At 39.5% G+C, this 268,427-nt stretch overlaps 9 protein-coding genes across 12 annotated transcripts; 8 read left to right on the top strand and 1 right to left on the bottom strand.

The window, feature by feature from the left end:
• Nucleotides 1-1,107: 1,107 nt before the first annotated feature.
• Nucleotides 1,108-20,364, top strand: mta2 (metastasis associated 1 family, member 2). 2 transcript variants are annotated; one of them, XM_062994070.1, is made up of 18 exons: nt 1,108-1,469; nt 5,625-5,692; nt 7,051-7,144; nt 8,871-8,988; nt 10,024-10,087; nt 10,903-11,020; nt 11,189-11,291; nt 11,512-11,611; nt 13,646-13,834; nt 13,940-14,014; nt 14,107-14,165; nt 15,046-15,146; nt 15,320-15,459; nt 15,569-15,797; nt 16,453-16,542; nt 16,657-16,775; nt 18,260-18,402; nt 18,509-20,364. In XM_062994070.1, exons 1-18 carry the CDS (start codon nt 1,442-1,444, stop codon nt 18,660-18,662), a joined length of 1,992 nt encoding a protein of 663 aa, XP_062850140.1. In that variant the 5' UTR covers nt 1,108-1,441; the 3' UTR covers nt 18,663-20,364. The 2 variants fall into 2 exon arrangements, with proteins under 2 accessions (XP_062850140.1, XP_062850141.1); XM_062994071.1 differs by lacking the exon at nt 18,260-18,402 and having other exon boundaries at nt 18,509-18,656.
• Nucleotides 20,365-27,002: 6,638 nt separating this feature from the next.
• cth1 (cysteine three histidine 1) lies at nt 27,003-29,415 on the top strand. Its single transcript, XM_062993128.1, has 2 exons — nt 27,003-27,011; nt 28,307-29,415. The coding sequence occupies exons 1-2, from the start codon at nt 27,003-27,005 to the stop codon at nt 29,234-29,236; spliced, it is 939 nt and encodes a 312-aa protein (XP_062849198.1). The 3' UTR covers nt 29,237-29,415.
• A 3,726-nt stretch (nt 29,416-33,141) lies between these two features.
• taf6l (TAF6-like RNA polymerase II, p300/CBP-associated factor (PCAF)-associated factor) lies at nt 33,142-46,365 on the top strand. Of its 2 annotated transcripts, none has more exons than XM_062994069.1 (11): nt 33,142-33,296; nt 34,844-34,930; nt 36,406-36,556; nt 36,641-36,691; nt 36,790-36,884; nt 36,976-37,050; nt 37,173-37,393; nt 39,796-39,928; nt 41,272-41,400; nt 41,793-42,274; nt 45,451-46,365. In XM_062994069.1, exons 2-11 carry the CDS (start codon nt 34,859-34,861, stop codon nt 45,785-45,787), a joined length of 1,746 nt encoding a protein of 581 aa, XP_062850139.1. In that variant the 5' UTR covers nt 33,142-33,296; nt 34,844-34,858; the 3' UTR covers nt 45,788-46,365. The 2 variants fall into 2 exon arrangements, with proteins under 2 accessions (XP_062850139.1, XP_062850138.1); XM_062994068.1 differs by lacking the exon at nt 33,142-33,296 and adding an exon at nt 33,330-34,090.
• Nucleotides 46,366-48,325: 1,960 nt separating this feature from the next.
• Nucleotides 48,326-52,828, top strand: kcnk7 (potassium channel, subfamily K, member 7). The gene is made up of 3 exons (XM_062993127.1): nt 48,326-48,662; nt 50,779-51,174; nt 52,135-52,828. The coding sequence occupies exons 1-3, from the start codon at nt 48,326-48,328 to the stop codon at nt 52,479-52,481; spliced, it is 1,080 nt and encodes a 359-aa protein (XP_062849197.1). The 3' UTR covers nt 52,482-52,828.
• Nucleotides 52,829-66,132: 13,304 nt separating this feature from the next.
• ehbp1l1a (EH domain binding protein 1-like 1a) lies at nt 66,133-126,648 on the top strand. 2 transcript variants are annotated; one of them, XM_062994065.1, is made up of 24 exons: nt 66,133-66,313; nt 80,714-80,771; nt 81,946-82,041; nt 82,227-82,280; nt 83,106-83,284; nt 84,545-84,681; nt 85,464-85,541; nt 86,670-86,921; nt 88,494-88,688; nt 89,608-89,811; nt 89,960-90,556; nt 94,241-94,297; nt 94,388-94,571; nt 116,353-116,542; nt 116,658-116,812; nt 116,918-116,966; nt 118,474-119,019; nt 120,322-120,373; nt 121,291-121,328; nt 121,544-121,655; nt 122,750-122,849; nt 122,978-123,051; nt 124,370-124,484; nt 126,212-126,648. In XM_062994065.1, the coding sequence occupies exons 1-24, from the start codon at nt 66,210-66,212 to the stop codon at nt 126,300-126,302; spliced, it is 3,717 nt and encodes a 1,238-aa protein (XP_062850135.1). In that variant the 5' UTR covers nt 66,133-66,209; the 3' UTR covers nt 126,303-126,648. The 2 variants fall into 2 exon arrangements, with proteins under 2 accessions (XP_062850135.1, XP_062850137.1); XM_062994067.1 differs by lacking the exons at nt 66,133-66,313; nt 80,714-80,771; nt 81,946-82,041; ... (8 more) ...; nt 94,241-94,297; nt 94,388-94,571 and adding exons at nt 111,218-111,480; nt 111,777-112,304; nt 112,766-114,211 and having other exon boundaries at nt 126,212-126,644.
• Nucleotides 126,649-138,871: 12,223 nt separating this feature from the next.
• On the top strand, nt 138,872-169,366 carry si:ch73-40a2.1 (tyrosine-protein kinase receptor TYRO3). The gene is made up of 15 exons (XM_062993126.1): nt 138,872-138,965; nt 141,268-141,329; nt 143,124-143,733; nt 147,423-147,578; nt 149,608-149,931; nt 151,695-151,866; nt 155,170-155,264; nt 155,399-155,503; nt 157,426-157,506; nt 158,423-158,515; nt 160,189-160,310; nt 163,347-163,456; nt 163,578-163,737; nt 163,825-163,958; nt 168,830-169,366. The coding sequence occupies exons 1-15, from the start codon at nt 138,872-138,874 to the stop codon at nt 169,149-169,151; spliced, it is 2,640 nt and encodes an 879-aa protein (XP_062849196.1). The 3' UTR covers nt 169,152-169,366.
• Nucleotides 169,367-171,049: 1,683 nt separating this feature from the next.
• On the top strand, nt 171,050-192,111 carry rab1ba (zRAB1B, member RAS oncogene family a). The gene is made up of 6 exons (XM_062994064.1): nt 171,050-171,337; nt 183,081-183,153; nt 184,401-184,496; nt 184,984-185,079; nt 187,008-187,139; nt 188,149-192,111. Exons 1-6 carry the CDS (start codon nt 171,324-171,326, stop codon nt 188,341-188,343), a joined length of 606 nt encoding a protein of 201 aa, XP_062850134.1. The 5' UTR covers nt 171,050-171,323; the 3' UTR covers nt 188,344-192,111.
• A 12,405-nt stretch (nt 192,112-204,516) lies between these two features.
• Nucleotides 204,517-243,928, bottom strand: peli3 (pellino E3 ubiquitin protein ligase family member 3). Its single transcript, XM_062994063.1, has 7 exons — nt 243,676-243,928; nt 230,847-231,048; nt 217,140-217,269; nt 215,929-216,030; nt 213,747-213,974; nt 208,634-208,822; nt 204,517-205,209 (listed from the first exon to the last, which is right to left on the bottom strand). The coding sequence occupies exons 2-7, from the start codon at nt 231,017-231,019 to the stop codon at nt 204,631-204,633; spliced, it is 1,401 nt and encodes a 466-aa protein (XP_062850133.1). The 5' UTR covers nt 231,020-231,048; nt 243,676-243,928; the 3' UTR covers nt 204,517-204,630.
• Nucleotides 243,929-253,010: 9,082 nt separating this feature from the next.
• On the top strand, nt 253,011-262,221 carry rce1a (Ras converting CAAX endopeptidase 1a). The gene is made up of 8 exons (XM_062993124.1): nt 253,011-253,017; nt 254,554-254,656; nt 255,676-255,759; nt 257,467-257,545; nt 258,356-258,523; nt 258,635-258,706; nt 259,661-259,723; nt 261,706-262,221. The coding sequence occupies exons 3-8, from the start codon at nt 255,700-255,702 to the stop codon at nt 261,930-261,932; spliced, it is 669 nt and encodes a 222-aa protein (XP_062849194.1). The 5' UTR covers nt 253,011-253,017; nt 254,554-254,656; nt 255,676-255,699; the 3' UTR covers nt 261,933-262,221.
• The last annotated feature ends 6,206 nt before the right edge of the window (nt 262,222-268,427 follow it).

Genomic DNA, 268,427 nt, shown 5'->3' with positions numbered 1-268,427 from the left:
CATTAAATGCCATCATGCTGTTCCTCAATGGTCAGGACTCTCCCAGACCACCACAGAGCAGGTATTATTTGGGTGGTGGGTCATTCTCAGCACTGCAGTGACACTGACATGGTGGTGGTGTGTTAGTGTGTGTTGTGCTGGTATGAGTGAATCAGACACATAAATGCTGATGGAGTTGTTAAACACCTCACCGTCCCTGCTGGACTGAAAATAGTCCACCAACCAAAAATATCCAGCCAACAGCACCCCATAGGCAGCGTCCTGTGACCACTGATGAAGGTCTCGAAGATGACCAACTCAAACAGCAGCAATAGATGAGCGATCGTCTCTGACTTTACATCTACAAGGTGAACCAACTAGGTAGGAGTGTCTAATAGAGTGGACAGTGAGTGGACACGGTATTTGAAAACTCCAGCGCTGCAGTGTCTTGTGTGCACACTAACACACAACCACCATGTCAATGTCACTGCAGTGCTGAGAATGATCCACCACCTAAATAATACCTGCTCTGTGGGGGTCCTGATCATTGAAGAACAGGTTGAAAGGGGGCTAACAAAGTATGTAGAGAAACATTTGAGATGCTTTTATCCAAAAAGACTTACAATTATACAGTTTGAGCAATTGTGGGTTTAGGACCTTGCTCAGGGGCCCAACAGTGGTGGTGGTGGTGAGACTTCAACCGGCTTGAACCGGCAACCTTATAATTACTAGTCCAGCATCTTAATGAAACAGATAAACTACAGTCAGTAATTGTACAAGTGCTTCTATATGGTAAGTGGAGCTGATAAAATGGACAGTAAGTGTAGAAACAAAGAGGTGGGTTTAATGTTATGGCTGATCAGTGTATATCCACGTACAAGATCATCTCTTGACTAGTGGTCAGTTGTGTATTGGCGCCCTATTCAGAGAGTTTTTCTGGCTGTTTTTTTACATATGGGACCGAACCCACCGAGAGCCTGACCAGTAGGCACAAGACGTTCCTTCGCTACGCATTGACTGTCAATGTGTGTGGAGCCAAAGCCGAAGTCTGCCGGTGATGTCCGAGCGCTTCCGAAGATGACGTGTTTTCGGCAGAGGGGAGGGGGGTGAGGAGGAGGAGGAGGATGAAGCAGGAGAGGAGGATGAGAGGAAGAGTGGAGTGAGACACGCACAGAAGGGTTATGGAGGATTGTGTGCGGGTGCGGGTGAATGCCTGAGTGCTCGGGACTTTTGGATGGACTTCATTATTGCAGGGAGGATAAAAGACGCGTGTTAAACGAGCCGGAGAAGAATTGGAACGGAAAGTTGAAACTTTTGCTCGGCGCCACTGCTCAGGAGCCGGACCGGCTTTGTTTCCTCTCAGCGGAGTACAGACAATACCTGCAGCTGCGTCGAATCCCAGCCGTCACATATTCCTCATATAGGGGGACCCCTTTTCTCTTTTAGTGAGGGGGGGCAGAGTATGGCGGCAAACATGTACCGTGTAGGAGGTGAGTGATTTAAAAATGTGCAATTGTGCTTGTATTTCGACAGCTAACGCGGCTAGTCGAGCCAGTCTCATTAATAGTTAGCTGGCGGATTCGTTAGCCCGCATGCTAACTAGCCCGCTAGCGCGTTCTCTCATTTGATTAGCGAGCTAGCATTTTTGATTTCCGCCTTTCTTTGCGTTAACCAGCTACGTTAGCTCACATAGCTAACTTGCAGTTCGACAAAACTGGAATGCTAGAGTAAAAAGTAACAAAAACTACAGTACTAAAGTTGAGGGATATACACAAGACGACTTTTCAAACAGCACACTAATGCATGCGCACTAAGTAGTAATTCTGAGTGGTTAACATTGGACATGCTGTCTGGTACGCTGGTGGTGTAGTACTTTCACCTCTTTACCATATCGTGTTTTGTCAAATTTAGCTGAAAGTTACTCTACAACCAACAGGAACACTACTGGACAAGTTCTGCTTAACCTGTACTCTGTACATAACTGGTGGTGTGTGTATAGTTCAGATAACGTTGCAGATGTGACCAAGCCTCAAGATACATGCACGAAAAGCTATACAAACACACACATACTGTTCTATATCATAGCATGTAGTCTGTAGAAGTGATGCTGACAGTCTCCATCTGAATGAATGAGGTTCAATTTTGTGCTTGACTGTCTATGGATAATTTATACAACACATGTCACCTGATTCATGCCATGCTGCACTGTTATTCTCTTCCTTAATCATTTACCTGCCTTAATAAGAATGCCCTTATTCTATTTTCTCAATGTATTTATGATATTGACACCAAAGCTCAGGCTGCAATAATGATGCTGATTTTCTCAGGGTAGTTAATCTGGCTCTTTTCAAGAGGGTCCTATGTTGTTAACTTGACACAACACAGATCTTAATCAGACAGATTTACCATGGACTAACTGCTGTTTATGTCTTTTTCAGATTAAGTTACGCAAATTTAAAGCCGCAATAGATGCATGTTTGAGCCCCTTGTTCATGTGGATAATATGTGTTCTGTCTGGGAAATTCAGTTCTGATGTGATGTGGTACCAAGTCACTTATTTAGCTTCAGCCGCCACTTTATCCTAGTTAGAGCTTATCCTCAGAATACCTTGGACAGGGTGCTATAGGGCTTTGTTAATTACATTTACATTTTCAGCATTTAGCAGACGCTTTTATCCAAAGCGACTTACACAATGAGCTGAACACAATGAGCAATTGAGGGTTAGGGACCCAACAGTGGCAACTTGGTGGTGGCGGGGCTTGAACCGGCAACCTTCTGTTTACTAGTCCAGTACCTTAACCACTGAGCTATCACTGCCTCTAATAAGCACCTAAATGCAGTACGCAGTCCGACGACTGAAATGTTTGATAGACAACAGAGAAGGATACTCAGGTGAACATTCAAAACACCTTACAGATGGTTAACAAAGTTTGAGTTAAATCTCTGTTCCAGGAGTTGTGCAGCATTATCTACTTTGCCTTTGTGCTGCTTAGTTACTTTTAATGTACAAAAGAATTGATGGTAAAGGTGTTAATTCAGACATGTACAGTGTCTGTCCAATTTAAAAAAATTTTTTTAAAATATATAATCTTCCATAATCTATTCATGATACTGTGCAACACCCTCTGACGTGTGAGATGATAATGGGTTCTATGATGGTTTGTCTAATATTAAAATCCTTTTGTAGTTTATAGAGTTGTAAGGGGTTTTATGGACTGTATAATATCAAGTGAACCAACTAGCTGTTTATTTATGTGGCTTGAATAATTCAGGCCCAAATTTTGTCTCTTCAATGTTTTCTTATCACCTATACGTATACTCCAGGCTTAATTTCACCTCTTATTTAATAAAGTTAAACCAAAACTCCTAACTTTATCCCTGTATATGTTCTTCAATGACCAGTGATAGGGCACTGTAGCTCAGATTTCAAGTCTGTCTCCTGGCTGAACTTCACAGTCTAGCCGATTGACCTGCTAAGTCTCCTAAATAATGCTTGCGTCTGCTGTGCTAGATTGAGTGCGCCCCTGCTTGTGTGCTTTATTATTATGTCACTTGAGTGCACTTATTGTCTTAAAACATTTAAAAAAAACCTACTGTAGCTAATAAGTTGTGTTAGGGTTCGAATTAACCAATGAGATATTTTATGTAGAATAATTAGTGGTGCCAACCTTTGAATACAGAACATATTTATTCTGTAAATTATTCTTTAAAAATAAATCTTCCTTGAAGTTGGAGATCTATGTTGCAGTATGTCTTATGGATTAAATCATTCTTAAATCCAGTGATTATTTAGCCTTTGAAAACTGCCCCACTTCGATGTTTGTCAATCCACTCTTTGGGCATTTAGTATGAATTCTATATTTGACATTACAAGAGATTACTAAGTCCTTGGTTGTAATTAATGGTTATAAATCTATCATTGTACTTATCCATCAACAGTAAACATTGGTGGTTAAAGGCTTCCTTTGGCTTACTGTAGATAAAAATCCTGATGTAAATAGAAATTTTACTGTTCTTCAGGCAAACAGTACAATTTATCTTCTAATCTGCTGTATTTCCGTACACTTTTAGGCCACTGAAAGTGTAAAACCTGTACAGCCAACCTGTGGCAATTCCCAAAAAAGTTGCTGAATTTGTGCCTCAGTGTTATTAAAGGATTGATTTGTGTCTGTCTTTTTTAACCTTAGTCAGTAGTAGTGAGGCACATGTTTCTACCAAGACCATTGTTTTAACATGTTTCTCTGTAAATAAGCTATCTTAATATTAAATGGTTACTACACTTGTTAACATGTATAGTAACACATTAACATGTCATTTTCATCAACCACTTTATCCAAATCCATTAAAGGTCTTTGGCCACCTCCCTCAGACATAGCCAGTCATGTCTGTGTAGATGCCCAGCTAGGCTTGTTTTGTTTTCTACCCAGAGCTAGCAGTCTGACGCTAGATTGGAATTAAATCAAGCAAAAGTAGATCTGTGATTTCTACAATGCTTAAAACATGAACTGCAGGAAACAGATTTCAGAAAACAAAATCAGTCATTTTACACTAATCTTTTTTACTTCAGATCAATACCTGAGACTAAGGCTTGGGCCATTGCAAAGCTGTGATACCTACCTAAAAGTTTCACAATATAATTCTTTTGTACAGTATACTCATATTCAATAACAAACCCTGAGCATAAAAATGCTAAAACAAAGACGTTCCTGGTTTTAAATGTTAGTAGAAATGTTAATGGTTAACAGGTTGTGTTTGAACTGACAAAGAATTCATTGTTTAATTAATGCTGTCTGTTCTAAAGATCTAAAAGTGGTTTAATATACTGACCTCAAGACCTGGACTTTGGTGTTTCTGGTTCTGGACCCCCTGTGATTGACTATGATAAGGCTTTTGCGAGGAGAGCAGTGAATGAATTAAGTGAATGCAACCTCTCTTTACATTAAAGGGTTTTGATTTAATTAGCATTACTGGTTATAAATCATATATCTGCTATTCTTGCATTGTGTCATCTGGGTGGACACTTGCCAGATTGAGAATGGACTTGGAGTGTTGCATCAGCGTTAGATTGCTTTTCTGATTGTTGCTTAGGAATGGTGTTCAACCCTAAAAATCTTGTTAAGCATCTAAAACAGAATGCCCATACAGGGCTTTTATCATGACTACTTTTAGTAAACTAAGCTGAAAGGGTAATGTCTGTGATCATTAATTATATGGGATTCTTGTGTTTGTACAAGGGAAAATGTTATATTCAATTATTTTCTGTTGCTTTTGCTGGTGCATTGACCAGATAGTAGAAGTGCCTTTCCTCCCTTGGACAGGGACAGTTAAATAAAAGACTGCTGTTTCACCTGTATGCCCAGCCTAGTGGCTTTTAATTGTTGGTCTGTTACTCTAACTTCTATAGAGCTATAATTTTCCTTAACAACTTTACTGAGGCTTTTAAAATCAGTTTAATTACTGGGACATTTGTGTGTTTTTCATGCTTTGGGGAAATCTTAAAACCAATTTAATGCTTCTACCATTATACAGATGAAATGCCACATGGCATCTTTAATTATAATTTGTTTGTACTCGTGCTCAAACTATAGGGAGCTTTGTGCTCAAAGTGCTCATGTTTTCTCCTGACGTTGTTTTCTCTCTTATAGATTACGTGTACTTTGAGAACTCATCCAGCAATCCATACCTGATCCGCAGAATTGAAGAACTTAACAAGGTGGGTTTTGGTTACTATAACCAGGAGGTATTTAATATGGCTTATGGTTACACAAGAAACTGTGTTCAGGTATTGCAGAACTGTATCCCTAAATTTAGACGCAAATAAAAATGAAAATTAAACAGTTAAACATTAACAAAAAAAAAAGCATTTTCTATCCATCACAGTTTAATATTAACCATACTTTTGTATACAAACCATTATTATTAAAAAATTTCATCTCACCCAATGTTCAAAATGTGCAATGCAGTTTCATAACTTACTATAAAACAGACTAAAAAGAACTAATGTTATTTCAATGAAAAACAGTGGCTGTTTATTACACTGCTCAAAAAATGATGGGAACACTTAAATCTTCTTAGCATAACACCAAGTCAGCATGCCACTGATGGTCTGGTGCAGTATATCCCTGGAGGGTCGCACAAACCTCCACAGAATAGCCAACTGTACCCAAACTGCTGTTAGATACAGAGATGAAATTTTATGAGTCGTTGTCAGACCTTATGCTGGTGCAGTGGGCTGCCTCATGTGGCCAGAGTGTGTAAGCAGTTCCTTGATGACAAAAGCATTGATGCCACTGATTGGCCCCCAGTTTTCCCCAGACCTGAAACCATTGAGAACCTCAGGGAAGTTATGTATCAGTACAGCCGATGCTGCTAAGTACACTATAGACTGGCCAGGTGCTGATGCCCTGTTCCAGGTCTTGGAGGAGATCCTTCAGGGCACCTTTTGCTGTCTCGTCAGGAGCACGCCCAGATGTATGTTTTTTTTTTTTTTTAACTGTTATTGCTGGTGGGATTTTGAATCCAGGTTTTAATGTGTTGTGGTTTGGTTTCATTGACTGTAGTCACATCATTTTGTTCTTATCAAATTACACAATTTATATCGATAAGTGTTTAACTTAAATCACACATTGTAATTTTTTAAGCAGTGTAATTGTGGTGAGTTTGTTTAGCTTGCCAAAACATAAAATTAAGGCAAAAAAAAAAGAGAAAATATGGTGCATTTTAAGAATTTTGCATACTGTAATACAATTATTGCTTATTTTATATCATTTACACAACAAAAACATGGGGTATAGCTAGATTACATTTACATTTTCAGCATTTAGCAGACGCTTTTATCCAAAGCGACTTACACAATGAGCTAAACACGATGAGCGATTGAGGGTTAAGGGCCTTGCTCAGGGACCCAACAGTGGCAACTTGGTGGTGGTGGGGCTTGAACCGGCAACCTTCTATGTACTAGTCCAGTACCTAAACCACTGAGCTATCACTGCCCTGTTAGTTTAGGAAACTAAATTAGTTTAGGAAAATTGTAGAGCTTTGACATTTTTTACTGTGATGATTCTCCTACAGACGGCCAATGGAAACGTAGAAGCCAAGGTGGTGTGTCTATTCAGGAGGAGAGATATATCTAGCAATCTCAACACTTTGGCCGACAGCAATGCCAGTAAGTTGCCAGCATTCCTCTTCTGTTTATTCCATCTTTTTTTGTCTGGGACTATAAAACTAGTCCTAAAATAGCAGTGCACATCTGCCAATACAGTCTCAAGCCATGACGGCACTATTAGCACAAAGTGCAACATTTGAGCATAAAACAGTATGTACATGTTCCTCTTGGCAGGACACCAGTGGAAGCATGGTTTTTGTACTTAAATATACACCGTATCCCCTGAAGCATGGCATAATTGCAAGGGGTGGGAGCTCTGTGCACTGAACCAAGCCACACATAATCGTTTCTATCCATTTAGAGTGCAGTACATTTATCAGGAAATTTAGAATTGAGCTAGTAGTGTTAACACGACGAGCATCTTTTTCTTTGCCATTTTAAGTACCTTCGAGCATTGCTCAGAATTTCACTACTGTGTGCTACAAAGTATTTGTAGGATTCAGTTTTCAGTTTCATTGGCCTTATTCCGGCAGGTCTCTTTTATGCAGCGTTATGCCGATGTTATAAGATCTAGACCTCCCTCCTTTTTTTTAATTGTTTTTAGACACCACCCCCACTAGCCTAAAGGAAAAAAAAAATCACTCACGCTGTCTAGGCTCTAGTGAGTTGTCTGCCGTAGTGCGGTTACGGCCCCTCGCACTCAGAACAAAAGAGCCTTCATGACCCTTGCTGGCACAGTAAAGGTTGAGCCAGACTTAATGGTCTCACACATCTGCATTGAACAAGGGCACACGTGTGTCCTAAACATACGTGGCGTTGTATTTATTTTTACTTTTTGTGTGTGTGTGTGTGCGTGTGTGTGTGTGTGTGTGTGTGTGTGTGTGTGTGTGTGTGTTTGGGGGGTGGGGGGTGATATTTGGTGGAAGATGGGCAAATCAGGTTTGGTAAACAGGGCTTCCCAGGAAACTTGCCAGGGGCCTGTCTGCCAAGAAATAAAGGGCGGGGACTCTGGAAAAGCGGGCAGGCTTGTTTAATGGAATGGGGTGTGGTTTGAGATCCAGCCCACTTTCTGCCAGGGATATATATTTTTTGGTTTGCTGCATCCTGCACAAACTCCTGTCAGGTTTTACCTCGCTCAAATCATTCAGTCATTATATTTTGGGTTAGAATTTTTTCTCTACAGGGTAATTAAGTCCAACAAATAAATCTATTTAAAGTGTTTCGATATGAAATAACAAAACATTTATTTTTAGATAATAAGTAATTACTATGCATCCGTTTTCTGACGTATTTCCATATTGAAATATTTACAGTTTGTTTTTAAATAGTAGCCAAATACTGTATATGTTCTGTATTCTGCAGGTGTGTTTGTTTTAAAATGTAATACAACTATATGGTGAAAGTGGGTGGCATGCTGGCTCTCCCCACTGCAAGAAGGGTCTCGGCGGCCTGGTGCCCAGGGTCCTTTCTGTGTGTTCACATGTTCTCCCTGTTTCCATATGGGTTTATTCCAAGTGCTCCGGTTTTCTTCCACAAATCCAAATGCACTCAGGTCAATTAGAGCGACTAAAATTGAGTGTGAATGTGTGCCCTGCGACCTGCCCAGTGTGTCGTCTTTCAACTAATCAGACCCACCGTGACCATGACCAGGATTAAGTGGTGGTGAATGAATGAATGGCGGGATTGAATCCTATTTTAATACTATTGCTTTGAGAAAGAAAAAAAAAACGTGCAGCAGGTTTAAACACTCATGCATGTTTGTATTTTTTATTTCTTTTTTTAATAGGAGACTTTGAGGAGGAGTCCAAACAGCCATCAATTGGTGAGCAGCAGAAACACCAGCTTAAACACAGAGAGCTGTTCCTATCCCGACAGTTTGAGTCTCTTCCTGCCACACACATACGGTGAGCAACTTGCACACATGCCAGAAGCAGCAAAGTTGTTTCTTTATGTTATCCAGCACTGTTTTTAATCAGTTTGAGCATTGTGCAGGGTTGCTTAAGCTGCTGTACGTGTGTAAAAGTGGGTGGAAATGTTAAAGGTTTTTAGCTTTATCAGACAAGGTTAGTCAACAGGCAGTGGTAATTAGTGAGATGCATATGGAGTTGTCCGATCAAACAATGCAACAGCGTACCAAATAAAGGGCAGTGTTCGGTCAGTGATATTGTCATATTTTGCGTTTTTTTTTTTTTTTTTTTTTTATTCTTAAGGAGTGATGAAACTGTAATGGAAAGAACTGGTAACTGTTGCCAAAAGGTTAAAAGCATAACATTTATTTTATCTATTGGCAAGTTAAACTTTACTAGTTCCTAATAACGCAATTATTACCCATGTACTGATTTCCTGCTTGTGAGTGCACATTAGGACCCAGCTCAAATATGCTAATTCTCAGTTGACGCAGCGGTAAATCACGCTAGCCTACCACTCCTGAGATCTCAAGCACTGACGTGATTTCCTTAGGTTGGGTGTAGGGGATTCCTCATTGCTGCTGGAATTACTCTGCTGGCTGGTCAATGGTGCCTGCACAGACTTGGTGAATAATGGAGAGCAGTGTGTGACTCTCCATACGCGATACTGATGCAAGAGAAAAGGCAGTTTGCTACTGCACATGTGTTTGAGTGAGTGTATGTACAGTGTAGGTACAGCCCTCCTTGGTCAGAGTACGGGTCTGCAGCAGTAGAGGAGATACAGTTGGTTATGCGAATATGACTTGATTGGACAGTGAAGATGCTTTTAATATTATTCTATTTCTGCATTTTTGCCTTTTTCTTCCAATCATTGTGAAAGTTGGTGGATATTTCCAACACGTCTGTTTCAGACAAGCTTTTTTTGAAGTGCCGTAGTAGTGCCCATCAACCCCTACGTACTGTATAATATAATGTCTTGAGTGTTTTTGAAGTTTGTTGCCCTGAGCTTTTTTTGTTTTGTTCTGTTCTTAGAGGGAAATGCAACGTCACCCTGCTGAACGAGACTGATGTTTTAACGGGTTACCTAGAGCGAGAGGTAAGATTTCTTCTTTTTCTGTGTACTGCAGATCTTTACATCAGTTTAAATCTTAAGAAACTTTAATATGGTGAGAATTTTATCATCATTATGACAAACAGCATGTATGCACATCTTCCTATGCACCAAAAATCCTTAACCTTTTTAAATGAAAAGACCCACCTATTTATCACTACAGGCTAGTTTTGTTGTCACTGCTAGAGGGCCTTTATGCATAGTAATTAGGTTTCCTTCTTCATTTCAAGTGCTGATGCTAGGGATGTTAATGATTAACCAATAACCAGCAATTCTGTGATCGGTTCAGTTAATGCTGTTAGTTAAAAAGGTTACATACATTTATTTTTGATTGAAACTTAGTGAGAGTTCACTGTTGAACTCTAAATCTGTTGATTTAAAATTCACCAACCAGGCAGCACGGTGGCTTAGTGGTTAGCTCTGTCGCCTCACAGCCAGAAGGTCCTGGGTTCGATCCCCAGGTGGGGCGGTCTGGGTCCTTTCTGTGTGGAGTTTGCATGTTCTCCTCGTGTCTGCATGGGTTTCCTCTCACATTCCAGAGACATGCATGTGAGGTGAATTGGATGTATACGAAATTGTCCATGACTGTGTTTGACGTTAAACTTGTGAACTGAAGAATCTTCTGTAACGTGTAACTAGTGTTCCTGTCAAAAAGGTGTAAAGATTTATTCATATGAACCTTTGTGATGTTAGTTTTAATGGGACACTATAAGGTTGGTCAATTATCAACTAATGACTATTGGTTAAAAGAAACTGCCAAAACTTATGTCTGGATTTATGTCTGGTTTTGTGCTTTGCAGGACTGCTTTTTCTATTCGTTGGTGTTTGACCCGGTTCAAAAGACGCTGCTGGCTGACCAGGGCGAGATCAGAGTAGGCTCCAAGTACCAGGCTGATATCCCAGATAAACTGGCTGAAGGTGAGTTGTGAAGCATCTAGAGGAGTGGTTAACTTGCTGTATTATTGCAATTACAGCAACATTTCCAATCAACATCTTCTTTCATTTCTAAGTGATTTCAGGTTAAACAAGACTTATAATTGATCTTACCAGTTAAGAAAGTGAATAACAATTTCTCTCTTATTTCAGGGGAATCAGACAGTCGAATACAAGAGAAGCTGGAGACCAATGTGTGGGATCCAGATAATCAGCTGAAGGACTCACAGATAGATCAGTTTCTGGTGGTGGCCCGGTAAGACTGATTACATCTTGCTGCTATTTGCTCTTTTACAAATAATCATTACACGTGTTTTGCTTCAAACATTGTCATTGTTGCTTGGTTTGAGGCTTGATTAATTAACCACACCAACAGTTTTCATCATATGAAGAGAGGGTGTCAAGAATTCTTAAGAAAAAACTTCATGGCAGATGCTAGATTGCTGTAATTTTAATTTTTACTGTGTTACTTGCAGGGCTGTAGGAACATTCGCCCGGGCACTAGACTGCAGCAGCTCCATCCGCCAGCCCAGCTTACACATGAGTGCAGCAGCTGCATCTAGAGACATTACACTGGTAAGAGGACACACACTCATACACATCCACATCTGCACAATTACCAGGTGTTATTATACTATATACTATAATTTACATACTATAATTTAAAATGCCTGTAAACAATTTTTTATTTATTCTCCCATACTATATTTCTCTGTTGCTCTGTAATGTGCAGGATGGCAAACCAAAGCCTTGAAACCATTTACCAACATTCAAAAAGAAAATAGACATTTAACTTTGGCGCTGCTGGCTCCAGTTTGTTGTATGCCATCACCCATGTGATTTAGTATTACTTACATAAAATTACATTTAGTTTACTTTAGAACAAAAATAAATGTGTCTATTTGAAGTCAGATATCTGATTCAAGAGTAGCACACATCTGGAGAGAACTGTTATACAACACTCCGGCTGAGTAAATTAACACATTTATTACTGAAGGCAGAACTGACCTCATTCCTGCCTAGGTGGACTTGAAGCGGCCTAGATGGACCTGACCTGTTAAGTTAAAATACATTAATACATTAACTCCTATTGAGGTTTATGGCAGATTGTGCCATTTTGTTGGCCACTAATTGTAACACATGGGGTGGCTCAGTGGCACAGCAAGAAGGTCCTGGGTTCTATCCCCAGGTGGGGCAGTCCGGGTCCTTTCTGTGTGGAGTTTGCATGTTCTCCCCGTGTTTGGGTGGGTTTCCTCCGACAGTCCAAAGACATGCGGTCAGGTGATTTGGAGATACAAAATTTTGGCTGTGTTTGATATTAAACTTGTGAACTGATAAATCTTGTGCAATGAGTAACTACTGTTTCTGTCATGAATGTAACCAAAGTGTGTAAAACATGATGTTAAAATCCTAATAAATAAATAAATAAATAATTGAAACATATGTAATCTTCTCTGTTGCTCCCTAATATAACAAAGCATGTGCTCATATTAGTCTGCACCTAGTCTTGTAAGGCCTGTTGCACTTCTTTATTTAGCATCTGGAGCAAGTGACAACAAAATCTGGCTTTAAGCACTGGAGATCGCCCCCCCATCATGCCTACTGAGTTTAATCCACAACACCTGCAAAACATCTTAAACTTGCAAAACATCTTAAACTTCAAGTAGTGTTTCAGGAATATACTTTTTTGACCATCTTTCCTATGATGTGTTTTAATTACATTTATTTTGCATCCTTTTTTGTGAATAGCAGCATGCACTTTGGCTCCATTGTTTTTTTTTTTTTTTTTTTTTTTTTTTTTTTTTTTTTTTTACTTTTCCATAATAATCTAATTCTAGAGTACAGTCTGAAGCCATTGTATTGCAAGAATATCCTGGACTGGCTGCCGGTCCATTGCTGGGCCTTGGCCATCCACCCTCAGACATAGCCGTTCTAACTGTGTAGCTGCCTGGTTGACCAATAGCTAGGCTGAGATCCAGGTTTCAATTTCGGGCTACACTATTAGTGGGGGCGGCACGGTGGCTAAGTGGGTAGCGCTGTCGCCTCACAGCAAGAAGGTCCTGGGTTTGATCCCCAGGTGGGGCGGTCTGGGTCCTTTCTGTGTGGAGTTTGCATGTTCTCCCCGTGTCTGCGTGGATTTCCTCAGAGTGCTCCGGTTTCCTCCCACAGTCCAAAGACATGCAAGTGAGGTGAATTGGAGATACAAAATTGTCCATGACTGTTTGATATAAACTTGTGAACTGATGAATCTTGTGTAACGAGTAACTACCTGTCCTGTCATGAATAACCAAAGAGTGTCAAACATGATGTTAAAATCCTAATAAACAAACAAACAAACACTATTAGTAGGATAGAATAATAAATGGCTGCGCCACTCAAACACCTATACATGTTGTTACTAAACTATTGTACTATTTGGTACAGTAGTTCGTATTTTGGAACACTCATCTTCAACACTATAGCTTTAAGCTTCAACTTTTAGGAGGCAAAAATTTAAAGTGGTTTCTTTTAACAGATTAGTCAAAATCAGCCAACACATTTTCAAGACTTTAATCCTGACCGAAAGAGTTTGAGCCTGCAGGATGTAACCGTCATGTTTTCTTTTTTCAGTTCCATGCCATGGACACACTGCAGAAGAATGGTTATGACTTGGCTAAGGCCATGTCCACGTTGGTGCCGCAGGGCGGCCCTGTGCTTTGCCGTGACGAAATGGAAGAATGGAGCGCCTCAGAGGCCATGCTGTTTGAAGAGGCTTTGGAGAAATATGGAAAAGACTTTAATGACATTCGTCAGGACTTTGTGAGTTCACTGAGTTCATCTGTTTGCTCATATCTGGCATATATGGGGCTAAAAGACCTTTTTGTTTATGCCTTAAAATGCATTCTTCTTTTTATATTTTTCCAGTTACCCTGGAAGTCGCTAGCCAGTGTCGTTCAATTCTACTATATGTGGAAGACCACAGACCGTTATATCCAGCAGGTGAGACTTTTTTTGTTTGAATTTTGTTTTTTTTAATCAGTCATGTTCATTGTTATCATTGTATTTAATCTTTTTTCCTTTGTTATTTCCAGAAAAGACTAAAGGCAGCGGAAGCAGACAGTAAACTGAAACAGGTTTATATTCCCACCTAGTAAGTATCTATGCCACTTTTAAGAGGTTTGTTTCATTTAGGTGACACATTGTTTATTATTCAGCACAAATGCTTTTTTGCTACTTATTGACTTGTAAAAAGTTATTGCACAATGTAAATTTGGTCTTGTTTGTAAGGCTGCATTCACATGATACACAGCACAACCCCTTTTTGCTGGCTGTGCCATTGTTTTCTGTGGATTGAGGCGATGCCACTACACAGATTTGCCACATTGCCTCGTGTTTTTTACTGCTTGCTGCTGAGCTCAATCTGATTGAAATTGAATCCAGTTTGCCTCAGACCTTTTCAAAGCACTGCCACTGAGACAAATTGTTTATATATGACATAGTCAAAAGTGAAGCACAGACCTGGCAAACAGAAACTGATTCTCACTGTTGCACAAAACCCTAAACTGCATACTATTGTGGGAAAAGTACAGCACGGCAACTAGTAAACTGGGAAACACGGACCAGGTTTGCATTATAGATGGCGATCCCATGTTTGCTCATCCTGGAATCGCTTGTTGAGGAGTCTTATGTTTTTAATCAGATTTAATGTGCCTTTTGATTGAAATAGTTTCATTAATCTGCCTCCCTTTGGGGCTCTTGGGTGACACAGTGGTCCAACGTGCGGGAATCCAACACTGGCAGGCGATAAGAAGCCCACGCATCTTGGACACATGTCAGAGGGGGAATGTGGTGATCTGGTTTTCCTTGATCAGATCTGGGGTTATGCAAGCAGTAGCAGATTTACAGTCTGGAGTTAGCAGAGACTAGATTGGGAGATAAAGTTGGGGAATACAGTGAAATTAGAATGAGATACATTTGCTGCTAATCTTTATATTTCACAACTAAATGAAGAATCTTATTTTTTTTATTAGCACCAAACCCAACCCTAACCAGATCATGGCTCCTGGTAACAAGCCTGGCATGAATGGTGCTGCAGGTCTTCAAAAAGGCCTGTGCTGTGAAAGCTGCCACAGTAAGTACCGAATCATTCAACTGATATACTAACACCTTACTACAGATCTTACTTACAGACATTAGGACATCATTGTAATAAACACTGTTTACAGTTTTTACAGATTTGTCTTGTAATGTTACCCTTGCTTGCATTTTATATTAATATTAATTTATATTCATTCCTTCCTGCAGCTGCTCAGTCCCTGCAGTGGTACGCCTGGGGGCCTCCTAACATGCAGTGTCGACTCTGTGCCTCCTGCTGGATTTACTGGAAGAAATATGGTGGGCTTAAGACCCCCACACAGCTAGAGGGGGCTACAAGAACTGGCCTGGTAGGTCCACAGGCAGATTTATGTTTGCAATCTTGCAAAGTTCTTGTGCACAATCCAAAGTAAATAATACTCCCCATTCCAATCTCTTCTTCTGCCTGTCTGTGATTAGGATGCAGCCCCACGAGGCCACATGACTCGTCAGGAAGTGCAGGGAATGTCGCCGTTTACCAACAGTGCGGGCAGAGCCAAGCTTCTAGCTAAGAACAGGCAGACTTTTATTCTGCAGACCACCAAGCTGACCCGCATTGCCCGCCGAGTGTGCCAGGACATCCTCCAGTCTCGACGTGCTGCTCGGCGCCCGTATGCATCTATTAACGCCAATGCTGTCAAAGCAGAGTGTAGGTGCAATAAATCACGAGTCTTTGACATGCCCCCACACACACACACATTAGGAACCACTGCTGTATTCTATTCTGCTTGTTTCTAGCCATTTCCATCGTGTTCAGTTGTCTTGCCGTTACTGCAGTTGACCCAACAGTTTTCATGGTAATGTCAGATTCAAAATCTGATGTGTGACTGCAGTCAAACACTTCTTTAGAGTTTGACCAAATTGGCTGCAGGTCAAACATTGTCTAAATCAATTTTATCGACTTCTCGTTTTATATAAGCACAAATACAAAACTAAGGTTTGTGTGCCTAAAGCTATAGTAACAACGCACAGAAATGATCATTATTAAACAGCATTTTAAGGGAAGAAGCTACAGGACAAACAGCCACAGCAAACACCTGAACATCCCCATCAGTTATACTGATTTAATAAAGCAGGTTTTTAGAAGTGACATATATGAGATGAGTTATTTACTGAACTTACATTTAATCAGTCTGTGATTTGGATTAGAAGATACAACCCAATAGCTCATGGTCAAAAGAAAAACTTTTAAGAACTACAATCAAGCTATTCAATCTGTTCTTGTTTCTCTGGCATAAACAAACTAAAATCTGAGTTTTAGTTTCTCGGTTCTAAACACAGGCTTGTTTTCTTTACTTTTTCAGGTATGATCAGACTTCCAAAAGTATCAAAGAGTGCTATGAAGAACCGCATAATTCCCCGACCATCTCTCGCCAACATCGTAAAAGAACTTGGTAAGTTATATTTGGGTTAAGCAGTGCACCCCTCCAGAGGTATTTTTATGATGTATTTCAGATTGAAATAGGTGTTGTATGAATTAATGTCTTTAATGTCTTTGTGTTCCTCAGCTGTTCAGGCTCCCCTGAAACTCAAAGCTCCCCGTGGTGCCCCAACCCCCATCAATCGTAACCAGGTCAACCAACCCCGCAGTGCCACTGCCCTGCTTGGCAAGAGGCCCTTCGATAGTGTAAGCCTTTTTCCCCCTATATTTCTTTGAATGTAAATGGTGTAATAATAATAATCGGACAGCTGAGAAGACCTGCAATAATGTGGTCATAAGGGTTACATGCTTTAATTAACTGATGATTTTGAACTGAAAACATAGCTACATACAAGTTGTACAGAGTGCACTCACTCTCTGTGCGTATGTAAAAGTTCTCGTGTCAGTATGGAGTCTGACTGCATCTTAAAATCTGCACACATGGATTTGTGCGTAACTACAAAATGATATGGCAGTTTCATGTCATGCTCCAGTATAGTAGTAAGTTTAGTTAGTGTGAATATTGGGTGTGTTCGAAAACCTAGTGAGCTGCCTTGCTGTCTTACTGCCTACATAGGCATCAGCCTAAGTAGAGAGGATTCTAATAAGTCATTGACTTATAAGGCAGATTATACGAACGTGCTATTCAGACAGCGATTTCATCAGTTAGTGTCATTCCATTCAAACCAATGGAATGGGGTGGTTTAACGCGCTAGCATGTCAACTAACATCTCCCTCCGTGTACCGAAAACGGTTAAATTCGCTGACAAGCTCGAATTTGCAAATAAATACACTTTATACACGTTTATACAAATTAAAAATCTATAATAATTTATTTACATTTGAAAATGAAAAAAGTTGTGCTGCACTGAATGCTGGGATTGCCTCCACCGCTAAGGCAGCATCGGATGCTCACTCGTCAAAATAGCAGTAAAATTTTAAGATACCTCACTAGTGAGGATATTAAGGCGTCTAGGATTTCGAACGGCCTGCTTCTCGGGAGCGCGCATAGGATGACGTAATATGCTGTCTACGTAGAGAGCTCACTAGGTTTTCGAACACACCCATAATTTATATTTCGAATGCTAAACTAGTCCTACTCATGGGCTTTTTGTTCATGTTAGTCTTCTGCATGACTGCTCTGTTCACTATGTATATTTTTCTTGTTGTTTTTTTAAAATACATAAATCATGAAGCCTTGTTGATGTGTATGATTCCTTTCGGCTGCAGCACGTGTCAGATAGGGGGCCTGTGTTGATGCTGGCCTTCTCAGTCATGAGTAGAGGTCAGAAGCATTAGAGGAATGCGGTCGGGTGATTGAATACGGCTAGGTTGAAAGGAAAATTGGGAAAAATTAAAGGCTCCAACAATTGCAGTGGGGTAAACCAAACATCTTCCTGTTTTTTGGTGTTACTGTTTACAGTTACAGTCGCATATTTGCTCTGGGTGAGAATGCTGGCACCACCTCGGCTCTTAACAAACTCCTCCTTCAGAAAGTAGTACCCTTGAAGGCAGTTAGAAATGGACAATAGCATGTTAGGGACAGCATATCAATTCGTCATTAGCGGCCTTAGTCTGTAAAAAAAAAAAAAAAATCAGATGTTTTCTGGACATGCTGATTCTGCCCTTAAACTTCAAACAGTGCACTACTGAGCTTATAACCACACCCCAATTCTCTTAATTTTCTGCAGGGAGCAGGGCATGCCTTCTCCACCAATGGGAGACCGTTTATGAGCGGCATGAGGACAACTGCTCAGTCAGTCATAAAGAGGCAGAGAGTCAGTCAAGCCGATGCTCCCAACCCTGTAGTGTTTGTGGCTACTAAAGAAACCAGGTGCGGTACAGCTTTAAAAAGCACTGTTGCCCAACTGTGCATCTTTAACTTGCTTTATATGGAAAATTAATGTGCTTTTTTTTTTTCTTTTCTTTCCACCCCACAGAGCTCTGAGGAAACACCTTTCTCAGGGAGAGATGAGACGCGCAGCTAGGAAACCCAACATTCCTGTCAGAGTCAAAATTCCTCTGCCGCCACGGCCACTTCCTGTCCCTATCCTGCCATCAAGCACCAGTGAGCCAATTGTGCTGGAGGACTAAACACCTTTCTTAAGCCATGTCACCTCCCCTCGCACGTTACAGCCAACCAACTTTGCCCTTTTGTTTTACCTTCCTTTTCTTTTTCTTCCTTTTTCCAACCAATCACCAAAATCCCTCTCTCTCTCTCTCTCTCTCTCTCTCTCTCTCTCTCTCTCTCTCTCTCTCTCTCTCTCTCTCTTTATCTCGCTCTCTCTCTATCTCTCTCCCTCTCTCTCTATTAGTTATACTTAATTTTGCCTGTTCATAGTCTGTTGTTCTGCTGTCATTTTTTAGCTTGACACATTGATCATCATAGGCCACTCAGCAGCACACATTAGGTTCAGATTATGGACTTTATATTTTGTATTGTTCAGTGTTTTCTCCCCCATGTTCCTCTTTTTAATGGAAAATATTTTAACTGTGTAATTTGATATCAGAAATGCTTCACATGAAATAATGGTGATAAAGCACACTGTTTTTTTTCCAGGTCAGTTCTCATTTGTGTAAATAATATTTTCAGGGGTGATACCTTAAATGCTGGATGTGGATTGTGGGGTTAAACATGGGGGAGGGGTTGACGTGTGTCTCTTCCTAATTTTCTTTGTTCAGGCATTATGTACTGCTCCTTCTATTTTCTGTAATCCATTTTAAAAATTGGAAGCCTAGAAGTTCTTTATTTTGAGTGGTTCTCTTTACTCCAGCCTGACCAGTGGTGTCACCAATAATTCAGCTCCATGGATTGGTAGAGTGAAGTTTAGGACTTTTTTTAATATTTATGATCTCTTCGTTTTCATTGTTCAACAATGTGTGATGGAGCGTTTGTGACGAAACAAAACATTGATTTGGAAATTGAATATAAACCAACACAGCTCTGATGTTTAGGGCAATTGGAGGTTTTTTGTTTTTTAAAGATCTCTGTGCAGACCTGGTGACAGACTTAATAGAATCTATCACCATTTCAAGTGTAGATCAAGGTAAAAAGGTGTGAACTGGGCGAGCAGAAGTCAGAAAACAAAGTTTTAAAGTCTTCTTACCAGTTAAAAGGTTGGTCTCAGTTTGACCTCGGCATCATTTTTTTCAATCTGTAGGTATGTGTAAAATAAAAAGCCTTACAAATTTCAAAATTACAAGTTCATTTTTCTTGTGTCCAGGCTGAGATATTTGATCATGTGTTCCAGTGGTTAAATGTCAGAATGGATGTGTGTGTAAACTAACGTAGTGAGTGTAGATAATCGAACAGTAGGAATGAAGTGAGTGGGGAATGATGTGAGGAGGATTTTATAGTAATGGCTTTATTAGTTTGTAGACATTTGAATTTGTCATTACCCTTTTTTGTAATTTAATTTCTGCTTCTCATAAATTAAAGGCTTTTTTAAAATTTGTTCAGGGGGGGGGTTGTAAGGTAAAATGTGCACTGCACTCTAAAAATAAAAGTTTACCTGTCCACTGAGAAGCAATGCCAGTTTTATATGTAGCTTAGCTGTCAAGGGCCGATACAACACGGTTGTGTCCTGAACCACAAACAAGTGTTTCAGAAAAAGTGTGTGGTTAACGCAGGTGTGTGCATTTAAAGGGAAGGAGGCTGTAGGGGTTAAGAAAGCTTCTAATATGTGAAGCGTTCCTTTTTTATTTTTATTTGTTTTTACTCCAATGTATGTGTATCTTTTGAAGCATCTTGACAAGTAAAAATAATAAAGGTTTGTTTTTCTTTGTGGTCATACAACCTGTATTGCATGTATTTCTTTACATGAACTTTGTATATGAGGACATTCTGAAATTTTCTTATGGAAGGTGATACAAAAGAACTGTAATGGTTCCACAAATTGCAGGGTTTTCGATGATGTGCATCTGTGTACTGCCCAGTATATTATACATAATGTTTTTATTAGTTGAATTTAACATTTTGATACAGAGAGAAAAAAAATCACAGACTCCTTAACACAATGTCAAGGACCCCACTGACGACCACTGTTATTGTTTTGCATTTTTGTGTGTGCATTTCAGTTTTCTTTTCACCTCTTAACACAAACATAATGTAAACTAGTAAATGTAAATTGTCACTATAAAAGAGTACTTTTTTTTGTATTTTATTCTACAAAGAATAATTGTTGGCCTATTAAAAGTAGAGTACATACTGGTAAAGTATGATTATTAATCTTAAACCTTTGCATAATTTTTAGTGGTCAAAATGTCTGAGTTTACTTAAACTGATAACATATTTCAGAATGTTCATATGACAAACAAAAAGAAGGGGTGAGAAAAGAGATGGTGTTTCCTGACAATAGAGTGAAGTAAATAACATAACTGATGATAATGTTCAAAGGTGACACATTCATCCCTTGATGTCTGTCCCTAGGTGTGAATGTGTGTTTGCCCTGTGATGGACTGGTGACCTGACCAGAGTGTTTCCTGCCTTTGAATTAATGGATGAATATTGGGACATTTTACATTTACATTTTCAGCATTTAGCAGACGCTTTTATCCAAAGTGACTTACAGTCTAAGCAATTGAGAGTTAAGGGCCTTGCTCAAGGGCCCAACAGTGGCAACCTGGCAGTGGTGGGGTTTGAACCAGTAACCTTCTGCTTACTAGTCCAGTACCTAAACCACTAGGCTACAACCGCTCGATTATTTTATGTGTTGCCACAACAATTATATAAGAAGAATTATGGAAGGCCCTTTCCTGTTACAGCATGCCAGTGCACAAAACAGCTTGGATTGAAGAAACTCCAGTGGTCCGCACAGAGCCCTGACTTCAACCCCACTGAACATCTTTGGAATGAACTGGAACATCAATGGTGGCTTTTCTTGACCAACATCACTGCCCAGTCATACAAATGCTTTTCTGACTGCCACAAATTCCCTCGGACATACTACAAAGCCTTCTGAGAAGCCGTTTTAAATGGAACGTCCGTTAAGCTCATAAGGAAGTAAGGTGTCCTTTGGGTCATATACACACACAGACAGACAGTAAATGCAAAAGTATATATATATATATACAGTATATACTTATATACTTTTGCATTTAGCAGACGTTTTTTACCCAAAGTGACTTACAGTACTGTGACATTATATTGTCTGAGCGATTAAGAGTTATGGGCCTTGCTCTAGGGCCTGGCAGTGGTAGCCCCAACTGATGCAGTGAGTAGCTTCTCATTTGTTAAACAACCATGTGGAAAGACACATCCTGTGGTCGTGGAAAAGATGTTAATCTGTTTTAGAAGGGTCAAATTATTGGCATGCATCAAGCAGAAAAAACATCTAAGCTGAAACTACTAAAATCGGGTTAAGAACTGTCCAACACATTATTAAAAAGTGGAAGGACAGTGGGGAAACATCATCTTCGAGGAAGGAATGTGATCGGAACAAAATCTTGAATGATCGTGATAGGCGATCAAACGTAGAACAACAGTAGAACTCAGGGATATGTTTAATAGTGAAAGTAAGAGCATTTCCACACGCACAATGTGAAGGGAACTCAAAGGATTGGGACTAAACAGCTGTGTAGCCTTAAGAAAACCACTTGTCAGTGAGGCTAACCGGCAAAAACGGCTTCAATTTGCTAGGGAGCATAAAGATTGGACTCTGGAGCAATGGAAGAAGGTCATGTGGTCTGATGAGTCCAGATTTACCCTGTTCCAGAGTGATGGGTGCATCAGGGTAAGAAGAGAGGCAGCTGTACCCATCATGCCTAGTGCCTACCGTACAAGCCTGTGGGGGCAGTGCTATGATCTGGGGTTGCTGCAGTCGGTCAGGTCTAGGTTCAGCAACGTTATGTGCCCAAAGAATGAGGTCAGCTGACTACCTGAATGTACTGAACCACCAGGTTATTCCATCAATGGATTTTTTCCTCCCTGATGGCACGGTCATATTCCAAGATGACAATGCCAGGATTCATCGGGCTCAAATTGTAAAAGAGTGGTTCAGGGAGCATGAGACATCATTTTCACACATGGATTGGCCACCAGAGAGTCCAGACCTGAACCCCATAGAGAATCTTTGGGATGTGCTGGAGAAGACTTTGCGCAGTGGTCCAAATCTCCCATCATCAATACAAGATCTTGGGGAAAAATTAATGCAGCTCTGCACAGAAATAAATGTTGTGACATTGCAGAAGCTTGTAGAAACGATGCCACAGCGAATGCGTGCCGTAATCAAAGCTAAAGGCGGTCCAACCAAATATTACAGTGTGTGACCTTTTTTTGGCCAGGCAGTGTATATTAAAACTTTTGAAAAATGTAATTGAGCTTTATGAAGGATTTGTCAGGAAAAATACACACACACACACACACACACACACACACATATATATATATATATATACATTTACTTTTGCATGTTTGGCATTTAGCAGATGCTTTTTATTCAAAGTGACTTACAGTACTGTGACATTATATTGTCTGAGCGATTAAGCATTAAGGGCCTTGTTCTAGGGCCCAAAAGTGGCAGCCTGGCACATATATATATATATATATGTATATACTGTATATGTGTGTGTGTGTGAGAGTATGTATTTATGTATATATATATATATATATATACACACACATACACACACATATATATATACAGTGTATCACAAAAGTGAGTACACCCCTCACATTTCTGCAAATATTTTATTATATCTTTTTATGGGACAACACTATAGAAATAAAACTTGGATATAACTTAGAGTAGTCAGTGTACAACTTGTATAGCAGTGTAGATTTACTGTCTTCTGAAAATAACTCAACACACAGCCATTAATGTCTAAATGGCTGGCAACATAAGTGAGTACACCCCACAGTGAACATGTCCAAATTGTGCCCGAAGTGTCATTATTTTGTGTGACCACCATTATTATCCAGCACTGCCTTAACCCTCCTGGGCATGGAATTCACCAGAGCTGCACAGGTTGCTACTGGAATCCTCTTCCACTCCTCCATGATGACATCACGGAGCTGGTGGATGTTAGACACCTTGAACTCCTCCACCTTCCACTTGAGGATGCGCCACAGGTGCTCAATTGGGTTTAGTCCATCACCTTTACCTTCAGCTTCCTCAGCAAGGCAGTTGTCATCTTGGAGGTTGTGTTTGGGGTCGTTATCCTGTTGGAAAACTGCCATGAGGCCCAGTTTTTCGAAGGGAGGGGATCATGCTCTGTTTCAGAATGTCACAGTACATGTTGGAATTCATGTTTCCCTCAATGAACTGCAGCTCCCCAGTGCCAGCAACACTCATGCAGCCCAAGACCATGATGCTACCACCACCATGCTTGACTGTAGGCAAGATACAGTTGTCTTGGTACTTCTCACCAGGGCGCCGTCACACATGCTGGACACCATCTGAGCCAAACAAGTTTATCTTGGTCTCGTCAGACCACAGGGCATTCCAGTAATCCGTGTTCTTGGACTGCTTGTCTTCAGCCAACTGTTTGCGGGCTTTCTTGTGCGTCAGCTTCCTTCTGGGATGACAACCATGCAGACCGAGTTGATGCAGTGTGCGGCGTATGGTCTGAGCACTGACAGGCTGACCTCCCACGTCTTCAACCTCTGCAGCAATGCTGGCAGCACTCATGTGTCTATTTTTTAAAGCCAACCTCTGGATATGACGCCGAACACGTGGACTCAACTTCTTTGGTCGACCCTGGCGAAGCCTGTTCCGAGTGGAACCTGTCCTGGAAAACCGCTGTATGACCTTGGCCACCATGCTGTAGCTCAGTTTCAGGGTGTTAGCAATCTTCTTATAGTCCAGGCCATCTTTGTGGAGAGCAACAATTCTATTTCTCACATCCTCAGAGAGTTCTTTGCCATGAGGTGCCATGTTGAATATCCAGTGGCCAGTATGAGAGAATTGTACCCAAAACACCAAATTTAACAGCCCTGCTCCCCATTTACACCTGGGACCTTGACACATGACACCAGGGAGGGACAACGACACATTTGGGCACAATTTGGACATGTTCACTGTCGGGTGTACTCACTTATGTTGCCAGCTATTTAGACATTAATGGCTGTGTGTTGAGTTATTTTCAGAAGACAGTAAATCTACACTGCTATACAAGCTGTACACTGACTACTCTAAGTTATATCCAAGTTTCATGTCTATAGTGTTGTCCCATGAAAAGATATAATGAAATATTTGCAGAAATGTGAGGGGTGTACTCACTTTTGTGATACACTGTATATATATATATATATATATATATATATATATATATATATATATATATATACACACACATACACACATATATATATATATATATATATATATATATATATATATATATATATATATATATATATATATATTTAGTAATCCTGTAAAAGAGAGCATGTTTATTGTGAAGTGATATTTTCAAGTGCCCCACTTTAGCAATATTTACCCTATTATGTAACTGGAAAATTACCAAAGTAATTTGGGATAACAGTGCTAGAATATTCCATGAAGATCAACATTCGTCTCAAAATATCAGAACACCTCAAAGAATGTAATGAAAGGTTAGACAGGGTGTGTGTGTATCATTCATCCATCCACACAATACACGGAGACGGTCTCAACACTTCACAGCTACTCATTCAATTACCAGACAGAGGTGTGAGTGATTTACACAGGACAGCTCAGTGTGTGCTTCAGCTCGGGTTTTGATGTACTCTGGTGGGCTACACACTTAAATGTTGATTGTGCGGATGGTGCCAGCGGGTGTGAACAAATTCGATCAAACCCTGTTCTGCCATTACACACACACACACACACACACACACACACACACACACAGCTCAGAGCGGTAGAGAGAACAGAGTGGCGACACTCCCATAGGGAACCGTTGGAAAGGGGGCGGGACATATTTTCTGTGCAGCTTCCGGGTTGTGGAGCTCTGTATAGTTCCAAACATCCCATAGAGCCCCATTCATTTCCACTACTTATCAAGCATTTTTAGCTGTTTGTTGCTTTGTTTTAAAAAAAATAATGAATTTGATGTCATTAATATACGTAATACTGTTATTATTTAGCATTTGCTCAGCACTAAATGTTACATGTTTATCTTAATTAATAGGTATAACTGAATTTAGCTTAGTCAGTTAAGCTAAATTATTGACACTAGAGTCTTTTCACCTAAAATTGATTAATTAAAAGTTGATTAATCAAGAGTCTTGTTACAGAAATGATAATAAAACATCATAGCCATAATAAATCATTATACTTTTACTTTCATTCTTAAGTACATTTGAAGGTAAATTTAGTTTAGTACTTTAGTGGAGGTAAAGAGTATTTTTACTTTTACTACTACTTTTACTGGAGTAATATGTTACCTTGGATATCTCTACTTCAACTCAACTACATGGTTTGTGTACCTTGTCCACCACTTACATTAGACAAAATGAACTAGTGCATATTAATTATGAATTAATTCATGTATTACATGTAGGAATAAATTATTACTTACTCATGAAATAAGACATGAATTAATGCTATTTCATGTACCTGCACTATAATGTTAAAGGTATTGGTACGGTAGTGTGTTTATGAATCTGTTCATTCAGTGCAGGTAAACCTTATGAATCCAGCCACATGGCTTAGTGTTTAACCAAAATGATTATTATTATGAATCCTCAGGAAAGTGAAGGGAGATTAGTTTATGTAAAAAACAAAACATAAAAAACTGTCTAATCTCTGTACTGTATATTGTCTCTACTACTTAATGATATGGCATTATGTAATGTATGCTAATATAATGTACTGTGTGTTAACAAGAACGACCTATTAACAAGTCATTATAAACATCAATCTTCCACTTTATATACCAAATTGATATTAAAGCAGATGCAGTAAATGTAAACGCAGTTGAAAATACCCAGAAATTGTACAAATGTTTATTATTTAATGTTTAATATTTCATTTACTGCTGCCGGTCCCATATGAGAACATGACAGCGCCGGGTTTGTTTGGAACTATTGGAGGGTTACATGAACCACGTGACCGCGTAGCGGCGAGATCAAGGAGTGTCGCAACTCTCTCTATCTACGGCTCTGACACAGCTCTGCAGCACCCGCGCTCATTAACGCAAATTAGATTGACTGCGCTCTGATTGGTCAGTTCGAACTGCGCTGTGACGTTAGCGCGTGCAGCTGATGTGAGTTTAAAGAGAAGGCGGGAATGACAGACGGGCTTTATAATAGAGACAGAGGCGCTCATCAGTGCGGGTGACTTGGTGAGTGCAGGGTCCAGTCCTCGTCCTTCCACTATTTCATTTATTTAGACAGTTAAGATTTAGGTTTTGGGGTTTCTGTGAAAGGCTGGTGTTGTTAAGCTTGAGCGCTTTTTAAACGGATGCAAGAGTTCTTTGTGGAGACGCTACTGTTCTCATAGACGCACAATGATGTTCGAGGTAGGTTTATTTATACAAATCATGCATGTATTGTTTGTGTATATGCAGGGTAATCTATATGCTCTGGTTTACAATCTATTTGTTAAATTGTACTTTACACCTTTAGAGACAATTTAAGTTGATGCATTATTATAATTGTATACACAGGTCCACAATGTTTGAATTTGATTTGTCTCAATTGACTCCTTAAATTTTCTATAAATTATTTACTACACATCTGATGTAGATTTTCTTTTCACTTTGACACAAACCCTAGAAAAAGTCTATGCCCATCATTATTCCTTTCCATATTTTAAGCAAACTGTTATAAATTGTAACATGTAAACTGTAACACAATTGACACTTCATGTATAGCCTTTCAAAACTTAACAATAACAAAATAAAAAACCCAATACACACTACTGTCCTGATTTTTATAAATTATAGTTTAAGGATCAATAGTACTGATGTAAAATGTTACTTATTGCAGTGTAATTTGATTGGTCGACTTTGTGCATGAACGTCTATGCTTGTTACCTAATAAAATTGTAGTTGAGCTATTTTATAATTTACTAAGTCATTGTGGTAAGTGTGGTGTCGGGTACTGTGCAAATCCTGCCCCATTTCCCCCTTTTTCACATTGTCGAAAGACTACTTAAGCTGTAATAGTATTTTAAACCTCAAGCTTGGCTAGAATAGAATCTTTGTCACTATACACAGGTACAATGAAATTGTGCATGGCATCTCTCCAATAGAGGTAATAGTAGCAGTGAAGAAAATAGTAGCAGTAAAAAATGACTTTACAGTCTTAAAGATTAAAAAAAGAAAATTACACTATGCAAAAGTAATGTACATGTGCATTATAACTATTGTATTTGTGCAAATGCTGCATAGTCTGCATGTGAATTACATCTGTGGTATTTATCGTTTATCTTGGGTTTGATTTTTCTACCTTGTATTGCCAGCTACATGTCAAAGTTTGTACTATCAGTGTGTACTCAACATGCAATCTTGTAATGCACATGGTAGCCATAAGCTACTGCACTTGTGACTTTTTTTTTTATTAAAGTTGCACTACATGACTTATTTTAATACATTTTTTACTTGTATTTGTAAAACTGTCTAAAATTTACCAGCATTTTAGTGATGTTTGCCAGATCATCCACCTTTTAATGGACATGGCAATATTGCATTGATGTACTTGGCACTCTTCTTAACCAAAAACTAATAGACTAGCTATCCAGATTTCTTATTTCTGTTTAGTTTTTTTTTATGGCATTGTAAATAATCTTTAATTGTGTTTTTGTTCTTCTCAGACTAGCCAAAATGACCTGCTGTTTCCCTTGGAAGGTAGTGATGTCTTCTTCCCAGAGAGCTTGCCTAGCGGAGGTCAGTCACTGGCTGAAGCTTTGCTTCCTTTGGTAGAATCTCCACCTCTTAACCCCTGGCTCTGCTCCACTCGCTACAAGACTGAGCTGTGCAGCCGCTATGCCGAAACTGGTACATGCAAGTATGCCGAACGCTGCCAGTTTGCTCATGGACTGCACGACCTCCATGTGCCCTCCCGGCATCCCAAGTACAAGACAGAACTGTGCCGTTCTTTCCACACATCTGGCTACTGCATGTACGGCAGCCGTTGCCTTTTTGTACACGGCCTGAAGGAGCAAAGGCCGGTTCGACAGAGGCGCAGGAATGTCCCCTGCCGCACATACCGTGCTTTTGGAGTCTGCCCCTTTGGCACACGCTGCCACTTCCTGCATGTTGAAGGAGGTTCAGAATCTGCTGTGGATGAGAAGACCTGGCAGCCACCTTTTCGAGCCAGCGAATGGAAGCCTCGTGGCGCACTTTGCCGTACCTTCAGTGCTTTCGGTTTTTGTCTATATGGCACTCGCTGCCGATTCCAGCACGGCCTCCCCAATTCAGTAAAAGGCCTAGAATTAAACAGGGCTCCCTGGTCCCCACAGGTGCCTGGAAGAGCCATCTCCCCAGCCTCTGATATGCACTCTTTCTCACCACCTTCTTCCTCAGTGTCTTTATCACCTCAATCTATGCTTGCCTCACCTACGTTCCCTGATGACTCTGGCCCAGTCACACCGCCATCTGCAGAAGTGGCCAACAACGCATTTACCTTCAGTAGCCAGCATCTCAGTGACCTCCTGCTGCCACTGGCCTTCAGACTCCAGCAGCTGGAATGCGCTTCTAATCTGAACCCACAGAGCATGCTTGACAAGCCACTGCTTTCTTAGCTTTGTATTTTATATATCTATTTTTTGTGTAAATATTTGCCTATTTTGGTAACTTTTTGGGATCCTGCAGTCTTTAATGGGGTGGCAGATTTGGATGGTTAGAATTATTTTTATTTATTTTTATTTTAAGTCTGTCCCAGTGGTGGAAAGGTGAACTTAACAGATTTAGTCTGTATGTTAACATATTTTAACCTGTTGTACATATGTTTTTTGGGACTATGAATGTGTATTTATGGATTTTAATTTAACTTGTCCTACCTAAATTATTTTCAGGATGGTGACTTTGCATCCTTTGATTTTAATAAAACCACTAACAATTGTTGGTGCTATTCATAACCATATTTGTGCCTTTCTTTTGGTTCTTTAGTAAAATATCACTTGGTTACTGCAGTTTGGGTTAATGATGCCAGCTGAAAGTTTTCTTGTTGCCACAACTTGACGCTAGGAAAGTGTAACTTTTCACACAACTGATTTAGCTTTCCACGTAAAGCTTCACCTGCTACATGTACACCAAAAGACAGATCAGGGAGTTATTGCACCTATAGTTTTATTCCAACCTATTTGGTGAAGATAATACTACACACTAGTGTAGCCCTTGTCTAACTGGGGGGAAACTGTACACCCTTGCGCAGGTGTTGAGGTCTATGTAGAAAAGAGATTGCACACTTAATCCAGGGTTTTGTTTAACAAATCTTGAATGTTTTGGAACCTAGTAGTCTGGACCCTTCTGTTCATTTGTTTTAATGGCTTACATTGATCACTGGAGGTCCTAGTCCTTTTTAAAGCTTGATGCCCCTAGATCTTTACATTGCCAAAAAGAGTACTATTTAAAAAATTACGAATGGGGGTTAACGGAGTATTTTCCACAATAAACAGGGGAAAAAAGTTTAAAATATTTAATATCTGGAACATTGGATTTAAAGTATGCACAAATTAGGAAGGGTGTAAATACTTGTTCAAGCAACATGATCTTATATGGCAGGGCTTAGTTCTAAATGTCTTTATAAAATTGCTAGGTTGCCTAGATGAAACAGTACCAAACTTGCCATGGATTTCCACCATAATGTTGTCTGGATCATTAAAAAAAAAAAAGCAGAACTGATGCAGGGGAGGCATTATAGTTAGGGTGGCCAGACGTCCGGTTTTAGGCCGGACAGTCCGGCTTTTCAGCTGCCAGTCCTCCATTCACGCAACGCTAGGACGGACACTTAAAAATCCTCCTTTTGGAGTAAACTGGTTTCATTTTTGATTAATATTATGTCATTGGCTCAGGTACATGTCAGAACAAATGCTTCGTATTTCGTTGGTTTAACAGCCTCCTTTCACTGCTTACAGCGCTACCACTGGCCAATCGCAGAAGGTCCGCCCTCTAAATGCTAGTCTGTGATTGGGTGGTTGAATTTCGCTCGCTCTGGTCTGTATCAGAGTCGTAGATAGAGTTGCGACACTCCTTGATCTCGCCGCTACGCGGTCACGTGGTTCATGTCCAAACAAACCCGCGCTGTCATGTTCTCAAATGGGACAGGCAGCAGTAAATGAAATATTAAACGCTAAATAATAAACTGGGTATTTTCAACTGCGTTTACATTTACTGCATCTGCTTTAATGTCAATTTGGTATATGAAGTGGAAGATTGATGTTTATAATGACTTGTTAATAGGTCGTTCTTGTTAACACACAGTACATTATATTAGCATACATTACATAATGCCATATCATTAAGTAGTAGAGACAATATACAGTACAGAGATTAAAGTTTTTTTTATGTTTTGTTTTTTGCATAAACTAATCTCCCTTCACTTTCCTGAGGATTCATAATAATAATCATTTTGGCTAAACACTAAGTCATGTGCTGGATTCATAAGGTTTACCTGCACTGAATGAACAGATTCATAAACACACTACCGTACCAATACCTTTAACATTATAGTGCAGGTACATGAAATAGCATTCATTCATGTCTTATTTCATAAGTGATTAATAATTGATTCCTACATGTAATACATTAATGAATTCATTATGAATATGCACTAGTTCATTTTGTCTAATGTAAGTGGTGGACAAGGTACACAAACCATGTAGTTGAGTTAAAGTAGAAATATCCAAGGTAAAATATTACTCCAGTAAAAGTAGTAGTAAAAGTAAAAATACTCTTTACCTCCACTAAAGTACTAAACTAAATTTACCTTCAAATGTACTTAAATACGAAAGTAAAAGTAGCATGATTTATTGTGGTTCTAATGTTTTATGATCATTTCTGTAACAAGACTCTTGATTAATCAACTCATTTTAGGTGAAAAGACTCTAGTGTCATTAATTTAGCTTAACTGACTAAGCTAAATTCAGTTATACCTATTAATTAAGATAAACATGTAACATTTAGTGCTGAGCAAATGCTAAACAATAACAGTATTAAGTATATTAATGACATTAAATGCATTATTTTGTTAAAACAAAGCAACATACAGCTAAAAATGTTTGATAAGTAGTGGAAATGAATGGGGCTCTATTGGATGTTTGGAACTATTCAGAGCTCCACAACCCGGAAGCTGCGCAGAAAAAATGTCCCGCCCCCTTTACAACGGTTCCCTATGGGAGGGTCACCACTCTGTTCTCTCTACCGCTCTGACTCCGCTCTGGTCTGTATATACCGCTACCTGAGTCAATCACTCACTCTCATGCTCAGGAACGCGGTGAAAATGCCAAAACGTAAACTTTTGGAGGCAGCGAGGAACGGACTTAAATATGTAAAGTAGACACAACATTTAGTGAGTAAAACAATAATTTGTTATAGAATTCTTGCTTAAATTGGTCAAAAACTCTGTTATATGGTTTCTGGATTCATTCTGTGTGTTGCAGTATCATGTCCCCCTGTTCCTAATATGACGTTTGTCTTTTTTGTGTAATGTCCGGCATTTTGGGGTGTAATGTCCTCCTTTTTGTTAGTATGAATCTGGTCACCCTAATTACAGTCTATGCACAGAAGATTGGAAGGGAGTATTTGGCAACTGCTGAGACAGATCTTATTGCAGTTGGCTTGGTTTCTAAATGGTAAACCAATCCATAAATCATTACTCTGTATAGATTAAACTTTTTTTCTTCTTCAGGTAAACCCAGTAAACATGGTCAAGTAGCAGTGGCAGCTGCTGGTCTTTCAAAGAGGGGAAGCTCATTGTCGGCTTACATTGTAAAATTTGTCAATTTATTTATACATAAATTCTGCCCTCCGTTCCTTTTCAAGAAAATGTCCTGAAATGAGTTGCAGTTTGTCTTTCGACTTCACTCGCAAAATCCGCGATGGGACTGAAGCTCCCAGTGATAGCTGTCAATCAAAACGGGATTCAGCCTTTCGACTGATCCTCCAATCATCTTGCAGAAGCTCAGCGTCCAGACCCGCCCACAGGTCCATTCACCCCCAGAGACGCTCAGCGTCCGGGGGCGGGACAAAATCACGGCATTTATCCAATGACCAGCGAGTTTCGAAGCAATGAAAAAAAAAAAAACCCATGCAGCCCCATAAAAGTGAAGAGACGCGCAGCTTCTGCGGGCAAATGCATTGACGCTAAGGGAAAGTGTGATAAGTAGCTGATTCTGAACGAACTCGTCTTCGAGATGAACGTGTTCTAACGCATTTGTAGTCAATGAAATGTTAACACAACTGTACATATTTGACCATTTAATTTTTGACATTTTAGGGGAAGCTGAGCTTCCCTTGCAGTCTTAGAGAAATTGCCACTGTCAAGTAGGTCATGGTTCTTATTACAAATTTTAAATTCTTTGAGATATTCTTGTGCAGTTGTATCCACAAAAACAAGGAATACCGTTAAAAGCCATGTGGACGTTAAAAAGGTACAACAATATTGTACCTACTGTCAAGCTTGGTGCTAGTAGTGTTAAGTTTAAGTGATTTGCAGACCATAATACTGATGTACTGCCAAAGGTGGACCTTAAAGTTCTTCAGCACAACCTCAAAACATCTGCCAGGGGGTTGAAACTTGGGTACATGTGGATGTTCTTACAGGACAAAGACCCCAAATTTGGTTTGGACTAGTTAATCCAGGTAAAAAATACGTTTTTCGAACGACCTTAACCATAGTGAAAAGTCTCAGAAACAAGGTATTTGTATTCGGCTGGACAAGATGGAACTACAACTGCATGCCGTCTAGGAAGCGTTGGCGGTGTGCGCATGCGCACAATTTATAAACAATCAGGACTTTTATTTTGGCTCTGGTTACAGTATGGGGAGTAATAAGAGCTAGCGTGTAAGCGTTTCCGCGCTTTATTTATTACAAATTTTTTTTAAATTGTTTGCATTTTCATACGAAAGAAATCTAACACAAAAAGTATATACAGTTGTATATACAGGTGGATGCTATTTACGTTAAAGTTACCCGAGAAGCGCCATTGTAACATTTCAATGCTGTCTAAAGATGTGAACGACGGTTTCTTATTAGATATTTTGTGCTCTTTATCAAACTTTACGTTCTTTTCGGAGTTTATGTAATTGTTTAACGCTTGGTTGAAGTCTACCGAGTAAAAACGCCATGAGAACAGAACAAGCTCGAGCAAGCGTTCATATTTTACACTTACTTTAGCCGTTAGCTAATTGTGTGACGCTGGTGGAGACTAGCTGCCACACAGCGACTGCTTGCCTCTTGTCTTTAAAGCTGAAAGCAGCTGGTATTTGAACTGGTGTTTGGGAAGATGGCTGAAACCAGGGAAGAGCGGCGATTCGCTGAGGTTTCTCGGGAATCCATCAAACTGATGGCTGAGAGTACCGGGGTGGAGCTGGCTGATGATTTAGCAGCGATGCTGGTTGAGGATGTTTGTTACCGTCTCAGAGAAGCAACACAGGTATACACATCTACATCCAGCTACTCTAATCACCTGAGGCCAAACAGTGTAGGGAACATGATTTAATTGCACTCTTGGGATCGTCTTTTCCCGTGATTGAACAGTTGGAACACAATTTTATTATGGGTGTTTTTAAAAATATGGCTCAGAATATAAATTTGTTGGTGTGGACAGTTCTGAAATGTCTACATTTGTAGCATGGCTTTCTAATTATTTGTTAGTTGTTAGGGCTACAACTGGTGGTTTCTCCATATCCATCCATATCCATAAATTGGGCTTTTTTGACTGCACCAAAGAGAGTAAGCCTTATTTATTACAACAGGAATGTTGTATGGAGTGCTGTGCAGATCTGTTTCTAAATTGGAACCATTTCTATGCAACTTAAGATTTCAAGATCATTGTCATACCCAGCTGTACAAACCATAAGTACAAAGTCGAGAATAGTGGTCTCCTTGCCAAGGTTGATGGTGGAAAAACCTCAAACTGTCATCTTATGCTTCCAAAACAAACCTGCAATTAATTAAATATTGACTGAAATTAATTGCACATTAGAATGTTCATGCATGGTTTGTCCTCTTCTGTGGATTGTCTGATAAGTTTTATTAATGTAGGTGGACCTAATTTACCTGCAACTGATTATACATAGGTATTAAACCACACTGCAGGGGACAGATTTTTGTCTGTGAAAGGAGATTTGAAAAAGCAAAATGATTTCATAAGGTTGCTTAATGTTTATACCTCTTGCCACCACAGAACAGCTCCCAGTTTATGAGACACGCCAAAAGAAGAAAACTGACTGTAGAGGACTTCAACAGAGGACTGCGCTGGAGTAATACTGAGGTACAGTTGCTTTTTCGATCACAAACCTGCAATATTGTGCAGTCTGTGCGAAGAAACAGTTCTATACTGTATATTCCAGTGTTTGAAATATCTTTAGGTTATGGATAAACAGAACAGTCCTGTAAACATGTTTACTGTACTGGAGAAAAGAAAAAACTATTTAAAACTTAAGGCAGGTACACTTAAAGTCAAACTTTGACTTACACTTGTAAGGAAGACGTGTTTTATAGTCGCCTTGGAAAATCAATGGTTTTATCAAGCTTTTTTTTCTTAACTGAAGAATTGAATTTTAAACGTAAGGTAACTGTGGGTTTGCTGAAAATATTATGGGTTAAAAAAAGTATTTAACAACTTGTTTTTTTTAAAGACTTTTGTTATTTACTGATGAACCATTAGGGGACCACCTGCTTACTATGCTGAGGCATAGACTTCACAATACATCTGAATGTCCTGTGGTATTTGGTATTGTGACATTATCAGAAGGTCTTTCAACCACTGTACATTATGAGGTGTATTATCCTAGAGTGAATCCTGGTGCCAACTCTTCTGCTGGTAAACGTTGCACAAGTGGCCGTCCGTCCGCATGATCTTGGAGGAAACAGAATTTGTTGGACCAGTCGCCCTTCTTCTGTTAATCTGATGTTTAAATTTTTTTTTTACAGAACTGTGACTACACAACCCCATACACAGGTGGCTCTAATTTACTGTGATATGACACATTTACCTCATCACCAAATTAAAATCATCTGCAGTTATAGCCACACTTTCGATAGGTGCTCACCGCGACTACCTGTGAGCACCTCTTGCTGTTTCAGAGATACTTTAACCTAGTCCTCTGGTCATAACAATTTGGCCTTTATCAAAATAACTCAGATCTTGGGACGCTAACACATTACTCTACTCTGTAACTTTATGTGGTCTGCCACTTTGTGAAAGAATACTTTTGTCCATATAGTGTACGTGCACACACATACACACACACACACACACACACACACACACACACACACACACACACACACATCCCAATTGAAATGTAGGCCACCAGTAGCTTAAGACAATGAATTTAACCATTTGCACATTTTTGGAGTGGTCCTAATGTTTTGGTTGATAGGTATATTTTAAGCATAAGCAAATACTCTTTCTAAAAAGTATTATCATTATATGGCATTGGAAATTATTTATTAATGAATTTATATATTAATTTATTAATATGTCTTAAATTGTTGACATAGCCTTCTAATTCGTTGTTAGTTCATTGTTGTTATCATTCTAATTGTTTTATTTTAATCCTTATTGTAATGAGTACTATGTAAACATGTTTTTCAGGTTTATTTTTTGTTGGTTTAGGGAAACATCTAAAATCTTGTCTGTAGTTAAGGTCTTCAGGAGTGTTTGTTTTTGATCAACTAAAAACAAGAAATAAAACAAGTTTTGGACCTCTGCCACTATTTCTCTTTTCCCTCCCATTTTAGGTTGTATGTGGTTATGGTGCCCAGGATGCCTTACCATTTCGACCACTTAAAGAGGGAGAGCTGTTCTTTGTCGAGGATCGGGAAGTTAACTTGGTCGAGTTGGCCCTTGCCACCAACATTCCCAAGGGTTGTGCTGAGACCACAGTACGAGGTAAAAAAAACTGTAAGTGTTTTGTCCTACGACTCGACAGTCTGTTAGGATTTGTGCTGATCTTTTGTTTTCTTCCACCGGCAGTGCACGTGTCATATCTTGATGGGAAAGGAAATCTGGAACCTCAAGGCACAGGTGAAATACATATCCAGATTTATTTTTAGTTAATGAGAGCAGTGCTGTATCTAAAATATATAAATAATGCAGCATTTTACTGACTTATTTCTCATCAGTTCCCAATGCTGTCCAGTCTCTGTCTGATGACCTACTGAAGTATTACCAGCAGATCACTAGAGCCATATTAGGAGAGGATCCACATCTAATGAAGGTATCAGCTATTCTGAGTATGTTGACTGATTTAATTAATTTAAAACCAATGTAAAAAATATTTACTAAGCATTCATTTTTTCTTAAACCAGGTTGCTTTGACTGATCTTCAGTCCAACTCCAAGATTGGTGCACTCCTGCCTTATTTTGTTTATGTCATAAGTGGGGTATGTGACTTTGCTGTGTGTTCTTGTTTTGTGTATTAACATAGGTAAACTGATAGTTATCCCAGGTTTTCTTTTTTCTTAATTATTGTTTCAAAAAGTAAACCTGATTTTATTTCTGTTAGGTCAAGTCAGTAAGTCATGATCTGGATCAGCTGAACAGGCTATTGCACATGGTGAAGAGTCTGATTCAGAACCCATACCTGTATCTGGGCTCATACGTGCGCAGCCTGGTCTCCAGTGTCATGTACTGCATCCTTGAGCCACTCGCCGCCTCTATTAATCCACTTAATGACCACTGGACCCTGAGAGACTATGCTGCTCTGCTGCTCAGCAACATTTTCTGGTATGTTATCAATTGCTAGCACATTGATGTAAGGCTGTGTGTCATGGGCAGAAAATAACTACTAATTCACATTTCTTCATCCGAACATTTGGGTGATTATACCATAAAAATAAAAAAGCCACCACTCTGACCATATTGCTTTTTTGTGTAGCTGTGTTGTGGGAGGTTGCAGCTTCTCACAACTAATACTCAATACTAAACCAGTTGCTTTTGTAGTGACTGCCTTTCAACAGTTTGTAATGAACTGTGTGTTGCCGAGCATTTTCTTTTCATGTTATGACCATAGTTACAAGTTACAAGATAAAAAAACACATAACCAATCATGTCTGCATGTAGATACCCTACCGGTCAATAGCACCTAGTGTAATTTGCCACTGCACCACCTGAGCCCTAAAATATTATAATGCTGGTAATATACAGTAGTGTTCAAAAAAATAGCAGTCCAACACCATTAACTTGATAAATCACTGTTTTTAGCAAAAAATTGACTTGAAAGTGGAGTAGAGTAATGAAAACAAAACAAACCCAACAATTAGGACATGCATCCCACTCATTCTGAGTAATTGAAGCATTGATTGAAAGGGGGTTGTTCAAAATAATAGCAGTGAGGAGTTCAATTGGTGAAGTCATTCATTCTGCAGAAGAACGGGTGTCAGTTTTGGCCCTTATTTAAGGTAGGAGGGTGGCAAATGTTGCACAGGTTGGTCATAGTGCATTTCCTTCTGAAATACTGGGTAAAATGGGTTGTTCCAGACATTGTTCTGATGAACAGCGTACTTTGATTAAAAAGTTTATTGTAGAGAGAAAAAACATACAGAGAAGTGCAGCAAATTATTGCCTGCTCAGCTAAAATGATCTCAAATGCCTTGAAGTGACAACCAAAACCTGAAAGACGCGGAAGGAAGCGTGGAACTACTGTTCAATTGGATCGAAGAATAGCCAAAATAGCAAATACTCAGTCAATGATCACCTCCAGAAAGATCAAGGAACATCTGAAGTTACCAGTGAGTACAGAAGATGATTAAGTGAAGCCAATTTACCAGCAAGAACTCCTTGCAAAGTCCCGTTGTTAAGAAAAAGACATGTACTGAATGGGTTAACATTTGCCAAGAACACATTGACTGAAATGGCTCAACATTTTGTGGACTGGTGAAAGCAAAATTGTTCTTTTTGGGTCTAGTGGCTGTAGACAGTATGTCAGACGACCCCCAAGCACTGAATTCAAGCCAAAGTTCACTGTGAAGACAGTAAAGCATGGTGGTACAAAATAATGATATGGGGATGTTTTTCATACCATGGTGTTACGCCTAGTTATCACATACGAGGGATCATGGATCAGTTTAAATATATCAGAATACTTGAGCAGATCATGTTGCCCCATGTTGAAGAAGAAAAAGTCCTTAAAATGGGTGTTTCAACATGACAATGACCCAAAACATCTTGGTTACAGACAAACAAGATTGAGGTAATAGAGTGGCCAGCCCAATCCCCTGACTTCAATCCCATAGAGAACTTGTGTTCTGACATCTGAAACGTGTTTTTTTTGAGGCAAAACCCAAAATTGCAGAAGAACTGTGTAATGTAGTGTAATCATCCTGGACTGGAATACCTGTTCAGAGGTGCCAGAAGTTGGTCGACTCCATGCAACACAGATCTTGGAAACAATTGTTCTGCCACTAAATATTAGTTCAGTAATTTAAAGTAAAGTGAAACCTCAAACATTTTCAGTTTATAGATACATTTTTTGAGAAGAAAAATGCTGGCACTGCTATTATTTTGAACAGCCTAATATTCATTTTTCTTAACTTTCTGTAAAAGATTAACACAAACTGGCTAAATGTTGTTAATGTTTTGATTTAGAATTGAAAGTGTAGTATTTTCAGTGCATTTGCATTTATGGAAATAAAAGTTATTATAATGATTTTGTGCTTTATTCGCTTTTTTAAAATCACTGCTATTTTTTTGAACACCACTGTACTCCTATAGTATATAGTATATCTTAAAAAATAAAATACATTTAATACTAAATATATTTCCTAGTGCTCAGGAGGTGTATTTCACAAGCCCACCGAATCTCAATCTCAGTGGTGCTATCAGCTGGTCAGTGTCTACACAGACATTATTGGTTATGTCAAAGGGGATGTTGGACAAAGCCTCGATGGATTGGTGCTGATGGATCGGGTATGCTTGTCCTGCGCCTAGTGATTTTCGGTGGAAACGGACCCCCTGCGATCTTGACTAATTCACATACACATTAATTTTAATACAGAATCTTGGATCTGACACAAACTGCCACTGTCTGTGTAAGTGTGTATTAGGGAAATTCACTTTGTATTCTGGCTAAAGTGATTTTGTAGTAGTGTTTAGTAATGAGTAAATGTTTTGTGTGTTGTTTCCTGTAGGACTCATGGGGATCTGGTCAGCGGTCTGTACCATCAGATATTGCTGTCACTGCAAAAGGTTCTGTCCGACCCAGTGCGACCGCTGTGCTCTCACTATGGAGCTGTGGTCGGCTTACATGCTCTTGGCTGGAAGGTAACTTTGGGCTTCGGCCACATTATAATGATAGATTTTTGTCTTTTTGTGTAGACAAAACTATTGTAAAACGTGCATATCACACATGCCTGACATATCACACTAGCTAATTAGTAACAAACTCATGAACCAGTATAGACACATCAAACCTTAACAAAACGGATATGATATTCCAGCAGCTGCTCTCTAAGTTTTGTTTTGGTGCTGATGGTTTTTAGTATTCACGTTGTACAGACATTGTAATGTACATTTAATTTCCATGTTTTATCACTGCCTTATCTTGGTCAGGGTCACATGGGGCCTGGTTTTCCCGGAATGACTGGCTGGATGCCAATCCATTACACCCCAATCAGGACACCAATCCATTACAGGGCCTTCCCTGCCTGCCATTTTTAGACATGGCCAATCATGTCTGTATGTTGATTCCCGGCTAGCTAAAAGCACCATCTGTCTATTCTTTCAAGCTAAATTTCTTTTTCTTTTATTTACATTTTCACCATTTAGCAGAAGCTTTTATCCAAAGCGACTTACAGTTGTGACGGTATACAATCTAAGCAATTAAGGGTTAAGGGCCTTGCTTAAGGGCCCAACAGTGGGAACCTGGCAGTGGTGAGGCTTGAACCGGCAACCTTCTGATTACTGTACCGGTACCTTAACCACTAGGCTACAGCTACCCTTTTGACTGCTCCTGTATATTTCTGGGGTTGCCACAGCAGATTAGTTTAGTCCACACACCTGATATGGCACAATTTTTACTCCAGATGTGCTTTCTGACTCAACTCTTCTTATTTATATCCAGGCTCGGGACAGGCACTGTGAGCAGTGCACCTCCCAAAGGCTAGACTGTTTGCACGCCAAGCAATCAGTCATGCCTGATCGGCTGAGATTCGAACCCCTGATCTTAGTGGCAGTGGGCTAGCGTAATTTACAGCTGTGCCACTTAAGCGTCCTGTTTTAAGCTCATTTAAACATATGTATATATAATAATTTTCCATGCTTTGAAACCCTTTGGTTGGCTGTCTTCATTCTTATTGAGCCCATCCCGTCATTAATGTAACCTCAGGGTAACCGCGGCATTAAAAACACAAACAATATGACAATAATGCTATGATATACAATATACATTTTAAATTACATATTGCTTGTCAACACTACTTTTTATCACTACTTCTGGTTTAAAAGTAAATCTTTTGTTCAGTTGCCATCCTAACTCGGCTAAATCATACCAGCATAGACTGTGCCTATAATGGTAAGCTACCAAGCTGAATGGATGTATTGTTACCCTTCACACACAAATACAGCTACATGTTGTATACTCTGAGCTGTGTTTATGTTTGTTTCAGGCTGTTGAGCGTGTGTTGTATCCTCACCTGACTGCCTACTGGACGAATCTGCAAGCTGTGTTGGATGATTACTCTGTCTCAAACGCACAAGTGAAAGCAGACGGACACAAAGTCTATGGAGCCATTCTGGTAAGTTTAGTGTATTATACTTAGTTTACCTATCTTAATCCAAGCCATAGATGGTGAAACGTAATGTGTTGAAAAAAAAAAGAGAGAAATCACACTGAGGCAAAATCATGATTTCATTAATATTTTGGCTTGTTTCCTATTTGTTTTGATGTGAGGTGCTGACCAATCGGGACACCTGCACAAGGGGTGGTTGATGGTGGATGGCAGTGTGTAACTCAGTGTGTTAACTTGTGGTTTTTGAAATCCCACCTGTAAAGAGGTGGTCGGTGGCAGTGCGCATGTTGAAGGGGGGCGAAAATAGAAAATCATTCATACGTGTGTGTGTGTGTGTGTGTGCATCTATTCTTTTGACGTCCACCAAGTAACCATGCAACTCACTTTCTATCCACCAGGTGGCAGTGGAGCGCTTGCTAAAGATGAAGAGTCTAACTGCAGAAGGGGCTTCTGTTAATCTTCAGAACTCGACAGGAGGAGCCGTGTACTTCAAAGAGAGCTCACCAGGCCTCAGCCCCCCTCCTGAACCCCTCTCCGAAGCCCCTCTAGGCATCGCCAGTCACTTACAGGCAGCTGGAGCAGGATGCAAATGGGAGGAATGGACCCCTGTCTCCCTTCCTGCCATGTACTGCGAGCTCTACTCCTTTTTTGGAGATAGTCTGGCAGTGCGCTTTAGCACCGGACCTGCATTAGGCAGTGCACCACCTACACCCCCAGCTCCGCCTTCAGAGGCTAGGAAAGAGCCAGCGAGCAGCACAGGAAGTCTGGAGAGCACACGCAAGATGCCACAACTCACTGCTAACATGAACATTAGTCCCAGGCCAGACGGAAGCCCACGCACTGAGCCTATACCCGCCCTGGCGAGTACAACATCAGGGAGGTATGTGGAGGTGTGATGTAATGTTTACTTCTTGAGTTCAACCGGGGTTTAGTAAACATTCTGAATTTAGTTATACAGTCTAGTATAATAGCTGCTTACCAAAATGTAGCACTGCACTAATGCCAGCTAATGCACATGTGGTGAAGGGAGAGTGCCCCCAGATCTGCGACCACTGTAAAACACCTATAACAGATGAACACATACTAACAAAATGCCTCCAAGTACCACTAAGAACTAGAGATGCATGAGTACCGATACTGGTATCGGGTATTTGCCCGATACCGCTCTCATGAACTTGTACTCGTACTCGCAAACGAGGCTCCGATACTAAACATCCGATACCGTGTGCCTAGTGCACGTTGCTGCATTATGCCTGGTTCACACTACACGATTTTTGCCCTGATTTTCGCTCGGCGACTGGTCGGCGCTAGATCTGCCGGCTCGGGAGCAACTCGGCGTTCCCTCGGCGATCAAAACTCGGCTCTCGATCGCTAAGTGTGAACTATCCAACAACTCGATCCGACCGGCTCGCCGAGCGCTCGAGTTTTCTAGCACGTCCGATATCTGATCTCCGACGTGCGACTGGGAATGAGTGACATGTCGAACAGCCAATGAGAACGCAGGATACGGTGTGAGGGGAAACGCAGGAGAGGAGTGTAAACAGGTGGGACAGGGGGATAATATAGTTTATATCAGAATACACCGGTACACACACACGTTTTACAGTATTTCTGACCTGATCGTTCTCTACAAAACGTAACAACAAAACACCAACATTGCAAAAATATTTATTAACCTCCAACTCACTACAGAACAATCCATGCTATTCGTGTTGCCAAATCCACTCAGATTCATTTATTTTTCCTCCTTGATTTCATCACGTCAGCGCACAAACACTTTGATCACTCGCTACTTGTTGATGTGCATTTTTGGACGTGGTATCACTAAACTTCTCGTCACTTCTCACGTGTGTTTTTGTTTAAAAAAAAAAAAAAACGGTATTCTAAATAGGTATTGGTATCGGTATCGGCATCGGCAAGTACAAAAATACATGTACTTGTACTCGTACTTGGTTGGGAAAAAATGGTATCGATGCATCCCTACTAAGAACAAAGAAAACTAAACAATACCACACTATGGATAGAATATTCAACCAAACCAAACAACACAAAGCTGATTGTACATATTTAGAACCATTATCGTAATCCAAACCTAAAACATGAGTAAATCAACAAGTATTAAGTCTGATCTGACGGTGTTTGACACCTGAGCTGATTGATTGTGTGTAACCTGGCTACCTGTCCTGTCATAAACGTAACAAAATGTAAACAACCAAACACTGCTTTCCCCCCTTTTCCCAATTGCAAATCTGCTGCCGCTTGCACAAACCCCAATTTGATCAAGGAAAGCTGAATCACCACACTCCCCTTCTGACACGTATCCAGTCCAGTGTTCCCACATAGAGCCGTATCACATACAAAAAGCCACACCAAGATAAATGCGACTCCACCCTCATCTTATGCCCAGACTAAGAGATTATATATTGTACCGACAACGGGAGAGACCCCGTCCAACCTACTCTGCCTCAAACACACCCAATTGTGTTTGTGTGGATGCCCGTCCAAGTCAGCAGCTTTGCTGAGATTTGAACTCGCCAGTTCGAAACACACCGCAGTGATGTGCTAGAGCGTTAGGCAGCTGTGCTACCCAAGCGCCATATTTATGCAGTGTTTAATACTAAACACTATATTAATTACTATAATTATTACTAAATATACACATGCACACTGATTTTGTGTGTGGTTTCTAACAGCCTACCTATCAGTTTTGAGTCACTGGGTACAGTGCAGCAACACACCCCGGACAGGACGCCAATTATTGAATTTTGTGGGAATTTTTCCAAACAATGACACATTTATACAACATGTCCATTTTATTAATTCGTATTGGGTATGTTTCCTCTTTTTGCATTTTACACAATAAGTTATAAAGCCTATACACTCCTGAAAAAAGAGGTTCAAACCCAAAATGGCACTTTTTAAGAAAGAAATCTCAGCCAGAAGATGTTTTGAAGTATTTTGAACACTCAGTCATGTCAGTTTGAGTTCCTCTTTGCATTAAAGAAGACTGTTGAAGTGAATAATTTTCCCTAATAGTTTTTTGTAGCAGGTTCACTGTCAATCAGTTCTCTATTTCCTATTCCCTCCCTCATACACAGCCAGTTACGTATGAGCACACGCTCAGCCTGGTGGTATCAACGAAACTTAAGTCTAAGACTCCAGTCTCGGCAGTATATTAAACTGCAATAATGAGTATATACACCGATCAGCCATAACATTAAAACCTTCTCCTTGTTTCTACACTCACTGTCCATTTTATCAGCTCCACTTATCATATAGCCCTTTTGTAGTTCTACTATTACTGACTGTAGTCCATCTATTTCTCTGCATGCTTTGTTACCCCCTTTCATGCTGTTCTTCAATGGTCAGGACCACTACAGAGTAGGTATTATTTAGGTGGTGGATCATTCTCAGCACTGCAGTGACAATGACATGGTGGTGGTGTGTTAGTGTGTGTTGTGCTGACTTCATCTACAGGGTGGACCATCTAGGTAGGAGTGCCTAATAGAGTGGACAGTGAGTGGACACGGTATTTAAAAACTTCAGCAGTGCTGCTGGGTCTTATCCACTCATACCAGCACAACACACACTAACACACCACCGCCATGTTATTGTCACTGCAGTGCTGAGAATGATCTCTGTGATGGTCCTGTGGGGGTCCTGACCATTGAAGAACAGGGTAAAAGCAGGTTAAAAAAGTATGTAGAGAAACAGATGGACCACAGTCAGTAATTGTAGAACTACAAAGTGCTTCTATGTGGTAAGTGGAGCTGATAAAATGAACAGTGAGTGTAGAAACAAGGAGGTGGTTTTAATGTTATGGCTGATCAGTGTATATGACATTTCTTTTCTGTGCCATGCTTCCTTGATGTCTGAAACAGCAGTACTGGGTTTTGGAACACTTCATAACTTTAATGATCTGCCTTGGTATCAGCTGTACCACCAAATCTTTTCTGGTTAGAGTGCCAGGTTCAAACTGAATAGCAAATAACCGAGACACAGGTAATAATTAAGATAATAATCAGATGCGATTGTGTTGTCCTCTGTGTCGGACAGGTCTCTTGCTCGCTCCTCATCTTCAGCTGTAGTCTCCTGCTCCAGGTCCTCCTCCTCCCGGCCAGGGCGCTCGACCAGCCAATCACGAGACGTCTTCCCGAAGTCTCGCTTTGTGCCTCCCCAGGCCGGGCCTCCAGCTTTCTCTTTTCTGATTGGTGGGAGGCAGATGGGTCGGCGATGCCAGGGACGACGCTTCCAGACGTGCTTCACTCAGACACCGGCTATCAGTTCCGTTCCACCACGGGGGTATGCCCACAAACTACCCGTTATAGGCAGAGTGAGCAAACCGGTCAGGCGCTGGGCGTGCTCTCATTACTCACTGTACCTGCCTCTTTAAGACTTGTGGAGACCTGAGATATACTAGTAAGAACTAAACACAGAAAGGTCGGATACCAAACTGGTTTTTGACTACCACTATTTGTCTTTTTTTGTAGTTGTCTGTCATTCAAGACATTATTTTTGTATGTGAGCATAAATGTTGTTTATTAAAGGCAGTGGGAGGCCTTATGTTTTCTTTAATATTCAAACTAGATGAATGTGAAGATGTTCAACTATTTTTCGATATTTCGTAATATCGTAATATGTTCTGCGCACCACTGGTCAGGGGGTCATTTCATTGTCCTGGTCAGGAACAAAAAAGGGAATCACTGGGTGCAATGCAGTGTTACACCACGGACAGACCGAACGCCAGTCCATCGTGGAGCCTCAGCCACCCCTCCCCCCTTTCTGCTGCCTGTACCACTGAGTGGCAAGCTTGAAAACAATACACAATATTGACTGACAGTGTTGACAGTTTATTCACTGCAGTTCAGATTAAAACAAGAAAGCTCTGTGACTGTCTTCGTTAGGAGACGTGAGAGGATAAAAAAGAAAGTGAGTTAATAAAATTATATTGCTTCAACCAATTGGTGCATTAAATCATATTAAAGAGCTACGAAGCCTCAACAAGTGATTCCAGGATTAGTAAATGTGGGATGGTTAACCTATAATGCAAACCTGGTGTCCGTTTACCAGTTTACTAGTCACCATGCTGTGTTTTTCTCATAATGTTATGCTGTGCTCTCCACAATGTCTATGCTTCACTTCTGACTTCGTCATATAAACAGTTTGTCTCAGTGGCGATGCTTTGATCAGGTCAGTGGCAAACTGGATTAAATTTCAATTACATTGCAGCAGCAAACAATACAAAAGAGTATCGAAGTGGTAAACTCCTTAAGAAACGATGGCACAGCCAGTGGTATCATGTGAATGCAGCCTTTCTATACGAGGTACAGCTCTCTGTGAGACCCTCTCTCTAGTGGGTAGAAAGAAGTGGCTGGTGATTCTGCCTGTTCTTGGTTCTTGTTCTGCAGCGATGGAGGAGGTTACACTCAGAAAATTGGACATGACTGGATTTAATCATCTTCAGAAACTGCACAGTGGGTAGCACTGCTGCTTCACAGCAGTCCTGGGTTTGATTCCCAGGTGTAGCGGTCTGTGTCCTTTCTGTGTGGAGTTTGCATGTTCTCCCCATGTCTGTGTGGGTTTTCTCCGGGAGCTTTGGTTTCCTCCCACAGTCCAAAGACATGCAAGTGATGTTAAAATCCAAATATAATAAAATAGATGAATAAATCTTCAGAAACTGTTTCATCCTGATCAGGGTCCTGATGAGTCCAAAGCTTAAAAAGGCAAGAATTTATGCTGAACTGGTCATTAAACACTCTGTATACAGTTCCTTAGGTACATGTCCAGGCAATGTAAGGTAGCCAGACCTTTCTTTTAGGATGTTAAAGGAAATCTGAGTATGGGGGAAGTGGGGGGCAGGGCTTGGGCAAATCTCTTTAGAAATAGTGACTTGAGATAAACTCAGGGCTTTTTGTGCATAATATATGTGTGAGGTATTTGCAGCATGGTGCTTCAGCTAGGTAGTATGGATGCTCTGCTCAACACAGTGTGTCTGTTTCATTTGGGTATTCCGGCATCCTTCCTCCTCCTTAGGTTTCAAGAAGTAATGCCTTGTGATGCACTGGCACTGTGTTGTGTTTCCACGTAGACTTGGAATCACCATGATCCTTATTAGAGGTTGATGAAGAATAAAATAATATGTTACATGATCCTAAATGATCAACTTAGCAGTACATATGAATGAACATATTTTGTTAACAGCTGAGCTGGGTACATCTACATACCTGACATAAAGTGGAGGTAAGCAAAGCTACATTCATAAGATTATTAGCTACAGCTTGTGTTAATTTATTTATTTACTTTAAATGATGCAATTTTAAATAATACACTTGTACCATCACTACACACACTACAATGTCAGTGCTATACAGACAACAGTACACTAGTCAAGTAATTTGTGCTCCGATGGTTGTCCCTTTCTTACAGCTGGACAGGGTATAGAGAGAGTCATTTTTTAGTTCTTTTTAGAATCTACAGGTTTTGACTGTTGTTAGAAATATGTAATCTTAGCTGTGCTATCAACTGATCAAGGGGGTTGCTCATTGCTGCTCCAACTGGGGCCTCTGCTATCCAAAATCTGAAGCGCCTGCAAGGGAGATGAAAGGTTTGCAGATAGAAGTGTGACTTGTGACTCTCTGGCAGGTGAAAAGAAGTGGTCAACGGTACGTGTCAAAGGGCGTACGTGAAAGTCAGTGTTTGTGTGTGTGTGTGTCTGCAGTAACAAAGGAAATTACAAGCTGGAAATTAAACAATAGAGAGCACGGAACATCTGAGAGAACAGACTGGCTCTGGCCTGTCAGGTAATCAGTATGTGCTGTTCTCTTCATTAAAGTTTGAACACCCTGCTGAAGGTTGCTTGTTAGACTGAGGATTTGATTACACACAGAACAGAGCAGTAATAATCCTGTCCTCAGCTGAAGTCGCTCAAATAATGGCTCCCAACCCGGAAGCCGTGCTTACTTTCTGCCGTAGTTGGGCTTTTACCCTTTTGCTTCTTGCGTACTTCTTTTACCTTGCTGTCGGTGGAGTTATTTTCATGGCGCTTGAGCAGTCAGAGCAGGATTTGCTTGTTGCTGATGTACATGAACTTCGAGTGAGGTTTTTGGAGAAGAACCAGTGTGTGAACAAAAGCAGTCTGGAGCATTTGTTGAGGAAGATACTCTTAGCTGGTAAACGTGGAGTGGCTGTGTTAAAGGCTGACAGTGATGAGTATAACTTTGACTTTACGTCGTCGCTGTTTTTTGTTACGACTTTTCTTACAACAACAGGTGAGCCGCGACTAGCATACCAGTAGCCAGTCCAAACTGACCAGTTTTACTTGTTGAATATGGTGATTTAATGTATAAAAATTATAATTATAGGGCGCCCAGGTGGCGCAGCGGGATATTCCGCTAGCACACCAGCACAGAGTTTCCTTGGTTCGAAACTCGCCACCGGTCGGCAGGTCGCCATCTGGCGGGCATAATTGGCAGTGCCTGCAGCAGATACTAATTGGCCACCGTATCTGCAGGGTGGGGGCCAGACTATGTGTGGGTGGGTGGGTCTTCATACGCTGTGTAAGGACCCTGATTGGCAGAAGAGACGACTGCAGAATGCAGGGGTGAGAAGAGGAGGGCTGTGCACGTGTCGGAAGAGGTGTGTACAGTGACGTGCTCTCCTTGGATGCAATCTGGTATCTCTCAGCAGCGGAAGACAAACATTGAGTGTGTTAAATCGGGAGGAAAATGGAAAGAAAATGCATTAAAAAAATAATAGAGCTCCTGTAGCTCATCTGCAACAATGCTTTATGTGTTGTGCTTTCTTTAAATGATTTTCTGTTCACCAAGATAGGATAAAAGAGTGTAGTTACTATCAGCCTACACCAGTCTGGTTATTCTACAGTGATCTCTCTCCTCAACAAGGTGTTTATAGCCTTAAAGCTGCTGCTCACTGATATTTGGAGTATTCTGTGTCAATGCTAGTGATTGTTTTGCTTGAAAATCTCAGGGTATCAGCAGTTTGTGACATACTGTAACCAGTTACAGCCTGGTACCAAAAATCACGCCATGGCCAAAATTACTTGGATCACAATTGATATATCGGTATAACGGTACTTAAAATACCTCAACAGTCCGTATGACTGGCTTATTGGATAACTACATGAATAGGTGGATGTTCCAAATACAGTGGTCAGAAAGTTCTTTAAAAATGATAATGTGCTCGGGTGGCGCAGCTGAAATCTGGACCTGATATCAGCTTGGCTGGGCGTCCACACAAAAACCGTGGGAGGGAGGGAGGGCGGGAACGTCGGACAAGGTCTCTTCCCTCTGCGATATGCGAAATTCGGGACTCGTCCAAGAGCCGGCGGACAAGTTTGTGTGTGTGGGTGGGTTGTCCTCCATATACGATACGGTTTTGTGTGCAAATCCAACACTAGCAGGTGAAAAGAAGCGGTCACAGATTGGACAGGGGTGAAGGTGGTAATCGGGTTCTACTTTAAAAAAATATATATTTTCTTTATTTTCGCGTCCAGTTGCCCTATTGCGTCATGCTTCCTCTCCACCAATGCCGATCCCTACTCTGATTGAGGAGAACTAAGCTAACCCACGCCCCCTCCAACACGTCGGCAGCAGCCGTATGCATCTTATCACCTACACTTTGACGAGTGTAGGTTGTGTACGGAGAGACACACTCTGAGAGCACTCTTTTTCTCATCTCTGTGCAGGCGCCATCAATCAGCCAGCAGAGGTTGTAATTGCACCTGTCATGAGAGAGAGAGAACCCATCCGGCTAAATCCCACCCATATCTGAACAACAGGCCAATCGTTGTTCATGTGGCCGCTCAGCCTTAGCCGGCAGGCAGAGCTGACATTCGATATGATGTATTCGAGATCCCAGCTCTGGTTCCAGCGTGTGTTTTTACCGCTGTGCCACCTAAAATTGACTGAATAATGAGGGAGCATCCAATGCTTCATTAGCAGTGAAGGCAATCCCAGCATTCAGCATTTCTCACAAAAAACTATAAATATGGAGGATGAATGTGGAGCAACGAACTAGTTGTTTTTAAATGTAAATTAGCTAGCATGCTAGCGGGTTGTGCCGCCTCAACCCATTTGAATGGCCTGAGGCTAACTTTTTTAGCTCAGTAAAAGTGACAATCGCCATTATCGCTGTCTAAGTAGTGTGTCTAAATAACATGCCTTATGAGTTCCATGTCTTATTACAATCCTCTCTACTTAGGCAGCTGCCTAGGTAGGCAGTAGGCAGCAAGGCAGCTCACAAAATTTTCAGACAGACCCTCTGAGTACTTGTGTGTTACAGTCTGCAACTACATTTACAGATTGTTTGGTGTAGCCACTAAAATGCCAAAAAATGTGTACTAACACTTTTGCTGTCAACGTGCAGGTTACGGCACCACCGTTCCACTGTCAGACGAGGGCCGCTTGTTCTGTATACTTTACTGCCTCTTTGGGATCCCTCTCACTTTCATCTTGCTGTCCTCTCTCACTCATGCCCTGGTACCCAGAGTCACCCACTCTCCCATACACCACCTTCACATCCACTGGGGTTTACCCTACAACACTGCTGCAGTACTTTATTGTGGAATATTAGCAGTGAGCACAGCAACACTGTTCTTTCTGCTACCTGCTCTCGTCCTCTGTCTGCTGGAGAGAGAATGGAGCTTTCTAGAATCACTCTACTACTGCTTCATCTCGCTCAGTACCATCGGGTTGGGAGATTACCTGCCTGGGAGGACACAAAGTCGGGCGGGCCGGCAGGCACTGGAGTTTTTCACTTCCTGTGAGTCCTGTTTTCATCACATAAAGTTTATTACATTCTTTATTTGTTACTAACTGCTGATCTTGGTCAGGTTCTCAATGGGTTTGGTGCCATGTACAAACCCTTGGTGCAAGAAGACCTGGACAGAGTCATTTATCCTTTTGCCATTTACACTGATCAGCCATAATATTAAAACCAGCTGCTTGTTTCTACACCCACATTTAATCAGCTCCACTTACCATATAGAACCACTTTGTCATTCTACAATTACTGACTGTAGTCCATCTGTTTCTCTGCATGCTTTTTGTCTGCTTTCACCCTGTTCTTCAATGGTCAGGACCCCCACAGGACCACCACAGAGAAGGTATTATTTAGGTGGTGGATCATTCTCAGCACCGCAGTGACTGTAAGAGTTTTTAAATACCGTGTCCACTCACTGTCCACTCTATTAGACACTCCTATCTAGTTGGTCCACCATGTAGATGTAAAGTCAGAGACGATCACTCATCTATTGCTGCTGTTTGTTGGTCATCTTCTAGACCTTCATCAGTGGTCACAGGACGCTGCCCAAAGGGCACTGTTGACTGGATATTTTTGTTTGGTGGACTATTCTCAGTCCAGCAGTGACAGTGAGGTATTTCAAACTCCAGCAGCGCTGCTGTGTCTGATTCACTCATACCAGCACAGCACACACTAACACACCACCACCATGTCAGTGTCACTGCAGTGCTGAGAATCATCCACCACCTAAATAATACCTGCTCTGTGGTGGTCCTGGGAGAGTCCTGACCATTGAGGAACAGCATGAAAGGGGTCTAACAAAGGATGCAGAGAAACAGATTGACTACAGTCAGTAATTGTAGAACTACAAGGTGCTTCTATATGGTAAGTGGAGCTGATAAAGTGGACAGTGAGTGTAGAAGGTGTTTTTAATGTTATGGCTGATCGGTGTAAAAGTAATTTGTAAAAAATTGTTCACAGGTTACTTGCTGCTTGGACTTGTAGTCCTGCTTGTGGTTATGGAGAGCTTCTGGAAGCTGCAGCAGGTCCAGGCCTTGGTGCGTTTCTTTGTTGGTCCCTGGGTGACTGAGCTACAGGGAGTTGATCTGGATGAGCTAGAGCTCAGTGAAGGGCCAGACAGCGACAGTCCAGCAGAGGACACCCGCTACATGTCTCCTATCTCCATCATCTCACATTCTCTGCCAACAGCCAATCCTGTGGAGAAAACATTTACTCTGGGATCACTACATAGAGCAAACTTAGAGAAGAGTGTGCATCATTCATTTAATCTATCTGATATTCCAGAGTCAGATCAACCAAACAACTGAGTGGAAAGAATTGCTCCCACTTTTAATTTTGTCATTGAATGTCTCATTCTAATGTATTATAAATATACCATCTAAACACACATTAATCAGTCTGTGCACTCCTGTTTATAGTAGCTTAGCTATCACTGCAACAGAAATGCAACTTGATTCCACAGTGATGTCACCGTGTCTGTATCAAGCAGAGGCAAGCTTAACTACATTTCCCAAAATGCCTTTCTACTGCACCCTCTAGTTTACCTCCCACACTGTCTCTTGAGATTGATCTCTCTGCAAGATACCATTATCATGTTGTCATTGGTCAATTTTTTCAGATCATTTTTTTTATAAATGAATTTAGGAAAAAAAAATTATTGTTTTCTGGAACTTCACAGCCAATTTCTCATAATAGAATTCCTAAATGTGATTATTTCAATGTCAAAATGAATTTATTTTTAAAAATGTAATGCACAAAAGCAAATAAAAACCAACAAAATTACAAAATATAATGGTATGACATTTTGTAACACTAAATTCCGTGTTTTAATTAGAAAGTGTCCACTGGTGGTGCCCAGGTGGTGCAGCTGGTTCGAAACTCGGCATTGTCACCGGTCGGCTGGGCGCCATCTAGAGGGCATAATTGGCAGTGCCTGCAGCAGACACGTTTCTGCTAGAGCGGGATGACCGGACTATGTGGGTGGGGTCTTCAAAAGCTGTGTAAAGACCCTAAATAGCAGATAGAGAGGCGTCTGTGCAGAATGCATGGATGAGAAAGGGTTCCGCTAAGGGGTGCACATGGGTCGGAGGAGGCGTGAGCAGCAATATACCCACCTCAACTGCAATCAGGGATCCCCCAGCACCGGAAGACAAATTGACTACTCTAAATTGGGAGAAAATGCATCAATAAAATAGAAAAAAGTGTCCACTGATTAAAACTACAGCGAGTGCGTGTGTTCCTAATGAAGAGGCCAGTAAGTTTAAACACTGCTTAAAATCCCAACAACACTGCTGCACCTAAAACACTCCAGTTCAGTCCAGTGTCACTGCACGGCCAAGAATGGTCCACCACCCAGACATCATCTGACGTCGGTGGGGGTAACGTTTCATTGGTAAATGAGTACAGGGGCTGACAAAGCTTACTGAGCACTAGATGGGCTACAGTCAGTAAATGTATACCCACAATGCCCATCTTTAGAGTTGGTATAGCTATTAAAATAATCAAGGAATGTGTGATTTCTAATGGTAAATATGTGTGTGTATATAAGAGAGACTTGATTGTGCTCAGGGTGGGGTGGGGGTTGGTGCAGCGATCTAACACGCTAGCTCACCATTGCTGAGATCTCAAGCCAACACAGATATGATTGGCTATGTCTGAAGGTGGGTGGGATGAAGAGAGTCCTTATTGTTGCTGCAATTGTGGCCTCTTCTGGCTGGTCGATGGCGCCCGGACAAAGATGGTAAATAATGGAGAGCAGCGTATGATTCTCTGTACATGCTATTGATCTCTGTATGAACTCACCTTGAGCAGGTAAAAAAATATTAATTGGCTATATACACATGTCAGAAGGGTTAGTTAGATTGCTCGGGTTAGGGGTCTCTAGGTTAGGGAAGTAGATACAAGTACACTAGGAGAAAATGGAAAATGCATAAATAGAATAAAAAGAGAGACATGGTGACTCTGTACCCAGCACGGATCGTTCTGCCTCACTCTGACCTTAACAATGTTACACAATGCACAGATGAGATCATACCTATTACAGTCATTGAGCTCAGACACTGTCATTTAGTCTGTCTCTGTACAGCCCTTCAGGATTAACCAGTGACCTGTTAGTGCATTCACTATTTACACATTTTGGAATGAAGAATTCATTTGAAATTTGTAAGACATTAAAAAAAAACTTTATGGCAGATTACAGAAAAGTCAAAACTTTTGTAAAAATGATGTCTTCAGGATTAACCTAGATATAAACATTAGTTTTGTTATCTTTATCATGTTATCATTTTTCAAAATTTGCAACTAAATAAGACTAATTGTCACTTATATTTATTAGATACTGCAGTACATCCTTTGGTAAATGTACTAAGGAAACGTCAGTATGTTATACTGAGGAAGGCACAGTGGCTCGGTGGGTAGCACTGTTGCCTCAAAGAAAGAAGGTCCTGGGTTTGATTTCTGTTGCCGTTCAACTCAAAAATAGATTAACTGCATTCATGTTCCTGTGCTCCTTATACAGCTTTATACAGCTCAGCTACTATAGCTACTATAACTGCCTAATGCCCTTCTGACAAGAACATTGGTTTGGTATAGCTAATAAAAATCCTGCCAAACCTTAAGAGGGAAACGTACACCCTGTACATTCACCTACTAATTTACTAACAGCTAGGACCTTACAGCAGCTACTTCCCCTACTTTGTGTTTTTCAGAGGTGGGGACAAACTGAGTAACTATAAGGAAACCCACTCAGACATTTACTACAGGTGAGGATCAAGTATAAATCTAATAAAATTTGCATAACTAATACATGTAAGTGAATTTTTAATAGCTCATCACAAATACCAAGTTAAATAGTTAGAATGATTTAGAATAGTATTAAGTAACATAAATTGTAGTAACATCTGACATTTCTTTCCACCTGTTTGGAAAATAAACTTGATTTGACATATTTAGACGCTAGGCTCATTATGAAAAAGTAAATACAATTATTTTATTTTACTTTTTATTTTACCACTGCTTTGTCCTGGTCAGGTTCATGGTGGTTCCACAATGCAGTAACACACATGGACAGGACGGCAATTTATTGCAGGGCCTCGGATAAACCCATTTGGGATTCAATTCCTGGCTTCCAGGTGATCTCAAAAGAAATGATTTTGAATGTATGTAATCATATCATGCCCTCAGTCTTGAGTAAATTCCCCTTTTATGCCCAGTTTTTTAAAGAACGAGCTTCTGAATTATTGTGATCTACGTCAAGATTTAGTGTTTACAAAGACAATTTATTGCTTTTAATTATATTTTTATGACTACAATAGTTAAGCTATAATGTCATTAACGTAAATGCTAAAATGGTTGATATAGCAAAATGTGTATATAACCTATGTGTACATAACAACAAATAAGCCGTGTTTTGCATGAATTAAATAATGTACAAATTAATTATTCATTCATAAAAATGGTTTTAAGTAACATTAACTTAATATCTGTTAACATGAACAGATGTTTTTAACTGCATTTAAGTTGTCCAAATATATATTTAATATTTACATTCATTTAAAGACAGCTGTCACCTAAGATTTCCACAGGTACATTTGTGTATTCACTTATATTTCCTAGTTTCTAGTACTGCATTGTTTCATACATCTTTTTTAATATTTTTAAAGGAAGCAAAAGAAAGCAAATGTTTTACATCACATTCTACTAATGTGAAATATTTGGCTTACTGTTCAGCATTACTAGGCAGAGTCATAATTCTCAGATTAAATCAGTGTAAACTGAACAACAATGCAAACATGAGGACATAAATATTCCCAAAAAAGCATTCACTTTAACACTCCAAACTGACAATAAACTGTAGCAACAAATCATTACACATCCAAAAATACCCATCAACATTACAAAGAGCACTAAGTTTTATCTCAATTAGAGCTGGGTGGTTCCTGAATCACCAAGGTTAATGATTCGAATCTTTGTACTGAATTAGGAAACACGAGTCTGAATTAACCCGAATTCTATGAGTCCTCCGAGCTGCTGCTAAGTACTCCGAGTGCTGCTAAGCAGGCTCACCGGAAACACAGCGGACTCAGATTATTTGGCTGGACCAACTTTACTCCAGTCCGTGAATCTAAGTAATAAGTTAAATATTCCAATAAACAAGCGGTTAAACACACTGGTGTTCGTTTTGTGGCTGATTTTATGCACCACATGCTATTATTATTATTATTATCAGTAGTGGTGGTACAGATTAGTAATGCAGCATATTTTATTGTTAGCAAAACAACAACAAAATATAGTTATATATTTTATTATAACCCATCTGATTGGTAGGTGAGTCCACCCCCCTCTCCCCCATGATCAAGATTCCACTTAGAAAACAGTGTCAACTTGTCACTGACAAGAGAAGTGTGAGGTGTCAAGAGAATTAAGAGAGAAGGATTTATTTACAGAAGATGAGTGCACGGAAGACAAGTGATATTCGGATGCATTTTCATGCAGTAAATCAATCGCAATCAAGATGTCAGTACAAGTGACTCAAGTGAACCGGATCACATTACTGAGTGACTCAGATTAACCCAAGTCCATAAAATGAACCGGATTTACCACCACTAATCTCAATCCCCATTTTTAAAGTTAGGTAGAAACTATTAGAATAAAACTAGAATAAAACTAGAATACAGTATTTATAAAGAGTGCTTATAAAAAGTAAAATGAACACTTATGCAATGTTGGTCTGTGGCAGACTTATGAGAAACTAACTAATTAGCTCATGTCTACCAACATTAAACACATCTTAAAAAGTTAAAAACAATGTTTGGGTCATAAAGAACTTATGATTTGCTCATGAAAAATGTACTTCTTGATTCGTTCAGCCACCAGAACAGGTTTGTGACATGAGAATGTGTCCAGACATGTTCTGTCAAGCAGGCAGGGTAATTCAAACAAATGAGTTAAGAAATTAAGTCATCAGCATGTTTCAAGAAGTAACTTCATATTCTAAGCTTTAAAATATACTTAAATTATTTGGTTTATACTGTATATTTAATGACTACTGCTACTATACACAAATATTCATGGGGTACATAGATGTACATATACAACCAAATTAAGACCAAAAGCTGTCTTCAATAATGAATAATAAGGTATAAAAATATGCACATTTTAATTTCAAATTCTCTTTTTCGCTTGCAAAAAAATCCCCAAACAGGAACTATCTTAAAAGTGATGTGGTCTGTAAAGTATTAAGATTTGAATAAAACAAATATAGGGGTTAAAACAACATGCTTGGTCTTTTATTACTTTTCTAATACTAGCCATGTGATACTGTTATAAACAACTGAGAGTCACAAGGGAAAGTCCTTGACCGGAAGAAGCCTCTCACCACTGTCTTTTGGGACTGGAGGGTTTTTCCCAGTTGGACTACAGACTGTAAACACATTTAAATGTTAAATAAATTAAATAAACATTCAAAGAATTGTTTATATGGTTATATATACACATACATATACATACTTATATATGTACACATACACTTTGGTTTGGTTTTAGTTGTTCTTCTGAGCATTTGCCTTTTGACACCCCCCACCCCCATCATTTGATGGACTAAAAGCAGATGGTCCTGTAACGTGTTTCTATATTTATCGAGATGGCCTAAATACAAGTCCTGATCTTCCAGGCTTGATGCAACACCACCCCCAACTCCAAAGTAATTCTTGGAAGTAGATCAGTCTAACTTACAGTTGTTTTAAAGGGATTTGCAGAAATGCAGAAATGACTTTGCTTTGTCAGAGTATCTTGTTAGAAAACCCAGCATTATGCAGACAACAGCTTATTACTTTTTTTGCTTCATCACCCACAACAGATACAGTAAAAACAGTTACATAATCTAGACGCCCAACTCCGATAGTAGTAGACTGGATCATATTATGCTCAGTGACATTCAACCTGAAACTGTCATAGAATACCACCTTTTTAACCAGTCATTGCATCACATTTCTGCCCCAGTACTGTTATTGTTAGGTGAAGATTTTAAGAAACAACAACTGCTCAGCTGTGTATCCACTTAAGCTCAGGAAACAGGGTTACGAAGTGCTAAAGTTAGTAGGTATAAAAATAAAATGTTTGCTATACTTACTATTTTTTTATCTACTGCTACCTGCTACCTAGCAAAATAATGTTTCATCAGATGAAGAGGAAATAAAGAGGAGCACCAGAATTCCAATTTATTCTGAATAAATGAGCATTTACAACTTTATGACAACAGTTTGTTAGAGAATCTTACTGTTTAGCATGATAATGTGCTCTACATGAACTTGAGCTAGAAAAATCTTGTTTGGTGTGAAAGAACTCCACTGGTCAGTGCCAAACACAAAGCTTGACTCTACAGAATACCTTTTAGGTTAATTAAAATTCAGGCCTTACTCAATATAGATCTTGTGACTAAAAAAACCTAGGTATACTAACTTTGTAATAATATTCATGAGTTTGTAGTGAAATCTGTCAACAAACTTTTGGCCAACTAATGTAGATTAAACCTGGTAATATGTGCGCTAGTTTGTGAATTAATATTTTTACATGCAGCACTTAATCTACTTGCCTTGTAATTGATGTAATTTAGAACAAACTGAAATATCTGGAGGACCTGGAGACTGAATCCAGGTCCCCAGCACCATGCCTCCACTTTACAGTGTACAGCGTGGGAAAAAGTATTTGCCCCTCATCTACATCTATTTTTGCTCATTTGTCACATTAAAGATTCTTTTAAATTCACATACATTTGATTATTTTCTTACTGGTTGTATTTAGGTACGTACTCCATCCCAAAAGCAAGCAGGAAGTCCAGGCACCAACACATTCTCAACCCTGAGAACCCAGAGGAAGTGGAGTGCTACAAAAAGCAACCTTTAACCTCAGCATGACCTGTATCATTCATTACATCTTTCTTCCGCTTTATCCTGTTTCATCATGGCAGTTCCATTGTTTGTTATTCTTGGCTTGGAAAATTTACCCACTCCAGACAATTGACTACTGCTGACATAAGACAAAAGTCAGATTTTAAAGATATATCCACAGCATATTCATTTAGTAAAATAATTAATATCTTTCCTCAAAAACCAGGTAAATCATTATATAAACCATTTTTAGCATGACTGGGGTAGATACACTGAGATATATCAATATACTGGATTTAAATATCTTTTATAAACAGCCAAAGACAAAAAGATCTCATATACAACCTTCATTGGGGCATTTTGTTAAATACAATAAAAACTATATGTGTTTAACTCTTTTGAACCTTTATTTACCTACCAAAAGTAGAAAGAAAAGTTTTGGATTGCAGAATCATGCCCATCTGCCATGCCATTAAGGCCAGCAGGAAGCATGGAGACATAGAGGTCTCAGTGAGTTTCATTAGATGTTGATTCACTACAGCTTTGAGAGCTCTTTAAATCTCGGCCTCAGTGCCAGCTCTCGTCTGGCTCATTGTTTGTATTGTGAGGTGTGGTGTGCAAGGTTGTGCAGGCACCTCCACGTTGTTTGAGTTTGGTATGTTGAGATGAACTACGCCCAGTGTTTTTTTTATGCTGGCATAAATGTAACTTTTTTTTCTGATATATCCTGCTTTCTTCATTTCCTGCCATGAACCACTGGATTGGGTGGCTGGTAATTAAAGTGACCCAGCTTTTATACTTACCTTTGAATAATTATTTTCCTATTTTCCTAAGTGACTATTTGTTGATGGAACTATGTCCCTGTAGGGAGAATTTTCTTTATTAATTTGGCAGAGCACATGAATTGTGATACCCCCACTCGGGCTGTGCATTTGATGTGGTATCTTTTGGTTACTTTTATTTGTTTCAATTTTTTTTGGCCTCTTACTCTACTTTTGGCCTACCTTTACTCGTTTCTCATTTGTTTCTGAATTTATAGCCATAGTATTGTTCTTCCTTGGTTAAGTGTCCTGCTATTGGATTCTTTTCTCCCAGTATCGCAGGTATGGGGCTTCACCACTTCACAGACACCATCACTTTTACAGACACCATTTGACCACATTCCACAATGAGCAGGTAAATCGGTAACAGGTGAGGAGATCATAATTGGGTATAAAAGGTGGATTCACAAAAGGTTCAGTCTGTGAAAACAAAAATGAGTTGCTGCTCAGTGCCAGGCTGGTGGGAAACTTTTGGTCTTTTACCATATACCACAGACAGAAGCAAATGATTTCCTTTATGTAATTGATTTATTACACCTGTTAGCAATTGTTGTGCCTAAAACACATTAATTCCATAATTAGAAGGGGTGTCCCAATACTTTTGACCATGTAGTGTATATAGGGATTTTAGAGAGACGTACTGTATGCTGTATCACACATTCATGTTTGTATTTTTTACTTCTTTATTTTTCACAAAAGGTTCCCACTTTTTTGGAAATGGGTTTGTAGATGAATGTAGATGTAGATGAACTGCAATGACACTATCATGGAAATTACAGTGTAGAGTGTGTTGTGTTGGTATAAGGTTATGAGCAACAGTGATGTTTTAAATTCTTAAACACATTGGTTACTGCTGAGGCAAAGAATAGTGCTCCAACCAAAAATATAAATCCAGCAGCGTAATGTAATAAGAAACTGTATACTGATAAAATGCATAAGCAAGCAAGCACCTACAACATGTGATAACAGGTTGTGCGAAGACAGTAAGTGTAAACAGTATTTAAAACCCACACATGCTGCTGCACCTGATACGCCTTTTATTCAGCTGTAATAAGCAAAGTTGACTGTCCCTCCAACAGATACTTCAATCTCTGCACAGGACATCTAAAGCACTAGGTTGGCAACCATTGGGTTCTTTATTACCTCCTTGACCAAGGCTCTTCTTGCCTAGATGCCCAGTTTGGCCAAATGGCACACTACAGGAAGGATTAAGGTTGCGCCAGGCTACTTGTGTTTCAAGATTATTAAGACCACTGAGCTCCTGTGAACACACAATGCCTTAGATATTGTTTTATATTATTTGATCTTTGCCTCACATGCAATGCCACATTTTGGTTGTAGAGATTCTCGGACTTCATGGCTTGGTTTTCGTTCTGACAATGCAATGTAAATTGTGGGTCCTTATAAACACAGGTGTGTGTTTTTAATACTATGTCCAGTCAATTCAGATTGCAAAAGGGTTTTGGACACATCTAAAGTATAATTAAAAGCAAACAATATGCACATGAAAGCACTCAGTTACGCAAGTCCACCACCACTGAGATTTGGGTTTGAATCTCAGTGGTGCAGTCAGTTCGCCGGGCATCTAAACAAACATGATTGGCCATGTCTGACAAGGGGAAGACCAAAGCCCTGCAATGAATTGGCACCTGTTCAGGATATTTTTGCCTTTGCACCCAGTGTTTCCTGGTGTAAACTGGACCCATGGCGCCATGACCATGATGAAGCAGTTAAAAAAATTAAAGATAAAATATAAGGAGGCATCTGACCACAAAGTGCCACTTTTGGGAAGAAGAGATTTCATGTGGAAACCCACACAGGCACCACACTGAACGGCCTGGCTGGGAAATCAAACATAGGCCCTTCTTGCTGTAAAGCGACAGCACTACACACTGCGTCACTGTGCTGCCCATACTGAAACTTGCAGATGTTATTATAGAGAAACTGGCAATTCCTGGTCATTTCCTTAAATCTTAAAATAGCAGTGCTGTTGGACAAACACTTAACCATTCATTTCTTTTTCTGACCTCATTTTCTTTATTTACATCCAGCTGTGTTACATCGCTTCTGGCAAGCAGGTCATAACAAACTGCATGACAATCATGTTCTCTAGAAAGTCTAGTAAGTCAAATCATAAGAAAATGACAAATATAGCCTTAGGTATTTAAAATAATTATTGATTCTCAAATCTATAACATTAAAATGTTGTGTGAAAATACTGGTAAAAAGATCAAAAAGTGTCCATTTTATGTTCTACTTGTTTTATAGAATTAAACATGCTTAAAGCCAAACAATTTTCTTTTGGAGATCCAAAAAATTCCACATAAAATTTCTTTGGGCCCATTCATGACCCAGCAGCACTGGCTGAGCCAATAAATAAATAAATAAAAAATACCCTAATCAGCTAAAACCTGGGTAATGAGTTAGGTCAGTGGTTCTTAATCTTTTTGGACCTTCTGTTAATAAAACAGAAACATCCAAGAATGTCATCTTATCTTATCTTATAGGTGAAGGGAACAGAACCAGCTCTGATGGATCAGATTAAACATTATTCAGGAGGATGGCTAGACATGCAACATCTCTGCTAATCTCAAGGCAAATACCATTGTGGGACATCGCCCCACAATATTCATATATGTGACGTAAAAAATATAAATAAAAATATTTCACTATATAGCTTTGCACAATGTTAGGATCCATCAGTGTTCACATCAGTGGTTGATATGACAGGAATGTTTTACAATGGCATGAGCCCCAGGTGGTAGATTTTGTCCCCCCCAATTCAATTCATGACTACAGTTTTGCTGCAAAGATACAACAAACACACACATACATATTAGGCTATCAAAGAAACTAACAATAAACTAAACTGGCATCACCACTAAAGCGTATGACAAGAATAGCAAAAACTGTCAAAGGAACTCTTATCTAATGATTGCGATTTTGCTGTTAGATTATACAGCTTTGCAACATTTTAATCACAGAATAATAGCTATACATCTTTAATTTTTGAGGAAGCTACATACAACATAGCTAAAACGTTACAGTGTGTGATGCACCACTTTGACATTACTGCAGTGTAGAATATGGAAGTGTAGTATAGTGCAGTATAGTGTAGTGAATTTTGTTCTCAAATAATTATCTTAAATAATTGAATATCAGTACACGGTGTAGTGCATTGTGGTGTAGTACAGTGTTAAAGTGCAATGTAGTGTAGTGCAGGGTTGTGTTTTGTTCTTATATAATTGTCTTAAACAATTGAATAGCAGTACAGAGTGTAGTGCAGTGCAGTATATCAGTGTAGTGTAGTAGTGTAGGATAGTGCAGTGTAGTGCAGTGTAGCAGTGTAGTGTAGCAGTATAGAATAGTGCAGTGTAGTGCAGTGTAGCAGTGTAATGTAGCAGTGTAGACTAGTGCAGTGTAGCAGTGTAGTGTAGCAGTGTAGAGTAGTACAGTGTAGTGTTTTGTTCTTAAATAAGTATCTTAAATAATTGAATATCAGTACAGTGCAGTGCAGTATATCAGTGTAGTGTAGTGCAGCAGTGTAGTGTAGTGCAGCAGTGTAGTGTAGTGCAGTGTAGCGCAGTGTAGTGTAGCAGTGTAGTGTAGTGTAGCACAGTGCAGCGTAGAAGTGTAGTGCAGTGCAGCAGTAAAGTGCAGTGTAGCAGTGTAGTGTAGTGTAGTGCAGTGTAGCGCAGTTCAGTGTAGCAGCATAGTGTAGTGCAGTGCAGTATATCAGTGTAGTGTCATGCAATGTTGTATGGAACAGTGTAGTGCAGTGTAGTGTGTTTTGTTTTTAAATAATAATCTTAAATAATTAAATATCAGTACACAGTGGAGCAGTGCAGTATAGCAGTGCAGTGTAGTACAGTGTAGTATGCAGTGCAGAATAGTGCAGCGTAGTGTTTTGTTTTTAAATAATTATCTTAAATTATTGATTATCAGTACACAGTGTAGTGCGGTGCAGTATATCAGTGTAGTGTAGTGTAGCAGTGTAGTGTGGTGCAGTATATCAGTGTAGTGCAGTGTGGCAGTGTAGTGTAGCAGTGTAGTGTGGTGCAGTATATCAGTGTAGTGTAGTGCAGTGTAGTAGTGCAGTGCAGAATAGTGCAGTGTAGTCTTTTGTTTTTAAATAATTATCTAAAATAATTGAATATCAGTACACAGTGTAGTATATCAGTGTAGTGTAGCAGTGTAGTGTGGTGCAGTATATCAGTGTAGTGTAGTGCAGTGTAGTGTATCAGTGCAGTGTAGTGTAGCAGTGTAGTGTGGTGCAGTATATCAGTGTAGTGTAGTGCAGTGTAGCAGTGTAGTGTGATGCAGTATATCAGTGCAGTGTAGCAGTGTAGTGTGGTGCAGTATATCAGTGTAGTGTAGTGCAGTGTAGCAGTGCAGTGCAGAATAGTGCAGTGTAGTCTTTTGTTCTTAAATAATTATCTTAAATAATTGAATATCAGTACACAGTGCAGTATATCAGTGTAGTGTAGTGCAGTGTAGTGTAGCAGTGTAGTGTGGTGCAGTATATCAGTGTAGTGTAGTGCAGTGTAGCAGTGTAGTGTGATGCAGTATATCAGTGCAGTGTGGCAGTGTAGTGTGGTGCACTGTATCAGTGTAGTGTAGTTCAGTGTAGTCTTTTGTTTTTAAATAATTATCTTAAATAATTGAATATCAGTACACAGTGCAGCATATCAGTGTAGTGTAGTGCAGTGTAGTGTATCAGTGCAGTGTAGCAGTGTAGTGTGGTGCAGTATATCAGTGTAGTGTAGTGCAGTGTAGTGTATCAGTGCAGTGTAGTGTAGCAGTGTAGTGTGGTGCAGTATATCAGTGTAGTGTAGTGCAGTGTAGCAGTGTAGTGTGATGCAGTATATCAGTGCAGTGTGGCAGTGTAGTGTGGTGCACTGTATCAGTGTAGTGTAGTGCAGTGTAGCAGTGCAGGGCAGAATAGTGCAGTGTAGTCTTTTGTTCTTAAATAATTATCTTCAATAATTGAATATCAGTACACAGTGCAGTATATCAGTGTAGTGTAGTGCAGTGTATCAGTGCAGTGTAGTGTAGCAGTGTAGTGTGGTGCAGTATATCAGTGTAGTGTAGTGCAGTGTAGCAGTGTAGTGTGATGCAGTATATCAGTGCAGTGTGGCAGTGTAGTGTGGTGCACTGTATCAGTGTAGTGTAGTGCAGTGTAGCAGTGTAGTGTGGTGCAGTATATCAGTGTAGTGTAGTGCAGTGTAGCAGTGCAGTGCAGAATAGTGCAGTGTAGTCTTTTGTTCTTAAATAATTATCTTAAATAATTGAATATCAGTACACAGTGCAGTATATCAGTGTAGTGTAGTGTATCAGTGCAGTGTAGTGTAGCAGTGTAGTGTGGTGCAGTATATCAGTGTAGTGTAGTGCAGTGTAGCAGTGTAGTGTGATGCAGTATATCAGTGCAGTGTGGCAGTGTAGTGTGGTGCACTGTATCAGTGTAGTGTAGTGTAGTGCAGTGTAGCAGTGTAGTGTAGTGCAGTATATCAGTGTAGTGTAGTGCAGTGTAGCAGTGCAGTGCAGAATAGTGCAGTGTAGTCTTTTGTTCTTAAATAATTATCTTAAATAATTGAATATCAGTACACAGTGCAGTATATCAGTGTAGTGTAGTGCAGTGTAGCAGTGTAGTGTGATGCAGTATATCAGTGCAGTGTGGTGCACTGTATCAGTGTAGTGTAGTGCAGTGTAGCAGTGTAGTGTAGTGCAGTATATCAGTGTAGTGTAGTGCAGTGTAGTATAGTATATCAGTGTAGTGTAGTGCAGTGTAGCAGTGTAGCGTGATGCAGTATATCAGTGCAGTGTGGCAGTGTAGTGTGGTGCACTGTATCAGTGTAGTGTAGTGCAGTGTAGCAGTGTAGTGCAGTATATCAGTGTAGTGTAGTGCAGTGTAGCAGTGTAGTGTGATGCAGTATATCAGTGCAGTGTTGCAGTGTAGTGTGGTGCACTGTATCAGTGTAGTGTAGTGCAGTGTAGTGTAGCAGTGTAGTGTGGTGCAGTATATCAGTGTAGTGTAGCAGTGTAGCGTGATGCAGTATGTCAGTGCAGTGTGGCAGTGTAGTGTGGTGCACTGTATCAGTGTAGTGTAGTGCAGTGTAGCAGTGCAGGGCAGTAGTACGCGCATGAGGGTTGGGACACAGCCTCGCTTTGACATTTGGTGAGAAGAGATAAGTGCGGACCGAACCCTGCGCTCCCTTCACTACCACCCGAGGACAGAGGAATACAGCCATGTTCTTAAAATGTTGTCTTCATGTTGTTTACTGAAGGTTTTTATAAATAAATAAATAAATAGTGTTGTATAAGCGCAGTCATGAGCTCTGTGTGGAAGAGACTTCAGCGTGTCGGAAAACGAGCGTCAAAATTCCAGTTTGTCGCGTCCTGTCACCAACTTACCCTGGAGTGCACCAACAAGTGGTATGTAACATGGTAAAGCCATGACTTCTTCATAAATTAATTATTTTAAACGATACTTGCTTACTGCACAAAAATAACCTGGTTTACAAGCGTTACTGAGATACAAGTGTTAACGGATAATACAATGTAATGTTGACCGTTTCCTAGCGAGGTTCCTTCACTGACCACAGCAATGAGTTTACAGTGTGCTTGGTTTGTTTAAACTCTATTATATCTAAGTTTATTACTAAGTTATAGTTTTGTTTTTATGGTGTGGGCTTGGCCTCTCTGCATATCATTTCATACTTCCGTGTTGTTTTTTCACTTGCTTCTGTCATGAACCATCAGGCAGCAGGGATAACGAGGGGAGCGATGTATAGTTCAAGTCCTCTATTATTGGTGTTGTATTATTATATCACAGAATATCACCATATTTAGATGTATTCTACGTAGACTTGTAAGGGAATATACACCGATCAACCATAACATTAAAACCACCTCCTTGTTTCTACACTTACTGTCCATTTTATCAGCGCCATTTATCATGTAGAAGCACTTTGTAGTTCTACAATTACTGACTGTGGTCAATCTGTTTCTCTGCATGCTTTGTTAGCCCCCTTTCACCCTGTTCTTCAATGGTCAGGACCCCCACAGGACCACCACAGAGCAGGTATTATTTAGGTGGTGGATGATTCTCAGCACTGCAGTGACACTGACATGGTGGTGGTGTGTTAGTGTGTGTTGTGCTGGTATGAGTGAATAAGACACAGCAGCGCTGATGGCATTTTTAAACACCTCACTGTCACTGCTGGACTGAGAATATTCCACCAACCAAAAATATCCAGCCAACAGCACCCCGTGGGCAATGCCCTGTGACCACTGATGAAGGTCTAGAAGATGACCAACTCAAACAGCAGCAATAGATGGGTGATCATCTCTGACTTTACATCTACAAGGTGGACCAACTAGGTAGGAGTGTCTAATAAAGTGGACAGTGAGTGGACACGGTATTTAAAAACTCCAGCAGCGCTGCTGTGTCTGATTCACTCATACCAGCACAACACACACTAACACACCACCACCATGTCATTGTCACTGCAGTGCTGAGAATGATCCACCACCTAAATAATACCTGCTCTGTGGTGGTCCTGTGGGGGTCCTGACCATTGAAAAACAGGGTGAAAGCAGGCTAAAAATGTATGTAGAGAAACAGATGTATTACAGTCAGTGATTGTAGAACTACAAAGTGCTTCTATATGGTAAGTGGAGCTGATAAAATAGACAGTGAGTGTAGAAACAAGCAGGTGGTTTTAATGTTATGGCTGATCGGTGTATGTCATGGTAATAATGGGATTTCAGTGATTTCTACAACTTTAGTTTTTCTGTGGGTGAATAACTGTAATATACATTGTGATAAATCAGCTGATGTAAAAAAAGAGTTCCTGGGTTTGATCCCCAGGCGGGGCGGTCTGGGTCCTTTCTGTGTGGAGTTTGCATGTTCTCCCCGTGTCTGTGTGGGTTTCCTCTGGGTGCTCCGGTTTCCTCCCACAGTCCAAAGACATGTAAGTGAGGTGAATTGAAGATACAAAATTGTCCATGACTGTTCAATATAACCTTGTGAACTGATGAATCTTGTGTAACCAGTAACTACTGTTCCTGTCATGAATGTAACCAAAGTGTGTAAAACATGATGTTATCCTAATAAACAAACAAACTAATGTAAAATTATTAGGGCTGTCGAAGTTAACGCGATAATAACGCATTAACGCGACCTCAATTTAACGCGATTAAAAAAAATAGTGCCGTTAACGCAGATTCTAGTTCATGTTGACACTTGACTGGTAGAACAAACATTTTAATGTCGGACTTGCCACCGTTTTTCATTTGCGGTTTGTTAACATAATGTAACCGATCGTCGTAGTGATGTACTTGCTTAATAAAGAAATAAATACACGCTATATTCACAAGTTGTCGGGAGCAGAACACTTTATTACACTTAATTAACTTCTTCTTCTGTACCGAATACCGGAAAGCTGAGTCGAGCACGTTAGTTCATGAACTATGGAAGCCCCAAAGGGTCAAAACACACTCACTTCGTGTAGAAACGTCCATCAAACCATTGTCACGATACAACCACAGACAAGTCTGATACAATAACTACGCCTTATCCCATCTAAAGCACCGCTGATCTACAATGTTTGCTGATGGAGAAATTTTAACCTACAATCTGACATTTACTGCCTAGTATGTGAGTGAATAAAACTCCCTTACAGTTTTCTCTTGTCCCAGCAGTTTTTAACATCAGTACATTTAGCATAAAATGTGTTCACCATTTTAATTGTAACATTTCACTTAAAAATCCTTGTTTTCTATAACATTTACACAGATTTTTTTTTAATGCGATTAATCGCGATTAACTATATGAAATTCTGAGATTAATCGCGATTAAAAATTTTAGTCGTTTGACAGCCCTAAAAATTATAAATATACTCCACTCACTAGCTTTGTGTAATGTTAGGATTCGTGAGTGTTTCCATCAGTACTTTGTATGGCAGAAATGTTTTAGACAGGCAGGAACCCAATCACCCAATAATAATCCACCCCCAATGTTCAATTCATGGCTACAACCTTGCCCTGGTGTAATATCAAAACGAAAGGTCATTGTGCAAAAACACATGGACAATGAGAAGCAGCTTTTTTGCATGTAAGCGAGGTAAAGCTTGCTTGACGGTGCACCGCAGCACCCATATTTCGGCAGCTTCTAATTTATGGCAGGTGGTTCTTAGATTACATCTGGTCATTGAGACAAATTTACTTACGATATAATGCCATTTAGACCATTTCACTTTCACTTACAGACCATTTAGACAAGATACCATTGTAACATTGACTCTCTAATGAGTGCATTCAGAGTAGTCAAATTTCAAATTTAAATGACATTATATCTTTCAAACTAATAATGTTGTTCAACAGCATTGAACAGACACATTTATCCAAAGCGACTTACATTTGTGACCAATTCAGTGCAAGCAATTGAGGGTTAAGGACCGTGATCAGGAGCCCTACAGTGATAACTTAGCAGTGGTGGGGCTTGAGCCAGTTAAAGGTGCACTGGTCAAAATTGTATTGTTGTTAGTATGGCTGTAACATTGACATATCTGGGAATTACAGTGGATTTTTGTGACAATGTAATCACAGCAAGTGTAAGACAGCACTTAAAAAACACAGGTTTGAACTTGCTAGTTAACATCCTTTTTTTAGTCATATTAAAGACATGCCCATAAAAGCAATTCATTCTGCTTCCATCTTTTACTGCTTACGTATGCAAAAATAGCAGTCTCTTGCGTTCTCTGCCTGCTGCTTTAGTTCACTTTGCAACTGCTAGAGCTGCACAAGTCAAAGTTCTACCCCATGCACCTTTAACAGCATGACTCAAATATAAAATAGCTCGAATAAGGAGCATTTTAATATACGAGATTTCAGACATTATTTGGCAACGTGCAGGAATAATTTGATACTGGACATGTTGTTTCAAAGGCGCTGAGTAGTGGGTTCTATTCACCCACAAAATTCATCTAAATATTCAAGTCATGACGTATGTCAAACCACAGCAAAGAGGAACATTGGTGGCATATCGACAGAGATAAACAGTTTACAATATATTTCTGGATGTTGTTGACATATGGTTACATGTGCATTATGGAGTAAAATCTTAACTTGTACTGCCGAAACAGTGTGGTGATACCCATTTAGTACGAGTTTAAGCCTAGCTTTTATTTCAGTTAATTATTTAAAATAAATCTTTAAAAATCTTTAAAATTCAGTCTTAAAATTGCTTATTAAGGAAGTCCTTAACACGTTATTGTTTAAACAACCTTGATTAGTTTTTTCTGGACTTTCCTTGTATACTGAAGCATGATTACTTCATCAGTCTATGTTTTTCTGGAAAAAAAAATTCTCCATCTCAACTTTTTTTGAAATCAGTTTTAAAATGAGCATTAATTACTCTTTTTATTTTGACATAACACCCCAAAACTTCTTCCATTAAAGTTTGCATTCATGTATTTTATGTGCTTATGCTGTTTTTTCCATCCCAGTGCTGGACAAAGGATGCTTGAAACCACCTAGCTTTTGGGAGAGGGCTCTTGTTGAAATAGAAACTGTGTAAGGTCTGGCATGCTGACCGGATCTGCTGTGGTGACCGTTATATACGGTAGCAGCCGTTTCAGTTATTTTGGCCATCTTATTTATTTGCAGTTTTTGCAGACTACCCACACACCTGGGTTTTAAAAGATATATATAGTTCTAATTGTCTAATTCAAATTTTTAGAATTAAGGCATGCTTTCCTAAAAAGAAATGCAGTTGATGACCTGGGAACATAATTTGGCATAACACCTGTATTGTGGTACACTTAAGTGATTGAAATTTTAACTCAAGCTTTAGCTCTTTTGAAGCTTTGTGTAGAAAATGCTAATCTATGTGATATTCTCAGCTCCGTGTACAATAAAAAAAACTGTTTACCTGACAGCATTGATCAAACAATGATTGAATTACTGTTCATCAATTAATCATTACCATCCTTTTCAAATGTTTTTGCCATTTTACTGCAATGATGCAGATTTTCTTTATACACTCTTGCTGAGTTTGTACAGGCAGTGTGTTAAAATGTTAGAATAAGGTTTTATGGTTTTGTAGAAATTAAGAAAATTCAGTGCCCCCCATGGATTAGCTTGTTTAGATTTGGAAACACTTCGATACTTAAAGCTAAGCTAAAATAATGAGATTTTAGTGATCAAACAGCAAAAACTTTTGCTTTACAAAGCACAATAGTTCTTATATCACATTTTCTATTGTAATTTATAAAATTCTGTAGCTCTGAAGAATAGAGTGAGGGAATTCTATATTGATTCACTGATTCATTTATTAGAGCATTTAAATATTTCTCTCTTGGTGCAGATTCTTTTTCCCTTCACATAACAGGAGTGCTTCTGGCTGTTCCAGAGTTATGACAACAACATGCCTGAACATTCTTAATACATGAAGTATGGTGTTAATATGAGTGTCATACTTCTAAAGGTCGCATTTTGTTAGAGTCAGGATCCTTTTTAAAGGCAAGGTGTTACTGACTATATTGCTTTATAACATTATTATTGCACTTGTTATTACTCAAATGTTATTATAAGGCTATGTTATGCATATTTGCTAAATTGGAGAGTTTGTGTAAACAATGCTGTTTGTGCTGATAATCTGTTCCTTAATAAATCAAGTTGCAGTACCGAATATATATGTATATTTCCTTTTTCATTTCATTTTTATTATTAACTACCACTTTTTGTTTCCACTGACTCATGTGCAGGCATTCTTTGATCTTTTTTCTGGGAAACTGAGACATTTTTTAAAATGCATTTTCCCAATTTACACACAGTTTAGTCATAGCCAATTACCAGATTTCATTTCGCTACCTCTATTGCTGCAGACTTCCACTTTTGATCTCAGACACGTGTGCAATAGCCGGACGTTTTTTTTCCCCACCTGCACAATCTGTCTTGCGCATGGACCATACACCTATCTCCATTATTCCTCGTCTCTGTGCAATCGACGAGCCAGCAGAACCGTAATTGCAGCAGTTATGAAGAATCCACTGCGGCATTCCAACCCTTTGGGCGAGCCAATCATTGTCCATAAAGACACCTGGCCTGCCGGTAGCAGAGCTGAGATTCAAACTTGCACGTTTGAGATGTCAGCTCTGGTGTGCTAGTGTTTTACTGCTGCTCTACCTGAGTGCCCCTTTCTGGGAAACTCTGGTGCTGTGGCCAGATACAGCATGAGCTGGCTCCAGATACAGCATGACGGCACCCTTTTGAGCAGAGCTTCACATATCGATACCCAACATGCTTGTCTATCTGTTCTAACGCCTTTCCTCTTCTGGCTGCATAATTTGAAAATGGTTTTATTGAATTGACAGTTATTTGATCTATTGTATTTTGTTTTCTCCTTTTTCATTGTGGCTGAGTTCATATCTTATGACCTCACAGATAGGAGGTTACACCTCAGTGTAAAAATATGTTTTTGGACCTTTTGTGCTTATTCTAAGAACATACCAAGACCCATGTAATTACTTATACATGTTTACACTAAACAAGTCCTTGCCTTGCACTTTTTGTTCTATGTTGCACGCTGTTCCTGGAGGAACGTTGTTTCGTTTCAATATGTACTTGTATATAGCTGAAATGACAATAAAGCCTCTCTTGAAGTCTTGAAGTCTCTTGACAGGGCAGTTACCTTTTAAATATAGTAAAATATCTAGATAAATACTGGGGTTGGTAAGTAACATCTTAAGACAGCTGCCTTACAACATGTAAAGTGACAGCAGGATGAACGCTTTGTCAGCTGAGAACATAAACAAGACATCTAGGGATTTAGTAATGAAGGAGCTATTGGTGGTTAGGGATTAGGGCTCTCTGGAGGAATTTACTGCTGGCCGGTACAAAAGATGATCAGTGGCATTGTTGGAGGAAGCTTGTGCTAGTCTGTGGCTTCTCTCTGTCAGTGTTGATGTAGTGCATGTGGCCATGGAATTGCAACAGGGAATTAATCCATTTAGAAATGGATAAGTAAAGAACGTTTGTCTGTTCTGAAGTATCTTGCTTACTGAATCCCCTGAAACATCTGTAAAAACTGTCAGAAGGCACTAACAAAGCAGAGAAAACTGATGCAGTTTTTCAATGAAGAGTGGGCCAAACTCTCTGCTAGAAGGTGTGGAAGCAGTGTCATGAAATATTAAGTTCCTTATATGTTATGATAAAAATAATATCATCTGTAATTATCTGTGCTTTGAATTTGGGAGGGGTTTCTCTAAGCATTGTTGACTAGGCTTTAGGGTAGCCTTCCTGAGGCCATAATTAGCTAAAAGTATTATTTGCACAAAATTCAAGTGTTATTAACGAGTATTTACAAAAGCAAAAGCTTTTTGAGATTATTAAAGTTATGTTTTTTTATAAGTGAGCATTATTGCTGGCATAATGTAAAAAAAATAATAGGGAAAGATAGGAAAAATAGGACCATTTAAGTCCAGCAAACACTATGTAACACCCAAATTACGTAGTCAGTGAGAATGGACAGATTTCCTGATTTAAGAACATATTATGAACAGCCTCCCTGGTGTCCCAGGAGAAACACTGTACGTACTTCTATGTTCTGTTTAGGTTTCATATGTGTGTTACCACCTTTCTCACTTTCTCCACCTCTTGTCTATGATTCATTGGTTGGATTGTGGTTTGTTCTACTTAACACATCCTCTACAGGGAACAAATTCAAATATTTTATTTGATTGTTAAATGTGACATGTTGAAATGTACAGTATTAAATTGGCTTTTAAATAATTAAATTGGGTGTGTCAAAACCTTGGCATAAGACTGGGTATATCAGATTGGCTATTGCATAGAGAATATAATTGAGCTTGTTTCTATAACTGTAGTATTGACATTCATTTTTTTTATGTATTTATTCATTTATGTTTAATAATTGTTGAAGTGAATTAATACAATGACAAAAAATAGTATAAGCAAGTGATGTTAAAATTAACTGATTAACTTAAAATAAACAGTTAAAGCACACAGTCTAAAATTACATATAACAAAACAAAACAAAACAAAAAACAGATGAAGAAATACTTATGATAGCCATTACTGAAGCCTGCTTGAGCCACTGGGCACAACTGGGCAGTAGTTGTGTCCAAAAGCTTTTAGCTTGGACACATAATCTGCTTGACCTAGGTGCCTCAGCTAGTGATTTGTTTACCTCTAATTATATGTTATGTCATATGATAATAGGGATGTTAATAATTAATCAATTCACCAAAACTGACAAAAAAGTCATTTTGATTAATGAACAGGAGTTAAAAAAATGCATTTAAATTATTGCATTTGAAGTATTTAATGCAAATGATCTAAACTATCTTGAACAATGAAACTATTACACATTAAAATCACAAACTGAAGCTGTTTTGCATCAGTGTGGAGTCTGACTGCATGCTAAACTGCATATCTGAGTCAGTATGTAACTTTTTTTGTTTCCAAAAATGATGTGGGTATGTTGTATCATGTCTCAATAAGAAAGTGATTATTTTTCAATAAAACTACATCAACGTTATATTATATATATTTTTTATATATTTATGAGCATGTTTAGTTAGCCCTTGTACTGATCTGCATGTTACCAAATTTGTTTAAAATCTACTTTCAGTTATTCTGTTGATTAAAGTTCGAATCTCAGCTGTGCTATTGACCGTCTGGACAACTATACAGACATGATGTGCTGTGTCTGAGGGTGAGTATTTAAATGGGGCTCCTTGTCACTATGACAGTTGCAGCCTCTGCTGGCTGGTTAATGGCACTTCTACAAAGATGGTGAAAAATGATGATTAGTGTGTGACTGTCTGTACGTGATGCTGCTTCCTGTGTGAACCCTCCACGTGCAGGTGATAAAATGCAGTTTGTTAAAACACATGTCTCGGAGGGGGATGTGTTAGTTAAAGTTCTCTTTGGTAAGGGTAGGGGTCTGCAGCTGTAGGGGAGATACAGCCGGGTAATCGTTGTACTTGTTTATGATGTTCTACATCACTGCCACTTCAATGCACATTGTTTTAAATAAAGTATAAACACTTATTTATATTGAACTTAATAATATGGAACTTAGCATCTTTATGTTTTAATGGGATGCTATTAGCCTGTTGGTTATAGATTAACCTGTTCGAAGAAATTTACATTCTTAATTGATACTTCTTGAACTTAAACTGATGAACCTTGTGTGTAATGAGTAACTACCTGTCCTGTCATAAATGTAACCAAAATGTGTAAAACATGATGTTAAAATCCTGATAAATAAATAATATTATAATAATAAATAATATTTACCTCTGTTATGACAAATCCCTGTCATATGCTTTCTAAATGCTGAATAAGATTTCTAATATTTACTTGGTTTCTATTTTCCCAGTCTATTTTGGGTTGCCCTCTTTATTCTGTAGTATGCTTGACTGTTTGCACATTTGTACAGCTGCTGGGCAGAGTGACCTGCAACATGAGACCACTCTTAGCACTTTGCTTGCCAGTTTAATCTGCAGGCCATTAGCTCGACACTTGCTTGTGTCTTTTCCTCCTTTGCTGTTCAATCTTCATCTGTGATGAGGTAATTGCTCAATAAAGGCATAGTGCATAGATTTATAAAATCAATGGTTTAATGTCCAGAAGTAAAAATGTACTGTATAACCAAAGGTATGTGGACACACAAATATTTCATATGTGCGTAGTGAACATCTCACTCCATAGCCTTCAGTGTTAATGTAAACCCTGCTGCTATTTAAATCTCTTCTTTTCAGGGAAGGCTTTTCCTGACACTTTGAAACATGACTAGGAGAATTATTCTTCTATTTATTCACGAGCATAATTGAGCTCAGTGACATATTTCGGGCAATAATACCTGGCCAAACAAGCATGTGGTTGAGGGCAGGACCAGACAAATAATTGCTTTATGGATCTCACTTTGTGCACAGGAGCAAGAGAAACACTTTTAGCAGTTTTGCCAATGGAAGCACACAAATTTACTAGAATCTTGCTTTATTATCTTGTTTTTCATTCTGATATCAATATATTTTATTACTTGAAATCAGGCTTCATGGCTAAGCTGTTATGGAGGTTTCCACTTGAAAACCACAGCATCTACATTAGACTGAATGAATGTACAATTTTTTTTAAATGCATTTTCTCCCCATTTTCCTCCCGATTTAGCACACTTAATTTTGTCTCCCGCTGCTGAGAGATACCAGATTGCATCCGAGGAGAGCACGTCGCTGTACACGCCTCTTACGACACGTGCACAGCCCTCCTCTTCTCGCCCCTGTATTCTGCACAGGCATCTCGGACGCCAATCCGGGTCCTTACACAGCGTATAAAGACCCACCCACCCACCCACCCACACATAGTCCGGCCCCCACCCTGCAGATACGGTGGCCAATTAGTATCTGCTGCAGGCACTGCCAATTATGCCCGCCAGATGGCGCCCAGCCGACCGGTGGCAACACTGAGTTTCGAACTGAGGAGTTCAGAAACTCGGTGCTGGTGTGCTAGCGGAAAATACCGCTGCACCACCTGGGCACCCCTGAATGTACAATTTTTTCGTCTGTTTCTGTTAGCGGATCATTTGTTTGCATATTTGATTTGGCTCAGTTTTTATCCTGAAAGCCCTTCCTAATGCAACCCCTTCTATTAATCCAGGCATGGGACCGGCACTGATATGTGTCCACCCCAAGGACTGGGTTCACGTAACACCATGCACCTTATGTATTTGTGAGCCCAGCATGGATTTCCATCGCCTGAAACGGTGGCCTGCCATGATGGTGTCATGTTAAAAAGCTATTAAGCTCTTTAGTACAACCCATTCTACTGCAAAGGTGTCAGGTAGTTTACCCAATGATTCAGTGGACTTGAAGGACCACACCCTTTATCAAAAACACCAAAGACTAATATACAGCAACCTGATATTTCCTGGTGCTTTGAGGTGTTGTATTTTTCTTACCATTGACTGTTGTATAGTTAGACAGCCATACACTTATACACACATGCACACCAAGTTGAATTTTACTCTATTATGTTGTTTGAGTAAAAAGCATGCTTGGATTAAGAGAGTATTTTCTAAATTTAATTCTCTGTAAAGCCAATGTAATGTCTTTATACTTTTCTCTTTTAACTGGGCCTTTATGAACCTTGCTCTGTGCACAGGGACACAGTCATGCTCACACAGGTAATGGCTGTCCCCAAACTGTTGCCACAAATTGATTTTATACAGTGTATCACAAAAGTGAGTACACCCCTCACATTTCTGCAAATATTTTATTATATCTTTTCATGGGACAACACTATAGAAATAAAACTTGGATATAAGTTAGAGTAGTCAGTGTACAACTTGTATAGCAGTGTAGATTTACTGTCTTCTGAAAATAACTCAACACACAGCCATTAATGTCTAAATGGCTGGCAACATAAGTGAGTACACCCCACAGTGAACATGTCCAAATTGTGCCCAAAGTGTCAATATTTTGTGTGACCACCATTATTATCCAGCACTGCCTTAACCCTCCTGGGCATGGAATTCACCAGAGCTGCACAGGTTGCTACTGGAATCCTCTTCCACTCCTCCATGATGACATCACGGAGCTGGTGGATGTTAGACACCTTGAACTCCTCCACCTTCCACTTGAGGATGCGCCACAGGTGCTCAATTGGGTTTAGTCCATCACCTTTACCTTCAGCTTCCTCAGCAAGGCAGTTGTCATCTTGGAGGTTGTGTTTGGGGTCGTTATCCTGTTGGAAAACTGCCATGAGGCCCAGTTTTCGAAGGGAGGGGATCATGCTCTGTTTCAGAATGTCACAGTACATGTTGGAATTCATGTTTCCCTCAATGAACTGCAGCTCCCCAGTGCCAGCAACACTCATGCAGCCCAAGACCATGATGCTACCACCACCATGCTTGACTGTAGGCAAGATACAGTTGTCTTGGTACTTCTCACCAGGGCGCCGCCACACATGCTGGACACCATCTGAGCCAAACAAGTTTATCTTGGTCTCGTCAGACCACAGGGCATTCCAGTAATCCATGTTCTTGGACTGCTTGTCTTCAGCAAACTGTTTGCGGGCTTTCTTGTGCGTCAGCTTCCTTCTGGGATGACGACCATGCAGACCGAGTTGATGCAGTGTGCGGCGTATGGTCTGAGCACTGACAGGCTGACCTCCCACGTCTTCAACCTCTGCAGCAATGCTGGCAGCACTCATGTGTCTATTTTTTAAAGCCAACCTCTGGATATGACGCCGAACACGTGGACTCAACTTCTTTGGTCGACCCTGGCGAAGCCTGTTCCGAGTGGAACCTGTCCTGGAAAACCGCTGTATGACCTTGGCCACCATGCTGTAGCTCAGTTTCAGGGTGTTAGCAATCTTCTTATAGCCCAGGCCATCTTTGTGGAGAGCAACAATTCTATTTCTCACATCCTCAGAGAGTTCTTTGCCATGAGGTGCCATGTTGAATATCCAGTGGCCAGTATGAGAGAATTGTACCCAAAACACCAAATTTAACAGCCCTGCTCCCCATTTACACCTGGGACCTTGACACATGACACCAGGGAGGGACAATGACACATTTGGGCACAATTTGGACATGTTCACTGTGGGGTGTACTCACTTATGTTGCCAGCTATTTAGACATTAATGGCTGTGTGTTGAGTTATTTTCGGAAGACAGTAAATCTACACTGCTATACAAACTGTACACTGACTACTCTAAATTATATCCAAGTTTCATGTCTATAGTGTTGTCCCATGAAAAGATATAATGAAATATTTGCAGAAATGTGAGGGGTGTACTCACTTTTGTGATACACTGTATGTCTGTCAGCAATAAGTTTGGCTTAAATGCAAGAATAGTTGTAGCTTAGTGTGTAGAGCTTTGGGATACCGATTGGAAGGTTGTGGGTTTGAATTCCGACTCTACCATGCAGCCATTGTTAGGCCCCTGAGCAAGGTCCTTCCAAACAAGCTGGATGCATCTATCTATCTAAAAGGCAAATAAAGGTGTTCTATCTGTATTAGATTATTACTCCTGTCTGTACTGTTGATTTACATCAGGTCTGCAGAGCAGGAACTCTGACCCATGTCATTTATGAACTTGGTGCATTCCCCTACCAGGAATTTGCTGGCATACCAAGATACATGTAGTGCATAATCTAGGATGTAGTGCAGCTGTAACTCTAATGTACTTTATTTTACTAGTCTAATACTAGTCTGTGATTATTAGGTCTGATATAATATTGGAACTGCTCCAGGATGTGTTTGATTTTTGCATATTTGTTCGATTTCCAATTAAAATCTTGATCCCAGATTAAGTGTTTTGCAAAGAGTCAGTGATATGAAACACTACAACAAGACTGTATCATGTTCCTAAACTGATTCTCTTCTGAAAGTGGGTCAATGGACTAAATAATTGGAATGTGCATGAGTGATATCACTTAGTCATTTCCTGCAGTAAAATATTAAATAAGAGATCAGTCATACTAAGAAGTAATAGCTTATGTTCACGTCTTTATTTATGCCACATCATACTTATTTGGTTATTTAATTGCTTACAATACAAGCATCTGGCTAACTATATGAGACCATATTAAGACTTGTGCAGCCATATGATCAAATATTATTTTTTAATAAAAGTTTTCCAGTAATTAGGAAGGAAATAGCAAACAGCTCTACTGTCTAGCTTAGTCGGTGGTATTGTAAAATGATGGTGGAAAAGCACATTGTCTATTCAATTTTAATCAAAGCTATGGCAGCTCTATAATTCAGTGACCTGTGGCCACAGTGACATGAATATTGTACATATTTATTTATTGTAAGTTCACTGCTGCAATGCATGGACTAAGACAATGTGTGTTAGTTCAAAGACAGGTGCACAAATAAAAACTTTAAGTATTAAAAAAAAGTATTTCATTTTATTTTATCAACTGCTTTATCCTGGTCAGGGTTGTGGCAGGTCCACAAACACTGGACGCAAGGCAGGAATAGTCTAAACAGGGTGCCATACTTTATCGCAGGGTCTTGACCATCTCCGTCCATCAAATATATAGCCAGTTATGTCTGTGTAGATGCCAGGCTGGCCAATAGCCCCCCTGTGCCACTTAAGCTCCCCGTTATACTAATGTTTTTCAGTTAATATCTAATAATGAAAAACACCTGAGAGCACTAGTTCTCCCTACCAAAATCCTTTATTTGGAACCATGTCTCATGATACCACCAGTCCAGTTCCCTAAAATAACTTACCTAATTAGCATTGTAGCATTACCTAATGGTACACAGAGCTAGAGGTACTATCATAACGGACTGGTCCACATAACAATCTGGCATAATAACAGAATAAATAAGAAATGGCCTTTAAACAGGACCATCACACGATTTTACAAAACGGACATGATGAATTGAAGCTCTTAGACTTTCTCATCACATTGACTGCGACAGAAAACTGTAATTACGTGATCTCAGAGTGTTTTTGTTTGTCTTGTTAACTAATTACATGTACAGAAACAAAATTATTCTAAGCACATGCTCCATGCCCTCGTGACTCTAATAAGGATTGGAAGCTCTGGGGCAAGTGCTATTAAAACACTTGAGAAACATGTTTGACCTAAGTTGGCTTCATCAGTGGTGTGTTTATGAATTGTAATGACAGTGTGACCCTACCAAGTGTCTATGAAGCTGGTGGAAAATAAACTAGACCTCCCAGTGCCTGTTGGGTCATTTTAAGCCATTTATTTATGTATTGTTTTTTAATTCAGTGAAAAAACATTGTAAGACTATATTTTACACTTTTATGTATCTACAGGCAGCCAGACAAACTAAGAGTGGTTTGGACCAGACGAAACAGACGCGTCTGCACCAAGGTAAGAAAGGATGTGGATTCTAGTGAATTACTGTTGCTAGTTTTATCCTTTGCAGCTGTGATGTGGGTAAATATGTTAACACTTTAAACCGGGTGTGATGCAGATAAGCTTTGAACGACATTGAAATACGTCTATACTACAAAAGTACACAAGCAGTCAGTTTTATCAGCTCAGTTTCAGTGTAGACAGAGGCCAGAGATCTTGAACTCGATATGTAGAGGTACCAGGAACTGTATGTAACAAAGTGTTAAATATCTTACTATTCTTGGCAAATATAACTATATACGCAGTCACTTAGAGGTTATAAGCTCCACCTGTCATGTAGTTACACTTAGTGGCTGCTTAATCAGGCTTTCCTTTTACACTATTGCCTCTCTGTTTTTATGCACAATTTGTTAACCACACTTTACCCCATTAATCAGTGAGAAGTGACCACCACAGGACCACCAATGGCACAGTATTATTTGGGTAGTAGACCAGCACAGCAATGATACTGACAGGATAGTAACATGGTTAAATGTTTGATTCCTATTCCAGTGTATCACACACATCATATTAATGTCGCTCCTATGTTACAAATGATCAGACAAGTAGAAATATTCAGCCGGCATTGTCTTGTGGTCAGAAACTGACAGTAATGAAGTGCTATAGTGGAAATAAGCAGACTGTTGTTAAAAGAGAAGCTAAAGTCTAACTATACACTTACTAGGTAAAGAATGGCTTAGGTATGTCTAAAAAAATCTCAACAATGCTGCTGTGGCTGATAAATGGTACCAGCATAAGATTTAATTACATTCCATGACTGGAATGTCTGGTCATGTCATTTGGAGGCTACTTTCCTTTACACTGTCTTTAAATTTTATGATTTATGATTTCATGATTGGATTTAATTTTAAAAATGTTTTATTTTCATTTCATTTTCATCAACCACTCTATCCTGGTCAGGGTTGTGGTGGGTCCAGCTCCACCAGGAATCACTAAGTGTAAGGCAGGAATACCCTGGACTTCAGGGCTTCAGCCACCCCACAAAGCATACAAAATTTAGCTTATTATGTCAGTGTACACACTTGGCTGGCCAATAGCTCAGCTGAGATCCAGGTTCAGTCTGTGAAATGGATTTATGCATGTGTAATGTTTTAATTGTGGGCTCTTTATCCCTTACACATATTTTAAGCTTCATGGCTGGCAGCCGGGCATCAAGAATCCTTACAGAGGGACAGTGGTGTGGCAGGTGCCTGAGAATGTGGAGATTAAAGTAACACTCTTTAAGGTGCAGAAGTCCAGTCCAACATTACACATTATTACTGTATTTTATTAAAAAGAACTTGCATAATACAGAAAAAAATAGGTGTCTTTTTTGCCAGTAGAACTACATCTCCTGTAGTGTGTACTATATAAATGTATTAGAACTGATATTTAGCTAATTCCACTTTTGTAATGCAAACCTTTCTGTAGGATCCAAATGCTGATGAATTTGAAGACAAAGATTGGACCTTCATCATAGAAAATGTAAGTGATATGTAATATGCCATGTTTTTATTTTGCTTGTTTTTGTAATACTGTGGTTTTAGAGGACAAAGACAGCAGATACCTAAAAGTGAACAATTGCACCAGACCATTCCAGTCAGTTGCTCATGTATTTCATATACCTGCTAGCATATCTGCTTTTAGCATGTAATGCACTGTTTAATTGTTAGCCACAGCTTAACAAACAAAGTAATAATTTTACATGTAAGAAATAGTTGTAAACGTAGTAGAAGGCCTCTGTGGTCAAAGTAAGTTTCATGAAGACATTCCTTAATGAGTTTGGTGTGGAAGAACCACAGTGGCCTGCACCACTCCTAACCCCAACCCCATTATAGTCCTAACCCCAACCCCATTATACACCTTTGGGATAAATTGGATCCTGAGCCAGACTTTTTTATCCCACAAATGCTTTTAGACTTGATTGCCACATATTCCCAGAGAGACATTTAAAAATCTTGTGGAAAGCCTTTTAAGTGACTATAGCTTTCAAATAGAGGCCATATGAGAGGTTTTGGAATGGGAGATCCAACTAACTCTTGGTTAGATGTGCACATTCTTTAGACCATACAGTGTATTTATGCACATGGGTAAAATTTTCAATTGACATCAGTGAAAAAAATTGAAGTATTTTATACAGATAGCAGAATAGATCTGTACTGCTATGCTCTTTGTGGTTTCTAACACAGCTAGCTCCACTAAGTGCCTATTGTCTTTTAGTTATTACTAACCTGGAACCTGGAAATGAACCCTGTTATAAACACTTTTTACACTGTACCCTAACATTTTGGTTATTTTAAAATCATCCAGGAGACAAAAGGTCGTCGAAAGGTTTTGGCTTCGGCGGATGTAAACATGAAGAATTATGCCAGTGCCACTTCAGCCACATTTGAACTGACACTGGAAATGAAGCCTCTGTCTGTAAAAGTGGTGGGAGCAATGCTCAAACTCAGCGTGACCTGCATCTTTCTGAAGGAGGGCAAAGCCACGTAAGTGTTTACTGTATTTCTGCTGAATAGTGACAGCGTAAGGAAAGAAAATGTGAATTGCAGTTTTCAGTGCTAGTATTCTTGTATAATTTGTTGCCATGTCTGCTACATTAAATGCTTGGTTGCAGTGTGTGTTTAAATTAATAAAGAATTACACAATAAACCACTGGCAACCTGTCCATTTGGCAGTAATATCTGTTTAATAGTCATTTAGTGTACATCCATTTGGCCCAGAAATTTAAAGCACCATACAAAAAGGCTGTCAACATCTAGGTAAAAAACCCAAGGTATACCCCACATCTGCAAGAATTTAAAATGAACTAAATTTGCAGGATGTGTAACCAAGAATGTCACAAACAAAAAGGGTTACAGAAAAATCAAAGCAGTGGCCAAAATAACTAAAACAAAGTAACAACCATCTTCCAACCATCTCTTTCTCAGTCTGCCGCAGGAAGCCCTATCCAACCCCCATCCCCTATACCAACTCTGCTCACATGATCACATGACACCCATCCTGCAACATCTCCATTGGCTAACTGTAAATTATGGCATACAGATTCTTGTCCTTACTTACAAAGCTTTTCATAACATTGCTCCTTATTACTTGTCTGATCTACTTCTTCCAAACCAACAAACCGACCCACACTCCTAGGTCTTCTTCTGCTGGATTACTCACCATCCTAGCAACTTATAATCCCTGTGTTCTGTGTTTTAAAAATTGTAATCATTCTTGACTTGAGCGCTTTTGAGAAAAGTGCTATATAAGAATAATGTATTATTATCATTATTAAAAGACTAAAAACATCTGCAGTCTGCAAGAAAGAAAGTGGTAATAGATAGTTAGTAATAGATAAAGCAGAAATGAAAACACAATATGGCAAGCTACTCGTAGCTCGTGCGAACCTAGTTTTTAGAAAAAGAGAAAACGGACATGGCAATGCAAAGTGGCACCCCTCTCCACTTCACCAATTGGTGCAACCTGTGCCTAGTGTGGATCCAGGTGTTAGGACTGCTCCAGATAAGGGCCATCACACCGTTTTTCTTTTTAGGCTTAAACTTAGGAGGTACCCTGTCGGTTTAGTGGCTGTCTCACCCAGCCAGTGAGTGTGACCTGGCAGTGAATAAGAAGTATACATAAACTGAATGCATTTTAATTACTAAAATTTAGCATTAAATGTTGCATGTCTTAGAGCTGCAAAAATGTTTTGGGTTTTAGCTGTGCTTTTTAAGATCAGATCAGATCTTTGCTGTTCCTTACAGTGATGAAGATATGCAAAGTTTAGCAAGTTTGATGAGCCTCAAACCTTCAGATGTTGGAAACATGGAGGACTTTAATGACAGTGACGAGGAGGACAGAAGGATGAGTACAGGGGCGAACCGAAGCTCAGCAGCAATAGGTAACGCTCTTATTAACTAATTCTGTTTGTTGGATGTGAGCTTGCTTTTGTGTTTCTAGTCATTTCCAAAAGTAGAGTTTATTCTTTCCTTTCTAACTACAGCTCAGCCAGGTCATGTAGCAGTGAAGCACCTCCAAATCATCACACTAACCCGCTGTATTTGACTGTCAGTAGACTTGTGTGAATATAGGATGCCATAGTTGCTTTTTATCTATCGCTAGAAGAACATATGCTGTCTAATAAGTTCCAAACGTATTCAAACATGATTAACCAACATTTGTTAATGCCCCATCAATGATCACAGCAAAAATCTTAGTGTCAGAGTTAGAACCTTTAATATAAGTTTAAACTAAATAAAAAAATGTATTTTAAATGTAGAATTTGTTAAATAATACTCTCCATAAACCTTTTACCTTGGCAGCCCCTAATGAATGATTCTTGCAGATCAGCAGATCAGTTTTTACATCGGATGCCTTTCCTGATGCAACCGTCCTATATATCCGGGCTTGGAAATCGGCACTTTGGGTCCTCCTAATGGCAGGGTTCACACAATGCCACACATATTCTATTTGTGAGCCCTGCCTGGGATTCCAGCACCCTGGATTGCTCTTAGCATTACGCCTCGCAAGCTCACCGTGGCAGCTTCTAATACAGACACTAACACAATTACATTTATTTAAAAATGTATTAATATTTATAATGTTGATACATTTGCTGGTGATCTGTGCTGCTGTAGTTTTATATTTAGAAAGACTTCTCATTTGTTCTTCCTCATGTGTCAGCTCTTCTTCCTCCTGTTGGAAGAATTATTGACGAGGCATGGAGGCCTGCTGTAGACACAAATCTCCCCTACCCCCCAGGTAGCTGTCTGTGTGGGATGTTTATTTATTTGTTTATTTATTTATTACAAATGTATTTATTATTTATACACTGACTGAGGAGAGCCGTGGACTACCACACGCATCCTCCGACACGTGTGCAGTGCCCAACTGCATCTTTTCAGTTCATATGTGGATCAGCTTTTGTGTAAGGAGAGACACACCCTGATCCTCATTATCCCCCGTCTCTGTTCAGGCGCCATCAATCAGCCAGCAGAGGTCGTAATTTTATCACTTATGAGGAATTTCCTATGGCACCTCCCTTGAACAACAGCCAATCATTGTTTGTGTAGGCACCCAGAGCTGAGATTCAAACTGACAAGTTTTAGATGTCAGCTCTAGCGTGCTAGCGTGTTTTTATCACTGCGCCACCTGAGCTCCAAGACTACGATTTTAGCTCATTTGAAACAGTGGCGATAATTGTTCTTAATAACATGATTAACTTTGGATCAAACTATAGATTTAACTCTTTAATGTCAGTTAGCATTTTGATAATAATTTGCAGTTGTTAATTTTAAAATGGATCTGATTTTAAACAGGGTGGCACGGTGGTTTGGTGAGTAGCACTGTCGCCTCACAGCAAGAAGGTCCTGGGTTCGATTCCCAGGCGGGGGCAGTCCGGGTCCTTTCTGTGCGGAGTTTGCATGTTCTCCCCGTGTCTGTGTGGGTTTCCTCCGGGAGCTCCGGTTTCCTCCCACAGTCCAAAAACATGCAGTCAGGTTAATTGGATACACTGAATTGCCCTATAGGTGAATGTGTGTGTGTGTATGTGTGTCTGCCCTATGATGGACTGGCGCCCCTTCCAGGGTGTTACTGTGTGCCTCGCGCCCATTGAAAAGCTGGGATAGGCTCCAGCCCCCCTCCCCGTGACCCTAATTGGATAAGCGGTTAAGAAAGTGAGTGCGTGAGGGATTTTGAACGTTACAGTTTCTGCACTTAATTGTAATTTAAGTGCAGTTTATTACTGTTAATAGTAACTGGTAATATACAGTTGCTAGGTACAATCACTTCTAGTGCTTTTTATGTATTTCTATTTCATTTTCTTCTTAAATCTTTTGACTTCACAATTTTCATTTTGCTCTGTTGCTCATCCTCCAATCTCCCACTCAGTTCATTCTCAAATGGATTCGAAGAGTTCATTATCAGCCTCTGTTCCTAACCTGCCTCATCCAGTCCACCATCTCTCCCACACCTCAGTCAAACCTTCTCTTCCATCTCTCTCTACTGCACCCATCCATCATCCCCACAAGCTTGATTCAGCACATTCGTCACGCCCCTCTCCATATGCCTTTACTCTGCCTGCATTTATCCGGGCTCATCCTCCTGTGCTGCCCAAAATCTTCCAGCCGGCAGCGGGCTCAGGTACTTACATGCATGTAACCAGTGCGGTAATGAAAAGACCACAGAACCACTTTAATCATTTATACATATTTTATCAGTAAAAAAACTTACTTTACCCACAACTCAACTTCACTCTTAACAGCTCACCAACAAGCAACATTGGTTATTGACTTACATCCCGTATCATCCCTTTAAAAAATTACAGCACCTTCAGAATTGATGCCTACAATGAAACATAATTTACATAGTTTGATTTCAACTTTGCTTTGCGGAACAGCTTCAAATCAGATTGGTCAATTAATTTAGAGTCAAACCCAGCTCTTAGCAGTGGTGGACTAGAATAATAGAAAGCTGTGCCACCTGAGCACCACTAGAAGTACACCGATGAAGCATAACATTATGACCACCTTCCTAATATTGTGTTGGTCCCCCTTTTGCTGCCCCATACACAACAAACTGTGATGCACTGTGTATTCTGACACCTTTCTGTCAGAACCAGTATTAACCTCTTCAGCAGTTTGAGCTACAGTAGCTCGTCTGTTGGATTGGACCACAATGGCCAGCCTTTGCTCCCCACGTGCATAACTAAGCGTCGGCCACCCGGTTTACCACTGTTCCTTTCCTGGACCACTTTTGATGGATACTGACCACTGCAGACCGGGAACACTCCACAAGAGCTGCAGTTTTGGAGATGCTCTGACCCAGTCGTCTAGCCATCACAATTTGGCCCTTGTCAAACTCGCTCAAATTCTTACGCTTGCCCATTTTTCCTGCTTCTAACACATCAACTTTAAGGATAAAATGTTCACTTGCTGCCTAATATATCCCACCCACTAACAGGTGCCGTGATGAAGAGATAATCAGTGTTATTCACTTCACCTGTCAGTGGTTATAATGTTGTGCCTGGTCGGTGTATACATTAATAACAATAATAATAAAAAAGCTTTTCCTGCATACATGTGATGTTTTGTCTAAATACCATTGTACCTTCAACAATGTCCGTTTGTGATGTATCAGTGGTACAAAACCTCAAACTTGTCATTGCAATAATGATAGTACAGCATTAGAAACCTTAAACATAACCATTTTAAAGCTGCTTTAGGGTGGACTTTTCATTTAATCATAATACCGACCTAAAGAAATATTAGTGTGACTAAACTGGTGCTAAGCAAGTTCAGGAACAGAGATGAGACAGTGCACAGGTCAAAAACATTAAACAGAAATGTAGTAATGCACTGTGGGAAATTGTTCCCTATACAGACGGCTTAAATGCTAATAACTTAGTTATGGTTGATGTCTATTCGTCTGAATCCCATGGTAACCTGTAAAGCACTCTGTGAATTTGCTCATAAACCAGCCATACGTTCTGTGCTTGTCTTGTACTAGTCACATCCTGGCTTAATGTGTCTACTTATATGCTAGTTCATTATGTTTAACGAGCTATGTGAAACGTGCACGACCAATTGGTAAAATACACCACAAAATAAGAGTACATAAAAAAAGAGTGTGACTAATTGTGAGGGTTTTCTTCATCATGCCATTACATTCTTAAATGCCTGTTTTTTTTTCCTGCTTCTTTTTCTTCTCTCCAAGTGCCTGTATCTGTTGTGCGAAGGCCCTCTGGTGGCCAGGCAGACTGTAATATGGCGAAAGACAGTAGCTCTGTAGCTTCACGTCCAAGGCCCCTGTCTTCCTCTTTTTCTGCTCCAAGAGCTTCTTCTTTCTCTTTCTTCTCCACCTCCTCCTCTTCCTCTCAACAGACTCCTGAACTTGATATTGCTCAGACAGGTAATGTCAGTAAACAGTTTCATACCAGCAAAGGTGAATGATGTGACATACTGATAAAGCTATATAATATACACTGATCAGCCATAACATTAAAACCACCTCCTTGTTTCTACACTCACTGTCCATTTAATCAGCTCCACTTTGTAGTTCTACAATTACTGACTGTAGTTTATCTGTTTCTCTGCATGCTTTGTTAGCCCCCTTTCATGCTGTTCTTCAGTGATCAGGACCCCCACAGGACCACCACAGAGCAGGTGTTATTTAGGTGGTGGATGATTCTCAGCACTGCACTGACACTGACATGGTGGTGGTGTGTTAGTGTGTGTTGTGCTGTATGAGTGGATAAGACACAGCAATGCTGCTGGAGTTTTTAAACACCTCACTGTCCCTGCTGGACTGAGAATAGTCCACAAACCAAACATATCCAGCCAACAGCGCCCTGTGGGCAGCGTCCTGTGACTACTGATGAAGGTCTAGAACTCAAACAGCAGCAACAGATGAGCGATCGTCTCTGACTTTACATCGACAAGGTGAACCAACTAGGTAGGAGTGTCTAATAGAGTGGACAGTGAGTGGACACGGTATTTAAAAACTCCAGCAGCTCTGCTGTGTCTGATCCACTCATACCAGCACAACACACACTAACACACCACCACCATGTCAGCTGATAAAATGGACAGTGAGTGTAGAAACAAGGAGGTGGTCATAATGTTATGGCTGATCAGTGTATAACAGAAATTTATTTATATCATGGCATGGTTGTTTATTACATTTCACACTTTGTGGGCATGTCAGTGGCATGATTTTTACCATACGTAGATTTCTTATTACATGGCTATGTTGACTGGTCTCCTGCTGCTTATTATTTTATTATGCTTTTGCCTTTTATTCTTATCTTTTTTTATTTTTTTTACTTAAGCCATTTCTGCTGCCCCGGAAGCATGGAGACCTTTCAGTCCTCCACCTTCTGCCACTGGTCCTAATTCTTCTAGTCTTAGCTCCTCCCTTCCTGGCTCTATAACTCTCTCCACACCACAGAATTTAAAAACCTACCGCGCTTCACTGGCTAAGCCCGGCTCCACCCTTACCAGACCAACTAGTTTGCCTTCAGCTAGTGATACAGGTAAATAAACTACAAAAAGTAGTGATTTTGTTTACACTGTATTTATGTTCTGAAATAACTATAATTACATACTTCTTCCCCCTTTATCTCCCACTATTTAACCATACTTCCTTTCTGTTCATTCTGTCCCACATCATTGGTCTCTCAGCATCATGGCAGATGGAGTGGAAGTCCCCCGAAGTAAAGCCCAGTCTCTGTCCGGCTCCTGCTTTAGGAGAGCATTTTCCTCAGCAGCCAGTCCAGAGCTCAGAGACTCTCCACAGGACTGCTTCACTGTCATCACCTCTTTCTGTCCTAGGCCCTCCTAATAAAAAAGCACTCACCACTGTGTATACACCATCAAGTGTCAATACATCTCCTTCTGTTTTGTACTTTCCCCAAGTGCATTCACCCACTCCTGATGTTTCTTCTGCTGTAGCTCCTCCTCTATTTCATCCTGCTGAGGTGTCTTCTTTCTATGCGCCCCCTCCTTTGTCCACCCCTAAACCCTTCGAACCCCAAACAGCTCCCTACCAGTTCCCTGTTTCCACACCCCCAATACATAGCCCTGTAAACACCCCTGCTGCTTCATTTCTACTTCCTAAACCCTCTCTGGCTATTGTCAAGTCATCTGGCATCCTACATACTCCTAATCAAAATGTTTCTACTCACCCATCTTCTGTCCAAGTTTTTACCCCTGCTGTTCCCTTTTCGGCTGCTGCTCCTGCTCACTCTGAGGTTGCTCCTTCTGCTGTGACACAGCCAGGTACTGAGCAAAATGATCACTAATTTTATTAAAGCTGGTACAGTTACATTTATGGCATTTATCTGACATGTGTGTCCAAGGTGACTTACAGTTATGACCAAATACAGTTAATGGATTTGAGGGTTAAGGGTCTTGTTCAAGGGCCTAACAGTAGCACCGGGCATTGGTGGGGCTTTATAGTTCATTAAAGTTGCATGACAAAATAGTTCAACAGTTTAAGAACAGTGCAAACTTTTAAGACATTTTAAAATTTCTCAGTTTATTTTTTTATTATTTTTATTTTCTATTTTTCCAACCTTTATTTCCCCCCCCCCAATTGTCTCCCCTAATCTAGTCATGTCCAATTACCCTGATTGCATCCTCCACTGATTCAACCCTCTATTGCTGACTGAGGATGCTTCTCAACTGACACACACCCCTTCAAAACATGCTCAGTACAGACAGCATTTTCACCTGCACGAGTCGAGTTCATATACACCGAGCACAGAGAGCCACACCCTGATCAGCATTATTTCTCAGCCCTGTGTAAGCGCCATCAATCTGCCAGCAGGGGTCGTAATTGACCCATGATCCAGCTTGCCCCTAACCCTATGAACAACTGCCAATCGTTGTTCATATAGCCGCCCAGCCCAGCCAGGTGGCAGAGCTGAGTTTCGATACGATGTATTAAAAAACCCAGCTCTGGTGTGCTAGTGTATTTTACCGCTGCGCCACCTGAGTGGCCCTGACATTTCTCAATTTTTAATCTACAACATTAATCATTCAAAACAATCTTTGAACATTAATTGCAAGGCCAACAACTAATATTAATATCTTGTGTTTTTACTGTTTCTAATTGAAAACAGGCCTAAATTATTTGCTAACTTTTACTTTTTTGTTTACATTTTACCCACTGTCCCAACTGGGGTTGTAAAGATAAAATTGTGATCACACAGGTAATTTTTTGTAAGGATAAAAATAGTGATGCTGGCCATAATTGGTTGAATTTATACAATAAACAAACAAAAACTAGTATTATTCTATTAACTGTAGATTTCATGTAGGTAGCACTTTTAAAGTACCAGTCTATGGTACTTTAAAGGGTTGTAGTAAGATGTATTTGGGATTTTGTAGCATCTCCAAAACTGTAGCTCTTGTGGGGTGTTTCCGGTCTGCAGTGGTCAGTATCTTTCAAAAGTGGTCCAAGGAAGGAACAGTGGTAAACCGGCGACAGGGTCATGGGCCAAGGCTCATTGATGCCTGTGGGGAGTGAAGGCTGGCCCGTGTGGTCAGATCCAACAGACGAGCTACTGTAGCTCAAACTGCTGAAGAAGTTAATGCTGGTTCTGATAGAAAGGTGTCAGAATACACAGTGCATCACAGTTTGTTGTGTATTAGGAAGGTGTTCATAATGTTATGCCTGATCGGTGTATCTCATAATATCTCTGTTTTCGCTCGTCTTCTACTTCTTTGCCTTCTCTTTACCATTTACTGCTGCTGGTGTGTTTTAGACTGAATGTCCAGGCATTGAAAAGTAGACACCAGGTTGTCCCCACTGTATTTATATCCAATGAATAAAGAGCTTTTGCTCTCCTTTAATGTAGACAAGTCCACATATTGTTTCCCACTTTCACCACTGCCTACTCTACTCTACAGTTACAGTCCCAAACAGCCACCCATCCCACATGTACTGCATGCATTCCTGTACCTCACGCAAACACACATAAAGGACATACAGTTGTGGCCTGAAGCTTTCAATGAGCTCCATTATGTAGCATGTGGTGTGCATGTTGAAGGATGTCAGGACAAGTTCACAGTGTGTCTCAGTTGAGCATTTAAAAATCGCTGGTATAACTCTAGTTTAGACGACATTGCCATCCGGAGGTTTTGATTGTGGAGCTAATGTCTGACCTTTGTCTGTGAACCTTCGTACATTTTCTGGCTCCTGCAATGTCTCAAACAGTGGTTGACTCAGATGGGAGAGGAAAGCAAAATCAGTATTTGTTAGATTTATTCAGATCAAAGTACTAATACAACCCCAAATCAGAAAAAGTTGGGACAACATGGAAAAAACAAATAATAAAAACCCACAGAGTTTCTTACATTTACTTTGACTTTTATTTGATTGCAGACAGGATGAACTCAAAATATTTCATGTTTTATCTGCTCAACTTCATTTTATTTATTAATAAACCTTCATTCCTGCATTTTAGGTCTGCAACACATTCCAAAAAAAGTTGGGACGGTAAAGCATTTACCACTTTGTAATGTTGCCATTCCTTTTCACCACACTTAAAAGATGTTTTGGCACCGAGGAGACGAAGCGATTTAGTGTTTCGGGTTTTATTTTGTCTCATTCTTTCTACAAACACGTCTCAATAAGATGTGCAACAGTACGGGGTCGTCGTTGTCGCATTTTTCCTTTCAAAATTCTCTATTGGGGACAGGTCAGGACTGCAGGCAGGCCAGTCCAGTACCCTTACCCTCTTCTTCCACAGCCATGCCTTTGTAATGTGTGCAGCATGTGGTTTTGCATTGTCTTGTTGAAAAATGCATGGACGTCCACAATACACATTTTCACTGTGTAATGGTCCACCCTAGATGCCTCTGAGCCCTGAGAAGTCGACGCCGCTTCTGGACATGGTTAACATAAGGCTTCTTTTTTGCACAGTAAAGTTTTAAGTAGCATTTAACTCTGTATTGTAGTGCTTGACAAAGGTTTGCCAAATTAATTCCTTTGCCCATGTGGTTATATCAGCTGTTGATGAGTGGCGGTTCTTGATTAAGTGCTGTCTGAGGGATCGAGAATCATGGGTGTTCAGCTTCAGCTTGCGCCTAAACTCTTGACTGGAAAAAAGTATATAAACTGTGGAGACCCACACATGGACAACTGTGAGAAAGAATTTTAGACATTCTAAGATTTCTTAAACGATCAGTCTCAAATGTTTTGGTCAGTGTTTTTTTGCCTTAATAACTCCTTATTGTCTTGTTGCACTTGTTGCATCATTTAACTTCATTTTAGCTTCATGTAATACACCTCTACCATGTCTGTTTTTTGGTAGAATTTGCACTTTCAAATTTATTGTTTTCTTAATGGTTGTAAGCTGTTCTACAGAACACGAAGCAGCAAGCAGCCTTAGATAATTCTAAAAGGTTTACAAAGCTTTTCTGACAACTGTATATGTTCCTTACATTTAGAATATTGTACTATATGATGGGTTATGTTTATGGGGAATTTATATGCAACAGCATGTAGTAATGTAGACACTGTCTCTAACAGTTATGCTGATTTGAGTTCGCTTTAAAATCTAATATTCTTTGTTTTTCCCTTTACCTTGTAATAAACTTTGGATCCAAATTAAGCAACTAAGCACAGAAAACTGTCATTTATATACACATCAAGGATTATTATTCATGTGTTAGGGTAATTCTGTGCTGCAATCTGATCAAATATTCTGTCCCAAGGGTGATTTTTCTAAGCTTTGGGGCTAATAAATGGACATTGCAGTGTTTATGGCATGTTGATGGTCAGGGCACTATCTCCACTAAGTCAGAGCATTTGTGATGAATGGGTTCTAATGAGCTGGAAGTGCCATCACCTACACAGGTTATAATGCAGTGCTCTGCAAAGTGTTCAGTGTTTGCCAGCAGGTCCTGGACAATGTAGATATCACTTCGTTCTTAAATGGTTGTTTTGTTTTTCAGAGTTGCATAGACAGCTGAGCATACTGAGGGAGGAAGAAGCCACTGCGGATAGTTTTGGTAAGAACTCCTAAATGTTATGTTATTTCACATTTTCAGTCAACACCTCACTAACAAGCTCTTCATTATTGTGTTTGTCATTGTGTAAAGATGAGGAGAATACAGACCACAAAACATCTACTGCACTTCAAAACAAAGACTTAAGATCCTCCACTCACACGGCTGGAACTGTTATCACAGCCAAACATAGTCCAGATCCTTCCAAAGACCAGCAGCTATCTGTCGCCCAGGGGACAAGGAAATTAGAACTGCAGATCGTGAGGCCAGCACCTGGGTGAGTAATTGTTTTAGTTATACAATTAATGAAACTAATACAAAACTGGCTTTATTGTACTGGTACTAACTTTTAATAGGAATTTCTGGATTAGTAGTTCCTAAAGCTGCATTGACTGTCTAAACAGTACCTCATTCACACTGGACTGCTAACTATTTGTACACAAATGTAAAGTGCATTACAAATTAAATGTATTATTATTATTATTCACGGTTTGTTTTTGCCTTGTATTGTCAATTATATAATTCCCACTACATACTGCCACCATGCTTGACTGTTTGTTCATGCATTAAATGATTTAATATCTTTGCTTTTTCAGTGTTCTCCACATAAATCCAGTAGTCTTGTTACAGTAGTCCTGTAATTTTAATTGCTTTGTAGTAAGTCATTTGTACTGTGTTTATTTACACTGTATACTTTTGTCTGCATAATAATTTGCCTTTTTAAACAATTAATACAAAGCATTTACTATTAAATGACTATTAATAAATAATAAACTATGATTAATCTGTATATTGTTCAATGTAAATTCTTTAGGCTATATTGTGTATCAATCTATATTTGACATATTCTGTTTTATTATATGTAGTCAATGTAATTTAACACACTTTTATAGTTTAATATAACCTAAGCTTCAAACATAGTAAAAACATGTACATACACTGATCAGTCATAACATTAAAACCACCTCCTTGTTTCTACACTCACTGTCCATTTTATCAGCTCCACTTACCATATAGAAGCACTTTGTAGTTCTACAATTACTGACTGTAGTCCATCTGTTTCTTTACATACCTTTTAGCCTGCTTTCACCTTGTTCTTCAATGGTCAGGACCACCACAGAGCAGGTATTATTTAGGTGGTGGATCATTCTCAGCACTGTAGTGACAATGACATGGTGGTGGTGTGTTAGTGCTGCTGGAGTTTTTAAATACTGTGTCCACTCACTGTCCACTCTATTAAATACTCCTACTTAGTTGGTCCACCTTGTAGATGTAAAGTCAGAGACGATCGCTCATCTATTGCTGCTGTTTGAGTTGGTCATTTTCTAGACCTTCATCAGTGGTCACAGGACGCTGCCCACGGGGCGCTGTTGGCTGAATATTTTTGGTCGGTGGACTATTCTCAGTCCAGCAGTGACAGTGAGGTGTTCAAAAACTCCAGCAGCGCTGCTGTGTCTTATCCACTCATACCAGCACAACACACACTAACACACCACCTCCATGTCAGTGTCACTGCAGTGCTGAGAATGATCCACCACCCAAATAATACCTGCTCTGTAGTGGTCCTGGGAGAGTCCTGACCATTGAAGAACAGCATGAAAGGGGGCTAACAAAGCATGCAGAGAAACAGATGGACTACAGTCAGTAATTGAAGAACTACAAAGTGCTTTTATATGGTGAGTGGAGCTGATAAAATGGACAATGTGTGTAGAAATAAGGAGGTGGTTTTAATGTTATGGCTGATTGGTGTATATGAGATATACGTACATGCTTAGTGTTAAATTTGTAATTGTAATTTTAAATTTTAAAAAAATGTAACATTTTCTTAGTCTTATTTAGCTTATTACACCGGATTCAGAAATTTATTTTTTGTAGTTGTGATTATCAGCATAAACTTATTTAAAAAGGCAGATCATCATATTTCCACCACTGTAAGTATCAATTTATTAACCTTGGCCTTTAATTCTTTCTAATTGGTAAATAATGGTTTTACCTTATCATACAAATCTTGTTCATGCTTTCATTCAGTCCCTAAGAACATGAAAACAAACAATATTTGTTATCAATAATCACATCACTATAATCTTTTAAACCATATAATATAATGACATATAATGGAACAGTGAATTGGTTATAGTAATAAAATGATTAATAATAACTATTGTTATTGTTTGATTAACATAAACAGAAATGTGGGGTGGGTGAAATAGAGAAAACAAACAAACCAAGACAAGAAATAAACATAAGACCAGTCCAAAGCGTAGCTTGACCAGCCGTTGTAGAATGCTACAGACAGGTACCCAACAAACCATGTTAGCTGGGTAAAGGGTAAAAGCTTTGGAAACACACCTATATCTGAGGAAATACAGGGCAGAAACCTGAAGAATAAGGCAGCAGGTTAAACTTGAAAGAGCAGTTGAGTGTTACTAAACCAGCTACTCAGTCCACCGGCAAGTAACAACCCAAAAGCTTACGAGAGATACAGTGTATCACAAAAGTGAGTACGCCCCTCACATTTCTGCAAATATTTCATTATATATTTTCATGGGACAACACTATAGACATGAAACTTGGATATAAGTTAGAGTAGTCAGTGTACAGCTTGTATAGCAGTGTAGATTTACTGTCTTCTGAAAATAACTCAACACACAGCCATTAATGTCTAAATAGCTGGCAACATAAGTGAGTACACCCCACAGTGAACATGTCCAAATTGTGCCCAAAGTGTCAATATTTTGTGTGACCACTATTATTATTCAGCACTGCCTTAACCCTCCTGGGCATGGAATTCACCAGAGCTGCACAGGTTGCTACTGGAATCCTCTTCCACTCCTCCATGATGACATCACGGAGCTGGTGGATGTTAGACACCTTGAACTCCTCCACCTTCCACTTGAGGATGCGCCACAGGTGCTCAATTGGGTTTAGTCCATCACCTTTACCTTCAGCTTCCTCAGCAAGGCAGTTGTCATCTTGGAGGTTGTGTTTGGGGTCGTTATCCTGTTGGAAAACTGCCATGAGGCCCAGTTTTCGAAGGGAGGGGATCATGCTCTGTTTCAGAATGTCACAGCACATGTTGGAATTCATGTTTCCCTCAATGAACTGCAGCTCCCCAGTGCCAGCAACACTCATGCAGCCCAAGACCATGATGCTACCACCACCATGCTTGACTGTAGGCAAGATACAGTTGTCTTGGTACTTCTCACCAGGGCGCCGCCACACATGCTGGACACCATCTGAGCCAAACAAGTTTATCTTGGTCTCGTCAGACCACAGGGCATTCCAGTAATCCATGTTCTTGGACTGCTTGTCTTCAGCAAACTGTTTGCGAGCTTTCTTGTGCGTCAGCTTCCTTCTGGGATGACGATCATGCAGACCGAGTTGATGCAGTGTGCAGCGTATGGTCTGAGCACTGACAGGCTGACCTCCCACATCTTCAACCTCTGCAGCAATGCTGGCAGCACTCATGTGTCTATTTTTTAAAGCCAACCTCTGGATATGACGCCGAACACGTGGACTCAACTTCTTTGGTCGACCCTGGCGAAGCCTGTTCCGAGTGGAACCTGTCCTGGAAAACCGCTGTATGACCTTGGCCACCATGCTGTAGCTCAGTTTCAGGGTGTTAGCAATCTTCTTATAGCCCAGGCCATCTTTGTGGAGAGCAACAATTCTATTTCTCACATCCTCAGAGAGTTCTTTGCCATGAGGTGCCATGTTGAATATCCAGTGGCCAGTATGAGAGAATTGTACCCAAAACACCAAATGTAACAGCCCTGCTCCCCATTTACACCTGGGACCTTGACACATGACACCAGGGAGGGACAACGACACATTTGGGCACAATTTGGACATGTTCACTGTGGGGTGTACTCACTTATGTTGCCAGCTATTTAGACATTAATGGCTGTGTGTTGAGTTATTTTCAGAAGACAGTAAATCTACACTGCTATACAAGTTGTACACTGACTACTCTAAGTTATATCCAAGTTTCATGTCTATAGTGTTGTCCCATGAAAAGATATAATGAAATATTTGCAGAAATGTGAGGGGTGTACTCACTTTTGTGATACACTGTATAAAGAAAGGAAACTCAGATAGTGACTAAAGAGGCTCAAGGTGTTGCCACAGCAGCCATAAGAATCCTAAAGAGGAGGAAGCTGTGGCAGCTGGTATCACCCCAGACACAAAACAGAAAAATGTCTTGCTTACTGACATTCAAGGACTTGTTATGTGAAAATAATAAGTTAGATAAATTTTTGCTGAACTGAACCCTGCTTTTTCCGTTATGTCAGTTTGATGCATGACGTTTATTAAAAACTTGATTAACAGAATAGGGAAGCTCATGTGTGTCAGATAAAAATTTACCCTTGTTTCTCCCTCTAGACCTGAAAGCATGGTCTCTCTACTGCCACCTAGCCTTAAAGCTCCTAATGTATTAGAAGCCAACTTGTCTGATAGAGCTAAAGCAGGCATGTGTGTTGCTGAGAGGACACCATCCAGTACAGCCCCTCAAACTATAGTATCAGAATCTACTGCCCCCTTGGCTAAGACCAAGTGCAGACTTTCACAAGAGCAAACAGATGCACAGTCAGTGATTCCCGATAAGGAGGAGAACCCAACAAAGATACAAACAGATGAAATAAAGCAAGAAACAAACCATGTCACAGAGTCGATGTTTAGCTCAGAAAAGACTGAAATTGTTGAGGGGTAAGTGTTGCATGATATAGCATCAGTTTATTCTGCCTTTTCTTCAGATTTACATTAGTAGCATGTATATGTGTGTAATTACATTGCACACATTTATTTAAAGCACATACATAGTGTTATCTGTTTAGATGTCCATAGCTTATTGTACTTAAACCCCTCCTTTGACATGAGATCTGGTCTACCTGTCCCTTAGAGCCAAAAGCATAGCTGTATGCCCAGAAACACCAAGTTCTCTTTGGTCACCCAAGACATCAGCATTTGACACAGCTCAAAATGAAGATGGCATTCTGACAAGATCTTCTGAAGATTTGCACATCTCGGAATTTCAAAAGGAAAGACCTGGAGATTCTGAATCAAATATGCTGGATGATGTTCCATCCTGTGCAACAGCATCACATATTCCTGAGTTTCCATCCTGTTCGGATATTACAAGGGAACAGAATGAACGTTGGCCTGCAGATGACAGTCTGTTGTTGAAAAACAGTGAAGACAATAACATTTCTGTGGTCCCTCCATTGCAGTTTCAAAATGACTACAAAATGCCATGCATGGTCAATACTCTTTCATCATGCCCCAAAGCTTCACACCTCTCAGGCTTACCATCCTTATTTTTGCCAGAAAACATTATTAAATGGTGGTCACCTGATGGAGCAATAAGTGTAAAGCCATATAAAGAGAGATCAGCTTTGCATATTCATAAACCACAAATACAGTATCAGGGCATATTGAAGGAAAATATTTTACTGCTGCCAACTTGTCCCACATCTGCAAGTTTTCCTGGATTTCCATCTGTTCCATCTTACACTAAGGACATACCAAGCATGGCTAGTTTCCTTCCAACCTGCCCCAGGACCTCACAGATACCTGGCTTACATTCAAGACTACCAGTTTTAAAACCTGGAAACTGGCCCATTGATAACATGCTGTTATGGGAAGTAAAGCAGAAGGATGATAAAGCTCACATCCCGCCTATATGTACAGAGAACTCAGATATGTTTAGGGAAATCATTCTTCTACGCGCATCTTGTTCAATGGCATCTAGAGTCCCTGGATTTCCATCTGTCCCAAAAACCAAACCACAAGTCCCTCCAAGTATTGTAAATATGTTACCAGCTTGCCCCAAGTGTTCCACCATTGCTGGCTTTCCTTCGACAAGATTTCCTAGTATGGAGCAAGATATCCTGCATTGGCCATTTGACAAATTACAAATTTTCCTAATACAAAATAAAGAGATTCCAATAAAATGTATGCATGACTTGGGAAGGCAATACAATGACATAAGACTTATGACCATGGTAGCATTGACACCAACGTGCCCAAGGGTTGCCATTTCTCCTGGTTTTCCATCTGCCCCAGTCCCTAATATGACCAGTCTACTTCCAACATGTCCCACTCAGTCAAAGATTCATGGGTTGCCTTCAAGAACCTCAGTCATTGAGCCAGATAAGAAATATGAGCATGTGGATAGTGAAATATTGTGGAATATACAGCAGAGAAAAAATAAGCCATGTGTCCTGCTTATTTCCACCTATAATCCAGAAACAGCCAAGACTATGAATTCAATGAGAGCTTCTTGCTCAGCCGATTCAACGATTCCTGGATTCCCATCTGCCCCAAAGCCTAGACCTCAAAAACAACCAAGTATTGAGAGTATGTTGTCATCTTGCTCAAGCAATTCAAAAATTTTAGGCATCCCATCCATCACGGTTTCTCAAACAGATCCAGATATTTACAAATGTAGCTTTAAAAGCGCTTTAATAATTAAAATGGACAGAACGCAAACTATGCATCATGTGTTACCTCAAGTTACAGACACATCAAAAGAAAACATTGATTTTACAAACATGGTGCCTTTAGTTTCAACATGCCCCAAACAAACATGTGTTCCTGGCTTCCCATCTGTACCAACACAGAATGAAAAGTATAGTATAGTAAAACTTATAACTTGCTGTCCAAAAGCTTCTTGTGTCATTGGAACACCATCTGTGGTCAACACTACATCTTCTAATGAATGGCCAGGGAATGCTGAATCAGTATGGGTCAAGGGAAAGCATGATCTTTCAAATGATTTCAAACTGGCTTACCCACCAATAAGTGACGAGGGTGAAGAAAGTGTAAAAAGAATGTTTCTACTAGCGCCATCTTGTCCAAGTGAAGTAAACAGACCTGGTTTCCCATCTGTACCAACACAGAATAAAAAATACTTATACAGTATAACAAAACTGAGAACTTGCTGTCCAAAAGCTTCTTGTGTCATTGGAACACCATCTGTGGTCAACACTAAATCTTCTAATGAATGGTCAGGGCATGCTGAACCAATATGGGTCAAGGGAAAGAAGATCCTTCCAAATGATTTCAAACTGGTTTACCCACCAATAAGTGATGAGAGTGAAGAAAGTGTAAAAAGAATGTTTCTACTAGCTCCATCTTGTCCAAGTGAAGTAAACAGACCTGGTTTCCCATCTGTACCAACACAGAATAAAAAATACTTATACAGTATAACAAAACTGAGAACTTGCTGTCCAAAAGCTTCTTGTGTCATTGGAACACCATCTGTGGTCAACACTAAATCTTCTAATGAATGGTCAGGGCATGCTGAACCAATATGGGTCAAGGGAAAGAAGATCCTTCCAAATGATTTCAAACTGGTTTACCCACCAATAAGTGATGAGAGTGAAGAAAGTGTAAAAAGAATGTTTCTACTAGCTCCATCTTGTCCAAAAGAAGCAAAAATACCTGGTTTTCCATCTGTACCAACACAGAATGAAAAATACTTATACAGTATAATAAAACTGAGAACTTGCTGTCCAAAAGCTTCTTGTGTCATTGGAACACCATCTGTGGTGAATGCTAAGTCTTCTGAAGAATGGCCAGGACATGCTGAATCAATATGGATCAAGGGAAAGAAGATTCTTCCAAATGCTTTTGAACTGGCTTACCCACCAATAAGTGAAGAGAGTGAAGAAAGTGTAAAAAGGATGTTTCTATTAGCTCCGTCTTGTCCAAGTGAAGCAAAAAGAACTGGTTTTCCATCTGTACCAACACAGAATGAAAAATACTTATACAGTATAATAAAACTGAGAACTTGCTGCCCAAAAGCTTCTTGTGTCATTGGAACACCATCTGTAGTCAACACTAAATCTTCTAATGAATGGCCAGTGGATGCTGAACCAATATGGGTCAAGGGAAAGAAGATTCCAAATGCTTTCAAACTGGTTTGCCAACCAATAAGTGATGAGAGTAAAGAAAGTGTAAAAATAATGTTTCTCTTAGCTCCATCTTGTCCAAGAGAAGCAAAAAGACCTGGTTTCCCATCTGTACCAACACAGAATGAAAAATACTTATACAGTATAATAAAACTGAGAACTTGCTGCCCAAAAGCTTCTTGTGTCATTGGAACACCATCTGTAGTCAACACTACATCTTCTAATGAATGGCCAGTGTATGCTGAACCAATATGGGTCAAGGGAAAGAAGATTCCAAATGCTTTTAAACTGGCTTACCCACCAATAAGTGACGAGAGTGAAGAAAGTGTAAAAAGGATGTTTCTACTAGCTCCATCTTGTCCAAGAGAAGTTAAAAGATCTGGTTTCCCATTTGCACCATGCCCTATATCAGAACAGCATGTAAAATCTACTGAAATATTGTCTGGTGCACAGGCTGCTGGGATTCCTGCGACACATTTTCAAACTTCAGTTACATCTTCACCATCAGACAGCAAAGACTATGAAAATACTAATGGACAACTAGAGTCAACTGTACAACATACAGCATGTAGTTCAGATGTGGATGAGCTGACTCACACAACCGATTTGGACTCTAATGTTTTGGAGAAAACCAAAGAGAACATGGGATTATGGGCCAGAAAGAAGGACAGAGAAAAGGGAATTTTGGAAAGTGGGTAAGTTTAGAATCAAGTGTGTGACAGAAAAATACATTTATAAACCTGGAGTCTGTAGACAGTGCAAAAATAACTGTGCTAAACCCTGTGTTTAGAAAAATAGACTGCAGAATGTGGCACTCCTTACCTTCAGATATGCCACTGTTACTGGCTGCTGGAGAGAGGTGAGTTCGGCATGTAACCCTTCGAGTGTGCAGTGTTAGTTGGGACAGTCCCTGTGCCTGTCAATAACAGCTGCATCTATTTACATTAAAGAGTGCTATTAACCTTTAATGTTGATTAAATTGCAATAAAACATTTACTAACAGCGGATGGTTGAACCACCTAATTTAAAGCAAACAAAATGTGCTGTTAACATTCCGTGAAGAAGCAAAAAAATTTAATATTTATTTATTTATTTAGAATATTGCAATTAAATGGTTTTACATGTTTATTTTCCTAGGTATACAATTACAATTAAAACTTTATCTAGTATTTTTACAGTTTAAGCAACTTTTTTTCTGGATCATATACAGTAGTACTTTGGTAAACAAAACTGTAAAATGAAAAGGAAATTTAAATTATTTTAAATACAGTGGTACCTTGTAACTCAACGTCCCCTAAACTCAATGCCCTTCGTTGAAAAATTTGTACCCTTAAACTCAACGTTTCCCTTAAGTGTTCAGTTTGTTTTTTAAAAATGCATTTATTTAATATCAAATTAACAATGAACAGTTGCTTTGTTCAGCTCACGACTTGAGTGGTGCGGTAATACGTCATCAATGTGTGCATATGAGACGAATCTGTATTTGTGTGGAATAACCGTCAGATTCACTCTGAAAGCTCCACATGTATCTTTGTTTATCTGGATTTTCCTCGGGGTTCTGAGAAATTGTAAGAATCAGCTTTTATTTTAGTGTTTTTATATTATATTTGTGTTATTTTCAGTGTATAAGTGTCAAAAACATCCCCATTATTTTACATAAGCCTAAATATATGGAACACATTAACAGGTTTCCCATACATCCTTATGGGAAAAAATACCTTGAAACTCAATGCCTTTTAAACTCAAAATCACTCCCAGAACCAGTTGACGTTGAGTTTGAAGGTACCACTGTATTTAAATATTTTCTAAAAATTTCTTGGGTCAGATATATACAGTGTATCACAAAAGTGAGTACACCCCTCACATTTTTGCAGATATTTAAGTATATCTTTTCATGGGACAACACTGACAAAATGACACTTTGACACAATGAAAAGTAGTCTGTGTGCAGCTTATATAACAGTGTAAATTTATTCTTCCCTCAAAATAACTCAATATACAGCCATTAATGTCTAAACCACCAGCAACAAAAGTGAGTACACCCCTTAGTGAAAGTTCCTGAAGTGTCAATATTTTGTGTGGCCACCATTATTTCCCAGAACTGCCTTAACTGTCCTGGGCATGGAGTTTACCAGAGCTTCACAGGTTGCCACTGGAATGCTTTTTTACTCCTCCATGACGACATCACGGAGCTGGCAGATATTCGAGACTTTGCGCTCCTCCACCTTCCGCTTGAGGATGCCCCAAAGATGTTCTATTGGGTTTAGGTCTGGAGACATGCTTGGCCAGTTCATCACCTTTACCCTCAGCCTCTTCAATAAAGCAGTGGTCGTCTTAGAGGTGTGTTTGGGGTCATTATCATGCTGGAACACTGCCCTGCGACCCAGTTTCCGGAGGGAGGGGATCATGCTCTGCTTCAGTATTTCACAGTACATATTGGAGTTAATGTGTCCCTCAATGAAATGTAACTCCCCAACACCTGCTGCACTCATGCAGCCCCAGACCATGGCATTCCCACCACCATGCTTGACTGTAGGCATGACACACTTATCTTTGTACTCCTCACCTGATTGCCGCCACACATGCTTGAGACCATCTGAACCAAACAAATTAATCTTGGTCTCATCAGACCATAGGACATGGTTCCAGTAATCCATGTCCTTTGTTGACATGTCTTCAGCAAACTGTTTGCGGGCTTTCTTGTGTAGAGACTTCAGAAGAGGCTTCCTTCTGGGGTGACAGCCGTGCAGACCAATTTGATGTAGTGTGCGGCGTATGGTCTGAGCACTGACAGGCTGACCCCCCACCTTTTCAATCTCTGCAGTAATGCTGACAGCACTCCTGCACCTATCTTTCAAAGACAGCAGTTGGATGTGACGCTGAGCACGTGCACTCAGCTTCTTTGGACGACCAACGCGAGGTCTGTTCTGAGTGGACCCTGCTCTTTTAAAACGCTGGATGATCTTGGCCACTGTGCTGCAGCTCAGTTTCAGGGTGTTGGCAATCTTCTTGTAGCCTTGGCCATCTTCATGTAGCGCAACAATTCGTCTTTTAAGATCCTCAGAGAGTTCTTTGCCATGAGGTGCCATGTTGGAACTTTCAGTGACCAGTATGAGAGAGTGTGAGAGCTGTACTACTAAATTGAACACACCTGCTCCCTATGCACACCTGAGACCTAGTAACACTATAAAATGACAAGCAGTGCTCAATTTGGACATTTAGGGGTGTAGTCTCTTAGGGGTGTACTCACTTTTGTTGCCGGTGGTTTAGACATTAATGGCTGTATATTGAGTTATTTTGAGGGAAGAATAAATGTACACTGTTATATAAGCTGCACACAGACTACTTTTCATTGTGTCAAAGTGTCATTTTGTCAGTGTTGTCCCATGAAAAGATATACTTAAATATCTGCAGAAATGTGAGGGGTGTACTCACCTTTGTGATACACTGTACATACATAGATTAGTGGTGTAAAAATCCTTAAGCACATGATGATGTAAACCTAGCTTGACACCCGGCAGCTTCTCATCAATGGATGGGAGGTCTATTTTTATTGATTATTGTAAGGTTCAAAGCAAATTTCATTGCAAAATTAAGTGACATTGTGTGTTTAAATTTTTTAACTTGGCAAGAGACCACTGTTCCACTCTTTTACAAATCATATATACATGAGCACAAAAAATCCATTAAAATCCATTAGCTAACAAAATAAAAATGTCAAAGTTCTAAAATGTTCTACACAAATAACCAAAAGGATTTGGTAATTATATTCGACCCAGCTATTTTTTTAAACCTACAATACACTTAGAAAAGAACATCCATTTGTAAAAGTGGTTTGGAAAAGACGTATGTGTTACAATCATTTAGTCACAAAAAAAGTCAGTGTCACTGTTAAGCAGGGAGTCACTTTTAAGCAGCCTCAATCTTTAAGTAAGTTTAACAATTCCATTCACTCAGATGACACAGTAGTCTATTACACTAGCTCACCACTTCTAAGATCTAGGTTTGATTGTCATCAGTGCTATCAGCTGGTCAGGCATTTACATGGACATGACTGGTTATGTCTGGGGGTGGGGGCTGTATGTTAAAGCCCTGTGATTGATTAGTGCCAAGTTCAGGGTATTCTTGCCTTGTGCCAAGTGTTTTCCTGTGAAACCACACCTGCCATGACCCTGATCAGGGTAAAGCGGTTGATGAAAGAGAAAAACAATTCCCACAGTAATTTAAGCATGATTAGATGCATGGTGTGTAATTGATGTGTTTTGTTACTATGTATTAGTAAGCAGGATGTACCAGTGACTATTGTCCACCAAAGTGTTAAACATGAATCAACACCCTAGCACAGTGTTAGGCAAACTACAGCCAGTTGACCATTTACAAAATTGTCCTTTAGAGTAGGGCTTGCAAACTGAATCACTGAGTCAATGAGTCAAAAACGACTCTTTTTAAACTAATTATTCATTGGAATCGAATCAGGGAGCTGTGCTCTTATCTATGGTAAAGATTCATTTGTTTTGCTCACTCTATTTCATTACGGTGTTGTGCTCAAACAAGTTAATGAATCAGTTCATTTGTTAAAGAGATTCAGGCCTTGATAAACAACTGTATAAACCAATCGGAGCTTCCAAATTCAGATTTTGGGCGGAACTTCAATCTCTCTTCATTGGATAAGTGACAGTTTAGTGAACGAATGACCAGTTTCAGCTTTTTACTGTGAAAGCAGAGTCTATCATCTATACACACACAGACATGTAATTCTTTGATTGATAATTTTTATTAGTTCACCCCCATCTGCTACTGGCCCAGCCCATCTGTCATATTTTAAAACCCAGTGTGGCCCTTGAGCCAAATAGTTTGCCCACCTTTACCCTAGCAGATGTGTTAAAAAGGAAATGAAAAGAGCTTTAAATACAGTAGTAAATTAAAAACATTTTACATGTTGTACCGTATCTGCTAATGGCATGGTGAATGGTGTTACATGATAAAATGTAATAATGGCCAATAGCTAATATTAGTGGTTGGCAAATTTAAAGTGTGAGAGAAAGAGTCTCTGTGCTTGCAGTATTTTGTGTATCTAGTTCTTTTTCTTATTTGTTAGGTGCCTGCATGCTGAATTCCCTTTAAATTGTTCTGTATTCAATGTTGCTATATTAAGCTATGTATGTTTGCAAATATCCTCTTTGCATCAAACTATGAATACCACAGCTACTCAGCAACATTTCTACAATTCTGTTTTTAGAATTCAACTTTCAGATGCTGAGATCCCAAATACAGACAGTTACGCACACACACAACACTATGCTTATAATAAGGATGCATTAGAGAAACAAAAAGAAAGACCAGAACAACCAACACACAGATCTGAGGAGACAGAGGTTCAGATAGCTACTTGTATGTATAAAAGTGAGCCAGAGCAACTGCAGGGAGAGGGCACACCCAACATGGCAGATCTCCTTCCATCATGTCCAATACTTTCTAGAGTCCCTGGATTCCCATATACAGCTTTGTATGTGACAGAGGCAATGGACTGGCCTGAAGATGAAGTTATAATATGGAGAAAGCAAATAGGAGCAAAACCAGAAGAAAACATTTTGTTTGCACAATTAATGAAAACGTCTCATTATGATACTAAAAATATCAAAAACATGATTTCGTTGGCTTCTTCGTGTCCCAGTAAAACATTAAATCCAGGTTTTCCCTCTGCCTTGAGGCCCGATGTATTAAAAATGGAATCCTCCATAAGGACATCTTGCCCAGAGAGATCTAGAGTACATGGTATTCCGTCAAGATCTGTAATTCAGGATGACAAGCTTGATCTAGAGTGGCTGGACATGAAAAAATGTTTGTTGGAGAAGCCATTGAAGAGTCATGCTCTTACCATAATTATACCAGAGAAGTGTACTGTTATTTCTAAAATGATGGTGGATATTGTTTTGACATGTCCAAAGACACCACTGATTCTTGGATTTCCATCTGTTCCATTCTACAAAGAAAGAAGTGATGAGATATGGAGACGGCCAGATGTGGAAAACTCAACAAAATCTAGTGTTGATGTCCAGACTTTGAGGAAAGTACCAGAAAATCAAAGGGTTCCTAATGATGATGGTGTATCACAACTTCAAGTGGTAGACCTGCCAAGGATGTCTGACCTTATTCCGTCCTGTCCAATGACCTCTAGAATTCCTGGATGTCCATCAAAACAGGAATCCAAAGATGTGAAGTGGATTCATAATGAGATATTTTATTTAAGACCATCACTAAAAGACACAACAGTTGATTTTGTAAACACTGGTAATGAACGACAAAATAATATGGCCTTATTACCAACCTGCCCCTCTGCAGCATGTATTCCAGGATTACCATCTGTTCAGTGGCCTATATGTCCAGGAGCAAACATGCAAAAAATGCATCCATCTTGCCCTGTGCACTCCCATATAGCTGGATTGCAGAGCATTCTGATTCCTAGATCGCCAGATTGGCCAACCAGTCAAATGATTCTATGGCAAAGGCATAGTAAGTGTCCTACTGTAATTATGAGTGAAGACAAGTGGGACAAATCAAACCTTAAAAGAATGGCTGCTTTGGTTCCAACATGTTCATCAAAAATCTGCATTCCAGGATTCCCATCTGTACCTGAGCCAAAAATGATAAATATTCTTTCCACTTGTCCTAGACGATCTAACATTGTTGGATTTTCCTCTAAGGAGAAGACAGTGGTTTTAGACTGGTTAGTTGACAGAAGACAGTTGTGTTGCAGAGAGCCAAAACAGGCATTTTTCATGAAGGACATTGAAATCACCAGAGATAAAATTGGAGAGATGTTTGCCTTAGCTCCAACTTGTCCAGAAGATTCAACAACATTAGGATTCCCATCTGCTCCAAAACCCAAAATGTCTTACAATGTGGTGAATCTTCAACATTGTGTTCCAAAGCCTTCCAGAATAGTTGGTTTCCAGTCAGAAAAGACTGTAATGCTTGCCGATGTTTGGCTTCTTGTGAAAAAGTTACAATGGGAGAAATCAGTAACGACGAGATCGAGTATTTTGACACAATGCTGCTTCGACTTACCCTGTGAACAACTACAATATAACATTATGAAGAGAATGCCTGCTTTGGTGCCAACCTGCCCAATAAAAGCCAGCGTATCTGGTTTTCCATCTGTACCTTATATCAAAGTGGATCACTTCTATTTACGGACTGAGCCAGATATAACAAGTATATTGAATTCTTGCCCAGGAATCACTCTAGCTTCAGGTTTCCCTTCAATGAATCGCCTCAGTTTGGTGGAGGCATGGATAGTTCAAGACAAGCCATTATGGGTTAAACCTTCCACAGAGAAATATGTTTTCATTTCAAATGCAACCAAACATATTGAAGATTATGGAAAAATGGTGCCACTTACTTCCAGCTGTCCTAAAAAGTCAAAAATTCCTGGATTTCCATCTGCAGACAAGTTCAATTACTCAATGACTGCTCTCTTACCCTCTTGTGCATTAAAGACCCTTGAATTGCCATCTGAAGAAGAACAAAGTCAAGTAGTCATTTATCCACCACTATTTTGGGAAAAGCCTGTAAAGACGAACACAGCTGTCATTCTTAATATTTTCCCTGCAATTGATGACAAAACAAATATGTTTGCCTTGGGACCATGTTGCCCAAATAAAGCACGAAGTCCTGGATTCCCATCCATGAATATGTTTCATGGTATAGTGAAAAGCAGTGTGTGTGGAACAGAAAACTTCAGTCAAGCCCAGATCCAAGCCGAGTTTAAAAGTACACAGTGTGCTGGACATCATATGATAGTAGAAATGGATCTACCAGTGACTGGAAACACATCTGGTAAGACATATTTTCAAGTGTGGTGTGCTTAATACAGCTGTATTGCACAGCAGCAAATTGAATGTTTTTGCCTTGTCTTTTTAAAGAAAAACTCCTAGAAATAGAAAGGTATGAGGAAATTCCAACTCCTAAATGGTGAGCTTATTTGTACTTGTGGCATGGGTTATATGCACGTTTGACATTTGTGCTTGGGTTATCATAAAGCTCAATTATGTGTTATTGTTTCTGGTATACTAGGGTAAACTTATCCAACAATACATGTTCAAATTTATATAGAGTATTTGCAATGGATAAATGTACACCGATCAGCCATAACATTAAAACCACCTCCTTTCTACACTTTCTACACTCACTGTCCATTTTATCAGCTCCACTTACCATATAGAAGAACTTTGTAGTTCTACAATTACTGACTGTAGTCCATCTGTTTCTCTACATACTTTTTTAGCCTGCTTTCCCCCTGTTCTTCAATTGTCAGGAACCCCAAAAAGCAGGTATTATTTGGGTGGTGGATCATTCTCAGCACTGCAGTGACACTGACATGGTGGTGGTGTGTTGGTGTGTTTTATGCTGGTATGAGTAGATCAGACACAGCAGCGCTGCTGGAGTTTTTAAACACCTCACCATCCCTGCTGGACTGAGAATAGTCCACCAACCATAAATATCCAGCCAACAGCACCCCATGGGCAGAGTCCTGTGACCACTGATGAACTCAAACAGCAGCAATAGATGAGCAATCATCTCTGACTTTACATCTACAAGGTGGACCAACTAGGTAGGAGTGTCTAATAGAGTGGACAGTGAGTGGACACGGTATTTTAAAACTCCAGCAGCGCTGCTGTGTCTGATCCACTCATACCAGCACAACACACACTAACACACCACCACCATGTCAGTGTCACTGCAGTGCTGAGAATGATCCACCACCCAAATAATACCTGCTCTGTGGGGGTCCTGACCATTAAAGAACAGAGTAAAAGCAGGTTAAAAAAGCATGCAGAGAAACATGGACTACAGTCAGTAATTGTAGAACTACAAAGTGCTTCTATATGGTAAGTGGAGCTGATAAAATGGACAGTGAGTGTAGAAACAAGGAGGTGGTTTTAATGTTATGGCTGATCGGTGTATAATGTACAGTTTAAAAAGAATAATGTGTACATATTTAAGAGCATGCATTGGCACGGCATGATTACAGTGTTGCACCACAGTTACTGCTGAACTGTTAAGATATTCACCCATCAGCAGCAGTCCTCAGCAAGAAGAGCTTTCCCCGAAAGTAGCCAGTGTGGAGCAGCCTAGCAAAACCCACGATACCACTGACCTATCAGAGACTGATTTAACCATGGGATGGGAGGTTCTAGAGGCAGAGGATCATTTAAAAGAAAAGGAGGGATCAGGCCTTGTTCAATCCATAGTTGGTGCCTTTCACAAAGGGTAAGCGGGAGGCTGTCCAACATTACAGATTGACTAAGCACAGCATAAAATTTTTTTTTTTCATATTTATTTTTAATATACTCTGTGTGTAACGTGTATGTCCAGTTATTTTTATATACATAATATTATGTGTATGTGTAGAGTATTGTTTAACTTCTTAACCCATGTTTATTTTTTGTTTTAATGTTAAATTTAAGCATTCCAAAAGTCAAGTATGCTATGTGTTGACTATTGCCATGTGTTAAAGTATGATTTTATACATTTAAGGTGAACTTAAACGTGTATCCTTTTTCTAGTTTTGAGACAGTAGCTTCAATGCTGCAGTCCTCTAGTTCTGAAGTGGTTATGGAAAGCCCATTGACCACTGATGACTCCTGTTATCCGGTGAAGCCCAAAAACAACATCAGTGTCAAACCCAAACAATTTCAGTGTAAACCTGCTAAGAGGCCGACCCTACAGAAACCATTACCCGTTTCATCATCTGTTCCTCAGTTTGACTTCTCTTTAAGCATGCAGCCACCTATGTGGCACTTGGCAGACAGTCACTCTGATACATCCTTGTCTTCTAAAGATGCTGTAAACTGGTTTAGTGAGGATGGAGAACATTGCCTGATGAAAAAGTGGCCTCCTCTAACAGAGGCAGACCTACAGGATATTACTAAAGAAGAAGAGGATGGTACAGCTGAGGACATTTTGATTCAAGATAGCAAAACAGCTGTTAAAATGTTTGACAGTGATGAGAAGTTTAAAAAAGAGATTTCAGGTGCCACACATAGAAATGAGCTAGGAGCATCTTTGTCAACACCTTATTTGTTAGATAAGGGGTAAGTGTGTTGAATTTAAATTATGAGTTTTTTGTGTGGCAGCATGGCAGTTGGAGTTTCACTGTTTTACTTATGTTTGCTTTTTATTGCATTATTCTCAAACAGCCTTGTGTTTCTTTCCTAGTTGTCTGACATGCATTGACCTGTGACACCAATCTAATAGCATGGTTCCTGTCTGTAGTTTCTAATGTTTGGAACTTAATTGTGCATGTTGCAAAACTAAAAGGATTAAGCAGTGGTGTGCGTAATGCTGGAGAATGGGATTTTTCGGATGCAGGGTTCAATTTGTTTTTAACATAACCAGTGCATAATTGGACTTGTGCTTCTCTTATAGTAAGTAGTTTGTTTCTAGTTCGAGATTGTTGGGTTGCATTTAAAAGGAATTGTCTGAAAACAAAGTGGAAATATAAGGTTTTAGTTATGAAAGATTGTAAGCAGTGGTTTGTGTTCTTGTTCCTAAGGCGCCAGAATCATAGTGGTCAGGAGATCTTGTTCAATCAACCAGCAAGTAGCAAGTCCCTGGATTTCTCTCTACTCTCACAAAAGCATTCAGAGGTTGGAAATGAAGGCACTCATCTAACAGTCAATTGGGCATCACTATCCCAGGAAGCAAAGATAAAAGAAGCCTTGCAAGAGCCAGTGATCATTCAAGCTTGTGACTCCAGTTCAGAAATGGCTTCCACTCGTCACAGCAAAAGAAATAGTGACTTGCATAAGGAATCACTGGAAGGAGATCCTCAGATTGAGAAGGTTTCTGCAGGTATTTCTATTCGGTCTAGGAAGGTAGACGACGTTGAAAGTATACCAACGTCATCAACTCCAGAGAGAAATTCTGTTGCTAAAAACATGGTTCAGAGTCTCGCTGATGTACCTGTCCCTAAGCCTCGGGTCAAGAAGCGACTCAGTGCTTCTTTCCCAGATGAGGATGTGGTGTCAGATGCGACAGGGATAAAAAGAAGCACTGATGAGATTGATGTTAAGAAAGAAGATGAATCCTCAGAAACAGGACATCAGTTCAAGGAATTGCGTGTACCTAATTCTGAGATGACAAGCAAAGTCAAGGACTTAGGTTTTGCTGAAGCTAGTAGAACTGAATGTAAAAAAGAAACAACTGTTGATTTACCAGCTGGCAAGGAGCCACAGCAAACCTGCTCTGAAATATCAGCTGTTGAACAGGGTTTAGAGGACAAAGTCAAGAACACAGATCTTCTGCGCCCAATGCCACGTGTAAAAAAGCGATTGAGTGGTTCCTTCAATGAAGACATTCCATCTTTGTCATCTTTCCCTCCCTATCAGGCAGATGCAGCTCACAGGCAGGCTACTCATGATAAAGACTCAAATGTACCTGGTGATTCCATTCAAAAAACTTCTATGTCAGGTCAAGAACAAAAGGAGACATTACCACCTGTCCCAGTTCCTCGTTCAAAGAAGCGTCTTAGGGCTTCACTATCCGATAAAGCCCCTTTTGAACTTTTCTCTTTGGTAGACCCTACTGAAAGCAAACCCTCTCTTTCATCAGGATTTGAATCTGTACTTTCTGGTTCACAACAGGACCCAGATAACAGTATCAAGAACCTTAAACAAAGACAAATAGACTCTGGTGATAGCGTGTTAGGTACTGTGAGGGAAGTTACAGCAAAGACAGAGTTTTGCTCCAGTACCCATGAAGCCAGAAGTCTGTTGGTTAAAGAGGCCCTCAGAGATATAGATGGTGGGGCTGCTAAAGAGACAACTGGAACTACAGCAATCAGTGTTGATGAAAGTGCTGACAGACCAAAACAAAAGCAGAGAGCAAGTGAGGAAAAAGAGGATCTAGGAATAAATGTTGAGAAGGGCAAAGGAGAAGATAAGGTTCTTTTGAGCACTGCGTCATTCGATGAAACTGCTATTAGTGTATGTGTAAAGAGGTGAGTCATGGTGGACAGATTATTTCAGTAAATGTGCTTTTTTGTGTAGGAGTTAAGTCTGTTTGGGCCGAGAGTTACACTTTGGTACATTTTGAGGTGGAAGCAGTTTTCTAGGTCAAGTGTGGTTATGGGTAAAGATCTTTGATCCACCCATGCAGTTTTCTGTGATTAGCTTCAAGTGATTTTAAATGTAGAATGAATCATGTTAAACCAATCCATTCCCAGAGGCATAGAATAAAAAGATTACATGTTTCAAGTAACTTAATCAGTTTAATCAGTTTTCCTGGGAATGGGATGCAGCAACGTCTAACGTGAAGAATGCATCAATTAAATGACAACAACACATTTAAACTCCTCAATAGCTAATAAACCAACAGCTTTGACTAAAATGATTTACATTTGTACATTTGTAAAACAGTTGTTTTGGGTCAACCTGAAGTAAAGAAGCACTGTCGCTCAGGTGGCGCAGAGGTAAAAACACACGCTGCAACCAGAGCTGGGAACTCTAATACATCGTATCGAATCTCAGCTCTGCCTTGCCGGCTGAGGCTGAGTGGCTACATGAACAACGATTGGCCTGTTGGATGGACGGGACTAAGCCGGATATGGGTCTCTCTCTGTCGGACTGGTGCAATTACGACCTCTGCTGGCTGATTAGAGGTGCCTACACAGAGATGAGGAAAGAGTGCTCTTAGGGTGTGTCTCTCCGTACACAATGCTAGGTGGCACAACACTCCTCAATGTGTGGGTGATAAGATGCATACGGCTTGCTGCCCACGTGTCGGAGGGGGCGTGGGTTAGCTTCGATCTCCTCGGTCAGAGCAGAGATCCGCATAGGCAGAGAGGAAGCATGACGCAATTGGGCAATTGGATGCTCTAAAAAGGGAGAAAAAGGGGAGAAAATGCATTAAAAAAAAAAGTAAAGAAGCACTTAATGAATATGGAATGCATCAATCATACAACTAGATTACTTTACTAAACACCTGTGCACCAGCTTAATTATGTTATTATCCAGTTAGTCATGTGGCAGTAGCACAATTTATAATGTTTACTTTAAACACTGAAAAGATGGGCAGGTTTGAATTTTACACAAAACAGTACTTAAGTTGCGAAAACCAAAAAAAAAAACATCCAGTGAGCAACAGTTCTGTTGGTATAAAACAGTTTGTTGACAGCAGAGGTAAATGTAGATTGTCCAGTTTGTTGAAGCTGATAGAAAGGTTATGGTAAAACAACTAATATACCTTGATTTCTGTCCCAATGTGCAGTTGTTAGGGTCAAAATGTAGAAAAACTGTATGCATGAACTGTCTACCTTGTGTAGATTAGGTTGGTGTCTTGGAACACACAGGGTCCTCCTACACAAACCAAGCATTTAAATGCCACAGCATACTCTCAGTTTAGTTGCCCTAACTGTTTCTATGAATGTAAGAATGGGTTCAGTGTACTTCATTGCCATCCTAGTCACCTGATCTGAACCCAATGTAGCACCACTAGGATTTGGCAAAATTAAAGATGTGCAGCATAAATGTGAAGGTCTTTCTCTTAAAAGTCTACAATCATTGCTGTGCACAGACCCTCACTCACTCACTTTTTTAACCGCTTATCCAATTAGGGTCGCGGAGGGAGCCTATCCCAGCTTTTCAATGGGCGCAAGGCACACAGTAACACCCTGGATGGGTCGCCAGTCCATCACAGGGCAGACACACATACACACACACACACACACACACTTACACATACACACACCCATTCACCTATAGGGCAATTCAGTGTCTCCAATTAATCTGACTGCATGTTTTTGGACTGTGGGAGGAAACCGGAGCTCCTAGAGGAAACCCACGCAGACACGGGGAGAACATGCAAACTCCGCACAGAAAGGACCAGGACCGCCCCGCCTGGGAATCGAAGCTAGGACCTTCTTGCTGTGAGGCGACAGTGCTACCCACCAAGCCACCGTGTCCACAGACACTGAGTGTGAAAAAGCCCTAAAACATCTATTTACTAATGTATTAATTAATGTATGTTAATATTTTTCAGATATTTTTAGCAATTGTAATGTTGGGTATATGCAGCAGGTTTCCAGTAAAATAAACAAACAGACTTTTCATAGAGTTCATGTTTTTAAAATATGTTTTCCAGAGAAGCGGCAAAGGATCCCTCAATTCTGCCTGTCCCAATGCCTCGTGTGAAGAAACGTCTAAGCGCCACATTCCCAGAGGATGAAATGCCCCAGGAGCAGGCTTCTACCAAAAATATAAATGAACCACGTGATTCCCTTCACACCAGGAGGAAAACAAGAACAGAAGCTGAAAACACTGCTACAGAAGAGGTATATGGTATCAAATATTTTAAATTGTGCTTCATGTACTTCACTCTATGTAGACTTTTGATTTTAGCTATTTTTTAAATAATTACCCACCTGCATTGTTCCTTTTTTATGTCAGACGGTAAGCCTTGTTGATTCCAGCCAGTCTCTTCTAGAATGGTGCCAAAAGGTAACACAAGGTTACAAAGGAGTGAGGATCACAAACTTTAGCACCTCCTGGCGAAATGGTCTTTCTTTTTGTGCCATCCTCCATCATTTCCACCCTGATAAAATGTAAGTACATGAGCATAACAATAATGTGTAGAGTATTACAGGTGAAAATGATTGTTATAATATAATTGCTAATATGACATCTACATCTTGACTCCTGTTATTTAGTAATTTTGAAATGTTGGATCCATATGACATCAAGCGTAACAACAAACAGGTATGTCATGGCTTTGATTTTTTATTCGGTAATCATTCTAAAAATTAAAAGGGTCACTACTCAAGTGAAAGTTAAACTGTTCCTTTAGTAAAATGAATACAACAGGCTTAATACACCAGGGCTTCCACATACAGTATTACACAAATTGTTTTAGGTGTAATACAACACATTATTTGAAATAATGAGGCAATATAAAGGTAAATGAAGGTATTGTACATTACTGTTATAGGCAGAGGAGGAGGGTGTATCCCTGCAAGTACTATCAGAGAATAACAACATTGTACTGTTTTAAAACCAAACAGATTGGTCAGTCTTCTTTGCAAAACACATCTGGGCACTTTGACATTGTATAGAAATGTAATTATAAGAATAATAGTTATTATTATTATTGTTATTATTATTGTTATTATTATTAATTAAAAGAATAAAATAATAATTATTATTATTTTATAAATGTACAAAATATATAATTAAATTAATAAGTAATTACAATTTTATTTCTTGCCTTTTAATCTATTTTGCACATTGTATTTTACATTTTGTTAATAAAACAGTATATAATACAAAAGAAGCTCAAGTATTTATTATAAACTAATAGTCACCATATTAAAACAATACATTATTATTATCATTACTAAAATAATAATAATAATAAATCAAAGGATGATCCATATGTGCACCAGAAAATATTTAGTGTAGTAGACTGAAAAAAGGTCCTGGTCACCTGGGCAACCAAGATCAAGCTTACCATAATGATAAAACACTATTATTATTACAGTTTTCCCTTGATATTTGTAGGGTTAGAAGTGCAAAAATTACCCGGAATGTCCGGAATGTATTACTAACACTTTCAAATATATTTAATACAAAAAACAGGTACATAAAAAACAAAAAATAAAATTAATAATTTTCACAGTGCTGCATGTGTTATACATACTGTACATTTAGGTATTTATAATACATTTCTGTGTGTACGTATGGTAGTAAATTACGAGGGTTATTCATAAAGTTTGCACACTGTAACTTTATTTATTAAGAATTTCAAGAACAAATGTCACAATGTACATAGTCAACTTTTGATGCATTTTTTTCCCAGCGTGGTACCAAATTTTTACTGTCGTCAGCAAAAAATGATTTTGGTTGAGCACGTAGCCACTGATGCAACGTTGCTTTCACATCATCATCACATGAAAATCTTCTTTCCCTTAAAGCTTCAGTGAGTGGTTCAACCAAAATATTAAAGTGTGGAATTTTTTTGAGGATCCCTCATATACAACAGATAAATTATATGCTTACTTTTTTAAAATATGTTTTTGACAGTAAAATCACGAAAAATGTTGTGTATAATTATCATTGGCAAACCTGCCAATAACCAAATCCAAATCTGCAAACAGAGAACTATTCTATTCAACACCAAAAAACATAAACATCTAAATAAAACATGTTTTAGAATTAAATAATGTTCAGTGAGGTCTATTATGTCTAATTGCTACTTGATTTCTAACAGGCTTTTGATGGTTTTGCTGAACTGGGCATCTCCAGACTGTTAGAACCATCTGACATGGTGCTGCTGGCTGTGCCCGACCGGCTCATTGTAATGACTTACCTCAATCAGATCAGAACATACTTCACTGGTCAAGAGCTCAGTGTGGTACAAATTGAACAGAACAGCAGTGAGTCCAGCTATGCTTTGGGGGAGAAAATCAAAAGTACAGACCCTGATACTGCTGCCCGCTATTATGCCGAGAGACTCCAGACCAGCCATGTTAGCCAGGAGACGAATGGAAATGTCGCAGACAAAAAGGAAAGTGGGAATACAAATACAAACGGGACTGTGGTAGCACCAACTCGAAACCGGCGGTCTCAAGCGGCAAGCCAGGCAGGTGGCTCAGGGGAAGCTCAGGCTCCAGTTGCCCCTCCAAGGACTCACACGTCATCCACCAAAGGCTTTTCTCACGTCAGGGATGCAGATTTGGTGAAGAAACGCCGATCGCTGCGGAAAGGGGAGTCTTTTGAGGAGGCTGAGACATCAGGAAAAGCAAATCCAACTGAGGTAATTAAAATTGATGAAGCTGTTGTGTATATAAACTTTTAAAGTTTTAGTAAATAGTAATAACTTACTTACTGGAAAAGAAAGTAGCAGATAGCCTCATTACCCTTTCACCAAAACCTAGGTTTAAATAATCAAGAGACATATTTTAAATCTTTGAGCATCTTTTGAACAGTACTGTTTGATACCTTGCATCTTTCAATAGACTAACTTTAAAGCACTATCAATTTATACTGCATTGTCTGGACATGAAACAAGCCATGAAGTCCAAGAACTGTCTGTAGATTACTGCAATGAAATTGTGACAAGGAACAAATTAGGGCAATGATTCAAACGCAATATAACCTGTACTTTCTTAGATTTGGCTGTCCAGCCAAATTGGGCATGCAGGCAAGAAGGGCTTTGGTCAGAAAGAAACCCACTGGTTCCTCTGAATGAACCTTAAAAGTCCTGTCCAGGGTGGGAAAACCTATTAGACAGACAATCATCATTTATAAACCAAGCCTTTTTGGCAGTGGCAAGACGGAACCAACTCTTAAGTAAAAGTCATATGACAGCCTTTTTTAAATGTGTCAAATGGCTGTAAAGGACTCTGAAAACCAGAGATTCTTCTAAGTAGCAGGGTCTGAGGGACGGTGATTGCAGCCATATATAGGAACATCCTTGAATAAAACCACAGACTGGGAATACATTTCAGCTTTCAATACAATGACTGAAGCAAACAGCCAAATCAACGCTGCAGTGGCTTAATAGCAAGTGTCTGAATGCTGAATGCTCTTGATTGGCCTAGCCAAAGTCCAGACTTAAACTCTAATAAACTCTAATGATCTGTGGGGAGGCCTGAAGATGGCAGATTACAAAGGCTCACCATTCATTCTGGCAGGGATTGAAAGGATCTATCAGGAGGAATGGGACAAACTGCCCAAATCCATGTGTTCAAAGCTTGCAACTAAGTGTATATTTATAGATAATATTTTGGCACAGAGCCTAAACATGTACTTACAAAATCACCACAATGTCATAGTTGACTAGTTAACCCACATGGCTGATCCTAATGTAAATCCCATCACAGAAAATCATCTGTTAATTATGCATTCATTCCAGGTTCTGATCTAAAACTAATTCTGTAAGGAGTAGGGCTTAAACCGAATGAATCTGTTATTTGTATCAGAAAAAAAAAAATAATATTAATATTTTAAGGGTGCTGAAATTGTAATTGTTGGCTACTTGACTGTGCAGCTGTGGAACTATTCAGTTCTTGATAACTTTTGTCTTGCAATTAACATGTGTGTTGCTTTTATACAGAGAAAATCAGGTATGGAGCAAGCTGGGGCAGCTAAAGGACCTTCAGGAGCATGTAAGCATGTTTTAATTCTTTGTGCTATACTCTTTTATGTGATGCCTGATAGGTTAAAAGTTGGGTATGACATTATTGCGGACTTTTCAGTCTTTAGGCACATGTTAACTCTCAAGTGACAAAGCTAGAGCTAGAGCAACCTGTCAAAAAAACTAAACAAATTAGTGTGTATCTAGGCCCTTTATTCATGATGCAGATGTGACAGTTACAAATTCGACCTCCATTTGCCTTTGCTATTTTATTTAAATTAAATTGTACATTAAATTGTACATAAATGCCTAGACTGTCACTAGTTTGGCATACATAGTGCTCATTTTAAACCCAAAAAATATTTTATATGTAAAATGTCAGTGGGTAGTAGTCTGATACAAATTGAATCATGTGAGGACATGTCATCATAAGCTCCTGAGAGACTGAGGTACAGACGGTGTAAACACACATGCAACATTCTTTGGCAGAACACAGGCTTCATTTATTTGGCCCATATGTGTAATATTAATTGTTAGGTTGTTTACTGGTGCAGCAGTCTAATGCGTTAGTACCAGTGGCCCGGTCATGCACTCCACAGACACAAGTGGCCATGCCCGAGGTAATAAAAGCCAATCATGCTTCTACTGTCTGGTTGAGGCACCAGCACGAACAGCAGAGAAATACAGAGGAAATATCATAATAATTCATAATTTAATAAAACACATAATTCCCTACACAAATAAAACTGAGGCACTTGTTTTTTGTTTCTTTTACATTAATGTTTGAGGGGCATATGGCTAAAGCCCTATAATGGATTGGCACCCTGTGTTCCGGCCTTGCAGCCAGGGTTTCCCTCCACAAGCCTGTTCAAGATGGAAAAATAAAAATAAACTGAAAATGAATTCATTAAGCAATGCTTTATAATATGTTTGTTGGTTTGTGTCTAGCAGCAGGTGGTGAAGAGGCATCAGCAGCAGAGAAGCTGGTAAGTTTATCCACCTCTCTGAATATTTTTATGCACTGCACTAGCTATGCACTGAAGAAAAAAATAAGATGCTGTATCAGTTATCTATCCTGCTGATGAAGCACATTTTACAATGAAAGAGTGTTTATTATCGTAATGTTAATGCTTTAAACAATATTTAAAATTTAACTAAAGAATCTCGATCATTTTTTGTCTTTTTTTGTCTTATTGTGTAGGATGTCAGTCAGTATGTGCTAAGCGAGATGCAGGCCCTGGAGGCCGAGCAGAGACAGATAGATCACAGGGCTGCTATTGTGGAGGAGAAATTAAGAAGACTTATGGAGTCTGGTAAGCATGTTGTGTCGTTTCCATGTGTGTGTGTGTGTGCATGTGTGTGAAAATGAAATGGCAGGAATAGAGAGAGTAAAAGGAAAAAAAGTGATGTCTGTCTGTGTTATTATTAATTGAGTAATGACTACAGTTATCTTAGTAAACAACAGCTGTTAAAACATGATAACCTACAAAATAAAGATATATAGCTTACCCTATTTTAATTTACAACACATTACATGACAAGAAAACTCTAAACATTCAGGCACTTTATGGCCCTGCAACCCTAATTGGATAAGCGGTTAAGAAAGGGAGTGAGTAAATTGCCTAACCATAATTCTGAGTGTTAAAAGCTTTATTTAATATACAGTATATCTACAATTAGCAAAATATAGTTTAAGAAATATAACAGGTGTCTGCTAGCTCAGGCAGTAGAGTTCTAGTCCACGATGCTCCACATTTCAGTATTGAATCCAGCCTTGTGCAGTGGAAATTTGGTGCAGTGCCATATTAATCTTTTTGAATCTCAGTGGTGCTTTCGTCTGGTTGACCGTCTACACAGACATAATTGGCTATGTCTGAGTGGGGATTGCAGTAGAGTGGCACCCTGTTCAGGGTATTCCTGCTTTTTGCCCAGTGTTTCCCTGTGAAACTAGACTTGCCGTGACCCTGTCCAGGATTAAGTGGTTGATAAAAATGAAAAAAGACATGAGAAAATATAAATATTTATTTAAAATATTGCTATCGATGTTTATTTAATATATGTTTTAAACTATAATATTTTATATCAAAACATTTATAATAGAAAATTGTATTTTTAATTTTTAAAATGGTGGTTTTAATAGTATAAACAAGCATTTTATTTGACTGTATACACAAATTAATACACTATTTTGAACCATAGTAAATCTGAAAAAGTTTTGCAGACTGAGTGAGGTGAGTCTGAACAGTATGATGCACAGTAGTTTAAATGTTTTTTATAAAGCTTTCATTTCTGAATTTTGTGTCAGTGAAGGAATTATGGTAACCTGGACTTTTTATGTTAGGCTGACCCTTAAACTACCTTGCACTATTATGAAAATAGGAATTGACTAAGATACTGTTTCTTGTAGGCACTGATCGTGAGGAGGAAGAGAAATTGATTCAGGAGTGGTTCACACTAGTTAATAAGAAGAACGCTCTAATCAGGAGACAAGACCATCTTCAGTTACTGTAAGATCTGACACACAATCTATTAAATAGTTCCTGTATGATGGATGCTCTGTAATAGAATTCTGAATTCCAATAAATGTATGCAGCTAGTTAACACATGGTTCATTGTATTATCATCTCTCTTACAGGCAAGAGGAGCAGGATTTGGAAACAAGAGTTGAACTGCTGAAGAAAGAGCTTAGAGATCTCATGGCTGTAGAAGGTAAGTTAGCATTTTAAATAGTATTTTATAAATAATATGTATGTGGAAATGAGGAAATATATGAAGCAAATTATACCTGATTATCAACTAATAAGCAAGTATATGCAATAATGAAGATTTGGTATAATGTTTTCCTAAAAGCATAAATTATATGGCCAAAAAGAAGTAAAAAGCTGACCATGAGCTTGTTGGACATGAAAACCATGGGCATAATTATGCAGTTGGCCCTTTTGCAGCTATAACAGCCTCTGGAGACATTCAGTCAAAGATCCATTTGTGATGTCAGGTACTGATGTTTGGTGAGAAGGCCTGGCCAGCAGTTACTGTTTTAATTTACACCAAGATGTTCATTCGGGTTATGATTAATGGTTTGTTCAGGTGACTGTAGTTCCTCCACACCAATCTTGTTAAACCATGTCTTTATGGACCTTGCTTGGTGCACAGGGGTACAGTCATGCTGGAAGGTTGGGAGCATATAATTTTTTTGATATAATTGATTGTATAGAATTAGGAGAGGGTGTCTACATGAAGTGGATTCAGAAAGTATTCAGACCCCTTAATTGTTTATTGTGCTGTGGATTTGATTTTGAATTGATACAATTGCAATCTTTACCCATCAGCCTACACCAAATCAAAGTTTTTCAAAAATTAATTAGAAATAAAAAAAAATATTTCACAAAAGACCACCATGGCCTTAATAACATTAAAATAGAAAAAAAACTGGCATAGCCTTGAACCCTTGTAGACCTGGCTATCTGGTCAAAACGGGCATCTTGGCCATGGAAGTTAGATATGCAAGCAGCAGACTTTCTCAAACACACAAAAAACTTTAGTTCTGTAAAAAATAAATACAAATTTGCTTCAAAGCTTTGGGACCCCATTAAATCACACTGAGACCCATTATCTACAAACAAATTATGTCTTTGGCATCAACAATACTCCCAGGAAGTCACCATAGAAGCCAGCTGGACTTCAATGGAACTTCAGACCTTGCTAGCCTCATTAGATTAAAAAGATCAGAAAGATCAACATTCATAATTCCACCATTAGAAAGAGACTGGGCAAAATTGTAACCTTGCGTGGCAAAACCACTGCTAACCAAAAGCAATATAAATGCTTGTATTGCTGCTTTAGGGTCTGAGCAACTTGCCATACTTAAAAAAACCATGAATTCTCTTCTCTGTTTGGGTCATTTCTAAGAAGAATAAGGTTATCAGCACATGATCTAAGGTTGAATTACAACAGTCTGAAGCATAAGTCCTCCTCTAAATGACTCAAAAATGTCATTACTATATATTTTCTAATTTTTTGTCTATAGATTGGCAGAAGACTCAGGCCCATAAAACCAGAGAGCACTTGCTGCTGCAAGAGCTAATCTCACTTGTTAACCAAAGGAATGAGCTAGTCCATGACATGGATGCCAAAGAGCGAGGGTAAGCAACAAATATTCGATATTTCTTTACTATATGATCTATATCAAGTGTAAATTTTAATTATGGTACAAAATACTTTTTGGCAGCTATACAGTTCATAAAAAAATTGTTTTAGTCTAGGTTTAAGTAATACAATTAATTGTAGTGAATTAAAACAAACAAAAAATCTTTTTTATTACTTTTGTTAATCACACTGGGTAGTTACAGATAAGACACAGTATCTTATTATCTTATAGTCATTTTTATGTTTTACTTCTGCTTCCTTATTTGTGTCATGGTGGGTCCTGTTTTTCCAGTATTGCTAGGCACAGTACAGTAATACACCCCGGACAGGATGCCAATCCTTCGGAGGACTCTTTCCTCTTAGATACAGCCAATCATGTCTGATATAGACCCCCAACTGGTTGATAGCACCCATGGGGATTTAAACCCTTGATCCCAACGGTAGTAGGCTAGCACAGTTTCACAGCTATGCCACTCAAGCGCCCATGAAACACTAATTTATTTCACAAAACATGACACCCATATTCTGCTTTGTTGTCATGTTAATGGCACAGTGTAAGAAAATGTTACTTATGGAACACTCACTCACTCACTTTCTTAACCGCTTATCCAATCAGGGTCGCAGGGGGATGCTGGAGCATATCCCAGCTTTTCAATGGGTGCAAGACACGCAGTACCATTGCCAGTCCATTGCAGGGCAGACACACATACACACACACACACATACACATACCCTTTCAACTACAGGGCAATTCAGTGTCTCCAATTAACCTGACTGCATGTTTTTAGACTGTGGGAGGAAACCGGAGCTTCCGGAGGAAACCCACGCAGACACGGTGAGAACATGCAAACTCCGCACAGAAAGAACCCGGTCCGCCCCGCCTGGGGATCGAACCCAGGACCTTCTTTCTGTGAGGCGACAGTGCTACCCACCGAGCCACCGTGACCAATGGAACAGTAATCAATAAATCCTGGAAGTCAAAAAAAGATCCCAGAAAAACAAAATAGCAGACAATAACAGGTTGATGTTTTGGGTGCATGGTAGAAATGACCGCTAACCTCCTGACTGTATAAAGTACTGGCCCAAAGTATGTGTGGACTATGTTTTGAGTTCAGCTGTTTTAGCCACAATGATTTCAAACAGTTGTATAAAAAAATTATGGTAAAAGTGGTAGCTTAGTGGTTAAGGTAGGGATCAGAAGGTCACTGGTTCAAGCCCACCACCACCAAGTTGCCAATGTTACGCCCCTGAGTGCAACCCTTGACCCTCAATTGCTTGCATTGTATCAGTCACGAAGCACGTTTATTGCTTTAGATAAAATGCCATAAATGTTAATGTAAAATAAGTTACATGATTTCGTACATGCTGGCAACCATTTGGGAAGGCACTTTCCTGTTCCAGTGTGACTGTGCCCTGTGCACAAACCAAGATCTATAAAGACATAGTTTTATTGAATTCCAGTGGCCTACGCAAAGCCCTGACCTCAACCTTACTGAACACCTAGAGGATGAATTGCACTGTTGTTTGCTAGCCATGCTTGTGGCAAAGCCTGACTTCTTATGCTGTTTGATGAAATTCCAAAAAGGAGGGGGCTTGGGCAATTCTACACTGCCTCTATATATGTTTTCATAATGCTCACAGTCAATTGGCCACATAATTTCAGCCATGTACATTTTTATTACAATCTTCATTATAATTCACTTGTGCCTGTCCCTTTGTGCAGTGCATTGGAAGAAGACGAGCGGTTGGAAAGAGGTCTGGAGCTGAGACGTCGGAAGTATGGTAGTCAGAAAGAGAAATGCATATTACAGTGAATTTGGAATAAAAAGCCATAGTAAGTTAGTAAAACCACCTCTGTGCACTGTGCTAACTTTTACTCTCCTTTAAAGACTTTAAATAGTTAAAAATAAAGGGGGAAGGAATGGAGAACGCAAACTAAAGCAAATCTTAGACAATAGATTTGTTTTGATGTAGCATGTTAGTTTAGTCCTGTTGCACTTGGTCACCAATGAATTAAAGCTGGTGTTTTAACAGTATACTTATTAGTTTTGACCCTGACTTTTGTGAAGAATGCTGAAATGAACACTATACGGATCATTTAAGTAGTAAGAGTTTATAAAAGTGAACAATGTGGCCTTATATTGGACAGTTAAAATACTAATGTGTTTTAGTTTAAGGATTGTAGACTTCTGTGACACTAGTTTTCTACTTTATCCTTACTGCATCCTGATACAAACATTTAAATGTACATGGGTAAGTGTGTAAATAATATTTATGAAAAATAAGATAAATAATACAGGAGATTTAGAAAAAAAGACTTTTTGCAGACTTTACTGTGGTGGAAATTTGAATTTAAATTAATAGAATTGTCATTTTAACCATCAATCTGCTCTTAATCACCAATAAGTGCTGTCTCTTATTCACAAATGTATTATGAACTTTTATTAAGTGCTTTGTGGAAGCCCAGTACAGCTGTACCTCTTTTTGGAATTATGTTCACAGGCACGGTTAACCAGGATTTGGGCAGTTTATCCTATTTTTCACAGCACATCCTCTCAAGCTCTGTCATCATTACATCTGTGATCTGTCATCTTCTTTCTATAGATGTTCAGTAAGGTCTTTATCTGGACTTTGGTTTGATCACTCAAGGACATGATCAAGGCTGATTTTTTTTATGCTACTTCAGTGTGGCTTTGGCTGGTGGAAGGTAAACTGTCACCCCAGTCTGTGTTTGCATGCACTCTGGAGGAGGTTTGCTTCAAGAATGGTCTCCCTGTACCTGCTGCTGAGGGGCACCATGTTTCCACCATGATGCTGCTACCACCATGTTTCACCCTAGAGATGTTATAAGCCAGATGATATGCAGTGCCTTTTTCACCTGACCTAGTGCTTGTTGGTCCACCCAAGAGAATGTTCTTTCTCATGTTGCCTTCACATGAGTCCTTTACATGTTGTTTATCAAACTTCAAGCAAAATGTCATATGCCTTTTACTAAACAGTGGCTTCTGTCTTGTCACTGCCTTGAAGACCTGATTAAAGGAGTGCTGCAGAGATGGTTGTCCATTTAACAGCTTCTCCCACCTCTTGTACAGGAGCTCCTTTAGGGTGACCATTGAGTTTTCCCTTACCTCCCTGTTCAAGGACCTTTTGCCCTGATGTCCAATTATGCCAGAATATTAAGGCCACTGAAGCCCTGGAAACACTCAAAGGCTTAAATAATGTTATTTATTGATAATATAACCTACGCCTTACCACAATTTAATTCCAAAGATCCACTGACAGTTCTTTGGACATTACAGCTTGGGTATGTTTCGACAGTGTGTTGTAAATTGTAAGCCCTTATAAACCAGAGTTTGTGCCTTTCCGAATTATGTCTAATCAATTCAGGTTGTGGGACTCCAGTTAAGTTCTAAACACATTTCAAGGACAAAAGACAATCACCCTGTCATTATGGTTGATTTAGTGGAGATTGATGGGTAAAATTGCAATGATTTTCATTTAAATTCAGTGCACATGCAGTCAAGTGCTGTTACATTGTGCAGCCTGTTTAAACCTTTGCAACATCATTTGTCTGTGGATAGAATTTCCTGATCCTGCTTACTAACCAAGACGATACCAGCTTTTCAAAAAACCTACTTTAAATATAGTAAATATAGTAGTATGCACTGTATTATACACCCAACCACTGTTTAAGTCAGAGTGTGTGTTTAATAATTAGTATTTTACTTAAAGATTATTTTAAATGTATTTTAAACTACGTTTGCTGTTTGCATTACAGTATAGTGTGGAGATTTGTTTAATGCCTCACATGACCTTTATGTGGAACCCCAAATTCTAAAATGTTATTTATTATAAGCACACATAGAAGATCCATTAAGAAAGGTGCATTATAAGAACCCTGCTGGGCAAGTGGATTTTTTCAGAAGCTTCCAGAAAAACAGTGTTATTTCTCTCTTTATTGCTAACTTATGTAACTACATGATTGTGTTGCTGTTTTTTATGTAAACATTTAAAGATATGTTTATGCTGAGGGTTTCGGTCTTTGGCTCTGTATTGTAACATTTTGTGCCTTATGAGTGGATGTAAGGAATTTAAGGAATATAGGTCTTGCTGTTACTCGACACACTGCACTTTTAAAACTGCACAAAGAGTTTTGGGAAAAATAAAAATGGTTTTAAAATGCCTCGAATAACCTTATTCCATTGTAATACACTTCTGCAGAGTTCTTCATACAGTTATTGTGTTACTCAGATTGTGGCAAGGTGGCTCAAATTAGGAAACTGTATGGGAATGAATACTTTTGTACATGCTTTGTAGAGATTGAGGAAATGCTGCTTATAAATATCACACACCACAGTGTCTTACTGAATTTAGAATATGGTACAGTCATCAAATCAGTATAATAATCATGCCCTTCACCCCATTTAATCAATTTTTGCTGATTTGTCATTAAAATGTTTCCGATTTTGTAATATAATTAAATGTAAGATAAAGACAACACGACTGAACAAAATGCAGCTTTTAAATGATCATTCCATGTATTGAAAATAAAGATTTCTTTAACACTTAAATCTCCCATGGGAAGAAGTAAATGCCCCCTCTAAACCTATTGATTTAGATGCAACAGGTCTGGCAGTAATCAATAGTGTGGCTAGTAAAATTAAACCCAATTGTCAATTAAATTTGGTTAACTTGTTGTTTTAGTATAGGGGGTAATAACCTTTTTACATTGGGCCAGACAAAGCTGAAGAGCATTTTTTTTATTTAAAAAGCATTTTGTGTTTACCTGCGTTCTTTGTCATGATCTGAAACATATAAATGTGACAAAAGTGCAAAAATAGAAGAACTTGGGAGGAGGCAAATAGCAAGAAGCTCCTGGTTTTGATCCCTAGGTGGGGCGGTTCGGGTCCTTTCTGTATGGAGTTTGCGTATTCTCCCTGTGTCTGCATGGGTTTCCTCCAGGAGCTACAGTTTTCTCCCATAGTCCAAAAACATGCATGAATTGCCCTATAGGTATATACAGTGTATCACAAAAGTGAGTACACCCCTCACATTTCTGCAGATATTTAAGTATATCTTTTCATGGGACAACACTGACAAAATGACACTTTGACACAATGAAAAGTAGTCTGTGTGCAGCTTATATAACAGTGTAAATTTATTCTTCCCTCAAAATAACTCAATATACAGCCATTAATGTCTAAACCACCGGCAACAAAAGTGAGTACACCCCTAAGAGACTACACCCCTAAATGTCCAAATTGAGCACTGCTTGTCATTTTCCCTCCAAAATGTAATGTGATTTGTTAGTGTTACTAGGTCTCAGGTGTGCATAGGGAGCAGGTGTGTTCAATTTAGTAGTACAGCTCTCACACTCTCTCATACTGGTCACTGAAAGTTCCAACATGGCACCTCATGGCAAAGAACTCTCTAAGGATCTTAAAAGACGAATTGTTGCGCTACATGAAGATGGCCAAGGCTACAAGAAGATTGCCAACACCCTAAAACTGAACTGCAGCACAGTGGCCAAGATCATCCAGCGTTTTAAAAGAGCAGGGTCCACTCAGAACAGACCTCGCATTGGTCGTCCAAAGAAGCTGAGTGCACGTGCTCAGCGTCACATCCAACTGCTGTCTTTGAAAGATAGGCGCAGGAGTGCTGTCAGCATTGCTGCAGAGATTGAAAAGGTAGGGGGTCAGCCTGTCAGTGCTCAGACCATACGCCGCACACTACATCAAATTGGTCTGCATGGCTGTCACCCCAGAAGGAAGCCTCTTCTGAAGTCTCTACACAAGAAAGCCCGCAAACAGTTGCTGAAGACATGTCAACAAAGGACATGGATTACTGGAACCATGTCCTATGGTCTGATGAGACCAAGATTAATTTGTTTGGTTCAGATGGTCTCAAGCATGTGTGGCGGCAATCAGGTGAGGAGTACAAAGATAAGTGTGTCATGCCTACAGTCAAGCATGGTGGTGGGAATGCCATGGTCTGGGGCTGCATGAGTGCAGCAGGTGTTGGGGAGTTACATTTCATTGAGGGACACATGAACTCCAATATGCACTGTGAAATACTGAAGCAGAGCATGACCCTTTCCCTCTGGAAACTGGGTCGCAGGGCAGTGTTCCAGCATGATAATGACCCCAAACACACCTCTAACACGACCACTGCTTTATTGAAGAGGCTGAGGGTAAAGGTGATGGACTGGCCAAGCATGTCTCCAGACCTAAACCCAATAGAACATCTTTGGGGCATCCTCAAGCGGAAGGTGGAGGAGCGCAAAGTCTCGAATATCCGCCAGCTCCGTGATGTCGTCATGGAGGAGTGGAAAAGCATTCCAGTGGCAACCTGTGAAGCTCTGGTAAACTCCATGCCCAGGAGAGTTAAGGCAGTTCTGGGAAATAATGGTGGCCACACAAAATATTGACACTTCAGGAACTTTCACTAAGGGGTGTACTCACTTTTGTTGCCGGTGGTTTAGACATTAATGGCTGTATATTGAGTTATTTTGAGGGAAGAATAAATTTACACTGTTATATAAGCTGCACACAGAGTACTTTTCATTGTGTCAAAGTGTCATTTTGTCAGTGTTGTCCCATGAAAAGATATACTTAAATATCTGCAGAAATGTGAGGGGTGTACTCACTTTTGTGATACACTGTATATATATATATACTGTATATAGTGTATCACAAAAGTGAGTACACCCCTCACATTTCTGCAAATATTTCATTATATCTTTTCATGGGACAACACTATAGACATGAAACTTGGATATAACTTAGAGTAGTCAGTGTACAGCTTGTATAGCAGTGTAGATTTACTGTCTTCTGAAAATAACTCAACACACAGCCATTAATGTCTAAATAGCTGGCAACATAAGTGAGTACACCCCACAGTGAACATGTCCAAATTGTGCCCAAATGTGTCGTTGTCCCTCCCTGGTGTCATGTGTCAAGGTCCCAGGTGTAAATGGGGAGCAGGGCTGTTAGAATTGTACCCAAAACACCAAATTTCTCATACTGGCCACTGGATATTCAACATGGCACCTCATGGCAAAGAACTCTCTGAGGATGTGAGAAATAGAATTGTTGCTCTCCACAAAGATGGCCTGGGCTATAAGAAGATTGCTAACACCCTGAAACTGAGCTACAGCATGGTGGCCAAGGTCATACAGCGGTTTTCCAGGACAGGTTCCACTCAGAACAGGCTTCGCCAGGGTCGACCAAAGAAGTTGAGTCCACGTGTTCGGCGTCATATCCAGAGGTTGGCTTTAAAAAATAGACACATGAGTGCTGCCAGCATTGCTGCATAGGTTGAAGAGGTGGGAGGTCAGCCTGTCAGTGCTCAGACCATACGCCGCACACTGCATCAACTCGGTCTGCATGGTCGTCATCCCAGAAGGAAGCTGACGCACAAGAAAGCCCGCAAACAGTTTGCTGAAGACAAGCAGTCCAAGAACATGGATTACTGGAATGCCCTGTGGTCTGACGAGACCAAGATAAACTTGTTTGGCTCAGATGGTGTCCAGCATGTGTGGCGGCGCCCTGGTGAGAAGTACCAAGACAACTGTATCTTGCCTACAGTCAAGCATGGTGGTGGTAGCATCATGGTCTTGGGCTGCATGAGTGTTGCTGGCACTGGGGAGCTGCAGTTCATTGAGGGAAACATGAATTCCAACATGTACTGTGACATTCTGAAACAGAGCATGATCCCCTCCCTTCGAAAACTGGGCCTCATGGCAGTTTTCCAACAGGATAACGACCCCAAACACAACCTCCAAGATGACAACTGCCTTGCTGAGGAAGCTGAAGGAAAAGGTGATGGACTAAACCCAATTGAGCACCTGTGGCGCATCCTCAAGTGGAAGGTGGAGGAGTTCAAGGTGTCTAACATCCACCAGCTCCGTGATGTCATCATGGAGGACTGGAAGAGGATTCCAGTAGCAACCTGTGCAGCTCTGGTGAATTCCATGCCCAGGAGGGTTAAGGCAGTGCTGGATAATAATGGTGGTCACACAAAATATTGACACTTTGGGCACAATTTGGACATGTTCACTGTGGGGTGTACTCACTTATGTTGCCAGCCATTTAGACATTAATGGCTGTGTGTTGAGTTATTTTCAGAAGACAGTAAATCTACACTGCTATACAAGCTGTACACTGACTACTCTAAGTTATATCCAAGTTTCATGTCTATAGTGTTGTCCCATGAAAAGATAATAATAAAATATTTGCAGAAATGTAGAGGGGTGTACTCACTTTTGTGATACACTGTATATATATATATATATATATATATATATATATATATACTGTATATAAAACAGAAAAAAACAAAACACGAGCATGTCATTTCTCAGCCCTTATTTTAAGTTTGTCATTTGACAGGAAACAAAATGCAAAAAAAGGAAGTTAACTATTTCAAAATCGGGGTAACTGATGTGATTTTCGTGAGTGTGTTTTCACACTAAGTCAATTTGCGGTTTCTTGACTTCACTTGATGCAAGAAATGTCCTGTGTCAGCATGCTAAATTGGGAAGGGCTGCACAAAGTAAATCTACTCTGTACAGCAAAGATAGTGTTAATGGTTTCAAAACACGAAAGAGAGGCATTCATAGGAAGAATACAAAAGAGGAAATCGCTGCTAACCCAAAGGAACATTAGTGTTCATCCGAGATTTACAAAAACACTTATATTTCCACATCTTTTGGGAAATTTGTTATACAGAAGTCATCTAATGTACGTAGAAATTCATACTTATTAAGAATTAATACTTACTAAGAATTAATACTTACTAAAAATTAAATTGACAATGACATTACAAAACCCAACTGTTTATCGAAGTTAATTATTGTATTAATTTGTTTTATAAGATTAAGAGGTTACCCACAATTTAAAAGAACACAAGTATATGTTTTAATAAAATAGTCACAGAAAAACAATATAAATATACTCTGATCAGCCGTAACATTAAAACCACCTCGTTTCTACACTCACTGTCCATTTTATCAGCTCCACTTATCATATTCTACAATTACTGACTGTAGTCCATCTATTTCTCTTCATACTTTTTTGCCTCCTTTCACCCTGTTCTTCAATGGTCAGGACCCCCACAGAGCAGGTATTATTTAGGTGGTGGATCATTCTCAGCACTGCATGACATGGTGGTGGTGTGTTAGTGTGTGTTGTGCTGGTATGAGTGGATCAGACACAGCAGCGCTGCTGAAGTTTTAAAATACTGTGTCCACTCACTGTCCACTCTATTAGACACTCCTACGTAGTTGGTCCACCTTGTAGATGTAAAGTCAGAGACGATCGCTTATCTATTGCTGCTGTTTGAGTTGGTCATCCTCGAGACCTTCATCAGTGGTCACAGTTGGCTGGATATTTTTGGTTGGTGGATTATTGTCAGTCCAGCAGTGACAGTGAGGTGTTTAAAACTCCATTAGCGCTGCTGTGTCTTATCCACTCATACCAGCACAACACACACTAACTGCTGAGAATGATCCACCACCCAAATAATACCTGCTCTGTAGTGGTCCTGGGAGAGTCCTGACCATTGAAGAACAGCATGCAGAGAAACAGATGGATTACAGTCAGTAATTGTAGAACTACAAAGTGCTTCTATATGATAAGTGGAGCTGATAAAATGGACAGTGAGTGTAGAAACAAGGAGGTGGTTTTAATGTTGATCTGTGTGGGTTTTATTCTTGCTTCTAGAGTTAAATAAGTTATGAATGTTATTTTAGAGTCTCTGCATGGGCATCCTTCAGGTACTCTGGATTCCTTACAAATCCAATACAAGGTGGAGTGACTACCTTAAATAGGTGCAAATTCTATAATTATATTATTGTTTATAATTTAATTATACATTGATAATTACATATTTGCCTGTGACATTTAACCATAATGAAGTGGATAGTAAAAATTTATAATTAAAAATTGCGTAAATCATTGATTTCCCAATAATCACATGAAGTAAATATACATATACTTTTACATGCATGTAAACTTTTGTCTTTTAGTTGTCTTTCATATGTCTTGATATTAAATAGATTTAGTCAAGTAATTTAAACTAATTACTTCTTAACAGTTCCATGATTGTTTACAGTGGTCACATCATAGTAAGATGTTTAGAACCATTTTATTTGGAATATTAATTTCATTTAAATGTCTCAGAGGTGTGTGTTTATGCACACAGTGCACTTCATTAAGTACGAAAAATAACTATTTTTCAATTTCCCTGTTTTCTCCGGGTGCTCCGGTTTCTTACCACAAGTTCACAGACATGCAGTAAGGCCAACTGGTGCTAGTAAATGTGAGTGTGTGTGTCCTGTGATGGACAGGGCACCTGTCCAGGGTGTGTCTCGCCTTTCGCTCAATACATCAGACCCACCACAACCATGACCGCAACAGACATCGAATTAATGAATTTCTCTGTGAATAAATTTGCATCGTTATGGCTCTAATATGAACAACATATCATATTAATCATTACATATGATTGTGCCATATCATTACCATGCCTTTTTAAAATTCTTTGGAAACAAAGTGGGAAGCTTTGGTCTCATGATCAAGTTAAATACAAGGAAAAAAAGAAGAAGTGAAAGACATTGTGTAGTAATGGAAAAAGACACAAGTTTAGGCACAATAGCAAAATGCTGCTGTTTTGGAAACTTTACCCTGAGACAATGAATATTAGGAAAATATTAGAGATTGTTAGCCAATTGGAGAAAGCAGGAACATCATGTAAAGGGGTGAGTTAAGCACAAGCTAAGTCCTGCACCTAAAAGAATAAAAAAGTGGGCAATCAGAAATAAATCACAAATAAATAAGGTAATAACCAAAGTAATAAATGAAATACAATCACATCAGCAGCCTACTACAGAGAACATGGACAGAACAAGGATAGTGCAGAACTGAAAACTGGTTGTCACAATATATCTTCATCAAAAGGAAAGATAGGAAACCCTCAACAAGCGAGGACTGGCAATGAACGAGTGGCACCGCAACCATATCAACTGGTGCACCACATGAAATGGAAATGAGATGAAGTGAAACAACAGAAATGAAAAACCAATCAGTTCCATGATTTAATACATTGTACAGCCACATTTATCTTAATTACAGCCATCAGTGGGTTAGGATATGTCTCTACCAGCTTTTTTTTTACTTTTTACAATATTTACTAATTCAGTCACATTTTGTGGTGAGTGGTAATGACTGCTCTCTTCCACGTCCATCCACAGATTCTCTGTCAACTTCACAACTTCAGCATCCTATATTTAAAACACTGCATTGTTTTAGTGATGTGTTTAGTTTTTTGCCATGCCAAAAGGTGAACCACCTGTCTATCTTTAACTGTCTATTAGTGAGCCGCATGTTTTTACCAAGACTTTGAAGCATAGATGTTTTTTTCAATAATGATCAACTGCCCAATTCCCAGTAAAGAAGAACACACCCACAAAATAATGCTGTCACCACCATGCTTCACAGTAGGTATGGTGTATTTCGGGTAGTGTGTTGTGTTTGTTTTAATGTAAAACTCATGATATTGTTGTCACATGCACAGCCGCCCAATTTTAGTCATAAAGTTCTTTAAAGCTGGCAGCTTGATCATTGTCTTCCAGGCTCAGTCATCTAGTTTGGAGCTATGGCCTGATCTAGACAAGGTGTTGGTGGTGCCGTAGCTGTTTATTGGTTCCTACAAAGCAACATGGGACATGAAAACCTGGCTCTTCATTACGGTCACTGTTTGAGAAGAGCTTATTCCCTATGTCTTGGCAGGTGTGTCCAATTGCTGCTGTGAACCAACGTCATTTGGTTCTGGGAGTGACGTTGAGTTTAAAAGGCGTTGAGTTTCAAAGTATTTTTTACCCATAAGGATGTATGGGAAACCTGTTAATGCATTCCATGGCTCTGTGGAACTGCATATATTTAGGCTAATGTAAAATAATGGGGTTGTTTTTGACACGTATACACTGAAAATAAAACACATATAAAAAAACACTGAAATACAGTTGAAATAAATAAAAAATACAAATAAAAAATACAATAAAACCTGCTCTTTACCTTTACTTCTGTATTGTTTCCCCATGCTTCTTAATTGTTGAGATGCTTGATCTTGGAATATCGTGTTCTGTTTAGTAAAGGCGCATTCACATGAGAAGTGACAAAACAGCTTTTGTGCTGGCTGTGGCGTTATTTTCTATAGAGTGTGGCGGTGCACAAAACTTAACGTGACTTGTTGCACTAAAACAATGAGAGGGAATTTAATTAGTGGAGAGAACTTTAAGAGAAGTTTAGTGCTCCTGTGTCATTCTTTTAATACATTAAGTCACGTTAAGTTTTTTTTTTTCGATAAGCGCTTTAGACTCTCGAAAAAAAACAGATTCTTAAAATTTCTCAAAGCCCCGAGCTATAACACAAGTTTAAAAGTGAAACAGGAGGAGAATCAAGCCAAACACAGATACATGTGGAGCTTTCAGAGTGGATATGACGGTTATTCCACATAAATGCAGATTCGTCTTATATTCACACTTTGATTATGTTTTACTGCACAGCACAAGCCGAGTGCTAAACAAAGTGACTGTTAATTGTTAATTTAAAATTAAATAAATACATTTTTAAAAACCAAACTGAACACGTTGAGTTTACGGGTACAAATTTCTCAACGAAGGGCGTTGAGTTTTAAAGTTTTGGAGTTTAGGGGACGTTGAGGTACAAGGTACCACTGTAATTGATTCAGTCTCTAGTAAAAGTGCTCTGTTTTATTTAGGCAGCCTTTGGTCAGGGAAAATGCATGAGAGTGCTGAGAAAGCTAAAAAAGACAAGGGCCATGGTTAGAGAATTAAAATTAACGATAGCATTTGGGTTGTCAATAATTTACACACGGATTATGTTTAAAAAATTAATAAGACAATTAAATAAGAATAAACTTATATTTCACGTTTTCAGCATTTAACAGACACCTTTATCCAAAGCGACTTACATTACTGTGACTGTATATTGTCTAAGCAATTGTGGTTTAAGGGCTTTGCTCAAGGGCCCAACAGCAGCAACCTAACAGTGGTGAGGCTGAACCAGCGACCTTCTGGTTACTAGTCCAGTACCTTAACCAGTAGGCTACAACAACTTGACTTTTATCCATAGATTCCGATTTTCTGTTTGGAAAACAACCAACAACTACAGAATTTTACGCTTTTCATGCTTAATGACACGAAATGTCACTGATCAGCCATAGCATTAAAACCACCTCCTTGTTTCTACACTCACTGTCCATTTTATCAGCGCCACTTACCATATAGAAGCACTTTGTAGTTCTACAATTACTGACTGTAGTCCATCTATTTCTCTACATACTTTTTAGCCTGCTTTCACCCTGTTTTTCAATGGTCAGGACAACCACAGGACCACCACAGAGCAGGTATTATTTAGGTGGTGGATCATTCTCAGCACTGCAGTGACAATGACATGGTGGTGGTGTGTTAGTGTGTTGTGCTGGTATGAGTGGATCAGACACAGCAGCGCTGTTGGAGTTTTTAAATACCGTGTCCACTCACTGTCCACTCTATTAGACACTTCTACCTAGTTGGTCCACCCTGTAGATGTAAAGTCAGAGACGATCGCTTATCTATTGCTGCTGTTTGAGTTGGTCATCTTCTAGACTTTCATCAGTGGTCACAGGACGCTGCCACTGGGAGCTGTTGGCTGGATATATTTTTGGTTGGTGGACTATTCTCCATCAAACCATAAAACTCCATCAGCATTGCTGTGTCTGATCCACTCATACCAGCACAACACACACTAACACACCACCACCATGTCAGTGTCACCGCAGGGCTGACAATGATCCACCACCCAAATAATACCTACTCTGTATTGAAGAACAGAATTAAAGGGGGCTAACAAAGCATGCAGAGAAACAGATGGACTACAGTCAGTAATTGTAGAACTACAAAGTGCTTCTATATGGTAAGTGGAGCTGTCATGTTTGAGAGTGATTGCAGTATATGCTGAATATATGATTGGCAGTGAGAGACACGATGCTGGACTCTCTGGGAGGGGCTGTTCTTCCGTGTCAGCTGGAATTCTGAAGTACAGAGTGAAAAACACCGGTGTGAAGGTACTTAGAGTAAGTGAGTACTCTTAGAATAAGTGCTTACGATCAAATGACCTCGATGTTTATCTTAACATTTACTTTAACATGAAACTCTGACAGAATATGCGTCTACTAGTCTACCAGATTGAGTTTGAGTGTGTGTGTGTATAACAAGTAAACAGGTTTTGAGGTATTGTCAGATTACTTCTTAATTACTGCCCGGTTTATTTTTATTTCTCTTTAAGGACTCTGGACTGGTTTTATAATCGGACTATTTGTAATGGATATGCGCGTCGTTCTCTGTTTACTGTCGCATTACTACTTGTTTTCAGTTGCATTGTCGGGCGCGTCTGCGCAGTTCAGCCCAATTAAAGGTAAGAAAACCATTGTTACATTATGCAAAAAGTTTTGGTGTGTTACTTAAATAAATCATTCATCATTCACATCTGTAACAAAACAGTTTAATGTGCTTTATATATTTCTGCTTTTAAGTTGCTAGTGTTTTCTCAACAGTGAAAGAAACACTGATTGTTTACATTTATATCCATTCATTTTCGTTGTTCAGGAGAACATTTCTGAATCAGTATCATTAAAGCAAGGGTATCATAGGACATAGGTGTGTGTGCATTTCCTCTGAGTTTTTGTCCACCTTCCAACAACATGCAGAAGGTAGACTGTCTGCCTAGTATTCAGGTCTACTGGTTAATAGGCATAAGTAAATGATTCCTTTAAAAATTAATAGATGTGCATTTTTCCTGACAAATCTTTCATAAAGCTCAATTACATGTACATTTTTTAATATGTACAAGTTTTAATATACACTGCCTGGCCAAAAAAAAGGTCACACACTCTAATATTTGGTTGGACCGCCTTTAGCTTTGATTACGGCACGCATTCGCTGTGGCATCGTTTCCACAAGCTTCTGCAATGTCACAACATTTACTTCTGTCCAGAGCTGCATAAATTTTTCCCCAAGATCTTGTATTGATGATGGGAGATTTGGACCACTGTGCAAAGTCTTCTCCAGCACATCCCACAGATTCTCAATGGGGTTCAGGTCTGGACTCTGTGGTGGCCAATCCATGTGTGAAAATGATGTCTCATGCTCCCTGAACCACTCTTTCACAATTTGAGTCCGATGAATCCTGGCATTGTCATCTTGGAATATGCCCGTGCCATCAGGGAGGAAAAAATCCATTGATGGAATAACCTGGTCGTTCAGTATATTCAGGTAGTCAGCCGACCTCATTCTTTGGGCACATAACGTTGCTGAACCTAGACCTGACCGACTGCAGCAAACCCAGATCATAGCACTGCCCCCACAGGCTTGTACGGTAGGCACTAGGCTTGATGGGTGCGTCGCTTCAGCTGCCTCTCTTTTTACCCTGATGCGCCCATCACTCTGGAACAGGGTAAATCTGGACTCATCAGACCAAATGACCTTCTTCCATTCTTCATCAGTCCAATCTTTATGCTCCCTAGCAAATTGAAGCCGTTGTTGCCGGTTAGCCTCACTGACAAGTGGTTTTTGTAAGGCTACACAGCTGTTTAGTCCCAATCCCTTGAGTTCCCTTCGCATTGTGTGTGTGGAAATTCTCTTACTTTCACTAAACATATCCCTGAGTTCTACTGTAGTTTTTCTACCATTTGATTTCACCAAATGTTTAAGTGATCGCCGATCACGATCATTCAAGATTTTTTTCCGACCACATTCCTTCCTCGAAGATGATGTTTCCCCACTTTTTAATAATGTGTTGGACAGTTCTTAACCCGGTTTTAGTAGTTTCAGCTTCTCCTTAGATGTTTTCTCTGCTTGATGCATGCCAATCATTTGACCCTTCTGAAACAGATTAACATCTTTTCCATGACCACAGGATGTGTCTTTCGACATGGTTGTTTAACAAATGAGAAGCTACTCACTGCATCAGTTAGGGTTAAATAACTTGTTGCCAGCTGAAACATAATCACCCATGCAGTAATTATCCAGTGGGAGGCTCTTACCTATTTGCTTAGTTAAATCCAGGTGGTTTGGCCAGGCAATGTATATATTTATTCTTTGAGTCTTCCTTTTCATTAAAGCAAATGTTCAGACATTAGACAAGTGAATTTAAACTACTCATCATAAACTTAAGGTAACACTTTTTCTATTATACATATGGGCCACACTTTTATACTAAGTAACATTGTGACAGAGTGAATTATGGATGCATTAAAATTAAGGGATTGTGTCAGCAGTGAAATAGTTCTTCTAAACAAAAAGCTTGTATCTGTTAATAGTGTTACGCTGATTATATGGTTCTTAATTTAAAAATAGAAGCATTGTCACTAGTGGTCTCCAGCTAGTAGCATTATTAAAAAGGCATCTAATTCCAACCCACTGCATAATTAAATTATAATATAACCATATTTTTTAAAAGTAGATGTTAAGTGTAATGTTTTTATGAAGGCTCACAGTTTATGTATTTACTATTCTTTTAAAAAGTTCTAAATTATTTAAAACATTCTTTAAATTACAAAAACATTTGGGGTACACACTACCATCCTATTTTGATATTAACATATATGTAGTGCACATGCTGAAACAAAGCCTGTTAAATGATTTCGTAGAAAGTTTGCAGTGTAATCAGTACTTTAACGTGTCATAATAACCACAATTATGTTTGTTTACTGTTGTAGAGGAAATATTAGACTCTACATCAGAGAGAAGTCTGCAGTGGATCTCACAGCCAGGAAATGCAGTAAGTAGCACATCAAAGCCAGTAAAGATAATGTAAAAGATTCTGCCATTTTTGTGATTTCATTTACTTTTAATGTGTTCTCTTTAAATATAAACAGATATCTTTTAAGTGATAATATATACAAACCCAATTTCCATGAGGACATTTTGTAAAACGCAATGAAAAGAATTTTAGTTCATTTTCTTGAACATTTACTTAACTGATAAAAGTACAAAAAAAATACTGGTGATTTTAGGCTTAAACTTAATTGTATTTTGTAAAAACGTATTTTGTAAAAATTAAATTTTGTATTTGATGTCTGCAACAAAAAAGTTGAAATAGTGGCAAAATAAGAGTTTATATTTTTTTAAATAAAAGTTCATTATTTAAGTTGCGCCAAAATAGCAATGACAGACCTCCAGTGCTATCCCTGTGAGCAGGGAGACCCCACTGATGACCTTTGGACAGTTTAGCCTTTTTTGTTTCATGTAATATATTTAGTTCTTTTTTTCCTCAGCCAACTACTCTAGTGGGGGTGAAATAAACCCTTTCGCCTACTTTTTTTTGTTCAGTCAGATTCTGTTCAGTCGTTATTATGGTTCCAAAATCTTCTGCTGGACAGTGTGCTCTGGCATCCAATTGTGAAATATTTTTCTAAGCAATAGCCATTTGTATTAAAACTAGGTATAATTGTGTTAACTTTGTGTTTTGTGTCATTATTATTGACAACTCATTTCAATGTAACATTTACATACACTTTATGGACAAATTAACCTGACTTTGAGCCTGCTGGACATCCCATTAGAGTACCCCCCACACCCCCCAACCCATATGTGACAGTTAACAGCCTCCACTTCTCTGAAAAGGCATTTCCAAAGCATTTGTGAGAAAAGGCACATTCCAGTGGGGTTGTGGTCTGGGCTTCCTCCACATCAAACTCGTCAAACCATGTGTACATTTTACTTTGTGCACAGGGGTATGGTCATGCTGGAACAGAAGGTAACCTTTCCCAAACTGTTGCCAAAATTGGAGGCATTTATTTTATTTCATTAAGTGTATACACTTTTTAGCAATGTGATAACTAAAATTAAGTGATTGAAATGGGTGTCCAAATAAAAGTATTATGTATACAGTCATGTGAAAAAGTTAGGACACCCCATGAGAACCTTTGTCTTTTTGAACATATTTATACATATGGACATTTGAGCTTTATTTGAACAGTACTGAGAGATGGAGCTTACATAACTAAACAAATAAAACTGAAAAACGTACTTTTAAACACAAGTTGTAAAATGTAATGAACAAAAATGGACATTGATTGTGAGAAAACCGTTAGGACACCCTATGTCCTAATAACTGGTATTTCCCCCTTTGGCTGAAATAATCTCAATTAGACGTTTCCTGTAACCATCTACCAGTCTCTGACATCGACTGGGAGAAAGTTTTTTCCACTCCTCCATGCAGAATTTCTTCAGCTGTGTGAGGTTTGAGGGGTTTCTTGCATGCACAGCCCGTTTCAAATCACCCCACAGCATGTCAGTAGGATTAAGATCCGGGCTTTTGGCCATTCCAGAACTCTACATTTTTTTATTTTAAGCCATTCCTTGGTGAATTTACTGGAATCAATTTCCATTTTTGTTAATTACATTAAAATTAAAAACTTTCTGGGGTTAAATACTTTTGTTCCACTAAAGTCTGCCAGTCAAATGTCTAGCTAAATTCTAAGTAAGTGGCAAATAAGTGAACTGCTGTTAAATAAGTGTGTGTTCATGCATATTGAAATCATTAGATTAATTGTATTTACTCTGATTGTAGTGGCAAGAGACAACCATGAAACTCGGGCTGGACTCGGCTCACTCTGTCTACCAAGGCTGTGAGTTCAAATTAAAAAACAAGTTAAAAACATTGTGGACTAAGTGGATACCAAAAAAGGAAGCTCATGAACTCAGTTTGGATTTGCTGTTTGCTCAGGATGACCAAATACCTGTTATTATTCAGTTGTTAGAGTCGAACGAACCCGTGGACAGTCCTGGCTCAGGACGAAAAGTGAATGAGGTTGTAGCTCGTATGTCTTTTTCTCAAGTTAGCATTGAAGATGTGGAAAAACACCTGCACCATGCTCAGGGTTTGAATCTTGGAAAGATCTCGCAAAAAGGCTTTCATCTAGGTTTTTCCTACAGTGGATCCTGCATGTTCATTTCCTCTGTGCGGGTCTTCTATATAAAATGTCCAGGGTTTACGGCAAACCAGACTAGTTTTGGAGAAGCGTCAGCCAGCTCAGAGTGGACCAGAGGCCAATGTGTGGATGGTGCTAAGGAAGTTTCAGCTCCAATGATTGAGTGCCAGTCAAATGGAGAGTGGAGTGTAATGCAAGGGTCTTGTGTCTGTGGAGCAGGTTATCAAACAGATGGGGACATGTGCAAAGGTCAGTGGTACTATTTACCATTCTAGCTCATATTTTGGGCTTTGTCATTTGAAGTTCACAAAACGTTCAGGCAGTTTTGGTCTTAATGCATTACCTGCTGAGCTGTGACTGACACAAGCTATACCAGTGTGCCAACAGCTAAACCTTCAAACAAAAGATTTGCAGAGGGCAGAGGTTTAAAAGTCATGGTTTGCTGCTTTTTTTGTACTTTTAAACCTCTGCTCTCTAACCCCTACTCTGGAGCCTGTATCACTAAAGTATACAGTCTTGGTAACCAATTTAAAATTGTGTTGTTGTGTTGAGTTGTTTCTATATCAATATAAAGAAACAAAAATTAAGATGATAAATCAGCCTTAAAAATGGAACCACACCATACTTGTCATCACACAAGTTTACTTCGGAGGAATATAGAGATAATGGGTCAAAGTACAAAACTCACGCCCACACTGCTGTGCAGACAGATGTTATGCAGCTGGCTCAGCGAACTGGCTCAGCGAGTAGAACTTGTCATAAAGTTAACAATAACAAAGCCCACGCTTTTAGAGGGACAGCATAATTGGTCAATTTTACTGTCATTTGAAATTAGCGTCTATTGCTTGGTCCTCTGAGAATTTATAGCTGGACCAACAATCACAGCACAACATTATTTCTAGCAATAGCAGAGGTCAACAAAAGGGCTTCTTTAATTTACATCTTCACATTCCTACACAAATTGAATAGGCAGATATAAAAGATTTATTTACTTGGATTTGTATTTGTTTAAATGTTTATTGTCAAATTATGAGTAAATACAATAAAATTCAAAGTGAACACATACTATTATATATTATTTATAGATTATCTTAGGCCCTCCCTAAGGGCCTAGAAAGCCATGATGGTTCCTCTTCGATAAAAACTACACTCACACACACACCCAGTCATACCTGAAACCCTTACATGCACATCTGGTCTTAGTGAGACATTAAAAAATTAAAGAGATGTAAGAGTGTTATTACAAATATTAATTTATTAACAGCAAATTTACACTCATGGCTCATACATAGGTCTTGGATTTTTTCATGTTTCAAATAAACTCCCCTAATGTATATGAAGGTGAATTTTAATTTTAATTTTTGATTAACATTTATTTGCTTTTAAATTTTCTTAACTTAAACAATGATCATGTAAGAAAAGTTAGCATGATTCTTTATGGCATTTTTTAGAGGTGCAACCCCTATTTTTGTACTTTAACAATGCACAGTGGGGGCACAGTGGCTCAGTGGGTAGCACTGTTGCCTCACAGCAAGAAGGTTCTGGGTTCGATGCAGGTGGGGCGGTCCGGGTCCTTTCTGTGTGGAGTTTGCATGTTCTCCCCGTGTCCAAAGACGTGCAAGTGAGGTGAATTGGAGATACTAAATTGTCCATGACTGTGTTTGACATTAAAACTTGTGAACTGATGAATCTTGTGTAACAAGTAACTACCATTCCTGTCATGAATGTAACCAAAGTGTGTAAAACATGACGTTAAAATCCTAATAAATAAATAAATATTAATGTACATATTAATACTTTAAGTTAATGTATTTGTGTGGCCCATAAGACTAATTTTGGTAAGTGTTATAGCCTAATACCTTTCTTTTAACCATATATGGTAATTTTAGTTGTGCAACATTTTACCTTACTAGCTACTTGCTTTTATGGCTTTAATTAAGCATAAACACCTTAATTTAAAAAAACAAGTTAAATTGTTTGAACATTTTCACGTTTAATGAAATAATACAAATTGCCATCTTACTATTATCAACTAGCTTTTATATGTTTTATTTCTAACTATTTAAAAAGGCTGTTCCCCACTTGGTAATAATGTTTTTAATATTAACAAAATGTGAATCATAATGACAAAAATATAATTTGTGTTCTAAAGTGACATATCATTACTTTTAAGAGTAAAAAAAAGTTGCTGTGTTGCTTTCCAAAGCAATTGGCCAATATTTTTTGCGCAGTTTATTGTGTAAGACCAAAGAAACACACTCTTCATAGTCCACTACATAGCACAGTGGTTTTTAATGCAACGCATAAAGAGCTAGAAGGTCACGCAGATTCCGTAAACCTTCCTATAATATTAAGTATGGTAGATGTTAAAAAAAAAACCATCTTTGCTTGCCAAAACTGATCCTTTGGTGGATCCATCAAAGTGGCATAACTTGAATGTTCTATAAACCATTATCTATTAATTTGCCCCGTCCCAACTTTTTTGGGGTGTATTGCAGGAATTAAATTCAAGAGTAATTTATATTTACAAAATACAAAAGAATAAACAAATAGTGTTTTTAAAGGAAGAAACGCTTGTTTTTATTGCATTTTACAAAATGTCATAAGTTTTTTAAAAATTGGGTCTGTATTTAAGAGTATAGGAGTTAGTCTGTTTGCAAGTTAATATGTTAATAATCCGAGTCTAATAAATGCACTGTATTTTAATGTTTTGCTGTACATATGTATAGAATTTAATAAAAAATATACAAGTCTTAATAAACAGATAAAAGATATTTATTGATACATGCAAGCAATTTTAATAAGTAACATAGTTTTGAGCTTAAATGAAAAACATCTAGCTCTCTAGAAATGTCACTGTGCACTATTATACTACTAGTGCTAACAAGTTTCTGACATCTCTCTTGTGGTATTGTTGCCCATTCTTCTCATACAAAAGCTTTCAGCTCATTGAGGTTTGATGGCATTTGTGCTGTCTCTGCTTTTGTTAAATCCCACCAAAGATTTTCTGTGGGATTTAAATCCGAAGACTAATGCTTAGTTTAGATGTCACTAGGATTCCTTAACCAAGCTTTGGACTTGGAAGTGTGCTTGGAATTATTGTTTTGCTGAAGAGTCCAAATATCAGCAATGTTGATTTTCACTCTTCAAAATGACTTGGTGATTGGATGATTCCATGATGCCAGTCATCCAGCCAATTTTGCCAGTTCCTGCACATCATCACTGACCCATGTCCAGTCTTGACACTGGGGATTGAATTCTTCTGGTCATAAGCCTCACCTTTCTTGTGCCAGAGAAATCTATGTAGAAAAGTTATAAATCCTCGTTTTTAAGGGGGGGAGGGGTATATTTAAATTATTTCAACTTAGGAAATGCATTTTATCTGTTTAACAAATACAGTACATCTACTGTTATTGCTTAAATAAAGTTACTAGCCTGTGGTAGCTCAAGACCCTTAACTCTTAATAACTTCAACTGACACAACTGTAAGTTGCTTTTGATAAAAGAGTCTCATAAATGCTTTAAATGCAGATGTGTTTTGGTGATTTACTAGTGCAGCTGGTAGAGTGTGTGCTGCACAACATATTGGTCCTGATGTCCCAGAGTTAAAATTTCACCCCGAACAGGACAGAGCAGTTAGCAGAAATGAATGAATTATGAATAGATCTTTCAGTGAGAGGTGTGGGGCATTGGCTTCAAAGGTCTTTCGTACTAAGTGGCCGCTATGGAAACAGTCACTCAAAAAATAGAGAAAGAAAGTGCTGTAACAACACCAACAATGATTCATTGAGTAGCTTTAGAATTTTGCAAGACATTCAGTTAGTTCTTTAAATGAAGTAACTAGACCATCAAAAACATATATGAAAAAACATCAACTGTAACATTTTGTCTTGTATTTGCCATGAATGTAATTATTTATTTTCATCTTTTTGTTTTAGCTTGTGATTTGGGCAGCTACAAAGCCGTCAATGATAGTGGAGAATGTCGGCTTTGCCCCCCTAATAGCAAAACATCACTGAAAGGTGCATCAGAGTGCGAGTGTAACAATGGATATGCCCGTCTACAGAATGCCCCACCACAACTTGGTTGTTCAAGTGCGTAACTGTGTTTGTTTTCAAGTTTGTCATTAATGAAGTGGTAATGTAGTATGCTGAACATCCATATGTTGATAGATTTAAAAAAGGACTGTTACTTAAATGAAAGGACTGTTATTTGAACATGTTGTATAAAAAGCAGTGGTCATGATGGTGATGAGATCAATAGCATTCACTGTAAACAAGTAAAAACGTTAGCCTTATACAGTTAGCCTTTCTAAATATTTAATATCACCTAGAACTTGTTTTCCTGCATAAATAATTTAAACAAACATAGTAATTCAAAATTTCATAACATTACGACCACATTCTTAAATTGTGTTGGTCCCCCTTTTGCTGCCAAAACAGCCCTGACCCGTCGAGGCATGTACTCTACTAGACCCCTGAAGGTGTGCTGTGGTATCTGGCACTAAGATGTTAGCAGCAGATCCTTTAACTCCTGTAAGTTGTGAAATGGGCCCTCCATGGATCAGACTTGTTTGTCCAGCACATCCCACATATGCTCGATTAGACTGAGATCTGGGGAATTTGGAGGCCAAGTCAACACCTCAAACTCACAACAAATTTGTTGTGCTCCTCTAACCATTCCTGAACCATTTTTGCTTTGTGGCAGGGCTCATTATCCTGCTGAAAGAGGCCACAGCCATCAGGAAAACCGTTTCTATGAAAGGGTGTACATGGTCTGCAACAATGCTTAGGTAGGTGGTACGTGTCAAAGTAACATCCACATGGATGGCAGGTCCCAAGGTTTCCCAGCAGAACAGCGCCCAAAGCATCACACTGCCTCCACCAGCTTGCCTTCTTCCCATAGTGCATCCTGGTGCCATGTGTTCCCCAGGTAAGTGATGCACACTTACCCGGCCATCCATGTGAGGTAAAAGAAAACATGATTCATCAGACCAGGCCAACTCATGCCAGATCACATGCCTACTGTTGGCGCTTTCGGAGGTGGAAAGGGGTCAACATGGGCACCCTGACTGGTCTGCGGGTATGCAGCCCCATACACAACAAACTGCGATGCACTGTGTATTTTGACACCTTTCTATCAGAACCAGCATTAACTTCTTCAGCAATCTGAGCTACAGTAGCTCGTCTGTTGGATCGGACCACACGGGCCAGCCTTCACCCCCTACATGCATCAGTGAGCCTTGGCCGCCCATGACTCTGTGGCTGGTTTACCACTGTTCCTTCCTTGGACCACTTATGATAGATACTGATAGATACTGTTTTGGAGATGCTCTGACCCAGTCGCCTAGCCATTACAATTTGGCTCTTGTCAAACTCGCTCAAATCCTTACGCTTGCTCATTTTTCCTGCCTCTAACACATCAACTTTGAGGATAAAATGTTTACTTGGTGCCTAATATATCCCACCCACTAACAGGTGCTGTGATGAAGAGATAATCAGTGTTATTCACTTAACTTGTCAGTGGTTATAATGTTATGTCGGGTCGGTGTATGTATTTGATGCATTGCAGAACCTTGCACTATTTGATATTCAGCCACAGAAAAATATATTAAGAGTAGGAGTAAACAGGATTTGTAATCAAAACTACTATTATAATTACAATATATTTAAAACATTACTAAAAGTATATTTTGTTTTAATTATATTTTTGGTTATATTAAAGCAGTGGCACTAATGAGTCAGTCAAGGATACAAACACTTTTAATGTCCATGTGCTGCTGTCAGAATTCATGAAAATGAAAAATTGACCTTTACAGTAAAAGCTATTGAGTCAGACTTGATGCCAAAATCCTCATGACCACTTGAACACGACTACCAGATTATTCTGTAATCTTACAACAGTTGATGTGTCTCTGTGAGTTGCTTTCAATGAAATATTTCTACCTTAGATGTCTATTAGATGTACCTTAGATGTAGCCATTATAACTGTAATTGATCAATAAAGTAAATGGAGCACGTTACCTCCTACAATTGGTCTCGAAATGATAGTCATATAGATTAGACCAAGCTGTAAACAAGTGTCTAATAGACACTTCCATTCACTACCATTCTTTCTCTTTAGGACCTCCAACACGACCACGCAACCTAAGCATTCATCGCTTGAATGACACGGCCCTGGTTTTAAACTGGGTCGCACCTGAAGATCTGGGTGGAAGAGAGGAAATAATGTACGATGTGTCATGTAGACAGAAAACTGAGTCCCATGTTCAGTGGGAGCCATGTCTTGGTTCTCCATTGTTTATTCCAGGATCCACAGAGCTGGTTGAGACTGAGGTCAACATTACTGGACTGCAACCGCATGTGAGCTACCTGTTTACTGTCTGTGCTCACAACAGAATATCTGCGATACTTAGCAGAGATGGGTCTGATCAGTCCATTGCTGTGTGTGAGTAATGATTCTCAGCTTTAATTCAGTAATTAAACATGTTTTGTTAATTTCAAATGTTTAAATTCAGCAACTGGTTTGTTAGTTTACGTAATGATCTACAGTGTATCACAAAAGTGAGTACACCCCTCACATTTCATTATATCTTTTCATGGGACAACACTATAGACATGAAACTTGGATATAACTTAGAGGTCAGTGTACAACTTGTATAGCAGTGTAGATTTACTGTCTTCTGAAAATAACTCAACACACAGCCATTAATGTCTAAATAGCTGGCAACATAAGTGAGTACACCCCACAGTGAACATGTCCAAATTGTGCCCAAATGTGTCGTTGTCCCTCCCTGGTGTCATGTGTCAAGGTCCCAGGTGTAAATGGGGAGCAGGGCTGTTAAATTTGGTGTTTTGGGTACAATTCTCTCATACTGGCCACTGGATATTCAACATGGCACCTCATGGCAAAGAACTCTCTGAGGATGTGAGAAATAGAATTGTGCTCTCCACAAAGATGGCCCGGGCTATAAGAAGATTGCTAACACCCTGAAACTGAGCTACAGCATTGTGGCCAAGGTCATACAGCAGTTTTCCAGGACAGGTTCCACTCGGAACAGGCTTCGCCAGGGTCGACCAAAGAAGTTGAGTCCACGTGTTCGGCGTCATATCCAGAGGTTGGCTTTAAAAAATAGACACATGAGTGCTGCCAGCATTGCTGCAGAGGTTGAAGACGTGGGAGGTCAGCCTGTCAGTGCTCAGACCATACGCCGCACACTGCATCAACTCGGTCTGCATGGTCGTCATCCCAGAAGGAAGCTGACGCACAAGAAAGCCCGCAAACAGTTTGCTGAAGACAAGCAGTCCAAGAACATGGATTACTGAAATGCCCTGTGGTCTGACGAGACCAAGATAAACTTGTTTGGCTCAGATGGTGTCCAGCATGTGTGGCGGCGCCCTGGTGAGAAGTACCAAGACAACTGTATCTTGCCTACAGTCAAGCATGGTGGTGGTAGCATCATGGTCTTGGGCTGCATGAGTGTTGCTGGCACTGGGGAGCTGCAGTTCATTGAGGGAAACATGAATTCCAACATGTACTGTGACATTCTGAAACAGAGCATGATCCCCTCCCTTCGAAAACTTTCCAACAGGATAACGACCCCATACACAACCTCCAAGATGACAACAGCCTTGCTGAGAAAGCTGAAGGTAAAGGTGATGGACTAAACCCAATTGAGCACCTTTGGCGCATCCTCAAGTGGAAGGTGGAGGAGTTCAAGGTGTCTAACATCCACCAGCTCCGTGATGTCATCATGGAGGAGTGGAAGAGGATTCCAGTAGCAACCTGTGCAGCTCTGGTGAATTCCATGCCCAGGAGGGTTAAGGCAGTGCTGGATAATAATGGTGGTCACACAAAATATTGACACTTTGGGCACAATTTGGACATGTTCACTGTGGGGTGTACTCACTTATGTTGCCAGCTATTTAGACATTAATGGCTGTGTGTTGAGTTATTTTCAGAAGACAGTAAATCTACACTGCTATACAAGTTGTACACTGACTACTCTAAGTTATATCCAAGTTTTATTTCTATAGTGTTGTCCCATGAAAAGATATAATGAAATATTTGCAGAAATGTGAGGGGTGTACTCACTTTTGTGATACACTGTAGCTAGCTACATAAATTTTGGACTAGAGTATACATGTGAAAATACTGACTGTTGACAACATCTTGTAATGGTTAAAAAATGAATTTGATGTGTATGACAGGGAAGACTTCAGTGGTAATCCCTTCAGTTCTCTCCAATCCTGAACCAACGGCTGCTGTAAAGCAGGAGCTCATGGCTCCTGTGATTGGCGGTGTTCTATGTGGAGTACTGCTGCTCCTGGCTTTGATACCAGCTACGTTCTGCTTCATTCGTAAAGGATATAAAAAGCTCAGGTAGATAAACAAATTTTTATTCATTTAATAGAAAATATATGATACAAACTAATATAAAATATTGCTTTTTTTTTGTTTTGGTCAGCAATTAAAATAAAACCTTTTCATTCAACCAGCTACCAATAATATTTTGAGAAGGTATTTATCGTAATTCATGGACTTTCTCCAAAAAGGTTTATGATAACATGGGCACTCCAGAAGTTTTGCAGCTTTCTAAACCTTTTAAATGTATAAAGGAACCTAAATATTTAGGTCATCCACCTAAATATGCAATATCATTCTTTATCAGAAATTAATATCATAATTTATTTTTTTAATTTAGTATAAAATGTTGTGCAATTCATTGATTGGATACTTTATTATACCTTAAAATCAACGTCCTGCTTTCCTTTTATTATGTACATATCTTATTTCTTGATATGTCTGTTATTTATTAAGTTCTTTATTAAAATATTCATTAAGGTGTAAGCTTTGGTGCAAGTCTTGCTTTTCCACTTGACAGTCTTCCAATAATTGTGTAAAACTCTTTATCTCACTTCCTATAGTAACAAAGAAGAAGGATGTTTGCCTTTTTATTCTAACTTTAAAATCTTCCATCTAATTGGGCTGGTTCTTATTTCTGTAAACATGGGCGTGCCCTGTTTCCTTTTTCTTTGGCTATCTCTAATGTTCCAAATCTTATCATAGGCCCTGCTTATGTTAAAATAAAGCCTAAGATCAATTTATTAAAAACCTAAATAAGTACAAAAGTAGGATAACTTTTAATTGAATTGTTTACATTCTGTTGTCTGTATCTAATGGTTGTAATGACCATCCAATAATAATTTACTAGTTTGTTTATGAGCCTAGAGTTAATCTTGTATATATTTGTTTCATGACCCAACACTGGCAGATGTGGCTGCAGATTGAACACGTGTTGGAGCCCCCCCTCCAACACGTGTGGTGATCCGTCTCTCCTTGATCAGATCAGGGGTTGTGCAAGCGGCAGCAGATTCACAATCAGAAATTGAAAAAAAAGTCACTAGACTGGGAGAAAAAAAGGAGGATCTGGAAAAAAACATGTTTAAAAATTTATTTTGAGTTACTCATATAGAAGGGCGATCAAGGGATCCTAAAAATGGCTTTATAGTTTCTGGCATTGCTTGCTAAATATATACATTTTTACAAATCCCATTTTTAGAAAACTTGGGACCCTTTCTTAAGTGTAATAAAAACAAAAATGATATTGTTCATTTGTTTAGCTGACAAAATTACTAAAAAAATGACTTTTAATTGGCTGAGCATCTTGAATGTTTTGTAAATATAAACAAATATTCAATTTAATGTCTGCAACACACTCAGAGGGTGACTTCATAGAATATTCAAGTTACACCAAGTTACAACATTTCACAGTAAACAAGTAAATTGGTAATAAGTTGGGGGCGGGCGGGGTGTCATGATTGGTTATAAAAGAAGAATCCATCAAAGCAGCGATGGAGAGAATTTCTAAACAGAAAATTGAACATTTCTGATAGAATCTACTGTTTATAATATTGTGAAATGATTCAGCGATCAGCATTCTTGCAGGCATCAAATTCAGAATGTGTTAATTAAATTGCTTAATGTAAACATAAAAATCTTACCTCATACTGTTTGCATCTTAAAAACTGTTTAGGAGAATAAACAATTTACAGATTCTTGTTTTACAAAATGTACCAACTTTTCCAAAAATTGGGGTTTCATATTTAATTTAATAATGTTTGTCAGCATATACCTCCCTGTTTATTATTTATTTGTCAGATCTATTTAACATTTATCTTGTTTATAATCGAAACAGGCACTGTGTGTTGGAAAATTTGTCATAGGAAAACTATAATGAAACAACTTCAAGTCCAAGGGAATCAAAACCAAAACAGTTCAGAGCAGTATTTCAAAGTTACTATAAAATGGCTATACTAAACTCTCAACAGATTTACACTTGTAAAATAAAAATGAGGTGATATTCTGTCCATGATTTCTATTTCCCATGACAGAGAAATGTTGACATCAGTCTTACTGATACAGCCTAGGACTGTGTCCCATGAGAAACACCAGCTCTGTGAGGACAATTTGATTTGTTTTGTAGACATCCTTTTCATACTAGTAGCCCCCCCCCCCCCCCCCCCCCCAATATTTAGAAATGATAAAATGCCCAACCCCAGTATAATTATGTAATGTAATATATTCCTCTCACGAGCTTTGCATAGTGTTAGGATTCATCAGTATTCCCACCAGTTGTTGATATGGCAGGAATGTTTTAGGACAGCTCCCCCTTTCCTTTCCCCACTAGAACTGCCTTGACATAAAGACTTCACCTATGAAGGTGGGCTGGCTCTACACTGATCAGGCATAACATTATGACCACCTTCCTAATATTGTGTTGGTCTCCCTTTTGCTGGCCCATACACAACAAACTGTGATGCACTGTGTATTCTGACACCTTTCTATTAGAACCAGCATTAACTTCTTCAGCAATTTGAGCTACAGTAGCTCGTCTGTTGGATCGGACCACACGGGCCAGCCTTCGCTCCCCACGTGCATCAGTGAGCCTTGGCCGCCCATGTCCCTGTCGGCCGTTTACCACTGTTCCTTGCTTGGACCACTTTTGATAGACTGGGAACATCCCACAAGAGCTGCAGTTTTGGAGATGCTTTGACCCAGTCGTCTAGCCATTACAATTTGGGCCTTGTCAAACTCGCTGAAATCCTTACGACAATTTTTCCTGCCTCTAACACATCAACTTTGAGGATAAAATGTTCACTTGCTGCCTAATATATCCCACCTACTTACAGGTGCCGTGATGAAAAGATAATCAGTGTTATTTACTTCACCTGTCAGTGCTCATAATGTTATGCCCGGGCGGTGTATGTGAGTGAGAAAAGGGGAATAGGTGAATAAATGAATGGATGAGTTTGCATTTTTTAACCCCCAAAGAGCTCATATAAGTAACCGGCTCTGTTGTTTGTGTAGGAAAGACATTCCTGTCTTCCTCTATTGAGTATGTACAGAGCAAGGTAACAGAATAGGCTACATTATTAAGGAGGTGATGACTGGTCTCTTGGTCCTCGCCTTTGGTGGCTGACTTGGTAGGAGTGACATGCAAACTGTGAGAACTGGCAAAAAACACATCTTAAGTAAATAGGGTATAATCAATAAGTATAATATGAATAATAATGAAACTATAGCCTGTAGGTTGCTTGCGCTACCAGTGATGTAAGATTTCGAACTGTATTTACTACTGCATTCATGTTACACACTAAATGTCTTTTGTTGCTTCTGGTTTAGAGGAGATCATGATATGGAACTCGCGCCTCTGCAGAATAACAGCAGAGTATATAGACGTCCTTTGGAAGCACAGACCACATCTCCCCAAACCAGCAGTAAGAGCTCCATCTATTTAGAACACAAAACAAACCTTTGTAATGGTTGTACATGGAAGCATTTGATTTCTTCTGTATTAAAGCAACTTCATGTGAGCTACACCTATAATCAGGATTTTTTTTCACTTTTTTAGGTTCTGTTCAAGTTCTAAGCACTGTAAATGAGAGACTACTGTGTGGCATCAAGGATGTGTTGGTAGATCGCAGCAGAGTGACTTTGGGCAAGGAGCTTGGAAAAGGTACATAGAAATCCTCAGAGATCGGATTTTTTTTCATTGTACATTTAAATTATATTGTATGCTGTACAATGACTACAATAACTAATTCAAATACAATTTAAAGCTAAAGAATAGGATAAAGTAATACAGTATTTAGTTTCAGATATGGAATTAATGAGAAGTGTAGGCAGTGTAGCCTAGTGGTTAAGGTACTGGTCCAGTATTCAGAAGGTTGCCGGTTCAAGCCTCACCACTACCAGGTTGCTACTGTTGGGCCCTTGAGCAAGGCCCTTAACCCTCAATTGCTTAGACTGTATACTGTCACAACTGTAAGTCGCTTTGGATAAAAGCGTCTGCTAAATGCCGAAAATGTAAATGTAAATGTGTACATTTGTAATACTGTACTTGGGAGTTTTTAAGTGTTTGTATTAAACCCAAGAAGTCTTTTACATTCACTCATCATTTAAAAAGAACAATCAAATATTTTAAAACAAACCTCATAATTAGATTGTTTTTATTTTCACACTATAAGTTAGTACAGTTTGTACAGTTAAAGTTTTCAGTGGATTTAGAGAGTATTCAAAGCCCATGACTTTTTGCACACATTTTATTGTGGATTTGGAGATTGAATAGATCTAATATTTTTATCCATCAATCTACACTTTTAAACCCATAATAAAGTAAAAACATGAGTTATTTTAACATAAAAAAAACAACAACATTTATTATCCTAAAAGTATTCAGACCCTTTATTAATTACTTTGTAGAAGCCCCTTTGGCAGCAATTACAGCTGCAGGCTTTCTTAGATATGTCTGTACAAGCTTTGAACACCTGGATTTGGGCAGTGGAACCCATACTTCATGGCAGATCCCAATAAGCTCAATCAAATTGGATGGCAAGTTTTTGTTGAGTCTCCCCTGTATTTGCTGCTTAGAAGCACATGTTTTAAAAAACAGAAGGACTGTTTTTTAAAGTCCCATTTAAAAAACAAATGGTATTACAATGGTGACCACACAGGACCTTGAAGTATTTCTGTGGGAGTGTGTGCCTCTTCAGTCAAAAGAGCATTTGTATGGCTGGGCACTGATGTTGGTCAAGAAAGCATCAATTGATGTCCCAATTTATTAGAAAGCTGTTCAGTGGGGCTGAGGTCAGGGCTCTGTGCAGGTCACTGAAGTTTCTTGCTATTCTTCATGTCATTATAGAGCTTGCTTGTGCACAGGGTCAAAGTCATGCTGAAACAGAAAAGAGCATTCCCTAAACTGTTGGTGCAAAGTTTGAAGAAATTGTTTCTTAAATAACTGATTAATTACACCTGTTAGCAATTGTTGTGGCTAAAACAGATGAATTAAAACATCACAGGGGTGTCCCAATACTTTTTTTCCTATAGTGTAGCATGATGCTACTACTACCATGTTTGACTTTAGGGATGGTGTAAGCAAGGTGATGTGCAGTGTTTGTTTTTGCCAGACACAGTGCTTGCTGCTCTACATAAACTTTTTAACAAATTTTCATCTGATTAAAACCAGAAAACATTTTTGCTCTTGTTGCCAAGCTCCAACACCATCTGTGTACAAGACATTTGAATCTGTTTCAGAGTACTCTCGGGCTCTTCCTTACCTCCTTTTCCAAGGCCTTTCCTTACTGAATGTCCATTTTGGAAAAATTGCCAACTTTACAAAGGTTCACGGTTGTGTCCATTTTCTTTTCTTTTTTAAAATAGTGGCCACATTGTTGATGGCCAGATTTAAACCAAGTTAAAAATCTTAAACATTTATATTGTTTATTAATCATACTGAACAATACCAGCCTGGTTATGCCTCCTCAAAAACAATGCAATGCTTTGCTCATTATGTATAAGTGACAAATTTACTGCATTAGCTTACCTCTGTATTATACTTAATGTGTAATCATCACAGGTTTACTATATCTCTTCTGTTAGGAGAATTTGGGGCCGTTTTTGAGGGTATATTTTCACCACAAGAGGAAGAGAATGTCAGAGTTGCAGTAAAGACAATGAGAGGTAAGAACAGTCGGTTACAAATAAAAGGTAATAGGGAATAAACATAACAAGTACTGTTGTTGTGGGGTGGGATTTTTCTGCCATAGGAAGTTATTTTTAACATATAAATAATATGCCAAATTATTGCGCAGTGTGTTGTTACAATTCTTTATGCAAAATAGCTGCCATTGGTTATGGGTAGGAATAAGTGGCATTCAGTATTGGAATCTTGATTTACATTATTAGCCAGTGATGTCAAAACATACAGCTGTACACACATTTTTGTGAAGCTAACCATATAACATTACTAACTGGTCAGAAACCAGCAGGCCAGATAAATAACTGCTAATAAACTCACATGTTATGTTTTTAAGCGACCTTAATAAATAAATCCGACTTCTTTTAATGACTGTTTCAACAAATACACTATATTTTTAGAATTAGGCTTTTAGAATGATTTAAATTTGATACCTTTGATCTGAGTTTAAGGTTCTTTACTAACACAGATGATGAAATACTGGCTGGTTCACCCTGACTTCCAGACATCAGTAATCCTTAGATTTAGTTCAAGATCTGATCAGGATTAGTGAGCTCCCTGTGTAACATCCTCTAAGCCCATCACACTCTACAGCCAGCTTGGCTGTGGACAGCGTTTGGAAAACTATTTTGAAACTATTTTCTCCTCATTTTAGTTTTATAGGATGGTTGTGTCATTACATGCAGTATAATAAGTTTATTTCAGTTTTACACTACAAAATGGGAAATATGGGAAATAGAAAGGTTTAAGAGGGAGGGGGCTGTATGTCAGTAACCGAATATGATAAACTGGATCAGATGATCCTAAGTTCCATGTAAAACTGTATCGTATTATACTACATATATAATATACCATTATAACATTTGATTTACACATTTCTGTTTCTTAATTTAATTGTAGTTGGAATTTACAGTCAGGATGATTTGCAGTCATTTCTTAAAGAAGCTGAGATCATGCAGCACTTTGACCATGACAATGTGGTGAAACTTCTTGGTAATGTATAAAGTTTTTAAATATTAGTCATGCATATTTCTCATGTAGAGGTGTTAAACCAGAATGAACAAATCCACCATGTGGGTTATGAACCAACATTACTCAGTGATGGAATAGTATTGTGCCTTCCTTTTTCTTCATAATGTGTCTGGTTATTAAGTTGTAATACACATTGTACAGTCACATTGTCTACATGTAACATTTGATAAACCATGGTTGTTAAATTACTGCATTGATACTGTGTTGTATTTTATAACCTTGAGTGAAATCACAAAGGACATATTTAAGAAGAGAACCTGTCTCTATTTCCTCGGCTGCTCTGGCGGATCGTGATCCGCATTATTGATTCGACACAGTTTTTACTCCGGATGCCCTTCCTGACACAACCCTCCCTATTTATTCGGGCTTGGGACCGGCACTACAATGCACTGGTTTATGCATCCTAGCGGCCAGGTACCTATAGGACAATTCAGTGTCTCCAATTAGCCTGGCTGCATGTTTTTGGACTGTGGGAGGAAACCGGAGCACCCAGATGAAACCCACCCAGACACGGGGAGAACATGCAAACTCTGCACATAAAGGACCCGGACCGCCCAACCTGGGAATCGAACTCAGGACCTTCTTGCTGTGAGTGCTACCCACAGACAGAGCAGGTCTATCAACTTCTGTACTCTGTAGGGTAAACAATGCACCCATGCCCAGCTGTCCACTTTATCTTAGAGAAAGCAGGGTTTGTCAAACCATTGCTCCAATGTCCAGTTCAGATGCCCATTATTGGCACATTCACAGGTGGACAAGAGTTAGCATTGGTGCTTGACTGGACTGTGACTACGCAGCCCCATACACAGAAGCATTGGATGCTCTGTGTTGTGACATATTCATAGCATCTACAGGATTGCGTGTGAGCACCCCTTACTGATTGACATGTAATACAAGTAACTACTATCAGCCCGACATTTAATATATTCCTGAACATCACACAGCTATTATGAAATAGGCATAGCCATGCATATTTTTGAGGGGAGGTTCTAATGTTTTGGCTGATACTACAGTAAATAAATATAAATAGAAAATGTTGACTTTTGTCGGGCTTTGTTACATTTTTTTTTCAGTGGCTGAATTTTAAATGTTTTCTTGGGCAGAAGAGCTGAACATTATTTAAACCCTAATGTAAAGTGTCTATGTAATGATAAAGTATTTTAAGTTATTTTACTTTACATTACTGTCAATAAATACATCACATCTGAAATATCAAAGTTTATAATAATGTCATTGGTATACAGAAATAAAAATATAGTCCAACCTTAATAAAATCAAATGTATTAAAGTGTTAAATAATTTAAATGAAATTATAATCATCCCTAGCAACATAGGCACATGACTTTGAAGGTACTTTCACATGTTTGAATCATTTTGACTCTTTATGAGTACTTCAGAGAGATTTAGAGTATGATCCCGGCCTGACTCTGGTATGCCAGTTCGAGGTAAGCTAATAATAGAAAGTTTGCAAAGTAAGAAGCCTGAGAAACCTTACTGTAAAATGTGAATTAGACACAAAAGTGGCATTTTTAAATTATGCATCCTAGCATGATGTGAAAAGTCTGTATCTTGTAGGTACACAGACAAACATCTGAAGCTTTACAGTTTAGATATTTACCAAATCTGTCCACCAGGTGTCACACTGGAGCAAGAACAGGACTCCTCCGTTCCTGTTCCACTTGTCATCCTACCGTTCATGAAACATGGAGATCTACGACGGTTCCTTATAGCCACTCGTTATGGTGACATTCCTATGGTGAGCACCAAATACATTCCCTCTCCTTGCTTGACCTCATTTGAATTCATAGCGGTGTAATGAAATTATTGCTGTCAGGGCAGTTTTCTGTAGCATGAAGCAAAGTATGAATTAATATTAGCTGCTTAATTAGTAGTCACCTTTAATTATTTTGCTGTTGGGTTGCACAGTAAAATCCACTGTTGATTTAACTCATACACTAAAGAAATAAATCTTATAGTGTTGAAGTAGCTCGGTGGTTAAGGTTAAGGACTTAAGCTTGCTGGTAGGGTGACCCATATTTTGGTTTTTAAAAAAGGCCAGATGGACACCTGCACTGGGTGGAAGGGGGGTTGGATTGGGTTTGATTTTTTTGTAATGCATTTTCTCCCCATTTTCCTCCCGATTTAGTGCACTCAATTGTGTCTTCCGCTGCTGAGAGATACCAGATTGCATCCAAGGAGAGCACGTCGCTGTACACGCCTCTTCCGACACGTGTACGGCCCTCCTCTTCTCTTCCGCCAATCAGGGTCCTTACACAGCATATGAAGACCCACCCACCCACACATAGTCCAACCCCCACCCTGCAGATACGGTGGCCAATTATTATCTGCTGCAGGCACTGCCAGTTATGCCCGCCAGATGGCGTCCAGCCGACCAGTGGCAACACCGAGTTTCGAACCGAGGAGTTCAGAAACTTGGTGCTGGTGTGCTAGTGGAACATCCCGCTGCGCCACCTGGGCGCCGCAAAGTGATTTAATGTAATTGGTGGCACAATGAGAATGTTTGACAAATACATCAATAACCATGTAACTATGTTATTTAACTTACATAAACAGCTACTCTTTAACAAGACAACTAACAAATGCCTTTATGGTCATATAACCTTATTCTTTTTCATTCAGCGTTTGGCCTTAAACAATAATAGCAAATTAAATAGTCCATCCGTAAACCTATTTCGACAGAATTGATGGGCACTCTCACAGTCTCAGCTCACCAGCAGAGGTTGACTCCAAGTGGCTCCTGTTTACTGACTTTCCCTATGAGATTAATAAGGTAGTATATCTAGAATGTGGCACTATCATGGTGCTGACAATAATCTTTATCTTAGTTCGTGCACTTATTTGCACTGTTTTAGAATCAGGGAAGACTTTAACAAGGCAGAGGTGCAGTATATATTGATCTAAGTATAACTGTTCTGATGTGTGGTGGTGTGAAATGCAAAAAGTTGCTCCGCAGCAGTAACAACATCTACTGTTTTACTCAGTCTCACATAATAGTTCATTTACCTGACAAACTTTATTTAGCTCACGTCTTCAGCTGCAGTTTTGTGTTGCTGAACTAACACCTTTATTTAACACTGACATGTACGTTCACGCATTCTGCTTCCCAAAAATCCTGACCAAGATGAAAACACAGACTGAATAGTGCACACAGACTACAAAAGCCCAATCCCTGACATTTTAGGTGATGGATGCATTTTTTAGATCCAGGGACATATCCAGGGAAAAAAGAGGACGTATGGTCAACCTAGTTTAAGCCGAACTGCTTAAGTTGCCACAGCAAGAACCCTCAACCCCAACTGCTTGGATTGTGTTTAGCCACATGTGTGAGTCACTTGTAAAACCACTTGTGAATGTGAATTTGAGGATTCAAATGGTTTGGGTCACTGTTTCTCAAAATGGCAATGGGCATGTCAAAAGAATACTTTCTATCCAATTAAATAATTGTTTTTAACTGTTAAAAAATTGTGAGCATGTACAAACATCTTTGCATCCTGGACCTCCTTGAGTTGTATCCAGCGGTGGTGAGGCATCTTTTTTGTGTTTGTTATCACTGCCAGTTTGCTGGGTTGTTTTCCTTTCTGGTTCTTTGGCAGATATTCAGGTTGTAACTAGGGCTGGCACCAATCCAATACTCTGTATCAGTATCGGTCCGATATTGGCCCAAATCACTGGATCGGATATCGGAAGGAAAAAAACGTGTAATCCGATACTGTTGCCTAATGTAAATAACACTTAATGTAAATAAGGCCATTGTTTGCGTGTAAAGAAAATAACACACAAAGGTACGTTCCAACCGAGTGCCGTCTATTGCTACTGCCATAACAAGGTGCATCTTGAATACATCATTAACATGTGCCACTGATCTACAACTCATTCGCAACAGCCATTCAGAAATGAAAACACACTGATCTACTTAAACTTTTAGAATTTTAAAAAATCATCTACTACTGCCACAACTAAAACATTGTTTAAACACAATAAAAATCACTTATAAATGATAAATCGCTCACCGGAGGTGAAGAAAACTTATCTTGTCCTGGCTTGGAGATATCTCACATCCTCAACGATGAATCCTTTAGTGTTATGAAATTAAACAAACTACACTGTTTCCCTGTTTAGCCACAGATGTCCTCTTCAAAATCCAGCAGGGTTTTTTAATAAGCGCTCTTTGGTTTTTAATAATCTAAAAATGTGTCACTTGAACAACAGCTCGAACGTAAGTGAAACCAAAAATGCTGCTAAATGTTCTGTGTGTAAAAGTGAAAATAAAAACAGCAGTTTTGCAGAAGTGTGATGTTGTAGGTTCTGTATTTATTCCTTTATAATATTTGTTTCACAGTCGGAGCATTGTTATTTAGCTAGCTACTTTAACCATGATGCATTGAGACATATATTATTACTGCTTAGTTGTTTGAGAGGAGAAATGACGGTATCGGATTGGTATCGGTATCGGCAGATACTCAATTGGCAGTATCGGTATCGGACATAAAAAAGTGGTATTGAGCCAGCCCTAGTTGTAACTAATTGGTGGATTGAGTAACTGGTATAGTTGCAAACCGGCACTTTTTATTTCTTTTCAAATTTATCTCTTTGCTTTGAGTGGTTCCTGGTAATCGTGTAAAGTTCAGAATTTTTTTTTAAATAGGAACAGTTCTTTGATGTTTAGTAGTTTTTGACTTAAACCTCTCTATTGTAATAGCATGCCAAATATTAAGCAACATGTGAAATTGTGTAAAATTCTGTAACTAACTGGGTGGGTGCTTAATTTCAGTTTGTGCCACATCAGAGCTTGCTGCGCTTTATGGTTGACATTGCCACAGGCATGGAATATCTCAGCTCCAAGGGCTTTCTGCACAGAGATTTGGCAGCACGAAATTGCATGTGAGTCCATATTGGGACATCTGTTGTGACACACAAAACTAGCACATTTTGTATCTCACTTAGTTAAAGCATTTTCGGTGTGTTTTTTCACACATTCTTTAACACACACACACACACACAGGTTGGGAGATGATCTACGTGTACGTGTGGCAGACTTTGGTCTGTCTAAGCAGATCTGCAACAGTAACTATTACAGACAGAAGATTGCAATTCGAATGCCAATCAAGTGGATGGCAATGGAAAGCCTTTCTGAATCCATCTACACCACCAAGAGTGATGTGGTCAGTTTACTATACCTAAAATAAATTATTATTATTTGGTTGTAAAAGAATATGTTTTCTTTAAGTTTTTTCATTGTCTGACCATAGTGGTCCTTTGGAGTGACCATGTGGGAGATTGTGTCAAGGGGAAGGACTCCATACCCGGGAATCCCAAACCACGAGCTGTTGGAAATGCTGGAGCATGGGTATCAACTTAAGCAAGGGGACTGTGAAAGTAAACTGTGAGTGTTGTTTAGGTTCTGATTTAATTAATTCTCTTTAGTTTACAGGTTTTTTTCATATACAGGGTGGGCCATTTATATGGATACACCTAAATAAAATGGGAATGGTTGGTGATATCAACTTCCTGTTTGTGGCACATTAGTATATGGGAGGGGGAAAACTTTTCAAGATGGGTGGTGACCATGGCGGCCATTTTGAAGTCGGCCATTTTGGATCCAACTTTAGTTTTTTCAATGGGAAGAGGGTCATGTGACACATCAAACTTATTGAGAATTTCACAAGAAAAACAATGTTGTGCTTGGTTTTAACGTAACTTTATTCTTTCATGAGTTATTTACAAGTTTCTGACCACTTATAAAATGTGTTTAAAGTGCTGCCCATTGTGTTGGATTGTCAATGCAACCCTCTTCTCCCACTCTTCACACACTGATAGCAACACCGCAGAAGAAATGCTAGCACAGGCTTCCAGTATCCGTAGTTTCAGGTGCTGCACATCTCGTATCTTCACAGCATAGACAATTGCCTTCAGATGACCCCAAAGATAAAAGTCTAAGGGGGTCAGATCGGGAGACCTTGTCGGCCATTCAACTGGCCCACGACGACCAATCCACTTTCCAGGAAACTGTTCATCTAGGAATGCTCGGACCTGACACCCATAATGTGGTGGTGCACCATCTTGCTGGAAAAACTAAGGGAACGTGCCAGCTTCAGTGCATAAAGAGGGAAACACATCATCATGTAGCAATTTCAAATATCCAGTGGCCTTGAGGTTTCCATTGATGAAGAATGGCCCCACTATCTTTGCACCCCATATACCACACCATACAATCAATTTTTGTGTTCCAACAGTCTTGGAGGGATCTATCCAATGTGGGTTAGTGTCAGACCAATAGCGGTGGTTTTGTTTGTTAACTTCACCATTCACATAAAAGTTTGCCTCATCACTGAACAAAATGTTCTGTGTAAACTGAGGGTCCTGTTCCAATTTTTGTTTTGCCCATTCTGCAAATTCAGTGCGCCAATCTGGGTCATCCTCATTGAGATGCTGTAGCAGCTGGAGTTTGTAAGGGTGCCATTTGTGAGTAGCTAATATCCGCCGAAGGGATGTTCGACTGATGCCACTCTCCAGTGACATGCGGCGAGTGCTACGCTGTGGGCTCTTGCTGAATGAAGCTAGGACAGCCACTGATGTTTCTTCATTAGTGACAGTTTTCATGCGTCCACATTTTGGCAAATCCAACACTGAACCAGTTTCACGAAACTTGGCAAGCAGTTTGCTAACTGTAGCATGGGAGATGGGTGGTCTCGTAGGGTGTCTTGCATTGAAATCTGCTGCAATGACCCGGGTACTGCGTTCACCAGACATCAACACAATTTCTATCCGCTCCTCACGTGTTAACCTCTGCGACATGTCAATGGCTGTAAACAAAGAGAAACTTGTAAATAACTCATGAAAGAATAAAGTTACGTTAAAACCAAGCACAACATTGTTTTTCTTGTGAAATTCTCAATAAGTTTGATGTGTCACATGACCCTCTTCCCATTGAAAAAACTAAAGTTGGATCCAAAATGGCCGACTTCAAAATGGCCGCCATGGTCACCACTCATCTTGAAAAGTTTTCCCCTCCCATATACTAATGTGCCACAAACAGGAAGTTAATATCACCAACCATTCCCATTTTATTTAGGTGTATCCATATAAATGACCCACCCTGTAGATCAGATTTTTAGCAAAAATATTTACACCTGCCAAGACTGACTTCACATGAGCTGTGCTATTGTTAAGCAATTCTATAAACTCTAGTAGAAGCCGTTGGTCAGATACAGTGCTGTGAAAAATCTCTAATTATTTATTCTTTCTGTGCGGCCCGACAATAAATGAACTGGTTCTAAATCAACCAGTTAACCAACTTTGATAGACAATTGGCTTTAATTTCACCAGCCACATCCAGGCATGATTACTGCCAGATCTGTTTAATCTAACCTCTAATCTCACCTTAATGGCAATGTGAAGGAGGATAGAAGGTCAACTGTCTTATATTAAAACTTGTAGAAGAAATTGGATTGGGGCAAAGATGGTGAATTTCACTTTTATTGCAGATTTATTCAGTACACTTTCTTAAAATGAAGTTACATTTTCATATACAGCGGGGGAAATACAGGGGTTGGACAAAATAACTGAAACACCTGGTTTTAGACCACAATAATTTATTAGTATGGTGTAGGGCCTCCTTTTGCGGCCAATACAGCGTCAATTCGTCTTGGAAATGACATATACAAGTCCTGCACAGTGGTCAGAGGGATTTTAAGCCATTCTTCTTGCAGGATAGTGGCCAGGTCACTACGTGATGCTGGTGGAGGAAAACGTTTCCTGACTCGCTTCTCCAAAACACCCCAAAGTGGCTCAATAATATTTAGATCTGGTGACTGTGCAGGCCATGGGAGATGTTCAACTTCACTTTCATGTTCATCAAACCAATCTTTCACCAGTCTTGCTGTGTGTATTGGTGCATTGTCATCCTGATACACGGCACCGCCATTGGATGCACATGGTTCTCCAGAATGGTTCGGTAGTCCTTGGCAGTGACGCGCCCATCTAGCACAAGTATTGGGCCAAGGGAATGCCATGATATGGCAGCCCAAACCATCACTGATCCACCCCCATGCTTCACTCTGGGCATGCAACAGTCTGGGTGGTACGCTTCTTTGGGGCTTCTCCACACCGTAACTCTCCCGGATGTGGGGAAAACAGTAAAGGTGGACTCATCAGAGAACAATACATGTTTCACATTGTCCACAGCCCAAGATTTGCGCTCCTTGCACCATTGAAACCGACGTTTGGCATTGGCACGAGTGACCAAAGGTTTGGCTATAGCAGCCCGGCCGTGTATATTGACCCTGTGGAGCTCCCGACGGACAGTTCTGGTGGAAACAGGAGAGTTGATGTGCACATTTAATTCTGCCGTCATTTGGGCAGCCGTGGTTTTATGTTTTTTGGATACAATCCGGGTTAGCACCCGAACATCCCTTTCAGACAGCTTCCTCTTGCGTCCACAGTTAATCCTGTTGGATGTGGTTTGTCCTTCTTGGTGGTATGCTGACATTACCCTGGATACCGTGGCTCTTGATACATCACAAAGACTTGCTGTCTTGGTCACAGATGCGCCAGCAAGACGTGCACCAACAATTTGTCCTCTTTTGAACTCTGGTATGTCACCCATAATGTTGTGTGCATTGCAATATTTTGAGCAAAACTGTGCTCTTACCCTGCTAATTGAACCTTCACACTCTGCTCTTACTGGTGCAATGTGCAATTAATGAAGATTGGCCACCAGACTGGTCCAATTTAGCCATGAAACCTCCCACACTAAAATGACAGGTGTTTCAGTTATTTTGTCCAACCCCTATAAGTATTGAACACATTAACATTTTTCTCAGTAAATATATTTCTGATGGGGTTATTGACATCAAATTTTCACCAGATGTCGGTAACAACCCAAATAATCAACACATACAAAGAAATCATAACAAATAAATCCATAAATTAAGTTATGTTTAATAAAGTGGAATGACACAGGGAAAAAGTATTGAACACACTTACTGAAATTTCTTTTCATACACAGAAAAAGCCTTTGTTGGTAATGACAGCTTCAAGACGCCTTCTGTATGGAGAAACTAGTTGCATGTATTGTTCAGGTGTATTTTTGGCCCATTCTTCCAGACAAATCATAAAGGTTCCGGGGACCTCTTCTGTGAACTCTGATCTTCAGTTCTTTCCATAGATTTTCAATTGGATTCAAGTCGGGTGATTGACTGGGACATTCTAGCAGCTTTATTTTTTTTCTCTGAAACCATTTAAGAGTTTCCTTGGCTGTGTGTTTGGGATCATTGTCTTGCTGAAATGTCCATCCTTGTTTCATCTTCAGCATCCTGGTAGATGGCAGCAGATTCTTATCAGGAATGTCTCGGTACATTTCTCCATTCATCCTTTCTTCAATTACATGAAGTCTGCCAGTACCATATGCTGAGAAACAGCCCCACACCATGATGTTCCCACCTCCAAACTTTACTGTTGGTATGGTGTTATTGGGGTGATGTGCAGTTCTATTTCCCCTCCAAACATGGTGTGGTGCTATGACACCCAAAGCATTTAATTTTGGTCTTATTTAACCAGACTATATTCTCCCAGTATTTTATAGGCTTGCCCACATGTTGTGCAGCAAACTGTAAACAAGCTTTTTCTACAGCAATGGAGTCTTGCACGGTGAGCATGCATAGAGGCCATGGTGGTTAAGTGCATTACTCATTGTTTCCTTGTAACAAGAGTATCTGCTAATTCCAGGTCTTTCTGAAGCTCTCCGCAAGTGGTCCTTGGCTCTTGGACAACTCTTCTGATTATTCTTTTAACTCCTCAGTCAGAAATATTGCAAGGAGCACCTGGTCATGGTTTATGGTACAATTATGTTCTTTCTGCTTCTGAGTAATGGTTCCAATGGTGTTTACTGGAATATGTCTGTAACCAATACCATCAGTATATTTCATGTCAATAACCCCATCAGAAATATATTTCCTGAGAAAAATGTTAATGTGTTCAATACTTATTTCCCCCGCTGTAACTTTCAATACACTGTGTTTATGGGGTTTTCCATACAAACAGATTAGACATAATATGTGGGCTTAATTTAGAAGAACCAAGGGATGAAGTTTTAAATAATTATTTTGTAATCACATAATACGTAATGTAAAGGCAACCAAAAGTTGAAGTTAAGTTTTCTCAGTAAAATTAAAATGAATTAAGATTTAAAAGTGAACAAATATCAACCAAAAATAGAAAGCCTTTAAATCTTTTCTGTCTTGACCACCCTTTCAGATACAAGCTGATGCAGAGATGCTGGCACAAAGAGCCCTCTCAGCGGCCCTGTTTTGCAGAGCTGGCTCAGACCCTCAAAGAACTTCTGTGTGAGCTTCCGCCTCTGGAGCCGAGTAAAGAAAGCTACTATATTAATCAGGGCTTAGAGGCAGCCAGTGTTACCCAAAGCGGAGCTGCATCACATGACCCTGAGGAAGTTACAGGGAATATCTACCTGCCCAATCCGGTGGGTAATGCAAGCTGTCTCAAACAGAATGAGGAGACGAAGGAAGATATGGAGGGAGGATATCTGCTCTGTAATAAGAGTGAAACAGACAGTTAGAGAAATGAGCCACACAACCTGTTGTAGTGTGTATACTTACACTTACAGGCTCATGTGTATGTTTGTGTGTATTGTCTGTTGTTCGATGTACAGTTTCCAAATTTTCTAAATATTTTTTTATATAGATATAAAAAATAGTCTTTTTATTTTTGCAACTAATATTATTTCAAAAAATGTTATGTGTTGATAAAATATAACTGTTTTTTTTTTTACTTAAAAGCTAACCTATATAGAAAAATGCTAGTATTTGTAAATAAAACATTATTTTGAACCAGTTTGGTTCAACTTGGAAATTTGCCTATGCAATATTTTTTCACAATTTACTGGGAATGCTAATACAATTTACTGAAATTGTAATAAAAGCCGCTCAGGTGGCACAGCGGTAAAGTACGCTAGCACACCAGAGTTGGGGTTTCAAGTACATCGTATCAAATCTTAGCTCGCTGGGCAGCTGCATGAACAACGATTAGGGGTAAAGTCGGATCATAGATCCTCAAAACTGGTGCAACTGCGCCCCCTGCTGGCTGACCGACGGCGCCTGCACAGGGCTGAGGAATAATGCTGACGGGGGTGTGACTCTCCGTACACAATGCCGATTGGTCTATGAACTCGAGTCGTGCAGGTGAAAAATGCAGTCTGTACTGACTGTACGTGCCGGAGGGGGCGAATGTCAGTTGAGAGGTGTCCTCAGTCAGCGGTGAGCAATCGAATCAGTAAAGAGGATGTAATCGGGGTGATTGGCAAGACCCTCGGCCCTTAATTGCTTACATAGTACACTTTCACAGTACTGTAAGTGGCGTTGGATAAAAGCATCTGCTAAATGCTGAAAATGTAAATGTAATCGAGAAAAACAGCAGACCGTGATGCGCCTTCTCTGACACACGTGCAACAGGTTTCTTCTTTTTACCTGGCAGGGTCTCACAGGGTCCACGTCTTCCCGACTCCCAGTTCCCAATTGTGCCCGCTTGTCCAGGTCTAGAGCACAGCTGAGATTCTAACTCGAAAACCTGATTTTATGAGCTCGCCCTATCAATTACAGTCTAAAACTATTAGAAGTTTGTTTAAAAAAAAATTGCAAATGTGGCAGTGTGGATTTATGGCAGATTCATCATCAGTTTTTGCACCAACTTGTGGAGTTTATACCAGCTTATGGGTATGCTATCATTACAGAAAAAACGAAAACATACCAATTACTAAGTTCGAAACTGTGGGAGATTATACCCTGATCAGCCATAACATTAAAACCACCTCCTTCCAGCGCTGCTGGAGTTTTTAAATACCGTGTCCACTCACTGTCCACTCTGTTAGACACTCCTACCTAGTTGTTCCACCTTGTAGATGTAAAGTCAGAGACGATCGCTCATCTATTGCTGCTGTTTCAGTTGGTCATCTTCTAGACCTTCATCAGTGGTCACAGGACGCTACCCACAGGGCGCTGTTGGCTGGATGTTTTTGGTTGGTGGACTATTCTCAGTCCAGCAGTGACAGTGAGGTGTTTAAAAACTCTTATCCACTCATACCAGCACAACACACACTAACACTCCACCACCATGTTAGTGTCACTGCAGTGCTGAGAATGATCCACCACCTAAATAATACCTGCTCTGTGGTGGTCCTGACCATTGAAGAACAGGGTGAAAGGGGCTAACAAAGCGTGCAGAGAGATAGATGGACTACAGTCAGTAATTGTAGAACTACAAAGTGCTTCTATGTTGTAAGTGGAGCTGATAACATGGACAGTGAGTGGTTTTAATGTTATGGCTGATCGGTGTATAGTATACGTCTTGCCTAACTTTGTACTCTCGTTTTTAATGAAACTCTTACGAGGGTCTGTGCTGCCACGTCACTTGACGTCACTGCCGCACCTGCGCAGCCATCTTGTACTTGTACAGCGTCCAGAGAGGAAGGAAGAAAGAACAGGATTAAACAGGAGCTGTTCTTCTCATGAGTAATGTCCTCTAGATAAAGCCATTCACACCAACTGTGAGAGAGAACAGCAGAGGAACACACAGAGAAGAAGAGCGGTTATTAACGGAGCAGAACTGCACACAGCACTAGAGCGCTTTAGCATCTGCTTGATCAGGACTGAAGGGAGGAAGAGTGTCAGAGCTCCAGCTGAAACACACACACACACACTTATACACACACCCGGCCTTCACACACACTCGCACCATGAATCCTGAATAGTGAGTATATATGTTTATTTCTGCTTTATTGATAAAACACCGCCATTCGGCTTGAATGCAGCATTAATAAACATTGTTTATTGTCTGTAGCGGTTAAGCTGTGTCACTTCGGCTAGCCTGGCTGTCAGCTGGCTGAGCTAGCTTGGCGTTGTTTTCCCCACCCGTATTGAGACATCAAGCCTTCGGTTCTGATTGGCTCAGCGTCGCTGTAACACGATATTTCTACCTCATTTGTGTATTAGAAATGACTGTAAACATGAGTTCCCGAGTCACAGTCACAAGTCGTTATAAAAGCTTCGGAAACGAACTGATATTTAATTTAAATAATTGTTACAGATTTTTCCTGAGGAGCTACTGTGTATGAAGGTGCTGTTTGTTTACGCTAAATACTGTACAACTTAGCGTTAGTAGTAGGTTGTATCATGTTTTTTTCTCTTCATAACGTTTCTTATATTGTATAAAATAACAGTGGATCAGTGGCTAACAGCAAGAAGGTTCTGGGTTCGATCCCCAGGTGGGGCGGTCCGGGTCCTTTCTGTGTGGAGTTTGCATGTTGTCTGTGTGGGTTTCCTCCCGGTGCTCCGGTTTCCTCCCACAGTCCAAAGACATGCAAGTGAGGTGAATTGAAGTTACAAAATGTGTAAAACATGACGTTAAAATCCTAATAAATAAAAACATGTATACGGGCAGTTGTAGCCTAGCGGTTAAGGTACTGGACTAGTAACCGAAAGGTTGCCGGTTCAAGCCCCACCACTGCCAGGTTGCCACTGTTGGGCCCTTACTGTCACAATACTGTAAGTCGCTTTGGATAAAAGCGTCTGCTAAATGCGAAAAATATAAATGTAATGTATATACTAACGTTAATAATACTATTTTTACTGCACCGTTCACAAGAATGCAGCTCAAAATGTTCCACAATGGGAACAAAAGGCTGAACAGAGTAGATACTATATTACCCATAATGTCAAGCATTTAGCAAGCTAGTTTGCCTTGTTTTCATTTGTGAGCGCAAGGATGGTGTAGCCCCTCAGGGAGTGTGTAAAACATGTAAACAAACCAGCCTGGATCTGCATTTTTAGGTGGTTTGCTCAGGCTTATGACACCTTTGCTTTGATTAAAATGGATTTAACAGTTGTTCTATTGGGTTTTCCAGATATTTCCACATTATTTAAGATTGCAAATGTGAACAATTAAAGCTAACATTATTAGATTACATATCAGATATGCAATCAAACATAAGGCGTTAAAAGCAAGGTTGGTGCCTGATTAATACAGAGTTTAACACATGGATTATAAAAGTAGTTTTAGCCAAGAAGCTAGGGGCGTCAGCATGTGTTAAAAGCACCCAGGTATGTGGTGTTTCTATGGCACATTGCTTAATACATAGGTGTTGTAGGATTTAAAGTTCATCATGCCACCAAACCTAATACAGCAGTGGTTCTCAACGAGGGGACCTGAGGCCTAGAGGGGTCCTGTTACATTGAATTGAAAGGAGTAAACAAGAATACACATGTGAAAGGTAAATCAATAGGATGTTTCTTGTGATGTCATATAGTTCTATTTTAAACTTTGTTGGGATACACATACCTGGAACTGGTAAAGAAACCCTCAACCAAGAAAACACAAGAACAATCCTAAACTTCCTGGCAGAAACAAAAATAAAAACAAGAAAAAAAAAGACAAACATAACACCGATCATGTCATAAATAAAACAATCAAGTGTATAAAGTGGCATAAAAAAAATAAACTTTGTTTGACCCATTTTATTTGCCCACCACAAAAGTGCAAAGGTCAATGGGCAGCCGCTATGAATTATGCTTATTCAGTTGTTGATGCAGATCCTGCTGAATTGGACCAAAGTAGCAAAGCTCCCACCACCAGTTCACCAGAAGTAAACCCACTACATTAAACAAAATCAGAAAATACCAAGATATACACCTTCATCATGGATTCCTTGAATTTCCCATGAGCAGGAACACAATACCTTCCATCATCTTCATTGGAAGCATAAGAAGAATATCATAACCCATGTTGAATAGGTCCCAGAAAATGTTTTTGATCACAGAGGGGTCTAGGAGAAAAAAAGGTTGAGAACTGCTGTATTACAGCCCCCAAATGTGGTTAAAACAGTCATTTAAGACACCGCAGTCAAAGTTCATGTATGTAGAACACATTATACATGAGGTAGTTTCAAAGAGCATTACAAATAAATGTATAATGCTGTTATAATAGATAGAATATAATAGACACGTAATTGAAGACAGCAGAAGCTATTTATATTGTATGACAGTTAAAGTGACAGCTTTTGTGTTCAAGAAGCTGCTTTAAATGGTCAGGATGGGAGTAAGAACTAACCAATCACAGCACAAGTCGCAGGTGCTTCTAGCCAAACACTAGGGGTAGGAGGCTGGATTTTTCAGAACTTTGCTGCAGGAAGCTGTGATAGTACAACACGTGATTATTTTCTGTATGTAAACAACAAGTCACTCACGTTGTGTAGTATATGTGTCCCCCCCCCCCCCCCCCCTTCCCCCAAGCTTATAATATAAACAGTGTGTCAAGAAAGTAGTGAGCTTAGCATTAGTGGCATATTGACAGTGGTGTGTTGACATGCAAGTGTTTATTTCTGGTCATGTGATTTGCATTCAGCGGTTAAAATAGCAACATCCTGCTGTAATCTGATAAAAGACACACAGAGCATCTAACCCAGGTTTCATCACAACATATCTTTCACTGTTTGTTTTCATTAGGCTCATGAAATCCCCGGCTTATATAGAGGAGGTTCTGCCTAGTTTTACACAACCCAGCAATTATTCTAGTTTGGCAATTTACTCTGTATCTGTACACCTGATCAAAAGTGTTCTAATATGGCAGGATTTATACATACTGATATTACATTTCAACAGAGTAAAAACTGGTATCCGGGCAAGATGTTTGATGAAACAGGGAACTGTGAAATTAGTGAATTGGCAGTATGGTAAGAATATAATATAACAATGAATAACTCATAAGTGGCATAAGTCTAATTTTTTTAAGTTGTAATGAGTTGTTTTACTGCCTTAGACTTTGACCCTTCCCCCCGACCGGTGTCTGTGGTTTTCCTTCGGGTGCTCCGGTTTCCTCCCACAGTGCAAAGACATGTAGGTTAGGTGAACTGCAGACATCGAACTTAAACTGATGAATCATGTGTAACCTGTAATTCCCTTTCCTGCCATGAATGTAACCAAAGTGTAAAACATGACGTTAATCTCCTAATAAACAAACACTTGCCCACCATTTTTCCTGTATAATTTCCACACACATTTTGTTTTGTTTGTTTACTAGGTGTTTCCAAACACAGAACAGTTCTTTATAACAACTTTAATAACTGCGGTAACTGTGGGTTAACCTCATTCTGCCTAATTGTTTTACATAGGGAGTTTATATTCTTGAGTATTTGTGACAATTTTTCCAACCAGTGTCGCTTACTGACAATCAATATTTGGTATAGACCTCAAAATCCTTTATTGATCCATCTCAAACATGGTAGAGGATTTTGGCTGTATTAGCCACTCCTAATGGGAAAATGTCTGTCTTATTTCCTCTGACCATACCATGGTAAACACATGAACTCTTCAGGTATGACCTATTCCGGTTCCAATGTTTGTTTATGGAGATTGCATGGCTGAATGCTATTTATGCTCATATTTGCAATGGGTGTGGTTAAAATAGGCAAAAAAAAGATTATTTTGTAGTGAAGTGAATATAATACAGAGTTTAAATAGGTTATCTGTATCTATTTTTAAGTTTTGCTAGCTAACGTCCTTTGTTTCAGACTGAGCTGGATAACATTAAACATGTGTGTGCGCGTTCAGTAAGACTAATCAAATACGCCTCCTGTGGGTGAAAAATAAATTGCTTTAGTATTAGAAGTGAAAAAATCTCCTAATGTCCTGCCCTCCTGGACAGATACTTCCCACAGGTTGAAAACCACTGATCTGTGGTAACATAATGTGAAAATTGACAATATAGCAAAAGCCTACACAGTCAACACAGTTAAAGTAGAATAAACAATAATTATCATGTTAAAAGTGTTTGTGTATAATGGTGCATCATTTGTTTTTCCACTGTTGGTAGGACGTTGATGGTGTCAGGTTACATCTCACAAATTTCTGTGAATTAGCACATAGGCACAGGCAACGTGCACCTTTTTGTTCACATTAGGTAATTGTAATGTTCTTTTTACCACACAGTAAGTTTTATTTATGACCTTGCACACATTGACACTGACGTTTAACTTAATAACAAGCATGGTGCAGGGTCTGAGTTGTTATACAGCTTGAAATAAGTTTTCATAGCATACATGTCGTGGTCGATTATTAAGTTATCAGGTACTCTAGTACAGGGGTTTTCAACCTGTGGGGCCTGACCAGGGGGCGTGGCATTATGAGATTTTTTTTACTTCTAAAACGAAAGCAATTCATTTTTCACCCACATATTTCATTAGTCTCACTGACCACACACAAACGCACGTTTAATGTGATTCAGTTCATTTTGAAAAAAACCTTCAAAATAGGGCAGACAGTGAAGATAAACCGGTGACAAAAGCAACGACTGCTGTTATAGGACGTGTGTGTGTCTGAGAGATGTTCTGTTCACAGTATCGATGTAAGTGATTCAGGAGTCGATTAATTTTAAGCGCAGCGTAAGTTTCTTTTCTCAGACATCTCTCTGTTTTTACTGTTATTAATGAATGTTGCGGTTTTAAATAAACACCAGCGTTTACAGGACATTTTGTGTGACTCTCTTACCTCAAAAAGCTCAGGCTTAATTAAACTGAGTATTACCACAGAGCGGTAACCAAGTCAGACTCGTTCTGTCTGCGGAGCTAAAAGTTTTCTGTCAGTCAGAGCAGATGATCCTGAACTAACCAACTTAGTAATTGATGTACTTTTGCCTTTGCCTGGCTCTGTGAAGTATCGTTTTCTGCTCTCATCTACATCAAAAGCAAGAATCGCTTAAGATTTACAAAAGTGAACCACGAATTTATAGAACGTGCTGATAGAATCGGCTCAGATTGGATCAGGCTGTATTATCTTTTTGAAGTAATATTTTTAATCAGCAAAATTGCATCGTATATATGATGCGCACAACGTTAATTATGTTATTTTAGGTTGTCAAGAGCTTTCGCAATGGTTTCTGTACGATGGTTGACGAAGGTGGTGGGGGGGTTTGAGGCGCAAGTTCGAGGGGGGGGGGTTTGCAAAATCGCGGTTGGCACACGATGGGGGGCGCATGTCCAAAAAGGTTGAAAACCCCTGCTCTTGTACACATGTTAATCTCTCTATTGGTTTTACAAAATAACAAACCTTATGACTAGGGATGTAACGATACACTCTACCCACGACGTGATGCGATTCACGATACTGGGTTCACAAAATTATTATTTTTTTTTTTCTTTAACTAAAATTGAAGACAAATTATGACAGGTTTCTTTTATTATTTCTCTTTAAAATAAAATAAAATACTAAATTTGTGATTATCTTTTATTTATCCAAATAATGAATGCCCTTTTATTTCTGAGTATGCAAAATAATTTTGAATTAAGCCCAATTTGGCTGAAAACCCCAGAATCTGGTAATCAGGCATATAGCGCCAGTGACACAGGCAAGGTGTATAGCGACATTGCCCTCTGCTATTTAAAGTGAATATCGATTCATTTTGAATGTCAAATCGATTTAAATCGTGGATTTTTTAAATCGGTTATTATCTCTTGTGGTGCATCGTTACATCCCTATTTCTGACAGACTTTTTGAGTATGGCGATTATCCAGTTTAAGTTCTTCTGTAACTGCTTTATTACAGCAGCAAATATTTGTTTTTATTTTCTTTTCTGTTTCTTTAATGTGGCTCATTGTTAGAGTCTCTGCTAAGCTCAGCAGGCTGGTTTTTAATATCTTTTTGCTAAAAAAAAACATATTTTAGTCCACCGCACTGCTGATTGAAATAATTTGCTGAGAAATACATTGTGGTGTAGCTCTTTCATACAACATGATGGAAATCCACCCACCTCTTAAATATGGTTACAATATCTGTGGTCTTTTAACATGGACACGTCAAACTGGATGACATGCTGTAGACAAAGTTCTTGTTGCTACACATTACGTGTGTTGTGCAAGATCTTGCTGCATGTGCCATGTTAGCACTTGGCAAGTCTTATGACCTCAGATTTTAGATTGCCCCAGAATAGCTAGGTGATTGCAACATTTAAATAGCTAAGAGGGCTTCCGTGTTGTTTATCAGAAGAAGATGTACAATCTGTTTGTTTAATCACATTATGTATTTCTTGGGAGTGTTTTTGTATGAAACTGAATTTGATCTCGTTAAATGAATTTGATTGATTTATGATAACGATTGTGTGTAGTTGCAGTTATGATTCACTCCATATGCTTTCAATATTACATCTAAAATAATTCTTGTTTAAATAACAGATGAAATATTTGCTTGGTTAATAAGTCCTTTGTTTTTTCATATTTTTCCCAATGTTCCTCCAATCTAGTCATGTCCAATTACCTGATTGCATTTGGCTTCCTCTCTACTGCTGCTAATCTCCACTTCTGACCGAGGAGAGCCGTGACTAACACACATCCCTCAGACACGTGCAGTAGTAGTCTCGCACATCATCATTATCCTTCGCCTCTGATGCAGGCTCCGTCGATCAGCCAGCAGAGATCGTATTTGCATCAGTTATGAGGAATCTCCGGTATCCAACCCTGATGCACAAGCCATTTATTGTCCGTGTTGGCGCCCAGGATCAGCCTAGCATTTACTTTAACGTGCTCTCTAGTCATACTAAAATGGAATACAGCTTGGCTGTCTTAATACTATGACGGACAGATAGTGTACTGGAAAATACACTGTAGTCTGACTGCATGTTCTACACTAGCCAGCAATGAGCTTCAAGAGCTTGAGAGAATTACAGTGGTAGAAACTATTAGCAGACAAGTGCAAGAAGCTCACATGTGCCTAAGGAAAACGTTTGGAGGCTGTCATTGTTGGCCAAGGTTGTGCAACCAAGTACTAGGGAAGGGTGCCTTTTAATTATTTCCATTTTAAATACCGTTGCTTCTTCATTTTTATCTTGATAAGACTGCATGTACAGGGGTTGGACAAAATAACTGAAACACCTGTCATTTTAGTGTGGGAGGTTTCATGGCTAAATTGGACCAGTCTGGTGGCCAATCTTCATTAATTGCACATTGCACCAGTAAGAGCAGAGTGTGAAGGTTCAATTAGCAGGGTAAGAGCACAGTTTTGCTCAAAATATTGCAATGCACACAACATTATGGGTGACATACCAGAGTTCAAAAGAGGACAAATTGTTGGTGCACGTCTTGCTGGCGCATCTGTGACCAAGACAGCAAGTCTTTGTGATGTATCAAGAGCCACGGTATCCAGGGTAATGTCAGCATACCACCAAGAAGGACAAACCACATCCAACAGGATTAACTGTGGACGCAAGAGGAAGCTGTCTGAAAGGGATGTTCGGGTGCTAACCTGGATTGTATCCAAAAAACATAAAACCACAGCTGCCCAAATCACGGCAGAATTAAATGTGCACCTCAACTCTCCTGTTTCCACCAGAACTGTCCGTCGGGAGCTCCACAGGGTCAATATACACGGCCGGGCTGCTATAGCCAAACCTTTGGTCACTCGTGCCAATGCCAAACGTCGGTTTCAATGGTGCAAGGAGCGCAAATCTTGGGCTGTGGACAATGTGAAACATGTATTGTTCTCTGATGAGTCCACCTTTACTGTTTTCCCCACATCCGGGAGAGTTACGGTGTGGAGAAGCCCCAAAGAAGCGTACCACCCAGACTGTTGCATGCCCAGAGTGAAGCATGGGGGTGGATCAGTGATGGTTTGGGCTGCCATATCATGGCATTCCCTTGGCCCAATACTTGTGCTAGATGGGCACGTCACTGCCAAGGACTACCGAACCATTCTGGAGGACCATGTGCATCCAATGGTTCAAACATTGTATCCTGAAGGCGGTGCCGTGTATCAGGATGACAATGCACCAATACACACAGCAAGACTGGTGAAAGATTGGTTTGATGAACATGAAAGTGAAGTTGAACATCTCCCATGGCCTGCACAGTCACCAGATCTAAATATTATTGAGCCACTTTGGGGTGTTTTGGAGAAGCGAGTCAGGAAACGTTTTCCTCCACCAGCATCACGTAGTGACCTGGCCACTATCCTGCAAGAAGAATGGCTTAAAATCCCTCTGACCACTGTGCAGGACTTGTATATGTCATTTCCAAGACGAATTGACGCTGTATTGGCCGCAAAAGGAGGCCCTACACCATACTAATAAATTATTGTGGTCTAAAACCAGGTGTTTCAGTTATTTTGTCCAACCCCTGTATGTTGACAGGTTAAGTTTTTGATAAATTATATAAAAATATTCTAATGATACAAACTACAGGGGTTGGACAAAATGACTGAAACACCTGGTTTTGCTGGTGATGCTGGTGGAGGAAAACGTTTCCTGACTCGCTTCTCCAAAACACCCCAAAGTGGCTCAATAATATTTAGATCTGGTGACTGTGCAGGCCATGGGAGATGTTCAACTTCACTTTCATGTTCATCAAACCAATCTTTCACCAGTCTTGCTGTGTGTATTGGTGCATTGTCATCCTGATACACGGCACCGCCATTGGATGCACATGGTCCTCCAGAATGGTTCGGTAGTCCTTGGCAGTGACGCGCCCATCTAGCACAAGTATTGGGCCAAGGGAATGCCATGATATGGCAGCCCAAACCATCACTGATTCACCCCCATGCTTCACTCTGGGCATGCAACAGTCTGGGTGGTATGCTTCTTTGGGGCTTCTCCACACCGTAACTCTCCCGGATGTGGGGAAAACAGTAAAGGTGGACTCATCAGAGAACAATACATGTTTCACATTGTCCACAGCCCAAGATTTGCGCTCCTTGCACCATTGAAACCGACGTTTGGCATCGGCACGAGTGACCAAAGGTTTGGCTATAGCAGCCCTGCCGTGTATATTGACCCTGTGGAGCTCCCGACGGACAGTTCTGGTGGAAACAGGAGAGTTGAGGTGCACATTTAATTCTGCCGTGATTTGGGCAGCCGTGGTTTTATGTTTTTTGGATACAATCCGGGTTAGCACCCGAACATCCCTTTCAGACAGCTTCCTCTTGCGTCCACTGTTAATCCTGTTGGATGTGGTTTGTCCTTCTTGGTGGTATGCTGACATTACCCTGGATACCGTGGCTCTTGATACATCACAAAGACTTGCTGTCTTGGTCACAGATGCGCCAGCAAGACGTGCACCAACAATTTGTCCTCTTTTGAACTCTGGTATGTCACCCATAATGTTGTGTGCATTGCAATATTTTGAGCAAAACTGTGCTCTTACCCTGCTAATTGAACCTTCACACTCTGCTCTTACTGGTGCAATGTGCAATTAATGAAGATTGGCCACCAGACTGGTCCAATTTAGCCATGAAACCTCCCACACTAAAATGACAGGTGTTTCAGTTATTTTGTCCAACCCCTGTACATATCCACTTATTTCTGAAGATATTGGCTTTTTTATACTAAACAATTAAAGGTGCCACTAATGTTGATCACAACTGTATTAGTAACATGTGCATAACATCATGACACACACGGTCATGCAATCACTATAGACAAACAATGTAGTAGAATAGGGTTCTATTTGGTGACATATTTTAGCTGTTTCCGATTGGTTAGGATCAAAGCATTTGATTTAATTACTTTATTAAAGTTGTTAAGGCTGCTGATGAAATGATTCCTTTACTACAGCCACACTTGGGTGGCACAGTGGCTCAGTGGGTAGCACTGTCACCTCACAGCAAGAAGCCCCCCTCCTGGGTTCGATCCCCAGGTGGGGCGGTCCGGGTCCTTTCTGTGTGGAGTTTGCATGTTCTTCCTGTCTCTGTGTGGGTTTACTCCGGGAGCTCCGGTTTCCTCACACAGTCCAAAGACATACAAGTGAGGTAAATTGGAGATACAAAATTGTCCATGACTGTGTATAATATTAAACTTGTGAACTGATGAATCTTGTGTTTCTGTCATGAATGTAGCCAAGGTGTGTAAAACATGACATTAAAATCCTAATAAATAATAAATATTACAACATTTTTATTTCATTTAAAAATGAAATATCATTCAGCTCTAGTGAGGGCTAGTGCCAGTTATGTGTTTGAGATGTGTAAATCCAGCCACCACCCTTGTTTGAACTGCAGCTTTTGCAGTGCCCTTCAGCAAATCCTTGCTTATAGACACTTGCAGTGAAGCTGTAACTGCGCATTCTGTTATTGCTTGAAGGTTTTTTAGGTTCATTCAAATGCATTGTTTTAACAGTTATAACTGTTTTAGACATTTGAGTTTCAGAGTGTTTATTTTTGTGTGTTTGTTCTGCAGTGTTCTAATACAAATGCACACTAGATCACTCACTGTTAGTGTGACCGGTAGATACAGAGACATAAGTTGGTGACAAAGTGATCGAGGGGGTATGTTGGACAAACATCCTCTTTGTGTACTTGTGCATATAACGGTGCTCTAACAGCTTCTACTGGCACATTAGTAAGTACAATAATGCAGCCTGTCAAATAGACTGAAAGTTCAATAAAACTCAGAGGCTGATTAATCCAATGTTTTGTTTTAGATAATTCAGTCAGGGTGCTCAGGTGGTGTGGTGGTAATTTACTCTAGCTCCCTACTGCTGGGATCCAGGGTTTGAGTCCCCCGTGTTACTATCACTATTTGCATTTGCATACAAACAGGATTGGCTATATCTGGAGGGTTAGTGGTAGAACAAAGCTCTGTGATGGATTGGTGTCCTGTTCAGTGTGTGTTGCTGCATTGTACCCAATGATTCTGGGGTCTCCCACACTTCCCTATTAAAATGAAATGAAAATATCTTTCTTTGTTGCACTTGAGACCTCCACTGCATGTATGACTCCTACACTGACTGAGCAGGACTACGGTCTATCACACACCTTTTGACTCTTTTTCCTCGCAGATTGCTTGAACATGTAAAGATGATCACACAATGCTCTCTTTATTCTTTCGCTGCTCAGTCTGAAGCCTTCCAGACAGTAGGAGTCTCAATTCGGCCTGCCCTCCCTCAGTACCGTCCAGTTGTCGAGCACCTGATTCTCCATGTTGATGGGCTAGCAGATTAGACTGCTGACTAAAATTTTATTTATTTATTTTTTAGAAATATTTGACTATGACTTTTTGCTTCTACAATTTTAAACACCTTGAATGGACATTTTAAAGAAAGCAGTGTTTGCACTGCTTCTATAGATGGTGCTGTTTGTTAAATTTTCTACTGTCCAATTTCATTTAAAAAATGGATCCTAGGTTTAGGAGCGAGTTTAATAAAAGGGGCAGCTTCAGCGACAAAATCAGGAGGGTGAGATCAAGCTGGTTTAGGCATGTGCATAGGAGGGATGAGAGTTTTATCAAGAGAAGGGGGCTGAGGATGAAGCTGGAAAAAGAGGAGGCTGTGGTGAGGGAGGACATACATGATCTTGGATGTGATGTTTAAGTGTTCATAAATTTTAGCTATATAGCGTAGATCCTTGACCTTGCTGAATATTTTTCATTCTAATCAATCTCTTGCATGCAAATCTTGTCTTTTTATTTGACGATTCAACTTGAATATATGTGTGATAATATTGATAATTATTTTCTATTTCAGTGACTACCTGTTCAAACTGCTCCTCATCGGGGATTCTGGAGTGGGCAAGTCATGTCTTCTGTTGAGATTTGCAGTAAGTACTAAAGCTGTATTCTAAAGTAATTACATGTGATAATGATTTCTTACTTATTTCACTCCAAAATGTTTTATTAAGCATTAAGTAGTAGTAAAATTAGGTGCTTATGATGCATGCAGTCACTGAACTGCAAACAAGGGTGCTTTACCTCTTTATGTGATCCTTTATGTGATCCTTTCTGCTATAGCAGCCACTTCTGTGAAGGCTTCTCACACAGCTTTGAAGTATGCCTGTGGCAATCTGTGCCCATTCAGTCAAAAGAGCATTTGTACGGCTGGGCAGTGATGTTGGTCAAGAAAGTCTCAGTTGATGTTCCAGTTCATTCCAAAGTTGTTCAGGGGGGCTGAGGTCAGGGCTCTGTGCAGGTCACTGGAGTTTCCCTAAATCAAGCTTAGGTTTGTGCACATGCTGGAACAGGAAAGGTCCTTCCTTAAATTTATTTCCTTTATGTAATTGATTTATTACACCTGTTAGCAATTGTTGTGGCTGAAACACATTAATTCAATAATTTATGTTTTAAAAGTATTGTCCCAATACCTTTGTCCATATAGTGTACTAGAACAACACACTACTATTATGTCATTACCTTGTTAATGTCATTGCTGACAATGGTCCACCACCCATATATTCTGTGGGGGTCCACTTTTTAAACACTGGTTCAACTGGTTTTTACTGTAATTTTGGTTTGAAGATGATTTGTCTCTAAAACTATTTGAACTCAAAAAGAAAAAAGTGCCTAGAGTTTGCCAGACACTACTGAAACTTCGACTGGAACAGGGCTCTTGTGTCAGATAATACAAAAATACAGAAAATAGGAACAAGTGCTGGCTGTGGGTGCATAAAACGATACAGGAATGCATTAGTGTTTACTTTGAAGGATCTTTAATGTTGTTCAGCCCTGGGATCTTTGTTAGTATACATGGAATCTAGGGCTCCATGAAGTATTGGGTTCAGAACTTTAGTAAAACGCCTGAATGCCCGAGTGTCCTTACATGACTTGATCTGGATTCTCTAGTGTTACCAAGCATTCTAGAAGAACTGCTGCTCATTGCTGTTATGTTAGCAAGTAAAGGTCACACAAAGTCTCAAGTGCAAGGGTATTAATAAATGTGTGGTTTTGTCAAAAGCAATTATTATTTTAGTAACTGTAGTTCAAATACTTTTCTTTTATAAGATTGTGAATAACCTTATTAATTCATATCTATTATTCATGTCAAATTGCAATGAATAATGTCTGTTTTTAGGATGACACCTACACAGAAAGCTACATCAGCACCATAGGTGTGGACTTCAAGATCCGTACTATTGAACTGGATGGTAAAACTATCAAGCTTCAGATTGTGAGTGACATTTTATTTTTAAATGATTTTGTTTGCTTGTGTTCATATGGTTTGACTCTTGGAACTTAATAATAATGTTGTAAATAATAAAATGCTGCTGGATTATGTGGTAATGTCCACTGTCACACTACTATAGACTTAAATCAAGAAAAAGATGTAAGATGTTTATGCATGCTAAGTGGAAGCTAAACACAGCATAGGACTGGAACTGATGGACCTCTTATGTGAATGACGTCTCAGGATGATGTCATATGATTGGTCCTTTAGATCTACCAGAGCCAATCAGATGCTGTTGTAATGTTATACCTAAGTTGCATCTAATCGTGAAAATTTCAATTTATCGTGTTTGTGTCGGGTGCAGCCCTCTCTTGATTTGCTCGCTGCTCTGTGTCCCACTGCTACACAGGAAATGAATGATTGTTTGTTGCGCTCATGGTAACACAAAGTTATATGCCTAACTATAATCCATCTGTTCCTCTTTGCTTAGTGGGATACTGCTGGACAGGAAAGGTTTCGCACCATCACATCCAGTTACTATAGGGGGGCCCACGGAATCATTGTTGTCTACGATGTAACCGATCAGGTAATACATCATAAAACAATATTATTAATTTTGTCCCTTTAGTAATAAATAGTAATAACATAGTAATAAATTATGTTTCATCTTACACTAAATCAAATTTAAGGTAGGTTTTCTTTTCTTCCTTCTTTCCTGCTTAATTTCCCTTTTTTCTCCTAATCTAGTCAATTCCAATTGCCACTTGCACCACCCCGCACTGCCCTAGAAAAGAAAGAGCCACATCCATTTACAACCCTTCCAACATGCACACACACCGACCAGTTCCTCTTCACTTGCCAGCGGTGGGTTCTCACAGAGCCATATCGTGTAAGGAGAGACATACCATCATTCATGCAAATTCATTACCGGTGTTGTCGGCGGCTGAACCCACCACAGAGATCGTATTTCACAGTGGTGGTGAGAAGAAATCCAACCGACCATCCCTCACTCAGACATGATCAATCGTGTCTGTCTGCCCGTTTGGCCAGGTCTGTAGCACGGCTGAGATTCGAACTGGAGAGCTCGAACTCTTCACAGTAGTATGAATTCAAGAGCTTGCTCAGATACAACTAACTAGCCATATTTCTACAAACATTCACACGGTTACACATTCTATTTGTTTTAGGGTTTTTTTTAAGTAAATTGTTTTTTAAGCAAGTACAATTTTGAATTAAGCATGCTCATTTTTGTTCATGTAAATTTCTCAGAGTAAGATTAACTACTGGAATGAGAATGATGCTAAAAGTGTTCTCTCGTTGGGAAAAAATGCTCTGTAATAATTTGTGTTTAGAGAGGCTATTTATTTATGTCATAAAAATCCTATTTCTTATAGTAAAACAGCAGATATTTGCATTATTTAAAAGTGATGACACATGGAATTAAATTTAATGCTTGTCTATGGGATACAAAATCCCAGTTGTGTTGTTAAATCTTAGCTTGTAGTATTGTCAATCAATAATACAGTTTAGTGCACCTTATACATTTGGACAGCCCTGGTCAGATTCCATGTTTTATTTTAAGTAAATTCATTGTGTTTGTGTTTTCTTTTTTTTTAATGTTATTATAATATTTTATGCATTTTCTCCCAATTAGCATAGTCATTTTGTCATCCACTGCTGGGGATCCCCGATTTTTTGCAGTTGAGGAGGGTATATTGCTGCTCACGCCTTTCCACCCATGCACTCTGAACAGGCGCCTCTATCTGCCAATCAGGGTCCTTACAGTGTTTGAAGACCCCGCACACATAGTCCGGTCATCCCTCCCTGCAGGCACTGTCAATTATGCCCGCTAGATGGCGCCCAGCCGACCGGTGGCAACGCCGAGTTTCGAACTGAGGAGTTCAGAATATCGGCGCTGGTGTGCTAGCGGAATATTCCGCTGCGCCACCTGGGTGCCATTGTTTGTGTTTTAATGCACATTTACTTTTTCATTGTTGAAGTTAACATATTTTTATTTTTTACGGTTTTTTTTTAACATTTTTTTTTTACTTTTTTTTTTTCTTCATTTTGCCATTAGGAAGTAAAGTTTGCTTTATGCCATATTAAAATCTGTTTCTCTAGTGGATGTGTTAACAAAATAATATAAGCATTACATATTACCAGGGTTCGTTTGGAATTTGCTGTTCATAATAAACTTCTCAGACATGTCTCGACCAAGCTTATTTAATAAGCTGGCATCTGAATTTTTGATTTAGATTGTGTAGAGAGAATTGCACCACCTACTGGTGTGAATTAAATTTTTCAGTAAAGGTAGTACTCTAGAACCTACTGGTGTGCAGACAGATTTTTGGGACTTTTTGACTTTGCAGTGTGCTGTGGATTGACTGTCTCATACACCAGAGCACACATTACATTTCTGCACATTAGTCTTTGATGCAGGTGTAGAAATATGTGCACTATCTCGGTTGTATTGTTTATTTTGTATGTGTGTGTATGTGTGTTAATCTCTTAAAGGAGTCTTATAACAATGTAAAGCAGTGGCTGCAGGAGATTGACCGTTATGCCAGTGAGAATGTCAACAAGTTGCTGGTTGGGAACAAGTGTGACCTCACTACCAAGAAAGTAGTGGACTACACAACAGCCAAGGTATGGAATTATTACAAGCTCCTTTATTTCAGCTCTGAACTCAAATGGTCTTTATGCATTTAAGCAGTATTTCAATCATTTTTCTTTTTGGAAATGGCTTCAAATTATTATTAATTTTTATGGCTAATCAAACAACATGGGTGCCCGAGCGGCGCAGTGGTCTAATGTGCTAGCCCACCAATGCTGAAATTTAGAGCTGTCAGTTTCCAATACCAGCTGTGCTTTCGACTGGCCAGGCACCTACACAGACCAAAGTTTGCCTGTATGTCTGAAATCCAAAACATGGATTTTAGTAAGGTGTGTCTAAACGTTAAAAATATGTTTACATTGTGCCTGTAAATGAAATACATTATTTATTATTTTTTTGTATACTATTTGCTACTTGGGCAAATGTGTCCCCTAAAGCAGCGCTCCCCAACCTTTTTTGCACCACGGACTGGTTTCATATAAGATATAATTTCATGGACCGGCGGGGGTGGGAGGATTTAAAATAGAATAGCAATACCACTCACAAATGATGGAAAATCAGTGGGAACCTTGAGCTTTTTTCACTGCACTGAAATGCTCCCACCTACGGGTGATGAGAGACAATCACACCTGAAGTGTGTTGGAAATGGAAGCAGTGTGTTCATTGCTTTTGTAGTGATCTCTAATTACTTTTTCTTTCTGGCCAGCCTGGTAATAAATGGCGCACGGACCAGTACCGGTCTGTGGCTTGGTGGTTGGGGACCACTGCCCTAAAGTGTCCCCTAAACATACTAGAAGATGCATTCCAAACGACATATCAGGCTCACTACTAGTCATAATAATCAATTGATGGTGCACTTACTAGAATTAGTCTGCCAGTAGTAGGACACAGCCTTTCTTTAATATATTGAGGAGGTTTTGGAGCTCTTCTGCTTCTTCTTCTTTAGACGCACAGAAGTAACGCCTACCAGCGATGCCTTCATAAAAGATGCATGTCCACAGTCACACAGCAAGTATAATCCTGTCCTTGTCTATCTTGCAGGAATTTGCTGACTCTCTCGCTATCCCTTTTCTCGAAACGAGTGCCAAGAATGCTACCAACGTGGAGCAGGCCTTCATGACCATGGCCGCTGAGATCAAGAAGCGCATGGGTCCTGGAGCTACAGCCGGCGGAGACAAGCCCAATATAAACATTGAGAGCACACCCGTTCGACAGTCTGGTGGCGGCTGCTGTTAGAGAGTCTCGCCCTACATAAACACGCACTCAAACACATGCCCCCTCTGCCCTGAATCCCACACTTTCATACATCTAGGAGCATAAGAACAGAAAGTGAAGATGTTCTAACCTTCTAATAACTGAGTCTGGAGCCAAAGTGTTGATTTGGTTTCTTTAGCGGTTTCCTTTGTGAGTTCATGTTCCTTTCCTTGGTTTTATACTCCTAGAACTAACCGTAACCTCTGTCTTTTCCACCTTGTCCTGTTTTTGTACCATAGTCTCGACTGCATTTCATTCATCTTCGACTCTGTCCCTTTACATAGTTAAGACACCGTAAACGTCGGGCTCTTAGAAAGCCATGTACAGGTAAAGTCTTCAGAGCTCAAAAGAAAAGGATGGAGGATTGAGTACTTTTTCATAATGATGGTTTCTTATGCATTAGTACATCAACAACAAATACATAAACAATTACACTCATACAGTTGTCGTTTTGATTGTTAAGTGCATAAGATAATTATATATATGTGTCCTTTTACAGACACATTGAATGAAGGACATAAAAATTGGCAGTAATGTGTATTTATTATACTGATTTATTATACTGATCTCACCGATTTCTTTTCCTATTAATTAATACTGAAACGAAACCATGCTGTTCTCAAATGAAGGTTTGGTGAAGATGTGAGTATTCAAAACAAAAAGCTTGATTTCTTTGGCTTGGGCTGGTTGATTAAAGCTTGTTTCCCCACTCACCTGGTCATCCCCTTTCTCATTTTAATGCATTCAGAGCCAAGCATTCAGAGGTGTCATTGTATCTAACTATAAAACTTGATGATCTTCCATTTGTTGTCTTTGATCTATTTAGTCAGAGCCAGTTTTTCGGGCCTGGACTCTCGGTGGGGTAAGGCTGTGTAAACCTACTGCAGACTTTTGCTGAGTACTTAATTTTAATCTTAAGCGTTTAACCTTGCGTCAATGGTGAGATGTCTTCAGAGGAAAGCCTGGACATGTACTAAAATGAATTACGAAAGCCTGGACTGTGTATGATCAATCTGAAAAGTAGCTGATTTTAAGCTGCCCATTAAACCAAGGGGACTGGTAGTAAACAGAGGGAGTAAGTGTGCTGTTCTTGAAACAGTGTTGGGCATGATACTTTTAACAATGATGCAAAGTGCCATTGATATGTACTATTACTGTGGTACTAAACTTACAATACAAGAATACAGTCCCTAAACATAGACTCCAGTAGACATAGCCTTCTTGATTTATCTTAAATGTGCCTCTGATTAAAATCCATAATTGATGAAATGGGGAAATTTGGGGTATTTGTCTGTTACTGTAAATGAAGTACCATAGCATTTGCTGAGAAAGTGTTGCTAATTTGGACCAGCTAATTTATTTAATAAAGAACAACACTACCCACTTGCTACTGGGAAATGTAGTTAAGCTTTGCTACTTTTCAACACTGTGCTGCTTCTACTTAAACCTTAGGCTGCATCACAAACTGTCGAAGTGCTAACTTATTTCTATTGGTTTCTGATATCACAATTCTATGCAGGGTGGCTAAGTGGGTAGCACTGTCGCCTCACAGTAAGAAGGTCCTGGATTTAATCCCCAGGTGGGGCGGTCCGGGTCCTTTCTGTGTGGAGTTTGCATGTTCTCACGTGGCTCCAGTTTCCTCCCACAGTCCACAGTTTATAGTGTTCAATATAAACTTGTGAACTGATGCATCTTGTGTAATGAGTAACTACCTGTCCTGTCATGAATGTAACCAAAGTGTGTAAAACATGACGTTAAAATCCTAATAAACAAGGCCGCTCAGGTGGCGCAGAGCTGGGATCTCGAAAAAACATCGTATCGAATCTTAGCTCTGCCTGCCGGCTAAGGCTGAGCGGCCACGTGAACAACGATTGGCCTGCTGTTCAGATATGGGCAGGACTAAGCCGGGTGGGGTCTCTCTCCCATTACTGGTGCAATTACGACCTCTGCTGGCTGATTGATGGCACCTGCACAGATATGAGAAAAGAGTGCTCTCAGGGTGTGTCTCTTCGTACACAACGCTGAGCTGCACTGCACTTGTCAAGGTGTAGGTGAAAGATGCATATCTAATAAATAAACAATTCTATGCATCAACAGATAATGATTCAATACTCACATCTTCACTGTAACCAAGCAACATTCTAAATGTAACACAAACCGTACACAAGACTGGCGTTACTGTCTGTCATGTATGCCACGTTAGTCTAAATGAGACGAACTTAAATGGTTTTACTGGATTACATTAGAAACTTAAGTTTGTATACCAGTTCATGTCTTTTTACCAGACTGCTTATGCTTCATTCATACAGGCTGGATTCTGCGCTGTCTTGTCATCAATTACTGTAGCTATTTTATTTAATTATGCCTATAAGTGACATACTGACATTTTAACATTTTGATGAGTTAGACTGCATAGGCACCACATGTTCTCTGTTAAACTGATACATGGTCAATCCTCATGCCTTATAAATATGTCATTTAGAAGTATGTGTTGGTGAACCTACTTGTGGATGGAAGTCACATGAAGTACAGATGATGTGTGTTTGGATCAGTGTGTTAAGGCTTATCTGTGCTGTTTCTTACCAGGACAGGGATGCTGGGACTGACTGGTCTTCACCAAGAGACCGGATATGATCTCCCATATTTTTAGAAAAGCAAAATATAGCGCACACACAGTCGAGTCATGCTCTTTTTGTCTTAGATCAAAGCTTGTAGACTTGGTCGATATTTTCACTTTTTAAAGTACTGGTTCTTGGTTTTAACTCCAGACCAGGAAAAAACGTCTGAATGCCTTTAAGTTAGATTGAGGGTTTTATATAAGTAATGGAATTCAGCTTAATGCCTATTTAACCCTTTAATGTCATACATATTCAAAATCTTAAGATTGTCCTTTTATTTTATATATATATATTTTTTTGTTTTTTTTTGTTTCACGCCCTTGGGCAGACAACCTTGGTGGAACCAGTCCCTACTAAACTGCAGTGTTTTTGTAACAAATAGCCTATATTAATTGTCTTAATTAGATAGTCGCACCAGTATATGTCTTATTGTAACAACACCAGTAACTAATAATCTGAGCCATTCAAATTAATGCCATTTCAGCCATTGCTAACCCCACACGTTCCAGCATTATGTACCAAGAGTGAGTAAATTGTTACATTGAGTTTGGATCAGATGGAGCAGTAAGTGAGGGATTCAAAACAATGCATGGGTTTGGGCTGCGGCTTTTGAGAATATTTCTGCTGTTTAGTTATTAAAACCATTAAGTCATTACATTAAGAACATCTTACTTTAGACCTGTACACCGTCCTACACTAACACGTTCACCCTATTTTGAATATGCTCTTTTTTTTCTAAACGGCTTGCTGTTCTTTTGATTTTAACCTATAAATCAAGTTATTACGTTGTGATTTTGTGATGTATATCTTGATGAAATATGGGGCTAGAAGCAATATTGTAGAAGGGTGAGACTAGAAGTGGGTGGGTTACGTTTGAATGTTATACACCATACTGCGTGCTTTTTTCTTTTTTTACATCCATATGCTCGGTTTCTTTTTGTTTGCACACTGTATCGTGGATGAGGCATGATGAAGGCACGGTCTGTGGTTGTAGTGAGCACCAGGCCGATAGATCTCCTCTCCCACTGCTTGCTTAAGTTGGTGCTTTTATAGCTCAGTTTGACCATGTTTGTCTTCTCTTTGTACATATTATAAATATATATAAAATAAAAAAGATTAATGGCTGTCGTAAGCGTGTTCTTTTTTTGAAAAGTGTTGGAGTCAATTTTCTTTTAATGTTCTACAGAAAACCCCATATACACCGATCAGCCATAACATTAAAACCACCTCCTTGTTTCTACACTCACTGTCCATTTTATCAGCTCCACTTACCATATAGAAGCACTTTGTAGTTCTACAATTACTGACTGTAGTCCATCTGTTTCTCTACATACTCTTTCAGCCTGCTTTCACCCTGTTCTTCAATGGTCAGGACCACCACAGAGCAGGTATTATTTGGGTGGTGGATCATTCTCAGCACTGCAGTGACAATGACATGGTGCTGGTGTGTTAGTGTGTGTTGTGCTGGTATAAGTGGATCAGACAGCAGCGCTGCTGGAGTTTTTGAATACAGTGTCCACTCACTTCACTTTATTAGACACTCCTACCTAGTTGGTCCACCTTGTAGATGTAAAGTGTGAATGGAAATTTTATATTTTATTAGTTATTTGCATTAAACTTATAAGTTTCTGCTTTCTTAGTTCAATTAGCAGAGGTAGAAGAGACTTTTGGAAGTTTACTTAGGGGCAGAGATATGTTGACCTTGGCATGGTCTTCTTGCTTCCGTGGGAATGCATGGGTGTTAGGATTGTGTGTGCGGGGGTGCACGCGCAGTTTTGATACTGGTGCATTCTTGTGGAAGTACGCCACGTTTCTAACTGACTGTTCTTGTAGGATGATAAGCAAGTTTGGTGTGGAAAGTCGACCTTGAGCTGGGTTACTGAGCAGAGTTAGCCTGAAGGGGCAGTAAGCGGGGTATAAATACTGTGATAGGGCAGACAGAAGTCGCCCTCTCTCTCTGTAAAGCTGTGTGAGCGGTTTGCATTGAGGTTGGCCCTCAGCTGAGTAATAAATTGATTATTTGCTTTTATCACTATCCCGGTTGTCTGTGTCAATCTTTAAGGGTTATTTTGAATTCCCACAACAACATGGCACCAACCAGATGGGACCCCGTTCCTTGGACGGCTGAGAAGTTCTGGGGGATACAGGCGTTGGTATCCTGAAGGACTTTACTTCATCTGAAACGCCCAATTGGCATTCTGCGTTGCAGGACCAGACTTCGTCTGCCGCCTTGGTCCCGGGGTTACTATCATTTTATAGAAAGTAAGTAAATTAAACATTTAATATAAATTGTACGGGTGTGAATCACACAAGTAACAAAATTTAGACTTGGATTTTGTTGATGGTCGGGGGTGGCCAGCAAGGGTCGATGGGATATCGACTCGGTTTAGCAGTATTTCTTGGATAGAAAATCTGCCACAGGTTGACGAACCTAGTGCAACATGTCTCCTGGGAGAAAAAGCAAGTCATCAGGGTACTGAACACAGAAGTTGAATATGGGATATATTTAACGAAATACGGGGCGTATTTATGTGTTTGGGAGGTAGCACACAAATTAAATACGGGGTATTTAATTTTAAAGATACCAAGGTATCTAGGTGAGTGAGAGTGATTCACGACAGACAATTTAAATTGGGTGGATTGACACAAAAAGGCATGATGGGGAGTGGCAAAAGCAAACAGAAATTTTTCTTAGATGTGTATGATGAACCAAATGTGTGGTTCGTGTATGTTAATTATGGTAAAGCAGCATTGACTAAATTTGCATTTTGGATAAAAGAGTGTGGTTTTTCTTCCAAAGGTAGTTTTAGTGAAAGACAATTAGAAATGTTGAAAAGTAGTTAGAAAAAAAGAGAGAGGAAAAAGAGATGTATTAATGTGAAGGTTTTGGTATGTAGGTTATTGAGTCTAAGAAACGTGCACATATATTACAAGTAGCATGTAAAACTAACAAAGCAGATGTCTAGTGTGTAAAATCTGTTTCAGACCCAGACCTAGACGGGTGTCCCGGTCCGTGTCCTCCAGCACAGAGACGAGCACAAGTTCAACAGGAAGCTGAGGCAAGAAGCCATGAGGGTGCCATTCCACCTCCTAAACAGCACCGCCCAAGATCTCCACGTCATAATCTATTAGACCTGCCTTCCAAACCTGAAGCAGGAAGCTCAGCTGTGCTAAGTACAACCTATGACCTGCCCAGTGAGGATAGAGAGGACCTGTTCTAATCCAACATGTTTTCCTCCCTTCACACTTGCTTGACTGGTGAATATCGTTTGAAGGAGAATAAAGATGGACAATAAAGACATGCTACATTTCCCATGATTGAAGTAGCAGGACCTGATGGACATGCAATGGTGGTTCATCGTCCGTGGACAAAGAATGACATCACTGAGGTGTCCCAACAACTGACACATCCTCTTTAAGTTGAAGAAGAAAAGTTCTCAGTGGAGCTGAGACCTACCACAAATGAACTCAGACGTCTAATGGGTCGGAAGCTGGGTGTGGACATTTCACATGTCAGAATGGACTGGACAACAGACAATGTCACACAGTGAAATGTGACCTGGAGTCATAAGGACAATAACAAATGCTTCATTTGCAAAAAAGGACACTGTGCCAACAAATGACTAAAAGAGTTGAGAACTATGGAGAAGACTGAATGATGGAGGAGGACCGGACTGAGGACAAACCAAAAGGGTCTGGTGAGTCTGAATTTTCTATGCTTTGCAAAGAAGAATTGCTTAAGCTAACACCTATACCTGTTAAATGTAAATGATAAGATCCAAGTAGCTATAAAACAAATAGAACAAAAGTATTTTCCTGAAGGAACATATGTTAAGTATTCTGAACCTTAAAATGTCTATGATAATTTAATTTTTGTGAATGGTAGTGAGATACAGTTTTTGGTAGACTCAGGAGAAGGGAGTTTAGCCATTAGAACTGATGAGTTTGAGGTCATTCCAAAGAAAAGTGGAAGATTCATGCATTCAGTTGGGGCAACAGGAGTCACGGTTACTGAATATTATTCAGTGCTGTCAAAATGCCATTTGCAAGGCCTTGAGCCTTTCAAATTTTCCTTTCTACTGTCAGATCATTGTCCAGTGAATTTACTGGGGCGAGATCTGATGTGAAAAATTAGGTATTACCCTGATCAGCTAAACTGACAGGCTAAAAATCCAAATTACCCAACATAACTCCTTTCAGCGTGTAATGATGAACATTAGACCCTTACGTTATGTTTATTTGTGGCAAATCTGCAACCACAGCATGAATGAAGTGAATCTGAAGCTAACAGAACACACTTACTTGCTTACTAACCAAGTGAAAAACATAGATTTGCATTGCACTGAACGGATCCAAGAGGGGGAGTTAAATGACCGGTATGAAAAGGAGTGTTTTAGAAACTTAGATAAGACTGAGGTTGTTTTGGGAATACAAGTAGGAGCGAAGTTGAAGTTGACTTGTTTAGAATTGATGAAAGGGAAGGCTAACCACACCTGATTGACATAAAAGGCTGCGTCCCAAACATGTCACTGTATAAAGGTTGTAATAATCAAAAGAGTGATTTTAGTCCTTGAGGGTTGGAACTGTTGTTGTGTGATGGTTGAACAGACATTGTGGATACTTTGGTGATTGAGAATAAGCGAAATGTCTGATTTCTGTATTAAGTTGATCTATGTCTCTCATGAGGAGAGGACAGTGAGTTGTGTATAAATGTGTACAAAGGACATGATTGGTTGTGTCCAAAAGGTCAACAGTGAATGATTGTTTGTTGGCAGCTCCAACGAAGGAGCAATGTGAAAATGACACAGTGAAACTATTATGTCACCTAGCAAAGATAAAGACAGCCTTTCAAAATTACAATTAGTAAAACATGAAGTTAAATTCCTAGGTTAACTGATCTCTGTTGAAGGTAAAAGATTAGAAAATGGCAGAATAGAAGCCATTCGGAAAAATACCCATGCCAATCACAAAAAAGCAACTAATGTTTTTCTTAGGTATGTGATTTTATTGCAGAACTTTCATCCCTAAGTATGAAGTCCTCGAGGCTCCCTTAAGCAAAATTGCTGATGGGAAGGGCCTACAGGCCCACAGTGCACTTAGTTGGAACATCAAAGCGGATAAGGCCTTTGAAACATCGAAAAGAGCTCTGCAGATAACACCAACACTGCGAATCCCGGATCCAAACAGACCATTCACTCAGACAGTGAATGAAAAAGGAGGGTGTATGACGTCAGTATTACTCCAGGGTCATGGAAGTAAACTAGGACCAATAAATAATTTGTCTTTTTTAGCTAAATAAGACCTTATAGTAGCAGGTCTCCAATGTGTTTGAAAGCTGTGCCAGCTGAATAAAAAAGTGGTAAATGATTTAATAAACTTAGTAAGTTACTGAAATTTGACCTTGTTGGTTATAAATGTTGTTTCTCAACTGAAGAGTATATGATATGATAAGATGACAGCTAGATGGCTGAGGTATAACAGTGTATTAATTGAAATGACTAACATCTAGTGGTGGGCAGATCGATACCAAATTTTGCAGTATCGCACACCACTACTAATATCACAATGAAAATATGTTATGTATTTAATCCTGATATTTTTCTTCCTACAGAAAATGAAGGTGAACCAAATGATTGTATTAATGTTGTTAATGGAGTTTGCTTTCCTAGACCAGATTTACAGGAAACTACAAAACTATAAAATCCTGATATGGAGCTGTTTGTTGATAAATCTTCATACAGAAGCACAGAAACAGGAAGAAGCTGTGTGGGGTATGATGTAATGACAAAAAATTTAACAATTAAAGCAGAATCACTAACATCTCATCTATCAGCTCAAGCTGATGAATTAGTAGCATTGTAAATTGGCTAAAGGGAAAAACTGTTAGCATTTTCACTGACTGTACATATAAATTTGAAGTAGTACATGAGGCTTTTTGACCTATTTAGGTAAACCTATCAAATATCACAACCTGATTTCTGCACTTCTGGATGGAATCCTATTTCCAAAAGCTATTGATGTATGTAAATGTGAAGCTCACACCTCACGTTCTGATCCCATTTCACAGGGCAACAACAGAGCAGACATGGCCAGAAAAAGACAGCAGTGAAATGTACAGTAGATAAATATTTTGTGTTGTGGAAAAATGATTTCTGTTTCTGCTGACCTGACAGCCATCCAGTACTTCGCCAAGGCAGAAGAAAAGGCCAAGTGGAAGCGAGCTGGGTGTAAAAAAAGGACGAGGTTTGGTATGGTCCAACTGGTAAGCCGTGTCTTCCCAAAATTTTTTTTTCTAGATTATGATAATTTGACACATGGTCGAGACCGTGTGTCAAAAAGGAGGGATGCAGGTAGTATCTCAAGACATTAGTACACTATGGGCTTAACTAGCTTAACTAATTACTCCCAAAAAATTTTGTGAACGGTGGATGATTTGCAAAACAAATAACATTAATAGGGGTATAAAAACTCCTTAAAGTGCCCAACCATCGGCTGATAGACCATTTCAGCATCTCCAGATTGATTTCATTGATATGTTCTCCAAATGGATTGAAGCATTCCCAACTAAGGGTAGGACATTAAAAACAGCATGCAAGTGCGGTAGCAAAGGCACTTATAACTGACATAATCCAAAAGTGGAGGATCCCTGAAAGAATTGGCAATGACAATGGTACTCCATTGGTCAACAAAGCATTACAGCAGGTCGTGAGTATGTGATTTACTGATTTAAAACAACATTGTGTCCATCACCCAGCATGGGTGGGGCTTTGGAGCAAGAAAATGGCACACACAAATTGACAAAATGTCGTTCAGATACTGGTCTGACATGGGTTAAGGCCCAGCCAGTGATAATAATGTATATGAGAACTAAAATAAGGGAAGAACAAACCTAAGCCCTTTTGAGATCCTATTTGGCAGGCCTCCAAATACAGGAATTGGGCCCAGAGAAACTCCAAGGCCACTCACAGATGAGTGTGAGTGAAATGTTAAGTTATTGCGAAACCTGTCCTGTGTTTTGTGTGAAGTTCACAGGCAGGTGAAAGACTTCCTTCCAGGACCAACGAGTACCTATCTACATGATCTGAAACCAGGTGACTGAGTGATGGTGAAAGACTTCAGGAAAGACTTCGGGAGAAAAAGCTGGAAAGCCAAGAGGTGGCTAGATCCATTCCAAGTGCTCCTACCGACACACACCATCGTCAAGGTTGCTGAAAGAGCCACGTGGATCCACGCTAGCCATGGCAGAAGAGTGCCAGAACCAACTGAAACCAGCCCTGACACACACACACACAGAGCAAAATTAAAGGGGCAATGTGAGCTTGTCATTTTGCCCAAAACCACACAAAAACAAGAGAGTTTTTGCATAAAAGTCACCTAAACGTGTTGAGCCAGGAGAGGGGTACCTGATAAAAGAAGAGGACATCATCGAGCCAACTGACATTGGACGGTGTGAAATAGCTGATTGATCGAACTGAAAAAAACCTTTGAACACTGTGTAATAAAGTACAGTACATCTTAAATCAAAATCCAGAACATTTAATGAGACAGATTTTCACCTCAGTAACTAGTGAAAGAGTCAACTGTGAGCTTGTGTGTGAGTTTTTTCTGATTAAACAGGATCAGCGAAGTGACATTTGGAATTTGTGGAAGATCCAGAGACTGAGAGTGAAACCTGGGGATAACACCTGTGTTGCAGAAAATTGTTGTGGACTAGATAATCTATAGAGGAAGGGTGTTTCTAAGCCTTGGTGAGGTGGGACGAGAGCTGATTGGGCGTGCCCGCACTCCGAGCACCAATATACGTCAAAAATGGCAAAGTCTCACCTAACCTAGAAATTTCAAAGTCTGATAGAAATGAAAGCCCAATGTTTGACAAATGGTGTATTGCATGTTAGTATGTCTAACATTTGATGTGGCTTAGATAGGTTAAATTGGGGAAAAGATAGCTCAATTCTTAAACAGGTGTTCGAGAATTAGGTATCAGTATTACTGTTTATGAAAATAACTAAAGTGTTAAATAATTGATGTAAATAGTTTTTTATTTACATATTGAGTTCCTGTTGACTGAGAGTTTTTTTTTGATCATCTTATCACTCAAGTTGATACAAGTTTTTGATGATTTAATGTCTTTTGAGTAGTTGGTTTTTATATTTACGTATTTAATAATCATTTACACAATTATTTACTCACATTTATCTTACTCGTATACTGATATTTACTGGAGATTTTCAAATGTTTATTTTTCTTTCCTTTATGAAAAATTTTGAAGCATTTAATCAAGGTAGAATGGTTGTCTGATAGGCTTAATCATATAATTCATTTTATATGTAATCATTTCTTATGTAAGTCATCCTGTGCTGAACCTGTGGTGTCAAGTACACTATCGCACATCAGGTAGGTCAGTTGGTAAGATGGGTAGGGTGTGGAATTTTCCCTAAATTAGAAATTGGTTGATAATTAGCTCATGAGGATTTTCTCGTGAGCCTGAGGGTTTTTTGCCCACCCCTGGGGGATGACAGGATGAACAAGCAGATAGTATGTAACATTTATATTAAGCAATTATATTAATCATTCTTACATTAAGACTTTATTAATCACTTATGGGTTTGTGACAAATTCACAAAAGAGGGGAATCTATTCTTAGTGATATTCTCAGAAATATTCCTAGCACAAAACAGTATATTCATTTCATAAAATTTCTTTTAGGTGTGTTTACTGTATGATAACAATACCTCAAAACTCTGACAAGGGAAGGGTATGTGTTAATTGTAAATGAAAAGTTTGTTTAGTATATAACATTTTGTTAGTGTTGTCCAGGAAGGACAAGAGGAGGGATTGTGAATGGAAATTTTATATTTTATTAGTTATTTGCATTAAACTTATAAGTTTCTGCTTTCTTAGTTCAATTAGCAGAGGTAGAAGAGACTTTTGGAAGGTTACTTAGGGGCAGAGATATGTTGACCTTGGCATGGTCTTCTTGCTTCCGTGGGAATGCATGGGTGTTAGGATTGTGTGTGCGGGGGTGCACGCGCAGTTTTGATACTGGTGCATTCTTGTGGAAGTACGCCACGTTTCTAACTGACTGTTCTTGTAGGATGATAAGCAAGTTTGGTGTGGAAAGTCGACCTTGAGCTGGGTTACTGAGCAGAGTTAGCCTGAAGGGGCAGTAAGCGGGGTATAAATACTGTGATAGGGCAGACAGAAGTCGCCCTCTCTCTCTGTAAAGCTGTGTGAGCGGTTTGCATTGAGGTTGGCCCTCAGCTGAGTAATAAATTGATTATTTGCTTTTATCACTATCCCGGTTGTCTGTGTCAATCTTTAAGGGTTATTTTGAATTCCCACAACAAAAGTCAGAGACGATCGCTCATCTATTGCTGCTGTTTGAGTTGGTCATCTTCTAGACCTTCATCAGTGGTCACAGGACGCTGTCTACGGGGCGCTGTTGGCTGGATATTTTTGGTTGGTGGACTATTCTCAGTCCAGCAGTGATCGTGAGGTGTTTAAAAACTTCATCAGTGCTGCTGTGTCTGATCCACTCATACCAGCACAACACACACTACCAAATACCTACTCTGTGGTGGTCCTGGGAGAGTCCTGACCATTGAAGAACAGCATGAAAGGGGCTAACAAAGCATGCAGAGAAACAGATGGACTACAGTCAGTAATTGTAGAACTACAAAGTGCTTCTATATGGGGAGTGGAGCTGATAAAATGGACAGTAAGTGTAGAAACCAGCAGGTGGTTTTAATGTTATGGCTGATCAGTGTATGTGTGAAGTTCTATAAAATGAACAGTAGGGGACGCTAATCATTGTTCTAGTCTATATACAGTTCTGGGTAAATCATGTTCGTCACACCAAATAATTTTAGATTATTAAAAGAAACGTCATTTTACATACAATAAACTGGAATTGAAGCCATTACTTTAAATAGACCATTAATAAATAGGTTTATTAATAATAATAGATGTTTGTATTTGTATGCAGTTACACACCTAGTTATACATATTCAATTCACTTCATGATGAGACATTTAGATGCTGTTCAGAATTTTCCTTTTTTTTACCTACTGGATGAGCACATCATTTAAAGATAATAGTTCTAACTCTAGTTACATTTTGAACACTGATATTCTATTTTACTGCTCTAAAAGAATAAAAATGCTGGTAACTCACATCAGCAATCCTCAGCAAGTCTACTGAGCCAGACAACAATGAATTAGAAACTTCATATAGTCTGGTAACAAGCTGCTCATATTTTTTTATTGCTAAACTATTTCTTTAATGCGACTAAAAATAATTTTCTATTATGCTTTGTAGCTAATCTAGATGATCAGATTATCTTGTACTTTGTACAACCCCAAATCAGAAAAAGTTGGGACAGTATGGAAAATGCTAATAAAATAAAAATGCAGTGTTCCTTACATTTACTTTGACTTTTATTTGATTGATTATTTTATTTTGTCTGCTCAACTTTACCTCCATTCCTGCCTTTCAGACCTGCAACACGTTCCAAAAAAAGTGGACGGGGCCAATTTAGGGCTAATAATGAGGGGGAAACACTAAATAATGATGTGATTCCAAACATGATTGTAATCATGGTTTGGTACAAAAGCAGCATCCAGGAAAGGCTGAGTCTTTGATGAGCAAAGATGGCCGGAGAGTCTCCAGTTTGTCAATAATTGTCAATAATTTTCTCCTGCATTTGTTGACAATGTACCTCCAAGGATGATTGGAAGGGATTTGCATATTTCTCTCTCTACAGTGCATAATATCATTAAACGATTCAAAGAATCGGGAGGAATTTCAGTGTGTAGGCCAAGGGTGCAAGCTTAAGCTGAACACCCGTGATCTTCGATCCCTCAGACAACACTTCATTAAGAACCGTCACTCAACAATAGCTGCTATAACCACATGGGTGAGGGATTACTTTGACAAACCTTTGTAAATCACTACAATACAGAGTTACATGCACAAATGCCACTTAAACCTTTACTGTGCAAAAAATAAGCCATGTTGACCATGTCCAGAAGCGGCATCGACTTCTCTGGGCTCTGAGTTATCTAGGATGGACCATCACACAGTGGAAACGTGTATTGTGATCTGATGAATCAGCATTCCAGGTCTTTTTTGGAAAAAATGGACACCGTGTGCTCCGGACCAAAGACGAAAAGGACCATCCAGACTGTTATCAGCAACAAGTCCAGGGTCTGTCATTGTATGGGGCTGTGTCAGTGCCCTTGGCAAAGGTTATTTACACTTCTGTGATGCAGCATTAATGCAGAATAGTACATTGAGATCTTAGAGCAACATGAGCTGCCTTCAAGATGTCATCTTTTCCAGGGACGTTCATGCATTTTTTAACAAGACAATGCAAAACCACATGCTGCACACATTACAAAGGCATGGCTGCGGAAGAAGAGGGTACAGGTACTGGACTGGCCTGCCTGCAGTCCTGACCAGTCCCTAATAGAGAATGTGTGGAGAATTTTGAAATGAAAAATGTGACAAGACAACATTGCAACCCAAATGCAACTTTTTAGTGCTGTGGTCTTTGCACTTACTAAGCTGGTAGTGTGTGTGTGTGTGTGTGGAGTTGGGCTAAGGGAACAAAATGTTTTTTTCTACCTCAAAATGTGCTCACATTCCAGAGAAGTATAAGAACCCCTGACCTTTATACAAATAAATGTAGTTTGATGTAAAGGGCCTTCCTACTGTACCTCTTGTTCTCTTTTAGAAGTGCACTGAGGGTTGTGTGTAGTGGCAGTGAGGAAATGATGACCTTGAGTTATTTATAGGCAGTGAAACGAGCTGCAGTTTGCAGGCATGACTGTACCACTCTGTTCAGACTCTCCTGAGAAAGTGAGCCGGCGAGGGGAGGGGATTCAGTCCAGTGGAGCTCCTGCATCTGTCTGCCAGTTCATTAGACACACTAAACAAAGATGCTGAGGATGTAAGAGTGCTGAATGGTCTGTTCAGCCACAAACCACTGTCTTTAAATATTCATTACTCCCTGGCTACACTGTGTATTAGATTTCTACATGGTGACAGTCAGGAAGAACACATTGTGGCAGCATGCAGTGCAGTGAGTGCCACACAATTCCAGGATTCTAAGACCCTTGGTTAGAACGTTACCTCTTGTCACTGGGTTTCCTCCAGGTACTCCAGTTTGTAAATGGGTGTGTGGCACCCTGCAATAAAATTGTGCCCATTGTTTTTGCCACACCCACTGCAACCCTGATTAGGATGAAGCGGTTACTAAAGCTCAATGAACGAGAAAATTAATTGTCAGACAAATTGATACTGCATGGGCATGTAGAGACTGCTTTTAATTACTAACTTTGACCTGTTGTGGTAAGACAAATGTGCAGTAGAATCAGTCATAATGAAATGCTCTGTAACATGTGTCCACCGAAATGTCCATTACATTTGGCCCTTTCTCAAGAGGTGAAAAATAAGGTGACATGATAAATGAAAACCAAGAATACAGTTGACTGAATTGGAAGAATGTGTTGGCACGATCGTGGGTTTTTACAGCAGTGGAATAGCTGAAGAACAAGGGACAGAGCTGTGGCCCTCCCTTTATACTGCTCTAGTCACAATCACATTGGGTGTTGGACTTCGGAATATCCATTCTGTGCTAACCGTTGTTTTTTATCTGCTTACAACAGCTTTAAGACAGCTTAATGACAGACACGTTGCTCATCTCTGTACCTTAGATTTCCAGCCACATGACTAAGTATTGTGACTGTAAATTCTATATTTTAATACTTCTTTACATTAAACTCATAAGTTTCTGCTTTTCTTATAACAATCAGCAGAGGTAGAAGAGACTTTTTGAAGGTTTCAGAAGTCCAGAGATATGTTGACCTTGGCATGGGCACCCCCACACACACAGTTTTGATTGCACACATGTTCTTATGCAAGTATGCCATGTTCTTAACAAGCTGACCATTCTTGTAGGATGATAATCAAGTTTGGTGTGGAAAGTCGGCCTTGAGCTGGGTCGCCGAGTTAGCCTGAAGGGGCAGTAAAGGGGGGTATAAATAAGGAGACGACGGGACGGTATCCATTCTTCTGTAAAGGCCTGTGTGTGTTTGCATGGTGAGAGGCTCCTCAGCTGAGTTAATAAATTGATTATTTGCTTTCACTATTACTCCAGTTGTCTGTGTCAATCTTTAAGGGTTATTTTGTATGATTTGTGTAAATCCTATTTATTTAAAGTATCCTACAGGACACCCAAGGAGGATTGGGGTCCCTGCTGAGTCTGGTTGCTCTCAAGGTTTCTTCCTGTAATTTTAAGGGAGTTTTTCCTTGCCACTGTTGCCCTCGGCTTGCTCAACAGGGGTTTTTGGTCTGCTGGTCTACAATGTCCATTGTAAAAAGCGCTATATAAATAAATTTGACGACTATAAATTGATGACAATGTGGATAAAATATGATCATATGACCCTGCCATTAAGATAAGAGAACTTATTTGCACTAAAAAATGTGTATTAATATTTCTAATGTCCACACTCACAAAAATCATTCACACATCTTTTATTTCATCACCTTTATTTACACGTCCTCAAATACTTTTCCCCTTTTCCATTTTCAGAGTTCTGTACAGCTCTCCCATTCCCTCCAGTCTTTGTCTCTTTCACAGTCATTCTCAGTCAACGGGTCCTTGGAAGATGAGCTTGACATGGCCGTGCTGCCCAGTGAGCCACGTGCCACAGAAAGGGCATGCTGCATGAAAGGCATGTGTTCCGTGTGGCAGTGGGATCTGGCTCCAGCCGTGTGCCGTCTTCTCCGAGCACACGTGACCGCAGGGGCAGAAGGCGTGAGTCGGGGGTCCTGCGTCGAGGTACAGGCCGCCCTCGCAGCCCAGCCACAGGGGCACGTACGGTCCCACCTTCCTGCACATGGGGCACTCGCGCTCGCCGCCCCCCGCTGCTTTCTCCTTCTCTCGGCGGAAGCCCCAGTTGTGGTAGCCGTGCACGTGCCCGCAGTTCATGTAGACCCACGGCTGCTTCTTGTCGACCGTGGCGCGTTGGGCGAGGCTGGGAAAGGCTAACGTGTTGAAACCCACCGGGCACTGTGGACGTGCCGCGTTCAGCTCCTGGCGCAGAGACTCGAGCTGCTTGAGCGTGGGCGTGCGCCTCAGGCCGCTCGGGCTCCGCCACAGCAGCGTGGCGCCACACAGGTCGATCAGAGAGCCGTCTTGCAGCGTGTTTGACTCATTCTCCACCTACAGGAGTGAAAAACCCACACGCTGGTGAGAAGTTAAGCATTTAAACATTTAGATAAAGGCAAACAGCACTGCTCTTGTTATCTCATATCTCTTTATTAAATATTATCCTCTTCTTACATAGTCTTTTCTGTTTGTTTGTTTAATAGGATTTTAATGTCATGTTTTACACTTTGGTTACATTCATGCCAGGAACGGTAGTTACTCATTACACAAGATTCATCAGTTTACAAGGTTATATCGAACACAGTCATGGACAGCGGGATATTCCGCTTGCACACCAGCACCGAGTTTATGAACTCCTTGGTTCGAAACTCGGTGTTGCCTCCGGTCGGCTGGGCGCCATCTAGCGGGCATAATTGGCAGTGCCTGCAGCAGATACTAATTGGCCACCGTATCTGCAGGGTGGGGGCCGGACTATGTGTGGGTGGGTGGTTTCTTTATACGCTGTGTAAGGACCCTGATTGGCAGAAGAGACGCCTGTCCACCAGAGGAAGGCTGTACACGTGTCGGAGGAGGCATGTAAAGCGACGTGCTCTCCTTGGATGCAATCTGGTATCTCTCAGCAGCGGAAGACACAATTGAGTGCACTAAATCGGGAGGAAAATGGGGAGAAAATGCTTTAAAAAAAAAGAAAAAAAAAGAAAGGACCCGGACTGCCCCACCTGGGAATCAAACCCAGGACCTTCTTGCTGTAGGGCGACAGTGCTACCCACTGAGCCACCGTGTCGCCCTAGTCTTTTCTGAAGACCTGAAAAAGTTCAGGGTAATTTTAAGGAGACAAACTGGAGAGGTTACTGCTGAATAATTATTCAATTTTGCTCATTAACAAGACAATTTAGCAGCAAAAATGGAACTGTATAAAAATACCACCAATATCATGGTTTATAGTATAATTTCTGCTTTTAACTAGAAAATAAAACGATACAGGAGCAGCAGCAAACATTTGATTTGGTTGGCAGGAAGAAATTTCAAAGCCGAGGTGATAACGGTATTGGATTTAGCCTTCAGTAGTTTATTCAACAAAGAAGAAATACAGCTTCTCTTATCATTTTAAAACATTAAAAACAATGTACATGATGTCACTCAGGTGGCACAGCGGTAAAGTATGCTAGCTCACCAGAGTTGGGGTTTCGAATACATCGTATCGAATCTCAGCTCTGCCTTTCCGACTGGGCTGGACGGCTGCATGAACAACAACTGGCTGTTGTTCAGGGTTAGAGGGTAAGAAAGTCGGATCATAGATCCTCATAACTGGTGCGACTGCAGCCCCTGCTGGCTGACTGATGGCGCCTGCACAGGGCTGAGGAATAATGCTGATGGGGGTGTGGCCCTCCGTACACAGTGCCTGTCAAGTATATGAACTCGACTCGTGCAGGTGAAAAATGCAGTCTGTACTGACTGTACGTGCCGGAGGGGGCGAATGTCAGTTGAGAGGCGTCCTCAGTCAGCGGTGAAGGGTCGAATCAGTATAGAGGATGCAATCAGGGTAATTGGACATGACTAGATTAGGAGATAAAAATTGGGGAAAAAAGTGGGGAAAAATACATATATTAAAAAAAAATAAAACAATGTACAATGGCAGCCAAAAGTCTGAGACCATGAGTAAAAATGTCTCCATTTTTGCATTGTCTTTTAAATTTTCTGTTAATTTTCTTGCTTTTCTTTACAATTTCAAACCTAAAAGCTTTGCAACAACTGCATAAAGACCAAAAAAGACCAAGAATTGACCTGAAGCTTCTTGAGCATATACGAGGGCACCTGCAGACTAGGGCTGGGCGGTATATCCCAAATATCGATATATTCAATATTACTTTTTACATGATGTTAAAAATGGCCATATTCAATGCCTTGAAAAACAGATGTATAAACCAATCAGAGCTTCCGAATTCAGATTTTGTGCAGAATTTCAATCTCTCTCTTGATTGGTTGTAAAAGCATAAGTGAGAGTTTAGTGAACGAATTACCAGTTTCACCTTTTTAACGGTAAAGCCATTTAAAAAAGTTAGTTTGATGGACAAACACAAGTAGAAATGGATTTATATATTCTGGAAATATTCTGAAAATATATAAGGTAGCCTTCAAAAAGAAAAACAAGTGGATTATATCCTCAGGTAAGCAGCGGTTAGGATTTTATGCTGCTGTGTGGTTGATCTGGGTCGCGGTGCTGCTGTTTACGGTGCGCTTTTATTTTGAAATGATAGCAAAGCATTATTAAATATTTTTCCGGGATTTTTGATGCTCATTTATTTAAAGTAAAATGGACATCATAAATGTGATTGTGAGATTCTGCTGGTTTGTTTGATATAAATATTGTCAATATTAATACAAATACAGCCTTATAATACTACAACATATAAACACAGTAATTCTGTCAGAATGTTTCAGAACTACAATGTTTTGTGTTTTTAAGATAACTTGTAAACAAAATAAGCTCAAATACAGGCAGTGGTTTGCCATTGTACTTAAAGTTTACATTAAATCATATCATATATCGCTTCTTCTCAAAGGCATATCGAGATATGAGTTTTTTAGTCATATCGCCCAGCCCTACTGCAGACTTGAGAAATTCAAGCATTCAATATCATCACAAGATGCTGTTTGGATTATATGAAATGATGCTGGGATAACATGGATCATCAGCTTTTGCAGAACTTGTGAAGTCCATGCCAGCCTGAGGGCATGCTGTTACTACAGCAAAAGAGGGAAAATACTAGACAAGGACATTCTAACATTCATGTAAGAACATAAAGACTCAACTTTATACTGAAAGTGTTTTGCTGATTATATAATAATAAACATTGTCTTCAATCTGAAAATGGGCCGGCTTAGTGGGTAGCACGGTTGCCTCACAGCAAGAAGGTCCTGGGTTTGATTCCCAGGTAGAGTGGTCTGGGTTCTTTCTGTGTGGAGTTTGCATGTTCTCCCCGTGTCAGCGTGAGTTTCCTCCGGGTGCTCCGGTTTCCTCCCACAGTCCAAAGACATGCAAGTGAGGTGAATTGAAGATACTAAATTTGTCCATGACTGTGTTCGATATAACCTTGAGAATCGAATAAACTTGTGTAATGAGTAACTACCGTTCCTGTCATGAATGTAACCAATGTGTAAAAACATGACGTTAAAATCCTAATAAACAAACAAACAAATATGTATTTTAATATATTCTTATGATAAGTAGTCGACTAAAACTAGACTAAAACTAAAACAATTCAGATGACTAAAATTGACTAAAACTAAATCAAATTTTGCTAAATCAAAATTTTCATCTATCGATCTACCTAACTGGAATCTTCCATCCATGTGAATGTAATCACGTTTTTTTTTTTTAAGTTTAGGCTATCTTTAAATAACTGCACCAAACCTGAAAATAATAATATGATGAATCAGTACCACAGCACATGTGTACTATCACAACACTGCTTACCAGTTTGCCTCTTTGTTGAGCCGAGCGTGTCTCTCGCAGGGCAAAGACATTGCCACACACTGAGATTTCCCTCCACACCCCTGGAGTGGCCTCGGAAACAAACTCCTCTGCAGGATGCATCACTAACACCCCATTGGTCGTCAGCCCATCCATCAGCCCATCTGAGGTCCGCCATTTAGCTGCCCGCTCCTAACAAAAACAATGTAAGGAAAAAATTGGTTTAGATGGGCTATTCAAGTGGAAAAACACAAGATTACACTTGTTACATCTTTATAAAAATAATAATTTAAAATACCTCTAAACATATCACTTTAAACTATTAAAAATAAGTTAAGATAGGTAGATAGGTTGGAGTTCAGGTTGGCTCCATCTTTGTGCCGGGCAGCCAAACCCCGCTGCAGCTGAATGATGGGTAAATATATGGGCAGTCAAATAAGAGATGGGATGAGTTTTAGTTTTTTTAATTCTCCCAAATCATAGTTATTCCATAATATCCATAATAAAAATCTAAATTTACAATTGATTACCTACAACTCAAGCTTTGTGGTGACTTAGACATTATTTATGTATTTATTTATTTATTTATTTAATGCCATATTTACACTTATACAATTATAACATACATGGCAAGATACACTGATCAGCCATAACATTAAAACCACCTCCTTGTTTCTACACTCACTGTCCATTTTATCAGCTCCACTTATTATATAGAAGCACTTTGTAGTTCTACAATTACTGACTGTAGTCCATCTGTTTCTCTGCATACTTTGTTAGCCTCCTATCATGCTGTTCTTCAATGGTCAGGACCCCCACAGGACCACTACAGAGTAGGTATTATTTAGGTGGTGGGTCATTCTCAGCACTGCAGTGACAATGACATGGTGGTGGTGTGTTAGTGTGTGTTGTGCTGGTATGAGTTGATAAGACACAGCAGCACTGATGGAGTTTTTAAACACTTTACTGTCACTGCTGGACTGAAAATAGTCCACCAACCAAAAATATGCAGCCAACAGCGCCCCATGGGCAGCGTCCTGTGACCACTGATGAAGGTCTAGAAGATGACCAACTCAAACAGCAGCAATAGATGAGCGATCGTCTCTGACTTTACATCTACAAGGTGGACCAACTAGGTAGGAGTGTTTAATAGAGTGGACACGGTATTTGAAAACTCCAGCAGCATTGCTGTCTTATCCACTCATACCAGCACAACACACACTAACACAGCACCACCATGTCAGTGTCACTGCAGTGCTGAGAATGATCCACCACCTAAATAATACCTACTCTGTGGGTGTCCTGTGGGGGTCCTGACCATTGAAGAACAGCATGAAAGTGGGCTAACAAAGCATGCAGAGAAACAGATGGACTACAGTCAGTAATTGTAGAACTATAAAGTGCTTCTTTATGGTAAGTGGAGCTGATAAAATGGACAGTGAGTGTAAAAACAAGGAGGTGGTTTTAATGTTATGGCTGATCAGTGTAGGTTGGAATTCTTTGCACATGTCAGGGCTTTCAGTTTGTGGTAGGACATGAACCCTTGATCTTCTCAACTATAGACCATTGCAGTTACCAGTGTGCCATTACTGCTATTATGTCTACAAAAACATAATAACCTTGATTTAAAATCGCTAAAGTGAGCAGGTGTGGTATAGAATTCCATCATTACATTTTCTACAATTGATAAACCATAGTGAAATGTCAAAATAGACCATAATAACCATGATTTCATGTATGTTACAATGGCATAATGTTAATAAAATAATAAATGTTAGCATTCAGCTGACAGGATGCCTTAAAACATCCACTGTATATAAGAAATTAATAAAGTCTGAGGATCTAGCCATCCACATTTGATTTCATTAGCTTAAATATTTGAGCCTGATGTTTGATGTTACTTACACTAAAATGTCAACCTTCATAGTTCACATCTTGTTGAACATGCTGTAATGTCTAACTTTATAGATTTAAAAGCTACTAGAAGATCTTTATTTGTTCTACTAAATATGTTATGACTTGAATCCACACAGTAAGTCATTGTGTTATGCAATATTAATGCTGTTCTTTATTTAAATGCATCTTTCAAAGTATTAAAATGAATACCAAGGCAATATAGGAATTCCCAGTGATGATACTTTATATACTAACTGCATATTACTTACATCATTTACAGGTTTTAATAATACAATATTTATATCCCTGTGGGTCGTATGGGTGTACACTATTTATATCTACGCTTTCTTTTTCAGCCTCTTTCTCTCTCTCTCCCTCCTTCTCTAGCTCTCACCACCTCCACAGAATGGCAGTGGGCAGAGGGAGTTCGCTCTGTGCCAAGGACATTAGTGTGTCAGGACTCATGCTGTGGTAAATCAGAACATGCATCACTGACTGCTACAATCAACATCATGCCTTCTTCTGCCGTCTAAACACTCATGTTAATGCCCATTAATCTGCTTACATTTAACTTTTAAATGATTACTCCAGTGTTTTCACCTAAACATAGCTATGACAGAAAAACTCTCAGTTAAAACTGATTCTAACTAAACATGAATAAATACTGCAGTTTCAGCCCCATCCTGGTCATTACCAAAATCAAATGGTCTAACTTAAATGCTTGTTTACTGCTTTCAACAGCAAAAAAAACCTCTAAATTATCTAAATTATTTGATTAATGCAATTTTTCATGTGTAAGATATATTTTGACTTTCAGTAAAGTGCCTCAGACTTGAATCTATCCAATTATCTATTGAATCACATTGCGTTTTAGATTCAAACTGAAAATCATAAGAAACATGATCACACTGGGTAATCTACTTTATTAATAACATTAGTTTTGTCAATTACATCTTTAGCATTTGTGCAACATTATGAGTCAATTTTGAGCCGTTTCTCTGGGTCTTCAATTTTCTAAGCTTTCCAACGTTCTCAGGTACAAAATTGGTGCCCTGTCCAGCGTGTTTCTGTGTGCCTTGCACCCATTGGGAGCTAGAATAGGCTCCAGCACACCCCAGTGACCCTATTTAGGATAGGCGGCTTAGAAAGTCCCTCATGTTATCCTCTCTATTCTCAGTTTTTCTCCCAACACACATTTCAATGTATTTTTGGTGCTAACAATTGTACAAATTACAAATAAACTCAGATTTTTTTGAACCAGTTTAGTTTCAAGTTTAATTCTGTTCTTGACAACTTTGGCAAGCTCTTTCGCATTCAGCATAATTGTTACTTGTGTATAAATTCTTTATTAATCTAAATGAAACAGCTGTAAAACACGCTAATACACCCAAGCTGACATCTCAAATCTGTGGGTTCGAATCTTAGCTCTGCTACCGGAAGGCCAGGTGCTTATACGGACAATTATGACCTCTGCGGGCTGACAGATTGTGACTGCATGGAGGCGGGGGGTAATGGAGATAGGTGCATGACTCTCCATGCGCAATACAGATCTTTATTTAAATTCACCTTATGCAGGTGAAAAGATGTCAGAGCAGGCATGTTAGTCAGGAGTGGAGGTCTGCAGCAGTAGAGGAAGCGAAATGCGATCTGGCAATAGGAGACTACTAAATTGAGAGAGAATTTTTTTACATGCAAGCTTCAATGTTTTTCTTTATCAACTGTGTTATAGGTCATGTTCTATTGGAAAAAACTGGGTGCAAGGAGGGACTCTCCTATACAGGACACCAAACCATCTCAGGGCTTCTGCAAGCCCCTCAAATTTCCTCCAATCATGTCTGTGTTCATGCCCGTTCGCCTGATAGTACCGCTAGGATTCGAACCCAGATCTCACCACACTTGAAGAGGAATGCTAACTACTTTGATTTAACTCTATTATGTAGGAAATTGTTAAATGAAAGTAGGTTGTTTAATAAGCAAGTACCAATTAAAGAAATCAACTAGAGATGCACATTTTGCCAGTTTCTTTAAACATTATTTAAATATTTAATTATTTAGTAATTTCATTATTTAAATATTATAAATGTATAAAAACGTTTTCTGTTTGGTTACGAAACTAAACATGCAGCTGTTCACACAGCTGGCTAATGTGCACTGGGGATGGGAACAAATCGGTGTTCTTATTTTGTACAGACTATAGGTTCATTCTTAATTGGAATCAAACATCAGCTGTTTAAATAATATTTTAACCAACATTAATCAAACAACGAATATTCCGCTAGCACACCAGCGCCGAGATTCTGAACTCCTCTGTTCGAAACTGGGTGTTGCCACCGGTCGGCTGGGCACCATCTAGCGGGCATAATTGGCAGTGCCTGCAGCAGACACGATTCTGCTTGGGCGGGATGACCGGACTACGTGGGTGGGGTCTTCAAACGCTGTGTAAGGACCCTGACTGGCAGATAGAGAGGCGCCTGTGCAGAGTGCATAGGTAAAAAGGGTTCCACTAAGGGCTGCACGCGGGTCGGAGGAGGCGTGAGCAGCATGAGCACCACCTCAACTTCAATCATGGATCTGCCAGCAGTGGAAGACAAATTGACTATGTTAAATTGGGAGAAAATGGGAGAAAATAAATAAATAAATAAATAAAACAAGGGTGGCATGGTGGCTCGATGAGTAACGCTGTTGCCTCACAGCAAGAAGGTCCTGGGTTTGATTCCCTGATGGAGCACTCTGGGTCCTTTCTTTGTGTAGTTTGCATGTTCTTCCCATGCAGTCAGGGTAATGAGAGATACAAAACTGCCCTACCTGTGACTGTGTATGTGTTTGTGTTTGCCTTGTGATGGAGTGGTGACCTGTCCAGGGTGCTTCCTACCTTTCACGCACTGCGACCCTGACCAAGCAGTGGTAAAACAGACAATGTATGAATGAATCAATCAAACATTGACTGTTATTGGTTTATCACGGACAACCCTAAAATCAGCTGGAGAATGAAGAAAAACATCAGGAAATAGACCCAAATTTATGTGCAACTACTGTGTTGGCGGTTGAGCAGCTTCAATGCAGCTTCAATTTAAAAGGTCCACTGGTAAGAAAAAAAAAAATCCTGCCATCTGCCAGCTACTCTTTTATCTTTCCTTTTCTCTATGGTAAACAAATCCATACATTCAGTAGCATCAATGTGTTTTTTTCTCCTACATCAGTAACTGCTGCAGTGACTTACTCCGAGGAAGATGTTTTTGGAAGAATCGAAGCCGGCAGCATAGATGCGGGCTGTGTAGGGGGCGTTGCGTTCACACATAATGCGGCAAGCGTAGCGGGAGATCGTGCTCTGGGCTGACTGGCCGCCCTCTCCTCCAGCACCCCCTTGATTCTGCCCTTGACACTGCCCGCCGCTGCCCACCATGTCCGTCACCACGAAGTCAATCATGCTCTCTGTAGAACGGCCGATCTGAGATAGAAGGAGATATCAGCACAGTGAGAAGTAAGTTTGTGCTCCATTTAGAATGAAATGTATTTATACCATGCTTACACAGTGGTATATTCACGGCAGGAAGGGTAGATCATTTTTATGTTAGTCTATAATCCTTGTCAAGTGTTGTTTTAGTATGCTGTTTTTTATATGCGTTTTCTCAGACCAATTATTTCCAAGAAATTGAGGATTGTTTCTATTTTGGCTTGGTTAAAACATTTAGATTTAATTCAATAAAATAATAATAATTTTATGCTTGTATGTGCCAAAATGACATGAACCCTTGTGTTTAATAACTGACGTAAGGAGGAATTTTAAACAATCTGTGATTTCTAATTATAAATGTTTATGTAAGGTCACAATGCACCCTCCACCATGCTTCACAGTTAACTTACAATGACGTTTTTGCTTCAACCATTGAGCACAAAGAATTAATAGTCTACATAACATGTGTTTATCCTAAGAAAAAAGCCCAAAGGTCATTGAGACAACAACTCAGTGACAGTATTTAGTCAAGCTCTAGTATTTAACCAAGTGCAATTTAAACATAGTACTGGTACCCAGGTGATAGATACCTAGCTATTGTTAATTTGGCTAATTACAACTGTCATTTGTTTTTGAAGTTACTATAATGCATTGTTTCAAAGTTGATTGGTCGCACCCTAAAAGACTGTTGCTGGACAATAATGGGTGGGTCACAGGAATGATAAGAAAAAAAATGTGATTACAAAATATGCACATTAACAGTGTGCAGTGTGGGTGGGTCCTCGCTTTTAGTCTAAACCTGTTAGAACTTTCTCCTAGTTAAAATGAACATGAAGGTATACACTGAAGTGCCAGAAAAAAAACTGGTACACCAGTCTAATACTTGCTAGGTACCCCATGGGAGAGTAGGATTGCAGAAATACAATGAGACATGGGCTCCACAAGCTTGCTTCCTGCAGAACAGTCCACAATTCTGTTGTATTATGAGGTGTAGGATTTCTGTGTTCCACTGCTTGTTGTATGGCATACCAGAAGTGTTTGATAACGTTGAGGTCTGGTGATTTATGTGGGAATGGCAAAACGACAGTTCCTCCAACCATAATTTGGCATTTTTAGACGTGTGTAGCGGGGCATTGTCCTGTTGGAAGAGGCCAAACCCATCAGAATGAACGCAGGACATGAACAGGTATAACTTGTCAGAAATGAGACACACACGCCCAAATGGCGCAGCGGGATATTCCGCTAGCATAGCAGCACTGAGATTTTTGAACACCCCGATTCGAATCTCAGCTCTGCTACCTGTCGGCTGGGCGCCATCTAGTGGGCACAATTGGCAGTGCCTGCAGCAGACAATAATTGGCCATTGTGTCTGCTGGGTGGGGAAAAAAACAGACTAAATGGGTGGGGTATTCAAAACGCTGTGAAAGGACACTGGTTAGCTGTGCAGAAGTGGATGAGCCTCATGTGCAAATCCACCAAGGCACAGGTGAAAAAGAAGGGGTTGAGGACTGTGCACGTGTTGAACGCAATCGGGATCCCCAGCAGCACAAAACTAACTGGCTATGCTAAATTGGGAGAAAGGGGGAGAAAATTAATTTAAAAAAAAATAAAAAAAAAATTAGACACACCTGTCACCTGTCAGAGACGTTTGTAGATGTGCCAGGGGTCTCATGGAATACCAGGTAAACAAACCCCATACCTTTATGGAACCACCACCAGCTGCTACAGTCCCCTGTTGTACCAGTTTTTCTGGCACTTCAGTGTATTCGCCTGTTTTCAAAATCAGCACTAATGTCGTACTAGTTGCAAGCAAAAAAGACAATTTTAAGTTTGATCATGATTTCTTTTAGCCCAATTAAAGGATTTTAGGACCTTAAGATATTTCCTAAAAAACACTTGAGAGCCAGTGAAGTAAAGCATGTTAAGATGTACCGTCATGAGCCGTTACCTGAAACATATCTGTGTTGGAGTCGTGTGTGTACTCTACTATAACAGAATGACTCCTGGACAAGGTGTAGGAGATACTGTGCTGACTTTTGTTGCTCAGGGCCTAAAACACAAAAAAAAACACACACAAACACACCCATAAAGATTAGAACACGAGATTCCCGATATTATGCAACGGGCGCTGCAGAATTATGTAATGCTTTTCCATTAATGGTATTTAGTGGGTTGAGCAGAAGATACAGAGGCAGATTTACAGTGCTGCATGTCACAGCAGGTCACTGAGTTCACAGTCTCAGTAAAATAAGTCCAAATTTTATTGCTTTTCACTGAAAACAGGTGTAATCATGGGTCCAGAAAAATTTGCCAACCCTGAAATTAACCAACCCTAAAAGGAAAGAAGTGAGAACAACAACTTATGTACATTTATTGTTTTGTTTTTTATACACCGACCAGGCATAACATTATGACCACTGACAGGTGAAGTGAATAACACTGATTATCTCTTCATCACGGCTCCTGTTAGTGGGTGGGATATATTAGGCAGCAAGTGAACATTTTATCCTCAAAGTTGATGTGTTAGAAGCAGGAAAAATGAGCAAGCGTAAGGATTTGAGCGAGTTTGACAAGGGCCAAATTGTGATGGCTAGACGACTGGGTCAGATCATCTCCAAAACTGCAGCTTTTGTGGGGTGTTCCTGGTCTGCAGTGGTCAGTATCTATCAAAAGTGGTCCAAGGAAGGAACAGTGGTAAACAGTGGCAACAGCCAAGGCTCATTGATGCATGTGTGGAGCGAAGGCTGGCCCGTGTGGTCTGATATAACAGACGAGCTACTGAAGCTTAAATTGCTTAAGATGCTGGTTCTGATAGAAAGGTGTCAGAATACACAGTGCATCACAGTTTGTTACGTATGGGGCAGCAAAAGGGGGGCCAACACAATATTAGGAAGGTGGTCATAATGTTATGCCTCATCGGTGTATATGGTTTTATTAAGTACAATATGTTTTATTAAGTATCATCATTATATAGGTGTTAAAAAGCAATCATCTGAGGGTCTGAAACAGATTAATCCAATTTACAGTTTCCCTTATGAAAAAAAACTGATTCGGAATTCCCACAAATCACATTTTGAACAGCCTCCTACGAACTGTGTAAGAATACTAAGGTTGCACTGTAGTTTGAATCTACGACCTGTATAATACATTACCTCTTACCTTTGAAACCAGAGGTGTGGATACATTGTGGATGACATCAGGTTTGACTCCGTTGGCTTTGGGTCTTTTGTAAAGGGCTAAGCGACTCCTCCTGCGGCCTTTGTCCCCACCAGCTAACGATCCATTGTGTCTACACACAAGAAGAAGACAGCAATTAGCATTACAGGATAGAAAATGACAGTTTTCTTAAAACTAGTACAGTTTAATTTAGTTTTTAGAACTACTACAACTGGATTACCAGTCAGGTGTACATAAATGGGTAAGCATTTGCCTAATAACATTAGTTTTTTCCCCCTCACACTGACCAGCCACACACACAATAACTTAAAGATCTTTCTCCCCCACCTTTTCCTCGGCACTTGACTTTACATCACATACTACACATACATGTATATATTTATATATAGATATAGTGTTTTCCTATATGGTTGCAATTGTCATACTGCTGTATAATAATAGTAAGTGCATTACATAATCAATATTTTTTTTACATTTTATTCTGCTCTATTTTACCTACTCTATTTACTGTACTTACACTGTGCTGGAGCTGCTGCAACACTTGAATTTCCCCCATGGGGATCAATAAAATAATCTTAATTTTAATCTACAGCTAATTCATATGTGAGATTGTGTAAAGGTGCCTAAGAGGACAAAACTCAAGGCAAAATGTTTCATCTAAACTGTGAAGCTTCTAAGTGTTTTTTGGCAAATAAATGTAGGTCATAATTGAGAAAAAAGAAAAACAAATCTTAGTATAACTAAATTTCATAGTAGTGAGGTAACAGCATCAGTGCATTTAATGTCAAGTAATTTAAGGTCACAAGTGCTACATACAATATCTAATGTTTCACACAATGAATGACTTTCCTAGGCTCTGTTAACATAAACAAATCTAATTGTAGGGCTGCATTTAAGCAATCACTATAATTTAAGCAAAGCAGTTGTAATTGTTAACCATATTTAAATGCTTTTGCATTTAATGCCATGGTTTAGATGAGATACTAAGGAAAAAGTTACATGTTGTTCTTAAATAATGCTCATTTCCTTATAGCCAGACAGTCTGTTGTGTAAAGCCAGTTTTTACTAAGTGGTTGCCATGGTTATGTATTATTTATACATAACTTTTAGTCTTTATACAGGCATACAGTGCCTTGCAAAAGTATTCAGCCCCCTTGAACTTTTCAACCTTTTGCCACATTTCAGGCTTCAAACATAACGATATGAAATTGTAATTTTTTGTGAAGAATCAACAACAAGTGGGACACAATCGTGAAGTGGAACGAAATTTATTGGATATTTTAAACTTTTTTTTAGAAATAAAAAACTGAAAAGTGGGGCGTGCAATATTATTCAGCCCCCTTGCGTTAATACTTTGTAGCGCCACCTTTTGCTGCGATTACAGCTGCAAGTCGCTTGGGGTATGTCTCTATCAGTTTTGCACATCGAGAGACAGAAATTTTTGCCCATTCTTCCTTGCAAAACAGCTTGAGCTCAGTGAGGTTGGATGGAGAGCGTTTGTGAACAGCAGTTTTCAGCTCTTTCCACAGATTCTCGATGGGATTCAGGTCTGGACTTTGACTTGGCCATTCTAACACCTGGATACGTTTATTTGTGAACCATTCCATTGTAGATTTTGCTTTATGTTTTGGTTCATTGTCTTGTTGGAAGATAAATCTCCGTCCCAGTCTCAGGTCTTTTGCAGACTGCAACAGGTTTTCTTCCAGAATGGTCCTGTATTTGGCTCCATCCATCTTCCCATCAATTTTAACCATCTTCCCTGTCCCTGCTGAAGAAAAGCAGGCCCAAACCATGATGCTGCCACCACCATGTTTGACAGTGGGGATGGTGTGTTCAGGGTGATGAGCTGTGTTGCTTTTACGCCAAACATAACGTTTTGCATTGTGGCCAAAAAGTTCGATTTTGGTTTCATCTGACCAGAGCACCTTCTTCCACATGTTTGGTGTGTCTCCCAGGTGGCTTTTTATGGATATCTTTGAGAAATGGCTTTCTTCTTGCCACTCTTCCATAAAGGCCAGATTTGTGCAGTGTACGACTGATTGTGTCCTATGGACAGAGTCTCCCACCTCAGCTGTAGATCTCTGCAGTTCATTCAGAGTGATCATGGGCCTCTTGGCTGCATCTCTGATCAGTCTTCTCCTTGTTTGAGCTGAAAGTTTAGAGGGACGGCCGGGTCTTGGTAGATTTGCAGTGGTCTGATACTCCTTCCATTTCAATATGATCGCTTGCACAGTGCTCCTTGAGATGTTTAAAGCTTGGGAAATCTTTTTGTATCCAAATCCGGCTTTAAACTTCTCCACAACAGTATCTCGGACCTGCCTGGTGTGTTCCTTGGTCTTCATGATGCTCTCTGCGCTTTAAACAGAACTCTGAGACTGTCACAGAGCAGGTGCATTTATACGGAGACTTGATTACACACAGGTGGATTCTATTTATCACCATCAGTCATTTAGGTCAACATTGGATCATTCAGAGATCCTCACTGAACTTCTGGAGTGAGTTTGCTGCACTGAAAGTAAAGGGGCCGAATAATATTGCACGCCCCACTTTTTAGTTTTTTATTTCTAAAAAAAGTTTAAAATATCCAATAAATTTCGTTCCACTTCACGATTGTGTCGCACTTGTTATTGATTCTTCACAAAAAATTACAATTTCATATCGTTATGTTTGAAGCCTGAAATGTGGCAAAAGGTTGAAAAGTTCAAGGGGGCCGAATACTTTTGCAAGGCACTGTATACAGTGTATCACAAAAGTGAGTACACCCCTCACATTTCTGCAAATATTTCATTATATCTTTTCATGGGACAACACTATAGACATGAAACTTGGATGTAACTTAGAGTAGTCAGTGTACAGCTTGTATAGCAGTGTAGATTTACTGTCTTCTGAAAATAACTCAACACACAGCCATTAATGTCTAAATGGCTGGCAACATAAGTGAGTACACCCCACAGTGAACATGTCCAAATTGTGCCCAAATGTGTCGTTGAACCTCCCTGGTGTCATGTGTCAAAATCCCAGGTGTAAATGGGGAGCAAGGCTGTTAAATTTGGTGTTTTGGGTACAATTCTCTAATACTGGCCACTGGATATTCAACATGGCACCTCATGGCTAAGAACTCTCTGAGGATGTGAGAAATAGAATTGTTGCTCTCCACAAAGATGGCCTGGGCTATAAGAAGATTGCTAACACCCTGAAACTGAGCTACAGCATGGTGGCCAAGGTCATACAGCAGTTTTCCAGGACAGGTTCCACTCGGAACAGGCTTCGCCAGGGTCGACCAAAGAAGTCGAGTCCACGTGTTTGGCGTCATATCCAGAGGTTGGCTTTAAAAAATAGACACATGAGTGCTGCCAGCATTGCTGCAGAGGTTGAAGACGTGGGAGGTCAGCCTGTCAGTGCTCAGACCATACGCCGCACACTGCATCAACTTGGTCTGCATGGTCGTCATCCCAGAAGGAAGCTGATGCACAAGAAAGCCAGCAAACAGTTTGCTGAAGACAAGCAGTCCAAGAACATGGATTACTGGAATGCCCTGTGGTCTGACGAGACCAAGATAAACTTGTTTGGCTCAGATGGTGTCCAGCATGTGTGGCGGTGCCCTGGTGAGAAGTACCAAGACAACTGTATCTTGCCTACAGTCAAGCATGGTGGTGGTAGCATCATGGTCTTGGGCTGCATGAGTGTTGCTGGCCCTGGGGAGCTGCGGTTCATTGAGGGAAACATGAATTCCAACATGTACTGTGACATTCTGAAACAGAGCATGATCCCCTCCCTTCGAAAACTGGGCCTCATGGCAGTTTTCCAACAGGATAACGACCCCAAACACAACCTCCAAGATGACAACTGCCTTGCTGAGGAAGCTGAAGGTAAAGGTGATGGACTAAACCCAATTGAGCACCTGTGGCGCATCCTCAAGTGGAAGGTGGAGGAGTTCAAGGTGTCTAACATCCACCAGCTCCGTGATGTCATCATGGAGGAGTGGAAGAGGATTCCAGTAGCAACCTGTGCAGCTCTGGTGAATTCCATGCCCAGGAGGGTTAAGGCAGTGATAATAATGGTGGTCACACAAAATATTGACACTTTGGGCACAATTTGGACATGTTCACTGTGGGGTGTACTCACTTATGTTGCCAGCCATTTAGACATTAATGGCTGTGTGTTGAGTTATTTTCAGAAGACAGTAAATCTACACTGCTATACAAGCTGTACACTGACTACTCTAAATTATATCCAAGTTTCATGTCTATAGTGTCGTCCCATGAAAAGATATAATAAAATATTTGCAGAAATGTGAGGGGTGTACTCACTTTTGTGATACACTGTATATACAGTATATATAGGCTTTATAGTGCTGCAATTAGGTCAATTTCATTAATACACTATTATCTAAGAATGATTGATTATTTGTAAAAATCACAAACAATGCTGAGTTTGGGTGTGGCATTTTAAAAATAGGGATGTTACTAGGTACAGATGAATTTTCATTAGGACAAAGCTATTATTATTATTTTATTTTTGTATTGACTGTAACTCCTCTACTGCTTGCACCACCCTTGAGACAAACATGCAATTCTTTTCACCTCACTTTACATGTCAATACAAGTTTGGGGCTCATGTTAACTGAAAAGAATGGAATAACACCCAGTAACATAAAAGCAACAAAAAAAAAAAAAAAAGATAATGCTTTTCAAATGATCAAAGCACCGGTCAATAACTCATTTGGTAAATGGGCTTAGGCTCTTTCTGAGTCTTTTTTCTCTCTAAAAAGACACCACTCCTTTTTCTCATATTCTTTTACCTTATGATAAATGTATCTGCCTTATCGTTTTCTCTCAGGCTTTCACGTCTCTGCTCTGCTCGGCACTGTGGGTTTAAAATCACATCTTTTTCAGCAGCCAAATGAGGTGTTTTACATCCACATTTGAACTCTTAAGATAAGTGAATGCACCAGCTGTATACGTCCCTCACTACTGGAGGCAAGCAACCTGAATGATGCCATGCTCATTCATCCAAATGAAAGGATCATCCTGCGAAAGGGCGATTTTACTCTTGAACTCATTCTTAACTTCTTTTCAGCAGAATCCTGGTAGAGTGGGTGTGGTGTTATAGATATATGCCATTTCAGTGTCTGTTAAACTCTAACTTTTGTGCTTCTGATTATATCATAAGGTGCTCTGACACATAGAACAGGGTGCCAGTTTATTTTACCTCTGGGGGTAATGAGAAAAACTGGGTCCCTGTAAATTGTGTCAGCTAGATACAAAAGCACATTATGTACAGCATTTTCACATCAAAGGCATGTACACCACAACTTTTCCTTCATTTACAGTGTATCACAAAAGTGAGTACACCCCTCAAATTTCTGCAAATATTTCATTATATCTTTTCATGGGACAACACTATAGACATGAAACTTGGATATAACTTAGAGTAGTCAGTGTACAACTTGTATAGCAGTGTAGATTTACTGTCTTCTGAAAATAACTCAACACACAGCCATTAATGTCTAAATAGCTGGCAACATAAGTGAGTACACCCCACAGTGAACATGTCCAAATTGTGCCCAAATGTGTCGTTGTCCCTCCCTGGTGTCATGTGTCAAGGTCCCAGGTGTAAATGGGGAGCAGGGCTGTTAAATTTGGTGTTTTGGGTACAATTCTCTCATACTGGCCACTGGATATTCAACATGGCACCTCATGGCAAATAACTCTCTGAGGATGTGAGAAATAGAATTGTTGCTCTCCACAAACATGGCCTGGGCTATAAGAAGATTGCTAACACCCTGAAACTGAGCTACAGCATGGTGGCCAAGGTCATACAGCAGTTTTCCAGGACAGGTTCCACTCGGAACAGGCTTCGCCAGGGTCGACCAAAGAAGTTGAGTCCACGTGTTCGGCGTCATATCCAGAGGTTGGCTTTAAAAAATAGACACATGAGTGCTGCCAGCATTGCTGCAGAGGTTGAAGACGTGGGAGGTCAGCCTGTCAGTGCTCAGACCATACGCCGCACACTGCATCAACTCTGTCTGCATGGTCGTCATCCCAGAAGGAAGCTGACGCACAAGAAAGCCCGCAAACAGTTTGCTGAAGACAAGCAGTCCAAGAACATGGATTACTGGAATGCCCTGTGGTCTGACGAGACCAAGATAAACTTGTTTGGCTCAGATGGTGTCCAGCATGTGTGGCGGCGCCCTGGTGAGAAGTACCAAGACAACTGTATCTTGCCTACAGTCAAGCATGGTGGTGGTAGCATCATGGTCTTGGGCTGCATGAGTGTTGCTGGCACTGGGGAGCTGCAGTTCATTGAGGGAAACATGAATTCCAACATGTACTGTGACATTCTGAAACAGAGCATGATCCCCTCCCTTCGAAAACTGGGCCTCATGGCAGTTTTCCAACAGGATAACGACCCCAAACACAACCTCCAAGATGACAACTGCCTTGCTGAGGAAGCTGAAGGTAAAGGTGATGGACTAAACCCAATTGAGCACCTGTGGCACATCCTCAAGTGGAAGGTGGAGGAGTTCAAGGTGTCTAACATCCACCAGCTCCGTGATGTCATCATGGAGGAGTGGAAGAGGATTCCAGTAGCAACCTGTGCAGCTCTGGTGAATTCCATGCCCAGGAGGGTTAAGGCAGTGCTGGATAATAATGGTGGTCACACAAAATATTGACACTTTGGGCACAATTTGGACATGTTCACTGTGGGGTGTACTCACTTATGTTGCCAGCCATTTAGACATTAATGGCTGTGTGTTGAGTTATTTTCAGTTATATCCAAGTTTCATGTCTATAGTGTTGTCCCATGAAAAGATATAATGAAATATTTGCAGAAATGTAAGGGGTGTACTCACTTTTGTGATACACTGTATCTAAAACCTGTACTAATTCATGCAGGTTTAGTGAAGTATTGAGTATTAAGAAAATCATTCATTTTTAGTACATCACAGTGAAGATATATAAGGCTTTTTGGCAGCTTTAAAAGTGCCAATAAAAAACACTAATTAAAATTATGTATAAATTAACATCAGCTCTACACAGTTGAAGTGAGAAAAAAATTAACAAGCTTAGTAACTTTAAAAAAGTTACTTTAAATCAAATGTTTTGCCTTTAAATAATTTAAAGCTGCAAATCTGCTGCTCTGCCATCCGTCTGGGTGGCTACATGAACAATGATTGGCTTGTTGTTCATATAGGGCGGGGAGCCAGAGAAGGACCTCATAACTGATGCAATTATGACCTCTGCTGGCTGATTGATGGCGGCTGCACAGAGTCGAGGAATAATGTGGATAGGGTGTGGCTCTCCAAACACAAAAGCTGATCCACATATGAACTTGCCTCATCTAGGTGATGCAGATGCTGATCCTCAAACATTTTACTATTTATACTATTAATAAAGTATATAAAGAAGTATTAATTTTTATTATTAATGAAGAACTAAATGAAAAAAAAGTTTAACAAACTCACATTCACAATTTTTATAAGTTACATTTTGATAATATTTGGACAGAATGTGCAATGCATAAGGGGGTCCAAATCCAATACATTATTATTATTTATTTATTTTTCTATTTATTTATGTATTTTTCTCGCTTTTTCTCTCGATTTTGGGATAGTCAATTTGTCTTTCGCTGCTGTGGATCTTTGATTGTTTGTTTGTTTATTAGGATTTTAACATCATGTTTTACCTCACTTGCATGTCTTTGGACTGTGCGGGGAAACCGGAGCATCCGGAGTAAACCCATGCAGACATGGGGAGAACATGCAAACTCCACACAGAAAGGACCTGGACCGCCCCACCGGTGAACTAAACCCAGGACCTTCTTGCTGTGAGGCGACAGTGCTACCCACTTAACCAAGGAGGGTATATTCCTGCTCACGTGTCCTCTGACGCTTGCGCAATCCTAGCGGACCCCTTCTTTACGACCGTGCTTCTGCCTCGGTGTGCTAACCAGGGTCCTTACACAGCGTTTGAAGACCCCTCCCACTTGGTGTGGTCATTTCCCCACCCAGCAGACATGGTGGGCAATTTGTGTCTGCTGCAGGCACTGTCAATTGTGCCCGCTAGATGGCACCAAGCCAATCGGTAGCAGAGCCGAGATTTGAACCGGGGTTGTTCAGAATCTCGGCGTTGGTGTGCTCGCCACCTGGGCACCCACATTATTATTTTTTGCTATTTTATTAATGCAATTTCTCTCCCTTATTCCTCCCAATTTACCGTAGCCAATGTGTCTTTCCCTGCTGGGGACCCTGATCGTGTTCGAGGAGGGTATATTTGCCCGACACATGCTTTCCCTGACTCGTGTTCAGTCCACTGATCCCTTCTTCTCCCAAACTTCGGTAGATTTAAATGTAAGGCTACAGAGGTTCCTCCACAGGTGCCTTGAATTGAAGACCCTGCCCCCTGTTTTGTCCTGTCTTTACCCACACAGCAGATTTTAGTGGCCAATATTGTCTGCTAAAGGCACTGATAATTGTGCCTGCTAGGGACGTCCAGCCAACCGGTAGCAGAGCTGAGATTTGAATTTGGGGAGTTTAGAATCCCAGTGCTGGTGCGGTAAAGGAATATCCCGCTGCATCACCTGGGGAATTTATTACTAATGATTAATAGCGACAAGAAAATCCTTTAATGAACAGCAAATAACAGCAAATAACAGCATGTCATGTTGTTGAACTTATACACTTCTATTTAAACACATTCCAAACAGACATGTGTTTGTTTGTACCGACACAGCAAAGGTAAAATAGATTTAAAAAATATATATCCCTTAGGTGGCGCAGCGGTAAAACACACTAGCACACCAGAGCTGGGATTTTGAATACATCGTGTCCAATCTCAGCTCTGCCATCCAGCTGGGCTGGGCGGCCACATGAACAGTGATTGGCTTTTGTTCAGAAGGTGGGACAAGCCAGACCAGGCTCTCTGTGCACAAGGCTGATCCGCATATGAACTCGCCTCGAGCAGGTTAAAAAAGGCAGTCGGTACTGCACATGTCGGAGGGGGTGTGTGTCAGTTGCAAAGCTCCAAGTCAGCAGTGGAGAATTCTATCTATCTATCTATCTATCTATCTATCTATCTATCTATCTATCTATCTATCTATCTATCTATCTATCTATCTATCTATCTATCTATCACAAAACTGATAGATAAGTCTGTATGCAACACTAAATAAGAGCCAATGTGAACAGTGGTATTGTTAATCACTAAATCACTAAAGAAATAGGGCTTTCCTGCCCATAGTGATTGGCACAATCAAGTTTGGAAAAAAAACATAATGCACAAAATATATTTAATAAAATGTGTGAATATTAACACAACAGAAGTTTGTTTAGTTTTTAACAAAGGAAGCTCACATGCCAAACCACACAGAGAGTAATCAGAGACTAGGCTTAATCCTGTTCAGGTGGTGTCATATTAATTAAAATACTTAATCTTTTTAATGCTGTCATTTATTTAGTAAGATGCCAAATGAAGAGTTAGATTTGCTCAGGCTTGTACTCACAAAAATGGTCCATATTTCTTTTGTTGTTCAGATGTTTTTCCCTTAGGCTGCTTTCAAATGAGATGTTTTGGGCCTCGCTCGCCGCAGGGCTGGGTGATGCTGGCGCTTTGCTCACCGCAGGTGATGAGTTGGTTGAGTAAGTTCTTTGAAACAGTTCTTTTATGTAAACATTGTGAGTTGACTTAAGTTAAAGTTTTAGTTAGGATTTTGATTTAAAGATCAAGTATACACTGAGAAACGACAATAACAAATACAGCCGCAAGCAGTGATTTCCAGGGTCCTAGCACCAATTAGCACAATGTGGCCCAATTATGTATGGGAGTATGGGACCATTCCTGAAGGTGGATTGGACACAGAAGTATTATGCCAAATTTAATGTCAATCAGACAATATGTGTTTGTATAACATTATCTTGCATGTTTTAGCACCACACCATATCTTTGACATAGCCTAAGAACTGACTATGCCAAGTGCCTTTTAAGTTCTTTTAAAATCTTGAAGTTTGACCCTAAGCTGTAGCACCACCATTAGGTCAATCTAGCTCAAGCTGAGCTCGAGTAGCGGAAGGGACTATCTGTTGATTTCATGTCCACATGACTTATGGTTTGGTCTGTGTGTATTGTTTATCTGAGAAAAAGAAATACAACACAATCTACTTGAAGACTAAAGAAGACCAAGTCACTTACTTTCCTCCACGGTCACCTGACCTAAAATCAATCGAACATTGAGTAACATCACAAGATGCTCTTTGGAATTGATGGGAATTATTCTTGCAGGGTTAACATGGATCATTAAATTGTGCACAAACTTGTGGAGTTTATGCCAGCTCGAGTGCATTTTGAAAGATACCAAATATTAAAATTATTTTTAAATATTATAAAATTCTAAAAATGATGCTAATTGTGTAGAAGTCCATTTAGCCCAAAGAAGTAAAGCAACTCAACGTGGCATAGATTCCACAAGTAAATGGAAATGTCTGGAGGAATGTTATGCCATGGTGTCTGGATAGCCATCCACAGCTCTGTGGTATTTTTAGGTGCAGGATCTTGGGTGCGAATGGCCCTCTCTACCACACCCCATAAATGCTTAACTGGGCTCATGTCGGGCGAATGTACATACGACACCATTCGTCAGAACTCTCCAGAATGCTTCTTGTACCAATTCTGGAAAACTTGGGCCTGATGGCCTGGTGCATTATCCTGCTGAAATGTGTTCAACCTCACTCACAATATAACACCTCACAACTTATACAGGTCTAAGCATTTCCAAGCTATCTCCTAAGGTAACGTCAATTTATAATCAATTCACATACTGCTAACCCATGTCACTGTAATTTGTAATAAAACATTATTAAAAGTAAAAAAAACAAAACAAAGCAAAATAAAATTTTTGACCACCACTGTATATCATGCAAATCAAAGTACAACATATTTATCAGAATTATATTGTGGGATTATTAAATATTTTATTCTTAATTAATATTATAAGTATTTGCATATTCAGTGTCTTAATGTTTTAACAATACAGTGGTACCTTGAAACTCAACTTCAATTGGTTCTGGGACTGGTGTTGAGTTTAAAAGGCGTTGTGTTTCAAGGTATTTTTTCCTATAAAGATGTATGGGAAACCTGTTAATGCGTTCAATGGTCCTGTGGACTTGCATATATTTTAGGCTAATGTAAAATAATGGGGTTGTTTTTGACACTTATACACTAAAAATAACACAAATATAATACAAAAACACTGAAATAAAAAGCTGATTCTTACAATTTCTCAGAACCCCGAGCTGTAAAAACAAGTTTAAAAGTGAAACAGTGAGGAAAATCCAGATAAACACAGATACATACATGTGGAGCTTTTAGACTGGATTTGATGGTTATTCCACACAAATGCACACTTTGATGATGTTTTATTGCACTGCTCAAGCCAAGCAACTGTTTATTGTTCATTTAAAATTAAATAATAATAATTAATAAAAAAAACAAAACTGAAGTTGCTCAGGTGGCGCAGCGGTAAAATATGCTAGCACAGCAGAGCTGGGATTTTGAATACATCGTATCGAATCTCAGCTCTGCCATCCGGTGAAAAAAAATGCAGTCGGCTACTGCTCACGTGTCGGAGGGGACGTGTGTCATTTCGATCTCCTCAATCAGGGGTGAGTTACAAGGGACCACTGTACTTTAAATATTTTCATAAATTCTCATTATCTGCATTTTGAAAAGTGATAGTGGCGATTCTGCATTATGTGCAACACATTAAGGTAAGCAGCACTGTTCACAAAATACTAGCACTATCAGCACAAAGTGGTTTTGCCTGAGTAAACCAGGACCTGAAAGCTGTAGGGTTCAGTGGTTCGCAAGCTGTGGTACAGCCGGTGGTGCTTCAAATAATATAACAACATAGCAACATTTGAGGCATGCAATAAAGTAATTATTTAATCATGTAATATAAATAATAATAAGTAATAATATAATAGTGCAACATTAATGAAAATGAACACAGCTACACAATTAAAACTACAATTTAATTAGATCTGATATGGTATATTTTTAGTAGCTTTATAGTTCTTATTGAGTTTGTATTGCAGATTTTAGTACATTAGTTTATCTTACTAAAATGTATTTTGTAGTTTTACTTTTTGTAAACCTGCCCGAAAAAACTCCACAAAGAGTAATTTGAGTCAGAGATCAAATCTAAGTCTGTTTGGTACAAACTGCCCACTGTGCCATTATGCCACTACAATATATGACTATGTTTTACAATCAGCATATATTTTTCTTTATATAGTTGATTTATTATATCTATCAGTAATTGTTAATAAAATGAGATTACTGTTTACATGTATTATAATTGGATTCTTGTAAGATGACATAAAGGTGGTACTTTTAATTTTTTGGTTCAATAAGGGTTGGTACTTGGTCTAAACCAGGGGTGTCAAACTCATTTTCATCTGCATTATGGTGGCCCTCAAAGGGCCGATTGCTGCATACCCTGCTGTGATTGCAGTCTGCCTTTAAGTCTTGGACAATTTGTTGTTTTTCTTGGAGGCTAAATTCTGTGTTTGGTGTCAAAATGCCAAATTTATACTGTATATTTATAATGTATATCTACATTTATATTGTACTCCTTTACCACAGACACGGCCTCATAACACAAGAGACGTACCGGTTTTTCCTTCTGCTTCAATTTTCTCTTCTTGGACATTTTGGGATTATTTGTAAATATTTCTCAACATCACCTGCTGGAAAACGGCCTCAGTTAAACGCTGATGTGGAAACACTGCCATCTAGTGGTGGCACAAAATCGGCATGCATTGTGGGAGATGCTGTTTATGTACGATTTTACAGTGTATTTTAAGACAATTATACATCTTTTAAGCTCTCGCGGGCCACATTATATGACGTGGTGGGCCAGATTTGGCCCTCGGGCCTTCAATTTGACACGTGGTCTAAACCAACTTTTTTGCACCACGGACCGGTTTCATATAAGATATAATTTCACGGACTGGCAGGTCCTGTACTACTCACAAATGAGCTTTTTTCGCTGCAACGAGACGCTGCTCCCACCTATGGGTGATTGGGGACTATAGCACCCGTAAAAAAAGTATTGTTTTCATTGCTGATGTAGCGATCTCTAATTATTTATTCTTTCTGTGCAGCCCGGTAATAAATGACCGGTCCGTGGCCCGGTGGTTGGGGACCACTGGTCTAAACAGTTTGAAAGATGCTAGGTGTAGTGTACCTGATCTTGTAATAATAATAATATAAATGTAAAAAAATTTAAACTAACACAGCCACACACAAAAAAGCTAAAATTTAATAATGTATGATATGGTATATTTTATTAGCCTCATAGTTTTTATTTGGGGAAAAAACTAGGAAGAAGGACTAAACTCCACAGGGAGTAATTTGAGTCAGGGATCCAATCTGAGTCTATCTGGTACAATCTGCCTGCTGTGCCATTATGCCACTATAAAAAATGACTTTATATCACATTTACATATACAATCATATTATAATCACAACCTACAAGAAGGTAATTACTTTCAAAGAAAAGTAAACACATTCAACCATTTATTATAATTATACACGTCTAGTATTTAGAAAATGACCCAATAATACAGTAATGATCATCTCACTGTGTCATTATCCAGCCTCCTGATAATAAAACGTCTTCTTATCTTACCCCAGCACGATCAGTTCTCCATACTTAATGGGCTCCTTGTCACCAGGGAAGAGAGTATCATGGGGCTGTGAACCTGAATCCAGAGGGGACGTTGGCTGGCTCTTGTTGCATGTTGAGTGCAACTCCAGGGACGGAGGGGGGCACAGGGCCTCGGAGCTCCCTTCTAAAACCATGTCCGAGGGCCAGGTGTGGGAACTCGCAGCTGAGAGAGAGGAACATAACCAGTGAGTAATGTGATATCACATATAAATCAGCTTTTTTAAACTGCCAATGATAAAAGAAAAAAAAAAAAAAAAAAAAACCTGCAGTGTATTTTACACTATATGGTCAAAAGTATGTGGACACCCCTTCTAATTATTATTTTTTATACTTGTAGGGTCATGGTAAGTCCTGTTTCTCTGGAATCACTGGGCACAATGAAGCAACAAATGCCAATCCATCGAGGGGCTTGTCTACCCCCTCAGACATAGCCAATCATGTCTGTATGTAGATGCCTGCCGATAGCACCACTGGGGATTCAAACCCTTGATCCCAGTGGTAGTAAACTAGTCCAAGTCAAGTCACAAGCCTTTAAGCTAGAGTCAAAGTCAAGTCACAAGGCTTTAAGCTAGAGTCTAAGTCAAGTCACAAGCCTTTAAGCTAGAGTCCAAATCATGAGTCTTTAAGCTAGAGTCCAAATCAAGTCACAAGTCTTTAAGCTAGAGTCCAAATCAAGTCACAAGTCTTTAAGCTAGAGTCCAAGTCAAGTCACAAGCCTTTAAGCTAAAGTCCAGGTGAGATCACAAGCCTTTAAGCTAGAGTCCAAGTCAAGTCACAAGTCTGTAAGCTAGAGTCCAAGTCAAGTCACAAGCCTTTAAGCTAAAGTCCAAGTCAAGTCACAAGCCTTTAAGCTAGAGTCCAGGTGAGATCACAAGCCTTTAAGCTGGAGTCCAAGTCAAGTCACAAGTCTTTAAGCTAGAGTTCTAGTCACAAGCCTTTTTAAGCTAGCATCCGTCAAGTCACAAGTCCTTAAGCTAGAGTCCAAGTCAAGTCACAAGTCTTTAAGCTAGAGTCCAAGTCAAGTCACAAGTCTTTAAGCTAGAATTCTAGTCACAAGCCTTTTTAAGCTGACATCCAAGTCAAGTCATAAGTCCTTAAGCTAGAGTCCAAGTCAAGTCACAAGTCTTTAAGCTAGAGTTCTAGTCACAAGCCTTTTAAGCTGACATCCAAGTCAAGTCATAAGTCCTTAAGCTAGAGTCCAAGTCAAGTCACAAGTCTTTAAGCTAGAGTTCTAGTCACAAGCCTTTTAAGCTGACATCCAAGTCAAGTCACAAGTCCTTAAGCTAAAGTCCAAATCAAGTCACAAGTCTTTAAGCTAGAGTCCAAGTCAAGTCTCAAGTCAATAACACACAAAGTAAATACAGTAAACATAGTGTAGAAATAAGCAACTAATATACAAGTCTGGTTTAAAAAAACACAACAGATTCACTTTGCATGGAAAATGCAACTGTATTTTTACAGCAAGCTATTTTTTCCTTTTCTTTCTTTAAATCCAGCACATTTCTATATTATTTTTACTTTATGCTGTATTGGCTCAGCAAATGCATTCAGGCAAGCAGTATAGTGGCTCTAGACAACACTACACAATGATTAAAAAAGCAATCTGCTAAAACGCTCAATATTGATTATGATTGAAAGACGCTGCACAAGTTAGTTTTGACAAGTTGAGACAGGAGTCATTAGGGATGAGCTGCAAGTCAAGTCTTAAGTCCATTTGTATGCAAATTAAGTGCAACTTTAACTCAAGTTGCTAACTTCAGTGCCCATCTCTGTGTCTTAACAAAAAACTGCTGTGCCAAAGAAGTGCCAGTACATTTCCTACATGGCAAATTCTTTGAACTGTGCAGGCAGGATGGACGTCATTCATTCTTAGCTACAATGAGACTCCTGTTGAACATCTTATTAAAAAGGCATGGGTATTATTTTTGATTTGGTCTCTTACTTGCCTCTCTAACAGATTTTACTGTTAAGGAAAGACACTTTACTAGATTTTGGAACATGATGTGGGATGCAATTCTGTACACCCACAAGTGCATTAGTAAAATCTATCACTGATGGTGGGTAGTAAGGCCTGGCTCACACTTGACCGTGCAATTCATTCCAAAAGTGTCGAATGGCATTGGGGCCAGAGTTGTATGCAGGCCAATCAAATTATTCACAGCAAACTTTCTTTATAACTGTCCCAACTGCTTTACAAGTGCTGATACAGAGTTAAAGTAACTAAATTAAACCAGAATGTCTTTTCTATTGCACCTAAGGCAATAAAGTAATCCAGAATGTTAATATTAAAGCAGTTTTAATATTGTAGAATGACAGTGAACCAACAACACCCATGCTTGACATTGAGAAACTTAATCTATCAAAGTCATGATAATCAGCTGATGTTACTTTAATGAGCAAACTGAAAGTCAGGGCTGTAACCAAGAATTAGTAAAATGAGTGCAGTTCGGCAGGTCTTTTCTATTAGCTTCTCTGAACTGAAGCTGTACAAATAAATTTACACTTTATAATAGCAATGCTTACAAATCAGGGCAGAAATTTAATTAATTGGAAGGTGACATTCTATTACTGTGACACACTAAAAGACGATGAGCTTTTCAGTCTGACAAAATCTATTGATGTCTCTAACTGAAGATTGCATTGCGGTGTGCTTGATTTTATGTAGCTATTAGTAATGAGTGTGTCAAGCATTTATGAATAATCCATTTCAAAATCCGACAGCTTGACCTTTTTCTACCTACCCCTGCCCTTGGCTGCAAACTCACTGGCTTGCAGATAATAAACAGTGCAAATCAACCAGTTGCAATTGTGCTGCACAGCTGTGGGTGTGCGGTGGTGGGAAATACTAGCAAACAGATCGAAAGCAAGAGTGAGAAGGAGGGGAAAGAAGGAGAACGGGAGAGAGAGAGAGAGAGAGAGTGAGAGAGAGAAAGAGAGAGGGAGGCAGACGAACGAGACAAAAATAGCACTGGCGGGCCAGTGCAGGTGATGGAGGACAGGCGCATGGCTGAAGAAAAATCCATGCAGAGGTGAAAGCATGGCTGGCGGCAGACTGACGAATGCTACATCGAGCACGACAAGGTCCTCCACATGCAGACAGAGCTGCCTCACTAGTATGGCTGCGCATGTGTCAGTGAAGGTGGGCGTGAAGGGGCAAGACCGGCTCTCACACAGGCTTGGCAGGGTGATGGATTGCCTGTTCTGTGCCATACACTTTCTAATCAAGCCACTGTCACAACCTGGAGGAGGAAGGGGAAGATAGCCAAACGAGGAGGGAAAATGGCAGACGGTGGTTAGACAGAAGAGAAAAGAGAATGCGGCAAATAATGAGAAGAATACAGAAGGAACAGGCTGTATGTGTTAAGATGAACAATAACGAGATGGCTAGCACTGATTGTGTTGGTACTTTCTCCTTTTTCACACATTAACTGGGCACTTTATCAATAACACGTTGGTGTCTTCGTCTATTAACAGCAACACCCTCAGCCTAAACACCATCTGCCATCTCCCCTTCTTTATTCCCTTCTTCTTTGTGCTTTTCTCATTTCTTTCTCCCGTCCTTTATCTTATTTTCTCTACATCACCCTGTCATGTTCTCTTTGCCTCCCCATTCATTTTCACCATTCTATTCTTCATTCGTTTTCCATAACTACTCTATTCCTGAACGCCCCCTATCTTATCTCGCTTTCCTCCCACAATCCTCTCTGCTGCCTCTGCAGCGTGGTGAGTGTACGAGTGGGAGATAGAGTCCATAAAAGGGGGAGAGCAGTCGGCCTCATCTATCTCTATCAAGAAACAGATGAAGAGGGCTGCTAAATATACACATGTTCGGAAATGATCTCAGAAATAACTTATGAAGCCTATTCCGGGCTGATCTCGACCTAATGTATTCTTCATCATCTGTACATGCTTTTCCATTAGCAGTCTCGTTGCTTTACGTTTACACAGCAGTCTATATGCACAGTGCATGTCTCAGATACTACTATAGAAGCAAAAAAAAAAAAAAAGAGTTGAAGCTGGCTGTAATTGTATTTGCATTGTAAAGAATTAAGTCTGTCAGTAACACAGGTGTTTGTTAAATTTACCTAAATGTTCTCAAATAAATCATACATGCACAAGTAGTTTTTAAAATGTTTACTATTTGAAATGACAAAAATTTTACTCTTTCCTCTACTTTTTACGTGACTGAATATCATATATTGTTCTATTAAGCATAAATAACACAATGTACGTTCTAAAATAGAGCTGTATTGCCCTCTTTAAAGAAAGCAAAGGTTACAACCAAGTTGTGTTTTTGATTGTATGTGTTTCTTTATGAATAGAAGAAGTATTTGTCAGGTGTGGACAAGCTACATGTAGTAAATAACGTTCATATATATATATATATATATATATATATATATATATATATATATACACACCGATCAGCCATAACATTAAAACCACCTCCTTGTTTCTACACTCACTGTCCATTTTATCAGCTCCACTTACCATATAGAAGCACTTTGTAGTTCTACAATTACTGACTGTAGTCCATCTGTTTTTCTACATACATTTTTAGCCCCTTTCACCCTGTTCTTCAATGGTCAGGACCCCCACAGGACCACCACAGAGCAGGTATTATTAAAATGGTGGATGATTCTCAGCACTGCAGTGACACTGAAATGGTGGTGGTGTGTTAGTGTGTGTTTTACTGGTATGAGTGGATCAGACACAGCAGTGCTGCTGGAGTTTTTAAATACCATGTCCACTCACTGTCCACTCTATTAGACACTCCTACCTAGTTGGTCCACCCTGTAGATGTAAAGTCAGTCATCTATTGCTGCTGTTTGAGTTGGTCATCTTCTAGACCTTCATCAGTGGTCATAGGACGCTGCCCACGGAGCGCTATTGGCTGGTGGACTATTCTCAGTCCAGCAGTGACAGTGAGGTGTTTAAAAACTCCATCAGCATTGCTGTGTCTTATCCACTCATACCAGCACAACACACACTAACACACCACCACCATGTCAGTGTCACTGCAGTGCTGAGAATGATCCACCACCCAAATAATACCTGCTCTGTGGTGGTCCTGTGGGGGTCCTGACCATTGAAGAACAGGGTAAAAACAGGCTAAAAAAGTATGTAGAGAAATAGATGGACTGCAGTATTTGTAGAGCTACAAAGTGCTTCTATATGGTAAGTAGAGCTGGGAAAAAATGGACAGTGAGTGTAGAAACAAGGAGGTGGTCATAATGGTATGCAAGCACAAATAATATATGAATAAAATAATAAAAAATATGAATAAAACTGTATAATTACAACTAAATCAGAAAAGGTTTGACAGCATGAAAAATGCTAACTTTTATATTATAGCAGACAGTATGAACACAAGATATTTCATGTTTTATTTGGTCACCCTTCTTCTGTTTGTTAATATACATCCATTCCTGCATTTTAGGCCTGCAACACCTCCACATAAAGCTGTACAGGAAAAAAATTAAGTGCTAGTAATAAGATAAAAAGCTAATTAATGCTGTGACTTCGAACAGGTGATAGTAATCATAACTTGATACAAAAGCAGTATCCATGAAAGGCTGAGTCTTTGAGAAGAACAGGTGGGGAGAGGATCTCCAGTTTGTCAAAAATGCCTAAGAAAATTATTTAAATGTTTAATAAAAATGTTCCTCAATGAAAGATTGAAACACATTTTTTCCCAATACAGTGCATAATATCATTTAATGATTCAAGTAATCTGAAGGAAGTATGGTGCAAGGGTGCAAGTTTTAGCTGAACACCCGTGATCTCTGATTTCTCAGACGGCACTGCATCAAGAACTTTCACTCAACAATAGCTGATATAACCACATGGGTGATGGATTACTTTGGCAAACCTTTGTCAAGCACTACAATACAGAGTTACATGCACAAATGCCACTTTAAAGTTTACTGTGCAAAAAAAAAAGCCTTATGTTAATCATGTCCAGAAGTGGCGTCGACTTCTCTGGGCTCAGAAGGATCTAGGATGGACCCCGTACTGTTGCACATCTTAAGACGTGTTTGCAGGAAGAACGGGACAAAATAAAACCTGAAACACTAAATCGCTTGGTATCCTCGGTGCCAAAACGTTTTTTGAATGTGGTGAAAAGGAATGGAAACATGGGACAGTAAAGCATTTACCACTTTGTTATGTGTTGCAGGCCTGAAATGCAGGAATGGATGTTTATTAATAAATGAAATGAAGTTGACCAGACAAAACATGAAATATCAAATAAAAGTCAAAGTAAATTAAAACTGTTTAGTACACCCTTAAATCAGAAAAATGCTAACTTTTATTTTATGGCAAATAGTATGAACACAAGATATTATATGTTTTATCTGATCAGCTTCATTTTATTTGTTGATATACATCCATTCCCGCATTTCAGTCCAAAAAAGTTGATACAGGGAAAATTATGGGGTAGTTATGAGGTAAAAAGCTTAATAATGCTGTGATTTCAAAGAGGTGATTAGTTATACATTAGGAAGAAACTGTCCTAAATTTCTTTTTTATTTTAAATAATAAAAAATAATAAAACTGCAAAGGAAAAGAAAATAGGACAAATTGGGACTTTAATGCAACCCTTGTCTGTAGGCAGTTTTTAGATACTGCAGAAATAAATTGAGCTATAGTTTTATTTCTGTAACAGTGGTGCTATTTTTATATCACTGTATTATTTATACTGTGTAATGATGCAGTTTTATATGCTCTTCTAACTGTTTTGTTTTACACATTCAAGTTAATAGAATACTCTGTCTTGGTGGTGTAATTTTGTAGTTTTTTCGATATGTGCATGGTGTGTCTGCATGCTGACAATGACTGATGATGAGTCCTTCTGTCCTGTCTGACCCTGTTGATTCTGTCTGGACCGGTGGGAATGGTGAAACGGTGCAAGCAAAGCAGGAAACACAAAAGCCATTTCCTTATGTAATCATTTCATCCATTCTACTCTATCTTGGACCAAAATGTTACTCTTTGTAATACAACAATTGATGTAATACAGCATTTGTGTGGACAGCAGTGTAATGCACTTCTGTACCCATTATTTTAATGTCCATGAGTTTTCACTGAGAGGTCAGCAGATTCATCTTTTGTTTACATTCTTTACTTTCCCAGAATATCTAGACTAAGGATAAAAACACTTTTAAAACAAACACACTAATGAATTCTAGTATATGCTGATATTTAAATACTTTGTTATTTGCAGATGTGGGTAAACAGGCAAATAGCTCTTAAGTATCTCACTTTAAAAAATAAGAAAAACAGGATGGAAACTTGAACAGCTTTCAAGTAAGAAAGTATTTAGAGAGAAGACATGAGTAGTGCATCATGTGTTACGCAGGATCAGATTTCTAAACAGTTGTCATGATGAAAAATAAATCAATTAATTGATTAAAAACTACAAATGTAAGTAACTAGCAATAGATAGATGTAGAGATATTATTTGTTTAATCATTTATTTAGATGAAAATGATGCTGGGCGGTATGACGGTGCATTCGGTCTTTGATTGCTCATACGGTATGGATTTTTCATATACTGCAATACCGTAACACAATTCATTTTAACAGCGGTAGGCTTCAAAAGGCAGCAAATCATATAATATTGTTCGCCGCTAAAAGCACTGTGGAGTGCCGTGCAGATTAAGTAGTTAGTCCGTTAGCATGACAGTGTTAACAGATGAGAAAGGTTTCCTCAATATGGTGAAAAAAAAACAACAGATGAAAAATGAAAAGAGGAAGACCAAATATGCACCGGAAGAACCTGCCTAAGAAATGAGGCGTGTTGGCAGTTCTAGAACAGACTAGAACACTATATACTGTACGATTTGTCGAGCCACGGCTGTTACAAACAACGGCATTACGAATGCAGTAACAATTCACATATGCAAAGACACGATTCCTTTACAGACAGTCGAGAAAGAAGCGTTCAGAGCAATAATTAAAACAATGGATTACAGGTATGCTTACGGGGCAAAGATACTTCATGTTAGTCACTATTTCAACTTATAAGCAAACTGGAATCTTTTTAAAGTCGTCCACTTTTGTAGTTTGCAAACGTTGTTTAATTTGTTAAAGGGAGAGCTAAGGGTAATTGGTACAGGCATCTTTAAGAAAGATGTAAGCTGTTTAAGCAACAGGTGGTATATGACTAGCAAGCACTAGCACATTCTAGAAAGTACTGTATCAACCACAAAGCTGTATATAAATATATGTAAGCAAAAGCATGCATGATATCTGTACATATTATCAAAAAAAACATAAAAAAAAAAAGATTATAAAACACTATAAAAGGATATTGGCAGAAGATCTAGTGCTATTTTTTTGGAGGGGTGGTGGGGTAGTCTACATTATTACTAATTCTAGAGCCTAAAACTAATTCTAGTTTTAGGCTCTAGAGCCTAAGCAACTCTAGTTTTACTTCTTTGCTGGGACATCTTGTAATAACCTGGTTTTAAAAATATGCACTGTACACTACCTTTTTTAGAAAGTACTTTGTGTGTGTGGAAAATATCTCAACAGCTGATCAAACTCGCTACATTGCTAGTGCAGATATTTATAATTACTAATCATAGTGCCCACAACTGGAAACTGTATTAAGTGTTTAAGCAACAGCTGTTATTGTGTAAGTGGTAAAAATTGTCAATTTCATGACTTTTTATACATTTTATAAATATAATGTATAAAACTGCAGATCCAGCCAGCCAAAAAAAAAGTTGGAACAGTAAAGCATTTACCACTTTGTAATGTTGCCATTCCTTTTCACCACACTTAAAAAACGTTTTGGCATTGAGGATACCAAGCGATTAATGCTGACTCATCTGACCTCAATACATGTTTCCACTGTGTGATGGTCCATCCTAGATGCCTCCGAGCCCAGAGAAGTCGACGCCACTTCTGGACATGGTTAACATAGGGCACCTTTTTTGCACAGTAAAGTTTTAAGTGGCATTTGTGCATGTAACTCTGTATTGTAGTGCTTGACAAAGGTTTGCCAAAGTAATCCCTTGCCCATTTCCTGGATGCTGCTTTTGTACCAAACCATAATTACAATCACCTGTTGACACCTGTTTAACTCATTACTAAATTGCCCCGTCCCAACTTTTTTTGGAATGTGTTGCAGGCCTGAAATGCAGGAATTGATGTTTATTAATAAATGAAATGAAGTTGAGCAGATAAAACATAAAATATATCTGGTTCACACTGTCTGCAATCAAATAAAAGTCAAAGTAAATGTAAGGAACACTGCATTTTTATTTTATCTGCATTTTCCATTCTGTCCCAACTTTTTCTGATTTGGGGTTGTAAAATAATTAAAAGACTTACAGTACTATTTACATCACTTGTATTAGAGCTTAAAACGAGTAAACTGAAGTCTCCTAACTGGACAGATACGATACACTGAAATACCGCCTTTAAAAAAATGTTGCATTTGTATGGTAGTAAACCTGTGTTTAAATCTGTATGCGCAACAACAGCTATATGAACAGTTTTAAATACCTTCAAAATCATCCTACACAGAGTAGGTTTACTTGACCTGCAGATACCTCAAATGCTACCAGTTTATTACTTATATGGACTTGTGGAAGCTATAGTACAGCCTACAGCATTGTTAATCCTAGAGTCTACAATAGATTGAACTACCATTCTTATCAGTGTGTTAACGTTAACACTCACAGAACACTCTTTCCTAGTATACGTTATGACACTGGGCTGGTTGGTTTCCACTCTTTTTGCAAGAGCGACAAGTTAACACTATCACCATGCCCCGCCTATCTGTTGAAAAAAACTGTCAGGTGTCCATTTTTTATTAAAGAAAGTACATTGTTGGGCATTTAAAGCCCCTCATAATAATGTAGGATTAACTAGCATTACATGATAAAAACTTGCAGAAATGATCAACAGTACAGTGTATAAATGCCGTTGCAGATCCAGAACAAATCTACATACAGTGTCATTATTTCAATAAACCAGGACTAGTACATTCCAAAAAGTTGTGCATCCACATACAACTGTGTGAACAACAGGTACAAACGGGGTCCAAAAAAGTTAGGACATGCAGTGATGTTATGGAACTTTCCATAGACAAATAAATAGGTAAGAGGTAAACAATGATCACAAACAGGTTAATCAATCATGTGCGAGAAAGGGGCATGGTTTGCCAACAGTACTGCACGAATGCCCGCCATATTTCACCATCTACAGTCCATAACAATATTTAAGGATTCTAAAATGATGGCACAATCTACATGTGGAAATGATGTAAAATGAACATGTGTGGTCTGGGGAGTCCACCTTAAATTGTTTTAGTTAATGATGGACATCATGTTAGTGTGGCTGTGTGTACTCACCATGGCTGCCTGGAAGCAGCTGTTTTAAAGATACTTTTAATTCAGACTTCTGGACATAAGATTTTGTCTCTTATCAAACTCACTCAGGTCTTTATGCTTGATCATACCTGCTGAATTTTAACATTTGTACTATGAGTAACTACCACCAGGCCAACATTTGATATATTCCTGACTGTGATGGGCACAAACGAGAACAGATTAAAAATACAGTTTAATATAAGCCACTTTATTTTGAAGAATTATTTTGGTATGGAAAATGCAAAAAATTTTAAAATGCAGTGTTTCTTACATTTCTTACTTTGACTTTTATTTGATTGCAGACAGTCTGAACCCAATATATTTCATGTTTTGTCTGCTCAACTTCATTTCATTTGTTAATAAACCTCCATTCCTGCATTTCAGGCCTGCAACACATTCCAAATAAAGTTGGAACTGGGGCAATTTAGGGCTAGTAATGAGATAAAAAAAACTAAATAATGATGTGATTCCAAACAGTTGATGTCAACAGGTGATTGTAATCATGGTTTGGTACAAAAGCAGCGTCCAGGAAAGGCTGAGTCTTTGATGAGCAAAAATGATCAGAGGATCTCCAGTTTGTCAACAAATGCATGAGAAAATTATTGAGATGTTTAAAAACAATGTATGAATTTCAGTGCGTAAAGGCCAAGGGTGCAAGCTTAAGCCAAACGCCTGTGATCTTCAATCCCTCAGACGGCACTGCATCAAGAACCGCCACTCAACAATAGCTGATATAACCACATGGGTGAGGGATTACTTTGGCAAACCTTTGTCAAGCACTACAATACAGAGTTACATGCACAAATGCCACTTAAAACTTTACTGTGCAAAAAAGAATCCTTATGTTAACCATGTCCAGAAGCGGCGTCGACTTCTCTGAGCTCGGAGGCATCTAAGATGGACCATCACACAGTGGAAACGTGTATTGTGGTCAGATAAATCAGCATTCCAGGTCTTTTCTGGAAAAAATGGACGTTGTGTGCTCCGGACCAAAGACGAAAAGGACCATCCAGCAACAAGTCCAAAAGCCAGGATCTGTCATGGTATGGGGCTGTGTCAGTGCCCTTGGCCAACGTAATTTACACTTCTGTGATGGCAGCATTAATACAGAAAAGTACATTGAGATCTTAGAGCAACATATGCTGCCTTCAAGACGTCATCTTTTCCAGGGACATCTATGCATTTTTCAACAAGACAATGCAAAACCACATGCTGCACACATTACAAAGGCATGGCTGTGGAGTGAGAGTGTACGGGTGTGATGTGTTAGATGTTTTGCATTTGACCCCCAAGCTGGACGGATTCCACGGATTGAAGTCAGTTCTTTCAAAACACAAACTTGTTCCATTTTATGGAGGGAAAACTCTCTTAACTGTGTCAAGCACAGATCCTGACCATTGTGGTCAGCTTTTTATTTCCCACTTTATAGGCTGGGATCCCATAACACAATGTGCCAAAATGTGCTGGCACCTTCCAGAAGGTTCGGACTGCGAGTGGAATAAACCTGTGGGAGCAACAGCTGGCATGTTAGTGCTAGATTTCTCAACTCCAGTATGTCACAGGGCAGGCGGACATTTTTGCCCACACCTAAACACCACAGAACCACAGAACCACAGACACCACGAGCATAACCAGCTTGTGATGAAGCACAGAGAAAAATGAACACTTGTAGAATTGCTGAGTCACGACGGTAAGAGTACATTTATATTTCAACGACCATGTCATGTCTGGGTGTGTTCATGACGTCTCCATGATTAGGGTATTTAAAACCAGAAAAATGTGGACACCAAATGTGGCATACAGATAATTTTATCTATCGACTGATTATTGTTACATGGGTATAATGTGATAGTAAGCAATATGCTACGCTGCTGTGCTATATTTAAACGCTTCTCGAATTGGGATCAGCCTCTTTCTCATTTTCAATGCAAATCAAAGCTTGGAATAGCAACAGACAGGCGTGATGGTTATGTAATGGGATTAGAATTGAAAATAGCACAGCTTTTTTTTTTTAAACGGTAGACTGCGGGGTGCTGAGCGTCTACTGTAATATAATCCGTAACACGCAGCACACGGGCACTGTTGATCATAACCCCGAATCTCCTCAAATCCATTTGTACTTTGAACTACAGTGACATGACGTTATAGCCATGTTGTAATATAATTAATTAACACGCGATCGATGCACAAACAATCAGAAACCGCCCACTGCAGAAACACGATTAACTGTGCAGACTGTTAGACTGGATGTATTTCTTATTCCACGGCGGAACAGAGGGGGACACACACGGGATTCCACTCATTTGCGCAGACTACTACGCAAGGCACAACGATACGACAAACCACAACACACGATCAGCCACAACATCAGAGCACATCAATAAGAAAAGCATACACACACACACCCTGCGTGGTCGGTCCCGTCGTTGCTTGATCGCTGGTTAATCCGTGTGCAGCATGAGAAGGACGCGCCGTGCTGCTGATTGACCTCCCGCAACGATTCTGCACAAGAAGCTCCGCATCACCTCACACCACGCTCATAATTTCACGCTACGCAGAGGATGATGTTAATCCGATTCAGGATTTTCGCTCCAAACTCCACACCCATCTCTGTTGCGTGTCTCATCAAGAACACGACGCAGGTGTTTCACCCTCGCCTGCAGACTACAGTGCGTCCGTGTGGTTGAATAGAACGCCGTAACTCGCATTAAGACCCGCCCACTTCCCCCCCCCACAGACGGCCACGCCCACCTGCTGGTTCTCCCCACACACTGATGCTGAGCGCAAAAAAACTCAGAAGCTTAAGCCATGATTGTCTTAGACACATTAATACACACGACAATATTTCGGTTTTTACCTTTTACTCCTACCATACTGTCAGTTTACCCTATTATACTCAAAATAATAACATGGCATCAATAAATTTGGAGCAAGCCATTTTGGGGGGCTAAAGGTTCCACTTTCAGAGATTAATAAGATGGTCAATAGGGCAAACAAATCTATCTATCTATCTATCTTCAGTATTTTCCCTCAGGATAAATAAAGTATCTATCTATCTATCTATCTATCTATCTATCTATCTATCTATCTATCTATCTATCTATCTATCTATCTATCTATCTATCTATCTATCTATCTATCTATATATATATATATCTTCAGTATTTTCCCTCAGGATAAATAAAGTATCTATCTATCTATCTATCTATCTATCTATCTATCTATCTATCTATCTATCTATCTATCTATCTATCTATCTATCTATCTATCTATCTATCTATCTATCTATCTATCTATCTGATGTGTTAGATGTCTCATGGGAAGTGGTCTGTCTATCTATCTATCTATCTATCTATCTATCCATCCATCTATCCATCCATCCATCCATCCATCCATCCATCCATCCATCCATCCATCATGACTAGCAGCATGAAAAAAGTTGAGCCCATTAGCCACCTGGCATTGAAAGCATGGTAAGCTTGTTGTAGTGCTGTTCCTCAGAAATGTTACAGGCAGAGATCTCTGGTTTGGACCTTGAAAGTAGACTCCAAAAGCGAAAGCATGGTGAAGGTCGCTAAAGGAATGTCACGAATGGTCTGCCTCTGTTGCAAGCAGCCAGGCCACTTTGCAGAGCAGTGCCCAAGGAAGAAGCGAGTGGCAGGCGAAGGGCAATGTATACCCCGCCATAAAAACACCTCCACCATGTATTTAAGCCAACTGGCAGTGCCATGAGTGCTTAACGACCTGGTCAACACCAGTCGACAATTAATCTGACATGTCATGGAGTATTAAATCACCATCCATCCTGGCAGCCATCAGATGTAAACGTCAACACTCTGACTGGACAAGCCATATAATAAAGATGAAACAACAATCCCTTTTGGCATTTTTTAATGGACCCTTCTGTGTTTGCTGGTCAAGACTGGCCTGCATCATGAAGTTCACCAATTAAGTTCTTGGTTGTTAGACAGTCTTCGTATGGTTACCAGTGACACACTTCTTAACCTTCATTAGGTCATCCTGAAAGTGTTTTGCAGTAACAAGGGGGAATTTATTTATATACTAGGATTTTAACATCATGTTTTACACACTTTGGTTACATTCATGACAGGACAGGTAGTTACTGGTTTCACAGTATTTATCAGTTCACAAGTTTAATGTCAAACACAGTCATGGACAATTTTGTATCTCCAATTCACCTCACTTGCATGTCTTTGGACTATGGGAGGAAACCGGAACTCCCAAAAGGAAACCCAAGCAGAAACAAGGAAAACATGCAAACCCCACAAAGAAAAGACCCAGACTGCTCCACCTGGGAATCGATCGATTTGGATTTTTCTGTTGACAGTTTGCTGAAGTGCACCTTGATGACTGCAACCCTGATCATGCACTCTATTAAACAGCCTGTGTTATTCCTCTCTGTATCCCTTATTTGGTTAACTGGCAATAATATTTTATAGTGAGGTGAATTGGAGATACTAAACTGTCCAGGACTGTGTTCGATATAACCTAATGAACTGAAGAACCTGGTGTAATGAGTAACTACCGTTCCTGTCATCAATGTAACCAAAGTGTAAAACATGACATTAAAATCCTAATAAACAAACAATAATATTTTATACTTACGTAATTGCCAGGAATTTCTGTTATGTATTGATTAAGTATGTGTTGATAAAGCATTTAATTAAAACAGTATGTTGACCAATCAAAGTCATTCATGCTTCAAATAATCCAAAGGTTGCCAGATTTCAGATAATGTACTGAAACCATTGCAAGTGAAAAGCACTATGATTCAAAGATGTTCACGGTTTACTGTTATGTAACTGCACCTGAAACGTTCTGCACACATTAGATATAACATTTCTGTTTGGAAGCTTCATCACAGCAGAATGTCAAAATTCAGGTAGGACAGGAGATTATTGATATTACTGCTCCTGGCAATGGATTTGATTTGTCAGCTCCTGTAACAGCAGGTAGGAGAAAGTTTTGTTGAAAACATTGCTGCCAAGCAAGTATTACTTGTTTAGGTTATTTCATTTAGCCTTCACATGTGTGTGTGTGTGTGTGTTTGTGGGCACACGTTCAGTTAAACTGCATTTCACCAGTTACCACTTACTTTTGGATTCAGTTGGCAGTTGCTGCAACTGTATGTGCATTAATTAATTATTTTATGAGCTATACTCATTAAGATTTGTTTTGCAGGTTTAGCTGATGACAATTCTAGAGTGTAAGAAATCCATTGACTCTTAACACCTCGTTCTAACGGTTAACAACCATGAGCTTTTATAAGCAGTTAAGGATCTAAAAGTAAAGATTTTTAGCGAATTTATGGCTACAGAGCAGGGAAAGGTTACAAATACATACTAAATCACTATTATAACTGAAGTTAGGAGAAACGGTGGAAGTCATGGATAGATCTGGAAAACCTCTCTGACAGAACTTTGGATGCTGACCAGTAGGGCAAATCAAAACCCCCATAAATCATGCAGGAAAGTTTAACTGGAACCCCTAAATCACATTTTCGTTTTGGGATGTATTTTGTCCTGTCATACCTGTTTTCTGTTTGATGAACCAGAGATGACGGCATCCTAGTGAAAGGCGTGAATACTGCTGACTGATCTCATCTGCACTTTTTTCTTTTTAAATCTTTTAATACTCCACTGATATATTAAAAGATTGATTTGTTTTCATTACTGTTTGCCAAATTAATTTATACAGTAATATATTTAGAAATGCATCAGTATAGCATTTTAAAATGGCAAATATTGTTGACTCACCAGGGTAAGATTTTATGCTGGATCTGGAAGTTGTATGACACTAAACAAATCAGCAGATGTTTTAAAAAGCAAGAGTCAGTTTTTTTATTAAGTGCATAAAATAAAGAGTGTATATGCAATTAATAATAATAATAATATTAATATTGCAGTAACGGCCCAGACAGGACACCAATCCATAGCAGGGCTTTGGCCATTCCACTTATTATGCCAAGTTCACACTACACGACTTTCCAAGTCTTTAGGTCGCTGTACAGTTCACACCACACAACTGGATCTCTTGTAATCGGGAGTCTTTCAAGTCAATGTGTATTTCACACTACACGACTGATCGGCGATAGGGGGTTTCACACTACACTATCTATCACCAACTGGAATTGCAGGCGAGCTTCTCTGGTCTCCCAAACTACGTTTTGTCATGAAAACAAACACGAGAAGAGACGAAATGTTTAGCGATACCACGTCCAAAAATGCACGTCAACAATAGCAAGCGATCGAAGTTTGTGCACTGATGTGCAGCGTAAAATCTAAGAGGAAAAATAAATGAATCTGAGTGGATTTGGCTACGCAAACAGCATGGATTGTTCTGTAGTGAGTTGGAGGTTAATAAATATTTTTGCAATGCAACGTTGGTGTTTTGTTTTGTACTGAACGATAAGGTTTAGAAATACTGTAAAACTTGTGTGTGTCGATGCATTCTGATATAAACTATATTAAGCCCCTGTCTCACCTGTTTACAACTCCTCCCCTGCATTTCCCCTCACACCGTATCTTGCGTTCTCATTGGCTGTTCGACATAGCACTCATTTCCAATCGGGTAACTCAGATTCAGATATCTGACATGCTAGAAATCTCGCTTCAGTCGCCGAGCGCTCAGCGAGCCGCACAGATCGAGTTGTTGAGTAGTTCACACATCTTGTGCCGACCAGTCGGTGAGCGAAAATCAGGGCAAAAATTGTGTAATGTGAACTAGGCATTAGACATAGCTAATCATGTCTATATGTAGATGCCCAACAGGCTGATAACATCGCTAAGGATTCAAACCCTAGATCTCGGCAGTAGTGGGCTAGATGAATTTACTGCTGTACCTCCTGAGCACCAATTACAACAACAACAATAATTTTGTATTACTGCATTATTGCATATAATAGCATTTTTGTTACAGTTTAAAAAGTTATCAAATAAATGCAATTTTTGTCATTCCAGAGTAAATTTAAGTATGGTCAGTAGATTTTCATTTAGAACACTTTTTGTCATGTCATACTGTTGTCTCCCTTCTTCCATTAGCAAGGTGTTTCGTTTAATGCACCACTGCCTGTGATCTCCAGAGTCGGTAGTACATTAAAATCCCGAGAGAGCTGGCATAATGTCTGGCACCAACAAGCACACCACAAACCACAGTCAGTGTCACTTAACTGATTCATTTTCTGAGAAATGTTGTGAAAAAACAGGCCATGAACAGTTCTACAGTCCTACAAGAATTGCCACTTACTGCTATTGTATTTTGGAGCTATATTATTATAACATACAGCCTTAGTGACAACATCAGTGAGCACTCATGGTGGACATTAAAGCTTGGTCTGAAGTATTCCATTTCATCCTTAAGGTGTTGATGGAGTTAAGGTCAGCCTGTAGACCAAACACAGTAATCTGTTTTTTACTGATCTCTGTTTGTGCACTTACAATTCCAGGGCTTTTCCCATTTTGTTGCAATACAGCAATCTTCCAGCAATTATATATAACTGTAACAGACCGAACAGGATGCCAGGGCTTTGGCTATTTAAAAACCCCATCAGCATTGCTGTGTCTGATCCACTCATACCAGCACAACACACACTAACACACCACCACCATGTCAGTGTCACTGCAGTGCTGAGAATAATCCACAACCTAAATAATACCTACTCTGTAGTGGTCCTGGGACAGTCCTGACCATTGAAGAACATTGTGAAAGGAGGCTAACAAAGCATGCAGAGAAACAGATGGACTACAGTCAGTAATTGTAGAACTACAAAGTGCTTCTATATGGTAAGTGGAGCTAGTAAAATGGACAGTGAGTGTAGAAACAAGGAGGTGGTTTTAATGTTATGGCTGATCATATTTATGTATATTTGCTTTTACATTGACTGTGCTTCAGCACCTGGTCATGCCATTTATAAGTTTTTGAGTCCTAATGCTTTAGGGCTGAGCAGCTTTTACTTCAATGTATTTTCACTTTACAATTACAACTCTTACCGTTAATTATACATGCAAAAACTGACAACCTGATTTTAAAAGTTGGCATCCTTTAATATTTATATGCTAAAAGTAACCAAACCTTTCAGTACTACTTCTCTCTCCACTGTTTGTCTGTGGAGATTGTATGCAGGGCTTTATGCAGCTGTTAACTATGGATTTGGCAGTGAATTTAAATACAACATGTTTGTTTATTAGGATTTTGTCATGTTTTACACTTTTGGTTACATTCATGACAGGAACGCTAGTTACTCATTACACAAGGTTATATCAAACACAGTAAATTTAGTGTCTCCAATTCACCTCACTTGCATGTCTTTGGACTGGGAGAAAACCGGAGCACCCGGAGGAAACCCACGCAGACATGGGGAGAACATTCAAACTCCACACAGGAAGGACCTGGACTGCCCCACCTGGGGATCGAACCCAGGACCTTCTTGCTGTAAGGCGACAGTACTACCCACTTAGCCACCGTGCTGCCCAATACAACATGTAAAAGAGGTGCCCAGTGTACTGTTTAAGTGTAATGATTTGGTGTTAGGTTGTTTTTGGTTTTATTAGTAGTCTTAATTTATTTAAAGCATTGTTATAAGTACAGAAATATGAGAACAAAATGGAAATATACACTGATGAGGCATAACATTATGACCACCTTCCTAATATTGTGCTGTGGTATCTGGCACAAAGATGTTAGCAGCAGATCCTTTAACTCCTGTAAGTTGTGAGATGGGGCCTCCATGATTCGGACTTGTTTTTCCAGCACATCCCACAGATGCTCAACTGGATTGGGATTTGGGGAATTTGGAGGTTAAGTCAACACCTCAAACTCGTTGTTGTTCTCCTCAAACCATTCCTGAACCATTTTTTGCTTTGTGGCAGGGCTCATTATCCTGCTGAAAGAGGCCACAGCCATCAGGGAATGCCGTTTCCATGAAAGGGTGTACATGGTCTGCAACAATGCTTAGGTAGGTGATATGTGTCAAAGTAACATCCACATGGATGGCAGGACCCAAGGTTTCCCAGCAGAACATTGCCCGAAGCATCACACTGCCTCCTCCAGCTTGCCCTCTTCCCATAGTGCATCCTGGTGCCATGCGTTCCCCAAGTAAGCGACGCACACGCAACCGACCATCCACGTGATGTAAAAGAAAACCTGATTGATCAGACCAGGCCAACTTCTTCCATTGCTCCGTGGTCCAGTTCCGATGCTCACGTGCCCATCGTTGGTGCTTTCGGCGGTGGACAGGTGTCAGCATGGGCACCCTGACTGGTCTGCGGGTATGCAGCCCCAATCGCAACAAACTGTGATGCACTGTGTATTTTGACACCTTTCTATCAGAACCAGCATTAACTTCTTCAGCAGTTTGAGCTACAGTAGCTTGTCTGTTGGATCGAACCACACGGGCCAGCCTTCACTCCCTACATGCATCAGTGAGCCTTGGCCGCCCATGACCCTGTGGCTGGTTTACCACTGTTCCTTCTTACGACTGGGAACACCCCACAAAAGGTGCAGTTTTGGAGACGCTCTGACCCAGTCGTCTAGCCATCACAATTTGGCTCTTGTCAAACTTGCACAAATCCTTACGCTCGCCCATTTTTCCTGCTTCTAACACATCAACTTTGAGGATAAAATATTTACTTGCTGCCTAATATATCCCACCCACTAACAGGTGCTGTGATGAAGAGATAATCAGTGTTATTCACTTAACTTGTCAGTGGTTATAATGTTATGCCTAGTGGGTGTATAAACCATAGTGTGAGTGTGTAAATAATAATTTTTTCTTGAATAATGTTAGACATAATAATAATAATAATATTAATAATAATAATAATAATGAATATACAGGTGGTATTGTATATTTTTGGTATATTAGATACCTCTGATACCAGTAAAACAGGTATTACGTCTCAAATTTAAAACTACAATAATTTTATGGATTTTGTTTACTACTAATAAAATAATTATATTTATACATTTAAAAAATATACATATAATAAATTCGAACTATTAGATTTGTATAGAACATAACCGCAGGAATAAAAAAAGCTGTCGCCCGTTAATGACGTCACTCGATGGCGCCCAAACACCAGCTTTTAACTTGTAGCAGCGATCAGATTGTTATAAACACAGTTCCGCGCTGTTAAACACATCAGTAACAATTAAAAGTAAAGCGGATTATAATTTAAAAGTCGGGTTGGACGTGCATGGTCCTCGCCATATCGGAGGACGGGATGGCGGGGATGAGGTCAGGGCAGATGGACAGTGACGAGGTGCAGTTTGTGGCTCCTGATGGATTGTGCTGGATCTCTGTGCTGTCCTGTTTACTGCTCGCCTGCTCTTATGTGGGCAGTTTATATGTGTGGAAGAGTGATTTACCCAGGTACACACTGATTTACCCAGGTACACACTGATGATCTGTTAGTGTATATGTGTGGAAGAGTGATTTACCCTGGTACACACTGATATGTGTGGAAGAGTGATTTACCCTGGTACACACTGATATGTGTGGAAGAGTGATTTACCCAGGTACACACTGATGATGTGTTAGTTTATATGTGTGGAAGAGTGATTTACCCAGGTACACACTGATTATCTGTTAGTGTATATGTGTGGAAGAGTGATTTACCCAGGTACACACTGATGATCTGTTAGTGTATATGTGTGGAAGAGTGATTTACCCTGGTACACACTGATATGTGTGGAAGAGTGATTTACCCTGGTACACACTGATATGTGTGGAAGAGTGATTTACCCAGGTACACACTGATGATGTGTTAGTTTATATGTGTGGAAGAGTGATTTACCCAGGTACACACTGATTATCTGTTAGTGTATATGTGTGGAAGAGTGATTTACCCAGGTACACACTGATATGTGTGGAAGAGTGATTTACCCAGGTACACACTGATGATGTGTTAGTTTATATGTGTGGAAGAGTGATTTACACAGGTACACACTGATGATGTGTTAGTTTATATGTGTGGAAGAGAGATTTACCCAGGTACACACTGATGATGTGTTAGTGTATATGTGTGGAAGAGAGATTTACCCAGGTACACACTGATGATGTGTTAGTTTATATGTGTGGAAGAGAGATTTACCCAGGTACACACTGATGATCTGTTAGTTTATATGTGTGGAAGAGTGATTTACCCAGGTACACACTGATGATGTGTTAGTTTATATGTGTGGAAGAGAGATTTACCCAGGTACACACTGATGATGTGTTAGTTTATATGTGTGGAAGAGTGATTTACCCAGGTACACACTGATGATGTGTTAGTTTATATGTGTGGAAGAGAGATTTACCCAGGTACACACTGATGATGTGTTAGTTTATATGTGTGGAAGAGTGATTTACCCAGGTACACACTGATGATCTGTTAGTTTATATGTGTGGAAGAGAGATTTACCCAGGTACACACTGATGATCTGTTAGTTTATATGTGTGGAAGAGGGATTTACCCAGGTACACACTGATGATCTGTTAGTTTATATGTGTGGAAGAGAGATTTACCCAGGTACACACTGATGATGTGTTAGTTTATATGTGTGGAATTGTGATTTACCCTGGTACACACTGATTTACCCAGGTACACACTGATGATCTGTTAGTTTATATGTGTGGAATTGTGATTTACCCAGGTACACACTGATTTACCCAGGTACACACTGATGATCTGTTAGTTTATATGTGTGGAATTGTGATTTACCCAGGTACACACTGATTTACCCAGGTACACACTGATGATCTGTTAGTGTATATGTGTGGAAGAGTGATTTACCCAGGTACACACTGATATGTGTGGAAGAGTGATTTACCCAGGTACACACTGATGATGTGTTAGTTTATATGTGTGGAAGAGTGATTTACCCAGGTACACACTGATGATGTGTTAGTTTATATGTGTGGAAGAGTGATTTACCCAGGTACACACTGATGATGTGTTAGTTTATATGTGTGGAAGAGTGATTTACCCAGGTACACACTGATGATGTGTTAGTTTATATGTGTGGAAGAGTGATTTACCCAGGTACACACTGATGATGTGTTAGTTTATATGTGTGGAAGAGTGATTTACCCAGGTACACACTGATGATGTGTTAGTTTATATGTGTGGAAGAGAGATTTACCCAGGTACACACTGATGATGTGTTAGTTTATATGTGTGGAAGAGTGATTTACCCAGGTACACACTGATGATGTGTTAGTTTATATGTGTGGAAGAGAGATTTACCCAGGTACACACTGATGATGTGTTAGTTTATATGTGTGGAAGAGTGATTTACCCAGGTACACACTGATGATGTGTTAGTTTATATGTGTGGAAGAGTGATTTACCCAGGTACACACTGATGATGTGTTAGTTTATATGTGTGGAAGAGTGATTTACCCTGGTACACACTGATGATGTGTTAGTGTATATGTGTGGAAGAGAGATTTACCCAGGTACACACTGATGATGTGTTAGTTTATATGTGTGGAAGAGTGATTTACCCAGATACACACTGATGATGTGTTAGTTTATATGTGTGGAAGAGTGATTTACCCAGGTACACACTGATGATCTGTTAGTTTATATGTGTGGAAAGGTATGGGGGTGCTTTATTGCCTATGACATGAGTGACCTGCATTTGTGTTAAGGTACTATTGTTGACATTAAGGCATACATTGAGATTTAGAGTCATATGCTTCCATTAAAGTGACGTCTTTTCCTGAAAAGTCCATGATTATTTCAGCAGGATGATGCCAGGCCTTATTCTGTATGTGCCACAACAGTCTGGCTTTAAAGACACAGAGTGTGTGTTTGACTGGCTTGCCTGCAGTCCATATCTATCTCTTATTGAAAATGTAAGGTGCAGCCTTAAGCTGAAAATCAGACGACAGCGACCCTAAGTGTTGAGCACCTGAAGTATCGTATCAGACAAGAGTGGACAAAAATAGCATGTCAAGGACCATTGTTACTAGCCATAAGATTAGGCTAGTAACACTGGTACTAAAGCTCTGAAGCTCTAAAGCAATATTGACATTTTGACGGCCAGTATATGCTCCAGTACCAATACCAATTTGAAGGCCAGTATCTACTTTATAATTTAATTTGTCAGTTGACCATCTTCAATATATGTAAATGTAGTTGATCATGAATAAATACAATGTCTAGTTTTGCCATATCTAATAGGTTACCCATCCTAATTAGTTTTGACTTTGAACAAATCAGTTTGAAGACTAAATGATCAAAATGAACTGTGTATTTGTATTCTTGTGCTACAAGGGACCATCCATCAGTGATAAAGAGACGCTTTACTAGTGTGCTGATTGTCTCAGCTCTGTCTCCGCTCTTTGTGTGGTCATGGAAGGAGTTTACAGGCATCCAGGTGAGATTTTCTAAGCTACAACACAACACACACACACACACACACACACACACACACTTGGTGGGTATATAAGATGTGACACATACACTGATCAGCCATAACATTAAAACCACCTCCTTGTTTCTACACTCACTGTCTGTTTTATTAGCACCACTTACCACATAGATGCACTTTGTGGTTCTACAATTACTGACTGTAGTCCATTTGTTTCTCTGCATGCTTTTTTAGCTTGCTTTCACCCTGTTCTTCAATGGTCAGGACCACCACAGGACCACCACAGAGCAGGTGTTATTTAGGTGGTGGATGATTCTCAGCACTGCAGTGACACTGACATGGAGGTGGTGTGTTAGTGTGTGTTGTGCTGGTATGAGTGGATCAGACACAACAGCGCTGCTGGAGTTTTTTAAACACCTCACTGTCACTGCTGGACTGAGAATAGTCCACCAACCTAAAATATCCAGCCAACAGCGCCCCATGGGCAGCGTCCTGTGACCACTGATGAAGGTCTAGATGACCAACTCAAACAGCAGCAACAGATGAGCGATCGTCTCTGACTTTACATCTACAAGGTGGACCAACTAGGTAGAAGTGTCTAATAGAGGTATTTAAACATTCCAGAAGTGCTGCTGTGTCTGATCCACTTATACCAGCACAACACACACTAACACACCACCACCATGTCAGTGTCACTGCAGTGCTGAGAATGATCCACCACCTAAATAATACCTACTCTGTGGTGGTCCTGTGGGGGTCCTGACTATTAAAGAACAGGGTGAAAGCAGGTTAAAAAAGTATGTAGAGAAACAGATGGACTTCAGTCAGTAATTGTAGAACTACAAAGTGCTTCTATATGATAAGTGGAGCTGATAAAATGGACAGTGAATGTAGAAACAAGGAGGTGGTTTTAAAGTTATGGCTGATCAGTGTATATACATGTATAATGCAAATGTACATTTAGTTTATTACTATTTCAGTAGCTGTCTGATCTGATGCTGATGTCTAGTATGTCTTCTATGTAGCCTTCTCCCTCTTTACTAGCTCTCATGGGAATTCGATTTGAGGGCCTCATTTCTGCTATCATTCTCCCCCTCCTGCTCACCATGGTAAGAAACTATGTCACAGAGTTTAATTATGAAATATTAATAAAAGTTTTACAGGCCTCATGTAATGCTAAAGCTGTAATATTATAAGACATATGCTAAAGCAGTAATGTTATGTCCTAAAAGGTTTATTATTGTATAAGCTATTGATTCTGCATTAAACCTTTTGCACTACACACTAGCAATGTACTAAACCACATATAAATAAAACTGCAAAAGAAAATGTGGTCAGTGAAAATGCAACAATGTGTGTTTATAATTACTACAGTATTTTGTAGGACTGTCATGGAAACCATATAAATACTGTCAGCGATAAGAAGTTATTCGACAATATCTTAAAATCCATTGGTGTGGTGTTTTTTAGATTTGTTTTTTGTCTTCTCTTTTAGTGTTTACATTTACATTTTCGGCATTTAGCTGACGCTTTTATCCAAAGCGATTTTTGTGACAACAGTGGCAATCTGGCAGTGGTGAGGCTTGAACCGGCAACTTTCTGATTAGTGGACCAGTACCTTAACCACTAGGCTATAGCTGCCCCCGTGTGTTGCTATAAGACCTAATGTGTGCTCTCTATACAAACCAGACAAAACTGAGCACAGCAAATTCAAGCCAAGTGCTAAACGAAGCGGCTGTTCGTTGTTAATTTGACATTAAATAAATACATTTTACTTGGAAGGAACTACTTTGTATTCCTGGCTGGATGCTTGACCAATCTTCTTACCAGAATTGCTATAGCACTCAAGACAGAACAGAGAGCACATCCTCCCCTTAGACACTTTCAATTGTGTCTGTTGCACGCCAAGCCAGACCAGACCAGGCTAGTGAAGCTGCTGATACGCCAACTCCTTGTAGTGGTGGGCCGGTGCATTTGACTGCTGTATTACCAACCCTTCAAACATGCTTCTGGTCACAGCCTTCCTCCAGGAGTTATTTTTGCCATTTAAGCAACATTTAATTCTGCCATTGAAATAAACTATCGAAAAGTTTGCATTAACTTCTTAAAGTTCAAATATTTTAAAACACTATGAATAGAAAATGAAAGTGCAGATGAGTGAAAACATTAGGACCACCCCCACAGAATGTGCATGGTAATGGTCAGGGATATATTAAATGTTGGACTGATGGCCAGATGACTGACTTTAAGTGTCTCAGAAACGAGTTGGTGCTCACAGACCAGCTGTACTGGGTATCCAACAAAAGTGGTCCAAGGAGGGACAAGCCAATGGGTTTTTAAGCGGTCAGGACTGACAAGAAGACACAAAGGCTTGTCTCAGATGTTGGGTAATTTTAACAGTGGTGGCTCTGAATGTGTGAGAACAGTGCATCAAACCCCATTCTGTGTATTGTGTTGTGTAGTTGCAGGCCAGTGAAAGGACTGGACTAGACTGGAAATGAGAGCAATAGAAGAAGGTTGAATAGCTTAATGAATTCTGTTTTTTTTTGTACATGGCTGGCCACATGTGCATTGTTTACCTGTTGGCACCAGAATGCATTGCTGGACAATCCATACCACTATGTACAGTTGAAAGACCTGCTGGTAATGTCCTGGTGCTAGATAGCAGTACTCTTTTAGTTATCTTGTACTAAGATCTGTTTTGACAGCATATTAGGCAGGTGGTCTTAATGTTTTGGCTCACTTGTGTATGCTAAAAGGATTAGAACTTCGGTAATTAAAATATAAAGACTAAGATTTGTCTTTGTCTGTGTTAGGTCCTGTTTTTGGGCCCCCTTTTTCAGCAAGCTTTGGACTGTCCATGGGGCTTCATTGATGGAGTCAAAGTGGCTGTTGGTAAGGAACACAAGGTGTTTATGACTTAAACAGTGTTTGGGTCTCTGTCTGTTTTTTTAGGCATGTTGAGCAATTTTGATTAGCAATTACTATCATGGGAAATATTTTTTTGGTGTGTAATAGTGTAATTGCTGGGCACTGTTGTTCAAAATTTCAGTTAAACTTAAACACAAGATTTGAATCAAGGTAAATCTTGATTAAACTGAGAAGCTTATAGTAGGTTTTTATGGGGAGTTTTAGAGTTTTAGGATATGGATTTTAGGTTCAAGTTTAACAAAATGATACTATTATATGAATTATTGTTATATGCCTTATAGAAGCCTTAACTTTCACCAGTTTTTTGTTTGTATTAGGGGTACCTTTTTGTTGTTTACTGTTAAGTGGGGTAAGCAATTCAAAATAATATGAACTCAGATCATTAGGTCAAATAATTGTATTGCATAGCCATGTAATGGTCATTAATTTAAGACAGGACTGGGTGCATCTTATGGTGCAAACACTGTTCTCCAACAGTGTTTCCAAATTTAAAAGTGCTCAAAAGTTATGGTCTTTCAAATCCCCCAAATAAAATCTCAAAACCACTTTTGGGATGTAAAAAGACTGAACGATATCTTCAGCCTCCCTTATTTGTTTAACAATATTGTTCATTTAAGAAGTATTACAGCTTATCAAGACTGCAAGGAGAAAACTGTTCTACATTGTTCTTGCTTCTTAGAATGGATATAATGTGTGTATACTCTGTTGTGCGTCTGCTCAAGTCTTTTTTTTGGTGTAGCTGTTGATATTAATCATCTTTTATCTTGACTGCAGACCCCAGCTTCTGGGCACTATGTATGAGTGACATGCGCTGGCTGAGAAATCAGGTGGTGGCACCTCTAACAGAGGAACTGGTGTTCCGGGCTTGTATGTTGCCCATGCTGGTGCCCTGTGCTGGACCTTCCACAGCCATCTTCACATGCCCACTTTTCTTTGGTGTGGGTGAGTATCAGAATGCAGACTTATAAGAGTAAAAGCAAAAAATGATCTGGCTTTAAGAAGAAGTTGTAATGCAGATGCGTTGATGATTTGCTGTATGATTTTTCCCTACAGCTCATTTTCACCATGTCATTGAGCTGCTACGTTTTCGGCAAGGCACAATCTCAGGAATTTTTCTCTCTGCAGGTAAGTGGCACCACCACCAGAGTTACAAGGTTCCATTGTATTATTAATACTTGCAAGTCAAATTTTACATTCACTTGTAATGGACCTTTACTTGTAAGGAACTACTTTGTATTTAAAAAAACTTTTGGCTGAATCCTTGACCAATTCGCTTACCGGGATTGCTATAGCGCTCCAAACACAGAACAGAGAGGACAAAGAAATGTTCATCTGCATCTGTGCCGGCGCCTTAACTAGATAGTACGAGTCTTCATCTTTCTGTTACAGTGACAAGAAAGTAACCTCTCATCCAGCCCATCCTCCCCTTAGACACTTTCAATTGTGTCTGTTGCACGCCAAGCCAGACCAGGCTAATAAAACTGCTGAAATGCCAACTCCTTGTAGTGGTGGGCTGGTGCATTTGACTGCTGCATTATCAACACATCAAACATGCTTCTGGTCACAGCCCTCCTCCAGGAGTTATTTTTGCCATTTAAGCAACTTTAGTCCAGCTGTCAATTTTGAATCATGTGCTTGTTTATTATGTGACAACCTCTAAGATTGTAGCAGTGTAAAACTTGCTGGGCTGTTCACATGGCAGACCTGTTTTTTTGTGGTTCATGTGATTTATTGGCTTACTCAGACAAATTTCCTCAACAGCTTGGATTTCTTTTCAAATACAAAGAGACCACTTTGTATACAAAGAGTTTGTACAAATCTTGGGTCTTCGGGACTTAACTTTTATGACTTCTTAAAATTAAGATCTGTACAGAGCTCCCTATAAATTTCTATTGTAATGTTTGGGGCTCAGTATAAAGGCTGTTGTGGCCTCCAATAACTAATGCATTACCAATGTATACTATCTTCGTAATTGCTGGATGTATATTTTTGACAAAATGCCTCAAACATGCCTAACAATTTATATGTAAACTTTTGACTTTAACTTGATAAACTCATGGTTTTATATTTATGTTGCAGTGTTCCAGTTTTCATACACGGCAGTATTTGGAGCTTACACGGCATTTATATTCCTCAGAACAGGTTAGTCTGGACTTTAAACTTCAAAGTTAAAGTTAGATCATAGAATATGGAATATAAGTTACAAGAATATGGTCTTGTAACTTACTTATTTACTCTTATACTTGATGCTTTGCATCAATGACGCTGTCTGTTCTTGTGTATTTGTAAGAAATAGCTCAAGGGCTATAATCGACTGTGCAGACCTTGGAAGTATAAAGTAGATTCAGAAAGTATTCAGACCCACTGACTTTTTGCAGTTGTTAAATAGATATTTTTACTCACTTTTACTTACATTACAAAGTGAATATGTCTTAGAGTTTTTGTAAAATTAACTGAAAAGCAAACACCAGACACCTTGTAGTGACAGTAAATTTTGGTGAGGTGCATTGTTTGCTGTATTTGTCATTGAGATGTGTTTAGAACTTAATTGGAGTCCTTGTGTTTTTATTTGAATTGATTAGACATGCACACTCTCTGTCAGGACAAAACTAAGCTATGAAGTCCATAAAACTGTCTTTGGATCTCTGTGATTAAATTGTAGCAAGACATAAATCAGGGCAATTTTTTATTTTTTTTTTAATAATATCCAGTTCATTAAAATGTAAAATTTTTGCGTTTACATTCACATATTTTACCTAAAGCAACATTTTGTTATTTAAAATTTTTACTACATTAGTTCATCTGTTTCTTTTACCCAAACATTTGCAAAATCCTTTTTGAAATGTGCTGCTGAATTTGTAAGTTATGTTTGTGTTCAGCACATCTGCACAAAATCAACACAACAAAAAAATCTAGCTCAAATATAAATCAACATGGTAAACATGTAATAGGGACTAACTTTATCTCATGATGGTTTGGAGTGCCCACCATGGTCAAAAATACATTCAAGTGCATAAAATGACAGGAATAATATTCATTAGTTTAGAGGTTTTTATAGTAATTAGAGATTTAGCATGTTCTCATAGGCAGAATATTAAATCTGTTAACTACATATGGAACATGCAGTAAAATCTGATTTTTATTCTCCTGATCCTGTATTAATTAACAGAATTACTAAGAAGAGACTATACATTTTTGGCTAACCAACCTTTAGATTTTATAAGTTTGACTTTGATGCCTGCAACACACTCAAAAAAGTTGTGATAGAAGCATGTTTACCACTCTTTTACATCACCTTTTCGATTAATTACACTTTTAATCATTTTGAAACTGAGGATACTTATTGTTACAGTTTTGTTTCTTGCTTGATACAAGACTTCAACTGCTTAACAGTCCATGGTCACCATTGTCCAATTCTATTCTGCATTATGCACCATACATTTTAAAAAGGAAATAAAAATGTGTTAAGTGCCAGTGGTTTTCTGAGGTACTCCCAAGCCCATGTGGAACTGTGGTTTTACATACAATGCCGTCTGAGGGCTCGAAGGGCACAGTCATGATTTCCTCACCTGGTACAAATTCACCTGTGTATTATACGGTGTAACGTGAATACTAATGAAAACGTTTCACTCTTGTTTCAACTCATTTTTAACCTGTCCTAACCTTTTGACTGTGCTGCAGGCATTAAATTAAACATGTGTTTATGTTTAAAAAATGGGTGTTGGTCAGGAAAAACATTAAAAGTAATTTCTTTATACATTTGTCTGTTAAATAAAGGTTTAACAGAATTAAAATCACATTGATTTTATTTAGCATGACCTGGGGCAGGTTTATACTTTTAAGTAAAAAAGATTGTCAGCTTCATTGTTTGGGCAGCTACAGACCCTTACAGGAGTCCCTTCACAGAAAATGTCAATTTTCATTTAATTTAAAGTAATAATAATAAAGGCTTTTATTAATACTGTTAAAATTAGTAATGATCATATAATTATAATACTACTAGAAATGTTCATTTTAAAATACATTTGTATATTGATGTCTTTTTTTTAATTAAAACTACAATTTTTTGTACATATGTTTAATCAAAAACTCGTCAGCATTTGTATTGCTCTGTTGTTTTCCAGGTCACTTGGTAGGCCCTGTGCTGTGTCACTCTTTCTGTAACTACATGGGTTTCCCTGCTGTGAGTTCAGCTCTGGAGCATCCACAGCGCCTCACTGTTCTATCCTTTTACGTGCTGGGCGTTGTGCTCTTCCTCCTCCTCCTCTTTCCCCTGACTGACCCACTGTTCTACGGCTGGCCTACACCTGTCTGCACACTCACCTCTACACTCAACTACCTTTGCTCCTGATTCCTCACCTTGTTTCTCTTCAGTACCCACGCTCAGAGAGGTCACCAGTGTCTCAGCCTCTTCTATGTGGTGGGTTTGATGCAGATTATGAGAGCTTGGTTTAAAAAAAAAAGGTATGAGAACTACATACCTCGACATATGTACTTCAGACCATCAGAATCGCATTTTGAGCATGAAGCGAGTCAAATGAAGTCAGCGATTCAGTCTCTGAAAGAGTTCGAAGAAGACGGGTATTTATACATCGCTGCATGTCTATTGTTGTAATTAAGACAATATATTTGGATTCAGGTTTATAGGGGTATAGTGTTTTACTATTTTACTACTTTACTATAAAGGGATGTACACTGTATTTTTGCATCACTGCTGGATATGAATGACACATGTTGGTGTTTTGCATAATCTTGGCTAGAATTTATGCATAAGCTGCTTTGTCTGGCACTAGCACTTGAAGAACAGTGTTCATATCTTTACAGAACCTTTTTTTGTACCACAGAAATGAATCAACAATTATTTACTGCTCATCGAATTTTGACTTAGCAATGTATGTCCAATTCTGGGTTTGTTATAGGGGAAGTTATTTTATTAAGTTATTACTGGTCATTTAGAGAGTAAAGGATATTTTCGTAAAGATTTACCTGTCGCTGACCTCATGCCAGACAGGTAAATCTTTGTATTTAACAGAACTAAGGTAATTTATAAAATGTACCAGCTTTTATGAATAAGAACACACCATTCACATAATTCATTTATGCAACGGTTTGTGACCTTGTGTGGACTGTTTTATGCCCAGTGTGACCGATAAAAAAATGTTTTATTGGTGAGGCAAACAAGCTCCAACAGTACGTTTACAATTAGACATTGCAGTAAAATTCTGGTGTTTTATTATAGTGTAGAAACATAATATATGACCAAATGATCAAGGCACACTTTGTCTTACTAAGTAATAGAACGATTTTGATATGGAAATAGTCACTTTAGTCAATGTGTGAAATTCTACAATTGGAAATAAATAAATCATACTGTAAGGAATTCTTAATGTACAACCATGGTAACATTTGAACTTCTTTTGAACAGTTGATTTAGTTTGAAATTATACTTTAACTTCTAAATCATTTCAATAAAAATATCCATTCCATTTTTTTAGTTGCAAATTACTAGATGTGGGTAGTAATGTATATTTTACTTGGTTGCAGCTCCTTGTGCAACTTTCAAGTAATTTGGGTACGTTTCACTCCAGCTGAAGTAAAGATTAACATAGCTTGAGTTGCCAACATGTCTTTACTACTAGGTTTTACTTTCTATAGCTGAATTCCAGATGGCTTTCTAGTGTGCATACACTGCCTATTTTGTATTGATTGTGCATGTGACGGTCAGAGATATATTAAATGTTGGCATGATGGTAGTTACTCGCAGTACATGTTGAATATACCAGATATGGGCAGCATAAAGACCTGAGTGACTTTGGGTCAAGTCATAATGGCTAGATTGAAGGATTTTTAAAGTTTGCTCTTGCCATATAGAACAAAATCGAGGCTGTATGTATTCCTGTCAGTAGGATGTATTCTTGTAATAAGATGAGGTAAATACATTTACTTCAACAGCAGTTTGGGCTAACTTTACCCACTTCTGCAAAATAAATATGCCCTATTTGATTACCAGATTAGAAACAGAAATACCAAGATGTGTTCGGATATCCAGATATAAAAATAACCTTGCTTATCCCTAATGTCTAATTTTACATCCCAATTCAACTCATTCGTTTTGATCTAGTGTTTATGCTTGCAGGATGTTTGTGTGCATGTATGGCATCTTTTCTGTGGAGTCCTTTTATATAGCGATGGAAACCACTACTCTGCACACTGCTACACTGCTACACTGTGCATTTATAGCAGTACAGAAACCCCTACTGTCAGTTAGTACTACCATGAATTTATTCTGATCCACAAAGTCTACAATTAGACAGTAATGTTTTGTAGTTCAGCATAGATACACTAATCATCCATAACATTAAAACCACCTCCTTGTTTCTACACTCACTGTTCATTTTATCAGCTCCACTTACCATATAGAAGCACTTTGTAGTTCTACAATTACAAACTGTAGTCCATCTGTTTCTCTACATATCTTTTTAACCTGCTTTCACCCTGCTTTCACCCTGTTCACCACCACAGAGCAGGTATTATTTAGGTGGTGGATCATTCTCAGCACTGCAGTGACACTGACATGGTGGTGGTGTGCTAGTGTGTGTTGTGCTGGTATAAGTGGATCAGACACAGCAGTGCTGCTGAAGTTTTTAAATACCGTGTCCACTCTTTGTCCACTCTACTAGACACTCCTACCTAGTTGGTTCACCTTGTAGATGTAAAGTCAGAGACGATCGCTCATCTATTGCTGCTGTTTGAGTTGGTCATTTTCTAGACCTTCATCAGTGGTCACAGGACGCTTCCCACGGGGCGCCGTTGGCTGGATGTTTTTGGTTGGTGGACTATTCTCAGTCCAGCAGTGACAGTGAGGTGCTGTGTCTTATTCACTCATACCAGCACAACACACACTAACACACCACCACCATGTCAGTGTCACTGCAGTACTGAGAATGATCCATCACCTAAATAATACCTACTCTGTGGTGGTCCTGTGGGGGTCCTGACCATTAAAGAACAGCATGAAATGGGGCTAACAAAGCATACAGAGAAATAGATGGACTACAGTCAGTAATTGTAGAAGTACAAAGTGCTTCTATATGGTAAGTGGAGCTGATGACATGGACAGTGAGTGTAGAAACAAGGAGGTGGTTTTAATGTTATGGCTGATCGGTGTAAATGCAGATGTGCACATTATTTTAGATCATTTATGTTTTATAATTCACTTTAAATCAAAAAGCTATTTTTCTCTACAGAGTATATGTTGCTTCAGTATAGCTCAAAAGCTGTCAAAATGATGATTTAAATATAAGTGTGATTAAATATGAAGCTAGCATTATGTTTTGATATGTTGTCTATGTGAAACCATACTATTAGCAAAACCTAAGCAATAAAAATAGCTCAAATCAGGGATTTAAATAGTCCATAGTTTTGTAGTTAAGCTCAGTATTTATCTGGGTCATTTTAAATGCATTTTCAAAGTTCTGGTTGACTGATTTTAGCTTTGAGCCATCACACTGACATGTTTATGAAAGGCTGCTTGGGAATGCTGCTCTATGTAATTGCTTTTTTGATGGTTGCGGGTCAAACGTTGCTCCTTTTGCGCTATAGCGCTTTATATCGCCTCGTTTATCAGTGTATCATGTATTTGAAAAGAGCCATCAGCTAATTTTGTTCATGTTAGCTCCTAGAGTAGTGTGCTGAAATCAAACAACAACTGTAAGCTCTTGTCAAAGGTGGTCAACTTGCTAGCCATTTTCTGGAGTACTTTTTTCTCTCAGTGCTAATTCTTACAGCTTTCGGTTTCAAACCTGTCTTTAAAAGGCAAATCTTTGTGCCGCTCAGGTGGCGCAGCGGTAAAAAGATACGCTGCAACCGGAGCTGGATCTCGAGTACGTCGTATCGAATCCAGCTCTGCCTTACCGACCGAGGCTGAGAGGCTATATGAACAACAATTGGCCTGTTGTTCAGATGGGCGGGACTAAGGTCGGAAGTGAGTCTCTCTCTGTCAGAATGGTGCGGTTACGACCTCTGCTGGCTGATTAGAGGCACCTACACGGAGATGAGGAAGGAGTGCTCTTAGGGTGTGTCTCTCCGCACGCAACGCTAGGTGGCGCAACACTCGTCAATGTGTGGGTGGCGAGATGCATACGGCTTGCTGCTCATATGTCGGAGGGGATGTGGGTTAGTTTCGGTCTCCTCGGTCAGGGCAGGGTTCAGCATAGGCAGAGAGGAAGCACGATGCAAATTGGACAACTGGACGTGCTAATGGGGGAGAAAAAGGGGAGAAAATTAATTATTTATTATTTCATACCTACACTGATTCCAAAAGAGCTGCAAAAGTATGTGAAATGCTAATGAAAATAAACCAGTGATTTCTTTATTTTTATTCTTTTTTTTGGAAGGTTTTTTAGTGCTTTAGCCTGTAAAACATGTCTTCCATTATTTCATTACCATTCTAAAAGGTCCACTTGTCAGAAGTTGGCAGCATTTCTGAACAGTAGTAAATTGTACTGAAAAATACTCCCGAGCCCCAGTGATGATGATCATAGCAAGGAGCATACTGGTTTTTAGTTGCAGTGATGTCTGGGAAAGGTTAGAGGCATTATTGTGGTTTAGTCTTTAGGAATATACAGTATATTAATATTAATATTATGTAAGCGTTTCTAAGCCATAGTCTTAGAAAGCTCAGGCAGTTGTAGCCTAGTGGTTAAGGTACTAGACTAGTAATTGAAAAGTCGCTGGTTCAAGCCCCACCACTGCTAGGTTGCCACTGTTTGGCCCCTGAACAAGGCCCTTAACCCTCAATTGCTCAGATTGTATAATGTACTGTAAGTCGCTTTGGTTAAAGGCGCCTGCTAAATGCTGAATATGTAAATGTAGTCTTGCCCTTTTCGTACAGAGAGTTCTCTCTGAATTGTGTGATTCTGATGAGGACTGTAGAGGAAAAAATATTCAGAATCCTTGCAGTCTATTAGGGAATATTGTTCTTAAACTGTTGTCTTTAATTACCCCATCTCATTTTTTTGGACAGTGTTTCTGGCATCAGTGAGTAAAATGAGCATTTATAATTTACAAAGAATAACTTGATATGGTATTGATTTTCTACATATTTTCTGTTTAAATATAGGTTATAGAGAAACACTGCTTTTGTTTTTACTAGTATTTCACATGCTGTCTCATTCCCCCATACACTATATGGCCGAAAGTATTTGGACACCTGATCATGTGCTTGTTGGACATCCCATTAAAAAACGTATGGTATTAAAATAGTGATTTCTAGCCGCTCAGGTGGCGCAGCGGTAAAAAGACACGCTGCAACCAGAGCTGGATTCTGAGTACATCGTTTCGAATCCAGCTCTGCCTCCCCGGTTCGAGGCTGGGTGGCTGTATGAGCAACGATTGGCCGGTTGCTCAGTTGGGGCGGGGGGGAAAAGAACCGGATGTGGGTCTCTCTCTGTCAGAAAGTAGATTACGACCTCTGCCGGCTGATTAGAGGTGCCTGCACAAGAGATGAGGAAGAGGTGTGTCTCTCCGCATGCAACGCTAGGTGGCGCCAAACTCATCAATGTGTGGGTGGCAAAAATGCACCCGGCTGCTGCTCATGTTTCTGAGGGGATATGGGTTAGCTTCGATCTCCTCTGTCAGGGCAGGGTTCAGCATAGACAGAGAGGAAGCACGATGCAAATTGAACAATTGGATGCGCTAAAGGGGGAGAAAAAGGGGAAAAAAGAAAAAAGAAAATAGTGATTTCTATATGATCTTGTCAGCTTTAACAACAACCACTCTTCTGATAAGGCTTCTTACAATACTATGTCTGTGGACTAGTCATTTTTGTGCCCAAGAGCATTTATATGACTGGGTGCTGATGTTGGTCAAGAAAGCCTCAACGGATGTTCCAGTTCATTCCAAAGCTGTTCAGAGCGGCTGAGGTCAGGGCTCTGTGCAGGTCACTGGAGTTTCTTTAAACCAAGCTTTTCTTCATGCCTTTCCTAAACATTTGCTGCAAAGTTGTAGGGAAATAATTTCCTATATATAATTGATTTATTACACCTGTCAACAATTGTTCATTCTTGTGCCCAAGAGCATTTATATGACTGGGTGCTGATGTTGGTCAAGAAAGCCTTAATTGATGTTCCAGTTCATTTCAAAGCTGTTCAGTGGGGCTGAGTTCAGGGCTCCATGAAGGCCACTGGAGTTTCTTTGATGGAAGGTTTTCTTTATGCCTTTCTTAAACTCTTGCTGCAAAGTTGGAAGCAAATAATTACCTATATATAATTGGTTTATTACACCTGGCAGCAATTGTTGTGTCTGAAACACATAAATTAAAAAGGTTGTCCCAATACTTTTTTCCATATAGTATATGAACTCTATGTATGTCAGTTGTGAGAATTAGCAGTGTTAGTTTTCTGTGGAAGTACAAACAAAAATATGCAGCATTATGATCTACTATGTCAAACTAAGTGTGTTTTTGATGTTGCAGTAGCACAGCTTGGTAGAGAGGATGCTGGGTTTAATCCTTGCTTCATGTTTCCATGTAGGTATTAACAAGGTATTTGATTTTCCACCACCTCCCAAATTATGCTCAAGATGGATTGGCTACTCTGTATTGCCCTTAGGTGTGAGTAAGTGAATGTATAAGTTTGTGTATTCCTGCCTTGTGACCCAGTGTTTTTGGGCAGGGCCAGACCCACCAGGGGCTTTTTGATCGATGAACGAAAATGTGTTAGTATTTCTCCTGTGCTTGTTCTGCAAAATCATCTGCTATTAATGCTGTCTGAAGGCTCAACGTTCTTCTGATTGGCTTGGTTATTGCATATTTGTCACATTTAATATCATGTTTTATGATATTAAA

The sequence above is a fragment of the Trichomycterus rosablanca genome, chromosome 4, assembly GCF_030014385.1.
Source record: "Trichomycterus rosablanca isolate fTriRos1 chromosome 4, fTriRos1.hap1, whole genome shotgun sequence".
In the NCBI taxonomy this organism is placed as follows: Eukaryota; Metazoa; Chordata; class Actinopteri; order Siluriformes; family Trichomycteridae; genus Trichomycterus; species Trichomycterus rosablanca.
This window is presented reverse-complemented; position numbering and strand designations above follow the sequence as displayed.

What these genes read in the sequence shown, in the direction of transcription:
- mta2 (XM_062994070.1), top strand. Translation starts at nt 1,442, where the DNA reads ATGGCGGCAAACATGTACCGTGTAGGAG. An exon ending in CATCTAGAGACATTACACTG is followed by an intron (nt 11,612 to 13,645) that starts GTAAGAGGACAC and finishes TTCTTTTTTCAG; the next exon opens with TTCCATGCCATGGACACACT. An exon ending in CAACATCGTAAAAGAACTTG is followed by an intron (nt 16,543 to 16,656) that starts GTAAGTTATATT and finishes TGTGTTCCTCAG; the next exon opens with CTGTTCAGGCTCCCCTGAAA.
- taf6l (XM_062994068.1), top strand. Translation starts at nt 33,941, where the DNA reads ATGGCTGAAACCAGGGAAGAGCGGCGATTCGCTGAGGTTTCTCGGGAA. An exon ending in GTCTCAGAGAAGCAACACAG is followed by an intron (nt 34,091 to 34,843) that starts GTATACACATCT and finishes TTGCCACCACAG; the next exon opens with AACAGCTCCCAGTTTATGAG. An exon ending in TTGTTTATGTCATAAGTGGG is followed by an intron (nt 37,051 to 37,172) that starts GTATGTGACTTT and finishes TATTTCTGTTAG; the next exon opens with GTCAAGTCAGTAAGTCATGA.
- kcnk7 (XM_062993127.1), top strand. Translation starts at nt 48,326, where the DNA reads ATGGCTCCCAACCCGGAAGCCGTGCTTACTTTCTGCCGTAGTTGGGCT. An exon ending in GACTTTTCTTACAACAACAG is followed by an intron (nt 48,663 to 50,778) that starts GTGAGCCGCGAC and finishes GTCAACGTGCAG; the next exon opens with GTTACGGCACCACCGTTCCA. An exon ending in ACTGGAGTTTTTCACTTCCT is followed by an intron (nt 51,175 to 52,134) that starts GTGAGTCCTGTT and finishes AATTGTTCACAG; the next exon opens with GTTACTTGCTGCTTGGACTT.
- ehbp1l1a (XM_062994065.1), top strand. Translation starts at nt 66,210, where the DNA reads ATGAGCTCTGTGTGGAAGAGACTTCAGCGTGTCGGAAAACGAGCGTCA. An exon ending in AAATCTCCCCTACCCCCCAG is followed by an intron (nt 85,542 to 86,669) that starts GTAGCTGTCTGT and finishes TCTCCCACTCAG; the next exon opens with TTCATTCTCAAATGGATTCG. An exon ending in CATTTCCACCCTGATAAAAT is followed by an intron (nt 116,813 to 116,917) that starts GTAAGTACATGA and finishes CCTGTTATTTAG; the next exon opens with TAATTTTGAAATGTTGGATC.
- si:ch73-40a2.1 (XM_062993126.1), top strand. Translation starts at nt 138,872, where the DNA reads ATGGATATGCGCGTCGTTCTCTGTTTACTGTCGCATTACTACTTGTTT. An exon ending in TCTCACAGCCAGGAAATGCA is followed by an intron (nt 141,330 to 143,123) that starts GTAAGTAGCACA and finishes CTCTGATTGTAG; the next exon opens with TGGCAAGAGACAACCATGAA. An exon ending in GGGCAAGGAGCTTGGAAAAG is followed by an intron (nt 155,504 to 157,425) that starts GTACATAGAAAT and finishes CTCTTCTGTTAG; the next exon opens with GAGAATTTGGGGCCGTTTTT.
- rab1ba (XM_062994064.1), top strand. An exon ending in GTCTTCTGTTGAGATTTGCA is followed by an intron (nt 183,154 to 184,400) that starts GTAAGTACTAAA and finishes GTCTGTTTTTAG; the next exon opens with GATGACACCTACACAGAAAG. An exon ending in AAACTATCAAGCTTCAGATT is followed by an intron (nt 184,497 to 184,983) that starts GTGAGTGACATT and finishes CTCTTTGCTTAG; the next exon opens with TGGGATACTGCTGGACAGGA.
- peli3 (XM_062994063.1), bottom strand. Translation starts at nt 231,019, where the DNA reads ATGGTTTTAGAAGGGAGCTCCGAGGCCCTGTGCCCCCCTCCGTCCCTG. An exon ending in GGAGAACTGATCGTGCTGGG is followed by an intron (nt 217,270 to 230,846) that starts GTAAGATAAGAA and finishes TCTTGTGTGTAG; the next exon opens with ACACAATGGATCGTTAGCTG. An exon ending in CCACACCTCTGGTTTCAAAG is followed by an intron (nt 216,031 to 217,139) that starts GTAAGAGGTAAT and finishes TTTGTGTTTTAG; the next exon opens with GCCCTGAGCAACAAAAGTCA.
- rce1a (XM_062993124.1), top strand. Translation starts at nt 255,700, where the DNA reads ATGGGAATTCGATTTGAGGGCCTCATTTCTGCTATCATTCTCCCCCTC. An exon ending in TCCCCCTCCTGCTCACCATG is followed by an intron (nt 255,760 to 257,466) that starts GTAAGAAACTAT and finishes TGTCTGTGTTAG; the next exon opens with GTCCTGTTTTTGGGCCCCCT. An exon ending in TGGAGTCAAAGTGGCTGTTG is followed by an intron (nt 257,546 to 258,355) that starts GTAAGGAACACA and finishes TCTTGACTGCAG; the next exon opens with ACCCCAGCTTCTGGGCACTA.